The 288,358-nt window shown below is 40.6% G+C and overlaps 2 protein-coding genes across 11 annotated transcripts; one reads left to right on the forward strand and one right to left on the reverse strand.

The window, feature by feature from the left end:
- The first annotated feature begins 30,495 nt into the window (after positions 1-30,495).
- On the forward strand, positions 30,496-151,231 carry ATG5 (autophagy related 5). 6 transcript variants are annotated; one of them, XR_015802542.1, is made up of 10 exons: positions 30,502-30,578; positions 31,301-31,455; positions 36,899-37,026; positions 44,065-44,143; positions 49,820-49,982; positions 61,301-61,395; positions 76,467-76,584; positions 115,889-116,014; positions 140,604-141,289; positions 150,794-151,231. XR_015802542.1 is itself a non-coding variant. In XM_088161957.1 (8 exons), exons 2-8 carry the CDS (start codon positions 31,348-31,350, stop codon positions 100,812-100,814), a joined length of 828 nt encoding a protein of 275 aa, XP_088018083.1. In that variant the 5' UTR covers positions 30,496-30,578; positions 31,301-31,347; the 3' UTR covers positions 100,815-103,032. The 6 variants fall into 6 exon arrangements, 2 of the variants coding, with proteins under 2 accessions (XP_088018083.1, XP_088018084.1); XR_015802541.1 differs by lacking the exon at positions 115,889-116,014 and having other exon boundaries at positions 140,604-140,694; positions 141,084-141,289; XR_015802539.1 differs by lacking the exon at positions 115,889-116,014.
- PRDM1 (PR/SET domain 1) lies at positions 128,998-228,370 on the reverse strand. 5 transcript variants are annotated; one of them, XM_088161955.1, is made up of 9 exons: positions 228,224-228,370; positions 227,457-227,494; positions 189,795-189,867; positions 150,258-150,506; positions 143,581-143,700; positions 140,233-140,485; positions 131,442-132,550; positions 131,012-131,140; positions 128,998-130,586 (listed from the first exon to the last, which is right to left on the reverse strand). In XM_088161955.1, exons 4-9 carry the CDS (start codon positions 150,438-150,440, stop codon positions 130,011-130,013), a joined length of 2,370 nt encoding a protein of 789 aa, XP_088018081.1. In that variant the 5' UTR covers positions 150,441-150,506; positions 189,795-189,867; positions 227,457-227,494; positions 228,224-228,370; the 3' UTR covers positions 128,998-130,010. The 5 variants fall into 5 exon arrangements, with proteins under 5 accessions (XP_088018081.1, XP_088018082.1, XP_014735899.1 ...); XM_088161956.1 differs by lacking the exons at positions 227,457-227,494; positions 228,224-228,370 and having other exon boundaries at positions 189,795-189,921; XM_014880413.2 differs by lacking the exons at positions 189,795-189,867; positions 227,457-227,494; positions 228,224-228,370 and adding an exon at positions 152,008-152,141.
- Between the last annotated feature and the right edge of the window lie 59,988 nt (positions 228,371-288,358).

Below are 288,358 nucleotides of genomic sequence, written 5' to 3' on the forward strand. Positions count from 1 at the left end.
TCCTCACCCAGGTACTTTGGAAGCAGGTCACCAACACTCAAAGCTGCATGAGCACCATGGAAAATATTCATGTTCAAAGTTTTGGGAGGTGCTCACTACTCCTCCAGATGCCTCCAATCACTGCCTTGTTTGTTCATGTGTCCTTTTTCAGCTTTGTGAACTCAGTGACAAAAGACCTAAACCAATGAACCCCAGCTTATTAGAAGTATTGGGAACTGAAGTTAAAATCTCCACAAGAGCAAGAAACCTGCACTCAGGCTGAGGAGTGTTTGAAACATGGGCAGAAGTCTGGCTCTTTGTTCCTCTGATAGGAAGCACAAGTGGCAGCAGCAAATCTGTGGATCCTTGTGGATATTGCTAGATTAGAAAGTCCTTATGTTTAAGCACAGTAACCACACACACATGCATCCCTGAGCACAAATGAGGACCACTGCACAAAAGCAAAACAGACTATTTAGAATACATATGCAGAGAAAAAGGCTCTGCCAAACCCTTGTTCTGAAGCTGTTATGGTAGTCATTTCTCTATTTTTGACCAAGTTCTAACATTTCCTGTAAAAACCTGACACTAAAGTCAGAAAATGGCATACTCAAAAGACTCTCCAAGTTTTCATATTCACAGGCTAAAATTACAAGGAAAAGAGAGGCAAGCGAGGGCAACCCAGGGAAGACATAATAAAAGGCTAAATCAAGTAAGCCTGTCCACATTTCAGTATCCAGTTAGACTATTTATTTTTATGACCTTAACTCTCAATAGCCTTTATTTCACAGCTGTTTCCCCTGACACTCTTAAAGTGATTGGAGAGGTAAAGGCAACTGCATGTGTTCTTCCCACAAACTGAGTAAGAGGCTACTTGGAAGAGGGGTTCAGAAGTCTTTTCACAAGTAAAAATGACTCAAACACTAGATGGAATATAACACACACTGGGGGAAACACCTTGATTTCTCTTGAAAGTTAGAAAAAGGAAGCACGTGTATCTCACACATATCATGGCCTGCTGCTGCCAACACCTTGCTGCTCACACTTGCTTCATTAGATGACATAAACACTTAATTTGTCATCAGTAGCAAAATTTATTTATAATCATCTGCACATGTAATGGACATCCTGCTAGTAAGAAAACTCAGTGAGTAAATCAAAATGCACATGTTAGAATGAAAACAATTATTATGTCTTGTATATAAAATTAATTCATATTTTAAAAATTTATATCAAATCTACTCTATGCACCTACTCTGCAATACAGCCTATATATCAGTGAGTCCTCTGGAAGTAAATAAAAATATATTTCAGAATATGAGAGAAACAGATCAGATGGTGGACAGTCTGAGGGAATATTACGTCTAGAAAAAGAACTGAGGGAACTGCATGTTGGAAAAAAAATAGGTAGTATTACTAATGAGAGAGAAATCCTTCTGCCTTGGTTGCAGAATCTTGACCAGGAAATTAATGGTAAACTCCTGTCAACTCCTACTTGATGTGAAACAAAGTCAGAACCGATACATCTCACTGTGGGAAGAAATGAACACATAATAGCACATTGCTTTGGCAGCTGTCCCACTGTAATGACAGAAGAGTTCAACTTCGACTGGAAAAGTCTATCCAGTCCATTACTGGGTGAGAAAGAACTCCATGGAACATAACAAAGAACAGTGGGAACAGAAGATTTCTGGACTTACACAAACCTTAACCAATTATCAAAATGTGGAGTCTTCAGAGCATAAAGGACTTGCTTTAAGCTGGATACAGGAGAAGCACGACTGCAGAAAATAAGCAGGGAGGGGGAAAGCACTGTTTGGAAGAATTACACAAGGAAATATGCCAAAGGTTGTCAAGTAACTCAGATCTAACTTCGAAGAGATTAGACATGTTCAAACAGGTATACAGTATACAGACCTTTTTTTTTTTTCTTTTAAAACCAAGTAAAGCCAAGCAAAACTAAACTGTAGAGTATGGCAAAGTTAAACACTACAGCAGGTAATATTAAGGAATTACCCTGATTATATTTAGGAAAAATCATTTTAAAGAATAATTTAAAAAATTCCAAGGAAAACAACCAACAAATAAATCTTTGAAGAAATCAGATAAACGGGCACCCAACAGTGGGAAGTGATTCAAATACCTTTCTAACAGTAATTAAACATCTCTCAGGGCCCAACTGTATTTCCTACTTTTAGAAGAAACTTGACAGAATATTAAAACATAAATACTAATCACAAAAAATCATGATTACATCAGGCAACACTACAATGTCATCAAAAATACTCTGCTCAATATTTGAACTTGCTAGAGCACATGTAGACACAGAAATTGAGAATTTAAAGTTGCCAAGTTTTTGCTGGACACTTCCTCTTCAGTTCCTCCCCGGCAGCCAAAGCAAGTACCCTGTAACCTGCAATCCTCCCTCGAATACCTCCAGGTGAGCCCTGAACTATTATTATTACTGCCTCCAATGCTGCCCCACTGGTTTGGCAGCTAGTGGGACACTCATTCCTCCAGTGCCAGCAGCCCGCCAGCAGCTCCTGCCAGGCTCACACAGCTTCCATTCTGCAGTGGTGAGGAGAGATACACGCCCATTAAACCAGGGTTCATTCAAGATGCAGAGGATCCATAAAAATACTCAGGACTAAAGCGCTCCACTGTTTCACAATGTTTATAGTTGAGGTCACTTTTTGATCGTGTTTTCGTATTCAAGTCTCACTACTGCATTGTGGTTAGTACTTAGTAGGGGGGAAAAAGGGGGACTTTTTACATAACAAAACAGACCAGTTTATCATCTGATTAGATGTACTGCTGACAAAAACTTACATTATGACGTATATGCTGATTTTCTAATTTTTTTATTTCTTTGTGAGATATTCCTAGCACCCTGACACGCATGTAGAAGTTTTTTGGGATAAGACTATTTGTCTTGAACTTCAGTTTATAAAAATTAAAGCATCTTCTAAGCTATCCTTTGATCCAAAGGTAATACGTTTGTGCTAACAAATAGTTCTTGAAAGTCAAGATGAGAAGTTCATTACCTTAACAAAAAAAAGCTGCATTTAGGCCTCAGAATTTTTTATGTTAATTTTAATTTTTTTTGTTTGATTTATTAACTATAATGAACCACTAGACAGTACTGTTATAATTCTACTAATTTTTGTTTTTTCGTATTGAATTACAGTGAAAACATGAGGTCTCTCCCACAGAATCCAACCTACCCATAAATTTATTTCATATGGAGCACTGAAAATCCTGTGTTGAAATGACTAGCTCAACCTTAACTCAAAGGCCATATAGTAAAGTTTTCTACTAGTCCCAGGAGAAGAAGATATCATCTAGATCTTATTGAAGAACTGGTTAGTTCAATTACCAGTCGCTCCAAGCCACAGATACATAGCCTAAGATAGTGCTAACAATGAGACAGACTCATATGAGTAATAGCACAGCTCTGGCTGCCTTTGGATTTCTACTCTTCCATCAGAGAGGATAGAAATTTTCATAATTCATGTTTGTTAGAACTTTCAATATAAGCATTTTCCTGAAAACATCAGGAGGTTTCAACCCAAACACAGAAGAGCCTTGGCTACACTGTATTTCTGACAGGAAACATGACAGGAATGCGCATTGAGCTGCTCATCAGGAACCAGGGAGTCCATTTCACGTGAGTAAACTTATTACCTGCAGGACTGTCACTTATATTGTATTTAAAATACTCCCCTGTGGAAAGTTCATAGGCCTCTCAGCCTCTTTTTTAATTCTTCACCTTATACACACCCACTAAATTACACAAGGACTAAAAAGCCTGATAAGTTCCACTCTGAAATTGCAAATGATATGTACTCATTCAGAGCTTTTGAAAGATGCCAACTTTTTTTTTGGTCTTTTGTGCTGTTATTTACTATTTGCATAGTCAAAATCAGACTCCATTATTCTAGACATTTGATAAACACACAACCCAAGCCATCACAGCCTGGGAGAGATTACTCAGTAAACTAACAACACAGACAAAAGGTGTGAGAAAAAGATTTCTTACAGCCTAAACTGAAAACAGACAAGGGTACCTCCCACTGAATAAGTTAAGGAATCCAGCCACAAATCAGAAGATTCCCACAAAGTTAAATCAGAACACATCTCCAAGGTGGGGTGAGGCAGACATCTGTGTTCAATGTGTCCAGGTCCAAATCAACCAGGTAAAAAGCAGCTGCAGTTTACAGAGCATGTCACTGTGTTACTTGGGTGCTGTGTCTGCTCATTCATCCTTCCGTGCTGACTATGTGAGCTCATTCTCAGTGCTGTAAGAGCCAATCCATCAATCTGCCTCTCTACAGAACGTGATTTTATTAAGCTGCTTTTGTTGATGGTAGACAAACCCAGCCATGTTGCTTCCAAACAGAAGGTACCTTGCTCCCAGACAGCTTCCAACTCAGGGAGGTGAGACCCCACCTGCACTGCTGCATACAGCTCTGGGATTCCCAGCACAGGAATGACATGGACCTGTTGGAGCAAGTCCAGAGGAGGGACACCAAGTTGATGAGGAGGATGGAGCACCTCTCCTCTGAGGCAAGGCTGAGACAGTTGGGATTGCTTAGCCTGGAAAAAAGAAGGCTTCAGGGTGACCTAACTGCAGCCTGTCAGACTCAACAATTTTCTCCTCTTCACCAAGTGCACAGATCTTCAAAGAGAAAGAACATAACCTTTTAATTTCCAATAGAGAGAACATATGATTGATACCTTATCATTTCCATCCCTATTTTCTCCCCTACTCCTTCAGCTTTTGCACATAGTTAAGGGAGGTCACAAAGATGCTTCAACAACCAGCATGTATCTACAGTGTCCTCCCTATACCATGGAGAATGAATTATTTATACTTTATCTGTAAAACAGTATAACCATGGGTAAATCATCAAAACACTCTCCTTGAAGATGGAGATGGCACTGTAATATTATAGAATCTTATTAATAATCAGACGGTTTTGTTTTATGCCAAATGTGTTTATACTGTACCAAAATCCTAAATATATTTTTTGTCACAAGAGTTACTGGTTGCTCACTAAATAATTCCTAAGTGGCACAGGATTCCCAGCCAAGGGTAGGAAAATGTGTCAGGACTGCTAATCACATAGCTCCTCCCTGGTTGTTGTGGAATGTCCACCCTGAAATCCCACTGGTGGTTTTGAAGGAATTCAAATTATGGAAACCAAATCAAACAGCTGAGTAAAACCTTCTGAAAGTCAAAGAATAAGAAACTATAGGCACTCCCCCAGAAATCCACAGGCTAACAGTAACACTTAGAATTACCTTGCAGTTCTCAGTGCCAAGTCTCTGCAAGACCTTAGTGTTCACATTATTCTACTATCAAACATTAGCAGCACGCCCTTGTGACAGTGGGGACTACCTGTACATCTCCTGTACGTGAAAAGTGTACAAAATTATGTGAGTACAGAGAAAAGCCACCAAGATAATTAGATGCTGGGATATGAGGTAAAAGAAACCCCTGGAAGAGTAGAAACTGGCTGCTTAACAGGAGTCAATCTCTCCTTGGAGGTGCACAGGGAAGGACTGAGAGGCGAGGGGTACAGGTTGCAGCATGAGAAATTCTGCTAGCCTTCTGCCAGAAAAAAACAGAAAACCTCCTCATTTCCTAAAAAAGCAGCCTCTCCTCACAGGTCCACTGATTTTAGAGGTTCTCTCCCACTTTCCCAGCACTAATTAGAAGTCACCTATATGACTCTCCATGAGCCCTGAGAGACTGCATTGTGGCACCTGCTCCTGGCCACAAAGAAGGGACAAATGGAAAACGATGGTTTCCAGTCGGTCATGCAACTTAAATGTTTTCTGCTCAGCTGTTTATAGTCTGTGAACTTGTGCATTGATCTTCTGGATTTGAATGGCAATTGGACAGTATTCCTCACCTACAGCTTTGCCTCAACAGCAGCACCACAGATCTGGCACCAGCAACAGTTCAAAATACTCTGGAGACAATAAAGAAGTAGCTTACAAAGAAGAAAGACCAACAATAAAAAAGCTGGTTAAAGGATGCACAGGGGTCCCTCCGTCTGCCTGTATTTCTTAGAGTACTTATGGAGTGATTAAACTGTACAAGGAGCACTGTAATAAGGTATCCTTACTAAAATTTTTTATATATTCGTCAAAATGTTGGAAAACGTGAAATATGTAAAAACCTTCTTAAGAAACGTTTTGGTATTTGATCTTTTCATACTTTCAAGTCTAATCAACAAGAAAGGAAATTTAATCTGAAACAGACAACAGCCCACGAGCTCTAAGTGATGTCCAGGTGTTAGAAAGACAAATTACTGGTTGGTAGAATTGCCTGGTTAAGCTTTAGGGCCTGACAGGTTTCTGTGACCTCACATCCAGAGGGAGGTTAACAAAGCTGGTAATAAGATTGTACCACTGACAGCAGACACAAAGAATGCAGAATTTATGGGCCACAAGGACACTGGGCAGAAGCCCCAAGATAAGAAACTAATAAACCTTACCCAGCAACTGTGCTCAATCTGCAGGGGGAGATCCCGACCACCAACTCATGGATCACTGGCCCAAAAACTCATAGGCCCAAAAGAAGAGAAACACCATGAGACTGATTAGCATGAGAAGTGAGATAATCATTAACTAATAGAAGATAGAACACAAATTAATACAACTATGAAACTTGTAGCCAATGAATTAAGGCTCCTGTTATTAAAATGTATAGTGAAAAGTTTTGGTAGTGCTGGCTTTGTGGGTTTGACTCCCAGCATCCCTTTCTGCATAGAACTGTAAATAAATCAAATACCTCGACCACGTGTGTGGATTGGCTCCTTGCATACAGACTAAGAGAACCTATTTTGGAACAACAAAAACAGTAGTTGTGCTTCTGGCATTGGCTCTACCTGAAACTCAGGACTTGGGGAATTTATCGAACATGTCTGTTCTACAAATTTTCATAGCTCAGGGCATTTTTACATTTTAGTTTGGTTGACTTTATAACTGTGAATTCTAAATGAATAAAGGATTCAAGTACCAAAAATAAACTTTATCCAAGTACTATTTTTTAAAATTTTTATTTCATAATTTCCAAGTACAGTTCCAGAATAATACAGAAGATGGTATCTTATTTTCTTTAAATGAGTACCATGGGTTTGACTTTTTTTTTTCAGAGAGCACTAAAGGATGCCAATCTATTATATTGATCAGTCTTTGCCTATCTCTCCCTTCTTGTCTTGAGGGAGCACTGAATGATGAAATATTTGATGACAGATTGTGTGAGCTCACAGTATGTGGCTGCATGAACAAATACATGTGTGAAGATAAGATGCACAGCAGAAAGTTTGCTGGGGTGATGAATACAAGAATTGTATATACAAAGATACACTGCTATCAGATACATTACACCCGGGCAAACCACTGATGACTTCTGGCTGTTTTGAAAGCTGAAGAAGGGATTTTTTTCCCCTTACACAGGAACCTCTGGTGACAAAACAGGTCCTCATATTTTTATTCCATTTCTACATGCTAAAGGAAGAACTGCCTAGTATTAACAGTTCCCCAGTATATTTCCCCAGGAAATAGTATATTTCCAGCAGAATTTAACTTTCCTAAGCATTACTATTTTGGCTAAGCTTCTGCAAATCAGACTATAGGTGTAGTAGTGTCCTCTCCCCGTTCCCCTGCTTCCCCAGTTCTCCTTCTCAAGCTGTCTGGGAAAGGTTTGCTTCCCATGCCTTTCCCAGCCATCCCAAGAAAATGCAGAAGTAGGGATCAATCCCAGTTCCCTAAAGAAACTTGGAAAGTTTTGACCACAATCAAATGAATAACAGAATATGCTGAATAACAGAAATTATGCAAAAATTAGTCTCTCAAACCAGACTCCTTGTGAATAAAGAAGGTGCCTTAAAGCTGCACATGAAAAAACAGAACATAGATTTTGAAGCTCACAACTGTTTGACTTTGCACCATACCATCGTCTGCATGGAAGCATCAGCCTATGGTCTCCCCCACATTAGCTAACATTGATGGAATTCAGATGCCCAAATTTAGATGTTGGAGGTGTCACCTTCAGGCAGCTTTTAAAGTCAATGAGAAAATCTTGCACTTCTAAGATGCAATTCATTTAGCCTGGTTTAGACACTCACCTTAAGGTGAGATGCATTGCACACCAGACATGACTATTTGCCCTTCTTGATTATAAAGTGAAGAACTATTTCAGATGCAGATATCTGAAATTAGAGGATATGGATGTCATCTTGTAGATGAAATAAATGAAACTAATTATATTGACCCTTTGTATAACATAGTAATTTCTATCCACAAATAATGTCCTGCCTCTTCCCTGAGATCACCACAGGTATAATGAAGTAGCACTCCTCTCTTTGTTCCGTGTGAGCAGGAACCCACTAGAGTGTGCAGCATAAACTGCATAGTGTAAATCTTGAGAGCATAGAGAGGGAGGGAAAGATGGGACAGAGCTGTAGGAGCAAGGACCAAGACAAGGAGAAAAGGAAGAGACAAGATAGATGTGTTGAGCAAGAGTAGAGACTGAAAACTGCTGTTTTCGCATTCAGACAAGTGGTACTCACTGAATTGGTATGCATTCAGTATTTAACATTGTTTTTAACACTCCATGCATACTAAGTGCCAACTGTATGTACCTGAATTCAGTAAGAACTTTCTGTTTGTGCACCTTCCTGGGTGGTTTCCACAGTGGTGTTTTATAATAGCAATTTCCCAAAACACCTTTCTATTTTTATTTGTCATTATTTCCAAGTGTGGTTCTGACACACTAAAACCAGAGTTGCCAAAAATGGCACGTTGTTTGAGTTGGATAGAACCTGCTTTTTCACAACAGTCCTTGTTTTAACAGGCATTTAAATATTCAGTACAGAACTCATATCCCCTGAATGGAGCTCAGCACTACTGTGGATCAGATTCACCTAGATACAGTAAGGTACACCATCTCTTCAAATAAACATCCAACAAAGCCAGAAGCACCAAAAAAATAAGGAAAAAATCCTTGACTGTGAATGGCATGAGTTCATTAACTCACTTCTTTATTTTTTTAAGATTTTTTTTTTCTAATTTAAGTGAAAAAGCATGAGCAAGGAAAGTCAGCAATCCACAGCAGTCAGGAATGAGGTGCCACTTTTCTCTACCAGGATCTACCTTTCATAGCCTGACATCCAAGCAAGCTGACCAGGAAGGCATCAGCGTTCTTACTGGTTCATATTTTTCAGACTGTCATTTGATTTTGAAAAGGATAAAATGAAAAGGAGAGTATTCTTCACCCTGGTGTTTACACAGCCACCAAACCCGCAAACTCAGCAACACAGAAGCAGCTGCTGATGTTAAACTCATGCAGGAGAGACAAACTACTACTTTCACGGTACAGATGTCATTACATTTTCACAGGATGGTATTTTTTGCTTCTTAAAAATGCAAAAAAAAAAGCGCAAATGAATGTTTTAGCACGCCATCCCTCTATCTTAGTATCTTTCTAAAAATATTTTTTTTTCCTAAGGATGAATTTCCTCATTAGGTCATAGCAGAGGAAAAAACTCAGAAAAAAAAGTTCTGCTTTTAATTCTTTGATCATGATATCTTAGAAGATCTTCACTCTCCTATAAAAAAATTAAAATGCTAAGTCTTTATTTCTAATGTGTTACGCTTACATTATTATGTTATTATTGCTTACAGATTACGAAGAATTACACATCAAAACTCATTATCCTTTTCCATTTCCACCTCCCACTAAGTGCAACGAGGAACACTTTAAGAAATCCATATTCAGTCTTACAAAAGAACACAGGCAAATGTTTCATTTTTCTTTTTTTTCAATGAGACAACGCACAAGTGTCAAGTTACACACATAAAGTGCATTGAATTGAGGGTTCGTACTTTACAAAACAGCAAACTGTACAACAGTTTTCTACATTTTATTCTTGTCAATTGAGCTACTAATGGTCTGTGTTAATACACACTTTGTTTCTCACAGGATGAAGCATTTGTTGTTCATCTTTTTTTCCAAAATGCTATGTGACGTGGGCTGTGAAGCATAGCTCCTTCACCTCTTCTAACATAGAAGTCACAGAAGAGAAACTTAGAGTAAGAATATAGAAATAGGGAAGAGAGATGAGATCTTGGTCTCACTGACACTTTCTCCACTACAAACGTAATGTTTCTTCACATTCAACCTATCTTGTGGATGTACATGTTCCTCCTCAAGATAAGGTATAATTCCACAGTCTTTCCTTGGATACAGCCTAATGCTGTTTCCCTCTCCTTACTTTTATGCTGTTACTGAACCCTTAATAATTTTTATTTCCTTGCCAAATCACTGTAGAACAACACCCGTGACACAAGTTTCTTTGCCTTCACATATTTAACATGTTGATGAAGGCAAGCTGAGTTCATTTAATCAGGGGAGAGGAAAGCAATAAAAACAAAGGGTGTTGCTGATGGTAGTGTTTCTAACATGCTCAATATCAAATATCTGCATTTCTTGAAACTGAGGAAGTAATAAGCAGCAAAAATACCCTCCTTTTTCACAGTGATTACACTGACACATCTCAGGCTAAAATCTAGCTACTGTCATTTATATGGTAGCCAACTCATAACTGGACCAAATAACTTGTCTGGTCTTGACCATCAAATACAAAAAGTTCCAGATTCATAGGACAGCATACACTGTGAGAAACACTGCTAAACAAACACACCCCAAAGATAAACAGGGTTTTTTTTTGTCCTCCTGCAGTCAATTTCCTGCTACAAAGCTCAATACCAAGCCATCCTCTTCATTTTTAAAGTTGCCATTGGGTGGAGATAGTTCAATGTCCAAACCATGACAGCTGCATAAGGACATGACCTCCAAGGGGACAAGTAAAAATTAGTCCCATAATATGATGTGGTTACCTACAGAATGGTGACAACTGTAATTCTTTTTCGTTTTTTTCACTGCACCTTCTTATGTTTAGAGACTCAAATTTGTAGCTGTTATCTTAGGGAAAGAGATTCTACAAGGCTTTTGGTGGAAAAAGTGATCAGTGGAGTTCATCTGGCTGTCCTGACACCCATGAATGTAGGCAGTACAACGTAAATGTCATAGAGACAGGAGAATGCACACTTTTAACTTCAAGTTTAAGGGAGCTGGGATTCTTGTTTGGTTTTTATCACAAGATTTTTTTTATGCCATGCAGGGTACTGCTCTTCAAGATAAATAACTAACAGCAAGAAAAAGTATTGGCTACCTAAAAAATAACATAAGACAAGTAAAACAGTTGTTGAAGGGATATTTTTTAAACTGGAATACCGTATAAACAGGTATCTTGAAACCAACAGCTTGCCATGTGCTAAACCATAGCTAAAACCATGGCCACTAATTAAGCATCTCATATCTTCAAAGTCATCCCTGTTAACAGGACACTCTATCTGTCCTATACAGTATTCTTGAGAACAAGCATTACAGCCTACCATGCCTGTAATAAAAATAAGATACTTCAAACCATGTATTTTGAGAAGTGCTATCATAATCTTCAACAGATTTTTTAAAAATGCATTTAGTGCTTTTGGCTGCATACTAAAAGCTTAGTTCGTTCCGTTTTTTTAAAAGACAAGGGCGGTAGACAGCTACACAAACAAGAGAAGTTTGTGCTCTCTGAAGATGACCAACTGTAGTTAAAGATGGTGACATACATGAGTATTTTCGTGTGCTGAAGCACAAACCCAGCCTGTCATCAATAGCAGAAGGATTGGTTCCCTGACCAAAACCCAAACCCCCCAGTGTTTTGTAACAAGAGTTACAACCCCATCCTTTCAGGAGACTTGCAATTATTTAAGACTTCTCTTGTAATTTAGGCACAGAACTTGAAAACAAATTTATGCAGTAAAAACATCCTGGTATCTGGAAGAAAAAGGAACCCACACCTAGATTAAAGACTTAAGCCACTTCTCTTATGCCACCATTCATTTGCCCACATCTAGATATTCTATTCAGTTTTGGGCCCCTCAATACAAAACACACTGATAAAAAGAGCACATGGCCCCGAGATACTGAGGGGCTGGAGATCTTGCCCTGAGGAGTGGCTGGGGAAGCAGGTTCAGCCCAGGGAAGAAGAGATGACCCCAGAGAGAACACAACACCTGCCTGTCAGTATGCATGAAGAGCCACGAGGCTCTTCATGGCAGGCTCAGAACGAGCTGTGAATTGCAATGTGTTCCAGCCTTCTATCAGAAAAAAACTATTTCACACAAGGCAGTAGTAACACAGCTTGGCCAAAGTTGTTGCACTCTCTCTTCTTGGAAGATTTCAAAACTCAAGTGGACACAGTCCTGAGCAACTGGGATCTGAACTCAGAGTCAGAGTCAGCCTTGTTTGGGGCTCCCTTCCACCCCGAGCCACACTGGGATCCCCTTCTGTTTTATCTGGCCTTTGGAGGGCAAAAGAGGGATCTCCTTCTAGTTGAGGTCACCTGCAGCATTGCCCAGAGCTTGTCCACTTAACAGCATTCTGAAACACAATCATTTCCCGGTTTAAAAGCTCGGAAAAGCAGACTTCATTTTCTCTTTCCTAAACATATGTAAACATAAGCTTTTTCATTTCCTTTTATAGAAGATGTTGGTGTTTAAAGTCTTCAATAATACATTTCAATACAAAATGCAAACATCATTAAACTACACTTTAGTCAAAGTTCTAACTCCCACCTGATGTCTGTTTTTCAGCAAGTACTAACATTTTCATAAAGAACCACCTTTTGAAATTTACAAATTTCTCAACTTGAACCAAACACCCAAGAGATCGATAGCTTACAATTTTTTTTAATGTAGGCAGCACTGACAGTTTCTCACTGCCCAGTTTGTCATGTTCAGATCTGAGCAGTATTAACCAAACCCTTACCTGATGTAGCCTCCAGTTCACCATATACTACTGTGAATTACCTTCACGTCAGAGATTTTACTGCTTGGCAACCCCACAGTCTCACTGAGGTTCCTTGTGCTGTGGCTCTAAACAGCCCCCGGGGAATATCTGCGTCCCCAAGAAGCCAGCATGCACTAGATAGTAATTACTCACGGGAGACTTGGAACCATACTGGGGAGCAACATTTATGGGGAGCACTGTAGCAGAGGGTTGTCAAGCCTTTCTCTTTCACCTTCCTCCTCTACTACGTCCAGAAAAAGCGAGCACAGGACAAGCCCACTGCTGCAGAAGAGTAAAAGCCATTCACACACGCCAGCCGCACTTCGGAGGCTGGTTTGGGCCAGGCAGCCTCCCCCTGCTCCGGGCACAGGGCTGACTGTTACTTATTCACACGGGCGCTGCTGTTTGTCAACACGGCTCGGGCGCCGCTCCGCCAGCAGGCTGGGGCGAACGCGGGACGGGAAGGCGGCTGCGGGACACGCTCTTCCCTCCTGGACAGAAGCAGCCCTGGCCTCCAGCCGAGCCCGGCCCGCGGGTCCCCCCTCCGCCCGCCCGGGTGTCGCGCTTACCGCGGGGCCGCCGGGGACTCGAGGGGCGAGGCGGGCGGCGCGGTCCAGGCGGGAGCGGCACCGCCGCCTTCCCGGGGATGCTGTTCCTTCTTCTTCGGGCGCCAGTGGGGGAACGCGGGGCGCCGCTTGGGCGCGGCGGCGGCGGAGGGGCGGCGGCGGGGGGCGGCGGCCGCCCCCTCGGGCTCCGAGTCCTCCGACTCGCTGCGGCCGAAGAGGCGCTGGAAGCGGCCGCGCCGCGCCATGCCGGGCTCCGCGGGGCTGTGCGCCGGGATCTCCCGCCGGCAGCGGCAGCGGGGGCAGCGCGGCGCTCTCGGGCTCTCCGCGGGCATAGACGGGGCGGCGGTGGCAGCCACCCGCCCCGCTGTATGCGTTTAATAAGGCGATTCCCTCCCTCCCTGCCTGCCTCCCTCCCTGCCCACCGCCGGACGCGTCGGTCCCTCCCCGCGGAGCGAGCCGCGCCGCGGCAGGCGGGCTCCCCGCCGCTCGCACAGGAAGGGAGGGAGCGGCCCACGTGTGATCCGTGCCCAGGGTGCGCATTAGGGGCCATTATCTTGTTGTTGTTTTCTGCTCACCCTGAGGTGTGCCCCGCGCCCCGGACACTTGTGCAAGGCGCGGAGAAAGGCTGCGCGCCCGCCCGCAACGCGCCGGGGGCTCCGCATCCTCCCCCCAGCCCCTCCTCATTTCAGGCGAAAAACAGGAATAAAGAAAGTTGTACAGCCGAGGGGCTCAGGAGCTAGCACACCCCAAACCTCGCAGCGCTGCTTTTTGTCTCGGTGCCCGCCACATTAATTAATTAGCTGCTTATCCCTCTTCCTTGGAATAAATTGGCTCTGACCGCCCTGCTGGCTCGTTATCCCGCTGAGGAGGACGAGGAAGGGATTCCCTAGGGAGGCAGAGCCGCTCCCGCGGGAAGGGTCAGGCTGAGACACCTTGCAGCGGGGAGGATCGTGTCAGGTCGTATCGTGACCAGCCCCTGCCAGGACCTGGCGATCCCTTGTGTTCCTCGGTGCTTTTAGGAATCTTCTCTTAAACGACCCTTAGGTCCAGCTTTCCTTAGGAAACGCTGCTATGCGCTGAAGGATACCGTCTGTCCTAAAATGCGTCTAACAAACACGCATTTGTCTGGTGTAAGGAATTTTTAGAGCTCTTGTGGTTTTGGTTCTGATTTTTGCTTGTTACTAATGGGACATGGAAAGTACTAAGATGACATAATAAAAATGTTGGAAGTCTGTATTCTGGAAAAAGTTTAAATTCTGCTTTATGCAATGGTCATAATCAGCCAATAATTGATAAACACTACATAAATTGATGGATATAATGGACGGATTAATGCTGTTTTTTCATGGCAGGAGGAAAAGGATGTGAGCAAGGCACAGGAGCACAAAATACACAGGAGTTGGCTGAGCAGCTAAGTCTTACCTATGCTACTGTTTTACCCCAAGCAATATGTATACCTGTTTGGGGCGCAGATTCAGTTCTTTTGGCTTGTAATTTATTTGGTTAGTGATCAACTAAGTAGAATAACCTGAAAAGAAAGTTATTTTTCCCAAAATTAAGTATGTGACATGCCAAAATTGGGCAGAACTTGAAAGAAAGATAGTTGTACTATCAGGAACTACAGAAAGGATTGAGAATAAAAGTCAGTTTCAGTAAACCAAGATATATAAGCATGAAAATTGAGATGCGAAGGGACCTCTGAAGGTTGTCTAGTGCAGCCTGCTGCTCAATCAGAGTCAGCAAGAGCAGGCTATTCAGAACAATATCCATTTGGATTTTAAGTATGGCAGGTAAATGCTGTCCTTGACAGATGGCTAGGAACAAAGTGGAAAGTCCTGTCTGCTATGTCTGGACAGGAGTTTTGGACACTGGGTAGACACTGCAAAAATTCAAATAGCTATACCTCTTCTGTTACTTTAGCCTAAAATTATTACTTTTTATTTCCTTGACTAGAGAACCACAACTGACATAATCATGTCTTTTTCTGACATTCACCATTGAAGAAGCCGGATAAATACATTACTAAATCTGTGTGCTACATTTCCCTTTAGGTGCCAGTTATAATTTGGATTCTGCTGTGCCAGAGTAAAGGCAAATTAATTGGTGTTGGTGAACCACTTCACCTAAACAGCACTGGAGAGAAAGGAGTCTTGGCCTCTGCAGTTGTGGTGTGTCTTGTCCCTGCCACTCTGCCCACTGGATACCTTGAGTTGGTGGTAGACCAGGCAGATGAGGGTATGTTCAGCAAACCTGTGCTACTTTATTCCACACACACATACAAAAAAAAAAAGTGTGTTTGGCTCAAAAACATACAGTTTAAATGACATAAGAGAGAAAAGGGAGAAATGCAAGGTGCATGCTTTTTCAAATCCTCTCACAGATTATTTTGTCTGGATCTGGATTAGCATTAGCACTATGGAGTACCTAGAAAATGTGCAGAGTTCCATATCTCTCTGGAGAGACATATATCAGAAATGTGCATTCCACATTTGAAATGAGCTATCTGGCATTTATGCTTCAGTGCTAACCTATCCTAAAAAATCCTGATGCACAAAATTAAGTGAAGACTTTTGGTTTTTTTTCAAACTTTGGGCAAAATTAAAGTCTGGTTGTTAAATGTGGCAGTGTTAGAACAATGTGTGATTTTGATCCAAACAGATCTGTCAAGGCCCTGTACTTTTAGTTGTACCTGTCTTATCTAGAAGGTTTGGACCTCTTAAATCAGGAAAGACATTTTAAAGGCCATTAGTTAAGATAGGTATTCATAAGAATTAGCCAGCCATTCAGGAAACTTTAAATGATGGTCATGTTTATGTCAGCAGCCAGTTTATGTCAGTTTAATCCAGGCACATGCAACAGAACAAGTTGGTCTAGCTTTATCTGAACCAACACAATTTTGCAACAGTTCATAGTACTTCATACTTTAGAAAGGTATTATGCAACAAATTTTCCTTCTCCTGTTTGGTATCATTCCAGCATGGTGAAAAAGAAGATGATTGAGTATCTACATTAGACTTTACCATACTCAATAGTCTTGCTTGACTGCAAACTGTATGCGAGATTTAAAAAAGAACCAAAAAAAACCCCTAAACCTGAAACATGTTAATATTGAAATTACGAAGATAATCCGATAAATATAGACTCGAAATTTTTGAAGTTGTTATCGAAATCAGTGAACACACAGTTTGAGATAATACTATTTATTCAAATAAATGATTCTCCCTTTTTATTGTTTCAAACCAGAAACAATCTCTGTTCTAATATAAAACTATTCCAATATATGGTACAGTAGCTCTGAAACAAACAAACAAAAATCTCCAATCTAAAGCCTATACACAAATTACAGAAAAATATTAATGGATTATCATCAACTTTGTCATCAAATATTCTTTCTTCTTTCCCAATACAACAGAAGTGTGACATTTCGTTCAGAAATGATGCATGCATACAAACATTTGAGATTCAGATAATTCATTGTCAGAATATATGAAGACTGCTTTGGATTTCCATACTTTGGAGTTGGTGGTAAAAGAGCAATAAAGTACACAGGGGCCAAAATCCTGCCTGTGTTCCACATAAAACACGTAAGTCCCAAACTATGGTCCCGAAATCCCACATTCATTTGACACCTAACCCTGTGGGCACCTAAATTCTAGGGTTGCCTCCCTGTTTGTCTTGAAAGTGCCTCAGGTACTTAGGGATTCACTTCCCCACATACTCAGAGTTGCCTCAGTTTTCATGAGACTGAGTGTCGGGTGCCTGCTTCTTGCCTAAGTCTGACAAGGAGCTAAAAACTAGGTATTGATTGGCCTGAATCTCTGCTGGGACTCCTTGTGGTTGCATATTTGGATCTTATTTAACTCATGCAGTAGCAGCAGGCTCCATACGAAATGCCATATTGGGTTCCATTTTTTCCCAGGAATTCCAGGTATGAGGTAGAAATAGTGATGGAAATGGTAGGCTTAACTTGGGAATATCCTACCTACAAGAATACTTTCTATCTCGCAGTCATATCACCACTCATGTTTTGTTGTCCTCAATAAATTATCAGACATGGTGGGATGTGGGTGATCACCTCTGGGGATTAAAGACAGCCTGGAAAGTGAAACTAAATATTAGGACCAGGAAAAGCCAAAGCTAGGAACTAAATTAGTTCAGGAACATGGCAGCCAGAATTGTAGCAAGAGCAATATGTGGGAAGCCAGGGAAGCAAAGAGACCCTTAAAACAAATAGCAGGGCAAACCCCTTAAAGGTAAGCGATTCCATGTCACAGGGAAGGACTTTGGAGAAACAGCAATAGCTTGACTGAGGGTAGGACTAAGAAATCTGGCAGCAAGAGACAGTGATGTGAGCTTCAACCAAGAAGTAAATTTGGAAGTCAAGCATTTCTGGGATTGCCTTATGTACCTGGTAGGTGGGGCAAAACATCACTCAGGCTCAAAGGGCAATCATTATTGGCGTGCCAGTTGCCATGACTTAGCCTGGTGTGTCTGGCGGCCGCGTGGCTGGATTGCCTGGGGGGACACACAGGGAGCACACAGGGAGCACACAGGCTCTGGAGCTCAAGTGGATGGAAGCACCTCAGGCTCTGAGGACATTTCGGAGTGGGGGTGAATTTACATGACCTCATGCTCTGAATTTGATCTTGTACATACGGTGTGATTACTTCAGGCAGCAATTTAGATTTGTGTGTTGGATGCTTTTGGTCTTATTTTCAGTTGCCTGGTTCCCATCATGGTTTAATTTGAGATCTTTGGTATTTAGGTTCATCTGTGAGCTAGTATCTCTCTTGAAAGCATGGAATGCCCATCTCTTAGGTGCTAGTTATTGATCAGATAAGTCAAAACGGATGTGACTCTTACCAGGGTCAAGATTTCACCTTCATTTTTCTGATAGCTTTGGCTTAATTTATAACCCATTTATTAATGAATAGTTCTTCCTAACGCTTTGATACTCTAAGATTTTTATTCTGTAAACTGAGTATTCCACAGCAGATAGGTGTGGGTAGGATTTTTAATGGGAAATTAGCATGTTCAATTAAACAATTCAATATTAGCATGATTTATTATTATTTTTGCTGTAAAATAAGAAAAATTTATCTGAGCCTTTGAATTGGTTATATATTTGCATAAATGAAAAGTGTCACATAGACCTCCCCACTACCCCAACACCTCCTGTCAGCTACTCAAAGAGTCCTACAATCCATCTTTGGGCCTTTAAAGAGTCCTTTGCATTAGAGTCCTACAGATCAAGGGAAGCAAACAACTTCAGTGCTCACCCATTAGAAGTGTCCCACAGTGATGCCAAGGTGTAGCATGTGGTCTTCAACTTTAATGTGAAATTTTATAGTGCTAACCAGAGCCATTGTAGGCTTTTTTAACATACAAGTAAACTACTTCTGCATCAGTTACTACCTCCACATAATGCTCCCATTGTGATGCTAACAGTGAGAGTGCCCTGCTTGGTTTCAACACCAGTTAGGTTCAGCCCATAAGTCCAGGCAGATAGCCAAATAGATTTCAGTTATGAAATGTTCAGGAGTTCCCAGCATTGAATATTCCTCTTATTCTTGCTAATACGTCCATGTCAGTAGTTTTCATTCCTTCTCCAATCAGTTCGCGAGGAAAAAAATAGTCTCACAGAAAAAACATTTCTTTCAGGGGTTTTCTTCTCTGTTGCCTGCCAAGTGCTTTTCTCATTCTGTTAGTAACAATCCAGCGTTACTTTTCTGTAATGATAGTTATCTTTCACTGAAGTGCAGTGTCAGTACAAAGCTAACACCTACAACTCACCTACAAATCACTTTATTCTTGCTCTGAGTATCCAAGTATTTTATTCTTTTGCCCACCTGTAAAAGATGGATGTTTCCTCTGTGCATTTTTCAGCTTACAGTTTCTTGAAAGGTTTCAGTCTTTGGACTTAGCAGTTTGCATAGAGACTTAAAATAAAGATTTTGAGCCTGGTCTCAAGCTGAGCACTAATACCAGTAAAACACTCTATGTGTGCTATGTCAAGTTTGGTTCAATATGGCATTTATTTGGCATCTGAAGTTTTTCAATAAGTATTGGTTTTACTCCTCAGAGCTATAAGAGGGGAAGATAAAATAGCTGTGAGAAAACAGGCTATATAACTAGTCTGAAACAAATGATGTGGATGCTACTCAGAGGAGGGAACATTCCATGTTGTGGCTACTTTTTTTCTTTCCCATCTTACTGGGAAAGGAGGAGGGAGGTGGGACATGCTGCTTCTTATGGGAGCAGAATGCCACTGATTGGCAGCATCATCGATGCCACTGTGTGCATCACAGGCTCCAGCCTCCTCTGGAGTTTGATTAAAAGGAAAAAAAAGTGTATGAATTCTAGCACTCAGATCTCCTGTAGTCACAATTTAAAGGTATGCTAGTGAGACCATAAATTAATTCAATTAGAAAAACACCACAAATTAACATAACAATGAGGCATTAGGAATATAATACTGACAAATTGTTAATTTACTGCTTAATATCAAGACGTGCTTCTGTTTTCCTGAGTAGATATAGCTTGACTGAAATGTATGTATTTCCAGGCTAATATTTTATGGCTTGGTTTCTCTTGCTTTCAGGTTTTTAGGGTGCATAGTACCACTACACTTTCATGCTTGGCCAAAAGCAGCGCTATAGGTCATGTCCTTCTCTGGTCTAAATTTTTGATAATTATCTAGGTTGAAATTAATTTGTCACCTTAAAGAATAATTTTTAAATAGTTTGACTAAATCAGCAATGCCTTTCTGTTATATTTTCATCATATTCTCATGGAGGTCTATCAGCCAGCATAGCTTAAGTTAGGACAGGATCTTTCTCTTTTAATTTTTAAGAAGGCAGAAACTACCAGGAAATTTAGAATTAATTATTTCATAGACATTCTAGGTATATTACTAAATCAATAGCCCTGAAAATTAGATACATAATTACCAGTTATATATTATTGCTCATATTAACAGATGAGCTAGGAAATGGACAAGCATGATGGAAGGTAGGTCCCTCTCTATCTTCAGCAATTTACAGAGCCAAGGTGCTAAAGAATGAAACGTAAGCACAGCTGATTAAATTGCTATGGAATATGAGCATCCTGTGACAAATCCAACAGCTATCCAGTCTTCTGTAACCTAGTTGGGTGCTAAAGAATCTGCAATTAAATATTAAGCTGACCAGATATAATTAAAAGCATAACTGTTCTTATGTATCTGCAGATAATACAGGAGCATTACTAGGAAATTGAAACTGTCTATTCATAGCTATGTTTACCAGTCACTTCTTTCTCCTGTACATTACACAGAGTCTATAATACAGATCCTGTGAACACCATCAGCTTCTGTGCAGCCATCGGCTCTGTCCTCTTTCCAGATGAATATAGACCTTACACTGAAATATGTGTAAGGTTTTTTTCATGGTGTTCCGTGAAAAGTTATCCAAAGAGGAGGTATTGAAACGGCCTGATGAAACAAACCAGTTGTTGTGACTCCTGGGGAGGAGAAGCACAAAGTAGTAGAGCTGTTCATCAGCATTTGCTTTTCCCAGGATAATCAGTTGCGATTACAGAGAATAAGGATGTAATATTTAGAACAAACACAGAGAGTGAGTGTGAGAATGTGGGTCAGTGAATTTCAACCGTTAATAAACAATAATTAGGGAGGTATCTATCAGCCATTCCACAAAAAGATAGATGAAGGAGAATGCATAAGCTAAGCTAAGTCTTTATAAACATGCCCTTCCCAGTAAGTTATCAAGGAAATGACACTATTATGGGTTCAGGGGAAAAAAAAGACAAACAGAAAGAGTAAGAATAATCAATATGAGTTGAAACAATGGACTTCTAGTAAGATTATTCTTATTTAATAGACTTCCTTCTCTATGGGCCAGAGTACCTACCTGCATGTCAGACCTGCTGTCAGGAAGCTGATTTCTTGTCCTGGGCCCTGGTGCAGGACACCACAGAAGGACCAACAGTGTCATTGGATTATTGCTATCTATTACTGTACTTTCGCCCTAACTATGTAATTCTTATTCATCTGGACACAAATGTTGCTACCAAAAGAGAACTTGAGCTGATCAAAGACAACTGCTGTGCTCTGAGCTGTGGTAAAGAGCCAAGCTGGTGTTCCTCTTTGGCCCTACCAGTTAAGGACATGGGCTTAAAAGGAGAGGATTATGCAGATCAAAGCCAGTGTAGCTGGTGTCACAGGGAGAGCCTTTGGCTTCTGTGTCCATGGATTATTTTCTGGGAGTGAGGACTGGTGGGAAATGATGGCACCAGCGTAAGAAAGAAAGGCAAGAGCACCTTTCCCAATAGTCTTGCTGTTGAGAAAGGTTTCCAAGCAGGCTCATCAAAGTATGCAGACCAAAGCCTAAAAAGAAGTTGGAAAACAGGTTCAATTTAAGATGCTAAGGGAAGCAAGGAAGGAACATAGCAGAGACCTGACCTTCAGGAGAGTGGACTTCAGTTTGGTCAGGGAACAGGTTGGCAGGAATCACTAGGGAACCAAGAAAAGAAAAAAAAGAGTTGGTTTTCAAATCAAATCTCTTTGAAGCACTAGAATGGCCCATTGTGATAGAAAAAGATGTGCAGATACAGTGGGAAGCCACACTGGCTGAAGAGGAAAGCTCTAGCTGAGCTCTGACATAGAAAAGAGGTTACCAGGAAATCTAGCAGCATCACTCAGGCATTCAAGAGTCAAATTAGGAAAGCCACACAGCTGGGGTCAAAACCACCAAGGAACATAGAGGACAACAATAAGAGCTTCTACAGAGAAGTCGCCTTGAAAGACAGGTGAAGAAAAATGTAAACTGGCTGCTAAATAGTGCAGGCAAGATGCAAAAGATGTAGTGACAAATTGCATAGAAAAGATTGGAGTGCTTAATGCCTTGTTTGCCTTGTTTTTAACTGCCAAGGTCAGGTGTTTGAGCCTAGTAGCAATTTGTGGGGACTGAGGCACTACCCATCCTACAGGAAGATCAAATTAGGAATAATTTAAGTATTTCTGGACATAGGACCAGGCAAGGTGCATCCATAGAAGCTGAGACAGCTGATGTGTTTGTGAGGCTCCTCTTTGTCATTGAAAGGATGTGGCAACTGGGACAACGCCCCAGTTGCTGGTAAAAGACAAGTATCACATCAATATTTTTTAAAAATCAAAAAGGAAGGTCTACAGCATGGTCAGCTCCTGGGAAAATGAAGGAACAAATCCTCCATATTTTAGACACATGAAGGACAGAACGATAACTGGAATCATCCAGCAGAGATTTATCAAAGTTAAATCATTCTTGACCAACCTGATTGCCTTCTATGATGAAATGGCTGGCTCTGTGGATGAAAGGAGAGTAATAGATGTAGCTTATCTGAAGCAAGACTTTCAACACTGTCTTTTGTAGTGTACTGATAGCTAAACTGAGGAGATGTGGACTGGATGAGTAGACTAAAAAGGCAGTGAAAAACTGGCTGGACTGCCAGGATCAGAGAGTAATGGTTAATAATTCAGTGTGTATTGGGTTTTCGTGGCAAGGTTTTGGTAGCAGAGGGGCTACAGTGTTCTTCTATGGGAATGTTCTGTACACTTCCCCCATGTCCTACAGAGCAGATATCAGCAGGCTCCAAGATGGGGCCACCGCTGGCCAAGATCAAGCCCATGAGCTATGGTGATAACAGATTTAAGAAGGGCGAAAAGCACTGCAGGAACAACAGCAGAGAGAGGAGTGAGTCAATGTGAGAGCACAGCCATGCAGACACCAAGGTCAGTGGAGGAGGAGGGGGAGGAGGTGCTCCAGGTGCCAGAGCAGAGATTCTCCCACAGCCCCTGGTGCAGACCATGGTGAGGCTGCTGTGCCCCTGCAGCCCATGGAGGTCCATGGTGGAACAGATATCCCCACCTGCAGCCTATGGAGGAGCCTATGCCAGGAGGACATCCAAAGGAGATTGTGGCCCTGTGGTAAACCTACATTGGAGCAGGCTCCTGACAAGGCCAGTGGTCCCATGGAGAGGAGTCCATGCTGGAGCAGGAATGCTGGCAGGACTTGTTACCCTATAGCAGACTAGCAGACCCATGCTGGAGCAACCTATTCCTGAAGGACTGCACCCCATGGAAGGGATGCATGCAGGAACAATTCATGGTAACTAGTGAGTGATCTCTCTCTGTCCTTTTGTTAACCCATGAGCCTTTCTTTACATTCTCTCTCCCCTGTCCAGCTGCAGAGGGGAGTGGTAGAGTGGCCTTGGTGGGAACCTGGCATCCAGCCACAGTCAACCCGTCATAAAGCCATGTAACACGTTTATCATTGAACTGGACAAGGAGCTGGAACACACATTTGTTTGGGTTTTGGGTGATACAAACTGGGCAGGGTGGAGTGATTGATATGCTGGAGGGCTGAGCTGTTATTCAGAGGAATCTCAACAAACAAGAGGATGCAAGAATCATGGAGTTCAAGAGAGGCAAATGCAAACTTCCGTGTAAGCAAGGAAATCAAGCATACACTGGGCTATGTTAGACACAATGTGGCCAGCAGCTCAAGGGAAGTGATTTCCACCAACCCTCCACTCCCTCAGCACTGATGAGGCCACTGGTAATTATACCTCTCATGGAATAAGATAGACTTTAGGATTTTTACTTTTTTTCACCATCAACTCAAACACCCATTCTCCTATTTTACATGCATCATATTCTTACTTTTTTTCCCTGAGAAACCACTGATTTAACAGCTAACTCATATAACAAATGTTGTACAAACACAACCAAGAGGAAAAGAAAACCAGAGAAACTTGCATCCAATCTTGATTTTAAATTCACTAAAAGGTCTTTGTGAATTTAAATCTTCATAATACACTTCAATAGTGGAGAAACAAAGATTTATCAGAGCTTCAGAACTGGAGTTATTGACACTTTTTACTACAAAATTATCAACGTGAATTTTGAATCACTGAGAAAAATTCTTTCCCTGGGTAAAACTACTGAAGATCATCCAGTCATATACAAAACCTCTCTTTGTCTGCAATAGAGAAATTCTGTGTTTTATTACAAATCAGTACTATTTCTTTTTCCAAAATCTAAGGAAAAAACTGTGGTCTATGTATGTTTACTGAGAATAGAAAATTACTTTTCTGAAACCTTGATGACGGATAGGCAGGGAATATGGGCTGCTGTCTGTGTCACACTTGGCACTGTTTATCCATGAACCCATATGATATTTTTGGTACTTTATTGCAAGAGTAAGTCAGGCTTCATTATATAGCCAATAGACCAGGTTGCAACAAGTGTAACTCAGATGCTTGGAATTACACAGTGTAACACAGAAGAGAAATTAAGTCCTATTGAAATGATTTAATATACAGCTGTACAGCAAGAAGTGTTCTTACTGAGGTATAAAAGATTACTAGTCAATAAACAGCAGTTAATTCTGGTTTCAGTTCTGGGAGTTCCCAAGTGCTGGGTGACACATGGGTGCTTAAAGTCTTCTTGTACTGAGGGCTGGACTGCCCATGTCTCAGCAGCTGACATTTCAATGGTATTAACAAGGCAGGTTATTGGTGAAACCTCTTCTTGCCTAAAAGTAAACAACCTAAAGGCTGTTCCAATCGCCAAACAGCACAGGATTACTGTATTATCTTCCTTCCACTTTTGTGCTAATTTCTGCCTCTGCTGTGATTCAGCACTAAGTTAGTGCTGATCTTTGGTTATAAATGGCTAATTTTATGTATCAAACATAGATGGAACCCAACCTGTCCCATACTGAGGTAGTACTGACAAATCCATTAACCTTTCCGTCAGTATTCCCAACAGGAATCACCGCCCCACTACCTTTTGAAAACCAGATACATATCTTTGATAAGTGAGAATACTTGACAGAATAGGTATTACTTAGTTAACATGCAGAGGGGTAAAAATCCAGATAAGTGAACAATTGGCTGTTGACATTGTCACTATATTAAAAAAGAAAGCTTGTGGTCTGATCTAAGGTCATAAGAAATCTCCACATGTACACACTGTGAAATTTTAAAAAGGGGTATTTCCCTTCCTCCTCACTAAGACCAAGATGTCTTCATGAGTCTATGATAAAGTAGAAAAATCAAGAAATTTTATTCAAGGTAAATAATGAGCAGCAGACCTAGAACTAGGTTTTTCTGATGTCTAGTCACTTGGTTTAGTAATAAAAGATTTTTTTAATAGTCTGAAATATGACACAGGAATTTAAAGTTAGGACTAAAATAGGAAATGAGAGTTGGAACTAGATTATCTTCAAGGTCCTTTTCCAGTGCAAATCATTCTGTGATTCTATGAAATCAGCAAAGTAAAAAAGAGTTAACAATGGTGAGGGAAAACTAGAAGAGTTGTCAGCACACCTCAGTTATTTAGACAAGAGTTTAAACCCAGTCTAGAATATTTCCAAATATATTCACTGTTACAGAAGGCAAATATTAGTAGGTGAGAAGAGCATGAAAGGAGAATTACATCCTGATAGGAGTGATTTTTTTGCTTCCACAAACTTATAAATTAAAATTGTATCTGGAAAACATTAGGTGCTATCTTGTAATATTTCCAGGAAGTTCTCAGATTAATGAATCAGCTTCTTGTGTAATGAATCAAATTAATTCTTCACTGGGAGTAGGCAGCAATGAACTATTTAGCAAGATATAAATAGCAACTTTATGAGTTTCATTTGACTCTTACTCATTGTTGCATGTTAAAAGGTGTACATTAATGATTCCCACAATCTGGTTTTGTTTACACACTCAAAAAACAATATCTAGAAAATTAAAGTATGTTTTGCTTTCTATTGAAAACTGTTAGGGAAGTGAAGGGAAAACAGCAATAGTGATTGCTGATCAGTTAGATTGCTGATCAGGTAAAGTTTCACGTATCTGTGTGTTATAGAGTCTGGGTTTTACAGCAGAGGAGCCAGGACAGAATAAATGGAATCTTTTGTCCACCCACCAAGGCTATTTGTAATACATCGATGTATGTATAATTCACATAAATATATACATTATATACTTACAAACTGTCCTTACTTTGTGGAATGCGTAGGTGACATAAAATACCAATTCTATAGAAGCACCATTAAATCCATTCCATGTGATCAATGAATATCAGTAATCCCAGTTTTAGCAAAATACAGAAGGAAATAGTATTTCATGTTTTATTTCAGGTAACTTATCAGGAATCAAATGCTGGCATAATTTGCCTTTACCAATATGTTCTAACTTTGTAGTTACTCCTGCTTTGAGAAGGGGTGTTGGCCTAGATGTCAGGGAAGAAATCCAGAGGTCCCTTCCAACATAAATTATACACTGATTCTGGTTAAAATCTTCATCTGCACTACCATTACACAAAAACATAACTGCCCACAAATACGTAAATCATCTGTTCAATTTCTCTTATTTTTATTAGAATTAATGCACCTTTAAATATAATCTTGTTCTTTACAAGCATCTTCACATTCCATATATACTCAATAACAGGTATTTTGATTCAGCTGCCATTAGGCAATGACTCACTGTGTATTGTCTGATGATGACGTTTAAAATGAGAGAATACTGCTCGAGGATCTTTGGAATTGGAAATATGTTTGTTGAGCTCTTTGCCTTCCAATTTAGATGAGTCAATTGTGCCAAGTGATGGTGCAACTTAATGCATTAGATAGCAATGTGGAAAACGTAAAAGAGGTAATTCCCTTTTTATTGTATTTATTTTGATATTACATTCTGTCAATTATTTTTAATGTTTGGATTCTTTAATTTGTAGTCATAATAACAGAAAAGCTGGCATTCATTCCAAGTTCAGTTTGTTTGTTCAGTAGTCACATTATATCTCATGTGTTTATCTACAACCAACTTTGTCTCAGTAGCCTCACTCACCTGCAGAACTATTGCCTTTAAGATCTCACATGGACAATGTATCTTGCTGTGCCTGTGTGTGGTAGCTACACCAGCAGGATGTTTAAATAGGAAGGTAATTTAAATAGCAAGTTATCTCACTTTGTAACTTGACTTTTATTCTCTACCTGGCTTCTTGTACCTAGATCCACCAAAAGACTTGTGTGTTCAATGGAATTCAGTTTTCAGCCTATGAAGTGGAATCCATGTGCCTGAGTCAGGTGCTTATGTTCCTTATATTATATTATACACAAGAGAAAAATGCAAAAGTAAATGTTTAGTCTGTTTGGTAGTCATCATTAATAATCAAGAGAATGCTGATTGTACAATCTGGCTGGCCAATGTAGTGCATCAAGAACTGTAGCAGGGGGGTTTAAGTAAGACCTCAGGAGGTGAGCACAGGCAGCATCAAGGAGTCACATCCTAGCAGTATCACTGATAATAGCTTACAGACTCCTGCCTGTGAGAAAAGAAATGACCTGGCATTACCTTTAGTGATGCTGCTACAATGATCAGTCAAACCCTTCAGCCTACAGATCCTACCAAAACCACCCTTTTCTGTAGGAGAGCTTTGAGGAGTTCATAGGAGGAAAGGGCAAACACTAATCCTGTGGTTCTCCTTGACTTCCTGTAGGGATATCCATATGTGCAAAGCTTTCTGAGAGCTTGCAAATCTTGTCATGAGGAAAAATCTTTGTAAAAATCTTGGGGTTTCTTTTTGTCTGTTTGGTCAGGGTTTTCTGTTTGTTTGTTTCTCCAGTGGTGCTGGCATGTCACAGCAGCTCCACTGGCCAGTGCATCCTCCTGAGACTGGTTTCAGCACACCTGTAACAGCATTAAGGGGGTTCCTTGCAGAAACACACAGAGAAGCCTTGAGTAAATGTGCAGTGCTTGCGGGCTGGATGTCTCTGTAATTGTGGGATCAGTTCTGTGCACGTCTCCTGCCATTCCAGGTCTGCAAGACAATCATTTCCACCCCATCCACACTAGTTAAAACTGTTGTGAGTGCACAGACAATACTTCTGGAGGAACCTCTTCCAACATCATGCCCAACACATGCAAGGTGAGTGTAGCTGCCCATATTCAGGATTGTAAGTGAACTGGTCCCTTCAAAGCATAAAGCCCTTGTAATATCACATGTGCTCTGTGCCTTCTTTCCCTGTCCTTGGAGCAGGCCATACAAAATACTAAGTTTTCTCCAAGTTTACAGCAGTTTACCTCCTTTTTAGATCAACGTGTCACAGAAAACTTCAGAGAGAAGGCAAGGAAAGCTTCCTTGTGTATGTCCCAAATTGCAAAGGTGCCACAGCTTAACTTTTTGCTTATAGAGCACTAGCAAAAGAGATATTTTTTTTTTTATTAGGCCTCATGTTTGTAATATTATGTTTTACCAAAAAGAGGTCATCATTATGATCTTATTTAAACTGGGAAAAAATTAAAATGAGCCTTTCAGATTATTCTAATCCTTCAGATGACTGAAAAAATACTACAGTTCTGCAAATCATACTGTTGGCTCAGCAACACGCGAACTTATTAAAATGACAGTCTTCGGGTAAACCCCACCGAAAGTCTATAATAATTGCAGGTAGTTCCCGAATTCCTGAAGACGCCGTCAGCAGCCGTGGCCACTGCATGACATCTGGTGGCCACAAGGCAGCATGGCCAGAACGTGGCACTACTGAAACCGCCGCCCTAGCACCCGCTAAAACCACACCGTATCAGCTCTCATCCCAGCGTGCCTAAACACCGCTCTGAGATGTTTGCTGCAGGTGTACATCTCGCCACGGAACAACCGAGCTTTGACAACTGCTAGCATGTAGCACAATAGGATACATATCTTCCTTGGGAATTATGATGTTCCCTCCCCGAGTGTTGATCTTCCCCTGCACTCCTACAGTTGTAGGACATCGAGATGGGGATTTGCAGAGCGACAGAATAGCAGGACGCGTTCTTTGAAGTGCAGAGGTCGACTGCACTGTGAACTTGCACCTACTGAGCTGATAAAAAAACAATCCAGAATGATGCTTTGGTATGCAAGGGGCGTCACTGGTGGCAACAGGTTCTCCTCATCCTCCTGTGATCATGGTATAAAATCACAAAATTATAGACTAATATAATATGAAGGGTTGGAAGGGATCGTAACTATTATCTAATCCAAACCTGCCCTTGTATGGCAGATTTGGATTAGATAATAATCCAAATATGGATTATTTTCCAATAATAATCCTCCCACTGGACCAGGTTGACCAAAGTCTTATTCAACTTGGCATTGAACACTGCCAGGCTGGGGCACCCACAGCCTCCCTGAGCAACCTATTCTAGTGCCTCACTACCCCCACAGTAAGCAATTTCTTCCTAATACCCTAACTAAATTTCCCATCTTTCAGTTTGTACCTATTTCTCCTTGTCCTATCACTACAGTTCCTGAAGCAGAGTGCCTTTCTGGCTTCCCAGTAGGCCCCTTCAGATACTGGAAGGTTTCCATGAAGTCTCCACACAACTTTCTCTTCTCCAGGCTGAACAGCCCCAACTTTTTCAGCTTGTCTTCGTAGGAGAAGGGGCTCTAGTCCTCTTACCAACTTTGTGGCCTCCTCTAGACTTGCTCCATCTAAGATCTACTAGAGAAAAAGTCACAGAATATTCTGAGTTTTAAGGGACCCATCGAGTTCAACTCTTGGCCTTGCACAGACACCCCATAAAGCCACACGATGTGCCTGAAAGCACATCTAAACGCTCCTTGAACTCTGCGAGGCTTGGTGCTATGATTACTTCCTTGGGAAAGTAGGAAAAAGAACAATCGGGTAAGAGAAAAACAGAGAGATTAAGTGCTCAAAACCCTCAAACGCACGGTCCATCGGCTAAGCGACCCCGCCGATGCCTCAGGAGAGGGCCCATGGCCGGGTCCAATTCAGCTACACCCCTGTGACTCTCCGTCTCCAGCGCTGCAGCACCGACAGCGCTCTCGAAGCGGCTCAGGACCGACCCCGGGACCACCTGCAAGACCGACCGCCGGACCCAGCCCTTCCCACCGGGCCGGCCGGGACCCGCCCCGCCCCGCCGCTTCCGGCTTCCGGCGCCGGCTGGGGCGGGCGCGCGGGCCGGGCGGAAGCCCTGCGGCGGGCGGCGCGTGCGCGGGGGCGTGGCCGCGGCGGGGGCGCGGCCGCCGCTCAGTTCCTGCCCCGCGCGCGGGCGGGCGGGTGTCGCCGGTCGCGACAGAGGTAACGGCCCGGCCCGGCTCGCGCGGCCCCGCGCCCCCTCGGCGGGGCTCCCCGGCCGGGCCCGCCCCAGGCCCGGCCGCTGCCCGGGACAGCGCGCCCGGCGTTGCCGCCGCGGCGCTCTCCGGTCTGGCCCCATGGGGCGGGAGCACCGCTGATTCACCTCGGGTTGCTGCTGGCAGTGAGGGAGGAGGGAGGCGGATAGACAGGCAGACAGACGGCCGGAGTGAGAGACAGATCCCGCGGGGCCTGTCCGGGCCCCGGTCGCCCCCCTGTCTCAGAGCGGCGCTGGGCGATGCTGAGGCCCGTCCTGCGGCCTCGGTGACCCCCGGCGGTCCCCGCCCCCGCCGGAGAGCCCGGCTCCTTTCGGCGTTCCCTCCCGCTTGTCTGCGGACGCGGGCTCTGCCCCTGGCACCGGGGCCTCTCCTGGTGCCGGGAGCTACCGGGCGGTAACGGGAAGGCACCTTTTGGCTCTGTGACTGGGGTGTGATAGAGCCTTAGGAAATGCTCATTTACGTTTCACTTCCTATCCACCATGTGTTTGTAGTTGGGAACTTAATTCGTCCCGTTCTTTCTACTAAGTGATGAATTTAATGTCCCAGTGACAGCGTTGGTCATCCTGCAGGAACGTAGTTGTGGGAGTACCTTTAACAAGATGTATTTTATTTGCAGTCGTGCTGACTTGTTTTATTTTCGGGGGTGGGGAAACTGGGTTACATTTGTAGCTGAAGAAACAAATTGATCTACATGTACTTCACTGTCCATTGGAAGAATGACAGATGACAAAGATGTACTTCGAGATGTGTGGTTTGGGCGAATACCGACCTGTTTCACTCTGTATCAGGATGAGATAACTGAAAGGGAAGCTGAACCCTACTATGTGAGTATGACAAAGGTAGCCACAAATAGTCCAAGGCCGTGGTTGTGTTTGTTTCCTTCATTCTCATCACGTGTACTACTGCATGTTGTGAAAAAATCCGACTTCTTTTCTTATTCTTGGTAGCTTCTGAAAGTAAACATATAAACATGCTGTGTGACTTCATCTTTCTTCCCAGCAAATGGAAAACTTCAGCCTTTTTTCACTAGGGAGAGAAACTTACCACAAATAATTAAGATCTTTGAAAAAATACATAGAAAGTCAGCGAGCGACTAGGTAAAGGGGAGGAGGCCGGATGTGAGTTTGTATGTTTTTGGATAATGGAGGAGGAGAACTTCTATTAATGCAGAAATAATTTAGTTAGACTTATGAACTCTTAAACATTAAGGTTGGTCACTGTGTAATACAGCTCTTAATGAGCCCTGGCTCTGTGGATGACTTCTGCTCATTTTCTTTTCTTTTCTTTTCTTTTCTTTTCTTTTCTTTTCTTTTCTTTTCTTTTCTTTTCTTTTCTTTTCTTTTCTTTTCTTTTCTTTTCTTTTCTTTTCTTTTCTTTTCTTTAGTTCAGCAGCCATAAGAGATCTAGCTCAGAAATAATAAAAGGACTTTAGTGGTCAGTCAGAACACTGCCTGAATGGGATTGCTAGCTGATGATAAAAAAAGCGTGATGGATGTATTTGAGTTATAACAAGGAACAGCTTTCTATAATGATCTATTTATTTATAGTGTTCTCATCAGTTTTCATTCTTTCAGCACCTAATAGACATCTAATTGAGAAAGAATGTTAGCTGATTCAGTGAAATGCATATTTGAAATGTAACAAGTATATGAGAGGGAAATCTTGAACTTTTTTTTTCATGAGATTCCGAAATTCTATGGTCTTATCATATCCCATTCCACACTTTTTTTTCTGTGTTCAATAGCATCTTTGTGTCATCAGTTTCTCATTTGCATGGGTTGTTTTGAAACCTAATAAACTATTAGTGCTTTTTCTTCAGCAATAATAGTGCTCCTCTTTGTCTCTTTTAGTTTCATTACTGGTAAAAGATAAGTGCTTCATATTTGTTAACTTATTGCCAAATACATGTAAGCTACCTAAAAGTCTCAGATTTTAAATTATACATATGAGTAAAATGCATTTGCTTACTTTGTATAAGAGCTACTTGAAAGGTATGAGTTTAAATTTAGAGGCGTGCAGCCTTGATCTGTTTAACATTGGCATGGAAACCATGAAACCATGTTAACCTCATGGTGTGGCCAGCTTTCTAAGTCATTTAAATTATTTTAAGGTTGTAGAATTTCTTTTATTTACTCCATGTAAAGTGTACACAAAAATTCTCGATGCTTAATTCTTTCTTTCTGCAAAATGTGGTTACTCGCAGATGACAGTTCTAAAATTTTAGCTTCTTCATTTTTCAGTTCATGTTGGAGCTGGTAATGCAGCTTTGTGTCTTTGGAGGGACCAGGGATTTATAATAGTATAAGGCAGAATAGTAGTCAAGATTTTAAGTCATGGTGTAGTTCTGATAGTTTCAGAGTGTGATTGCATTAATGTTTTTGTTCAGATCTAGACTGCATTTGCAATATGTTTTCATCCTTTCCACTTCCTGCGCCCAGGTTGGCATCACAGAGCAGTCAGTCCATGGGCTGAATCATTTTTCACGTGAAGCTGAAGCAGCAGATGGGCTTCAGCTGCTAGTGGACACTTGGTGTATGGAAGCAAACTTGAGCTAAATCAAAGTAAAATATCATCAAAATACCTAAAATTATGGGTAAAGTAAAAACGTATATGTAGTTAACATTTCCAGCCCTTGACATCAACTCTTCAGCTTTACATGTTTCCTCTTACTTGTTAGTATAGATACAACCTCTGTATTCCAGACTGCCTTTTATAAATGGAAAGACTGCATGGGAAGGAAATACTGGCATCGGTAAGCTGTGAGAGGAGAAAGGATTCTGCTCTGAGAAACTTGCTTTATGAAGATGAAGGATGACAGATATGGAGGGTGAGGGGTTAGAAAAACAACCCAGAGTCTGTGGGATGGATATCAGTTTTTGTGAGAGTGGTGTCAGGAGAGCCCTGTCTGTCAGATGGGTTAGTGCAGCACAGGAGTTGAAGCATGTGTGTATCACCTTCTGGCACTGTGCAGGGATAGGACAAGTAATCTAAAATTAACTTGTCTATCTTTTGAAAAGAGTGGTGACATAAATACTGGGCAGCTCTGGTAGAACACTGTCCCACGTCTTAATATAGTCATATAGGGTAGGTTTCTGCAGTTATGCTAGAAATGGATACATCCATTTTCTTCGGAGTGTTACATGCAGATGCTTATATTTTGAGTGGCAGCATATTTAGGAACAGTTTGCTTGAACTACTTTTGTTGCTGATCTGTCTGGTTTTTCTCTCATTCTAAAATGGATATGCATTTTATTTTAAAATTATATACTATTTGGCTCTTGGTGCAAGCAACAGTTAGAAAGAAAAGGGTAAAAGAAGTATACATGAAGCAGAGACTCATTGGCTGAGACTTGTCAGATGTATAAAGAACAAAATTACAGCAGGATACAGTCTTAGGATGATGCTCTGCCCAAGGAGCTCGTCTGTAACAGGACCACTCTTTAGATTGCTGGGTGTCAAAAGTATTCTTTTGTTAAGATATCTGCAGAAGAGAGCAATGTGAAGCCATTCCATATTAAAATGTTTTGTTTCATCTCCCTTGACACTTTAGTGATCAGACCAGTCCAGTTCTTGTTAAATCTGTAATTTTTCTGTTCTAGTGCTTTGCATGTAAAAATACTGTATGCTCTGTGGATATACCTGGAGAGGTACTCTTTATACAAAGGTTATATTGCAAGCATTTACTTAGGCATTAGGGGTTCTTTGTATTTCATTTTACCTTCTGGTCAGTAGGAAATCATTCCTGGTTATTATGATTAAATACTGTGGCAATATGTAGTATTCTAAAGGAAGGTGTTGTAGTTTGTGTAATTTTGGGGATGACATTTAGGGACTGTTGTGAGGATTTATTCTGCTTGGTGATGTATTTGGAGATTTACTTTTCTTAATGAAGAGAACTCATGATCTTGTTATCTTTCAGTGGGTGGGGAAGGGATATTAAAAGGGGTAACAAAGTGAAAATGTGTTTAAACTGCTTTTAAAGATCTCAACAGATTTAGTATACTTGTAAATCTCTAAAACTAGAAAAGTGGTAGAATTTTGCTTCTGCTATGGAAGGGGATGATTATATCAAGGTAAAAGAGCTGGAGAGACCAAAGAGTTCAGTATGTTTACAAATGCTCAGCATCTCTGAAAAACAGGTAATTCCTGTTAACTGCTGTGTTTTGTACAGTTGTACAGTTTTTATTAAAGGCTTTTGGGAGTGCTGGCCATGTTCTGTTAAATTCAGTTGAATATGGTTTGGTTATTGCCTGTGTTCTCGAATTCTGTTGAAGTAGGAACTGGGTTGTTCTTTCACAATGTAAACTGAAGTAGAATATTTTACAGAGGAAGTTATGCAGTTTAAAGGGTTATGTGAAACACTGTTGCAATAAATGTTTTAATATATTTATCAATTCCAGCATGGCTGTGCTACATGCAACATGCTGAAAATTGGCTTTTGTAAAAGAGTCCTAGTAAGTCTCATCAGAGTACACCATCATTAATTTAACTGCACATATCATGCAGAAATAGCATGAAATTATTACCAAAAATATGTGGGTTTGATTGGTATAGCCTGAACTGTATTGTCTCAAGAACAATCAGTGAATATATGTAGAATTAGGTAAGTAAAGGATAAGTTTATGTTGTCATTCAAGTCATTAAATTACCAAACAATTCTTACTTTAATGTTTACATAACTTCATTGAATTTATTGAGTTTGTTTACCTTCTGAAAATGAAGGCTGTGTTTTGATTACATTGCTCCTATGAAACAAGGCAGAAACAATGTGATGATGGTAATAAAAGCAGCAGTTGGAAAAAGAAAGCCATATGGTACATGAAAAATGGAGTGTTAACTTACATGATGGCTGTGGTAGTGGTGAGACTTGGCCTTATGTAATTTTATAAAATTGTAAAATTTAGCTGTGTCAGAGATGTAACCTAATGTGGCATTATCAAAAAGATGAATCTGTTCTTCCAGCAACCTGATGTACTCACCATACTTCTTTATGAATTGGTTATTTACAAATTGTAATATCATGGACAAAATACTATTTGATTTATATATCAAATTGTGGTCTAATTATTGGAGAAATTCTGGAAGAATATTGCAGCAGAGATCAAGTTTTCTGTCAGGCAAAATATATCCTTACATGGTTTGGGATGTCAGTACCACAGACATTCACTTAGGGCCTGGCATTATTTATATACTGTAAGAAAATACTTCAAGAAACAACACTAGTTATGAGGAACACTGGAAAACAAATGTTTCTCTAAACATGCAAAATATAATCTATATATCCCTTAGGCCCATCTATTTTGTTAATAATTATGAAGCAGAACTTTACAGGATGGATACTATTAATTTAAAATGTCTGCTCTAAAGTGAATTGATATTTTACAGAGATGTTAATCTTTACTTGTTGACATACTGAAAAGCATTGTTTGTTAATGCTTACGGATTGATTTATCTCTGATTAATGTGCCACACAGTAATCAATCAATTCACTGATTTTACAGAGTGCTTGGGCCTGAGACTTTTAAAAAAAGACAGTAGAGAAGATGTTGCAAATAAAAATAGCACAAAAGTAGTTCTGAATTGAATAGTTACACTTAAGAATAGAAGATCACATCTGAAAAATCTGTAAGAATGTGTCTTGTTTCAACTAATAAAGTATTTGCAGTTTTCTTTCTAATTTTAGTTGCTGGGTGAAGGTTAAATAGTGGAAGAATAGTAGTCTTGACTAGTAGGTTGAACTGGCAAACCCAGTGCAAAGAAAATCGAAAATGACAGCTATTGGAAGTACAAAACACTTGGAAACCAAATCCTTAAGCATCTAGTTTTCATTTGGTTTTTTTCCTTGTGTAGGAATTTATATTTTGAGAAAATAGCTGATACACCATTGCTCATTCTTTTCAATTAGAAGTTAGAATCTCCTCTTGTGTTCATACTGAGAAGGTTTAAAACGTCATTATTTAAATACAGAAAAGCAGAAATTGAAGTCCACTGTTCTCCCTCCTCACCCCACTGAAAGAATCAAGTACTTAATTTTTTACTTTTTTGGTGTTAATATATTGGATACTGCTATTCTGCATCTTCTGAGTAGGTCAATTTATAGCCTTTCACTGACCATTAAGAAGTAAACTGTCTAAAAGACCTCTTACCTTAAAAAGGAGAAGAAGAGTGCTAACCAAATTTTATTTATGATAATGCATACTTGTTACAGATTTTTACTAGTTTAGTATATTTTATTTGCACTTAAAGATTCTGTAATTTTTTTTTCAGTTGCTTTTGCCAAGGATAAGCTACTTGACACTGGTAACAGACAAAGTGAAGAAACACTTTCAGAAAGTTATGAGACAAGAGGAAGTTAGTGAAATATGGTTTGAATATGAAGGTACACCACTGAAATGGTGAGTTTATTGAACTTTGTACTTTATGCAGTTCATGAACCTGGGAACATAGAGAGTTGCCAGGTTCAGCACAGTGTCAGTAGTTTTTCTAAAGTAATCATTCTAATCATTCCCTTGAGTTTCAAAGATGGCAAAAGAGGAGGAGGGTAAGAAATGCATGTTTTTGGGGAAAAACAAGAAGGTTTAATGTTGAACATAATTTTGTATTATTCTGCTTGAATTTTTACTGTATGCATAAGACAGAGGTTGCTGCACTTACTGGTTTTGTTCTCGTTGTTACCATAATTCAGAATGCTTGTGGTTTTGGTTTTACCGTTGCTTGGAGTAGAATTGCCAAATAAATCTTCCTTTAACATATTCTACCTTCCTAAAAGCTGTCTAGTAGCACAGATAGGAAGTAATGGAGTCTGAATGCAAATAGCATATATGCATGATGGTAATAAAACATGAGTAGCCTTCACTGTTCACTTGTGTGATATGTGCTTGTAAAAATCTAATATTGATCTGCAAGTGTTTGTTGAATTCAATTAGTTCAAGTTTACTGGACTAATTGTTGTTGATACTGGTTTTATTTTGTCCCATAGTCTGTTAAAACTATCTTCTTTTGGGTTTTTCGTTTGTTGTTTTAGTTTTTTTGTGAGAGGTTAGGGAATTGGACTGATATAGTTGATTTAATTAATTTTCATAAATACTTTTCATCAGGTTTTTTACTTCTTCTGCTATTACAGAGTTTTAAAGAAAATATTTTGAGAGCTGAAGTCTTTGCTAGTTCTGTATAGATAGCATCAGCCCTCCAGAAGGTATTTAGTATTTTGAATGTTTAAGGCATTTTTATCTCTTTTTATTTCTTATATCATCTTAGGAAAGAAAACTAGTGAATTTTTTTAATCTTACTGAAACTGGATTGTCTTGTGATTAGCAAGCATCGCATAATGGAGTCCCTGTAGATTTGGTGATGCAGTAGATGTCTTCTTGTAATTTGTTTCTTTGAGACTAGCCTAGAGTAAACCTCGAAAATATGTAAATAGAAATCCATAAAAATGACCTCTTTAAACCTTTATTACAACTGACTGGCAAAACCAGCTTTAGACATCCAAATAAGTGGGATTTAACAAGAAGTGGCATCTTACGTGCCACAGTAATGTTGAGTCATGGATACTACCTAAATAAGCAGCAAGGTACTGCATTTATCCCAGTGTGTTCATAATCCCAGATAAATACTGGGAGAAAACTAGTTTTCACTAGAGTTGTAACAAGAAAGGAAAGAGAGGCTTTGTACTTCAACCAAAAATAGATGCATATTTTCTGTAAGTTTTCAAATACCATGATGTTTAAACTAGAATTAAAACAAAAACCTGTACAATATAGGTATAGAATAAAAATGTAGCTTGTAATTCTAACCTTAAGAGTTATTAAATTCATTGAGTGTAGAAATGAAAAAAATAGTGTAATGATGATCTGTTAAGTAAGGCTCTCATCTTTCAGAAAAATGAAGCCTATTCTGCCAGGAACAGCTCCACTGATTTTGGTGGAATTGCTTTTCTAAGGAAAGTACTATTTGTAAACCAGTATTTTAGGAGAGCAGTAATCCCATAAAGAGCCAAAGCTTCTTCAGGGGAAGACACAGGAGCTGAGAATTAGATTGAGCTAGTAGTTGATAGAGAGAGAATAGCGGGCATTAATGTTTAATCTTTTTAGCTATGACTTGTGCATTCAGACTCAAATAGAACTTGATAATAATATTGTTTATTCTAATTATTTACTTCACACAGTGAGGTCTTATTGCTTACAGTGCGTGCAGTTTCATACCTAGTTGGGATGAAGTCTGTATCTGTTCAGATGCAGCTTTTCCATTTTCCAGCGAGATTTTGGAGGAAGTCTGAAACGTAGTTTCAACTTCAGGAGCTGCAGTGCATGGGTCAAGTTCTTAAAGGAGAGCAAAGCTCTCCAGGCCTCTAATTAAATTGGCCTGAGATCTTTGTCTTGCTGAGAGTGTTGGGACAGGGGAAGATGGATTCTTTGCCTGCAGGAGGTGTGTGCTGGGGAAGGGTCTGTGTCACCAAGGTAAGGAGTTTCAGGAAGAGATGATCAGACTGTGCAGCATTAGAGACTATGGAAGGAAACGGATCAAACCTCGGACCATCCTGCAGCTACAGGAGACTAAACCTACAACCACACTGAAGGAGATGCAGGCAAAGACTGTGATTACTGGATTAGAAAACAGTCTCTTAAGATTTGGAAGAGCTGGAAGTTTGACTTCTTGCAACAGGAGGAATGTTCCTTCTACACCTGCATTTCTGTGACTACAGCATAGGTTCAGTGCTCTGGTTGCAGGTTAAGGACTGAAAGTGTTGGCCGGTGATGCATCTAATATGGCTGAGCCTGAACTGTGAAATTAAGTCAAAAGTCTGTATTCTGCTTATTGTACTTTCTCCAGGACTTCTAACTCTGCCATTTCATGGTCACTGCATCTAAAGCTGCCACTGATTATCACAACTCTTTTGTCACAACTGATAAGTAACAGATTCAGCTTTGGGTTATCTCAGGTTCATTCAGTGTCTGTATCAAGAAATCTTAACTGCTTGTGTCACACTGTGTTGCTTTTCTAGAAGATGTGAGAGATTTACAGGAAATAGGGTCTGTCATGTAGACACTTACTGATTTGTTTAAAGAAGGCTTTATCTATTTTCTCACCTGGATTGCATGATCTGTTGCCCTTACTAGTCCCTCCTCTGTTCCTGAACCACAAGAACTCAACCAACCTGTTGTCTGTCCTATTAAGTTTCATACATCTAAGCTGCTCCCTGACATGGAAGACAACCCTCTGTCCTCATCTGCTCTGCCTGCCTTCACTAAGCAGATTATGTCTGTCCTTCCACAGCAGTATTCCAGTTGTGCAAGCAGTCTCACTGTACCTCAGGTAGCCCAAGACTCTCCCAGTAATGTCATACCATGTGCAGCTCTAGCTTTTCCTGCTTGTTTCCCAAGCTATGTGCACTTATCTAGATACTTAGGGTGGACTCTCTTCTACCTTCTTTTATGACTTTCACCACTTGCTATCCACCCATGTCCATTAATTTCTATTTATCTGTGGGTTGTTATTTACACTTCTGTTGTTTATGGTCTAAAGCTCTCACCAGGCTGGGTAACCTTAAGGCAAAGATACTTTTGTCTGACTTAGGTGGATTCCATATCTCCCTAGCAGTCCATTATCCCCAAAGAGTATTCTATGTCTGTAAGAGCCAAGTAAGTCCTTGTTGTTGCACCAGCTGCATAACCAGCTCCTGACCTGCAGATGCCTCTCTTGACCTATCTCCTTCAATGGCAAAATTGTGGACATGCGTCCTTGGCCCTAGAACTTGTAGAGTCACTTTTGATACTCTCAGGGGTTCTGTTGCTGTGCTTAAAATTTGTGCCCGTGTGGGTAAACAGCAAGGACTAATAAGCCAAGCAGAGGACAACTTTGCCAGTCTGCAACTTTTTAGCAAGCAGCAGACCTCTGCAGTTTAACAAGTAAAGTTGGCAGTTGGGGCTCTCCCCTCTAGGATAGAGTCTCCTATGCTATGAATGCTTCCTGTGACTGTGGATGTGTTGTTCAGACAGCTCTGATGCTTCCTCAGAACTTCCAGCCTCTTGTCTCACACTGAAGCACTGCCAGTGGTTGGAGAAGGCCTGCCCTCTCTTGGCCAGAGGTTAAGGAAACCTTTCTGTCTGTCCATCCAGGAGCTGCTCTGGCAGTCACACGCTTGGACCACCTGAGCTGGGACCAAAGCCCCTTTGCAGCAGGCAGCTCCAGGGAGCTGAAGGGTCCCTGGCTTGACTCCCTGCACACCCCACACCCACACAGTCAGACAAGCTTTCCTTACCCTCTTGACCCTCAGTTTCCCATAGCAGAGCCTCAGGCATCTGGATCCTTAAAAGATCTTAGTTGTGGTGTAACAGCAGAATGACAGCTTGAACTGGTTCCCCTGAGCAGGGACCCCAAACCAAGGAACCCCTGGACTTTTATAGCCTCACTGTCTGTGTGTGATAGTGTGGGGTTTTTCCTCTGTGTCACTGGCTCCTGCCGTGTCCCTGAGTGTCCGGTCACCTGGCAGGGTCACAAGTCCCCATGCCCTTTCCTGTGCAAAGGGTCAGCACCAGTTTTGGCCTCTTGCTTGGGGCTCCCATCACCCGGAGCTCAACCTGCAGCTCCCTCTGCAGCTGCACACTGAGCTATTGGCATTGAATGGATTCCTCAACACCAGAGTGTAGGAGCGTCAGTGGGTAGGACGGTCAGGACTGACGGAGAGGAGAGATTTCTAAAGCCAGGTCTTGGAACCTGTGGTTTATTGCAAAGGGTGTGGGTGAAAAGGCCCTGCTTGGAGCTGCCAGTCACAGCTCGGAGCAGGCCTGTAAGAGTAGGAGAGCAAGAGTAAGAAGAGTAAAGAGAGTAAGGGGTAAGAGAGGTGAGAGGTAGGAGATGTTCCTGTTACAATACAATAGATCTTCTGTGTTGAATATTCTAATTTTCACTAACTAATCTAATAGAAGATACAAATGCTATAGTATTTACATACAGCCTATAAGGATTATTACATTACCATACTGTGTTACACTTTAAACCCTAAAAACTACTCTTTAGACCCCTTCTGCCAAGCTAGTAGGGTCTTCTCTGACCCTTGGACCTGTCTGCAAGCAGAGGGAATTGTTCAGTTAAGAGGGAATTACTTTCAGCTGGCCATACTATTGTTTTCTAGCTGTTCAGTAACTAAGACTTGGTATCTCAAAGATGGCTTTCATTTCAATCTCACTTATAGTTTTCATATTCTTAAAATCTTTTGCCAGGCAATCATATTTATAAGGTTTTTCCTGTTTCATCTTCCCCAACACCAGAGTTCACACAACTCTGGTCCCCTCCATCCTGTGAGTCCCCACTGACCACTCCAATGACTGCTGATTCTTTCTCTCCAGATTCTCACCTTTGTGAGATCTTGTTGAAGATGCCATTAATCTATACATCTTCCCTGATGCTGTACAGCATCTTGACTTCCTGCAGCTCCTTAGCTTGCTGACATAGCTCCTCACTAATGTGCACCTCTTCTAGGCAAAGACATTTCCTCTGCTTGTTCCAACCCTCAGGAGAGGTCCCAAGCTCTCCTGGCAGCCTGAAACCCTAGAGAGCCTTTCTCAGGAGCCCTCCCTGAGTGATGCCACTCTGTGCTGGAGTAGTTTCTTCAGCAGATGCTAGGGGATGACACCTGCAGCTTGTTTCCATTCTGTCTGAGCACTTGCACGTGGCTTCCAGTGGAGTTTTTATCCCTTTTGTGTGGGTTGTGTTCTAGCCCAGCTATTTGTATAGGTGGCTCTCTAGCACCAACTGGATGGATGCTTTACCCTTCCTGTTCATAAATTAGCAGAAGACAGAAGGTCAGAGCGCCATTTGATCAGGCATCTATTAACTCTACAAAGCACAGGGATTTTACTGATCAAAGAAATTTGATTACATGAACTTTACTTTGTAATCTTAACTGATTAGAAAATACAAATGTAGGCCAAGACTTGATGCAGGAGTTTTTGCAGTGGTTTTCTTCTTCTTAGTTATCTTTTTTGTTGTATAAATTGAAAGTAACTGGAAGTCATTGTTCACATTGAAAATTTGTGTTCATCTAATTATCAAATCTGATTTTTATTACTTAACTCACCTGGGAAACCACTCTTTCATGGAATTCTTGCTGAATCCCTGTTAAGTGTTTAGTACATGATTGGCAGTTAGTAGCAAAATATTCATGGTAAAAACTTGAGCATTAGCAATGGATCAGGATAAATATGGATGCGCATCCTCTTTATTCTCAGGTAAGCTCAGGAACTGTAGTAGTATTTTGGGTTTTATTTTGCTATTGAGGTGAATTTGTCTTCGCTTTGGAGTGGCTCACCCGTAGAGGGTGCTAAAGCACTGTTGTGTGAGTGTTTCACCGGTCTGGAAAATGGCTTGGCACAGGTGCTGTTAAAGCAACGCTCTCGGTTTGTTCTCTTGGGACTTTCAAAACTTATGTACGTGCTTGAGTCTGTGACCTGTGATCGGTCACATTTAATTCAGTGAAACTACTGACTTTACAGTTCAGTGTGTGTTTCTCTCTTTGTAGGAAGAAAAGCTAGTCAGACTCTTTGGGTTATGATTTTTGAAAGATAAGAGAATGGGTCTTGGTATGCTGAATGTAAAAAAAAAAAAAAAAAAACAAAAAAAAAAACCCCACCACTTTATCAAAAATCTTGCCAATATTTGTGTGTGAGAAAACTGTACAAAGAGGGTTTTTTTACAGTGTCTGTGGAAGTTTTGTGTGTGTGATATATGTTCCATACACTGCTGGGGGCTGTGCATTCTAATGAGTTTTAAAGAGAGAAAGCTGAGACCGAAGTGAATATTTGTCAGAAGCAAACTTTTTTTGTGTAACTCCTTTAATCTAGACTACCATTGAAATACAAAACTCCAATTAATTAATTTTTTCCTCCCCTTTCATTCTTCTTGATTTGATAGTAAAGATACAGAGTTGATCTAACATCTTTCAGCCTTTGTACAGATACGTAACTTTTTCACTCTTCTACTTATTCTCTGCCTTGATAGATCAAGCATGTGGGGGAAGGAAAGGATGTTGGGGTCAGTGTGGTATGAACCCAGGACACTGAAGCATCTGAAAGCATGTGTGCTTTTCTGTCAGACTAGCTATTCCTGGTCTGATGCTTTTTAAATAAAATTACTGTTTTGGAAAGTTCAGCAAAGCAGCTGTAGACCACTTAAAGCTGTTGCAAAAGTAGCAGTGTTTTGTGGGCGCAGCTTGGAGACCACAGGTTTAGATATTGAACATGTACATTCCAGACTTGATTCTGCCTCTCAGAGTCTAAACTTGCCTGTATAACTTTTCTAAGTAAGCAATAAAGAATGCTAATTGTGGGAGTCAAACAGCTATTTTGTGTGTGTGTAAATGCAGGTATGTTAACTGTGGTATGTAGAATTAAATACATGGCTTCAATATTAAATTAATATCTTGTAATTTTTAGGCATTATCCAATTGGTTTACTCTTTGATCTCCATGCATCAAATACAGCCCTTCCTTGGAGCATCACAGTGCATTTCAAGGTAAATTGACATAGAACCTTTTTTTAAGAACGAGTGAGCACCAGATTGCATGACATTTGGAAGCTAGGAAAAGGTTTCATAGCTATTTCATAAAACATGTGAATGGTGTGATTTGAAAGGGAGAATATTCATTGTTAGGATGCATTTAAAGGCTTCTGTAAATCTGCAACTATTTTCCATGAGATGGTGTGCGCTTTTACTGGACTTTCCATAGAAAATTCATCTATTATAATCTCAAAATCCAAAATTGTTTTTCAAGTTATGAGGCTTATGATAGCAGGACTTCCTATAATATTTTAAATTTTAATTTTCTTGAGTTGACTGAAGATTGAGAAGTGCCTGAAGTTGAGAAGATGGAAATGTGCTCGTCCTTTTAGGCACATTTGAACATGGATATGAGATGCAACATAAATCTTTGGAGTCAGGGAATGCTGTTGTTCTTAATGTTGATCCCTTTTAGAGAACTGAGTGAAATGAATTTCGTCTTGTGACAGCTTAGTCACAGGAGAGACATTATTTTGATTATGCATTGTAAACCCATTAAGTATGACTTAATAGCACTACTGATCTTTGCTCAGAATGGAACTTGAACACGGTTAGCTTTGGTGCAGAATTCTTGCATACTCTGTAATGCGTTGAGATGCATTAATAATTCCAGGTATGTTTTGAAGTCAAAAGCACAACTACAAATCATGATATTTAACTTTAAAATGTTAATTTCTCCATTGTAAAAGAAACAGTGCAATAGGAAAACTCAGCTGCATTAATAGGCTTGACTTTAGCATGTGAGAGATTTGAGTGAAATGAAAAACATATTGGGAAGCACTTGTGTTGTATGTTTTCATTGAAACAATTCTCAAAGGTGTGTTAGAAAAGCTTTTTCCAACAGTAATTCGTTCTTTTTGGAAGTGTACACTGAAACCATACATTCTTATAGTATGTATTCTACATGTTGGAACTTCTAAAATGACCAACTTAATGGATCTGAAGTTGGGGATGTTTTTGAAACCATTGTAATTGCTACACTTGTCCGATAAATGTCAGAGACCTGGGATGAGGAAACTTCCACAATGTCCTGAAGAAAATGTAGGGCATCTAGTTTCATAAACCATGGTTTAATTGTTATGTTCTGAGAGCTCTGGGATATTAACAGTGGCAATGTGGGGATGTTGCCATCTCAAAGTAGAGGCATCTTGAAAATTAAGTTGCAGCACCACAGTGCTTTTTAATCAGCAACATACATTTGACTTTAATGTCTTTGAGTTGCTGCTTGCCAAAAGATCAGCTACTTTTTCTCAAAGGTGTACATTAAAGATCAGCAGAAATAATGTTAAAAGTTGATGTAATTTAGTAATATAATACTGTGGGGTTAGCACCTGCATAATCTCTCTTCCCATTTTGATGTAATCTGAAAGTTTATTTAAATAAAACCCCTCTGAATCCATAAGTCAAAACATAACTGAAAGATATCAAAGTATCAAAATATTGAAGTTTTCATGTATTACAGTTTCTTACAGCTGAATAGTTTAGATGTGGAATTTTTAACTAGAGTATTCTTTTCATTTCTATGTAGTTATTCTTCAAAGAGTTGTAATTTTTATTTGGCTTAATTAAACAGTGTTAGATTTTATGGGTTTAACTTTTGTTGTCGTGGCTGTCTCCTTTCTTCTACCAATGCATGCAGTCAACAACAGATACCTCACACATCTGTAAAATGTTTTTCAACTTCTTTTTTAAAGTCAGACTCCCTCTATCAGGTTTCTTTGTTTGAAGTTAAAAACATGGGAAAGGTTTATTTGTGTTCAGCAGAAGTTTTCAAGTTGATAGATGTTTGTAATTGTCCTCCTGTGTTATGTACACAGACCAAATCATAAACGTGCACTGGTTTTTGCATTAAAGAAACAGTTTGATAATTTGTACTTCTGGTATGCAATAAAATTACATGCCTTGTATCTTGTAAAGTTGAAAAATAGTTGCATTAAATAGTTGTAGAAGGATGAGGCTGAACAGCATACTGGGGTCTGAGAATCATGAGAGGCTGGGAAGTTGCTTTTGTTATCCAGGTGTGGCTTTACGGGAAGGAGGGAAATTCTATCCCTTCCTGGTAAAATCATCTCACCTTACTCTCTGGCTTGTTTAACACTATTCACATTCTCAGTGTGGTAACCACCTCTCCAGATTTTGGGCAGTAGGTAAGTGGTGAACTGCTCTGGAAATAGTAGCACTGTTGGAGGAGAGGAAATCATGTGTGCCAGGGGAAAGGCTGGGTTCTGCTGTACCCACTGTCTGCTGGTGCCTGCCTCTCTACGCATGACCTGATGTACAGGAGGAGAGACGGCATCTGTCCTTGTGTGACAGTCGTCATCTTTGTGTGTTTTTAGGTGAAGATTGGGTCGAGTGGAATGGAAAGGAAGTACTTTTCCTTGTAGCATATGGATAATCCACATAAATTGTGGAATTAGTAGGAGATACTGTGGAAGCAAGAAGTGTAAATGGGGTTTTTTTGAAATCAGTCTAGTTAAACAAAAGACCACTGATGGTAACTAAACACAAATACATAGATGCACCCCCTGTCACTGGATACATTCCTTATGGTTTTTAATGCCTTATTTGCTGTAAATGTAGTCTAATGCAAGTAGACTGCCACAGGATAAACAGATGTTTTGTGAACTAGAACTGAGAGATAAATATGGGTGGAATGGAGTTATGAAACGAGACTGTTGAAATTGCCTGTGAGGTCATTTAGTGCTCTTGTCTGTACAGATGATACTTATTTCTTTGTGACCAGTTCATACTGCAAGGGTCTACTGCTATGTGAAAATAAAAAAAAGAACTCCTTGAGATTTCTGAGAAAATCAGAGTCAACCCTTAGGAACTGTTCTTTCAAAGATGTAGGACATGAAGGAAGTAAGACACCACCAGTAAGAGTACTTGCATTAAAGCTACCTATGTCATCTGTTAATACTTTTTGCAAATCTCCTAGTTGTATAGCCAGGATTGGCTACCAGTTTGTTTACAATTGTCCCTTTCTTCAGGGAACTGAAGAAAGTTGTTTATGATTGTTTAGTATTTCTTCAGGTAGAAAGAAGGCAAGGAGAATTTTTTTAAAAAATACAAGCACACATGATTTACATTTAAGTATAAAACTTATTTTGTGGCCTGATTGATAAATCAGTGGGGATGCTATGTTTTCTGTTGGTAGTCTCATGTAGGTGAAGCTGTTCCATATGCTTCTTGCAGATGTGCAGTGTCACTTTCATGCTTAGGTTTTTCACCTTCTACTCACAGTACTTCATAGAAATGTGCCAATGTTTTCCTACTGAAGAAAAGAGCAGTGAGATTCAGGACTGTTTTCTAGTCTTTCACAGTGTTATTCCTTAGAAGCTGGGAAAATGAATCATGCCATACTTAGTTCTACTACTGTGTCTAGATTCTTTACACTAGCTTAACTAACTTTGACCAATTTTAAATAGATCCTTGCTGTTCTGCAGACTACACTGTGCGTGATTTCATCCCCAGGGAGTGACATTAGCTGCAGTTTGAAATGCATTGGAAGAAAGTTATCAGGAGGATGTCTACCTGTAGAAAGAGAAGAACGTCCAAAAAAAAGACTCCGCAGTACAATTTTTAGACATATGTGTAGCTAAATATGTAGTTGTTGTAACAAAACTGTTGTTTCCATAAACTTAGCTAAAACATCAGTTTTTAACTATGAAAGTAAATTTCTAGGTTCTTATATTACTTGGCATTAGTATATACCACTGTTTTCTTCCTTTGTTTTGAGGGATGCCAGTGTCTCACTTTGAATTCTTGCATGTAAAGAACTTTTTTGATCTTTAAGTATGCTATTTCTGTCTGTTTGTTTCTTCTGGATTGGTTACGAGACTTTACATTTTTATTTGAGCAAGTAAATTGAACTTCTGAAAGTATTTTACAGGCCTGTGCAGATGTCAATTGGCAAGTAACAATCCCAGTAATGTTTTTGTTGTAATCTTGGGCCCAATTATGCTGAGACACACAGCTTTGTAGGGTAGAACAGGAGCAAGATCTGTCCCAGAAGAACTTTCCTTATTGTTCTGTCTTCTTTAATGTCTTTATACTTGGCCATTCTCATACAAGAAACTAGGTTAACCTCTGTCCTTAGATTTCTAGTCAGCTTAACATACACCAGTCCTAACAACAGCACTTCCTTTTGCAATTTAACACCAAACCATGTAAACTTTAGTGGAAAAGATAGTAGCAATCTTTTCTTTATGGCCCTGTTTTTGGAAAAAACTCATCCTTTTGATGCACAGTTTCCAGAGTTTGGGTTCTCACTGTCATAAGGAGGAAACACTATATGAAATTCCATTATTTAATTTCCAACTCTTCTCAATAACCTAATGAGGAGGAAACTATCACTGTTATCCTCAGAATTTCTTTAAGGTAAGGCAATCCCCAGCTCCCTTTTTATTATTTTGAGTTTATGGTTTTTGAAGCAGTCTTCACTATTTTTCTTGGGGTTATGTGGGGGAGTGAAGATAGGGTTTTTTCCAGCATTAGACTGCTCCTACTTCGAATGTTAACTATGTTGTAAAAGCCTTTAAAAAATATCCCATTATATGTTCTTGTATTTCCAAAATGGTTTTGACAGTCCCTCACAAAAGCTCTTTAAAGTGCCAGTTTGTAATGGGTTAAGAGGAAATGGCCTCTGGAATAACATGAGAATTCAAGTATAAAAATGTGGCAAACCCTTGTTAGGAAGGGGAGTACTGATGATACCACACTCTGGTTTAGCTCTGAGGTTTGCTCCATTCAGCATGGTCATAAGCAACTCTGAAAATAAAATTAATAAAGAGGGAATAAAGGTGGGTTTTAAAACTTAAAACTAAAGGCAGTGGATTTATGGTAGTGAATGCTTGTGTTATTTCTAAATGGCAAGTGATAGTAAGTGTTGATAAAAGAAAAACTGGAGGAAGGAAAACCACAACCTCTGCAATGCTGGACTTCTGATCAGTTAATTTCCAAAGAAATCTTTTTTGGACCTGAATGAGATATACTACTATAGCTCCTTAATAAATTCATTAGGAGAGGTTATTGTCATTTTCTGAAGGGTTAAGAGTTACCTGAGGAGTGGTAGTTTTGCATCTGCAATGCTGAATGCTGTATGCCAGTGTAACCAAATAAATGGGATATCAAATCAAGTCACACAGGCTAGCAGTAGTCACGTGGATTAATTGAAGCTGGAACTGACAAAGATTTCTAGTATTTCTAAGTAAAAATGTTTCTAAGTGGCCGATATGCTATAGTTCGTATATGGGGGTGATCCTACTTAATTTTCAAGGAACTGCATAATTGCATGGTTGATGAAATATCGTAGAGAGCTAATATAAATTAGGTGCTTGTCACTCTTCGTAATTTTCTCCTGTTTATTTTCTGAGATTGAATATCTGCTTGAAAACTTGTTAAAATTCTGGTTTTACAGAAAGTTGTTGAGCTTTTATTTTTCCTGAAACATTTTCACTGCAACCTGTTTCTTGTCAGCAGAGTGAGAGAATGGTTGTTACATTCTTCCGTAAGTAGAACCAGTGTGCTTCTTTTGCATAAATATATGCCTATTTAAAATTATAATTTAATCTTCATCATATGAGGTATGAGATGCATTTATTTTTCTTGATCTATCATTTTTCTTTGTAGAATTTTCCAGAAAAGGATCTTCTACACTGCCATTCTAAAGATGTGATTGAAGCTCATTTTATGGCTTGTATAAAAGAAGCAGATGCTTTAAAGCACAAAAGTCAAGTCATCAATGAAATGCAAAAAAAGGATCATAAGCAATTGTGGATGGGATTACAGAATGGTAAATACAATACATCAAGTATTAATTATATTCAGGTCAAACAAGCTAATAAATAATTTCAGTTATATGAGATATAAAATATCATTGTTCTGCAGAATTTTTGTCTAGTGTCATGGAAAGCATTGATGGTTTGGGGTTTGGGTTTTTTTTAATTAAAAACAAGTAATAATTTTGGTGATAATTTAAATGTGCCTTGAGTTATTCAAGGAATTAGATTGGGTCATGACTCTGTTTTAACAAACCAAGACTAGCAACAAATCAAAATAGAGAAATATTGTCTAGTGTACTTTTGTGTAAGTTATGGTCTTTATTTGGGAGGCACCTGAGGTGTAAGTATTCAGTATCATCTATCTTGGACTGTACATAGGAGATTGTCTCCTCTAGTTAATGCATATGGGTTGTCACTGGTAAACAATACAGGTAAACTGTGAAAAAGGTTGTCCAGTAGATTTAATAATTTTTCTTTTCTCTTTGCCATTTTTAAAAATTGCTTTACAGCTTTCACAAGGACTTCTGCATAAATAAGTGTTGACTTGAAAAAGTCAGCAAAATTACTCAGAACAAGATCTTTAATTAGTGTTCTTACTTTGCACCGACGGTATGAATTAATATTACAGTGCAAAATAAAACTTGTGTTTGTAGTGTCTTCCATATTAAGGTTCACAGAGCCCTGTAAGTTGGAAAGCTTTTGTAAGTATTTCAGAAACTGCTCTCTGGAATGGGTGATCATGCCACTTCCATTGCATTTTTCTCATCTCCTTAAGCTGTCATTTATATTATCCTTAGTAAATTTATTATATGAAAGCATTTTACTGTAAGCATGAAGATGTTTATTCTGTGTTGAGAGACAAAATACTGAACACTTAGAATTAACATCTTCCTATATATGTATAAGAAAAATTAAATGAAAAAGAAGAACCTTAGAATGCAACAAGACTTGAACCATACTTTTGGTTTAGACAAGAAGGTTCCAAGTTAGTTTTGGTTTAATGTGTGTATTTAGTGAGTGTGTGACATTTTTTTATAGTGTTGTTTAGTGGTACTGCCTTCCATATGAAAGGTACTCCAGTGATGTTTTGAAGAGAAACTCTGCTTTCTCTTTTTTATTTAATTGGAAGAGAGTTAGAAATTGAGGCATTATCTTAATTTGCCATGTGAGTGGTAAGATCTTGAGGAAGGCTGTGCATACCTGCAAAATGAAACAGTAGTTAACTTTAACAGTTAAGTTAGTTCTTTTAATGAGAAGTTACAGAATCTTGATAATCTCAATATTTAAGATAACAGGACAGATACATAGCGTGGGTTTTTTTGATGCTCATCTTAGGCTTTATCTTTCAGTTGATTATTTGTCTAAGAATATTTTCTGCTTGTAGGGAAAGCAGAATTTTTCTGTTTTGCTCTATAATGTTAACAACAGAGGTTGCTTAGCAAAGTTGATTTCAAAGTTTCACTGTACTTAATGAGAAATTGCACCTGTGGAATCTGACACCTGAATGAGAAGTTTAAGCAATCTTTTGAATACTTTCAAATGCTAATTTTAATTTCTCAACTCTTCATAAAAGAGAAACAAGAAAAGCTTGTGAAACCAAGAAAACTCTTTTTAAGCATGTTGTATCTTTCAATATGTTTTTATAGGCTTTCGTTTGAGATGTAATAATTTTAAACCACTTTGTGAAACAGAATGAATGACCACAAAAAAGAAAAGAAAGTAGCATTTGTGATAACTGCTTTGTAAGTAAAGATACATCTGTAGACTGTTTTTTCTGTGCAACTTCAAACAATTTTCTTCAGTTCTTAATTATAGGAAGTGTTATTTTTTTAAAGAGCGATAGCATTAATTAGAAGACATGTCCTGAATTTACATTTTTGAAAAAAAGCCTGTCCAGTTTTGTTTCGAAAAATATAACTATCAAGTAATTTGTAATTTGGTATAAATGTTTCTGCTGAGAAGCAGCTACTTGAACAGGTAACATGTGAAACTTACCAGTTGCTTGTAGATGGCTTTTAAGAGAAGAGCTGTAATAGTGAATTTGTGGGAATCTTGTGCTGGTAACAGCTGGTGGTTATTCATATTAACCTTTGCATCCCTCCTCCCACCATTTCTGGTTTTATGTTAATCTGATACCAAATCAGGAAGGAAAACATATTATTCTATTTTGTGCTGTGGTTTTTTTTGTTCTTCACGGTCAATTTTTGATTGATAAACCAGATATTTCTGAGTTAGAACTCTTCTTTGGGACAGGTACATTTTTTGACCAGCCATAGATGTCTGTCTGTGGTAGGGAAGTGATAAAAACAGACTATGCAGCTATGCTGACCCTTGTTCCTTTGTATGAATTGTTAAAATTCTTTGGTCAGAATTCATGGAAAATGTTACTATTGTTTTTGCTTTAGTAGTGTTATGGCCATTTTTATCATGGATGAAAAGGATTTTCAAGTGGGTGGTTTTTTTTTCTTCTTGACTTTTGTGTGGAAAAATAAAGGCTTTCAGCTTTGAAACTCTTAAGACTATATGGGCCTACTGATGACTCAGGATCAAACAAATGAAATCCCCACTGTTTCCAGAGAGAGAGCTGTATTTTTTGCATGGTTCAAAGAATTAATATCTATAACTTCAGTATATAATGGTTCTGATAAATGAAGGGATTTAGATTCAGCACATCTGATTTTTATCAGTTGTGGACTAGCAGAAGCAACTGTACCCTTAAATTTTCACAGGCATCATTTATAACCAATGAAGACTAGACTTGGTATTTCTGATACATGAGTGGGAGAAATAAACAGTAAAAACTCATAACTACTTTAAGGTTTCTTTTATATATTATAAAATATAATGAAGTCATTATTTTAGGGAAAATATTATGGAAAAAGAATGCAATGCTCATTCATGCTTGTAGGGCTTACCAAAAGTTAAGTGACCGTATTGAATTGTTTTTACTAGAGGAGAAAAATCCTGCAAGCTTTCAGAATATACAATATTTTATTTTTTAATGCATCTGATCTCTATCTTGCCTTACTGACAGAATCAGGCTTGTGTTGTCTTATGTTTAGTTACAAAATTTATCTAAACTATTCTTGGGTTTTTGAGAGGCAGAAGTTGTGTTTGTTCTCAGTTATCACATTTCTGTTTAGAAATGTTCAAATTGCAAAAAAGGAAGTGTGTTAGAGCTTTTCTTGTGCTGTCTACACTTGACCCACTCAGGTTTGATGGGCCTATTTCCCCTCTTCATAGGTGGAAGCAATGCTGTCCTTTACCTCATGGTGAGCATGCTTTAGGTAGCTGAACAAAACCTCTATGATCTCAACTCACCATTTCAAATTTCCTTAGAAAATCTTCTGGAGTTTCTCAGGAGAATGAATAAAAAAGCTGCTAATTTTGAAATCACAAAGCTACCTTGTTTACTTCTTCCCCATATTGCTACCAAAATGGGGAATTTTTTCCATGTTCACTCTGTGGAGATTTGGTTAACTGTGAAGAAAGATTAAATAATTAATTTGAACTTTGAAATTAGTGTATTGGTTAAAAGTGATTTAAAAACCCCAATCTTACCTTCCTGGACTTTCTTAGTTAAAAATTTTCCAAAATTCATCAAGTTGCCTTATAATGAGCATCATTACCTGTTTATTCTGGAGTTAAGCTAGCATGGCACACATCAAACACTGGTGTGGCTGATACCATGGAACTGATGGAATGTGATTTAGACCGGTTCAGATAGCCCTGCAGAAAGTCTCCCAGTGCTGCTTTGGTGTTGAGCAGGGTCTGGCTTTGAGCAGACTGCAGAATGAATCAGCTGCATCAGAGCAGGCCTTCCTGGGGATGTTTTTGGGGTTTTTTTTCCATAGCAATAGGTTTTGTTTGGGGTTTGGTTAGTTGTGGTGGTTTTTCTGGTAATGGATTGTGACCTAGACCTCACTGTTAGTTCTGCAGTGTTTATGGGACTGTTACCCTTTCTACACAAATGACTAAGCCAATAGTCCACTCATATGGATGTAGTATTGTGATTCTTAACTGCCATCCCCCTGAAACTGCTTTTGGCTTTGTTACTCCTCTGTGCTGGCCTGGTGTCCACTTGAATAGCTGCCCTTTACTGTGAGACAAAGAGGGGGAATTGATGGCAGCCTGCATTCCCTGCTTGGCTTTCTCTTCTCTGCTCTCAAACAGGAGGGCAGGGCAGGTCTGCTCTGTCTGAGGCCAGTGAGAACCAGTGGGTCTCAAAGGAGGGCAAGAACTATATGAAGGCAGAGAAGGAAGGAAAGCAAAAGATAACACAATCCTACTGAAGTCTGCCACGAGAGGAGGTTGCTTAGAGATGGAAGTAGAGAGAGTGTTTCTAGCATTTTCACCCTCTTATGTTAGATGATCATGTGCCTAATAAAAACTATTATACTCTGAAGGCAAAAACTTCGAGGTCTCTTTTTGCTGTCTTCTGCTTTTCTTTCTCCCCTCGCTCTCAAAATAAGTCATTTCCTGAAAAATGTGTATGATCTAACTAAAATTTAGAGTAAACTGTCTCTAAAAAACGGACTTCACTTTTAAATTTAACTTTCTTTAGTTGAGGGTTTCTTGTTTTGCAATTTGAAATTCTTCTAACTTACTTTCTGCTTGTAAACTCCTGAATCTATTAATATGAATTAATATAAAGGTTCCTTAACTTTTAAGAAAAGCTTTATTTTAGAAAAAAGCATAGTACAGGTGAAGCAAAGTGAGTTAGAAAGTTACATGGTGTTATGCTACTCTGTTTTCATGTATATATAGAGAGCATAATTAGACATGAAGAAATCAAAATTCTAAGGCTCTCCTAGATATGGAGCAGAGAGCTGGAGGATGGATAAAATTGCCAGGAGTCCTTTTCCCTTTGACTTACTCAGGAAAGTCTGTAACAAGCTCTGCCCCTTAATTCCTATACAACCTGTGGGTTATGCATTTCAGAAATGGATAATCCTTTTGTGTCATCAGAGCTTTCTTTTTAGTTGAACTGACAGTACTTCTGAGATCACCTGCTTTTTTACTATAGAGAAAGCTTACATTTTGTAGGATGTGTGCATTTTCTTATTTGAATAAAAGAAAGAAAGTAGTCATCCATCTTGATGACTTTCTTTGCCTAAACCTTTTCCAGATAAAGTGGTAACCTAGAAATGAAGAGAGGTGATATTAAGGAAACAGTGTACTTAAAGTGAAACTTGTAGTTTGTGAGTGTGTTTAGTAAGTGAAAAGAATGTTGGTAAGGTATGGCTTCCGTGTATATACTGTAAGAAAACAGGCAGAAAATGCCTTTTTGATCTGATAAATAATCTGAAGAATGACATGCTGCTTTCTTGTACAGTCTTCAAAATGTCCTTTTATGTTGAATGTTGTTACTTTGCTATCCGTGACATGAAGAATATTTTCACAAATTTCTGTGGCTTCTGCTACATTAAGTCAAAATTTAGGTCCTGTTCTAAGGTCGTGTCTCTCCATATCTGATAGTGACACGTATGTGAATATAGTCTGAAAAGTTCAGTAAACTTGTGTTCCCTTTTCAGTGGTGAATTTGTATTATATAGTATGGTCTTTGAAAATGCCCAAATAAACTAGGTGTTTAAGAGCAAGAACATTTTAACTGTGGTGATGTGTAAAATGGGAAAGAAAAATAAATATCTTAATGATGCCATACCAGTACTTCAAGTGTGCTCTCAAAAAGTCTGTCACTGACTGTAGTGGTCATTGAGAGTCAGATATGTACCCAAATCTTCCTGAAGTCGTTGATAGTTGTAGTTATCAGTGCTTTTATAAAACAAGAATATGAATGGTGAATTTAGGTAAACTAAGTAGTTTAGAGATAAGTCTTCAAATAGGTGGGAAATTAAAGTAATCAGCTGTAAATAATATTTCTGAATAGCACAGAAATTGGTTTTGAACTGGTATTAAAGCTTTAATATTTATTTCATCAACAAAAGCTCCTTCGTGCTTCAGGCATACCACACAAGAACTTAACTTTTTATAAAAAATTGGTTCAAAATACCAGTGAGAAGAATTATATATGCATGCAGAGTCTCAGTCTTCCTGAGAACAATGTGGAAGTAGTATTTATACTAAATTTTGAGAAGTCTTCTTTTTGGCTACACCACTGAAAAGCAATGCTTGTTAACACATGAGTCAGTAGAAAATATGCTTGCTTTAACATTAAGGAAATACACTTTGTATCCTTGACTTTCGGCTGCACCCCTCTGTACTCTGCAGTTTGATTTTATGTGTGTGACAGATTAACCCTTAGTGAGTTTATCTGTGACTGAAAGGAAAAGTTGATGGGAGCAGTTGGTGGATTGGAGGGCAGATCTGCAATTCGGAGGGGGGACCCACACAGACAGTCAAACTTCACTGGGCAAGGCTTGAGCAAACTCGTTTAACTTTGTGTAGGCAGCTCTTTTGGGGCAGGGTGAGCTTGACTTCCAAAGGCACTTCCAAACTTTTTTTCTGTCATTTTTGTACAGCTTGTACATCAGACTTTGGTCTCTTACTGCTAGGTATGGTTCTGCCCAAGTAATTCCATGGTTCGTATGGTTGTTAGACAGTGGTGAACCTCTGAGAATGGACAAGTTTTGTGTTTTTTAAACTTCAGTACTGAATGTAGTTGTGTGCAAGCTGCGAGTTGGTATTGCTTGTGTAGAGCTACAGATACAATTTAATTTCAAGTGTTCTGTTTAATTTATTCCAATAAATGGTTTTAAGAAGAAACCGTGAGTAGTCCAGACAAAGTTGTGCATATGTACTACCCCAAGGGCTACACCAGTTTGTTCACTTTTTTGACTTTCTAAAAAGATGAATATACATGCTGAAATACAAGAGCCATGAATTAGTATTTCCTTTCTGAATTTCAAGTCTTTCCCTTGTTTCTGTATTAATTCTTTTTGTTTTATAAACAGTCTCAACAGCCTTCTTGAAATATGTCCAGTCCTAGAGTCTGATAATCTCTGATAGCAGTTGTATCACTATCAAATATAGAAACAAAATAATTCCTTACTATTATGATTTTTTTTGTCAATAAAGTTACAGATTAGGGTGGTGTTTTTTAGTTCTTTTGCCTACTACACTGCAATGGGGACTTCATTTTAACTGTCTATATGCTCTTACCAGGGTTTTCCATTGCAAGGGGATTTATAGATGTATTTTTCCATTCTGTGATAATTGCCTAGATTGTTTGTGTATGCAGGTTTAAAGCTGTGCTGCAGTGAAATGCACACGTTGATGGTGAGCACTTGAGCAGTGCCCTTTACCCTCTCAGTAATCCATCCTGTTGTAGCCTCATCTGGGTGAAGGAGACATGTCTAATTTAAATATCCATGTGAAATTTCAAGTTGTTTGAAGTGTGACAGCACTTGAGTTTCAGAAAATGACTGTAAGAGGCTAGTATGAGTGAAACTAATTTTTCTGCTTGCCTGAAGAACATTTCAGGCTGAGACCAAGGAGCAAAAGGGAGCTCAGCTTTTTAGCCCTCATCTTGGACTAAGCCTAAGTTAACACTGCTCAATAGTAAGAGGTTCAGCAGTTACTGTCTATTAACAATAAAATATAATGGGATTACCAAGAACTTTTTAACATAACAAGGTATAAATTTAGGTTCATTTCAATGACTGCTAAAGGATCTCCAATTTGGTTTAATGGAGGAGACAATTCTCAGTGTTTCCCTGTGTCAGTAATTTTTTCAATAGTTTTAATGGGTACTTTATAGGCATGAATAATTTTACTGATAGGTTTCTGAATCCTACATGCATAATGTGGCATACTGTATTTGTAAATATGTTTGAGTTTACTTTGTTGCTTAATGAATTCATTTACTGAGACTGTTGTCATGGGTGACATTAAGCCTTTGTAGTTTTGCCATCTCGTGCTTTTTCTAAATACATAAATAGATTATTTTCAAAACTCTCCCTAGATTCTGTGCATCTCTGTAGTACTGAAGGCTAATGTCTGGCTGGCTTTTGGGCATTCAATGATTGCATTTCTAAGCAATGAATAGTTATAAATGTTAGTGACTTGGCTGATACATTTCCCAATTATTTGGTTATTAACTTTCTGATCTTTGATGTAAAATACATGGAGAAGTTTTTATATTTCATTTTAGACAAATTTGTGTAGCAATCATCATCTCTTGTTTAAGAAATATGATTAGTGGAGTCATGAAACATTTATACTGTCACTAATCTCACTTCTGTTCAAATCTTACTGTCATTACTTTAAATATTGTTATTCAGATAGGGACATCTGCCTTTTGCAAGTACTGTTTTTTGCTAATACAGAAACTCTCTAACACTTCAAGCAAGCACTTTCTTAAAAACAGATGGACTGTGAAAAACAAAAGGAATCAGATTTGACTGTTACGGTGGTTTAGATGTCATGCAGACTGCATAAGCTTTTTACGAGGGAGGGAGACAAGTGTGTAAAGTGCTTTTGCTGATAGGTAGAGAACTCTTCCTTGTTTACTGGCCTGATGAAAAGTCAGTTTTGTTTTGATTGTTAAATTTCCGGCCAGCACCTTCTGTCTTCGTCCTGTCTAGCCAATGAACTAATTAGTTCCTATAGCTCATTGTAGCACTAATAGCTTTCTTGAGACTTTGCAAAAATAGAGGGTACTGATACATAAAAATGAGAGAAGGAAGAATCCTTTCACTTAGGTTTTTAGGGAGATTGGGGTGGATATTTGTCAGTGATTTTGTTTGTTTATTTTAAGCTTTGAGTCTTAAAGATTCTGTGAAAAGCAGTCAGTTTTGGAGCTTTAGGATTCTGGCACTCAGCCAATGCTCTGCTAATAAAAGCTCTTGCCAGGTCATATATATCAGTATGCAAACTGGATAGCTCTTTTATCTCCTGCTTGCTTTAAAAATTTGTCTTAGTTTTCTTATGCCCAACTCTTATTCCTGTGGTGAAAATACTGTATCCCTGGAAAGATATTTGGAGGACAGCAAGATAAGGTTGTGAGGAGGAATTTGTTCAGAGGTCTTCAGACAGTGCTGTACAGATCTTAAGATATCTGACTCCATTATGTCTAGCTAAAATTCCTGGGATATCAGGTGGATTGACAGAACATGCTTGATTACAAAATGTAACAAGTTCATAATTCAGCTGTTGCAGATTTATTGCTGTTATATGTGGAAACTACAGAAACTATTAGAACAAATCAAGTGTCTTAAGCGCTGCCTAAGTGTTCAGAGAATAATCCGAGAGATATAAATTTTTAAATGTAATTGCCTTAAATAAGATTACCTGGTTTCTGGCATATTTTGTGGGAGCTGAGGAATCAGGAATGAAGAGCAGAAGTGAGCTAATTGCACATTACCACTGTTTAACGTTTTTTTGTCATCCAGAGCCTCCCTTGTTTGCCATATTTGTATGCCACTAGAATCAATGTACTTAATCTTCTGATTCAAGTATTTTATTTGTTCATAATTTCTTTTGCTTCTGATCCATAAGATGTGTTTCTCATTTCTGGTGAATTTTGAGAACAGTAAACTGTTTACCCAACTCTCCTAATTACTGTAATGTGAGCATTAAACAAGTAAATCAAGTTAATGTTTGTTTTATTTCTGTTCAAGTAGGATATCTCCAAATATGGACGTTCCTTATTTAAGTCTACTGAAGCTCACTAGCTTTAAGTAGATCTGGATTGGTTTTTTTTTTGTGCATCACCCTAACAGTTTTCTTAAGTGAGTTAGAAGTGGTAATTGAAGTATAAATCTATCAATGCCTACTGTGGAATGCCTGTTCACACATCTGTAGTGAAAGCTGCAAGCCATTCTGAGTGCTGCCTCCAAGGATAAAGGAAGCATGCTAAATCTTCACTTTCCCACTGAAAGCGTTTGTGTTGGATATTTAAACCTCTGACTCTCTATACTGGTGTTCCCAAATGTGGGATAGTCTGATTACAGGCTCTTCCGGGGCTGTCACTGTCACTCCCAGCCCAGTGAATGATGGGGTGACATCCTGCATCCAGGCAGCTCCTCATGCTGGACAGGTGCCTGTAGCTCCGGTAAGTGCCTGTCAAGAGGCACTTGCTGCTAATCAGGAAACAAGGGTGTGGAAGCACTTTCTGAGATAAGTATCCTGGGCATAAGCATACCTGACAGGAGTTTGTTCACAGTTTCTTGGAAATTCCTGCCTTGTGTTGCATTCAGTCAGGAAGAATAATGTATTATAAACCCTGCAGTATATACTAACCTGTGCCTTTTAATGCACTGACAGGCATCTATGCTGTATGCTGGAATGAAGCAAATCTCAGACTCATTTTCTGCAGTTGCTTTGAGTGTAATCAGCACTTTTGGAAGCAGGAAGAACCTTTGTCCTGTGAATACATTTCTGAATTTTACTGTAATGGGTATATTTTGTATGAGCCCAGCTTTTTGAGACTTGGCTGAACATTGTGCCAAGGAGGGAAAATTGGAGACCTTGTGTTCCTTCTGTGAAAACATCTACTGTGTGTCTTGGAGGGTTAGGGCCTATAAGGAAATTGATCCCTTGTTCTTCCCCTTCTAAAGCTGCCTTCTCCAGTCAGGCTAGCAGCAGCTTTATTCATCTTAGCTCTTTGTATTCCTTTCTATCACTTCTGCTGTTAGTTATTTGCTTATTTTGAATAACTGATTTGCATGTATTAAAGCCTTTATTACTCTTATACCTGTGCTGTCATTAGTACATTTTAAATGTAATAAACTATTCAGTTCTTGTAATATCTGAACAGCATGAAATGGTGTGCAGGCTATTTACCCTACTTACTTGGATAATAACAAAAATGTCTTTCAAGCATAAGCTTTTATTTTCAGGTTGTGTCATGAATCTGGCAGTGTATTTTCTGACCATATCATGCATGGTTGCAGATTATTTTAAGATCTACATATCCAAATGTAAATCACTTAAGAAGTGTTTCTCCTGCTTTAGTTTCTCTATACTTTACACCCATTGCTCAATTATAGCTAAGAACAATTAAATGTTTTAGCAGACTGTGAGACAGTATGGACCAGTACCAGCAGGGAGTGGAAAAACAGGTTACTTGAGGTAATGAAATCCATAATTTATAGCCCAGTATTTCCTTAACAATGAGAGATAAGATATGAGTTAAAGTTGCTTTCTCTTTCAGTTCAATAAATCACCACATCACTGTTTTCACAGGAGAGTGCAGATGACCTACCTTTGGCTTTAGGCTAAATAGGGAAGAGAAATGTAGGAAAAATAAATTCGTACAAAATACATTCTGTAAGAAAAGTTTGCATGTTGTTCCAGTTGTGTCATCTACCTCTTTAGGTTGAAAAAATGTTGTTGATATTGACAAAGTCTAATTTTACCTTCACAGATAAATTTGAACAGTTTTGGGCAATAAATCGAAAACTCATGGAGTATCCTCCAGAAGATAATGGATTTCGATACATCCCATTTAGAATTTATCAGGTAGGAGACAATAAGATAAAATCAAACTCTTCCACGGAGGTGTCATATATTGTAATCTGTTTTCAGAATTATATGTTTCCTTTTCTAGCATTATAGCAAAACTTTGCATGTTCATCTTTGCTGGACCCTTGAGTTGCATGGATTAGCAGACAAAATAAACTGTATTTATTCTAATAGGTAATTAACATTTACTATGTTGCAAGTGTGTAATACTTGAGAACATCCTATGGCTGATGTAGATGATGTTTGTTCTTTTTAAAAAAAACAATCCAACAACCTAATTCTGTTATTAAAAATAGCTGCTAACTATGAAGAATGCTTTAAAAGCAAAATGCCCTCTGAAAGGTCTAAGCCAAGCACTTCAAGAACAATAATTTTCCCTCAACCACTGTATGGGCTTCTTTTCTTGTAGGCATTTTATGGTGGAAGTAATGGCATAGGTCTTGCATCTAATTCTTACCTTTGTCTTCTAGTTGTATACTTACATCCCAAAACTAGCTTTTAATGTGGGTTTTTTTTTCCTATTTTAATGCACCAGCACTTTATTTTTTTCAGCATTTTGTTTGGAGGCATATTCCTTGGAATCCTCAAAATTTTTCTTGTCCTAAGGACACCTTAGTTTTTACAGCATTAAAGTCACAATAAAGTTTGGAATTATGTATGGTTAAAGGCTTATACAAAAATTTGTGTAGCCTCTCTGTAAATTAAACAGTTGTGCTCTGTTGGAATGTTTTAATCTGTTTATATTTAAGTTTTGCTCCAATAGCTATGGAAAGAAAGTTCTTTATTCATAGTACTGAATATTCTAATACTACTTTATAACATGTTATAATGACCATAGAAGCCTATACAGTCTTGCAGTGGGACTAGAGTAGCTTTTAATGTTAGATGTAAGACATTTACTGTCATAATGAAACCTTAGATTGAGAACGGAAGTCAGTTATTTTGTCAGAGATCACAGCAGATGGCAAGGTTTGTATAAGAACCAAAAAGTATGTATCAGGAAAAGTAGTACTCACAGTATTTGTTTGATTGGTGACAAAGTTATTTGCTTGTTCTCTGATAGGTATGGGGTTTTTAAAAAAGTCTTTTCATAGAAGTCACGTAAATGGGTTTGCAAAAAAGAGGTTTTACTCTCTGAATAGGTTGCAGATCTTTAGGGCATGAGCGAAGATTTCTATGATATTACATGATTTCAAGATAATAAAGCTTTTTTAAAATAAAATAATCAAGAACAGATTTTATTGATTTATTTTATTAATTTATCACTTGAACTAGTAGTACTTATCTTGATTCTCATTACCTTTTCAGTTGAAAAACCCTTACTTTTGTTTAAACCCAAAATATCTAACAATTAAAGACCAAATACAAATAAAGATGATGCTGAGACAACCTTTGAGAAGGTTGATGTAATTTTCAGTAATGCTGCTCTTTAGCATTTCTAAATATTTCCAGTCCTTTTAAAAATTTGGGTGCAGATGTCTCTAGCTTTGTTTATTTTGTTAGTATGTGTACTGATTACTGCTCTGTGTGTTTAAAGGAATTTTCAGGAAGCCTTAGGAAGGGTGAGATTATAATTTTAATTCCAAATAAGGAGTTAGTGACAAACTTGCATATGGAAAAATAACTGATTCTAAAGTGTTTTCAGATGTATGTAACCCCTACCCTAAATGCACTTATTTTCCATTAGTGCTGGTAGAAGCCTGCTTGGCATTCTAATTGGTTGCTTGTATATCCCTATGTAAACACCTGATTTAAGCTGAGTTTGTGTTGCAGTGGATATTTATTCCCTGTGTGTCTTCACACAATGTTCATGTAGATACTTAAGGATGCACAAGTGGATGGCAGGAAATGATGATAACTGCCTTCAGTGGGAAGAGTTCCTCCTTGTGTTTTCCATACCTTCTATTACACCAAATTATTAGAAGGAAATTCTGTGAAGGGAACTTTCTACGTTGTTTTTTAACAGTATGAGGTGGATGAATTTGTTTTCCTTCAAAAAATTGTACTTGATTATGATACCAAATAAGAAAAAACAGTCTTAGCTGCAATTTAAATGTGAATTGGCAAAGTTGCTGCAGGAGAAGTGCATTCAATAAAGTGATTTGATGGATTTTTTTCACTGAAGAATTCATTATTTTACAAACTCAAAAACTCTTTCAGTTGTAAAGTTTGTCTACTAAAATACATTTCTAAAGAGTAATATGAATCATACCTCCTCTGGTGACCAAATCTGATGGAGTGTGTGGGAGAAAGAAATGGCAAAAATATGAACATCATACTTGGGTAAGTCAGAACTAAACTAACCACAGGTAATTTTAAAAACCTTTGTCCACCTCTTCTTTTAAGTATAGCAGCTAAGATTGGACCAGAATCCTGGCATCTACAGTATATGATGTAAAAAAAGGTTGAGAATCACTAAGGATCAACTCATTTGTGATTTTAAAATTTAGCTAAGGTATCTCAGAGATTTTATTGCCAGCTGTCTGTCATATTCTGCTAGCTGTGTCATATGGAACTTGAACCAGATAAACCTTTGACATAGGTGGAAACTTTTTCTACCAGAGACAGTTTAAAAATAGTATTATATTTTGGTGATACTTTTAATTCAATGTGTCAAAAAAGAAGTTCCCCACTTCAGAGGCGTAAACTGCTTTGTCTTCAACTGACAGGTGCACAAAACCTTTCTTTCCTTTTTATCTGAGTACTGTAGAATTGAGTGCTTTTTGCACTTGTTCTTTAATGGCAAGAAAGAAAATAGTAATGTTTTGAGTATAATTTCAATTCAAGTGTTGCTTTTCACGTCCAGTACTAGAGCTAGTTTGGCTTGTGGAATTTCCCCCTGTGTTTATACGACCAGCTGATGTTTCACAGTCTAATTTAACAAACTGACTGATCGAAGGCAGGAAGTTTTCATCAGTCTTTGGCTCCAGGCACTGTGACAGGGCATATTAGTCAGGAGAAGAGTCTCTATGTGCTGATAGAGACTGCTCTGACGAACTGCTGCCTGCTGTGGGAGCATTCTGAATCTCAGTTGTACTCATTCCCCAGTTTGTTTCTTGCTCTCTCCCCATGTCATGCTCCCCTACTTCTTCATGCTCTTCTCTGGAGTCTGCTCTCTGAGTGTGTGGGATTTAAAGCTGTATATTGTATTCTTGAGATTAAATTTACAAAAGTATTGGGAAGAAAGTGAATGAAAACTCCTTATGCCAAGTTCTCCCGAGTTTTTTTAGAGTTGCAATTGCTGGAGGCAGCCTGGCTGTTTTGTGTTTGCCATCCCAAAAAGGGATGATCTGAGACTGTTTGCATTTTCCTTTATTTGGTACTGAATGAGCATTTCCTTTCCTTCCATTTTCTAAGGGTTTTGATTAGCTTATTTATTTTATTGCTTACAATTGTATAGTAGACCTTAACTTTAAACACTTTTTTTCTATCATAGGTCCCTTAAGATGTTGAGATTAAGTTGTACAGTCACAGATTGTTAGTATGTTTGTCTTCCTTTGTAACATGAGTGAAATTCTTCATATTTAATAATATATCAGTTAAATTCAACACTTTTTATGTCAAAGCTGCAGTATTGAGATGTCTTAGTAGACATAAATGTTTACCATGACCTGTCCTCTAAAAGTGGGAGTGGGAAATGAAATATTTTAAGGCATTATTAGTATCTGTCTCAGCAAGTGAATCAGAAGCTCAAGCATGGCCATTTCCAAGCAATTGAAGACTGTTTCATCCATATTTCCTCATTAATTGGCAGACCTTGGATAAGCAATTGCAAAACCCATTGCAAGTATGCAAATCAACAGCACAATTCGGCCCATGTTGTGACAACTGTTAAAAAAAACTGATCAAAACAGATTGTTTGGTAAGATGCTGGGTCTACCTGTAGAGTTTTCAAGTAATAATAAACCTACCTTTTAATGCTGGTAAATTATTAACTTCTTGTTGTTGTTGTTGAAAAGTTTCCATTGCATTTCAAGTCTGAATTTGTCTGACTTCAGTTTCTAGATTCTGTTTTGCCTTACCCCATTTGAAAGTCATGTGGCTTTCTGACCTACCATGTTTACTTGTGGATTGGTGTCAGGAGCTTTCTTTGGTAAGCTGAATCAATTGAGCTTTTTAAGCTTCTTGTCGTGAGACTTTCTTATCAGTGCTAAAGTTGGTTTTTAGTCATCTTTTCAAACGCTAGCTGATAGTTTGGTAATCCTCAAGATTAATATTGAGGTTAGGGAGGCGTAAAGGGAAAAAGTAAATTTGTTTATAGGATATTAAACCAAAAACGCTTCAGGCACTGGTGGAAGACAGGTGAAGTCATCTGCTACTTGAAACTTCTGATCTGAAAAATCTTTTGAAAGAAGTTGCAATGCAATAACTTGTCAAGGAAAAGAACTAGAAAATATACTGTCGACCTGAAGAGGGCAACAAAACACAGCAAGTTTCAGCATTTTGTGGGCTAGTATAGAATGTTCTTGAACAGACCTATGTGCAATACCTTATTTTTTTCTTATTTATTGAAAATGACACTTTCATAAAGGACCTGCTGAAAATCAACAATTTGTTTCTTAAAAACTTCCTTTTACAAGAAAGAAGTTTGAGTGACTAGGAAGATCATGTGAAGTGGTGATTTGTGTAACAGCTGGGCTCAGCTGAATTTCTGTGCTGAAGAGAAACAAATGGACTCTGAGTTATTCTAATAACTGTTGGTTCAGTACTAGAGAAACAGTAGTGCACTTTCACCAGTTTTAAACTACTTCAGAATCAAAGCTTTATGAATAAGAAAGTTTAAAAGCTTTGCTAGGAAAATATTTTTCCTAGTGCCTCATGACTGGGGGGAAGAAAGGAAAGAAACACTTCCAGCAAGTATTACATGGGGGCAGCATGATCCTTAAATACTTGTTTTCTGAATTAGGTTGTTTTGTTCTGTGCTGAAAGTATTAGCAATTTGACTAGTTCTCACCTTGAGTTGAAGGTCACTGTCACCACAGTTCCACCAGAGGTTCCACAATTGCATAAGCTTTTCTTATGCATCTCGGTGCACAGTGAAATGAGCTGGCTCAAACCAGTGCTGCTAAAGGTGACTTTATTAACATACTCCATATTAAGGAGTGCTCATGCAGCTCTCTGGAAAGACTTCAGGAACCCATGTGCAAGATCAGCCTTGTGCCTTTAAGAATCTTGGTACAGGATGGGTGCTGTCAATCAGAGTTTCAAAGAAAAATTCTGAGATGATAAATTGTATTTGTTGTCAAAATGTGACTCAAGTTTCCTTAAATATGCCCAAGTTGTCTGTAAAACTGTCAATCTGCCTAGTTCAAAGCTATTGTAAAAGTTGCACAGTACCCAGGGATGGAGGTGCAGAAGAGATGGAGCTGTAAAACCTCGATTTGAGTTAATTCTCTGCTGTGGTTGAGCTGTTGCCGAGCTGGATAGTTTTAAGCTAGTTCGGGCCTGTCACGAGGGGCTACAGTAATTTTTCTGGGTTGAATGTAGATGTAGCTTGTGTACAATGAATAAAGTAGTTTTGGTTGTATGAGAAACAGTTTGTTGAAGTTCTGAGTTATGTCATACCTAGTTTAAAATAATTTAGGGATGTACTGGATTCTGTATTTTGGGGAAAAAATGGGTAGTATTTTTTTTTAATAATTTTTTTTATCTTGCAATACTTAAGTTACTTGTAAATCTCAGAAGAATCTAAGTGTATGGGAAAACAGTAGAATCTTACTAACTTAACTTTGTGTAAACAATTTTATGGATTTTTTTAAAGTCAAAGTACATCTTGAATTACAATGAAATAATGAACAATCTGTGTCGGGAAAAAAGTCCAATGCCAATTTGAAAATACCTTTAGCTTTTATGCACCCTCCAATTACAAATTGGTAGTAACTCTTTAACCAGTTGGTATTCTATAAAACTCTTCAATTATTGTCTTTTCTTTGAATTGTCTTATGATAACAGAGTTGAGTGTAAATAAGTTTTGGGTAAGTGTTCATGCTGCAAGTTTGAATTTAAACCATACGATTTGAATTCTTGTGGCTCCCTAAACAGTTTCATTAAGGTGGTAACCTTGTAGATTTGTCATCCTAAAATTGTTAGGAAAGCTAGTGTATGTATGCAATTAAAAAAAAGTGCACTTTTTACCTCAACCTTGAATCTTTATTCTTAAGAATATCAATATATTGAGAGGGTGTGATGAAATGAAGCAGTAATTCAGTTGAATTGAGTTACTTGCAGAACTTATAATTTAAATGCAGTGCTCTTTAGTATATTGCTGCCTTTCTTCTGATCATTAAAGCTGATCACTTTACTTTTCCATTTCACTTTCTTTAATCAACACAAACTGATTTGCCACTTTCATCCCCTAATGTGTAATGTGGGCAGATTCTTCTGTTGTGGCAAAAGAGACTTTGCCTACCTGGAACTGTATTCCACAGAGATTGGCTCTTGTACTTTCATGTAGTAGCAAAATTTAAAAAAAATGGTTGGTGAGCTACTTTCCTCAGGAAATGGGAAAAAGGTGATACGAAAATTTTTTATTTAGAGAAATGAGGAATGTCATCTTCAAGGGTTATTTCTGTGGCTGTGCAGAATAAGCAATGCCTATAGAGCTAAGGCTAGCTAGCCCATGATGCTCATGCAAAACTCCACAGAGACGAAAGCCACAGCCAATACCTTACCAGTATCAGCATTCCACCTTTACTTATTTTTAAATAAAATAGGTAAATAAAGCAGATTAACTTTTTCACAGAATTGAGGATTAGAAAATATAGAAAGTGTTCTGTTTTTTGGAAAGTATCAAGACTTCTATTTGCACTTTCCAGAAGACTGAAAGCAAATTCTCTGCAGGTAAATATGGAATGGAACAAACCTGTGAGGAAGTGGGATATGACACCATACTCTAGAAATACAATATGAATTAGCAAACAAATTTTTGAAATTTTGCTGCCCTTGATTATAGAAGCTCCTTCTAGTTAATAATTACTGTAGAAAGCTATAGAGAATTATTAGATTTAATGGTTTGAAGTAGCTTGAAAGTGATTTATGAAGTATTGTATTCTTCACTGCTCTTAAGTAAACAATGAAGTGTTTGCTTTTGTGGATGTAAATCCATTTCTAAAGTTGTTTGCTTGATAGGTAGTCAGTACTCAATTGCTCAATTGTTAAGTGAAGCTTAGGTCTGCATGTGCACATAAAATGCCACAGCTGTGAAGAGCACTATTGAATTGTTGTCCCTGACTCTTCAGATATCTTGATATTTTACCACTTACAAATACAAATTCTTTCCTGAGAAGGAAATTTAATGCTTTGAGGCCATGCCTGTATTGTAGGTGTGTTTGTCTTCTCAGGGCCCAACAAAGCTGCCTCTTGAAGCTGTTTTTTGCATTTATTCTCTGCTATTTCTGGCTGTGTGACAGTTGCCTGCTGTCTGCTCTGTGTGTATCAAGTGTTGACTTTCTTCTGCTTCTAAGATCTGTCCAATTCACCTGACATCAAATATTGCAAATCCAGTTGTTCAGAGTATACAGTGCTACTTTCCCTGCACAAGAAAAATTGACAGATAATTTGAAAGACCAGGCAACAGCCAGAATGTGTTTCAGCCATGCTTGTTAGACATTTTGAGTGGTACTTCTGCAACTTTTAGTATGGAATTGTAACTTTTGGCAGTACATGCTCTTGTTAAAAATGACCCACAAGGTATGAGAGGACCTTAGCAGTGGGACAGGGAAAGTAAATTGTATCCTGGGCTGCTGTAGGATGAGAGTTGTCAGCAGCTTGAGGGAAATGATCCCTCCAGTCTCCTTGACACTGGTAAGAGCGCACCTGGAATCCGGTTTTGGGCTCTCTGGTTCAGGAGAAAAATGGAGCTCTATGGGATGAGAGTACAGTAAAGGACCACTGAAATGGTTGAGGAATTAGTGAGTCTAACATGAGAGGAGAAAAAAGGCTGTGGAAGCTGGAACTGTTGAGCCTAGAGAAGAAAAGATTTGGGGGTGGGGAGATCTCATCAATGTGTATAAATATCTGTCTGAACATCAGAAAATATTTTGACTGCAAATTCAATGTAGACAGCATGATACATCTTTACATTTACAGAAAGTGAAGCAATGGCTTCTATTCTGAAGTGTCACAATGTACTCAGCCCATTAAATTTTTAATCAGTTTGTTAAGGGATGCTTTCTAACTACACATATCTTTTTCAGATAAGTAGAACATGTGGTAGAACTTTAACTTTCAGATGTTTTACGTGGTTCTAATTACTCATTTTGTTGCTATTACATAAAGTTTTTTTCTAAAAGATTGTAAGGAAGCATTTTCTGCCAGTTTAAATAATATGGAGAAGGGTGATATTTTAAATGGTTCTTTAATCTTTTTAAGGATGAGCAAGTAATTGCTCTCAACAATGTAAGGGAGAATTAACTGAAATAGTTGCCATATTTGTTAGTTATGTACAAAGTTAGGATACAACTGCAGTTGCTTCATAAGTGTGCTCTGTTCAATGAAAGGCATAAAGGAAGACACAAGTTGTTGTCCATCAGTGATTAAGAGAACAGTCCTTAACCATTCATGATCAAAAATGGTTCAATATTATTGTCTAGACATAACTGTAATAAGCCCTACTACATAAAATTTTAACTTTATTCCAGATGTGTTTATAATTCTAGTTGTGGCTTTAATTTGACTACAGTCTTGGCTAAGATACTAGATAATTTTGGTATTATTAGTTGCATCAGTTCTTGACATAATACTTGCCACATGTTATGGGGGTCGTTGTTAAGGTCTGTTAAAGCTTCCACCAAGAAAACACATCATATAATTTATCTTGCTTTTAAACCAGTGATCATTAATGTTCAACACCACCTAAAGATTTTTCAGTTTGTGTAATACTGTTAGGAGTGCTTTCAAGAATAACAGAATTTTCACTTTACTTGATGTTGTGATTCCTTGACATGTATGATTGATATTATGATTATCTCCCATCCAAGGAGTTTTATAGTGGTATCATCATAGAGGTACACATTTAGCATGACCATATTAAATCATATGTGCACGCATTCATAATATTATCTTCAGCTTCAATCCAGTGGTAGAAAACTTCTGCACTACTAATTTAGGTGACTGGAGTTAATGTAATTAAATGTATAAAGTGTAGCCTGTTTGAATCTTTTTTTGTCGTTGTTGTTTCAAGCCTCTTAAAAATATTAGGGAGTGTAAAATTCGTGTCCATCATGATTAAGACCTTCAATTTAATGAGGAAACCAAATGTTTTTGCAACATAACTGCAGAAATTCTGATAAAAACTCAAAAATAGGTGAAAGGATTAATTTTTTTTCCATAGATTAAATTCAGGTATGTATGTTTTAATTTTTACAACGAATGACAGATCTCATTTATTAGAGAAATTTAAAATGCAGTATGGGAAAAACAGGTAATTTAATAATGATAGTAGTAATTTACAATGATAAAAAGAAAACACATTTGTTGATCCTATGAGTTCTACAACCCACAGCACATCCTGTCAGTGACTCAATTTTTGTGGTAATTCTGGGTAGGTGTGTTGAGAATGTGCATTCTCCTTCTTTTTGTCTTATGGATTTTAGTTACGTGTCAGACATATAAAAGCATTACTTGCTTCTTTTCTTTTAAAAAAATAAATTCTGTTTTATATTGAGTTGTACCTTTTTCTCTGAACAGTGATGTGATATTGCAGGGTAAGCAGTTCAAAATTTTGAATGCTAACAAAAACAGTGCTAGCCTTATTCAAAGCACACAAAATCATAACTAGAGGATCTACCTGATGGACTTTGCAGAGACTAAAGAAATACTAGAAGTAGTCTTTTTTTTTTTTTTTTTTTTTTTTAAGAATGTTGTTCCAGTCCTAACATCTTAAAGAGTAAGTGAAATAGAAAAATTATCAAAGGTGTCGAATAAAGCAGTGAGTTATGTGAGAGAAGCCCTCTCTTGCTTGGAAGATTTGAAGAGGGACAATGATTACAGAATAAAGGCATATCACATTGTTATGTTTTATGCCTCTTGTAATAGAAGCTCAAAAAATATTAATGAAGTTTGAAAGGTGACAGATTTCAAATAGATAAAACAAAATCATTTTCTTGTGTACTTTAGCTTGTTGAGCTGAAAATCACCTTTTTGAACGAGATGGAAGATTCTTTAAAAAGCAAGAAACAAAACAACAAAAACCTGTCAACTCCCACTGAGAAATAGTGTTGTACCTTCTCCACAATTAAATATTCAATGAGTCTGGTCTAATATTAAGCAAAAAGAAGTCAAAGATACCCATCCTGAAATTCCAGCAAAACCCCAGCTTTTCAGCACCAGTGAAAGAACGGTATTTCAGATGGGGATTTGCAGTACCTTGCTTTTGGACAGACATGGTCTTGTGATCGTTCTGTGACTACAGCAGCTCATCAGCTATTCAGTTAGTCACTTTTCCATTGTGCATTGAGATTCTTAATTGAAAGCATTTCTACAAAGTAGAAGGCATCTAAAAGATATGGAAAAATATTTTTGAGGATATTTTATAATTTTGCATAATTTTATTTTCAGGGACTAGTTAATTTTCCTGTTCTTTCTTTTTTATGTAAAATAACCTGCATCATTGTGCAAACTCTTGTTGCTTCTAAAGTTTCTTGGTTGAGTTTAAACAAAATGATTCTATGAAATTAGGAGAACTTTTTTTAATGTAAAGTTGTTCATTACAAAGCAGCACAGAGTATGAATTTGACAAATTACTGAAAATATGATGGAATTTGTAGGGAAGTCTCAACTTTTGTTGTTTTAGGTTGCCAGCTTATGCACATGTGGGGATTTTAAGATTTTTTAATTTATTTTTTTTTTACTTTGTGGGTTCTGTATGTATGGTTACTTTTATTTGTTTGAATATTGAGGAGCAGCGAGTGTTTAGGCAGAAAATCCAAAGACTTTCCTTTTGATGAAAATACTGGAAACTGTGATTTTTCCAGATTAAAACCCAGTGGTTTGTGAGTTATGTTTTTCATTTTAAGATGCATCCTGTATAAAATATCTGACTAATTAAATTGTGGATTTCATGCAGTGTTTGATGTTGTGTTGATTCTGAAAAGGACCAGGCAAGCTGACAACTCTTTTTTTCTTTTTTTTTCTTGTTTTGCTAGGATGATAGGGAAGAAAGAGTTACATTTGTTAGCATAGTATGTAACTGTATAGCTTGTCTGTGATCCTGTGAGGCTTTGCACTGCTTTAAAGGGCCTCTTAAAACTTGCCCTCACTTATGACTCTTCTCAGTGCTAGTATACCTGAATAGGTAACTTTCTCACTGTGGTGCAATTTTTTTTCACCCTAACTCTCCTATCATTGTCAGGGTTTAAGCTTTCTTTTAATAAGAGTCAAGTCTTCGTTTATTCTGCAAATCATGAGTTTTATGGTTCTATGTAGAAATAGAGAAGAATGAGAAATTGCAGTTGCAGTTGAGTCCAACTTTCTGGAAAGTATGTTAATTTCGAGATGAAGATTTGCTTTACTATAAATTCGGTAATTTGATACTAAATTGTGAATATGCCCTGTAATTTTTAGGCTGAGTGATTGTATTCATATGCTCGTATGCTTGAAGGCATTTTCTCTGTAGAGGTTGTCAATTACTGTTTGACTTTCACTTGTTGTATCCTGCAAATACATCCAGAATCTTGAACAGCTACATGGAGGCTACACTGCAATATAAAATAATTTTAAAAGCGCTACATTCTGTTGAAGCTACTATTTTAGCTGGCAAAATGATAGATATTGTATGAATATTTGCTTGGATTATTTCAAATCATTATCAGTTATATAGTGATATCTTTATGGGTTAGATTACAGGTAGTACTTTGTTTCATGACTGATTAAGCAAATATTTTACAAAACACCACATTATATAAGCAGCTATTCATAGAGACTGTTCCTTCACATCTTATTATAATAAATGGAATCATAGAATAGTTTGAGTTGGAAGGGGCCTTTCAAAGGCCATCAAGTCTGACCCACCTGCCATGGGCAGGGATATCTAGCACTAAACCATGCTCAAGGCTCCATCCAGCCTGGCCAGGACACTTGCAATACTGGACTAGAAAGCTGTAGTCAAGTTGGTCTTATATTACTACTTGAAAAAAGGTCATGGCAAAGTTTTCCTAAAACTATGCTCCTGTATGACTAAGATACTTTGAAAAGTTATCCTATAAATATTGTGGAATGTAGGATGAGACTTTTCTTTTGATTCTTTTAATGCATAAAGCATCTGCTGCATGATGAGGGAAGAAGTGTATAAGCATCTTGGGGTAATATTCTGCCTGTAGGATTAGATTTTTGAACCAGTCTTTGTATAAACAATGTGCAGTTACTTTTATCATTATAACATTGATGAACACCAGTGATTTTTATTTACTTTACCACATCTGTGTTGCTTAACACTTAAGATGCAAAATTGAATTGATTTTCTATTTTCTATAATATTTTATGATAGGAACTAAGGATATTGTTTGCAGCAGTCAGCAACTATTTTGGAGACCTGAGAAAATACAACTTTGGCTTTTCCCTCTTGGCATTAAATTATTATAACTAGGGAAAATTGATCTTCATTATTAATAAATAATGACCAACTGCAGTACACACTTGGGAAATTCTTATCTTAAAAGTCTGTTGATAATAACAATCTTTGCCTGCGTACTTCTGTTTATTTCCACTTCTGCTACTTCAGATTTAAGCACATATCCAATTATTTTTAAAAACTAAACTTGGTACAAAATTGTTTTGACTAAAACAATGTTTTAGGGAATTTTTCCTTTTTTTTTTTTTTTTTTTTATGTTTTGCATGTATGTTTCTTCAACATAATGTGCCAGAGTTCACTTTTCAAATGTGGATCTGAGGTAGATGGATCCTGCTGGCTGTGTGCCTCCTATCATTTTTAAAATGTTCAGATATATTTCATTAGCACTGATGGTATTCCCCATATTGCTACCCTGAAGGCATTGAGAATTGGCTAGAGCCTCTAGGAAACTACCTCTGATAAGTCTTCATAAGAAAAACTGGCAAAAGACTATTTTTCCATATTTGAAGACTATTAACAAGAAGCAACAAGTAGCTGTGTGTTAGCAGTTCTGCACTGTACTGCCCCAGAATTACTTCTGAGCTAGGGTACCACTCTTAGGCAAAGACTCCCTACCTGCCTGTGAATGACAGTTGCATTGTTGGTCTTAATTTGTTTGTTTGAGTGATTATTTTTTCCCCATAAAGCCCCACTGAGGGATAACATACCTCTTGATGTTGAGTTGTTTCTATTTTTTAATTACCATAGTAGGATGGGAGACACTTTCTGAGAGGTAAGAAACTAAATTTGAAAGGGGCAATGGCTTGTGTTGCTTGTTCCAATTAAGATCATATGTGATGAAAGTCTCATTTGCTGGAGCCCAGTCACCCGCAATGCAGGGCACATCAGCTTCCTTTGGGAGTTAGCTGTTAGCAGAAAATTGTCAGCAACAATTTGGAACTAGGTTATAGCGTTTGGGTTGGTTGAAAACAAGATTTTTAACTTCTCTGGCTCAGGTACTGAGTTTGGGTGGAGATGTCAGGTTACCAGGAAAAGAACCTTTGCCTGTCTTTGTAATGTCAGACTCTTGCTGCCCCTGGAGCTGCTTTTACAGATACCCAAAGAAGAGAGCTACCTTAACATAACCACAGTTCTTAAATAAGTGCTAAAGATCTGATAGAATTACATCTGGCCACGGACATTAAGGGCAACAAGAGGAGCTTCTATAGGAATGTCAGGGATAAAGGAAGACTAGAAAAATTGTGAGCCCTCTCCAGAAAAAATGGGAGACCTGTTTACCCAGAATGTGGAGGTATTCAGTGTCTTTTTTTGCCTCAGTCTTCACCAGGAAGTATTCCAGCCAGACAGCCCAAGTCCCAAAAGGGAAGAGGCAGAGACTGAGAGAATGAAGAGCTGCCCACTCTAGAAGATTAAGTCCAAGAGCACCTAAGGGACCTGAAGGTGCACAAGTCTATGGGACTAGATGAGAGGCATCCCCACAGATGAAAGTGGCACCTGAAGTGACTAAGCCACCATCCATCATATTTGAGCAGTTGTGGCAGTCCAGTGAAGTTCCTACTGAGACGTAACGCCGTTTTTTTTAAAAGGGGAAATAAGGAAGACCTGTGGAACTACAGGCCAGTCAGTCTTACTTTGGTGCCCAACAAAGGTCATAGAGTAAATTGTCCTGGAAACTTTGCTAGTGGATATGGGGAATAAGGACTTCTGTTTGATCAGCCTAGAGAAAACAATACTCCAAAGAGATCTTCCAGTACCTGAAGGTGGCCTACAAGAGAGCTGGAGAGGGACTTTTTACAAAGGCATATGATGATAGGACAAGGCTTTAAATGGAAAGATGCATAGTTGAAATAATTCTGAATTCCTTTGCATGTCTGCAGCAGAAGTGGGCCAGATGTGTTCTCTGCATATGACTGATTCCTTAAGTAGGTAGAAGATTTTAGGTTGCCTGTCAAAGCACATGTTTTTTAATAAGTTGGTAGTGGTTCTTGCAGCTGAAATAGCTTGAAATTTTTGATATAAAATCTAAGGAGAAAAAAATCACCTGTTGTTGAGCTGTAAGGGTATTGTATTGCTTTGGCTTGGCAAAATACATAGGGATATGTTGAACTCCTAAGTTTGTGCTTGCTGCTCTTTTTTTTAAAATTAAGGATATATTAAAATATTTTTTATTAAAGCAGATTGTACTCCCATAACAGAAGATTTGGGGCTTAAAAAAAAATTTAACACTTGTATCCATGACACTATCTAAAAATTATCTTTACAGTTTTTCTGGAGCAACAGTTTACTTGTAATTGTTAATAAACAAAAACTTCCTGCATTTCATGATATTAATGAAATGCAAGGTGCAGGGCAGGGGGAATGTGGAAGTACCACGATGTTTCTTCTGCTGCAACCTTTAGTTCTGTCCTATTGTGTACCTGTCTCAATTGCTAATACTACCTATTTGCATGGTCTGTAAATTACTTGTTGGCTTCTTTTTTTTTTTTTTTAATAAAACAGGCAACAACAGAGAGACCTTTTATACAGAAGCTATTTCGACCAATTGCTTCAGGAGGACAGTTGCATACTTTGGGAGACCTGCTAAAAGATGTGTGTCCTAGTGCGATCACCCCTGAAGGTACTGCAGAAATAACTTTCTGTCCAATAAGATAATTCTTTTTCTGTTGATTTTTAATATGAGTATTTTGGAGGTAGAACTAAATGTCAGTACCAGAGTTTCAGATTTCATTCATTCCTGCCTCTTTAGTGTGTCCTGCATCAGCTGCATGGCTCCAAGAGAGTAAGATTGAGTCCTTAGTCACTCCTGAAAAATTAATCTCTAGAAGTTTTATTTTAAAATTCCCGTACTCTTTTGCCATTATGATCATAATAAAAATACTCACATGTTATTTTCTGCACTTTAAAAAAAAATTCTGACAGTGTCAGGAGATTTTAAGTTACCTTTCATTTTTTATTCCAAAAACTTTTTATATGTAAAACTCCAAAACTGATAGAAATTGAATATGTTTTTAGAATGCATTTTTCTGTTCTTGAAGTCCAACCTTTTAAAATGTACCAGCAAGAGATTTTTACAAGTATATAATAGTTTATGTATGATTATGAATTAGTATTGTGTGAGCAATTAATGTAGCATGTTATGTCATTCAATAGCATTTGTTGCTCTTCACTTATTCAGGAAGTAGGCTTTTTTGGATGTAATTTTAGTCTCAAAGCTTACAGGTATTGGAACTGTGATACATGTTTTAGGGGGGATAAATGTAACAGTTATGTACTCTGCAAATTAAAATCAAAATTATTTAATGCAAAATGTTTTTAATTTGTTCTTGGTGTTGTCTTAACTGTATCTGTAAACAAGGAACTTTTGAGAAATGTGTGATATTCTAGAGAAGATCTTGGCATAGAATTTACTGGTTTTAGTATCAGCATCTTTTGACAGTGAAGCAGTGAATTGGAAATCAATATAAAATTCTGTAAGATTTTGTTATACACAGAACTTGCTTGATTCAAAATTAAACAGCTGTCACGGATTTCTCCCAGTATCAGGATCTTAGAAATTCGCTGACATATCAAAGTACCTTTTTTACCCTTGTTTAATACTTGTTAACATATGAGAACAATTTCCAAAAATAACAAAAGGTAAGAAAAATATGGACTATTACTATGTGCCCGTTTTTCATAAAGCTTTTTTAAATTTCAGAGCATTATTTTAAGTAATGCTTTCTGCTAGCTGTCCAAAAGATAAAGGGAGATACCAGTAGATACATGAATGTTAGCACCAGCAAGTTTAACCATCTTTAAGTAGTTAACTGTCAGTATCATGCAGGCCCTGCTGAAAAGGTAGAGGAAATTTTTAAAAATCACTGAGAAGGATGGATGCATTTTAACTTGAAAGGCATTTGAGCACAAATTAAATGGAAGAACCTCAAAAGCATTTACGCACAATTATTCCAGGATTTAAGGGATGACAGTTTTTATGTAGATTTGCCAAAGCTGGAGATCATGAATGTGCTAGTTAACTGCATTTATTGGAAGTGTGAATGTAATAGAGTTCTATCTGAATACCAGTGATGATAATTCCCATCAGTTGGCCTTCTTTTCACATGTTGACAAAAGCACCATCCTTTGACAGTAGAACAGAAATAAGCTGTGCTTGCTTCGTTTTTGTTAAAAGCTAAAAAAACTTACATTTACTCAACTTGGGCAAAAAAAAAGTTGGACTAAGAGAAACTAAAGTAGGTACTATTCTTACACATACAAGGAGGGATGTGAAATTTTGTGGGTTTTGGAGTGTTGGAATATGCTTGTCTGTATATATATGCTTAAATTTGGCCCAGTTTTTACTGAGTGACTTGCAAACTTAAGAGTTTAATAGATCTGGTCCCTCACATGGATGTGAGCTATCCAGAACTTGGCACATTTTCTCCTGTAACACAGCTTTGTGTTGTAGTGTCCAGTTGTTCCTCTTGTATTGTGAGTGTTCTCCCCTTCTGGTATGCTGGAAAGCTAGGGGAGCTGTCTGAGCTAAATGCAGAAAATAATGTGGGCTCCTGAGGAGATGTGGGGGTAGGTGGATACACAGAACCAGTGGAGGGGGTGAGAGTCTGAACAAGTAATTTGGAAGAAAATGACAGATCTGGCAATCATTAAACGTGATGGGGAGGGTGACTATAAACAATGTGGCAGAATGAAAGAGATTTGGGCAAAAGCCAAAACATGACATAATAAATGTGAACACCTGGACAGAGTAAGTGAGGTAGGAGATGATAAAAGGATGAGAGAAAAGAGCATGTGGCTTGTGGAGTATGCACAGAGATTGTGCAAGGCATCTGTGAAAGAATGGTGAGTAGATATCCTGCTAGCCAAGTGGTTCAGAGGAGGGATTTGGAGAAGCAAATTGAATCAGAAGTTGAAAAGAAGAATAGTTTGTACTGGCAGAATGACAAGTTGCAGGTGAAGAGATGGTCAGGTGCAGCTGGGGATTGTGAGATAAAGGACTGAGGAAAACCTATTCAGGGTTGCTGTACTGTGGACAGGAATACAAAGCAGAAAGTTAGGTATGGCAACATGGAAATTAAAAAAAGGAAGAAGCAGAATTAGAACAAAACAGAGGGATGATAGGGAAAGGTTCAGACATAAAGGAAACTGACCTGAAAAAATGGATGCCCGTGACAGCAGTGATTCTTACTGCTAAGGATCATGGACAGGGAAGGACAGTGCTGGTTTGGGTCTGACTGCTAGAGATCATCATACTCTGTTCACTGATTATTCAGTTGAGCCAATGAGTGAATTTGGTTATTCTCTTGCTTGACTAAACCCACTCATTCATTATTCAAATATAATGTGCACTATATTGTGTTCATGCTCTAACAGAGCTTTGAGCTATTAAAAAAACAACTAACCAGACTGTCTAGTGCCACTTTTGAATTTTGCCTGTAGAAGTGTTAGCAGCCATAATGAGGAAAAGTGTCACCCTTTTCCATCAAGTAGTCTAAACTCTTGAGATTACAGAACTACAGCACATCTGTGCTACTAAGTATCCATGAAACCCATTCAGTAAAATAATTTTCTCTCTGATGCTGGATCACTGAGAATTTAACAAGCTTCCTCTGTCAACAGATGTTCCATCAGTTCAAAATACAGAGGAGGTGTGGGCGTAGGAGAGTTTAATTTCCAAGCATGTTTTGGAAATCTGAGATACTGTACCTAAAGGTTTTACTTCTAAAGCAGTTGGCAGTTGTCTCCATTTGAAGTTGAATACTTGAAGTTTAGAAGGTGTCAGAGCTGTAGACTGGCTGTACAATCATAATTTCCTTACACACTTAGCGATTGTCTGAGAGACTGTTGTCTTTCTGCCAGGCTGGGCATGTTTTAATGTCAGGTGTGTGTAGTGAAAAATCACAGTCCTGGTTCTTGAAAGGATAAATCAAAAATGAAGGTACTTCAGGAAGTATTATAATTTAGACAGCTGAATACTGCCTTTGGGAACAGAATTTAATTCTTTTTTCCTTGGAGAATTCATTCCTGTGTGATCAGGCAAGCTGAGTGTTACAAACCCACCCATTTTATAGAGAGGAGCATCAGAAAAATCCAGTGGATCAGTGTGAGTGTTCTGCTGAACAGTTTGCTTGCTTGTACTTGGAATCAGTGAGAGCTCTGGGCCTTTGAGTGTGCAAACCCCAGGCACTTTGTGAAGTAAAGTTTAGGCCTCTCATACCTGTTCTTCTGTCCCAGCCTCCAAAAAATTAATGTTTCTGGCTGTAAGATTGCTTTGACTTCAATTTGTTATCTCTAAAATGATGATAATTCATTTTGTTAAAATGGTTTCTGAAGGAAAAATAGGTTGTAATCAGACATTAAAAATGTCTTTGGACCTTACTTAGTATCTTCTAATATTTTCCTTGTAAACTTGTATGTTTTGTCTTAATCTACACTTTATTCTGGTAGAGGCATTAAAATAATATTGTAACAAAACAGAATACATTATTAAAGGTTTGTTAGAAAATAATGAAAAACTTTTTTACATCTGGATTTTCAGACTATTCAGTTATAAAAGTTGAGATTTACTTAATTTTTCTGAACAAAGGAGATAAAAGTAGTATCTCATAAAAGATATGCTAAAGGTATAATAGATACTGGAGAAACAGATTTTTAAAAATCTTTTTATTCATCTTTTCAAAGCCATTTAGATATTTTTCCAAACTGTATTTAACTGCCCTCTTTAGTGAATTGATTCACTGGTATCATTAACTGCATCTTTTCTTCTGTGCAACACAGTAAATATGAGTTCCCTTTTTTTCCTCCATCTGTTGACTTTTTTCCCCCCTTTTCCTCTATGGTTTTCTCTTTTCCAATGGCTTCTCATTCAGCTGGAAGCTTCACGGTAATTGTGGTGGTTGCTTGTCTGTGGTGACATCCGTAGCTGAGCTTTGTGCCGTGGGAACACAGAGAATATATGGTTTTCAGACTCAGCATTTGTAGCTGTATATTGAGCTGTTCCTGCTGCCAGATTCTTAGGGACCACCACCAGAAGAGGGAGGGAAGGGTTTCAAGAACCACCCACAGTGTCTATATGCCTTTGCTTTAGGAAGCATGGATATAATTAAGTCTTCCTTTTAACTGTGCTGAGAAAAATGTTTCAATGAAAAAATGTATTTATATATATATGTGGATTGAATGTATGCATTGATTACCGACTGTTGAAAACACGGTGTAAAGAGCACTGTCAAAAGAACAGGTTGAATAATGACATTAAGAGATTTATAGTAAAAATGGTCTTTGTAAAATGCTGTGTCAATATTATTTTGGACTGTTATAGAGTGTGGGTAGCTGTTTAGAATACTGCGTTTTATTTAAATTAGCTTATGAAACTATTTATTCAAGGCTTTTATTGTTTGTTGAAGTGCTGTAAAAAATGAAAACTTTGAACTGTTATTATCCCAACCCATATTTTTCTGTCTCTCCTCAAACTGGTCCTTTATTCAATTATATATATATTTATATATTTTTTTAAAAAAATATGTATGTGTAAATTCTTTTTGTGCTTAATGAATTCTGTGCATTGCTCACCTTTCTGGGTTGCTGAATAGTTTCATCTGCTTAAGCTGTTAATCAGAGGAAAAACTGGTGGACAAAAGACTTTTTGTTGCAGGCCTTATACGAAGAGCAAAGAATAGCTTCTGTTTAGAGTCCATCCTCTAACTCTTCAGATTGCAAGGAAGGTTGGCTTTATCTTCTCTTTTCCTCAATCACTGCACTGGAGTTGGAGCAGAGTGCGCAGTAGTTGGGAACCCATTTGTCAAAATGTGTATCAAGCATTTCATACATTAGTAGTAATGGCCAGAAAGTGTAAAGAAAAGCAGTGGAATTAGAGCAAGCACTAAGAAGCCAGTGTAACACTTAAAACTATTGGTAATTACATTACATTATCTTGACTGTAAAGGGTACCTGGTTTTTCTAAAGCAACAATGAGAATGGCTGTCTTTGTTAGTAGCAAACACAGAATGATAGAATGGTTTAGGTTGGAAGGGATCTTAAAGTTCCAGCCCTGCTGTCATGGGCAAGGGCACCTTCCACTATCTCAGGTTGCTCAAGGCCTCATCCAGCCTGACTTTGAACACTTCCAGGGATGAGTCAAACCACAGCTTCTCTGCACAGCCTGTGCTGCTGTCTCGCCACCTGCTGAGTATAGAATCTATTCCTGATATTGAATTTAAACCTGTCCTCTTTCAGTTTAAAGCCATTTCCCTTTTCCCTGTCATTTCATGACTTGTCAAGAGCCCCTCTCCCGCTCTCTTGTAGGCCTGCGTGTTCAGAGAACTTTCAAGGAAGATGCACTTATTTCACCTTGTATTATTCCTCCTGCATTACTGTGCAGTACTTTCTTCTGGAAGGTTAGGTTAGAACTGATCTAACATAACCCTCTAATTTTGTGTCTGAAAAAGTATTCAGACAGCAAATGTGTTAAATCATCTGTTTTCTTGTTAGCTGAATAGTTTTTCTTTTTACATGGTTCCTATTTAGCTGCTTCATAGGCAGTGGTTGTGGTTATGTGGCAACCGAAACAGTAAGACCAGCTCACCAACCTTCCATTGAACATTGATACATTTCATTTGTTTCAGTTATTTTCTTTGTTCTGTCTTCCTGTGTTGACATAAAGTTTGAGAAGCAGTGAAGTACTGAAGTCCTTCTTGTCATATTTAATAAATATTAAAATCAGTATTTTCAGACTAATCCAATAATCACTTCCTCTGTATTGTAGCCCACTATAGTCTTTCTTTAAGGCATGTTATATTTTTGTGTTTAGTTACTGAACTGTATTTTATCAGTTACACAGAAGTTTATAAATTAAAGTCACTTCAGTCTGAAATCTTACTATGGATAAACCTATATTGTGTATTAGTATATTTTTTATTTACTGTATTTCCATAATTATTCTTTAATTCAGTTTATCAAATACATACAGTTGAAATCAAATTCGGGAGTTGTGCAGTTATACTTAGCTTGCTATTCGTGGGCTACTATTCCTGACTGTCTTTTTTTGGAAATCCTTCCTTGAAAATGGGCAATTTCAATTCAGTTTTCAGTCTTTAAGGTAAAACATTGGAAGTTCTGTGCTTTGAACATAGTAAACTGATTTTAGTTCTCAGCTGTGATTATCCTCTTGAAGGAGTGTGTGTGTGTGTGTGTGTACTTGTTTTTTATGTTTGCTTCTCCCTAGTTGTTCATACTTAAATCTGAGGCAAGCTGGTGAGTTAGGTTTTTGGGCAGTGTCTCATTATATTTGATCCTGATGGCAGCATCAGGAAAGAGGGGAACTTAGTTTTCAGTTCTCTTTTCAACTTGCATTGTCAATGTCTCTTTCCTGCTCATACTCCTTCATCATCTGTTCTAGTAATAGCTCATGCTGTCCTTTCTTACTCTCTTAGTATCTGCTTTTTCTTCCTCTAAAACTAACTCTCCTTTGACTAAGCTCACTATAATTTATATAACGAATTTTGCAGATTTTCAGACCTTAGCTGATTTTCTAACAGGAATAGATCTAGTTCTCTGGGGTAGTAATTAGTCAATAGTCATCACTTCTGTGTTAGTTTTTTCTTTTTGCTTTCTGTCTTTTTGTCCTGTGGTTATCTGTCTATCTGTTATCTAGACCTCAGTTTCCTAGAGTTTATGAGCAAATTTTTGTTTCACTAGATGGAAAATCTAAAATATTTTGACACCCAGGGACTGTGCCTCTCTATCAGCATTCTTCCAGTTCCCAGTTTCTTTTGCTTTTCATTTGTCCTCCAAGATGACCAATATCCTGGTTAGTCTTTCAGGGAAGTCAGAATAAAGTTGTCCAGTGTCACCCTTCTCATTCACTGTTTTGCGCTCTTGAAATTGTACATATATCCTTTCCAGCCAACAGTCCAAATCCTACAGTTTTGCTTCTCATAGACTGTGCATCATGTAGTTTTGAATCTTAGGCTCATGACAGATGGCTTTTTTATTTTAATATGAAACACCCATTCATGGGTGTTTAGACTCAGGGTTAGAATCAGATTATTCTGATTATTCATGCTGCAGCCTGTAAACTCATTGTCTGATCTTTTTTTCCTATGCTTGTGGATGCCACTTGCACAGACAAAAGTTATTCTTTAATTGAACAGTTCTTGTGTGGTAAAATGCAATTGTCTGCAGTAGTTCCAGAAAATTAGGCAGTCGTTTAAATAACTTCAGAGTTATTACTATTTGTGGGAAGATTTAGTGGATTATGCAGGAGCAGACCAAGATAAAGCTGGATATTGGTTGTGGTTTCTTAGACTGTGTTGTTGTAGTTTCTATGCAGGTAAGGAAGAGAGGATGTTAAGACCATGTTGTTGCCTGCAACTATAGCATAAGATCATGTACCTGATATGATAGAATATGTTAGTTCTGGGTATTCTTCCCAAACTGATGGATAACAAAATTGTCTGTCTCTGAAGGAGATAATACCATGGCTATTCTTCCCTACTGTCTAAAATTCTCTGTTTTACTCAGATTAGGTGGATTAGGCCACCTGCTTACAGCAACATTGTTGTTTATGACAGATAATAAAATTAAGAGTTATCTATCTGTAGCTTTCAAGGAAGTCATGCTGTGTTTCCCCATGATTTTCTGTATCTGGTGATAGCATTCCTGTTGCCAATTAAGGGGCTTTTATTTCCAAAAGTAGTATCAGTTCTGAATGTCAGCGTTTATCAAATTGGAAAAATAAAAAAGTGAATAATTCACAACTATTGAAAAAAAATTGTTTAGTACACATTTATGAAGTTCCTGTAAATGAACATCCTAATATTGTAAACAGTTCATTTAGAAATAGTGACTCATCTTAGTAGGAGAAAGGGAGGAACACAGTATGATCTTACATAACTACAAAGCAACAACTGCAAGGGGAAACAGTGCTGAGCTCAACAGAATGCTTTGAAGAGGCAAAGGGTTAAAATGATAGAAAACAGAGTTCTGGGGAGGGAAAGAGTTTTCTCTTACACACCAGAAATTTAAGACATTGTGCATAATGCAAAGCTAAAAATTGTGTAATGCAGAAGAAAGCAGTTTTCTTGCATTGCTATCATGTCTAAACAATTCTGGATACAATTTTAATTTGCTAGTGTTGTTGAAGCCTTCATAAAACTTGTTTTGATTTTTGTCTCATGCTTCCTTGAAGACTCAAATGGTAAACATTTGGACATAATGACGCAAACAGTAGGCTATCAATCATTCCCAGTTTTCACAGCATTGTTGTTCATTCAGAAAAGCTGCGTGAACTGACCTCTTTCTAAAGCAGTGTCATTAGTTCTTTCAGAAATAAAACAAGGATCAAAAAGACTTTCAGGATTTTTCTCTTAAGACTTGCTGTACTGAATGATTTTGTAAAATTAGGGATCAACTGTTTTCAATTAACTCTCAGCTTTTTTTAATGTATAATGTATGAGAGACTACATATTAATTGTTTTTGTTCTCCCTCAGTTTTTTAAGCATTGACTTCCAGTAAATTGGTTAAATGGAAAATTGAATTTAGATTAGATTTGCCATGTAGACTCCTAATTTTGATACAAATGAGAAATTGTGCAACAGAAGGAGGTAAATTTATGCAGTGTGAATGTCTTTAGATAGACTTGAAATATGACTGGGCTTGCTTGCTTGCTCTGCCTGAGGTCAGAATTAGCTTGACTTGGGGCTTACTGTGGGAATTGGAGCAGCACAGCACTATCCCATTCCTTGCTGCTTCTGTGGTAAGCAAACTGAGGAAGTCTTTGCTCCCCATGTCTAGCTACTAAGTCTGATTGAATATGCTCTCTGCAGACTGGTCTCTGCTTTTCAGTGCTGTGGAGGTAGAGAAATATTTTCCCAGGCCACCTACATTTAAAAATACTACAAGCCGTGAGCAGTTTTAGGCGCTTTATTAGCCACACTTTCATCCCATGTGACTATGAGAGTATTGTGAAGAGTTAGAGGTCTTGTAGAGTGTGGGTGTACTAAGAGATGGTTAAAAGCTTGCTAGTGATACAAATTCTAGTCCACTGTCTCCTCTGCTGTGGGAGTTCTCTTGCAGGCCACAACTGACCTTCAGACCACTGCTTAAATTATTCCGTCCTCCTTGCGTCCTTGACTCAGTGGTGCTTTCCATGTTGGAAGAGGTCATCCTGTACTTCTCCTTTCTGGTGTGAGTCATTATTTGTGCCTGTTATCTTTTCCTAACTAGGCCATCTGCTTGGATTATCCTTCTGTATCTGACTTTCATCTTACTTCCGACTTTTTGATTTTTGTATTTTTTTTTAAACACCCACAAACAACCTACCTGCCCCAGTTGCATTTTTTTTAAGTTGAAGTGGAAACTTTTTTTTTTCCTGTGTTAAAATTGCATACCTTTTGATTTAGTAGTCCTATTTTATCAAAGGGGCGGAAGTCCAGAGGTTGGCTTGAGACTATGGCATTAATAGTCATGACTGCAGAATGGATATAGAATTAATTTGTCGTGACCACATGGAAAGGTGCAAATAATCTGAGATCTGAGAATAATGTGGCAGCTGTGCTTCTTGTTAGCCATCTTCATTTCTAAACAAACTTTTTACATAATCAGAGAGGGCTTCTGTTGTGTGCAGAATGTTTTGGCTCACTTATTCCTAAAAGGAAACATAGTGGATATCTGAGGCTGCTTGTGATCTTTCTGCATACAATTTCTTGGGAAACACTGAACATAGCTTGATTTTAAGGGTTTCTCTGACTTTACCTCAATCGACTCTACAAGGATTATCCATTTGGTAGCTTGAGTGCTTTGCTCCTTTCCTGTTGGCAAATGGGATGAAATTTAGTAAGTTCAAATGCCAAGATTCTGTACCTAGGACAGAGTAGCGCAGAGCACAGATACAAACTGGGAGAGGAGTCGCTGGAGAGCTGGCCTCAAGAAGAGGGTCTGGGGGTACTGGCCAGTGTCAGACTGAGTATGAGGCAGCTGTGCTTCCTGGCAGCCAAGACAGCAAACCACATCCTGGGGTGCATCGAGCATAGCACAGACAGTAGATGTGATGATCCCACTGTATTCGACATCGGTGCAGCCTCACCTGGAGTGCTGTGTGCAGTTCTGGGTCCCACAGTGTAAGGGCATTAAGGTACTCAGGTGTCTCCAGGGGACAGCAACAAAGCTGGTGATGGGGCTGGAAGGCATGTCCTGTGAGGAGCAGCTTCCTGAGGAAGGGGAGAGGGAGGTGCTAAGTTCTTCCCCGAGTATCCAGTGATAGGATATGTGGGAATAGCTCAGAGCTGTACTGGGAAAGTTTAGACTGGACCTTATGGAGAATTTCTTTACCATGATTGTGGTCAAACACTAGAACAGTTTTATAGAGAGGTGGTCGATGCTCCAAGCCTGTCAGTGTTTTAAGAGGCATTTGCACAATGCCCTTAATAACATGCTCTAAATTTTGGCCAGCCCTAGATTTCTCAGGCAGTTGGATGAGATGATCATTGTAGGTCCCTTCCAGCTGCAATAGTCTATTCTAGCTTATACTCTTTCCTCTTGCATCCAGCAACTTTGCTAACATCACAAGAGTAATGTGCTGTTTTTGTGACTTAGAAGTGGTTTCTGGGCATGCACAGGCACGCACATTCAGAAAGATAGACTGTAGGAAGAGGTACAGCAAATAGGGAAATAATTCTGTTTCTCGGACAAGCCTTTGGAAATTTGTTCAGCTTCAGCTAAATTTGTTCTGCCGGCCACCCAATAAGTTTTATTAATATCAGACTCCAGACTATTCTCTTTAAATTAGTAAAAAGGCCAGTGACTTTATTCAGACATAATGAAGTTTTTAAGTCTATCATTAAGAGTAGTAGTATAAAATGGAGAAAGTAAAATCCTCCACAGAGCAAAAGAACTTCTTCAAAATTTAGCTTTTTCTGTTTGAAAGTCACAAGCTAGCATTTCTAAAATTCTCTCAAGAAGACAGGTGAAGTTTTTCATCCTAGAATAGTCTGCTCTTCCTGGGAACATCGGTGTCCTACCACCAATTTCCTGAGTGCTATATAGATTTGGAAATCTAGGCAATTAAGAAAGTACTGTGGAAAATTACTGACAGAAAACCTGCCTGATTTCTAGTCATCTGCTATGTAGGTGAGTTTTAGAACTGTTGGGATCAAAACATCTTGACAGAGTGTTTTGGTATGTGTTGAATTTTTAGTTTTAAAATTAGTATTTTTGTGTTTTAGGAGGAGATCTCAGGTTCCTTATGCACTGTACACGTTGCAGATTCCCACAGAATTTATCACTTAGATAAAAGATGAGTGAAGAGAGGCAAAAAAGGAGAAATTAAGAGGCACAGAGGGGTGATGTGGCTTGTACCTGGTCACACTGAGGTCAGTAGCAGAGTTAAGAATTGGATTTTTTTGAGTTGTGATCCAAGTCAGTCTGGCTTACTCCAGAGGCAACAGAGGTCACTCATACTGAGTGAGTCATTAAAAACTTCAGAAAGAAACCCAAATCAAATCTTCCTTCTTGTTTCTCATATTTCCTTGCTTGTAGAAATAAACATGTCAGCAACAGCTGAAGTACACTAAGTACATAGATTTACAGGATATTTATTATGGTTAGTTTCACAGAATATATGACAATGCCTTTAATGCTGTAATCGGTGCAAGAGTAACTGGAAATTTGGGTCTGCCAAAGCTTTCAAGAGACAGCAATAACCCTCTGTGAAGACCCACAATGTGAAGTTCTCAACCATGACACTGCAGCACACAAACAGATTTAAATTATGTGGTCTCGGTGTTTTTATTTATACTAGTAAACAAAAGTGGGCTAGAACGTGTGTTGTTTGTGCTGTATGACTATTAGCAGTTCTTGGACATTATTTTAGTCAAGGCATATTAATACACTCCAAGAAAATTTGAGCAGGGTTCATGGATTAACAGTCTGGGGTCTATTCTCAATAGGCAATAGAGAGAGGGAGATAATTCAGTTGAATAGACATGAGCTGTTCTCTGGCATTTTCCCTGAAGTTCAAAGAGTGGATTCTGGCCCATTTTTTGAATAATATCTATACCTTTAAATTAGGTTTATGTACTGTGTCTTTGGGGATTGGCTGAGTAAAATCATTCCCATCTTCCTTGCATCTCAGTTCTATTTTGCCTCGATGCTTATCGGTATTACCTGATTTTTCCAGGAGATAAACTTCTTACAGGGCTGGAAAAAAAATATAACTTGCAAAACTAAAGGACCTAGAAAAATAATTAGGAGAGATATAGCAGTTTTACCAGTAATGTAAAGGAGAATAATCCACTGTGTGTCCTACTCTCTTCTCTAAGGATTCAGCCGCACTTGCTAACATACTTCATTGCTTGAATACTTCATTTTAATCAGAAGTTTTAATAACTTCACAATCAGTGGATAAACAGTGGATAACTTTATACTTTCCTTTGCACCTGTAGCCATTTGGAGAATGTCTGTTGAAAAGTAGAGGTAAAACTTTTCCTTATGTCAAAATGGAGCAGGTCTCTACACTTTGGCAAACTTCAGTAGGTCCAGTATCTTTGTGCAAACTGTCACCAGCCATTTAAGCCAAGAAGCCACATGTATAAAGCAGATAGATAAACAGATGCCCGTCTGACACTTGTGTGTGATGTTGGGCATCAGTATCCTCGGATGGAGAGATGGTTGCATAGCCAATGGCTGCAAGCTAATGCAGCCAAATTTGTGGTAATTAATTTCAGACCTGTGTATGTTTGTCTGCATGGCTAATGATTCCCAGTAATCTTGCTAACTAATTAATGATGCAACCGTAGCAAATTCTGTTTGCAAATACTGTATGTTTTGTTGTAAGCTTTATGGATCTATTTTTCTACTGTAAAGCAGAAAAATACTTTCTGGTCTAAAAAGTATTTAGGTTATGAGTCAAACTCTCATTAAAAATAAAGATTATATTATAGTCTATCAGCTTTGCAGCTAAGTGTCTTCATATTTTGGAATGGAAAAGCTAGAAAGAACTTTTGATGAAAACTTAATTCCAATTTTACTCTGACCAGGTAGCTGTTTTGAGAAGGGTTTATTTTATTTTTTTTTTTTAGTGTTCAGTGTGAAGAGTCCTGCAGGTATTCCATTACGCCTTTTACCACTCTTTCCTGAATGTTTCAATGCTAGATTCTTTAATTTTGCTGTCATAGAGATTTCTAAATATTGTATTCAACTAGCTGCTCAAGAGAATCTACAGTACATGTACAAAATGAAGGTATTTCATGTGTGCAAGCTCTACAGCCTGCTCATTACAGAATTTGTTTTTCGATGAGTAAGAGCCCGGAGGAAGCTAATGTAAGTATTTTAGCAAGGGTTTCTATTTCTCTGATAAACAGCACTCTCCTTCTGTTTGTGATCACAGGATGAAAGCTCTCTAAGCTTGTATATGTACATTTTTACTGCTACATCATGTAGTGTGCTCTTAAGATTGAGATCACATTCCCCAGGAAGCATTTCTGTCTAAGATTAATTGCCCTTTTAAAATCAGTGTTTGATGTATTCCTTTGGCTATATCCTGACTCACTTTAACCCTCTTTGACCTGACCCCACTGACTATTACTGCCATGGCTGGAGCAGAAATCCTTCAGCCTGATGTATGCAGTACAGACTCGAGCCTGTGGTTTTTCACATCAATGGATTCAATTAGCTAAGTTTTTACTGATCAGCTTAGCAGAGGTTGAAGAATTTGTCAGATACGGAACAAAACTGTCCATACTTCAATGTAATTGAACAGCTCATCTCAATTTTCACATGTAGTTTGCTTGTGAAGTTGTTTACTTTGTTAAATAACATTAGTAGCATTTTTAAAAAGCAAAACGCAGTTTATTTTTCTCTAGTTAAATAGGAAAAGGCACAAAACATGAAATAACAGCCATTAAGCCTTCAATCTGTATGTGTCACATATCACTCTTCAGCCAAATAGTTTTAAATGGTAATTATGTCCCAATGTCCACTTTTGGATTTGATGTATTAAACTAGGCAGATAAACTAACAATTAGCATTATGGCTTGAAAACAAGTGAACATGCTGATCTCTTCTATATTGAGAGCAATTTTTTAGAAACAGTACTCCTTTGCTTTGCTAGGAATAGGCCATCATTTGCTTAGCTGAAAAGTTCTTTATAGAAGATGGACTGCCATTAGGATCACAGAATATTTGCAGGCATGATGTGAATTATAGTAACTTGAAAATGAAGTAAACTTGAGGTTGAAAGTTCAAGAATGCCTTTAAAAACTTTTAAAAGTGTATGAATATGCGTATGCTTAGGGGATATATAATACAATTGCAGGGAGAATTTGTTACTTAATTGTTTAACATAATAGTTTTTTGAAAACAATGACATTATAAAAGTTCTCACAAACTATTAGTAATAAGGTCTTTTACAGCAAATTGATTTGCTTGAAACCAAACTTTTAGAGATAAATCTTTATCAAATGTGATTTTTTTTTTGTGGTGTTATTTTTTTTTCCCAAGAACCACATTCATCATGTTTAACTCCCTAGCTGTATATATATAGAGAGAGAGCCCTGATTTCTGAAGGTTAGTTGTACACTGTTTGGAGGGAAGGGTAACCTCAAATCTAATTAAGGGCATAGTGCATAAAAGGGTTAACTTATTGTAAGTCAAGCTGCAAGCTGTTCGAAAGAGCTACACAACTCTTAAAAGTGATTTAGCTCTCCTTCAGCAATGGAAAACATATCATGGATGAGTTGGCCTCAATTTGTCACACATTCAAGTGTTTATCTTTTAATGCACACCCTGCCTGTTCTTCATGTATCTAAATGTGTTGTGTGCTTGCTTGTTACATGGAACAGCAGCACGATTTACATTGAACTTTGTCACTTTGTTCACATGTGAATGGCCAAACTTAATGCATTGAGGAATATTGTTTTATAAGCCTCAGCTGCTAACCCCAGTCCTTTATAAACTACCACAGGTTTATTGCTAGTTCAGCAACAGATGCTAAGGAAGGAGGGTTATAGGAATATTCCTTGGGAGTTTATTCTTACCTTTTCTTAATTCTGCCTGAAGCTAGATGGGAAGCTAGTTTGATGGGAAGCATCTTTGGCCTTGTAAGTTCTTCTAAAATCCTTTAAAGACTAAGATGTCAGATTTTTAAGAAAAGTATTTTAGGATTCTGTCATAAATTAGTTTGGGACTTATTCCAGGAACCCCATTTAAAAAAACTTCTATGAAATATACAAGAATAAAATACTTAAAAAGCAACAACAGCAAAGTTTAGTTAAGTAAAGCTTAACCCATTTCCACCCTCTAGCTGCTTTTCCATTGAGTTGCATGAACTCCTTTTACAGAAGGAAAAGTTCCCTTGTCTTACATGGTGTTACTGTCAGTGTTAACTGTTTTGGGGAATTGTTGAAAATAGTCTGCTCAGGCTTAGTCTGCTTAGTGATGTTTCAGGCCAAATTCACTTTCTCTAAAATCTTTTTGAGTGGACTAGAAGAAAGGTTTTCTAGTTCATTTATGTGCTTTCTGGCTCCTATGAGATTAGAAGTGTAAGCCAAGTTCTCATACGCTGCTCCAAAGCATCATAAACTTTTACTTGTAGTGATTACTTTAATCCGCCTTTTTTGCTGTGTTTCAGAAATGTGGCTATTTAACCTGAGGATAGACTTGAGATAAAAGATGACAGGAAATAACAAGAGAGAAAAATGTCATGGAGAAGAAAATTATGAATGGGTGATGCCTAATACTTGAGTTCATCTCAGTATTCAAGATTCCAATCATCTTTAGTGATATTTGATGTAGATAACGTAATATGTAAAATGTAATATTGCATATGATAATATTGCACTTCTGTTTTGGGGATAGAGAAGGCTGGACTATGCCTGGGGTAATCCAAGGAATGTAATCATATAAGAACTGTGACAAAGAAAGTTTTGTCCTCTGTTAAGTCACAGATGTCTAAATTCAAGTTGAGATGTTTATACCATGTGAAGATCACAAAGATACCAGCCAACTGCCTGTGCCAAAACCATGCGAAGAAGTAGAGCAATAATTAAAGCTAAATTAGTGGATATGGATGTAATATCAGCCCATATTTGTATCTTACTTGGAGCTGGGCTTTTGTAGTCAGGTACTCTGCAAGAATAGTTCACTGAAGTTGATACATGTCTAGTTCTATCACAGCATTTTGGACAAGTAGGTCTTAGGAGGTGCTCTGGTAAGATGACATGAGGGCACTGTAAGAGTTAAATTGTCACTCATATTACATGTCTCAAAACACTCCAGGATCTAGAGTGATGTTTTTAACTCTTTAATTTGGAGAAGAATTTGAAAAATCAATTTAATTAATCAGAAAACATAGGTTGAACACTCTTGTTCTATTATCTGTAGATTGTTCAATAAAGTATAAAAAATTAACATTCCTTTTAAAATATATTTTTAAACAAAATACAAAGTTGTCGCTTTTATTTCCCGTACCCTGAACTGAAAACAGACGTTTAGGAAAACTATGACCTTCAGTTGGAGCAATTGAACTCATGTTACTACCAATTGTTAAAATGAGTGATATTGTCTTGTTGCTGACAGTTAATTAAATCTATGTCATGGTTTATTTATATTCATGTCGGGCAGCTAGAGTCTATTCAGGAACTGTAATTCTTATTTTCCAAACCACATCTTGTGTTTGGAACAATTCTTATTTCAGACATGGAATCATTTTGAGAAATAAATTTGTACTAAATAATACACTGACCTTGTATTTCTGTGTGTGAGTTCTTTACCTGATGTCAGCTTCAGTGGCTTTCCCCAGTGCTGGTGAGATATGTAGGCAGGAAGGAAAAGTCAGTCCTGTGCTTTCATGTCACATACCAGCATCTAAAATTTTTGAGGTCAGAGGAACCTTTTGTTGTGGCTAGGCTATTGTAGAGTTGGCTTTGCAGAACTCTGTGTGTGTTCTTGCTCTTGGTCAGAGGATACTGAACAGCATATCTGCTGACATGATCCAGTGTATCATCTGTGTTTCTCCTTAAACTGATCATCTTTCCAACTTGGGGGAGAGGAAGAGAATAAGGATTTTGATAGTTTGTGTGATTGAAGTGAGGTTAAAAGCATATTAAGATCATTATGGAAAATGAGTCACTTCTAACAATAGAGCCTACTGCTGTGACAAGCAGGGTCGTTTTTGCACTAGGTGGAATTCACAGAAAAGTAAGGACAGCCTGGGATATGCTGGCTGAAATAGGCTAGTGTGAAGCTTCTGAAAGCTCATAAGATTTTAGTTTAGAAATTATAAATTCTAACTAAAAGAACCCTGCTCAAGTTTTAAACTTAGACCTTGAAGCTATAGTTTCTTAAGTATGAAATACTTGGTCTTCGTAAAGAGAACATTTTTGCTGTCTGATGTACTTGTGCTGGGTTCATTCAAAGAGCAGAATATCATTTGGCCATGAGATTTGGCCATGAGATTTGACCAAAATCAACTTTTTATGCACTTCCCATGAAATGACATAGGTATTGAGCTCTTGTTAATACTTGGCTGATTAAGTAAAATTTGTTCAGTGTAAAGATTTATTTTTCTATTTGTTCCTTTATATTGAGGCTGTCATTACTGTGGAATCAGAACACCTCACCATATTTCTGTACCTTGGTCACTATTACACATATACATGCCAGAAACTGATTGCAGATGTTCCAGTTAGGTTGGAGTTTGTGAATGGAAAAACCTGTAATAATGTGGTAATTTCTAATACTTTTTTTAAGGTACTGAAGAAAAGTAAAGCATGAACATTTAATTTATACATTGGTTTAATTCATTCTGTAGCTCTGGTTGCCTACTGAGCAAAGAAGTATTTTGCCATGAATTAAAAAATATATGGCATCTGCCTGTAGGAAGTACTACAGAAGTGATGTGAAAATGTTCATAAATACTCCTTAGCCTAATTTTTTTTGCTTTTTACGAACATGCGGTTTTTTTGTAGCACACACAATGAAAATAATTTTGAAGCTTGTTTTGTTGTAACTGGTATCCTGTCTTTGTCAATTTTAATATTAGACGTTGGAGCTGTTTGAACAGGTTACTGTTAAATGAGGTAGATGCTCTTTGTCAAGTTTCAGGGCTAACAAATTAAACCATTGCTGACCTTATTGAGGTTTGAGGGTTTTTAGAGATGCTACCTACTTAAAGGTGCAAAAAAGTGAAGTACATTCATCAAATACTTGTTTTTCTTTTCCGCTACAAGTGCTGAAGTCACTGGCAGAGAATTTCTTTAGACTATGAGGCTTGTTTGGGGGTATCTCATCTCTGTATGTCTTAGAATATCCAACCTGAGGTGCCTAGAGAGGGGAAGAATAACTTCAGCCACTGTCCAGTGCTTTCCTACCATGTGTGGTTACAAATTAGAACACAGTTTTTGAATTTGCTTGCTAATATAGAATAGTCTCTTGTAAATAAGTGCACAGTTTCATGTGTGATCCTTGATGCTAGACCAGCAGCCAAGCTTCTAAGAAGGAAATTTTTCGCTTTCACATACCAGAGATTTAGCCTTGCCTAGGTTTGGCTTCAGGCTTTCAGTAATATCTTTCAGTAACAAACTTAGTGCTTGTACACTATTACTCACACGAAGCACATTACTGAAAGCTATGTTTCTGTTAATTAATTTCCTAAGAGTTCCTACAGAGGTAGATTAAAATCTTTCCAGTGTAGGTGTTGGTGTGTCTCTTCACATTCAGAGATGTCCGGGGCACCAGGTGCTGAGCACACACTGTTCTCCTGCCAGATAATCTGAGGAGCAGAAGAAATGGGGAGGAAAGCAGCCACGCCACAGTCACAAAAAGCTCCTTATAATGCTGTTCCAAGATGAGTTTTCCTACAATATAGTATAGCCTATTGTCAGGAATACCTTTAGTATCATCTTCTCCAGAGCATATGATATTTTCTGAAGATAAACAACCAAATGTCTATGGCCCACTTCACAGCTGGAAAAGCTGGCATCAAGTTATGTTGCACTATTAAAATGCTGCTACTGCATGAAACTTGCTTGTGTTTACACCTTACACATTTTAGTGTCCTTGTACCGTACAAGGAATGCATTGTTTCCCTTAATTTGAAGTACCCGGTTCTATTTGCCTTTTTAGAGTTGTAAAGCCAATTTTATAAGTGGTGCTGCCTCTTGACTACAGGCAGATTCTAGGACTTGCTATTCAGAGAACTTGCATACTGAGGATTCTAATTGAGTACTCCAGCGGCACTTTTGCTAAAGCCTGAATATCTTGTATTGTCTATCGGTTAAGAGATTTAAGCCTGCTAAATGGCCCTGACAGGTGATTGCTTGAGGCCACAAATCAGAAGGGAGGTATTTCAACCCACTAAAGAATTTTAAGTGGTACATCACAGATGTAGTCTGGCGAGAGGAGCTGATCTTGTGTAGGTGAAAGGAAGTATGTCACTGCAGCAGTGGTGAGCATTGAGGTGCTAATCTGGGTAAAAAACTGAAATAAGTACCTGTAATAGAAGCAGGCCTTCTAGCTGATCTGCTCTCAGGCACTTGAATCTGTCTGAAAACTGAACCAATCTTGTATCTCCATCTTCAGTTCTTTCTTTTAAATAATAGTGTAACTCAGTAGGAAAATTTATTCAGATGCATCACTGGCTATGTGCCACAATCTGAATTGATGCTGAATAAGCTAATTTTCCTAATACTGAGTAGTTTACTTTGCAAGCAACAACTTAGGTAGCAGAAGGAAAGAGAAAAACTGTGTGATCCCGTGACACCTCTGAAGTCAAACATTTTCTTGTTTGTTCTTCCACTGTGTCTCTCTGACTCCTGGATATTGAGGGGTTTTAAAGGAAGCTGGGATTAGCAACAGTGAATATTGTAGTTAGGTCATTCCCCTTAAAGAAGAGAGTGGACTCAAGCTGCCTCAGGTTGAGGAGGGCTTTGAGCCACTCTCAAGGATTCACTTGAGATGCAACAAGCCACTCTCTTGATTCCTTCCAGCAGATGCCTATCTGCAAAAGAGAGGCCTTTGCCAGTATTTTCTTGTTGTGGTTTCCTCATCAGGAGCACAGAGCCGCCTTACATGTGACAGAAAAGCAGGCGTCTTCTTAAGCCCTTCACTTCAGAGGTTCTTGTTTCTCTCCATTTTCTGTACAGAGCTGGAAAACTCTTCTGACTTGACGTGATCTGATTAATTAGCCTGGGTCTGGTCAACCCTGTATTGCAGCCTTGAGTTAGGGTCTAAGTTAAGTGAGCTGAATGTCTCAAAAGTGTCTTAGTACATAACATGTAAGCATATTTATCTGCCTTCTGAAGATGGAATGTTGTTAAGTTTCACCAAAAAGCTTTATCATCTGTGCTTAGAGCTTTCCTGTAGTAACTTGGCGGGGCTATAGTACCTTCTCTATTGATACAGCTCCACAACGCAAGCGAAAAAAAAATTTAATCTTGGGACAACCACTCTGATAGATGACTTCATTAGTTTTCAGAGGTTTTGGAGGGTTTTTTTTTGCAAATGCCAAAACAGTGTTTGTTACTTGTGCATCGCTTCAGTAATATAGAAATAGTCTGATTTTAAGTATCACTGTGAAAACTTACAAAACATATTTTGCTATGCTTTTATTTTTCTGGTATTTCCACTTCATCTTACTTCCAAGAGTAATTTGCAGCAAAGCCGGAAAAAAAAAATCTTAGGTCATGTGATAAATAACATGTAACAATTCTGACAGGATTTTAAGAGGACAAAAAAAGTTGATGGGGTTACCGGAGAATTTAGTGGTTTTGAGGAAATCCTGGGGGTTTTTTCACTACGTTGTTACTGAACATTGTAGAATGGGTATTGACAGCAATGATATCATCAGGTCTGGACCCTATGCACTACCGATGAGCAGAGTTATTTGCCCTAATTTTCACAGGCATTATTCAATGATACAGAGTGGCATTGCTCTTTGTAATTAGGTCGTTTAAATTTTATACCACTAATTTAAATACATGTTGTGTTTAGCAACTTGTACACTCTGTAGATGCATTTTGTCAGTTTAAAAAGGCTTCTTGTGATCATAGAATGTGGGGTGGGGAAGGACAGCAGTTGGTGTGTCAAGATTCATCTAAGATCATGGAAAGAAAATAATTTTGTAAATCTGTTAATCTATCGTATCTCTAAAACAGGTGGATGAAATTTTCATGATTGCTAGCAAATCATTCAGGACTCAGATCACAGTGGAAATGGATAAGAATTAGCCGTTGACAAAACAAGAATACTCTTCAGTAATTTTTTTAGTGTATTTGCTGTTTACAACTTTTTGCTACAAAAAGTAGAGAAGAGTCTTTTTATGAGAGAGACTCTGTAATTTATAATCGGATGTGTGATGGAAAACATGAAAGTTGAGGAAAGTTTGGGTAAATGTGCCTTAAGTGAGAGTTTATAGTTCCTAGTAACAAAAGGAGAGAAGAATGTTGAAGTAAAAACAATGGATTTTGTGAAAGAAGGCTGCAGTAAATACAGAATTGGGAGATAAGATCTCTTCAGTCAAGCCTCAAGGGGAAAAGGAATTAGGGAGAAGTGATGCTTTGTCAGAGATAATACTAAAGCACAAACAATGCTAATGCAGAGATTAGATTTTAATTAAACTGTAAATTCTTCATTGACCTCTGAGGCTTTCTCAGTTTGCCAAGGAACAGAATAAAAGACTTGTATGAGAAAAGGACAAAGCTGGGTAAGGAACGGAGACACCAAGATTACCTGCACTTCATTTTTAAGCAAGAGTAGGCACATGCACACACATACAAAAATATTATGTTGCACAGTAATGGAAGAGCCAAAGAAAGTGTTTATCATTTATTTATAAGCATTTCCTCCTTATAAATAAGGAAATGATACTGGGTTCTGAAGCTTTTAATCTTTCTTTTTTTTGCAAGTTTTGGCTAAAAAGGGTCAGATGCATTCTGTCATCTGGTTTTATGCAAATTAGTTGTTTCTGAAAATTAAATAGTACTATGAAACATGGAAAAAGGTCACTAACTCACACCATTTTAAGGAATACCATAGGTAGGTTTTAATTTTAAAGTGTTAAATACATATATTTGGAGGTTACTTAAAAATACTTAGATGTTCACTAACTTCTAAGGAAAAAGAAAACTGGTGTTGTAAATGATTGAATGCACCACCGCAGTTGGGTTTCTGAGATCTTTTCTTTTGGAGCTTATTCTCTTGACAATTTGACTGGGATTGTTTCAGCCCAATAGATACCTGTTCTGGCTTGAAACACCAGAAGCTGGTTTTTAAATGATGTGCTTTGTTCTTCAGACTCGTCTGCAATAAAACCAGAAACCAGCAAGTGTTCATATGCTTAATTTAGTGTGATAATGTGTGTATTATGCCATTTAGAGAATCAAGACTTTGTACAGAATATTCCATATGTAGGTAACAAGTAACAAAAGTATAATGCTTTATTTTAAGCATACATAACTGTCTGCTCTTGCAGGAAGAATTATTACTAGCATAAAGTCAACTACATGTTTAAGGATGATTTTTTTACCAGTGTAATTTAGCTGTGTGGGCATGGATAACTGGTTATACTACAAACTTCTTCAGGCAGCTGTCAAGTCATTTTCGCTACCAAACAAATGTGTTTTTATCCGTGTTATAAAATAGAAATTACACTACAACTGGGGCTGCTGAATGAAAGAACCAGTAGAGGTACATACACTTGTAGATTTTGCTCTTGGTGAGGATGGTGGCTTGTTCTGTAATAAATTCACTGGAGGGGGACATAAAATGTCAATTAGTGTGGACGCAGTAATACTTTTGAGTACTGAATGTGGATTTCACTGTGGTAGGTCCATGTGAGAATGCCATAGTATAGAATAAAATGAGTGAAAGGTCACTGCCTACTTTTTCCCCCCTAACCATTATTTGAAGCATATTTCATATGCTCTTCTAATCCCTTGTCTCTGAAATAAATTTTCATTTTTTGTTGTTTTAGTTCATGTCATGACTGTTATGTCAGTTGCTTTAGCTGGTTCCCATCATTTGAATCAAAGGATCAAAGTACTTGTATCCTCCGGGACAAGTATAAATAAAAAGAATTGAAATATTCTTAGAAAAAACTCTTGTTATACTGGGAACCATTTGCTAGCTTAGCTTTTCCAAGAGATGAAACTAAGTGAGAAAAAGCTGGTGCCAGCTCTGCCTTTGGAGTAACTCTGAAATATTGCTGGTGATTTATGTAAATTATTCTTAGCAAAACAAAATTACTTCAGGAATAGTACATGTATGATATTACACACAGTCCAGCTCTTTCAGGAGATCACAGTATTAAGAGTACAACGTGTTGGTATGTTTTAGGAAGCTCAACATTTTAAGCATGATCTGTGTAAAATTCATATGCCTTACAGCTGGGTGAGATGGATGTGCCCTAACTGGGTTGACAACAAGCTGGGATCACTGTAAGGTTAAAAAAAAACCCTCTTGCAAGTAATAAAGAAGAGTAGCACTTTCATTAAGTTTCACGTAATTCCACTTTTTTCTTGGAATTAATTTTAACTCAAAGTTTCTGTTTTAGATGATACAAGTCTCAGCTTTCTCCACACTGTATTTCCTACTTTTCATTCTGTTAAATGCTAAACTCCGTAACACCAATTAAATCTACCGTAAATTAAGTATGAGTAAATGTTTAATCTTTCTGTGAACTTTGAATGGTATACTAGTGGTTTCTCTTTTTCTTTGAATTAGATGGAGAGCAGAAGACTCAAGTGATGATTCATGGAATTGAGCCAATGCTGGAAACACCCATTCAGTGGCTAAGTGAACATATGAGCTATCCAGATAATTTTCTCCACATTAGTATCATTCCCCGACCTACTGATTGAAACTCAGCTATATTCCTATGAGGATCATTCTCAAGCTGGAATTCTAAGGGCATGTCAACTTCTTGCTTCTGTCAGTCTTAACAGAGGCAGCCTGACCAGAAAAAAAAGAAACCAACAAAAAGCCGAAACAAAACAAGAAGTCCTCACTGCTGTAAGCCAAACAGGAAGAGAGATCCTATCATCAGATAAGGGCAATTGGGCTGATCTTATTTTGCATCACTGCTGCGTTTGTTCACCGCTGTAATTAAATCAGTTGCGATATGAAAGAATTTACAGGACTTCTGCAAGTCTGCTGTTTTCTTGTAAAATATAATGAAGCTGAAACTGTCAGCCGAAGAGCAAATGGAAATATGCCACTTGATTGTATTTCTGATTAACAAATAAACAGGGCTGTTTCCTAAAGAGGTAGTGTTTCAGCTTTGAGGGTGGAAACATTGGTTTAATTTTCTAGAAAGTTAGACACTGAGAGATTTGGTTACCAATAGCTTTTTGTAAAAGATCAAATTACTGTAAATCCATCTTTCCTTAATGAGAAGTTCATGTTTACAGTATATGTATTGGTATGCAAATGATCTTTTAACTTTGATAACAAGCAGTGAGAGATTTTAACATAAGCCCATGAGCATGTTTTGTCAGTTAAAAACATGCACAACTTAATAATTACAAATACTTTTGTATGCTGTCACTGAATACTGCAGTGTGTTTATTATTCAAAACAGTTTTCATAGACTAGCAATGATGTAGGATAATTTGTCTCAGGATTCATCATGGCATTTCTTTGTGCTAATCTAATTTTTTTTTTTCTTTAAGAATATATTTTCTTAATTTACTTTAAAAAGTTGTTGTTTTGTTTTTTTTTTTTAATAAGCTACATGGATGTTGCAAACAGGATTGTATCCTGCTGTGTATTCCCATAGACTAGGAAATAGTTAAATCATAGAATGATGAGCAGATTGCTTTTTAATGATTTTGAATTTTGGAAAGCTGAGGCTTTTCTAAGCTAATACTTTCTTACATCTGCGGTCCCTGAGCAATCAGTCCACAATTTTGGAAGCTTCTAATCTCATTGCACAGATTTTTTTTTTTTTAGTGTAGCAGATGTATTTTTAGGTTATTGGATCATTATGGTTTCTAAATGTTTGCTACCATTGCAGATGCTACTCGAACTCTACCAATTTTTTTTTTTGTGTTACACTAAATTCATCAAACTCTCTGCTCTGTTGCTTTGTCTGCAGTTTGTGGCTGTTTGTGGCACAAAATTATGTTTATAGTAGACATATTATCCAATCTGTCAAATATTATCCGATATAAAGAAAGCATGACATTTTTCTTTCAAAAACAGTGGCTATCAAAGCTCCTATTCACAGTCTTGGCTTGTAAATGTTCTGGTAATTCCCAGTGTTGTTCCCATTCGTTTCCATGCTCCCTTTATGGTAGGATACTTACCTGTATCTGAAAAACAAGAAAATTAAAATCAGTCAAATGAACAAAAACCTCTTTCTGAAGCAAGATGGGAAAGATCTCCATGGGTGAGGATAGGGTTGAGGCTAAGAAGAGCCCTGAGGGCAGAAAAAGTCGGTAGGCAGATTAGATACTGTTTTAAATGTTAATGAGGAAATAGCATTAAGGAAATGGAAGGGTAAAGGTACTAATGAAACAAACCTATGCTGTATTCTGCAGGACATGAAGAATTTTTAAAACAAAACAAACCATGCTGGTCTATGTTTATGCAGAATTGAAATATAATATTCTTATGGTGGGATGATTTAGTTGAGTTATCCTAATTTCCAGTTCTGTTTGGAATTTTGGTTACAGTGTTGGATTGGCATTTATAAACTTCCTTAGGCACACATATCTAAATATTTTGGAGATTTTCAAAGTCCTGCCAATGGATAAAGCAAATATTTTGTAGAGTCTTCATATTAAAAAAAAAAAATCTTTTGTAGGGATAATTTTTCCATTAATCAGGATAAGAGGCAATACATTTCAAAAACTGTAGCGATTGTGTTTCCTTTGTTTTAAGGTAATCTAGAGTGAGTCACTGAATATTTAAATATGTTCTACACCAGCATTTTAAGTATACAGCTCTTCTCATGGCCCGTATTTGCCGGTAAATCCGATTTTAAGGCCTAGCATGGAACAAAGAAATAGCTTGGCTTTAAAAGATACTCTTTCCTCTTACTTTAACTATTTAAACTTTATTAAAAAATAAAACAAAGTTTGAGTCTGTCTTTATTTCCAGCTCAATAAAGATCTTTGTCATGGAATGACAAGACTATTTAACTAATATTTGATAAGTAGAAACTTCTTAGAAGAGGTTCTTAGGATATTGTCACATATAGAATGGGTTCAGAATTAAAGCATGTAGGTATCTATTCTGTGTTAAAATATCTGGTTTTGAGATAGGCATGGTGACATTTTGAAATGTCACACTAAACCTGAGTAATATCTCTTGAGAGAGAGGTAAAAAGACATTCAGAACTAGATTTCAGATTTCTGTACTTTCAAGTTACACTATTGAATTAGCTTGTTGATGAGTTTAAAATGGGAGACATGTTTTGTCTCCTTCCCTTGCCTTTCATGTCTTTACAATTCAAGTAATTCAGGTCCTTTAACTGTGAAATGAAACACGAGTTTCTCTGAACAATAGATTGAAGAACACAAAGGAATACAAACCAGCTATGCAAACAGCTACATGAAGAATTTGGTGTATGTCAGGTTTTTATATGCATAAAATAACTAGCATTATATGGAGTTTAAAGGTGTGGGTTTAGTAGCATTTATATGTATAAAAAAATCACTTAAGGTAGAAAGAGAGGCAGTCAAACACCACGTTGGGGTTGGAGGATCTTGACTGCAATTGAAACTGCCAAAATATGTCCAATTTTAAAATAGCGTTTTCCACTGAAGACGTTTGAAGCCATAATCCTTTCATCATTTCACTAAGTCAGTAATAGAATGAATATGTTGTGGAAGCAAATCTGTGATCTAGCTACTAATACTTATTATACCCTGAGGTCTCACCATAACACCTTGGAAAGGGTAAAGCCTATTTGCAATGTAGTTTGCTTACATCTGTTGGAGTTTGGAGGATCGCTTGCTAGACTTTTGTCAAGTGTGTTTTGCAAGTTCACAAGCACGTCTTAGAAACCTCTAGAAGCTTGGTTCTTTTTCAAAGAAAATCAGTGGGGGAGAAAGCAATCAATGGCCCTGTTCACTAAACCTGTCCCTTCAGTGGCTGCCTTACAGTGAAAGACACGTGGAGAGAGTGCACGAGTGAGAGCTGGTGATGCCTTATTTTGTACAGATATATATATAATTTCTTCTTGTGTATATTGTTACTTAGTGTCCCAGCTGCCATAACAAACCAGACAACTTGTTATTCTTTCAGCTAGACAGAGGCACTCAAGTATTTTTATTACTACAAAATTAAAGATCAGAATGGAAACTATCTGGCTGAAACTTGCACCTTACATGCTTTTCTGACTATAATTAAAATAATCTGCACTTCAGAGGTTTGATTTCCATCAGTCATATGTACACACACCCTCACTGTATTTTTTCCACAGCTCAAAATTAGCAGAATAGGCTGGTTTTCCTTCATTTAAAAGTTTATCTGAGTCTGTACAAGGCAAACTGGAGAAGGGGATCAGGCCATGGGGGTGAGCTTAAAGCCCTGAAATCGTGGCATGACACAGGAAGTCATACAGCTTCTTCACCATTTCCACAGCAACCATTTTATAATATGAATCCTGGCCCTTGCAGATTCTTCTTTAATTTGCAGCTTCTCTTTATTTAGCTGATGCTTGACCTCATCTGAGTAGTGATGAGGCTGTGCCTGCCCCTGGCTCCGTAGCTCCTGTGTGTCCCGTGCAGGATTACCTTCGGTGCTTGTGTGTGACTAAAATGCCCATCTCTGGGGCCCTCCCTGACCCTTCTCGCACAGCTGCTCTTTCACCATCGGAGGATGAGTTCATTTCTGCTGGCTTTTACCACAAACTGGGTGGCCCTGTAAGAAAGCTGTGAGAGAAGGGTGCAGAGGAGGAGAGAGGGAAACGAGAGGAATTAAAAAACAGTGAAGGTGGGGCTTGAGAGAAAATTTTGTGGGGAGTGAAATGACAGAGGCGGATTCTTGATCTCACCCGGGTTTCTCATTCACTCATCACCTTACAGCTCCCACCACGTGCTTTCCTTTCCATCCTTTCCATGAATACAGTGCAATGGCTTTCACCTGCGGGACAAAGTGTCTGACACCTCTGGTGTTGCCCGGAGTGAGCAGTCACTGAGTGTGTATTTAACTTTGATGGGTTAGCACATTGCTAAGGAGGCCTTTATTTACAGGAATTGTTTCAGAGCTTCCTCCTCTGCAGCAGATCCTCAGCCTGGGCTTCCTTCATGTGAGGAGTCAGAATGGGGAGGTCCTGCTGCAGAAAACCTCCTGCACAGGCACCCCAGGTCACTGTTCCAAGATACTGTCTGTTGGAAAATTGAGTCATATGGACGGATGGATGGATAAGTTGCTAGAGGGCCTTTCTTTCATGAAAATTGCTGTTTCGTGTCTCTGAAGTTTTACTTTATGCTGTTCTGAATGTTTCATATAGAACAGCAGAATACATTTTCAGTGTGGGTAATAAATACCAAACCCAGTTTTGGTCACAAGCCTTTTCTGTTTTATTTTCCAGTCAGAGTAAAATTCCATTATATGGGTTTTTTAGTTGTAGAACAAGATGTTAGTATTTGTAATGAGTCTGTATAGGCAGTAGAAAGAGGATGTGTCCATTGTAATCATCAACATTTCCACACTGTACATCTCAACACCTTTCAATATGAAGATACACGAGGACCTCTGCTGAGGCATGGTTTTGCTAAGCCACCCAGGCAGTTTCTCTGCCAGTTTGGGAGGTCTGCTCCCCTATGGAAACTCTCCAGTTTTGGTTTATTGTATGTAAATTTATACTTGATGAGAAAATTTATACTGTTGAGAAAAATTACTGGAAGAATTGCTCAAATGGAAATGTCCTTCAGTAAGAAATCATGATGTCAGTTTTCAGTGAAATTAGTGATGTCCTACTTCTGGTTGTGCATTCAGTTGTTTCAGTGGTAAGAGGGAACAATCCTAATGGGTCAGCTTACAATTGCCTTGAAATACATATAGTGTGTTTTTCATTAATATGCCAATAACAGGGATTTCTTATTTTTTATTCATTCTCTTACTGAAACTTGAATGCATTCAAGGGTTCTGCTGCAGTTGGCTTCCTCAGAGAAGCCAGTTGTGAATTGTGTCCCTTCTGACCTCCACAGATCACACTGGGATCAGTGTCTTTTGGAGGTACAGGGGAAAACAGTTCTCTGCAGCTTACCTACTTGCACTCTTCCCTCTCTCCTTCCCAAACTAGATGCCACAATTTTCTACCATGCAACCCTTTTGTTGTTGTTGTTGCTGCTGCATGCATTAGACAACAAACCAGGTGAACTATAGCAACTGAGCATGACGATAATGATCTCCAGCTGTCATTTTGCGGGTCTCTGAAATTTAGATCTCTCAAGTTTCTGAGCCACACTTCTAACAGAGACTTGGGGTAGCCACACAAGCTTCCAACAAGATACAAAGTGTAAATTCTCTTTTAAAATTGGCACTCATGCACATGGAAGTATCCCCAGCCTTCATTCAGGCTGTTTTTGTTGTTCCCGTGTAATCAGCTTTCTGGATACTTTCGAAAAGCAAACCTTACCGAGATCGTGTGCAGGGAATGGACGATGCCTGTTGCACAACTCCCTTGCCCACGCCCAGCTCAGCCCTTGCTTGTGTCACTGCAGGCAATTAACAGTGCTCAAAACCACAGCGGCTCCTATTCCAAAATGCCATTTGATGGTATTGGGACACTTGAGCATTGAGGAAAAAAATTTGTTTATATTTTAAAGGGAGTTTATTCTTCAGCATTAGAAAATGCTGAAGTAATAAAAGGCATTGAGTGTGTAGCATCAACAAGATCTTTGCTGCAAGTTACGATAAAAATGCTTCCTTGGTATAATATATGCTTGAAATGAATTGTAATATATTTATGTGTTCCGCTTTGATCCTAATGTGTTGTGGGGCGCTATTCTGAAATTAATGTGGATACCATCAATAAAGGAGAAGATCCTTAACACCTTAATGTATGGGCATGTGCCACAGTTGCCACATCATAAACAAGGGCGTAAGCTTTTCAGAGCTGCCCTAAGATAGGGAACTTTTTACCTCCTCTTGTCCGAGGGTAAACAGGTTGCTAGTGTCTCTGAGAGCAGGGGAGTGTTTTCTCTGGCATTGGCCAGGGAGGGATGAATAATTACTGTGGATTTCCCAGATGTGCTCTAGGCACAAGTGTGCATCTTGATCCGATAGGAATGAAACTGGGTGTTCATCTTTACCTGCAGGATTTATGTTCAGTGATTTTGTCCACATTGTTGCTGCTCAGCAAGTTTGTAGATTTTTTTCTGGATTTATTTCCTTGCAAAGATAAAGCCTGCTGTTTGTTCTGAAAAACTCCTACCTTAACAACTGAAGAACACCTTAAAAGTTTTTCAAACTAGAGGGAGAAGCTAGAGCCAGGAGGAGCTAGCAGCAACCTCCCATGATTTACCAGAAAGAGAGACAACTCAAATCCTGTACTTTTCATCGCTTCACAAGCTTTTTGATGCAGCATAAGTGAAAGGTTTCTCAATAAGTTGTCTGGGGTTCACATAGGGAAGATGCTTATGTTGATAACAGTACTTTTGACTTTGCAAGCAGAGCTTATCAGCCTCTGCCGTGAATCTGCTGTCCTTCCTCTGCATGGATGTAGAAATTCAGCTTCCAGGAGAACTGCCATTTCGGTTTTACTGGAGGAATGAATTGGTAGAAGCTTGGGAATAAAAGACAATGTCTAGAAGTTTACTTACGGCAGAGGATCCTTCTCAGAGCCGTGTTTAATCCTGCTGTGGATCAGGTGCTGATCAGAACTGAGGTTGTGTGGAACTATCTGCTGAAGTGTCAAACAAGTCTGTCAATAATACCTGTGTGATGGCTTGGGCATCAAAAGGGACAGATGCTATCATGCTTTGCTATCATGCTTTGAAAGTACAAACTTTCAAGAGTGTGTGATCCTGAATTTGCAACATGGCAGGGTTTGGTAAACGATGCACAGCCTGTATGGTTTTCTTATGGAACAACTCTTTCATGGCATGGTACATCGTTAACATGAGGAGCATTGTTTTATTTATCTCAGCTGATGTTCCTCTGAAACCACTTGGTGGGTAATTTTAATGAATGTGTGTCATGGTTTAGGAATGGTATTCCACAATTTAGTGTTCTCACTGAAACCATTCCAAACTGTGCTCTGCTTGCTTACTTCCCCTTCCCCCTGCCATGGGATGGAGAGGAGAATGGGAGGCAAAAAAGGTGAAGATCACGGGTTGATGTGAGAACAGTTCACTGGAAACAGCAATGAGATGAGGAAATGAACAGTGAGAGCAGCGATATTAATGGCAGAGGGCACAAGAAAGAGGTGAATGATTCACACAGAGACCCCCTGACAAGACCCAGCTGCTCCCTCCACCACACTGCGCTGATCCAGAAGGGAGCCCTTTCCCTGTCCCTTGAGCAGTACAAAATAAGCTGCAGGTCCTGGCCATGCCCCCTCCCGGCTACGGCAAAAATTAACCCTGTCCTGGCCGGAACCAGGCCGGTGTGGAATGGAAATCTCTGCACTGGCAGGTACTATAGCCGCTCATCTCATTTGCTTACAAATGCTCCAAGCTATCACGTGTGACACCTTCCTGCAAATGAGGCAAAGCCCGCTTGGCGCTCAAGCGGCCGGGGAAGAAAACTTTTATATTGTAACATTAAAGGCAGACACTTCGTTTTAATCACTTGCCAAAACAGCTGAAAACAATTATTAATTAATAGGAAACATTAACTTTTAACTTTGCAAGCTCTCCAAAGAAGTGTCTGTGACAACTTGCATCTGGATTTATGGATAATTTGGATACAGTGAAAATGGGCATCGTACTGCAAAGGTCGACTGCTTTAAATTCATTTTAAGTGTACACATAGTGCTCTTAAAATTAATGTGTTTATAAACCTAAATTGGTTCAGTTGGATGCCTTTTGTTCTTTGTGGCTTCATTTGAAGCAACAAGAAAAAGCTGTGCTTGTTTGTGTGTTTAACCAAAATGTTAAATGCAATTAATCCACCAAAAGCATACAAATATTTTTTTGAATAATAGAGGCACCCCTTTCACAGTATCTTAGGTATTTAGCACTATGGTTTGGCGAGTAGAAGGCAGCTTCTTCACATCTCATAAATAAAATTTTAAGAATCTTTTGCTTGGCTTGTTTAATTTGAACCAACACAGTGCAGCACCTTCAGTTTTTCTTCTCTGCTTTGATAAGGCTGAGGTTAGTATGTATGGTTGGTGGGACGTGGCATTCCTAGTATTTTAGATTCTGGATCCTACTTTCCCTTCTGAAAAATACTGTGTCTGACAAATACAGCTCCCAAGAAAGGGAGGGATGAATATAGCAGTCTGAGACAGAGCTCCTCTTCGATCTGACTAGGGGTGTGACTATTTGGGGATTAATCATGCAGATCTATTGCTTTTGCCTCTTTTGTCCAAAAAAAAAGAAAAAATTCCTCGGACTGGCAGAAACACAATATCCAAAATATTTCTGCAAGATCAGACCACAAGAGTTAGTTTGTTATATTAACTGAGGATCTTGAGACATCCCAATTATTTTAACAATGGGGAGAGTGGCTCCTTAGCTTGTTTGCTTCTAGCCAGTCCACTTCTCAGTTATTGAGCAATTCACAGGGAATCATAGGATGACTTTAGCAACTGTACTGAACTTCATCGATTAAAAAAGCTTTTCTAGCAAATGTGAAAACTTTGCTTTTGACATTTGCTCCTAAGACACTTCTCTTTAAAAAAAGGTGTGTTTCCATCCTCTATTTGAAATTCTTCCAGTCCTGCTAAACCAGCAACTTGCTCTTTGCCAGGTAACTCGATCTGAGCTCAACTTCTGTGCATGAGACTGAGTCTTAATGCCAAGGGTTGTCTGATCTCAGTCGTATATAATGACTGGGAATCATCTTAGTTATCCTTGTTTAGATCAAGGTACAACACATGTGGTCACTCACCAACCTGTGGAAGGCAGATGGGCCTATGTAGTCCTATATTTATGGTTAGGAAGAAAATTGTTACGCAGTTCGAAGGTTAAGTTGTGCCTTCAAATAATAATGCTTTGCTTTTCCTGGAATGTTTTGTACAAGTCTCATAAAGAAATAGAACTTTTATCAAATCATTTTATCAAATTGTTCAGACTTTAATGGCTACTGAAATGATGCCTACAGCTCATTTCCTTTTCACTTCTCCTCCCCACCCAGCACAGTGCTCTTGTTAGAAAGGAGGGGTTGCTGTAGTGCAGACATATGGATGTAGCAGCTTGAGTCAGATGTACACGAATGAAAGGCAGTGCTGCTGCATCGACAGAGTGATATCTCTGCTCTGGTTGATAGTGGTGAATAATCTCAAAAATAGTGATTATATAAATACCTGAGTATTTTATGGGCTGAACTATGGAAACTGCTCTGCTTCACTTTATGTTTGTACCTGCTGAAGTCTTACCCGTTTATCCTGAAATTACTTTTTATTGCAAACAGTGGCTGTTTGCACAAAGAACTTCGTAATCTCAAAGCAGTTATCTTTCATCAAATGGATAATTGGGTCATTACCAGCTTTTTCTCAAAAGAAGGGGGGAAATTGACTAGTCTAATACATCTCAAAGGCAGACTGAAAGGAAAAAAAGTGATTTCTGCAGTGGGTTGGGCATTTTCTATACTTCTCTACCAGCAGTTGCTTGATACACTGCTCTGTCTGGAGACTTGCACTAAACATTCACCTTATCAAGCATAGGCTAACAGTGAACTCCACTTGTGGCATCACCACAGCATTGTGACCAATCACAAATGAAAGCAGTAGGTTGCCTCTGGTTACTCACTGGTGTATTACATTTCTAGTAGCAGTACCATTTTCGGGTTTGTGGGTTGTGTGTGGCAGATGGAAATAATTACTTTCAGTGTGCTCTGGGGTATTGCTAACTGAGCAAGAAAGACAGGATGGCTTTCCTCTCCCACCACCCAGGGTTTAGGATATGCCTAGTTGGAGTGGTACAAAGATCTGGTTTGATTCCTGAGTTTCATTTTGGTGGTTTTCATTATTTCCACAGAAGCAGTTGAGAGATAAATGTAAATTCCAAGTGTCAGCTTCCAGGGAAGGTGTGAATCTGATCTGTGATGGCTCTTATTGAGAATGAATTTAGTCTTGCTTTTAATGCTTGATTTTTGCATGGGCTGTGGTGATTTGGGGTTTGTTGAGACCTGTGAGGTTCCTTTTTACCAGTATTGGTTTGTGCCTTTTAAGCAATTTTCTTTCCAAAGACCTCAGTGCCGAATCTGGGGTACAGCTCCCATGTAGCAGAAACTTCCCCCAGCTCTTGAGTTTCCTAAACACAGTCTGGGACTGCAGCATCCACTGATGCTTCTGCATGTAAGAAGTTGTTTAGATTTGGTCTGTTCCTCTCCAGCACTTTGGATCTGCCAGCTCTGTGAAAATAATGGGATGCTAAAATTTTAAAATTAAAAAATAAAACATTATTGGATATGTCAGCTTCAGAGGACAACTGCTGATTCCAGTACACCTCTCTGTGCTGTCCCAGTTTTGGCTGCTGTTTCCTGTTACTGTGGTAGAATGAAATTTGTGTTATCCTCAGTGTTATCCTATGCTTACAGGACATGGGAGCCAGTGGGTTTCCATGTATAGAAAACCAGCATTAAACAAATTATTTGGTAATCTTTTGCAGTTGTCCAGAAGGTAAAATGCATTGTGCTGCCACAGAGCAGTCCTCAGAGTGCCCTTTATATGGACAGGATGTTTCTTCACACTTGGCCATCTTGCTTAAGATACAAAAGTACCCACCAATCCTCTTTCATGGCTTTCATCTGTATCTGTGGAGCATTTTGCAAATGGAAGCTGGGAGGTTTGCCATCCTTGTAAACAATATTGCAAACCCCAATTCCAGAACAGGGAAATTCCCCGTCCACACAGATGAAATGGAACAGATGCTGAATTTTCCAGAATTTTAATGTCTCGTGGCGTAGAAGTTGTAGTATGAACATTGAGGAAAAGCCTTTTTCCCACCAAAACTCTCAAGCAGTCTTACAAGTGAAGCAAAGCTGCTTCCTCTGTCCTGAAAAGAGCACCAGGAGGAGGCAGGGACATGCAGAAAAGAATGAGATTTGGTCTAACTGGTATTTTTTCTCACATAAGATTAGCAGAATGCTATTTATTGCAGTCTGTTGTTGAAGTACCAATATTTGTTCTATTTTTAAAACAAATGTTGATTTGATGAAAATCAACAGAAAAGAGTGCAGGAAGCTGCTGATGTGAAAAATTTTCACATCATGCCAAGCCAACATTTTTTGTCAAGCTTTTTTCTTTAAGGTGTCACTTTGCAAGGTTGCATGCTGATGATAATGTTTTGCTGCTATAGCTGGAGGAAATGAGACTGATGAAAATTTTCTGTGTGAAAACCTGTAGAAGTTGACTTCAAAGAGAGAAACATCCATGAAACATCAATGCAGCAGAGATGTTCCACAGGGATATTTCAGCTACCAGAAACATGAAATGTTTGTTGTGAGCATCTCCGCTCTCAGATTTGCATAGATGGAGATGCATTGATTCAAAACAGAAGGATTTTGATAAGCAGATATTACCTTCAGCCAGAGCTGAGTAAAGAGGAAAAAAAAGGTAGGTCATATTCAAAACAACGGAAACTCACCAGCTTAATTATACAGTACGAATGGTCCTACACTTCAGTCAGTGAAGATGGAAAAATCCTTTATTAAATGTTACTGGTACACATGAAACTGCAGTCTTCAAGCCTATGCCAGCTTCTTCTGAAGTCACAACGAGCATACTGCAAGCTGCATGGCCATGTCTTTTCCTGAAGTCGTGTGGTTTAGCCTACAAGTGAAACTTAATTGGGTCAGATGAAAAGGTTTGGATTTGATCGATGAGTTGGCATATGGTTCGTCAGCTTCTGTTGCTGTTCTGCCTTGTCAGTTGAGAAATACTAAAAACTTTGGGCAAGATGAATTAGTGAAAGTAATGCAACAGCTTTGATAATGTAACTTTCATGATGGCTAAAGGATGGCTCAACACCAATTATGCATGATAAGTAATAAGAGTAAGCTAAAATTATAGCCTGACAGTGCTTAGGAGGGGACTTGGAGGATGTGTGTAATACATTTTCTTCCTTCCAAAACTTGTTGGACTAGCAGCCTGACTACAGGAAAATCACTGTAATTTAGCTTTTGCTGGCAGTATCAGCAGTGGAATCTAGGGCATAAAGACATTGCTTTATGTATATCTTAGCCCAGATCTAACATGGGAGCAAATGAATATGGGAAAGCCTGCACTGTTGTTGCTTCTCCCTTTTTTTAAACAGGAACAGCTTGGGCTTGGTTGTGCTACAGAATAGACATGCACTTAAAAACATTACCTTTATTTCATCCCAAACATTTTATTAAAGGGAAATGTAAACCCAGGTTTTACCCAGTCCAAAACAGAGACCCTCAGCCAGACAGCAGCCCTGCTGCTCCCAAGCAGCCACGAAGGAGACAGATGAAGAAACTCATAGTTCAGGTCTTCAGGCTTGGCAGAGGAAAGCAATTCCCATTGCACCTGTCTGGGATAAAAGCAGTGATCACAGCAAAACTGAACTGTCCACATGCCTCACATGTGACAGAAACATTTGTATTTCCTTCAGCCTGGTCCCTGGGAAGCATCTGACACAGCTCATGAGCTTTGATTTGTGTGTCTGGGGCACAATTTGTTTCTTATGGTAGTCAGAGACTACAGACAAGAAGAACTGTGGGTCTTGGTTTTAAATTTTGGAAGAGCAGGGTAGCCAAGCTTTACACTTGCATTGGATGCATTCAGTTCCAGCTCCTGTGAGCTAGGGAAGCACTCATGGTGACACGTTTTGCCAAATGAATTAGCAGAAGCAGACTCGGCCATCCCCCAGTGTGTTGCTGGCCACTTTGGTAGCCCTTTTTGCCACACTTGTAAGAAACCTGCAATCTGGAGAGAAACTTCTGAGCTTGTGCCAGCCCTGTTAACGGGGCTGTGTTGAGGTCTCTGACCTCCAAACATAGATAAGCTGCTCTTGGGGGTTAGGAGATTTGAAGCTGCCGGGCTGAAATCCAGCACGCTGCAACCCAAGCTCTTTACCTTTTCCTTGGTTAAGAGGTGCTTGAACTATTTGGCAGGGAGCCAATGAGGCCTGCTGGGTCTGCCATGGGGCAAGGAGTTACGTTGAAGGACCTAGTTTTTAATTAATCCAGGCCTTTGTAACTCTCTAAGTAGCTTGCCCAAAGTCACGTTGGTGTAGGGTCACCCTTGTCTTCCGAGTGTGAGATGGGGCAGATGAGGCCTCTGGTTCTGCTGAACACTGAACCTCAGTACAGATCATTCACATTTTGGCCCTGTTGGGAGAAAAGTTCTAGAAATGATCCATGCGATTGCATCTTGAGGGGCAGAAGGCAGAGCAGAGCTGACTGACTGATGTTTCTCTCTTCAGCATTACCCCATGAACTCTGCTGAGACTGTTTTTTGAATAAAATAGAACTCTGCATGGGGCTGTTCTTGGTGTGGCTTCTGTTTACAGGAGATGAGCATGAGGGAGAATTCATAGCCAAAAATTAGACTAATTTTTTTCTTCTTTCTGCAGTTCTGATGGTAGGTACAGGATGTGGGGAAATTGCTTTGCTGCACCAGTCTGGAAGCGTTACTGTAGCTTTGACCAAGCTTGTAAGAGATGGTCCATGCTGCCAGATGTGCCTTGGCTTTACTAACCTGTGTGATTATTTTTGTTATGCTTTTGGTTCATGGCAAATATGTCTCAGAGGGAAGCTGTACTCTCCTGCACTGAAGTATGTATGTGTGAAAAAGTGATGATGTGGTAGCCCTATGACAGAGGTTTTTGGTGCAACAGGGCTGTGCAGCACACCCCTTGTCAGTAACTTTTCAGTAACTGGGATGGGGTTTGCTGGGAAAAAGCCTGATTGACGTGATACTTCTGTGGTCAACTGGTCAAAACTGTGAGGAACAGCACAGCACTGGCAGTGCCAACTCCTCTGCTGCTGGTCATGGCCAAAATGGTGATTATCTGCAATAAATGGCAAATCAGTGCAAACCCTGGATATGCCTGCCCGTTACTTTAACAATTCACCCTCACAGAGGCTTTCAGATCCCTCAAATTTTACTTGCTCAAAGAAAGCTCATTTAAAAAAACAGGCTCATAACAGGAAGTTTATTCTTTTCATGAATATAGTCTCTGTAAATACAGTGTGTTTGTTAATATGGTATAAATTGAGCTGAGATAAAAGATCTAAGAAACGGAACTCCTGCCTGAGTCCTGTGTGGTGTATATTTAATGAATTTTCACTTAATTATCCATTAATATGTATTAATAAAATAAACATGGCAATTGAACAGTACAGTACTAAAATACTGTTCTGAAAGAAAACCACATTGAGTAAACTAAAACAACTGCATTTCTCACTAATCTACACAATGCATTTAATTTAAAAGGAGAATTTATAGTATTTGAAATATCCTACCACATACTGAAACTTTTAGTGTAAACTGCCACTTTCTGACTATCACATATTGAAATACTTGTGGTGCGTAGTGAAATTTATGTTACATTGTGTAAAATATATAGTGAAACCGAACTGATGTATAATGAGACACACATGTGCCTGCAATGACTTATCAGTTCCATTATTTTCTAACTAACATTATTTTCATGATCAAGTTTTTCTGGGTCAGAGGAAGAAAATGGTGAAGACTGGGACTGGTACTACTATGGAGAGTGTAGACCCAAACTTGTGCAAAAACCTAATCAAGCTGAGTTATCCTTTGTCCTTTCCTCAGATAAATTCTGAATGTAAAGTCTGCTAATGGTTACAACATGTCTCTCTTTCTCTGCCAAAGCTTCATTATGAACATCAACATCACCCCAGCAAGGGAAATACCACCAGCCACAAGTAGAGAGGCCGGGTGCCGAATTCTCAGCAGTTTTTACCAGAACGGGGCTGCTGCACAAGAGACCCTGGTGAGGTACGTGGGGCCTCGTGGGAGCACCCTAGCACAGGTTGGGTCATTCAAACCCATTCAGGTTTTTTGGGAGGGGGCAAGGAGACATCCCAGACCTGACCTCCTTCGTCCACCAGTGCTCCAGACCTCCTGTGAAGGCTCAGGGCGGATGGGCAGCATCACTGTGACTTGCAAAACATTTAGATTTGTTTTTTCTTTCTTAAGTTAGGTCCTGAGTACACAGGCAAGCATCCCTGCCGGCAGGGCAGGCAGGCTGGCCGCTGGGTGTGCCCTGCTGCCGGCAGGGCAGGGCTGTGGCAGCCGGTCCCGCAGCTGCTGCTCTCCTGCTCACCCGGGGTGCTCCCCTGCAATTCCCACTTGCTCTCCAGCTTCGGCAGTGGCTTGGGCTGAGGATGGCAGCTGCTGGGCCGGCTGGCTGGCTCGGGAGGCGCTTTTATCCTGGTTGACTGCGATCTTTGCAGGTCCCAGCAGGTGCAAGGCTGCAGGAACTCTGCACCTCTGCCCGCTCTTGCCCAGAACTTGCTGCTTGGACCACAGACCGTTGTTTCTGAGAACTTGCCAAAAAAGAAACTGAGGTCCTAATGCTGCTCAACCAAAAGAATAGGAAATAAACCACAAGTCTCACACCTCCTTGACAGTCCTATTCCAAGCTCCATCAGAGTTTTCTTTTATGGATTATCTTTTACCTGGTTTTGCAACCGTGCCAGGATGGCCAAAGCATTTAACACTCGGGAAGTGATAATCGCCGTGAAGTTCCCCCTTTCTGATCTGCCTTGATAAAACTCAAGTCAAGGTGTGATTATCCCATCCTCACCTTGGACTACTGGCCTTTTGCTAAACCAAAACAAGCTGGGCCATACTGAAATTGGAAGACCTTCCTGCTTCACGGCTGTTGTGCAATCAATGCTCATCAAGGATGGTTAAAGGCACAAGACAAAACACACCCTGCATTTGAGGGTAAGGTGTATTAACCTTTCCACTTGGAATGCCTAATTGCTCAAATATTGCCAACATTGTTCAAACTGCCAGATATGTTAGGGAACAGGCAGAACTGGAGGGACAACTCTATATGAGGGGTATGACAAATTTATTGGGTAAATTGTATGGGAGTGCTTAACCCTTCTCTCTGTTCTGTTTTTTGTAAGGACAGTTGCCAAGTAGAGTTGGTCATGACTAATTCATGTGAGGAAACAGCATGGAGAGGTTAAACAGCAACAACCAGTTTAATTTCACTTGTTACCAGTAAGGCCTAACTTAAGTTTCAAAAGGAGATGAAAGGTAAATTTGCCATCTGCTGTCTATGTCTTAAAAGCTGCAAGACAGCTTGAAGAGTGACATGCTCTATATTACTAATGCTACTTCTGTTCTTAGAGCAGAGGGAGGAGACAAACACAATTTAATTTCTGTGTACACTAGGACAAAAATTCTCCAAAGCACAGATTTTGTATTTTGTTCTACCCCACTCCTAGCTTTTAAAAATCTTTCTAGAGGTTCATTAGTTATCCCTGAAGGAGGGCAGAACACTGCCATTGTTTAGATAACAATGCCAAAACTGACCAAGATGATACAGGAATATTTTCATGAGGGAGAAGAAGGAAACATATCCCAAGTATCTGAGCATCAACTCCAGCAAACAACACATCAGGTATGAGTATCTCACTGGTGGTACAAACAATCACCAGCTACCTCCCTCTCTTCTTATCTCCCCTGAAATCAAAGGGTACAACAGTGGTGACAGTGAGTGGATGAGGTACTATGTATTCGGACAACATTGTAGAAGGTGATTTGTCAACAAGGAGACAGAAACCTTTCATAATGCTTGGAGGAAAATTCATAGGGTAGTCCAAGGATAATAGATTTTTAATCCTTGGTTGTTTCCTTGTATGATACAAGATAATGAGTGTCACCCACTCCCTTGAACCTTTCTGTAACTTCCTTGAGATAGGCCATTTCCTTTTGAAAGATGTTCAGCCCAAACTGAAACATCTACCGATTCCTTCATCCCTGTGGCTAGATTGTTATTTTGCTAAAACAGAATAGAGCAACACAAGAATCTTTTCAAAGGCAGTATTTGGAATTGTTATCCCTTTGAGCTAACTATGGGAAGGCAAGCACATGGCTGAGCTTTTGTAAAATCAGGTTGAAACACAATTCTCTTCTTTTAAAATGCTTCTGAAGAAGCTAGTCTTGATTTAAATGTCCACTGCATGGGTTGTAGTTGAAGACCATCCGAAATGAGGCTGCAAATGGGCAGATCTGCCCTCTGCTGAGCCAGGTGAATCTCTGTGAAGAGGCTGAAGGCAAATGGCTCTTACATACATTAGCAGCTTAGCAATTTTCTCAGCATCCACGAAAAAGCTGGGGGTGATCACTTGCCAGTGAAAGGGACACTTTGCTATCATGGATCCAGTTATTTTCTTCCCTACCTGCCTGTATCCCGTCATGGATGGAGACGTCAGTGTCCTAACAAGAGCACCAGCTTCATATCACTGGATTTTCAGGTGCAGGGAAAAGTATTAGCAAAGGAAAATGTGTCAAAACAAGGAAAACCCTAAAAAAGAGAGTGATTGGGTAATATCAATCCAGCAAAATACTGAAGGGGAGCTTTGGCAGGGTGGCAACAGGCTTCCAAGGAGCCAGAAAGCATCATGGATGTTACAGTTTGTCATGTCATGGGTGAAATTTCATGCCTCAGAGTAAAGTCGGAGATGAGAAACTCTGGACCTTTCAATGTGGGAGAGCTGAATCTATCAAAATAGTTTCACTTTGCATCTACAGACTGTGAAAAGATGTTCTTCCTTTTTTTTTTCTTTTTCTCTCTCTTAGTATTATTTTATCTCACCCTTGCCCTTAGTTGTGTGGGTCCCCTCACTTATTAAGCACTATGTTTTCCTAAGAAAAGTGGTGTTTCACTGCTTCACTTCACCAGAAATTCTCCTTCTGGGAAAACTGAAGAAGCTGGTGGCCACCAACTTGCAGCACTGACAGGGGTCCAGGAATCTCAGGGATGCTCACCTAGAAGGCAAGAGGACAGGGATGGTCACAGGGAAGGGAAGAATGAGAAAGGTAACAGAGATGGAGAGGAAGAGTGGAAGGTTCACCACCCTCCTGGGCCAGTCTGCATCATGGGTCACAGATTTCTCCTGGCAGCAGTGCCATGACTAGCAGAGCTGGTGGATTGATACATGGAAAGTGCCAATCCTGCTGTTATGCAGCCATACCATGGGAGAGCCACAGAATGGACAAATCTTGCCAGTGCATGTGCTTTCCAAACCTTCAGTTTGCCCAGGCAGCCACTGAAAACAACACTGAGGCACTGAGGCACCAATCTCAGGCACTCAGAAGATGAGAAAATCTGGATTTAAGGTTCAGTCAGTTCTTCATGGACATGTGTAATCATGTGGTCTTTACAGAATGTGTGTTACCTTTGCCCTTGGCCTCTGGAATTTGGAACCAAAGGAGGCTCTAATGTGTAAACCCTACACCTTGGAGGTGGTCTCTTGAAAGAGGAGTAGATGGAGGGGCTGTCATGGCCCAGGACTGGAGTGCTGCCTAGGGGTAATGTTTTCCACTGGCTGTTACCCATGGAGTTGTGCATTGCATGGAGCAAGTCACTCAGCCTGAGTTTTCACAGGTCATGTAGTATAGTTATCCCTGGTTTGTGCTGGGTTTGAAGGTGTTCAGGATTCCCAGTTGACCCCTGAGATTAAGATAAGCTGAAGTCAAACAACATGTGGGTCTGCCCTGAAATTCTGGGTACCAAAGGGAGTTTTTGACTTTAAACTCCTGTATTTTGTTTCTTTTTCAGTCCTGCCTAGAGATACCACCTCCCTCTCCCACATGGACTCTGACTGACACAGGTGAAGCCTTCAGCCATGAGTCCACTCAGGAGCAAATGGCCCCAGCTGGAGTGGGGGGCAGGACCACAAAGGCCAGAGCCATGTAGCCAGAAAGGAAGATGGGGTGAGAGGGATGGCATCCCTCCCCTGTCCCATGTAGGATGAGCATTTCCCGCCTTGTGCACTGAACAAGGTGCAAGTCCTGTGGGAAAACCAGTGTGTGATCCTGCAAGCAAGGGCTGCTCCTGAAGCTGTGTGTGGACAAGCTTAATTAATTCTGTCTCTCCATAACTTTTTTTGGTGCTTGACATTTGAACCTTGCTTGCAGTGCAGTAATGTAGGGAGAGAAGTGAGTGTAAGTGAGTGAGTGAAAGTGGTGTCAGCATTTTGATTAGAACAAGGTTTCCATTAGATGCAGACACATGTCCAACCTGGTACCTGTTTGTTTCCAAGTGATGTGAAGGCCCACTCAGTTCAGCACACTTCTGGGGGCCCAGGCTTTTAATAGCATGTAATATTAATTTCTGGCAACAGATGAGAGTTAATACATTGTGTTTAAATCTGGGATGAGTTGTTGACCAGCTGTGGTCTGTGTGCAGAGATACCAAATGCTTTTCTTTGGATAATGTCAGTTCCAGCCTGCAAACCACATGTGGGTCAGAGGCAGGACTGAAGGCCAGCAAAATTAACCCATTTAATCTTATATTTCTCCTGTAGAGCGTTTGGTGCAGTTATCCCCTAATGATTTAAGTATTTCAGAAAGTTCTGGGTGAAATGCCTCTTTTTTCAGTACAGCATGTCAGTCAGTGCTGGTGGGAGGTTTCTGCCCTTCTGTCTGCACCAGAGAGGTAAATTAGGTAAGCAGAGGCATGAATTATTTGCATGAAGCTGAGGTGGCGAATGTGTTATCTCAACAGCAGAAAAGGAAATGGTTCTCTATAGATTATTAATTACTGAAAAAGCAAAGGCATGTCTTTTGTTGCCACCATACCCCTGGTCTGACTGTTGAGTAGATATGGATCAATACATCCCCTTCCTCCTCAACCCCCTTGCTCTTCACATTTTCACTTAGGCTGAGGTGAAGAGGTTTCACTTTAATTTATGTCATTCTTGTATTGCCAAATGGCATGCCAGCACAACCGATCCGGGCGTGATCTGACTCTCTGTTGTGTGCTCTCACATGCAATCCCCTCGTGGGAAAATGCTGAGAGAAAATGGAAATTTAAGCTGTGCACCTAGCCACTGTGGTTTTTTGGGTTTTTAATAGTGCTTAGTTTGTAAGGTCCTTTGGGCAGAGAGAGTTTGTGTTGAGTTCAAGGTAGTCATAGCCCATAATTGAGGATTTCTAAATATTATGATATTGCAGATAGCACTGTAAGCAACTTGTTCTCTCTATGAACAACAAACTACATGCAGTTACAGATCAGAGGATCTCAAAACAAGGTACAAATATTAGTCCTACCACAGCCCAAGTCTTGTACCTATTCTACAAATGAGTCGGGCGCTGTATGGGAAGGTCAACTGACTTGTTGCAGACCTCATTAATAGTTAGTGGAGGTACCAAAACCAGAAAACAGCCATCTTGGCTCCAGGGTCCTTGTCTTTATTGCTCAGCTCTGGCCTTGAAGTATTGAAGTTTTTAGATTAAAAATAAAAAGTTTGTCTTTAAACCTCCATTTTTAGATAAACTTCATCTTGGATATATTCCCCTATGTAGATACTCATCGCTGCCTTAGTGTTTTGATTGATCTAAATAATTAGACTGAAAGTTAATTTTTTAAAAATGTAGTAAGAATGGCATCAGCTGGTGTTCCCACACTTAAACACCCTGAACCTGGGGTAAATGAGAACCTGTAACTGAACTCTGTGTGATATATTTTTGAAGCTAGACCCATATGGGGTTGAGGCATTTCCTTGAGGCTAATGGATGCAGAGGGAGATAATGGGCAGGAGACCAGTGGCAAAGAACTGAGATTTCGCGTGTTCAAGTCTAACAAGGTACTTAAGACTGTTTTGTAGGGGTGTGTACTGCTTCAGGAAATGGGTTTAATGGTGAGGGAGGGCCCTTGTTTTCCAGCCTCCTCATTTTGGATGAGTAGCTAAGATTTTGAAGGAAATTGGAGAGCACTCTGCCTCCATTAAGTTTTGTCCCCTCTGCTCCTCAGCCTGCCTCTCTGTTGGGTGTTCCACTAGCAGGATTAGGATAATCCTGCCCTACACAGCAGAAGGGCTGAGCCATGTTGCCCATGCCCAGCAGATCTTGAACCACTTGCACCTGCAGCCACTGTTCCACTTCATGTCCTGGGCTGCTATCTGAGGTCAAACAAGACCAGCAACAGTGCAGCAAACAACACAGTCATTCCTGAATATTGTATCTGGAGGGGATTACAAACTCAGGCAGATCTGAGGGACGAAGGAAATCTGCACATAGTTGCTATGTAAGTCATAACTTCATCTTAGAAATGCTCAGGTATTTTATGCACAAGTCGCACAGTGATTTGTGGCATGTGGCTCCCAAGGAGGGCTATAGGAACCAGGGTGTCCCCTGGGAGCTATGCTGAACTCCTCCTGAATGGCTTCTCTCAGTCACAGCCCATGTAGGGACAGCAGGACAGCCAGTACAGACATTGGTGTATAGTCTGAAAGCTGCATGTTTATAGCAAACCCAAGTAAAGATAGCAATGCTCATTTGGAAATCGACTGCACAGCTGGGCACAGGGGGTGTTGAGACCACAAGCTTTTGGAGCCAAACTAGAGCTGCTTCCCAAGGGCCATGGACCTACCTGCCCTGCCCTGCCCTTCCCTCACTGTCATCTCTAATCATGGGCACAATTTTGGTCAGGGGCTTGTAGCCAGCCCAGGGAAGAATGGGGATGGGCAAGCACCTCCTGCAGCTGCCCAGTTAGTAGCTGCCAGACTGGGCCCCTAGTACTGGGACATCAATGCAAGGGAACAGGGCTGTAGTAGGATTTTTAGGGCAAAGGGGATGTAAGAAAAGAGCCCCAGCCCTGGGATCCTAGCTCTGCTAGCTGGGGTCCTGGCTAGAGCCTCTCAGGGTGGCAGCAAGGTTGCGACTCTCGAGGTGGCTTATTGCCCCACTGATTGGGTTGTGAGGGTTTTGGCAGATTGGGATGCTCTGCTGAGAAAAAGCCTCTTGGTTGTCACCTCTCTCGTTTCTCTGTGCTTTAAGTGTATTTTCTCAGTTTGCAGTATCAGGGGGCTGGGTGCACTGTGAAGCAATTTGGATTCTGCGTTGATAAAGCAAGTGCAAACTGTCCCCGCAGCTCTCGAGAGCAGAATCAAACTGAAACTTACCAGTCAGAGTAGAAAGCACATAACACCCACAACTACAGACATGCACAAATTGCTGCAATATAGATTAGAAAAGGAGCCCTGTTCTGCACCCTCTGGTCTCATTAAAAACATGCACACACCAAATCTTCACTGAATGACTACAAGCACCAGTGCGTGTTCCCTCCTAAACACCCAGCTTGCTTGTTACAGCTTATTAAAAAGGCAAATTTTCACTTTTCATGTATTCTTGCTCCCCTTAGCACCTGGTTGCAGTTTCTACAACATTTTTAACTTCTGTTTTTTTTCATGACTAGTTGTGAGTAAAGTGAGACCTCTCCGGGACACCACCCAGCCTGGTTAACTGGGTCCCCACCTAGAGACATGGCTCCAGCGTGGCGGGAAGAAACCAAACTTCTCCCTCTTAGTAAAGCATTTCTGCAAGGGGCTTTGAGGCTGACAAGCAGAGCAGATCTGGTCTGTAAAGATGTACAGAACTTGTCCCTTAAAAACAAAAGGTCATCTGAATACATAAGGTAGACTAAGAAGGTGAAGGTGGAGAAAAAAATGTTTCCTGGGGTTCACAAAGGGACAGTTCTCACGCAGAAAATTTTGCCATAGGAAAGCTGTAGGGAGACTGGGAACTATAATATCCAAGAAATCACGAACAAATTACTGCCTGCAACCCTCCTCTTCCTGCCCAAAAACTGACTTCTGCTTTGCTCATTTAAGTTAGGATTTAGTGTGTAAAACGTAACTGGTAAAGGCAGGAGCCTTGGGTTTCCCTAACCCCAAGACTGGTATCACATTGTGACAGCTGTCCTCAGCACAAGTGAACTGGGAAAGAGGTTTTCAGCCTCTGATTTTGCTGTGTGTGGTTTCAATATTGCAGGAATCGTTTCTCTTCCCAGCGCAGTGTGGCCACTTTGGGCAGGAATGCTGTAAGGAATCTCACTCGGTCCTTGGATAAGGAAATGATCAAGGACTTGCTTATTCACAATTAATGGAGAAAAAGAGCTGAAAGCCTTTATTAATCATTGCACAATAAGGAAGTCATACTGGTTTTGCTCCCTTCAATAGGACTATTTGGTCACACCTACCTAAGTGGTCTGGCATCCCAACCATCTCTCTGCGTGCAGCCAGGGAGGAGGAAGGAAGGGCCACTGCATCCAAATGTCACCAAGGTGCCTGGCTGACAGCTCACAGGGAAGAGAGAGCTCTGAGTGTCCATCTCTCTTTCCTGAAGGGCCAGGCATCTCTTTTAAGAGATCTCTGCCCAGAGTGCACACCAGTGCTGCCTGTCCCCATACTTCTGGCACAGGTTTCTGCCTCAAGCCCTGGTGTCAGAAAGGTGCAGAAATTCATGCATGCCCTGTGCCAGACTTCCCCCCTGCCAGCTGCAGGGGTGCCTGCCAGGGGGAGTCAGCTCTTGGGGGTGCGTGCCACCCACCCAGTCACTGCAGATCCTTGCCCCACTACTGGGCTTCTGCTCCCTCGTTTACCTATTGTGGCAGCCAGTCTTATGTAACCCCCAGCTTCAGAAAGTAGTCTCTGGCTAGATGTGATGGCTGGCAGGTGCCTCTGAAGTGCCAGGAGACAGATGTTCAGGCTCCAGGACAGATGTTTGGCTGGCACAGAGAGCTGTATTACCCTGCCCTGGAAAAGCTGAGGTGATGTCTCAGGGTCCTTTCCTAGGTGAGCTTGTGCAGGCTGAAGTTTGTAGAGCTGAACAGCTTCAGCCAGCAGAGCCAGTGCTGCCTGGAGATGGAAAGCATCATTCCTGTGCTCTGCACAGCACCTTTGAACCAGTGCCAAGCGGAAAGCTTTCATGGTGGAACTAAGGATACTTTGGCTTTGAAGCAGAAGGCAAAGTCTGCTTGCACACACCTCCAAGCAGACCCCTGACCCCTCTAATGTGGGACAAGAATACAACTTTGCATCAGAAGTCAGCACTTGGGCAGCAGGATCTCAGTGAGGCTTAGTAGCCCCTCTCCTGTTTGGCTGCCACAGTGAATTGCTGGGAAATGTTCTCTAGTCTCTCAAAAAGGAGTGAAAGCAGAGTCATGCAGCATGTTGGAAACTCTATCATTGATGGCAGCTGTTATAAAAGTGGCCTCGACTGGTGTGCAAATGTGCTCTTTGCCAGCTCTTCCATGTGCTTCTTGTGAGAATGGGAAGGGCAGCAGCCATGCTGGTTGCAGGATGGATCTGTTTCAGCATCTCATGAAAAATTAAACACTTGTGATTTTGGGAAGTGCCACATCTTTGACAAGAGCTCTTGTTTTTCTGCTGTTCAGGCGAGGCTGTGCTGAAGTTGCCAAAATGTCAACCTGTGCCCCCCACATCCCAGGCCAGGCAGCTGCCTTTTCCCTGCCAGCCTACCCCAACCCCACGCAGAGGAGGGAAACCTCTCTCTCAGTGCCAGGGCGGCTGCTTTGATGCTGTCAGTGAGTTTTTCTTTAGCCACCATGACAGCCTGTGTTTTGCAGATACCTGCCTCATGACGGGCACATTCCTCAGCCACACCGCATCCACTCAGCTCCAGCTCATGCAGTAATTACCCAAGTGTTTCCTGGCTGCCTTTAATTACAGCCACAACTATTTCCCTCACTCTAATGTAACACCTCTGAATGACAGCAAAGGTTTTGGGCTGCATCCCACGCGGTCCCAGCACGTGCTGAGACGTGGCCGTGCACTGCCAGACACCGATCTGAACCCAAAGGGCTCATACCCCCTCCGTGAGTCACATTTTTCATTTTCGACCTCAAGGCCATAATTGCCCACACTGGGAATTAGCGGTGTCTCCCCAGTACCCAGCTGAGGAGCACTGGGCTTCACAAACCAGCCAGAAGGGCAGGATCCTCCCTGTATCTATGCTTGAGCCTATCCCAGCTGTCATTCTCCCTGTCCTGTGGCAGAGCAGCTCAGCTGGCAAGGCCACATTGCCCAGCACGTCCAGCCCCCAACATTTTCCCACTGACGGCAGCAGTCCCCAGGCAGCCAGCGGCTCTGCGCTGGGGCACGCACGGCTGCGTTTTGTGGCAGCTCCCAGACTGATGAGCTTTTCCCCCCCTGCCCCTCGCTAACGCTGTTGTGGTTATCTGACCTGGTGGTGGTGGTGTTGCCATGGCTGAATCCCGCTGTATTCCTGCTCGGAGCCGGCCTGGGGGCTGCCAGGAACCGAGGCAGCAGCTGCCGCGCTCGGCCTCGCGAGGTTGTGATCTATAACGTGCATTGTCTTTTTATGTAATGTGTTTTATTAAACATCTTCTAAAGCTTACAAGTGTCCCCAGGACATAACTCTCCAGCGCAACGTAACGCTTTGCCAAGTAATGAAGTATGATTTATGGCGGTAACGGTTATCCTATGTTTTTTTAAAAAAATTATTACAGCAATAGCTCTGTCGAATATAGGAATATAACATGCTGCATTTGGCACGTTTATGACAACAGTGCTCTGGTTTTCTTAACTCCACAGTTCGGTGTTGGCAGTATTTCAAATTCTTGAGACAGATGTTTAAATGAATTTTTTAAAGAGGACAGTGAAATACTTTTAAAACATCATACAGCGCTGAGTGTCTCAATATGCGCAGGAACGTTATTTCTTTAACATTCAGGTAGGGCAGGGCAGCACATGGCCCCTCTGGTTTAGATCTCACGGTAAATGATGGAAGTAGCAAATGTTGAAATAGCTTTCTGGGACATCCTGGCCTGCTCTTACTCTTGGGCTGAGGTGGGGAGGGAGGGGCAGACACTTGACCTTCCCCTGGATTTAGTGCAGTGTTCACATCTCCTTTGTGAGCACTTACAACAGATCCACGTTGTTTTGAACACAAGTTCCCACCATGCTGAGACAGGACTAAGTGGTCTCACACTGACATTTTGAGTGTGTCATTGTGGTCCCGGTGGTTAGGGTTTCAGGCCAGAAATGACAATCATTTGGAAAAATGTAAATGAGAACCCTGGTCACATATCTGAGGCAGAGAGCATTCAAGTGTATTTCCATTGAAACACTGAAAATTCTTGGCTTTTTTTTTTTTTTTTTAAAGAAAGGCACTGGCTGAAACTGAGGAAACCTCTGTACAAAATGAAGCCAGGGTATTCAGCTCTGGCATTTCTGTTTGCAGCTTTCAGTGAGGGAAAATAAGAACCCACAAAGACAGGAGTCAGCACTGCTGAAGACACCATAGCCCTAGGTGTACCAGCATTGGGGCCACAACCAGGCTGCACACCCAGCTGGTGCAGAGAGATTCAAGACAAGGGAAGCATCAGTAAAGCAATGAACACTTATATTTAATTTACATTTGACAATTTGCACATAAATAATGATGTAAACCAATACGTAAACATATGATAGTTTGTTGTTCTAGCAAAGTAAAAAGCCTGTTAACTTTGGTCAGAGTCTTTCTTAAGAGAGACAAAAAAACCCCCAAAAACACTGTTGATTGTTGCTACATTCACATGTAAAACGTCTAAGGGGAGGGGGAAACAGTAAAGAGAAGTAACAATTCTTAAAGCTGATGCATATAAATTCTTGTAAATTTTTGTATCAAATACAAGAAAGCACTACAGGCAATAATAGGAAAAGTGTGTGTCCAGTGACAGAGTAGTGATACTTTGGTTTATCCTACAGTTAAGTACTATATTTATGAACTATTGCTACATTTAAAAGATGTCAGCCTCACAATTTGCAGGAGTGGAAATGTAATGAACTGGAGTCCTTCAAAAGCTGTGTTGAGACTTGTATTTCAGGATTGCTTGGTTTTTTAACAGAAGGCATTAAAATGAAGTTTGCTGAGCAAAAAAAAAAGATCACCGAATCCTGAATTGTTGATGTGGATTTTAAATTGTTTTTAAGAACGTAATCAGACAAAAAGGGATAGATGGAGGGGATGTGTGTAATAATGCTACTTATGTTCATATGAATTGACTGTGCAACTCATTAGTGGCAGGGCACAATGAGACAAGGGCCTTGTCCCACCTGACTTCCATCCTGCCCTTACTATGATTTGTGACCACATCACACATGGGTCATATTTGGCTTCTTTTCGAGTTCTTTCTGTTACATTTTCTGGCTGTCTGTTGACTGACCACCAGCCTCCTTCCCCCCCAGTGCAGACTGCCAGGAGAGCAGAGGACTGAAGGAGCCCTGGCCTGCAAACAGGGTCATTCCCACCAAATTCACTGAGATGCCACATGTGGATGCACGATGATGTCAGTCATGTGTTGGCAAGTTCCAGCTTCACCTTCAGCTGTGCGTGTGTATTTGTGATAAATGCCTTGGTACAACTTTCTGGTTTTGAGGTCATTGGTTATCTGCAAAACTGGGATAACATTTGATTTTCACACTTAGATGAAAAATAGGTTTTATTACATGGTTTGGCTCACAACTTAAGTGGTATAAATATATATACATATACATATATCGTATAGTGGTATAAATATATCTATAAATATACATGTATTATTTGCTACACCTCAAACGTCACCATATCATCTTTGGGCTTAGCAAAACAAAAAGATAAAAGGATGTGCATTCTATCTTTCCCTGTGCACATTTTGGTTTCTTCTCTAAAGTAGCAAAGCATTTAGGTAAAACAGCATTGTCTGCACCACTGGACACAAGCACTGAGGTAATTGTTGTTCAACAACTTTGCAATGCCCTTTTCTTCTTTAATTAAATTAACCACAAAATGTACAAACACAAATACTGAGAAAAATCTGAGTTGTAGAGGAAGGAAGGAAAAAAAAATTATGTGCCAGGAAAGGACTTTGTTCCCCACTTCTACTCAGGCAAAGTGGGAGAGAAAAATACAAGTAAAACTGAACCCCTTCTTTCTCAGGGAATCTGACCATCTTTTTTTTTTTTTTTTTTTTTTTTTAATCCCTGGAAGGCTCTGGCCAAAAAAAAACCCAAAATAAAACAAAAATCAGAAGAAAGAAATCTGCCCAAACCCCTGTTTTAGGCAGAATAATATTTGTGTCTTTGCTTTTAAACTGCTTTTGGAAACAAAAGAACGTGAGTGAGATTATATTTTGGAAAAGCCACTTTAAGCTCATGTGTTCCTTTGGTCTTGAAGTTACATGACAATGTGTGGGGCTGGAGCTGTGTTCTATAACCTGTGGTATTGTCCATGGCAGGTCAGTGTTTGCTGTACCACATCTGTTCCAGGGAGAGCTGCAGGTAGAAGAAACTTTCTCCTCTTCTTCTCAGAGAGGCAGGAGAGAAAGTTTCTTCCCTGCTTGCTGCTACTCTGGGTTGCTGGTTTGCTTTTTTTTTTCTTTTCAATTCCCAGTGGGGTGATTTGCTCATGAAAGTACACAGCATTTTTTTTTCAAACCAACAGATCTAGGATTCTGTATGTCCCATGTCCAACTTTGGCAATACGAAAAACCACATTTGTTTAAAAGACATTGGTACATAAAACACATTTACTGAAACCCTAATCTTAGGTTCTTAAAACAGATGTGCAGAAAAAAAATATCTACAAAGAATGGCCATAAAACAAAAAATAAAAACATTTAAAGTAAAAATTACAATGAATTTTTCCAGTCATTGTAAACATTTTCCTAATTATTGCTTTTAGAATGATTAATTGCATAATAAATTATGAAGTACTATCATTGAAAAAATAATTATGGATAGATGATTGTCTCTTAGTAACTGGCGAGGCAATGCACAGTCCTTTGCCCCTTTTTATGCCCTGAGAAAACAGTAACTTTGGAGTTCCTTCTTTCAGCTGGAGAGCGTAGGGAAACTACTGTAAGCCAAGATTGCTTTGCAGCATTGAAACTATGTACAAGCAACTGCTACAGGCACCCTGACTTGCCAAGTCATAAATAAAAAAAGAATCACTTTGCCAAAAAGTCTTAAGGGTCCATTGGTTCAATTGTTTCTTGTTTGACCTTTACAGGTAACAGAGGTAGTGGGTGACTGTGAGGCAACTTCATAACTGACATATCTGACGACTCGTAAAGGTTGCATCCTGAGGAGATAAGCCCATTTCCCAGGTTCCTCTGTAGAGAGACTTTCAGGTTAGCTCCTTCCATTTCCCTCCTGAGCATGGTCAGTATATCCTTCTCCACGATTGATGTCAAGTCGATATTGTCCTCCACTTCTTCCAGCTTGTCAGCATTGTCACTGATGTCGAACTTCTCGATCTCCTCATTGATCCGGTTCAGGTCCTCCATGGAGAGGCCGGAGGCTGGGGCGACGGGGCAGTTGCCCTTCAGGTGGACCTGGAGGCTGCAGAGGTGAATGTAGCTCTTGTGGCAGTGGATGCATTTATGGGGGCGTTCCCGGGTGTGGAGACGCTTGTGCAGCTTCAGGTGCACAAACTGGGTGAATTTGGCTGGGCAGAGCTTGCACTGGTAAGGCTTCTCTCCAGAGTGGAGCCGCAGGTGGGTTTTGAGATTGCTGGTGCTGCTGAACCGCTTGTGACAAACCTAATGTGGGGGGTGGCAGAGAAACAGCGAATGAGTGGGAGGCGATTTTATGGTTTAAATCACAGACACCTAGGAGGAGACGGCAGAATGAAGCAGCAGCTTTCTATATCTTCACACTTTCTCACAAAGGGAAAAAAAATCCCCACCTTTTTTATTTAAATATTGCTGAATGTCATTTTGAGTGTGGCTGATGGCAAAACTGTTATCAGGCAGATGTTGCTCTAGCAGGCTGCAGGCAATCGTGCTGTCTCACAGACGCTGCTGCACCAGGGCTGGCCCGGCTGTGGTGCAGATTCTGGCCCTGAGCAGCCAAGGGTTTGTCCCTCAGCCCTCCCTGCACACTGCACGGGGTGTGCAAAGCCCTGCCGTCCCTTCGGCTCAGAAGGAATCATCTCTCTCTCTCTCTCTCTCTCTGTGTTACGTACCTGACACTCGTGGGGTTTTTCTCCCGTGTGTACCAGATAGTGCTTCTGGAGGTGAGCCAGCTGCGTGAAGCCCTTATTGCAAGTCTGGCATTTAAATGGTCTCTCTCCGCTGTGTACTCGGAGGTGCACCTAGGGAGAGACAAAGCAATTAACAATTTGCAGTTTCCAGTACTACAACAAAAGTGTTTTCAGATGTTTCCTAAAGTCAGCGGAAGAGTCCCATTGCCAAAATACAATGTTATCTAGTTAATTAGGTGGCGTCAGTATTAAAACACACAACCACGCTTTCTTGCTGGGGGATGCTGTATTAAGCCCAGACGCATAAACAGTCTAACAAGCAAGGGAGGCCTGACCCTGCTTTTTCTCGAAAACCTACAGGGAGAAATCCGAGCCTTCAAAGAAGGCTCCTGTCTTATTCTCCGCTGCCTACCTTCAGATTGGAGAGCTGGCCAAAGGTCTTGGAGCAAACATTGCATTCGTACTTGATCTTCCCATTCTGCTTTTTCAGTGGGTATGGGAGGGTTTTGTAACCGGTCACATTCCTCTTACTTTTAATGAGATTCATGGCTTCTTCACCGCCGGTGGCAGCCAACACCACTGAGGTAGGTTTAGGTTGCATTATGTGTTCCGAACTGGCTGCTGTACCAGCGGTGGGGGACCCACTGGTAGGGCTGCATGGCTTGTCCTTCATGCTGGCAGCAGCGCCCGTGATAGAGAAGGCACTGTTGGGTGCTGGTATGAGGAAGTCTCTCGGATGATCAGGCTGCAGCAGTCGACGGCCTCCTTCACTGGGCAATGAGCTGGGGAGCGTGCTGGGGTTGAGCATGTGGTGGGAAAGGCTACCTCCGCTGAGCAGGTTGCCATAAAGAGGGTACATCCTTGGGAAGAGATTGAAATTGTTGATGCCATTGATATTGTTCAAAGCGCTCAGGTTATTACAGCTCATATTGAATGGAGGTAACAGGAATTTGGGGTAATGGGGGTTATAGGATGGTAGAAAGGCAGGTGAGAGGTGGCCAGGGGGTGCATATCCAGGATAAGACCCCAATCCTTCTGAGCCATACGATCCGTTCAAGTAAGAGTATGGCTCTCTGTGCTCTTGGGAAGTAGGTGCCAGAGGTGAAACTGTGACCCCTGGACTACTGTGAGGGCTTGAACTTTTTAAACTTTGGTCAGGGCTGCTCCTCCCAGAAGGACTTGGTGTAGTAGATGCCTGGATGGGTGAATGAGTAATGTAGCTGGGTCTGTCCATGCCGTATGCTAAGGAAGCTTTCAGATAGTCTTCTGGAATGTGAGGTCGGATCGGGTAGACAACTCGAGGGAAGAAACACCTCTCTGGGCTATAGTTCTTACGTAAATCATCCAAGTCTTTTTCTGGAGTAACTGGTGAAATGTTGGTCTGAAAGAAGTCTTTTCCTTTAGGAGGATTGGATTCCATTTTCAGGATTTCTTTCACACTGTGCTCCTTCTTTGGGACACTTTTCTGATAAAGCTCATCTTTATCAGCGCTGTGCTGCTTTGGAATAATGTGAGTTTGTGCTGAAATACAAAGACAAGATAATGATTATTTAGATATGTCACTGGCATTATCTCTTTTCAAAACAGAATCTAACCCCTACAAGTTTAGTGGGAAGGGAGGGCTACTCTCAGAGATGAGCAATCATTCAACTTGCCAGAAAACTATTGTTATGTGAATAAATGCCTGCTGGTATTAATTGTTAATAAAAAGCCTTGTTAATTTAAGGGATCCAGACCAGTACATAGAGATGTGGACGATGATGCATTTGCAGAGTGCCAGCCTCCATTCTGCAAACTGACTTCGTCTTTCTTCCCCCTTAAATTTGCCTAACTTCGCTGTTGAATGTCTCTTTAAGCAGTATTTCTAATAAATGTGGTAACGAGCATTTGTTCACAATACAGGTTTAACTGAAGGACTTTGCAGAACACAAGCTCCCAGAAATGTTCCTCAGTAAAATAACAAGGCATGACAAATCGGGTTTTGCCAAACCACAGCAGTCACTTCACCAGCCAGTTCAATTACTTACAGTACCAAAAAAACCATGGCTGGCTAGGATGAAAGCCTTCTTCAAAGAGAAGGTATTCTCCATCAGTAAACAGATCATTACTCATTAAATATACTGCTTAGGAACATCTACAACAAAGCAGACTATTTACTGCAGATTTCTGTGGCATTCAGTCTATGCAAAACTCCTCTGCTTACAGCTGTATTTTATAAAAAAAATGCTGAAGCAAAGCAAAAGAAAGCAAGACTGGTTGGCTCCAGCTTAAGTTGAAATGTGCTTTAAAAAAAAAGGAAAAAGAAATATGTATTTAGAAGGAAATAGAAGCTAGCACACATTCATCTCAGTTCAGCACATACTCTATTTATTTGTATTCAAACAGCTTGCTGTCTGGACATACCATAATCTTTACAGCAGACTGAAAGATGACTTCAGTGGAAAAACAAATCGGCCTTTATCTTTGTTACATAATCTTGATTACTTCTAAGATATTTTATTATAGGGGGGAAAACTACAAGAAGGTTTCATAATCATAGTTCAAGGCTTTCCATCAGGAGGTACAAGCCAACACCAGTAGGTATGTGACTCCAAAACTCTGCAATCCTTTAGAAACATTTCTACTTCCGTGACTGACTGTTCTTACTTCTCACTATCTGAGGTGAGAAACAGTTATTTCTGATTTTTGGAGGATCATCTGAACCAAGTGAGGAACATGAGAACAGGCAATGACCACGCTGCTTTCAACACAGATTCTTTGCTTCACTATTCACTACCCTGATGGAATCTATCATTGGGCAACATTACCCTATAAGGCAAAGAAACAGCCATTTATTAAACGTATCCAAGAAAACAGCTGCTTTCAAAGCATGCTCCTACTTACAGTAGGACCCACTTTACAGTAGCATCCTTTTTGAAATGGCATTAGACTAGTAACAAGCAAATTTAGTTTGAGATTTTTGAGTAGTTTGTATATTTGCAAGCTCCAATGAAATGCAATTGAACACAGTTAAGTTCAATTAAAATATTTATGATAAAACTTAAAAGTGCTGTACAGCAAGTATATACACACGTAAGTGCACAGCTTCCCAATTACTCCTCTTGGTGTCCAAAGTTTAGTGCAGAGCTGTATCAAAAATAAGGTAATAACATGTTGTGTTTTCTGGCTTTAAAAAACATCTACTTTCTGTGGTAATTTTGTCTCTACTCCTGGACTAGTAATTCATTTTCTAAATGTCAACTAGAATTTTGGGCATAGCATTGAGGTCCTACTAGGTTCAAGAAGCTCCACAATGGCACTGTGGATAATATTATCTGTATCTTCTTATCAGCTGCCTTTCACCACATCAGTGTCTCAGAGCAAACATTCCTGGTGACACTATCAGCATCGGGAAGTATCAAGACCAGGCAGTATTGAAAACTGGACAGGGGGTGGGAGGCAGGACTTGAGAAGCCTTCCAGCAGGAAAAATAAATAAATACCACCTTATCAGGCCCGTATCAGTTTCTCAGTGGGGTCTGTCAAGCAGGAAGTTCAAATTGACACTTTTCTCTTTTAAAGAAAAAAAAAACAAAACAGGGGGAGGGGAAGAGGAAGGAGAAATGCTGGTGGTGCTGGAAAAGTGATAGAGAAACTGAGGCCACTTCAGCTGGACAAACAGCTTCCACTGTCACAAGGTTAAAAACGAGGGTGGGGATGTACGTGCTGTATGTGCAGGAGTGACAGCAAGGAAGCTCATGCAGAGATCGTTAACTTTCTTTGTGCAACAATCCCGTGCTCTCTCTTCACTGAGAAAAGATAATTGCTCTTTTCTTCCCTTCTGTATTTTCCCGGTAAAGCTGTCCCTCCTACTAATTTCCATGTGCAGACAGCAGTTGTGATATTTAAAGACTATTTTTCAAGTCAAACTGTGACAGCTCTCTTTAGTTTGCAAGCTATCTTTGGTCCATAAATTCCCTCTCGGCTTTTTCCCTTATTACCTGACCACAAGGGACACTTGGGAACACCAGAGAGATCAAAACATAAACAAGTGTATCAGCACTGTGTAAAATAAGAGAAGGTAATGTCCGGGGCCAAGGAGAGGTTCTTAAGTTTTATACTGAAGGTGGATTTAAACCAGGACTGAAACTGATTGAGAGGTTTACAACCTTTCTTGTTGCTCTTAAAGGAGCCATACTTCAAAGTTAGATATATTTCTTATAAATGGATTTTTTTGAACTTGTGATCTTAGATTTAAATTTTTACCAATCCCTCTTACTCTGGAAATGCATTTCTCCCCCCAGCCCCATACACACACACACACACACACACACACACACACACATACATATAGACTTAGTAAATATAGGCACATACTGTTCCAAGATCTGTCTAGTTTCTGTGGTCAGAGGGACACACAGAAAAGAGATTCATGACAAAACAAGAATGGTGCAACTGCATTTTTAAGTTACTGATCTGAGGGGAGGGGGCAGGGGGAAGAAAGAAAAAAAAAACCCAGACGTGCCTCTTGAGGAGCCTAATCCACTTCTAACTGAGGTCAACAGATTATTTGCTCAGATCTGAGATTAGTGACTGCGTGCAAGCGGAAAAAGGACAAAACTCCTGTTACTTTTAAGTATTAATAAAACTTGAGTGAAGGAGCTGCCTGAAGTCACTCCAATGTGGGTGTTCCAGCTACAGACTGCTGCAGAGCTATAGACTTTGCTCTCGGTTCTTGTGCTCTGAGCTGTAGCCTGAGAAACATTTCATAAAAAACCATGATCTGTTCTTTTCTAAAGACTTGAAAAACGGTTGTAGGCAGACAGTAATTTCAATAGTAATTTCAGGAGTAAGATGGTACTGAACACTTCGAGTGGTGGAGCTTAATTATGCCGATTCACATTTTCGATCTAAATTAAGCACCTCCTTTGCTAGTAGACAGAGAACCTCGAAGTTGTGAAGCGGGGAAAACAAAGACTGTTTCCACTCAAAATGAGAATGGAGACCAACATTTAGAAGTACAAAATTTGATCATCTGTTTTCTAAATACGTCTATGGCAGTGTGACATGCCTTTGAAAACTTTTTGCTCAGAGAAGATCTTTCTGGGAGCTTTCAAATAATTCTCAATATTAAGACAACTTCAGCCCCCAAATTCTGACTTTGTGAAGACAACTTCTCATATCATTTAAAAATCATTTCCCTGAGCCCTTTTGAACATTCCAGGAGGCATTTTTTTAAGCAATTGCAGATGTTTCCTCTCAACCCAAACAGAAAAGCTTCAAAACCAGAAAGTGAAACTGCCCATAAACAAAAGGGAAAGCGAGTGACAGGGCAGAGCTAACGGACAGCATGTCAGGGCCAACAGGAAGAGGAGAAGAATAAATCGCATTTAAGAAAAAAGCATTAAAAAATTAATCTTCAAAGAACCGGAAACATTTTAAATTATATCTTGTTAAACCTGTTAATGAAACAAAAAGATTGCCAAATATTTTGTAAATATGCAAATGATCTTCCCCCAGCTTGAACTTTTTTTCTGAAGCTTGACCAAAAGATGTCACCTGCCTGTACTTGACTGAGGAGACAAACATGACATGAGCAGCAGGAAGTTGCATCATGATTGCAATATATGAACATTATTATCAAATAGTCGTGTCCTGAGTCAATGCAATTGTTTGGATTTTGCTGTGTTTTTGTTGGTTTGTTTTTGTTGTTTTTTTTTTCTCCACCCCTCCATCCCAAAATAATCCTCCCATGCTGAGGTAAGAATGAAATTCTAAACCATTTGGAACCGCCAAAGCAAATTTCCTCACTGTTTGCAAAATAAAATATCACAGACTAAAAGACAATCTGAAGGAGCAGTTGAATGAGGTTAGGCACATTAAACAAATTACTGAAAATTTGTTTTTAGCAGAATACAGAAATCTTGTGCCACCATACTTAAAACTATTCACTGGACAATGGCACCATCTGAAAGTGACATCTCAAATCTTGACAGAAAACATCAGGGGCTTCAAAACAGGCAGGAAGGGAATGACACTCAAGTTTCCAGCACTGGGATAATGTGAAGTCTTGCCTCTACTGCTATTGTGCAACTCCTTGTAGGCACTTCAACATCCATTTGAAGTTACGTAGCTCCACTCGGAGCTAATCATGGCCGTGAAGGTAGGTGTGTGCTCCAGCGTCTGAAGGACTGGGTCAAAGGCCCCAGTTCAGGAAAACACAGAGGACAGGGATAAACCCACAACTAAGTACATGCCTAATTGCTGTCTTGCATCTGGATGCTTTCCTTCTGCGGCACAAATGAACTAATGCTGGGGAAGTTACCTTTAATTTGAAAGTTTGCTGTTACAGAGGCAAGTAGATGTTACGTGTGGGTGTGTAAATATATTTATGCTCTACAGTGGTAGTTCTCTCATTTTTGAGGCCACTAATTACAGGAAATAAAGCCAGAGAAATTCCCTGATACATTTTTCCCCGGAGGCCCATCCTGCTCTGGTGCTTAAAGAGGAACTAAGGTGCTGAACTCTAAGGCTGTGATCCCCAAACCCTTGAGGCACTTAAAGCAGCTGCCTATATTTTAAGTTGGCAAGACTGGAAGGTCTCTGTAGGTGTGTGTCCCAGGTGGCCTCTCCTGTGCTGGGCAGCCAGCCAAGGTACAACTCTTCCAAAGCCTCCCACAGGCACCGCACACCCAAGACACAGTGAAGGGAGAGATCTGGGTGCAACACACCATGGCCACTGGCTGCCTCCTGCCCACACCAGAGTGCATCCCATAAGAGGAGGCCCTGACTTCAGCCTGCTTCTGGAGACCCAGACCCCAACTTTCCCTCCCTCCTCCTCAGCAGATGCCAAAACCAGCAGCCACGAGCTGGGAGAGGTGGTGATGCACCCCTGCTCTTCTGAGGGAAGCCATAACACTTTAAACACCAAATTACTAGCAATCCATTGGGCTGGAGAGGACTTTCCTGACTTCCTAGCAGGTTGGGATGGGGGGGGTCCCCTCAAGCAAGGCTGTGTTCAGATGTTTTGCTGGGCTAAAGCCCCACATCTGTAGCAGGCGCAGGGTGCCAGCGAACTGGGGACAAATCCTCTGCACTTCACTCATGGATGAATGCAGTGCCAGGGTACCTAGGCCAGCCTTTGTGACAGAGAGAGAGGCTGGAGTGGCAGCACGATGCTCTCTAATTTTAGATTTAACTAGTGGCCTGGGAGAAGGGAGCAGAAGAAAGCTAAACAGTGCTGGCATTCACAGTAAACTCATCTGGTTCCAGTACTAATGCTAACCACCCCTGCTTGCACCATTGCTACAGGGACTTTGGCAAATAAGGATCTTTGCAAGACTTCTGTATTTTTCTTCCACACTTTTCAAAAGGCTAACTTTAGAAAACCTCAGTCCTTATGGTACCTGTAGGGTTTTTGGCCCCTCTGCAGGCTCTTGGCCTGAATGTATTGCTCACAGAATGAGGGGAAAAGAAAAAAAAAAAGTGAAAAGGTTTTCTCATTTTCTGAACTGCTATTTTCTTTAGGTGGAAAGAGCTAACATAGAATTTCTAAATGGTTTAAATGTAATTATATTTAAAAAGAGAAGAATGTCTATTTCAACCCAGCATCTGGAAATACTGCAAATATTAAGGCTGAACTACAAAATTGTGGCTCAGGTCCCCATTTCTTTAAATCCTTGTATTGAGCCTACTACTTCTACTAAAATCAGTTATTCTGCCATGTCCAGACACCCCTGGTTTTGACCTGATTAAGAGTAACCGGACAGAGTAAGAAACACTTTACAAATACATTAATGGCTACTTCTGCTTCAAGGAAGCCTAAGGTGCCAGCAGACGCAGGAAACTGATCCTGTGTTCATGTATCCTCCTAGCTAGTGGCCAAATGTGCCTGCCTAGATTTTAGCGAACTCCTCATCCACCAGAGCCCTACATACTGTTGTCTCATCTCACCCGCAGGTCCCATTGAAAAGCCAACAGTTCATTATATCAGAAAATAAAACTGCAAAGAGTGGTGAAATGACATATGTGCAAAGATGACAGCATCAGTGAGATAGTTTTTGGAGATTATAGCTGCATAAGACATTCCCTCCCTCTCTTCCCTCTGTCATTAGGAGACAAGTTTTCTTCTATTAATTTGTAGGGAAAGACAAAAAGCTAATGAAAGAGTGACACCCACAGAGTATAGATGTACTTCTGATTAATCTGAATGTGTGATATTATTTTTATAATATGGAATGACAGTTCTAATGATCCCCAAAGTGACAATGATATTTTATAACCCATTCCTTGTTGCCAAATAACAGTAAATAGCTCTTTCTATTTAAAAAAAAGAACCAAACCTGCTTGCAGTTTTTCCTTCAAGTTTCAGTGCAGCTGCTGGCAGAAGGAGAAAAGAATATTCTGCTCTATCTTAGAGCAGCAGCTGGGGAAGCAGCCTAAGAGTCCACTGAGAAGTCAGCAAGAATCTTTCCTTCTCTAGAAGGGGCTCTGGGTGAGGTGTCAGGCAGTGATTAAGCGAGAAGTAAAGCACCAAGGCTGGAAATAATCAGAAACCACAGAGGAACACAAGCTCCTGGAAACACCTCTTCCCTCTACTACCAGTGCTATTATTTTTGAACAGAAAATGAAAGCTGCAATATAAAGTCAAGAAATGGGGACAAAGTACACTGAACTTAAAACACGAGTAACCAGATGAGAAGACGAGGAGGTTGGCTCCCATAAGACAAATAAGTGTAGATGCAAGGCTCAAAGTGCATTATGCAGTAAACATGTATTTTGTCAGACACCTAGACAGAGTCATGGCACATTGCCACTTCCTGGTACAGTGAGGGCAGCCCTTTGGGAACATGACTGGACAGCCTTTAGTATATGCTACCAAAGCAGACTTTTGCTCAACACACTGAGATCTGAAATTGGAAAAACTGAGAGTGAGCCAACAGCTATGGTTAGGAAGACAAAGGTCAGGCTGTCTGTCCAGAATTTCACCAGATAAGACTCAGATTGTAAACAAGTAACTGCCCAGATTTTAGGATCTCTTTCCATTTGAACAGGCACAGAGAACTCATTGTCCTGTGTTGGGTTTTTTAATTCCCCTTTTCCACTCCAAGCTACCTCCTGTGACACAACAGATGATGCAGCTGTGTAATTACACAACTTATTATTAGACTGTATAGGCAGAAGAGACATTACTAGCATTCCTTGTTTATACTGTAATCTACTTACTGAGGTTCATCATTGTCAGCTCTCTGGAGGGGGGATAGTGCAGCCTCTCTGCAAAATCTCGGCAGTACCACACAAGCAGCTCTTGGTTGGCAGGGATGGGCTTGATGGTATAGAAGTAGATGTTCATTCCATTCTGACAAGCAGCCAAGTTCTGCTCCTGAACAGAGTAGCCAGGGTTTACATAACGCATCCAGTTGCTCTTGTCCTCGTTAAATCCATCAATGAAGTGGTGAAGTTCACCATTTGAATAGATCTGGAATAGAGAGGAAGTGCTTACGAATATGTATACATATATATAGGCACAATAAGCAACATGTACACACAGAGTCCAGAGGGGAAAAGTGATAAGCTCCCTTTTTTTTTTTTTTTAGATGAGCAGCTATTATTGAAGTAAGAGTTCAAGCTGTGTTCCTGCCTTTCCAACTATGACATCCTCCGAGTTCAGAAGGTGTTTAAAGGCAAGTCCACAATCACCTTTTCCATTTAATCTTAGCCTGTGTCTCTGCTAGCTTGGGAAAACAAGACCCAAAATCTGAAATGCAGAGTACTCTCTCTGTGTGAACAGTCTGCCTTAGAGTCCTTTTCCTGGTGCTCTGATCAACAAGTGGGTGATGTTGATGACTGCAGGTCTGAGTGCATGCTTGCATTAATGCTTTGAGTCACCTGTGTATAAGACTGACTGGCTGTGCTACGTCAGAGTATCTTCTCTTCTCACCTCTTTCTATGGCCTCTGTACTTGCAGTTTCCTACCACCTCCACCCAAAGGTTTTAAACTATGCAAACATTCTCCACCTCCCAGAGTCCTAAAGCAACACTTGCTCATAGTTGAACTGTAACCCTTTTGTAGGAAGGCTGGGCGAGGCAAAGATGAAATTCTCCTGCCATAACTGAAGGAAGACCTGCAGAGGGGTTAGCCCATGAGATGTCACTTTTCTTACCAAGGAACATGTTCTGACTTGTCCACAGAGGGGCAAGAAAACATGAATCTGAAAACTGCTCAGCAGCTCTGGGGAAAAGAACTTCCCATCACTGATAGAAGCTACTGTTTCTTGAAATGGTAAGAATAAGAAAATTATTAAAAAAAAAAACAAAACCAAAAACAAAAGAAAACCAAAAAACCCAAGAGAAATCCAGGAAACAGGCTTGTAAAACCGCACTGCTTACTCTCAAAGGGAGCTAGCTCCGTGCTGGATGAAATAGGGTTCCTGGTTTTCCGAAAACACATGACCAGGCAAAAGCCAGACCTTGAAGTGGGAGCAGCTTGTGCCAGCAATGCACCTCGCTGAACAGGAAAGGCCTTTCCAAAGGGAAGACCGAGTTTATCTCAGGGAGCAAACAGTGCAGAGAGTGTCCCTCGCACCGCCCCGGCCGAGCAGCGCCCCCGGGACCCTCCTGCGCTGCCCCGAGCCCGGCGGGCCCGGAGGGGAGGCGGCCTGGCCCTTTAACGCGGGCCGTAAACACCAGAATCACTTTCTTTAAGAGTAACTTCCTGTAAACTGAGAAGGGGGAAATACATGTGGCCTCATCAAAGCAGCTTGCGAGAGATTTTGCGGTGTGTTTGTTATGAGAAAATGGAAGGGAGCTGGGCGAGTTGTGCTGCATCAAGAGGAGCCTTCGGGTTTCTCTGCTCACCCCCGGATCGCAAACTTCCAGGAACGCGGGGCTCTGGCGCTTGACGCCTGCCACCACTTCCCAAACCAGCCCTCCAGCGCTCCCACGCCAGGGCCGCAGCTCCGGCTCGCCGGCAGAGGCACCCACCCGCTCCCACCTCCTGTGGGGAAGGCGCGCCCAGATGTGCTGAGTCACGGCGCGCTTCCCAGAAATGACGCGGGCACCGGCGGGCCCGCTCCCCTGGCGCGGGCAGCGTCCCCGGCCGCCCCGCAGGTCTTCCCGCTCCTGCCAGCGAGCCCAGGATGCCTCTAATAACACGTGGGAAGAAGTTATCTCCCACAGTTTCCTCTGCACATGCAAGCCTGTGCCAGACCCCTAGGAAGGAATTAATTTTCAGTGCAGCAGTCTGTCTTGAACGAATCAAGAGATTATAACAGGGAAATTAATGATGCTTAGATGTCTCCTAGGATATTATTTCTGAGGATCCCTCCACATTAAGGCTTAAAATCACATCATAAGAATGATGTCATCTTTCTCACTGCAATGTAGGAATCAAGTCCTGCAAGATGGTTATCAGCCCCTCTTCCCTGTGTCTGCTGTCTTACCAACAACTGGTGGGGCTAGGGTCAGCCTACTGGTCTCTTCCTAGACTGGACATAAGCTCCCAAAAAGTTCAGCAAAAAGAATCATTTTGTGGCCTTATTAATGTGAAAACTGTTGCCTGCTCTGTAAAAACACTCATGCAAATAACTGCCTGTGCAATGCTGTATTGGACCGTTCAAAGACGACCTGAGAAAACCAAAATGATTCAATTAGGTAGGAAGAAAGGGGTGTGGGGAATGCTGGTGCATGCCCTGGGTTTCACCTGGATATGAGGTTGGGATATTACCAAGGCAGGCAGGCACCTGAGTGCAGAGGCTTGGACACAGTCCCAAATCCACGGATTTAGACACAACCTACATGGCTAGAAGGCAGCAAAACAAACCCATGGAATGAGATGGGGCTGAAGGAATGTTCTCTAACAATTAATAATGTGTCTGTAAGGAAAATGAGGATGACGTCAGCTGATAAACTGGAAGCATATTCCCCAGCTCAGACTGCCCAAGCTAAAATATATTGGCTGCTGCTCTCTTCCAGTGTATACTGTGGAGTACAAATTAGGCACCACCTCTGGTGCTCGTCTCTTTTCCCTGTGCTAAGATCCATGACCTGCTCTTTTCTGAGAAGGCATAGAAAAATTTATGAATTGAACGATATATGCTGAAGCCTACCACCACTGTGTTATAGCAGTTCCATACAAGACGCAGGAAAAAAATGATAGAAAATGTATCATAATTCCAGAGTGAAAGTTTATGCAGTAAACTTTCAATTTAACAACTTCTTCATGGTGGGAAAAATCAAGGACATGATACTTACATAAATCAGAATGACTTTCTGCCGTGAAGAAATGCAAAATAACCTGTCCTTACAGCAAGCAGAGCTCTTTCTTTATAGAATCAGCACCAATAGATTTTGGAAGACAGAGCCAGGAAGACAGAGCTGTGCATCTCCACTGCTCTCTCCACCCACACAGTCCCTCCAAGACAGCCAGGCTTTTACCCACTGACCCTGTTTGTGCCCGGCCACATGCAGAGGTTGTCCCCTGCATCGCACAGCAGGAAGTGACCCAGCTTCTCAGCCGTACTCATTTAGTGATCTGCTTACTTCAACAACGCGGTGATGTTTTTTCCTACTTACCCGCCAAAAGTATTTTCTGTTCGCATTCTTGGGAACCGTATCACTGGTATAGATCTCTCCTACCAGGGGTCCAAAACGTGTTCCTTTTGGGATGTACTCTTTGCTTATAACTCCAGTGACCTACAAGAAGAGCAGCACAGGATCAGTCCATTGCCAGTAGAAAATGAGAAGTCTCCCTCCCTGCCCCCCAAATATAACAAGCTAAAGGAAACAATGCAAGAAATTTTTTGTGACAGGTCAGCAAAACAGAAATAAATAAATGAACAATCATGATAGTTACAATACGAACAGTTTTGTGAGGTACTAGCATTTTCCTAAGACATATGGAAGCCAGTGATGAATACCACCTTAAAAATGTGCTTTTTGGAAATACATTTACAAGAAGAAACAGTAAGCAAAATGTACAGAGACTGTCAATATCTTCAGAAGTTATTTTTCCTATCAAAGGCAAAACAAAAAATATGCAATATCTATCAATCACTTCACTGTGACAGAGCTTGCTTTTCTAATAAGTTAGGAACTGGAATGACTGCTCTTCCAGATCAAAATGAAACCACCCTCCACCCCCCTCCACTCTTTAGTCTATACCCGCCCTGATAGCTAAAAGGAGAACACAAAAAAAAAAAAAGACAACCTTCAGTTCTCTTACCAGCATACAGTGGCATACAAAACAGAATGTGAAATGGCTCTGGGACATGTACTCACAGGTCACCTTCTTGTACAAAAAGGAATCATCAGTTCCGGTAACATATATCAAGTGGGTTTGGTCAGAAAAGGTGTAAGGATTTTGAAGAAAATGCTCCACTATTCTAGGTCTAAGAAATGTACTCTGGTTGTTCAGCTTCCTTCTTGACAGTAATTATACCAAAAAAAGTCACTGACCACAAATCAGGAAGCAATTCATCATTATTCAGAAGAACGTGCCTTGGAGTAACCCTTTGCAAAACACTGCTGAGTTATTGGTTTTGTCTCTCTGTTTCTCACCAATCTTCTTAAATTTAATGTATCCAAACAAGGTTAGAAAACCAACAATTTTGTAAACCAAAAACCCCAAGCCTTTGCAAGATTGATCCTGCTGCTCAGAAAGTAGAAAAAAAAGAAGGTAAAAACCCCATTAATTTGGTATTAATTTGGTATTATAACCAAATATATTATAAACTCTCATGGCAAAATGTATTAAACATATCCCCTTCATACATCTTGCCACTTGTCTTTTTGCTCACCAGGATTTCAGAACAAGACAGGAATACCAGAAGTAGTTGAGGAAGACTGGGAACTGGGATTACTGATGTCTGTACCCCACAAGGAAGTGATGTCCTTACCAAAGCAGATTAGGACTCGTCAGACCCTACAGATAGCTCCCTTCAGTGAGCTTTTCTATTTTTTTAACAGTTCTTCTCAGCAAAGGGTGGTAAAAACCCTGGACTGTATGTAGACAGAGCTTCACAAATTAGCTAAGCCTTCTGATTTTCTCATGCTACACTTTCTTACATTGTGTGATTCTTAATGTATAAGTGAAAGGCAGACAGAGAAATCCTTGCCTGTGTTGTGGTCAAGATTAAAAATCCCGGTAAAAAATGAACACCTAGCATAATTTCCTGTTAAATGTCAAAATAAAGGGGCCAAATAACAGCCATAGATTCAAGGAATCACCTGGAAACAGATTGCTGGGTGTACGTGGTGGCTGTTTCTACTCGTTTGCATTTTAACATGTGTTTTCAGCACACTACAAAGAAAAAAAATTAAAACATCAACAGGAGAGGCAGTTAAATTCTCCATTGATCTGTGCATCTGGACTGAAGAGAGAGAAGAGGGACTTCCAGAAATTTTCTTACACCTACCATATGCTGAAACAAGCTCAGTGGCTCAGTTTTATTTTTGTCTTGCTTGTACATGTCTCATAGAGAGCTGAAAAAGGCAGATGTTCTTCTCATTTTCCCTATATATCTTCATTTACATCCATCTGCCCTCTCAAGAAAAGTTCACAACCAAGCTACAAGCACACCCTACCAGTTTTACTGCATGATAGCTTGAGATTTTTCATGGTTTTAAAAATATCTTGGCCTTAATTAAAACGACTTTAATGAAATTCTCAGAATCTCTAGAAATCACTCCTTGAACTAGTCAACTTGAAACAGTCTCTGACACAGCAGATACTTTTTGGTATCCACCTTACAGACAGCGTTTGTGTTCAGCTATGCCAGGGGAGAAGCAAAGATGACTTCTCAGCCTGTACCCATCAGAATTTGGCAGAAGACGTTCTGCACTTCTGTGTGTGCCAACACTGAAGTTCTGCTAAACCAGGCTATAAAGCTGTCCAGATGACTTTTAGCTGACAATGGCTCTCAGGTCAGCAGTTCTAGGCCTTCACTGTTCCCTCACAAGCTCAGCTGCTGGGATCGATGAGGGCACCCTCCAGGAGAAGGGCGCCAGCAGTGCCAAGGCAGCCTGGCTCCAGGCTGCTGGCAGCTCCCCTACCGCAGCCAAAAGGGGTAAAAGGGGCTCCTGCCCCGCCGCAGCTCAGCGGGGACGGCTCAAGAAGAGGAAGCGGGGAGCTGCCGAGGGCTGGCAGGCAGGACAGCGGCACAGCCCCGGGTCCGGAGCCGGGGATGAGCCGCCCCGGGGCTGCCGGAGGGCTGTGCCAGAGCGGCACTTCGGAGCTGTGTCCGCCAGGTGTCCTCCAGCGCGCCGCTCCCCGGCGGGGAGCCCTTCCCGGGAGCCGCGGGAGCCCGGCGCGGGCGCTCCCCGGCAGCGCAGCCTTTCTGCCGCCGCCCGGGCGCTGCCTGCGGGGCCCGCACCTCGCCAGCACGGGCTGCTGCTCCCCTAGCTCCTCTCCACGGGCGCTTACCCCTTCTCCCTTCAAAGCTCCCAGCACTCCGCCGCGTCCCTCCTCTCAGTACACAGCATTTCCAGCAGGAAGGTGCAGCCCGGCGTCAGCCGGAGCCCGCTGCCCGCTGCCCGAGCGGGGCGGCTGCGAGCGGCGCCGGGCGGGACAGCGCGGCCGCCGGCGGGGCGGCCCGGCGGGGGGGGCCGGGGCCGGCGGCGGCCCGGGACGGCGGCCCTGGAACTGACCAGGGTCCTAATGCGGCGCCGGGGGCCCGGCACGCCTGGGGCCCGCCCGGAGCCCGCCTGGACCCCGCCCGGGGCCCACCCGGCCCGCTCAGCACATCCCGGGCTGCCCGCGGCCCCCGGGCATGGGGCGGCTGGGCTCCGGTCCCAAATCTGGTCTGAGATGGCGCTTTGGATGATCAATGCTCCTGCATCTTTGTTTGGGGAGAGGGCACTGAAGTAAAACAACGACTCCTGCTAATTCTGCGAAGGGAGGGTGTTTTGCAATGAATCCACTATATTGCTTTAAAAAACCAAAACACCGAACAAACTCTTATTGGCTTCATTAAAACACCAATATTCTCCACACGCAAATAGGGCAGGCTGTCGTGTGTCCTGAATTAACACTGATTGTAATTTTTTTTAGCTTTTTTTTAGCTACTAGTTCTACAGTGATGTGTTTTTTACCCCTTTGTTCAGTGACCAGTTTTCTATAAGTGATGCCACGAAACAGAATGCTTTCAGATGGCTTCCTCGGCAACCACATAAAAAATAAATACAAGCAATAGGGGAGAGCAAATATCTGAGGTCAGTGAGGCACAGTCCTTAACAGCTCGAAATCACTGCTTTCACCAAAATCACTGATTCAGGGTCTGTGTCTAAGAAATGGCCTTATCAGAGATATGCAGTAATAATGGGTGGTTTGCCAAGATATGTTTTCCTCTGTTAAAGCTCACACACCAGGATAAGATACTAGTAATATTCAAGACAGCAGAGTAACATAACTGTCATTTTATGTCAAAAAGTTTGATATAAACTTTATAAGCTGTTTGTTTGGGCTATAAGCACTGAGACCAAAGGGAAGATTACTGAAAAAGATATTTTTAAATGTCTGCATGAAAAGATCATTCACATATGGCCTTCTAGAGCATAAGCCTGACCCCACATTTCATCATTTTTGAAAACTGCCAAAACTGGGGGAAAAGATAAATAATTCATGCATAGAAATAAATAAATAAATTACTTCATGTAGCTCTAACAGCCTAAAATGTTATGAGCAGTAGTAATTCATTTTTTAAAATGCTGACACATTCTGTGAACTCACAGCAAAAAATGTGTTCTTCAGAAAAGTCCCTGATCAAGATCCAAGAATAAACAAGAGTATGATGACGTGTCATGAGCTCCCTTGAAATTGCATAAACCTTTAAAGAGGAGCGCCACAAAGCATGCAAGGAGAAGATATAGGAAAAGTAGCTCCCCCAAATAGCAGCGGCTGTACTTCCTCCCTCCTAAGCAGGCACGCAGTACTTTTCCTGCTCCAGCCAGAGATACAATACTAATCGTGACAGCACTAGGATTTAATGATCTAATCATGACAGTATCAGCATTTCACAAGTGATATATTATATATGTTTTTTTGATAATAAACTGACTCAGCATTTAAAACTCTCAACCAGATGAAGCCACAGCTCTCCCCAAAGTTAACAATGAAGACAGCTCACATCTGAAACTCACTGGCAAACACGCACGCATCCCCCAAAGTCTTACCTCATCCTTTTGTAAATGAAAAAAACCCACTCTACCGAGCTGTCAGGACTCCAGTGCTTTTCCATGAGGTCAAAACCAGAATCAGGCTCCATCACTGACCCACAGACACCAGCATGCAAAAGCAACACATGTACCCAGCCCTGACTCCACTAAACAAAATTGAACTTGGAAGGTGGACAGAAAAAAAAATACTGTGTTTTATGTCAGAAGTTACTAGCACACAACTACTTCACCCTGCAGATGAGTAGCAAATGAGACCTGTCCGTACATTCACCGGAGTGTAGCCTTCACAGAAGGTGGGCAAAAGAGCGTCTCATACTGGCCCTTCCTTTCAGAGCTACCTTAAAGATAGTCAGGGTTTAAAAGCTCCTATTGCTCCTTAGGGTAGGTGCAATTCAGCACAAATGAAAGACCGGGGGGAGCTCTGGAGAACAAAAGGAGGATGTCCTATATTCAGACTCCCACTAGCAGGGAGCTACATGGGTCACAGTTTACAAGAAAGAACCAGCAATCTTTCAACTACTTCTCTCTCCCCCTACCTCTTAGACAGAGATGGCAGTAATCCTCCTGATTCACTGACCTGAGCCAGGGAATAAGGAAATTACACACTGCTGTTTCCAAACAGAGTGTTGGGAATTTTGAAAGCTCTTTGGATGTCTCCAGCCACAGCAGCAGGACTCTACAGGGGCAGAGAGAGCAAGCAGCCTCAGCAGCCAATCAGTCATCAGCCGGCGGCCAAGGACCGACCCGAGCTGTCACACTGCAAGCTCATCCTTCAAGCAAGAAATCCTCCTGTATCCCATGGCAGAGTCTCAGCTTTATTTCCCTCTTCACGCCAAACTAAGACCTATCTATCAATGTAATAATGCAAAACCAGGTTTCACACTTTTTCTTCTGGAGCATGACCTTTCCCTGCCAAAGTTCTGCAGGGCAAGGCAGGGCAGATGGGAAGAGAAGAGTGATTTTAAGGAGAATTTAGCTTTAACCTCTTACCAAACATACTTCACACTCTATTAGGTACTGCCAAGCTAAATTCAACACCCTACAGCTGGGGGTCCAGCCCTATTTCTGTACACAGGATTAAACAAGTACCTGCTCTGGAAGGAAATATTTGATAGGCACGGATGAGTGTACCTCTTCTTTTCAGCTCTGTGGTCAGTACATTTAACCAAAGCAGAAGCACAGGTAATAGTTGCTATACCACAAGTCTCAGCACAAGGAGAAATGAAGGGTTGTCTCCCAGGTTGTTACGCTACCGAACATCACACCTAGCTATAATAGCTACTCTATACGAAGGAGTAAACACAAAACCAAATTGCTCATCCAGGCTTGTTTCTTTCCAGCCCTTCTGAAACAACAACAAAGAATGTACCCACTCCAGGGACAAGGATAGGGCAGACTCGCAAGGCTAGCTACCGGTGAAGATACTGTCCCAGATAAACAAAAGTTAATTTAAGCTACGGCCACCCTTCTGTCAGGCTTGCTACAGTTCTACCATTACTTCCTTAAGTGACATGCCAGAGTTTTTAAGAATTTAGGAAGTTAGGAATACAACGAGCTCACGAAAAGAATAAAGCAATTTCATAACCAAAGGGAAAACAAAAGAAATAATTAAACACATTTCCAGGAATTTGTTCTTTTTTTTCCCTTTACTTTTTTAAAGCTATTTATTGGACAACCGAGGCACTTTAATCTCTGAGCCAGAGGCAATGAATGGTCCTGGCAAACAGCAGCCTAGAAATTGGCACAAAGAACTACCCCACAGTTTAAATATGCTTATTCAGATGCTGTTCAAATTGTGTGAAAATTTAACTGTTTGCAAATTGGTACAGAACCAGTTTCAGGGATAGGTTGGCTGCAATTTTCAGTGAAAATATTACACAACAGATGACCACCACACAGTTTCTTAAAAGAGTTATTAGGGTCGCATATTAAAAGCCAGCGGGTAGCATTTGTTGTTGTTGGTAGGGTGTGTGTATGTGTGTATGCTAAAGAATCAAAGACAGGGTGAGCACACGCTTTCCAAAGCGCTGTGATTTGGCTTGTCTGACTCCAACCTTCCCCAGAGCACTGCTGCTTACCTCTTTGCAGTTAGATGCGTATTTGAAAGTCAAGTTCCTTGGCAAGGAAGCCTCTGCCTGAGTTAGGGTGCCTCCATCGGCACTGGGATCCAGCGGGTGATCATTTACAATATATGTGCACTTCTCTTCAAAATCAGCCTCTGTCCACAGAGTCATGTCAGCATCCTCCATGTCCATTTTCATTGTCCACTCTCTCCCTTTCACCAGATTCTTGAAACTCACAGCGTCCGAGCTACAGTGTGTAGCAGCCTGGAAAAAAAGAAAACAGCCTTTAATCCTCATTGTCCTTCAGTGTTGTGGTTTCCGTTGATACAGAGTGACTAATACAGTAGTCTGTGACACTTTAAAAGCGTATGCAGGATAGTTGGTACAGTTGAGTAATAGCCAAAAAGGAGTGTAAACGAAGCTGCTCTGATTGAAGCAGCACTTTAAAATGCCAGTCTCGGTAGTAATGAGGGAACAAAAACAAAGAGGAGAAAATCTCTAGGCTGTGACAACCACTTTACCTTTCTCAGACCCTTTCCTTAATGCTTCAGAGAGAAAAGAATATTCCGTGCTGAGGAAAATGTGGGGTCATGGCCGTGAGACCACTTAGTCGCCTGTGGAAAAGCTTCCTCAGAAAAGTGTCACACAAACAAGGAGAGGAAGAGGAAAGGAACTGCTGTCTGCGTCTGAATGAAGCTAAAAATGGAAAGCGCATGTTGGAAGAGCGGAACCCAGCCTTGCCTCTTCCAAATGGGGAAGCCTGAACTTTCCCACCGGCTTTCAACACACAAACAACTTTCAAAACAACCTGGCCCCCCCGCCTCCTCCTGACGTCCCCTCATCCTTTGGCATGGAAGGCTGAGAAAGCCGACATCCTGCCAGCATCATTGTAGAAGCAGCAGCCGTGCACAAAGCACTGCAACACGTTCCTGGGGGTCAAACGAGAAAAGGAGCAGGGGAAATAAATAAAATAAATATATATATTTTTTAAAGTTATTCTATCCCTTTTGATTTTGATGGTACTTCCTAGAATTAATATCCCAAAGCAGTGGATATGAGCCTAGTAGGACAGTTCCAGCAAGTCCTTCAAATCCCTCTGTCTGTTCAGGACAGAAGTGCTGTTATCAAAACTATCCTCGAACATGTATTAGGGTCGGGCTCTTTCCATAAGGCTCACGAGGAACCAAAATCTGTGCCTACGCCGGTAGCTGAGAATGACGCTCAATCCGGCGTAAAATCCCTTCATTTTTCCTTTTTGGATACGCAGCTACTATGAAATTCACATCCCTCCTCCGGGAAAAACGAAACACGAAGACTGAAAGCGCACGATCTTCCGAGAAAGAGGTTAAGGGCTGACTGGCTGTGGGTTCGGGGCAGACCCCCGGCGCCCCCCCGGGTCCGGCCGTCCCGGGAGGCACAGCCCGGAGAGGCTGAGGCGGGGGTCGCGGCAATGCACAGCTCCCCCGCGGCCGCCGCCTCCGGACCTGCCCCGTGCGCCGTCCTGACCGCGCTCGGGGCGAGCAGTGCGGCAGTGCCGGACCCTCGGCATTCAAGGGGGAGAGGGGACGAGCAGCGAAACTCGGCCCGGGGGTGTGACAGCTGCGCGCCGGAGCGAAAGGGTTAATGCCGATCGGAGGAGCGCTCCCGATTCGGGAGACGCGACGAGGAAACTTTTGCTCCGTCCCGCGGGCGCCGGACGGGCGAGAAGCAAGAGCCGGGGAGGTGGAGACGGGGGTGAAAGAGGGGACGGCATCGCGCTCCTTACCGGGGCAGAGTCCGCGCGCGTTTCCACACCGAAGCCCACCGGTGGCGGCAAACCTGGCTCATTTCTACAGAGTAAACATTTCTCCTTCCTTCCAGCGGCCGGGTCCCCGGGAGACTGACTCACACCTCCAGCCGCCGCTCCCCTCCCGCTCCTCCCTCCCCCGGCTGTCACAGGTGCTGCTGCTCTTGCCGCTGGGGAACGCTGGGGGGCCGCCTGCCACAGCCGCGCGCTCCGCTCGCCCCGGCCCGCCCGCCGCTCGCCCGCCCGCCCGCGCTCACGCACCGGCCCCTCCCTCCCTCCGCCGGCCCCTCTCACAGCGCGGGAGGTGGGGCCCTACCTGCGGACCCTGCCCCGCCCAGCCCACCCGCGTTGGGTTTTTTACATCACTGTTATTATTTTATTTTTCCCCCCCCTTCCTTTCGGCCCCGTGCGTCAGCTGGGAGAGCCGCGGCGCTGCCCCGCCGCCTGGATCTGCCGGGTGGGCGGGCACCGCGGCGCTTCGCGGAGAGCGCACCTGAGGCAGCTTTTACTAGAAATCTGTTTTCCGTGCTATTTTTAAGCTCCGGAATTTAACACGTGCCCGCTTTCGTTCTTGCGCAGTTTGACTTGATAGAACGTTATAAAAAATACCAACTAAAAAATAATTTACTAGTTTACTGATTAAAACTCGATTCAAAGTGCTTGCTCCCAAACCTCATCAATTACAGTACTTGGGATGACAAACTTGGGAGTTTCAGAGTTTTGATTTTATCCCTTTTCCCGAGTCTCTAATCGGTGCCTGTAAGAGGAACCGGGAAAAACATTTCTGTTTCTTCTCTTAAACAAAACCTTCCCCCTTTCCCTTGGTAACAGCAGGGAAGCTCACAGCAGCAGGACACCGTACTCAGCACGGGTTTCCAAACCCGATGCCCCTTTAGCGGCGCGGTAAGAAAACGAGCACGGATGTTGCACGGGGCAATGTGCGAGCGGCCACCCAGGACACACTGCTGATGGAAGGAGGGTTGGTAGAGCAATCAGCAGATCCCGGCACCCAATTTTTTTCCTCCGATCCAAGTCAGCATGCTGGCTGAAGGAAGGACATCCTGTGATGATGGCATACAATGTCCTGTTTGTTTATTATTAAGAGCATTCCTGCTTCTCATTACAAAACAACCAGATGCCTTACTTCCTTCAGTGGTCCTGTCTCTTCAGCAAGGCGTCCTCGGGCTCAGAGGAACGGTGATGCACAATTCCATTTATAGCCATCCACAGCCCAATGCAAATGCTAGCTGCTTCACTGTGAGGCAACTCTACTACTTTTCCTTCTTCTCACACATCTGCAAGCGTATTTCTCGTCACTTGCTTGGCACTTTACGTGGCAGATAGTTTCACATTCTTCTTCTAAACCTACATGCACTGATATTCTAGGGTGATCTCGGTGTTACACATTTCTTCACAGGAAAAAGGGAGAAGTGGGGGGCGGGAAGCAGGTTTATGCAATCGGGTGCCTGTCTGTCTCTCTGACAGGCATACACAAACCCCTTTCCCTTAACCTGCTCCTCCTCCCACTGATAAAAAGACTTGTGGAAAGGATTACTTGCCATTTTGGGCCTGCGATGCTGAGAATAGCATATCTGTGTAAAGACCTTCCGTGTGCGCTAACGCGGCAGGCTCGTGGCAGCAGACCTAAGTAGGGCAACTGCTGGCAAGTGAGTGTCCTGGCTTAACTGCCACCACAGCGTAATTCCACAGGAGAGGTGGCCCGAGCACTGGGGCTGAAGGATGTAAATGTAATTGGATATACCCTGTAAAACCGAGGCACATCCAAAATGAGGTCTAGGAAGGCTCTGAAGTAGGAAGAACCATTCATTAAAGGAGAGAAATCCGGCCTACTTGATTGGGTTAATTAACTGATGCTGAGTCACACTGCATAGAACAGAAAAACAATGTAGTCATACTGAAGGTGATTATTTTACCGAAAAATAGTCTCACTCCGAGAGGCAGCTGTTTCAGAGCTTTTCACTTCCCTGTTAGCTTGCAAGTAAAACAAAAAAAGGGGGGGGCGGGGGGGGCAAGAAGAAAGGGTTGATGTTTTTCCTTCAGGGACTGATCTTCTTAATGTGAAGGAGAGCAGGGGGAAAAAAGCAAATCTGCTTTTCAAGGAACAGAGAATGCTTTTGGGCTGGAAAACAAGAGGAAGCAAAGATTAGATTAGATCACATCAGATGAAGTGAAATATTCATCAGGAGGATGCCAATATCCCAGGTCAGTGCAGCTCTATCCCTGGAGCCCAGGGATGTGAGTACAGCCTATGAAGCCTATGGACTTCAAATAACTCTGTGGCACGCTCTGAGGCTATCCCGAAATTAGCTCCAGGTGTCTGAGTGAAGCTGAGCCCAGAACTACCTTAGTACAGAAGAGGTTTTGCTGATGTGCAGATTCAGCCTAACAGTGCCTGATCTGGAATAAAACTAAGTTTATCAAGAAAAAGAGACAGAAACAAATTGTTAAGAATGTGTACTAAAGTAAGAATCACAGAGGAAACTCTGCCATTAAAGAAATATATAGACTGACCTTCTGACCTTCCTCCTTAAGAGAGAAACATAAAAAGACGCCGTGTTCAACCAGAAGTTTTCTGCTCTTTTATAGAAATCGTTTGTACCAGTAGCTGCTATTGTCTGGAATGTGCAATCTCAAAATGTTGCTCATTTCAAAAAGAACATTTTTAGTCATATTTTAATTTTTTTCCTTCTCGCTCATAGAAAACCTCAATTACTGTATTAATCAGCATTTCTCAGGCAGCTCTCCCTGCAGCAGCTTTCAGCCTGGCAACAAATCATGAATGGCCCTAACAGCTCTGATCTCAGAAATCCCCATCCATTTCCTTTGATGCTATCACCACTTCAGCTCAACAACAAGCCTGTGCAACTCAGCCTCAGCTGCCACTGCTGCTGTTCTCCCTGCGCCTGCTGTAATTGTAAGGGGAAGAAGGAGGGAAGGGAGCTGGCTCTAATAGATGAAATTTCTTTAAAAAGTTGGAGGGGAGATAAAATGCACACAAGAGATTAAAGGAGAGTCTCATTTTCACATCCTCCCCTTCCCCAAACAAGGTCAGTGGCAGATTGACCACATCAAGAGTAACTACCAGACCCACCCCCATTTCCCACTTCCTGCATGTAGGCATCCTTGTGCTGGTAAACATTTGGGGACCAGTTGTGGTCATTATTGGAGAAGGTACATGATGTAGTTGCACGACTGCACAGCTTTTAAAAGCCAACTGAGAAATCAAACCCTAAGAAGAGCTTGCTTTCAAGTTCTGATATGCACTCATGTTTTGGGGCCACATTTTTGAAAACACGGTTGCTGTCAGGGAAAGGGAGAGACCCAGCGCACTTCAGTGACTGTGCAACAGGAAAAGTTACACTTTATTGTAAAAGAGAAGCCATCTTCTCTTCAGACTGGCCTGACCTTTGCAAAACCTGCCTATGGGCTTCAGATATAATCTCAGAGGCTTTGTATGCCCTAGACAACTTCAGCTGGTATTGCCTACAAGGAGAGAAATTAAAATTGCACTTGAATCTACAAGAAGCTTTTTGCAAGGGCATTTGGGGTGGTGTGTGCTATAGCCAGGAGGCTTTTGAATTAACACATGCAGCTTTCAGGGACTGCCTTTAATTACAGAGCACCCTGGTCATTGCCTCGTAGCACTTCCAAATGCCAAACGTTTATTTTTGTCTAGGCTGTGCAATACCAAGAGCAGATCTTTTGGCTGCATTCTCAGCTACTGCCAAGTGCAAGCCTTAACATCACTTTTGGTTTCTGTTGTTTTATCCTCTCAAGAAATTTTCCTTAAAAAGAGAAAAAAGGAGTCAAACTAAAATACCATATCCCTTTTTGTTTCCCACTAGGCCTTATTAAAATACTGCTCACATGACGTATGAATAAACCAAAACAATTCTCTTCCAATGGAATAAAAACATTCTCACAGCACACAGCAGCAAGAACTAAGCTTCAGACTTTTCCTCTTGTTGAGGCTTGGGTTTCAGAAAAAGCCGTCTGGGCCTGCTATCAGGAGGGCAAGAAGGCTTTGTGAGAAGGTGGACCACAGATGTTCCTTTCTTGGTTGCCATCAGCCTTCCCATTGCACTTCTGAGCAATGGTGGTCTCGGGAGAGGTAGGGATGACAGTCAAGAGCCCCTATAAGAACACTTTTATTGTCTCTGCATGTTTCTACCAACACAAGTTTATACAGGACAAGAAAATCTGAGTACAAATTCTACCTTTCATGTCCCAACCCTGGAGTTTTGAATATTCTGTCCATTTTAACTAAGTCTGAGGAAAAATGAATGACAGCTGGCCAACCCATTCCAACTACTTCAGCTACTTTCCAACTTTACTGGTGACAGCACGGCTGAATAAAGAGTGTGCTTTGGAAAATTTTCATTTAAAATAGGCTGATTTCCAGATTGTCATGGAGGAGGAACGAGATGGTATGCATATATTAGAAGACTCGCTGTTGTGAATACTTCAGATATCAGCCCCATAACAAGTTCACAACAAGCTGAAATAATGAAGTCACCTCAGAATAAATTGTTTTATTTCAACTTTCATGTCTCTCCCCACTTGGCAGTCATGACACTTTTTGGGGTATTCTCTCCTCAACCTGCCTGGTAAGACGCAGTGATATGAAAAATGGTGAAACTTCAGACTGTGCTCCTGCACAATTCACTTTTCATGTCAGACACTCTCTGGGCTGCCCAATCTCCTGGAGCTGATGAACACAGCAGAAGGAGGGCAAGATCCATGGGTGGAACTACGCCACTTTTCTCAGACAAAGAGCTGGCCACAGAATGCATTTCAAAACAGATTAACAAAAACAACAGCTACACACCATGACAAAGTGCATGTGGTGGAAATGAAAATATTTACCCACAGATTATCACAGATCCAGCAATGTGACTACTGTGCACTGAGGACCAAAGGATTCAAAATAGTGACTGTATGTTTAGAGTTGATTAGGGAATCTGGAAGGGCTGGTCTCTAGGACCACTTTTTAAGCTTCTAAGAGTACAGTTGTCATTTCTCCACCTCTCCTACCCCAGGGTGGTGAAATAACAGTCTTTTCATACCTGTGTGTTGGCTGGGGGAGGGAAGAATTCCTCTGCTATTAAACACAACTTCTCATTAAATAGTTGACACCTTATCCTTCTTTAAATGTTGTAATGTTTACTTTGCAAAACCCAGGAAAGCTTTTAAAATAAAGATAGCAGAGAGATTCTTAAGCCGGGTGTCCTTGCTTATCTGCTCTTTATCAACCAGCTATTGTTTCTGGAGGAGCTCGTTGGGGAAGGTGGAGCAAAGGGGGTTAATGTTCAATAGGTATCTATCAGTTCCCCTGAAGGAATAGTGCTGCTGACAGAAGAGCAACACTGGGCTCTCAGCTACTTCCTGCAAATGTGACAAACCAGAGTGGGGAAAAAAACCAAAACAACTGAGGGCTGCAGCTACTTCTTCTCTTTTTTTCTTCTTTTTTCTCCCTCCCTCTCCCAAAACAACTAGTTTTAAGAAATACATTGTCCTTAGGAGAGATAATCCCACAATAGAGAGTCCATTAGAGGTATTAAAGCATTGGCAGCGCCTGATCTACAAGAAGGGCTCTGTCCTGACAATAGACAATTAAAGCTGATAAATCTGCACTACTTGTTGCCGTTCTAATTCCTCGTAATTGTATGCTACTTGTCCCTGCCTCCTGCGTCCAGGGATGAAGCATGCTTCTTTAATCTCCAGAGTACCTGACCTAGTTCCTATGTGGTCTTTTCAGGACCTGTTTTCTTCCCATCTGGACTTCTTCCCTCCTACTCTCCTTCCCTGCTTCTCTGCCCTAAGCATTAAGAAGAGGTTACGATAGAGGGCACAGAAAACACCAGAGCACAGCACCCAGATCAATAATTCTGGAGCCCTAGACAATGCACTAATCTGCAATAACAGCTAATCATGGTCAATTTGGCACACCAGTGATTAAACTGTACTTTTCATTAGGCTCAACAAGTAGAGCAGACGCACACTGACAATTCAAATTGCCCTATCAGTAAGAGCTGCCAACTCATGTGCACTTCTGCATTTGTAGCTGCTGCATCACTAGACTTGCCAGACTAGGTGCTTTGTGGGGGCTTACCTGTTTTCTTTTGATATTTTACAAACTGGGACTCTTGGCTGTGTTTTCTATAAAAGGCAAGCCCCTGCTTCATTCCACTGCCACAGGTTCTCTTACTTAAAGGGCTCAGTGGGTAAAACTGTGATATGCAGGATGCTGAAAAATTATCATCGCAATCACATGTTCCCTCCTGATACTAACAAAATTATTTGGTTTATTTTATGTTTCAAAGATATTTGGTTGCTTTGTCAAATTTCTTTATTTTTTTCCATTGAAGAAATCTTGGAAGCCTGCTGGCGACAGAGCAGAAGCATGAAAATGTGCATCACAGGATTTAGAAGATTGAAAGCAAGTAAAAATTACTTTGGATCTATTTATTTTTCAAACCGAACTATTCAGCCAACTTCACGAGTATTTGGAGACTCAAGAAGGGTTTGAATTTTTTTGTTTTTCACCCCCGAACTTATGATCAAGCTACTACTGTGCCCACCTTAGAAATCTACACAGTTATTACCCTGTACATGCAATTTTGAAAGTGACCTTCCTGTCACCCTCATAGAATAATTTCTTGTGACAACAGTTTATTCTGGTTCTAGTCACACCTAACGAACTCATTTTGCAAACTGCCCTGAAAGTCTCACCCAGGAGTTTACCACAATCTTTCTCTAAAGCACAGCACCAAATTCCAGGACTCCTAGAGACCAACCCCACACACTCAGAGGTCTCCTTCTGTTTAGCTTTAGCTTATCATCCTTGTAGTAACTTGAATAAGTGTTAAAACTGCACTTCAAGTTGCTCTTAAAAAAAAAAAAAAGGAGCTTGGAAGATGTCAAACGAAAGCAGGAAATGTCTATTCTACTATTAATATTAATGAATCCCTAATGCATTTGCAACTCACTTGAGGTTAAGTCAGTAGAGTTCTTCTTCTGACAGCTATTCCTCATCAAACTACCACTGCTGAAGATGTTGATGCTTTCCCTTTTGGTCTGTAATCTTTAAACCAAGTTTAAATCACACCAGAGCCTACCACAAAATAATGTATTTTATCCTAAGTGAACACAAAGCCCTGGAGACAGCGGTTTAAAACAGCACACATGTCCGCTCAATTTATCATTTTAAGATAGGAAGCTGCCGCAACAAACAAAACACCTCCTTGAAAGTGGGACAGCAGCAGATTGTGGTGCAGAAAGCTCCGGGATCTTTTGTTTTCCTGGAGAGCAACAACACGGCTTTGCAGAGAAAGACAACAGTCTCCCCTTGCTGAAATCTAAATCAGTTCATATAGAAAAGCCTGCCAACTGCTAGTTAGATGGTAGCAAAATATTGCAGATAATTCACTTTTCACGATAAAGCAGAAACAAGCAGGCATGCAGCACCCAGCAGGGGCTCAACTGATAAAACGGTGTCAAACTCAAACCATTTGTCAATTGGGAGGGAAGAGAGCAAGCTGAAAGATGGACTCAGGAAGTAGATTTATCTAGTGCGACACATTAACTAGTATAAATACTAAGGAAAAAGTAAACACATTTACCCAGCAGTATCTCTAGCCAGCAAAGAAAAGGCTTCTGAGCCTCAGACTCACGCTGGCCATCTAACCACTCAGCTGTCACCTACAACAGCAGTAGCATTTTTCTTCCTGTGCAGGATTGCAACGACATTTAATTCACGGCACTAAAAGGTTTTATTAAAAGTGTACATTATAATTAAGCAAAACAAAAGTGTGACTCGTGTGCTGTTCTAGTCTCCTCCCTCCACCCAGTAGCCAAACCAATAAAACCACCTTGGCAGCAAACAAGTCAGGTAACATACCCCGGAGAGGAGAACAGATTTGTTACAGAATCATTCACTTGGCGTCTGGCTTGTTCAAAACTGCCTTATCAGAAACTTCTGTGCCGGAGGCTCCCGAGGCAATGGAGGGGGCTGACAATGCGGGTCAGGCACAGTAATTCGCCAACAGCGTAATGTGGGGCACATAAACAAAATGGAATAATGCAGGGCAGAAGGGCTCTTTGGATTTATGCTTTCCATCGGAAAGTACAAACAAATAACACGGTCTGTGCACGGCACATCTCCGCTACAATCACTGAGAAGTAGGAAAACATTTCAAAGGGCTTTAGGAGACCAACCCACAGCTACGTGGCTACCTGTGATATGAAAGAATAGTGCAGCATATCAGCAAACCATTTTAACACTCAATCTAATGCAGACCTCAGAGGTTAACAGCAAAGTAAGTAATCTGCATCTCCCTCCCCCCATCCCCCTCCAAAAAAAAAAAAAAGGAGTTAGTTCATAAAGAAAACTACAGCACAGTTCTTTGTTCAGCTGTACCTTCATGTGTCCACACAGCACAGGTTCCCCACCTCCAGCTTGTGCATCTCAGGATTTTAGTCCATATGGAAAGTCTGTCATTCGCTCTCACACTCTTTCACACACACACACACACGCATGCTCACGCACTCCACACCCGCACTCTTGCTCCCCAACACACACTGCCTGGAACTGCTCTGAGGATTTTAGAATTTCCTCTTGCTAGCAGATTCCTCCCTCCCCTCACATCCACTCCACCCCGTTCTGTAATTAGGCTTAACAAGAGCAATTAACAAAACAAACTCCTCTCCGCCTGGTGGCCTGATAATTCTGATTGTCATAATGTATTAAGATGTGTAAGCCAGTTTAAAATAAAGGTAAATTACAGCATTGCACAAGGGCCATTTTGCACCTATTTTCTACTGCTTTTATCATGAGAATAATGAACATTCAGCCACGCCTTTAATTTAAAACCTAAAACACCAAAACTCACATCTGAACAGCAGAACTCAAAATTAATGCTTTTGAACTAACAAGACTATTTTTATTTTTTTCTTGGTTTGCTAGAGGGCAGCTGCCTTCTCCTATGCACAGCAAACTCTTTAGAAAGATTTTTGTTTATGGAGCTACTTTGTGATCCTAAACATCGAGGGTGTAAAATCAAGCTTTAATGCATCTTCTGACTTGACAGTTGTCCATGAATAAATGGATTGCAATTGTTCCTTTTGCCCTGCCTGATGTCTAATGGCATGATACAGGAGACCAAAGCCTCAACATTTCTCTGATGGTTTGTCTGTCCACTTTTAAATCACTTTCCTTCAGCAAGCAGATCACATAACTTTAGTGTCAGAATCATAAAAAGAACCAATTGAGGACTAACTGATTTCAGGTGGTCAGTGGAGAAACTTTGATGTTCTTTGATTTCAGTGAGCTATGGGTACAACACGCAGAGGAAATTTAGACAGCCTGAATTCGGTTGGAAAACATACCCAGTTCTTGTTCTGCTTATACACTCTGTGAGTTTGTAATTAAAACTATCAACATGAAATGAGTAAACATACAAAAATCATAGGCACACAGAAGACACAAAAAAACCTAGTTTGATATGTGTCAGGGATTTGAGTTCATATGAACTGAAAAAAACATTCTTTGGTTACGTACGGACTGATTCACAATACCATCTGCCATCTAACCACAAACAAACAAACAAAAAAAAAGACAAAAAAGAAAGAAAAAAGAAGGCTTGTATCGCTAGTATGTTGTTGGAATCGTGCAGTTTCTGATAAGCTAGTTATGTTTTCCCAAGTCAATGATTTCATCTCTGCTGGGTGTCAACATTTACACAAGAATAATTTGGGGGGTCAGAAAGACATCAGCAAATGAGATTTCAAAAGGTTTCATAACAGCACAGATTGCTCAAACCCAGGGAAAGGAGGGTTCCAGAAGTTCACTCTTCTGCTTCTTCATTCCTCCTTCCCTGAAGCTGAGTCAAAGTTCTGTAAAAACCTACAGCCAACCATCAGATTTGCAAGACAACAGACTCACATAAAAAACCTCAAGCTTTGCAGTGAGACAAACACTCCAAAATGTTAGTAAATGGAGACCTATTATGGTGCAAACTCAGGCATTCTTTCAATTGGTACGAGATGCCAGGAGATCTAAGATTGTGTACAGAAACTCAGTTCTGCGCTCTTGGCATAGGATGCACCATCTTTTTCTCCACCTCATTCGGTGTTTAGCAAGAAGAATGCTGACTAGAAGAGCTATTTTTTCCAGATTTTTTTCTCTCTCCTTTCTCCTTGAAAGGCCCAGCGCCTTACTTTAACCACAGACAATTCAAATGAAGACAACCAATTTTGTCTTGTATTTTTCCACTTTGCTCATCAGAACAGCAGCACTTGAACGCTTCACAAACATCAAATAATGACTAATCTGATTTTCACAATACCTCCCCCATATGTTGATGAAGGTATTATTGCTCTTCTCACTCTGCAGAGGGGGTATGGAGACACTATGACGTTCACATCAAAAGCATACATTACTTTTAGGATGCAGAGCAGCTGATTTACTCAGCACAATACATTATTTTATATGTTCAAAGCATTTCTCTTCCTGGCATCTGTGATGGCTCTGTGTTTTGCAGGGCTTCACATCAGGCACCCAGGAAGATTTCAAAATTATTGCCCACCTGCAGAAGGCTTTGCTGAGGTGAACTGGCCTGAATCTTTTTCCGAATCACAGACAGGAATAATATATAGCTCTTCAGAGCAGAGCTCACCTGCTCTGAGGAGAGCAGCACTTCTTCCTACCATGGCCATCTTACTTCCTTATGCAGCAGCAAATGAGATGGCGGGAAGAGGTGTCTTAAAGATAACATTTTATTACACCACCCCAATTCATCTCCCCTAGCAAGCTTGTCTTATGCCTGAATGAGACAAGTAGCCAGTTAACAGTAATTAAATGAGTAATTAAAGACTGTATCATAATGCATAAGAGGATCAAATTGGAGTTAGGCAAACAACCTTAAACTCTGGAGAACTTGAACTTGCAATTTTAGTAAGGTTTTTCTACAGCTTTTATGCTGATTTTTGAAACTGCAAATAGAAAAAGCAGAGATGTCATGACCTGGCACTACTCTGATGCCTACACAGAACTAGAAGAGAACTGAGGTATTCTGATCTGCCACAGGCAGACCACTGCAGGGACACTGGCAGATGTGGCTCAGAAGAACCATCTGGTTGTTTTTGGCAAGGTTGGCACAAACATTGTAAGGGATAGGACACTTCTGTTGATGGGTTTCATCAGGTGATAGGCTGGCAGCAGAGGAATGACTGCTTTCAGGCATCTTGATTTCATGCCAGGTGTGGTGTGGAGTTTGTCCTTCCTCTTCCAGTGCTTGACTCAGACTTCTGATTGGTTTCCTTGCCCAGCAAGTCCTCAGCTTGTTCCTCCTGACCCCTCTTGTAGTTTCCCTTTCCAGTTGCTCACATGTACCACTCCCACACCCAGGCTCCTGTGGGCCAAGTCTTCATCAAGCCAGTTTCAGTCCCTCCTGGTTCCTCATCTGCGCTGCACTTCTTTCCTGCCTACTTTAGGCAAATATGACATGCTCTCCATGCCCAAGTGTCCCTCCTGACCAGCAGGCCTGGCCTCCGCATCCTCCTTATCAGTGTGGTGCAGTCAAGTCTGCAGGCACCTCCTGGTGCTCCTGTGCAGGCACGTAGCCCTGAGCTCAGTTCACACATTGAGCAGACATGGTGTCAGGCCAACTGGAACTCCTGTGACTATGTTAGTGTGGCACTGAGCCCGAGCTAATAAGCCCTGGTGAGAAGCCGGATATATTAGCTTGGGCTTAGCACTGTGCTAATGCAGTCAGGCAGCTTTTGGATCAGAGCTGGCTTACATCCCGCCCGCTTTTTACACCAAGCTTGCTTGCCTTTGTCTACAATAACACATAAAGATAAATCCCCTGGTCTTGTACTAACCTTACTCTCAGTTTCCCTCTTCCCCGACACTGCTGATCTCCAGGCATAGTCTCTCCTCCTTCATAATCCCCTCCAGGTTCAGCTCTTGTCCATAGGCTTTTAAAACAGTTCCTTCTGATGGCTCTGGCCTCAGGATGGTTTGCAATGAGCACATGCTGAACACGCACTCTTCTGCTCTCAGTTCTGGTGTTCCATTCTAGACCCAAGAGTGTTTGCCCATTGAAGGGAGCTGTGATGCCCTCTGGCAGCTCCTGGGAGGGCTGGTCTGACAATCCTCTAGGCTGGCTTCTAGCTCAAAAGCAATACTCCTGGGTGTGGGAGTCAGAGATAGAGGTGAGGACATTACCAGAGTGTGTTCTGGTCTTGCTCAGGCAGAGACCCAGTGCAAATGAAGCACATGTGGAGATCCATGAGCTGGGAAGTGCTCCTGGCAGAGGGGGATGGCATTTGAGCATCCCAGACAATGACAGTCACCACCCTCCCCTGCCACAATCGCTGCCCTTCCCCAAGCCACTGAACCTGTCATTCAAATTTTGCTCCAAAAAGTAGGAGCTGTCATGGTGGAGATTACTTTTCAACAGAAAAGTCATCACACTCCTAAAGTTAGCAATACAATTTTTGTAAAAGCCAAATTCTTGGAAATATCAGAATAGATTTCTGGAGAAATGCATCCATAGGAAAAGAAAATGCAAGAAACACCTGAGGCATACGTTAAGAATTTGGTAGATTTATGAGAACCTTAAAGTGAGATCTGCTAATATAAATTGTCTGTCTATCTTAGTAAGAGGTGATGTTAGCAGGGTACTAGATATAGTTCCCTGAGATTTATTTTAGAGGCGTGCTACTGAAAACTTTCCTTTGTATGAGAATAGTACCATCAGACACAAGCCACATACAAAGCATGTGCATAGATTTAAACCCTTTTTCCTTGGTCTGCTGTTCCTCTTTCAGTGATCCAGGCCAATGCACTAGAATTTTATTACTTACAAAACATAGCAAGGTTTGATAGAGACAGAGAGGATGCTCCTATTCCAGTAAGTTTATACAATTTTCTCATTTTCTTGTGCTAAATCCTAATGGGCAATGCAGGCAATGGAATGCTGAGCCTCTTAATTTTCATCATTGTTAAGATTAGAAAAGTAAACAGTGACTATGTAATTGCAGTATCTTGTTGTAGTAAAACCAGATCCTTAAATGACTAATCTCATCACCAAATAATAATAATAGAAAAATTTTTTGAAAGAATAAGTTTGTACCAGTCTGTCTCAGCATATCCCTCTCATTTAAAACTATGAGCACTACATGCACACAAATCAGGCAATGGGGAGTAAGGGAAGCTTGCAATCAGACCTAATGTCTTCCCTTCCTCTCAGCCCCCAGTACAGGACAGCCACTTCCTTTCTACAAACGCTTTGCTCAGATCTGTACGCAAGACAGGCCACATCTTCCGGGGAGGCTCAAAGTCTTTGCAGACACACAGTTGCCTTCAAAGCATCACTGGAAATCTGTGTGGGAAGACTCTAAAATATTAAAACCATCCTATACTCTTTTCTTCTAAGCCAACAACCAACCCCCTCTAAACTTATCTGTCACTTTGCTGCTCAGTTTATTCTGGGCTGCAGAATAAACTTTCTGACTACTGGAAAAGATACACAAATGCATAAGCTACACCACATGTGCAAAGGAAAACAAATAGAGAAAATATGTATGCCCCTTCCAGGAAGACAGTTCTTTTCCAGAATGTTAAAATTATGCTCAAGCATTTCCCCTATTACAAAAAGTAGGCAAAAAGAAGGCTGGTGTGAAAAAAATGCACATCCAAATGTAGTTTATCTGTCCTAAATCCAAACTGACTTACCTTTTAGATCAACAGTTCATTGCCATCTTGCCTGATTTTCTTCTTCCACAAGTGAACACTTGCCCTCTAGCAGATTCATAAGTCATTTAAGCCACTGCCTTCAGTTTTAAGAAATCCTCATCTGAAAGTTTGCTGCGGCGCTTGTAACCACAGCCCAGCAGCAAGCAGGACGCGATGCTGCTCCTCCTCATGCAGTGCTCGGGCAGCCAGCCCGTGCTTACTGACTACAGACCAGATTTTCATGTTTTCTGTTTCCCCATTTCTTCTACCCTGAAAGCTGGCCTGTGCAGCAGGATGACTTTTAGAGACGCATCCTTCATACCCTCTCCTTGCTGCCAGATGTCCTCTGCAGCCAGTTCATTGCTTTCATTTTGTATTTCACAATAGCTTAGAAATTTTAATAAAAATTCCCAGGCTACTACTCCTGAAAAAAAAAGTTATTATTCTTAAAGAAGGTGGAGAGGCCAAAAGAGCTGATCGCAGTTGAATTTTCTGAATTTCTCTAATTTGACATTTCTTTCTGACTGCCAAATCCAGACTGCTGACAATCCTTTATATATTTATCCCTTTGAAATATGGCCAAGCTGGGACAAGGTGTGGGGCAGTACAATAGTGATGCTATTCCCTGAAATACCTGACACATTTGTACTATCACACCTCACTGTGCAGAGAGAGGAGGGCACTAACAGACCTTCAGAGGCTCCTGATCAGTTTCTGTGGATGGATGCTCTGACCCTACAGATAATGATGAGGATGAAGCAATTAGCTTAAGTCTGGCAAGGTAGACAAACAGGTACCAGAAATTCAGTGTACTGGTTACTGAAAACAGGCAAGACACAGGGAAATATTTTTTCTGATTAATTTACATAAAAATAAATTTGACTTTTGTAGAGTTGATGTGATTTTGCAAGTCAGCACATCGAAGACATCTAAACAAAGGCCATCTGCATGTTTATAAACATGTACAAGTGTTTAAGGGACGCAATATGTTAAAAAAAAGTCAACAATAATGGTTAGTCTATGCTTCCAATTATATTCTTTCTTCAATTAGTCTTGAAGAAACTAACACCTCTATTAATCATTTCAATTAACTCCACGCACCACATGACATCCGCACCAGCAGCCCATATGTTGCGTTCCAATCACCCAAATATTAAAGCCTTTTTAATTGATTGATCTAAAGAACATTCAACAGGCTCAAGGTGGCAGCCAGCCAGGAAATCCCAAAAGAAGATGACAAAAAGGTGGGGGTGCTAAACCAGCTTCCCAATTTGTTTTTCCTCTTCCTCCAGGGTTCACTAAGTTAATCCAATCACAGCCCATAAAGCCCCTTTTTAATAAAATAAATAAATAGATAAGAGAACACACATGTTGGCTTTCCCCCAGAGAAGCCCCCTCTGCTAAAGCTGGAGAGCCATCCTGTTAAGAAAGTGCCGCATAGGAGGGTGCATTTTTTATCCAGCAGAAATATTTAGCTTGGCTGCCCGCCAGGGAATGCTGAAAGAATAGACTGAATTAGGGGATTTACCTTCCACGTGTTTGGCACGCGTCATTAGAGGCTCTGAAGAGCTTGACTCTTTCGCTCTCTCACTCTCTGTTTTTACTCCCCCCCCACCAGAGCTTTGATGCAGAGAATAAAGTATGAGCTATAAGAGTGGTTGATGTGTTGCAGTTCTAAATGTTGGCACGGTGGCTTTTGTGCTGTCGAAGAAAACCGATGCCCAGTTGTTTCTGAAGGTTTTAATTTTTTTTTAAATTCCAGTCAGGTATGGGGTGATGCATTTTTAAAGCATTTGCTTTAGTGCAGAAAAAAAAAGAGCAGGCTGTTTTTCTTTCTCTCTTTTCCTAACAACAACAAAAAGTTTTTGAAGTTTTCTGTAGACAGATTTAAACTTGGAGAAAGTGGCTTAAAAGTAAATTCCATAAGTGAAACTTCAACCACAGAGCATTTTAGGAGCTTGTTTGAAAGCTTAGTTTTGTAACAATAACTCATGAATTGCTCTGTCATTTGACTTTCATATGCTGTCACATGGACTTATGTTATTTTTAAAAACACTTCTTTACCTAAGTACTTTGGTCTTGCAAAAACCTATTAAGATCTATAACCAGAACATGTTAGTAGAGGTGGTTGGTCTCTACCCCAAGAAACTTGAGCACCTTCTCAGAACTTTTAATTTGTGAAAGGAAAGGCTATGTTTTAAGTTAGCCTCTGCCACCTTAACTTAGGGCAAGGAAAAAAAAAGAAAAGGAAAAAAAACCCCACAGGTTCCAGATGAATAAAAGCATGGAGGTCCTTAAAACAAGAGTAAATGCAAGTGTTTGTGGTGCCAGCCCTGTTTACAGAGCAGAGTCTTGCAGATCAACTCACAGTGCCACTAACACCCATTCACCGAGCTGGTGTGAGCACTGGAGGAGCCCTGCTGCAGCTGTACTGTTTCATCACAGTATCAGATAAGTGCAGGCCCTGTTCACTCACAGTTTTTATTGCTATCAATTAAAACAAATCAGTTTAGAAGCTGCTGGCTGACATGCTTACTCAAGTTAGATTCAAGCAGAGTTTCTGAACTACAGTACTGGCTGTATCTTTATCCCATCTTCACTTGCAAAAAAATCTGGGTCTGACTTCAGCTAATTCATGCCACCAGATGACAGCTCACATGAGAATTTTCATCTCTTTTTCAGTAAAACTAGTTCATTGGGCCTTGCATATCAGGAGATCCTGTGGGCTGCAGAAAAGCAACTTAAGGGATGGATTCTAGCCCTCAGATGGAAATACAAGATATTAACATCAGCATCAACATCCAACATCAGAAGGGTGCCGGGGACCATCTCCTTGCTGAAGGTAAAACACCTCAGCTGTAGCTTAAGGGCAGACCCACAGTTTATCACTTCTTAAGTAAATCATTCATAATTCATAGCCAGGTTGAAAACCACACAAATAATGAGCTCTCAGTATTACTCAGCGGAAAGTGAGAACTGAAGTTTTCCACCTAAACCCGTAAAGGCTGACAAGTTCAGACATGGTTTTGTGAGCTCCTTCCTGGACCCCACGTTTTTAATTCAATTTAAGGAAAGCTAGGCAGCCACTTCCCCCCTGTCTTTGAAGTAAAGATGTTAACATCCGTGCTAATAATACAAACTACCCCTTCTTTTATCAAAGGCTTCAGCAATCTCAAAGGCTTTCTTTTCATCACAAAGAAAAACTGCAAAGTAAAGCTGCCTAGTTCTGCTGCTAACAGGGCAGTTTTGGCTCTGTACACTGCATAGATGCCAGCCAGTGCCCAAAGCACTGCTTTATAAATTCATAGAATTGTTTCAATTACAAAAGACTCTTAAAATCATATAGACCTTAAAGATCATTCCAACCATGAGTCCAGCACTGCCAAGTCCACTGCTAAGCCATGTTTCTAAGTACCCCAGCTACATGGTTTTTAAATACCTCCTCCTAGGATGATCGCTCCACCACTACTCTGGGCAGCCTGTTCACTGCTTGACAATCTTTTTCAGTGAAGAAATTTTTCCTAATATATCCAATCAAACTGCCCTTCATGCCAGAGGCTGTTTCCTCTTGTCATAGAGAACAACAAAGTCCTCACTGAGCCTCTTTTTCTCCAGGCTAAACCACTCCAGCTCCCTCAGCTCCTCCTCATAAGACTTTTGCTCCAGATCCTTCACCAGGTTTGCTGTCTATCTCTGGACTCTGGCACCTCAATGTCTTTCTTGTAGTGAGGGGCTCAGAGCTGGACACAGTGTTTGAGGTACAGCCTCACCAGTGCTTAGTACAGGGTCCTGGTCACTGGCCAGGCCCTGCTGACCACACTGTTGCTGATCCAAGCCAGGATGCCACTGGGTTTCTTGGCCACCTGGGCACAGGCTGGCACATGTTTAGTCACTGGCAACTGGCAACCTCAGGTCCTTTTCTGCTGGACAGCTTCTCAGACACTCTTCCCCCAGCCTGTAGTGCTACATGAGGTTCTTGTGAGCCAACTGGCATTTCACCTTGCTGGACCTCATACAATTGGCCTTGGTCCATTGACCCAGCCTATCCTGTCCAGATTACCCTATAGAGCCTTCCTACCCTCCAGCAGATCAGCACTCCTGCCCAACTTGGTGTCTTCTGTGAACTCGCTGAGGGTGAATTTAAACTCCTCATTCAGGTAGTTGATAAAGACATTAAACAAAACTGGCCCCAGTACTGAACCCTGGGGAACACCACTGGTGACCAGCTGGATGTAACTCCATTCACCACCATTCTCTGGGCCTGGACATCCAGACAGGTTTTTACCCAGTGAGGAGTGACCCTGTCCAAGCCATGAGCAGCCAGGAGATTGCTGTGGGAGACATTATCTTTACTTTACTGAAGTCCAGGTAGACAAGATCCAAAGCCTTTCCCTCATCCCCTAAGCAGGTCATCTGGTCATAAGGAGACAAACAGCACCTGCCTTTCATAAATCCACACTAGCTGAGCCTGATCCCCTGGTTCTCTTTTATGTGTCAAGATGATCTGCTCCAAAACCTTTATGTTTCCAGTGGAGTCTCTTTGCTGCTAACTGAATCTCTGGATGACTGAAATGCAGAATTTGTGTACTGTACACTAGTAGCATTAGGAACTGCAACAGATAATTCCCCATCAGTTGTTTCCACCTTAGCAGAAAACAGAGCATGTACTCTGGCCTGACAGTCTTAAATGAGAAGATTCCTCTGTGGAAAGACTGCAAGTTTAATAAAAAGTAATAGTGCATGAGCCACTGAGAGTAGCTCAGTTGGTTAGAGCATGGTGCTAATAATGCCAAGGATATGGGTTTGATCCCTATATAGCCCATTAACTGAAGAGATGATCCGTGTGGGTCCCTTCCAATTCAGAATATTCTGTGAATTAAGATGTGCATGCTTCAGGCTCGCATTCCATGACAAAGTGCCACGGGGCAGCATGTGCTTCTCAGTAAGGGAAGGCGTCCCTGTGAGGGAAGGCAGGCAGTTTTCCCCACACCACTGGCATAGGGCTGCCTTCCTGTAAAACCCACTGACACAAAAGGTGCATTTCTGCAGTTCTGGCCCCCATCATGTATGATCCCAGGACTATGACTGGAAACTGCCTGCCTGCTTTACTTCTTTAGTAGATACAGTGAGGCCAAGTGTATTTCAGCGTTGTGATTGGTATTTTGAAACTTAGGTCAAATAACAGAGAGCATTGGCCTGACAATATCAGTTCAGTGGCAAATCGCTTGATGTATTTGTCACCATTAAAAAAAACTTGTGTTTAAACACAGTCTGCTTATCATATTTACAGAATAAAAAAATGACCTTTAAAGCGAAATAAAAGAGCTCTTTTTTCCTCCCCACATCTCCTCCCTCTGTGTTTTTAATTAAAACCATGAACCAACACATGTATCCATCCTTCCTTCTGTAATAGATTGGGATTCCACTCTCAAATACTATACAGATAAAATGAACATTTATATGTTAGTGATTCGCAGTGCAGTAAATTCTCCTTTCCAAACCTGCCGTCTTCATTAAAATCTTATTTGCCTTGTAATCTCCTTTGATCGCTAAAGTTATAAGAAGCCCCCTCCTCTTCTTTTGATACTATCAGTGTAGCTTTTGACCAGAGAGCGTGATGAATTAAATGTATGACAGATATGACAGGTGAGGAGTGCTTGGAGAGGGCTTAAACAGCAGGGATAAGACAAAGCCCCCATTTAAGAACAAAACCCCTACCCGATGGCTAGCCCGTTAATGACCAACCACTCTATTTGTCCTGGTGGATGAGGAGCAAGCTGATACTACAGACAAAGCTTTGTTAGCCATGGGGCTGTTCTTCAATCAGGCCACACAACCAACTAATTGAAATGCCCAGTTTTTCCCCCTCAGGATTTGATTTACAAGGCAGGGGGTTTGTAGGTATACTCTTTTCTTTTTCTTTTTTTTCCCCCCTTGTAATGTATTAATTCAGCCACCACAAGTTTACAGCTGTACTGAGTGGAATTACACCATATAAACCTAAAAAAATCTATCTGCAGGGATCCAGCTAAGCCCTGGAGAGAGACAAGTCCAGCAATACAAATCCAAGGAAATTTGGAAGTCAATCCATTAGGATTACCAAGCCTTTGATTTTGGAAGTCACAGGCTCAAAATATGGAACTGATGAACCCTATCTCCCTTCATTTTTGCCTCTTTTCAGAGGACTTACTGACCCAATTTTTTTTTTCTGTTAAAACACATTCATAAATGTGAGCAGAATTATATTGGGTTTCCACTATATTTTAAATGAAGGAAGACAGGAAAATATGTGCTTTCCTGAAGTTGTGGGTAACGTACCCTTTAAAATTTCATACTTATTTCTACAAATTTAAAACTGCCACAAGTGAAGTCATCACTCTTCTCATCAGCTAAAGGCCCCTGTCCCCCTCTTTAAGGTTCATGCTAACTTCCAGTGTGGTCTGCTGTACCTAAAAGTGGAGCTTCAGGCAGCAGTAACTGTAAACCAGTGGCTGCTTCCCAGAGATGAAGAAATCTCTGTGCCCCCTGCAGACCAGGATTATATTCTCAATGGGCAGTCTCTCATTTTAGCCCACCAATCTGCAGTTAGCAGAAGGCCAGGAGTTTCCAGGGGTAGGTGCCAATGCAATATTCGCTGTTAAACCCAAATGATAAAGAAAAATTAGATTATAGGAATGTAGTAATGATCTGGTTATAGTGGAAAACACTACCTGAAGCAAGAAATTTCACTTTCAGAAGAAATTAATTTTTTATCTCTTTGCTCCTTCCTGTCCTGCCCTCACACCGTGCTGTGGTTGAATCATTCGTGCTGGTATCAGGAAACCTGGGTTCTGTTCTTAGCTCTTCCACAGGCCTACTATGTGGCTTCTGGCAAACCTCAGACCCTTTCCGTGCCTCAGTTTCCCTATATAAAAATGCAAATATTCCTACCTATTTCAGAAAAAGCGTGGTCCAGTGGTTTAAACCATAGAATCAAGATGTCTGAATTCTCAAACTGAATATGGTATCAATTTCTGTGGTCTTTGAAGCAACTACCCTTACTGACCCAAAGGGTCAGCTTCCCCTGGGAAATGCTGGATGGCCAAACCCCAGGCTTCCCAATAGAACAAATGTGCTGCTTTCTGAGTAAGTGGTGCTTCTGTCTGGATAAGAGCTCAGCCTCACCTCACAGTGAGACCACTTATGTGGAATGCAGAAGAAAAGGCAGTCCAAGCTACAGCCAGCAAATCTTTTGGGAGCTGCTCTCACTAGAAGGCCATGGTGACCTTCTCTCAGAATACTTCCCTGCAGACCACCCAGCAGAGCTGGCCCGACTCTGGCTCAGCCATTACAGTCCCAGTTCAGCATGTGGAGGCGTAAGGCTAAAGTTCCAAAACTTCACCATGCACGACAAAGGGCTGAAATGATAGCAGTCCCCTTCCCCAGGGAGCACTCTAGAACTTTTGGCCATTTTGCAGTAAACCACTGTCTCTCACGCCCTCTTGTCCTCCATTTTTCCTCCATGAAAAACCTCCTCAAAGTTTTGAGTCCATTCAACTCAGAATAAGTAGCAATTTGAAAACTTTTGGAGGGCAGAAAAAGCACTTCCTGTCTGGCTGTATCTCATGGTTCTCTGACTTATTGGACACTTGCAAAGGTTAATTAAATAATGTTTAGATATTCATGATACATAAAGCTCCAGACAAAATGGTGTTAACATTATGATGCATAAAAGAGTCATTCAAAGAGAACAACCTTATAAAAATAAAGAGGGGAATATTGTTAACCTCACAGAAATACACACTTTTTCACTATGGACTCCAATAAAAATAGGCAAAGTTGTTGCCAGGATTGTCACTAACATTGTACTGAAAAAACCCACACTGAATTTTAGGAAAAGAGATAGGGATTTAGATCAGTAAATAAAGGAGAAGGGGGGTGCGGGAATAAAAAAACCTCCCGTCTGGTGTATTTTGTTTTTGAATGTGCAGATCTGAACGGAAGCTGCATTTTTTTCAGACAGCTTTCCAATCTCCCTATTAGATATAATGTTATCGTCTTATTACACATGTTGCCTACTAGATGTGCTCTGACTTTTATAGATGTCAACCCCATTTCTTAATTCAAGACATTTGTCTCTTGTGATCTCTGCGCCTCTGGGTTAGAGTTCCAGCCAAAGAGGTGAGCCAGCTTTGTATTTTCAATGCAGCCATAAAATCCTCTGGTGCTACATCCCTGAAAACTGCTGCTGCCCTGCAAAAAGGCCTGGATTTTGTCTGTCTGCAGCTCAGCACCCAGAAAGGACATTTTGCAGAAGGGCTCAGTGGACATTCAGGAAAACTGCTTTCAGGACCTTATCTGAAGGACAATACTTAACTTTCACCACCTGGGCCTGGCCCCTGAAAGGAAACAGTCACACTCAATTATTGTCTTTTTCTAGACAATTACTATTTAATCAAACCTCCAGCTGATATTAACTGGTGGAAAAAAGGCTATTTTTAGTCAGGACAGTGATTCCCCCTCACTCCTTTCATCTATGAGTAATGTATTTCCTTTTGCTCTCAGTACCACAAACCAGTCCACACCAGATGCTCAGTATTAGGTAAAATTAAAAATGTGGGCATCATACCCTTTGAAAGATGCTTTGAACTCAAATTAATATACCTAAACCCACTATTTAAATTAAAGATATCCTGTCTCTCTGCTGTGTAGTTTTCCCTTTTATCAGAAGTGGAATTTTAGTCCATTTAAAGGTTTTTTGGTTCAGCTCCACAGACCACGCTTTGACTTAACAACACATTGTAATTTCCTTTTAGCCACAAGAATAAAGGAAATGTATAGAAGCAACACCATAATCTTGTCAAGCACTCTCTTTCGTTTCCCTGAACAAGCCTGTTTGAGAAAATCTGAAGCCTAAGATTTTTAAGATGTTATCTGGAAGATGTTTAGATCATGGAACGTTTTTATTGAAAACAGACGTATGTATTTTTATGCATCTAATGATGTACCCACACACATAAAATATATGCCTACTAAATTCTTTTATGGACAAGAGCAGAACAGTCTGAAACCTGAAGAGGTTTTTCAGACTTCAATCCTCTTGCCTCAGCATTTTACCTTTTCCAGACTTTTGCCCTGAATCTGCATGGACACTTGAGAAAACCCCACCAGGGAAGTAACAACCAGGGAGTGCCTGCATCCAGACCCACCTGTGAGCAGGGCTCTACAACTGCTATCAGAAGTAGAAACATGGGAGCAAAGTAAAATACATTGATTTCTCACATATCTTTGTGCATATATGTAAAACGGGCTCCTGCACAACTCGTGCTATTTATTTGCATCTCTGATCTTTTTCAGAACACAATTATTTAAAATGCAACTGCTCTAACATACTTGGACTTTACATTTCATAAGCAAACACCACCCACCTTCACATTCAGTCCATCCCCTCCTGATGTCTCCCTTGATGTCATCACTGACAACGTTCAAACTACAGGCAGAGGTGTAAGAGCTGCATCTTCCCTTTGGCACTGACCCATGGAGCTGTGAGTGCCCTGGTTTAGGTTCCATGGGACCAGGAGCCACATCCTGTCACACACAGCAAGCCTGGGAGGCACTCACATGTGCTCTGGGGCATCCAAGTGTGCATGGGATGCTGTTCTCCCTGCAGACCCCGAGGTCTCTCTTGGTCCTTGGCCAAGGTGCTGGTGAGGCACTGGAGGGCAGCTTGGCCCTGGCCACAGCACAGCACAGCACAGGGAGGGGGACCTGCCTGGAAAAAACCCAAACACCAGGCTGTAGAAACTGGTGCTGCTGTACTGGACAAATGGAGAGGTAATAGTTGGCAGTGCCCATGATGCCATGAAAACTATTTCAGGACAAGGCAAAAGAGCAAGTTAAGCATCTGCAAGTTCTCTCAGTGCTGGTTAGACAGTGATAGTATGAAAGTTTATCCCCAAGAGCTTTCTCCTCACTGAGGGTGTTGAGTTAACTGGAGGTGACCTCTCACTGACCCACAGGCAGCATCTGCAAGTGGTGTGCAGCGGCCAGGAAGCATTTCTCCCAAACAGCGCCTTTCAAAGCTCCACTCCAAAAGGCAGCAGCTGAGGTGACCCAGCAGTCAGCCACTCAGCCCTGACTGAGTCCTCCAGCCAGCGTGGAGGACTCCCTTCAATCTCCCTCACCCTCCTGGGATTTCATCCATCTTCATTTGCTTTTTCTTGCTGCCATTTCCTCTGACTTTTCAAATTTGGGGCACTAGTAGCTATTACTCATTCTCTTGTTTCTTACCAGCCATGCAGCTAAGAGCTGCAACTTTCCATCAATAAAACATCAGTTGCTATTTAGGTATCCTCTTAATTGATGCAATTTTTTCCTCAGGTATTTCTTGAGCAAAAGCAGGGTTTACTGCATTATTACAGTTCAGAAATCTAAGAGAGAAATAGCTCAATGCAATTACTAAGTGCCACTCTGGGTAACCACAAAATAACTTGCTAATGAAGTAGGAGTGAAAATATAACTGAGGTATAAAGAAAGCAAGTGTCCAAACCATTTGAATTTAAGCCAGTATGAATAAACCTCTTCATTGTGTACCCTTTTTATCTATAAAAAGGGTGAATACATGAAGCAGCAGGATTTAACACTTCCACGACAAACAATGGTGCAAACACCAAGAGATATTCCAATTTCCTGCTATAACAAACCATTTAGCTCTGGGAAATTCCAATAATTTTAGTGATCAACTTGCAAAACTGCGTAACTCGTATTCAGTTGACATGAATTTGAGTACACTTGTTGCCACATCTTGTTAAGAAAAGACAGATAATAATACATTTTGATCTCATAGTAGGGAGGGGGAAAGCTACCTCTTCTCTTCCTCTCCACTTCTCAGTGGTTTGGGAAAAACAGGGGAGAAATTGAGCTGTTGTGAGGGGAGAGAAATAGAGTGGGAGATGAAAAGACAAGCAGGAGTCCTGGTAGCAAATCTGGGCATAGGATCATGTTCAACATTCTAAGAACAGCCCCCAAAACTCTAATAGCTCAACCTTCCTCCCCAGTAATGAGAAGGCAGGCTCTCTAGCTTGCATTAGTGGATAACAATGGTGAGGAAGGCATACAAATGTGCAGCTGGTGACAAGAACCTCTCAGCTCAATGGAAAAGACAGGAGTAGTCCCGGGATTTTGTGTAAGAGGAAGAGATCTAATGACTTCCCCAAGGTTTAACTGAAAGCAGACAGCAGGAATAGGAGCTGAACCCACAAGTCCTGAATCACAGCCCTTTATCTCAATCACAAGACCCTCCTTCCCCTTGGATGTTTTGCACTATTTAGGGTAAACATGAAAAAGACTGCCTTGCCTTTCTAAACCAGGAAGAAGGGCAATGGGTTCCAAAGGAATGACAAACCTTGCTGTTGCTCCAGAAACAGAGTATTTTTTCCTATGCTGGTCATCTGTATTGAATCAAGATCAATTTCGATTGCATTAGGTTAGAAAATGCAGAGCCTTTCTTAAAAAAGATGCAAGAGAGCACGTCTAACCATGCAGCATGCTTTGCTGCAAAGCCTGCAGAGCCAGCTCCAAGCCCCACTGCCTTTGGAAAACTGTAGTGTCCTGAGGGGTATCGTGGCATCAAGAGAGCAATGCAGATACATTAACAGCTACGTTAATAAGCTTTACAGCTCAGAAAGGCACACAAATTTAGGTTCAGGAACACACCCACATAGTTTCTAAGGGTACCTCAATCACTGCTCATGCTCCTGAAGGCGGCTGAACCTTGTTTCATTATGCAAGCATGATCTTTATTGCTTTCTGGTTTTACCAAGGTTGGGAAAGGATGAGGCTGTGCTCAGCGTGTTATGAAGTAAACAGCAAGGAGCTATTTCTTGAGATTTTTCAGCTAAGGATTTTCCTGAAGAACAAAACTCTCCCAAGCAAATTCAGACAAGAAGTTCTTTAGTCTGAGAGGGGCTATTCCATCACAGCAGTGAGGCAAAAAAAATTGCCAGCCTTGGTAAGATGGGCCTCATACTTTAGTAGAACAATTTTTAAAATGAAGTTGCCTTTTGTACCAGAAGACTGCTGAGTGACTGAGAAGACCTAGACTCACCTTTTCTAACAAGTCTTCCAAGGTATTTCTAGGAAATATCACAGTGGTCTAGACATTCCGATACTTTCAGAAGGGTGAATTAGTAAAGCATTATGCAGATATTATTTTCAGGGCAGATCATACATAATAAGTTTTCCATCTTTGAAAAAAATTCTAGCTGACTGAGCAGTATACATGCATGTGCATGTCCGTGAACTCACACTATTTTCAGAATCAAGACCATCTTCAAGCAATTTCTCACTCTTATAACACATTTATCTTATGTAAAACAGATGCATGTCTTTGGGGTAGGCTTTTGTCTTTTAGTCTTAGATTGTGAATACCCCTTTTAATTAAAACGGGAAATACAAATTTCCTCATTTAGTTCCAAGCCTGAAGCCCACTAGCATAAGCGGCCATCTGCAGATTCAGCTGGAACCCTTTCAGCATCCCACAATAAGTCTGCTGGTTAAATTAAGGATCTTTGGAGATGTATAGGCCAGTGCAGCTCCACTGAGCTGTGCCCTTGTACACTAGCTGTAGCAAAGCTGGACTAGTAGTGCTGCATCCATCCTGAATCCTGAAACTCTATTTCCAATTGGAGTTAAACAGTTACATCACTACTATTTAAAGGCTGCAGAGCTGATGATAATGCCACCCTTGTTGGCAACGCCTTTTAAAGTGTCTGCTCTATGCTGTGCCTATTGGGATGAAGAACAACTAAATGAGGAAAGCAGCAAACACTGCAAATGGAGATTATAAACTGCACAAGAGGCAAACTGAGGGAGCACACCTAATTATCCTTAATGCAAAATAATTCAGTCCTGACTTTCTCTTTAAAATATATATTTTTAGAAAGTCTTCCCTTTTCTTCACATACCCAAATGATGGCAGAAGCAGTCATTTCCTTTCCTGATAATGGAAGTGATACCAACTATTATGTCAGTATTAAGTGAACTTCCTCCCATCCATTTCTGTCGAGTTAATGTCATCTGACTCAAATGCGGTTATTAAAAGTGGGCTGTTCTGTTCCAAAAAACTAAAGGCTTGCAAGTTTATAGGTACAATTGCTTCAGACCCCTCCTACGGGTGATCAGATAGGGTGTCTATTGAATGAACTCAAAGAAACACATTTTCACACCTGTCAGACCTAGATTAATACCCCTGCTAATTGCACTTTAAGAACGGCCAATTAGTTCTAGTTATAGAAGCTTTCATGGGTAAGGGCGAGAAGCAGCCTGTTATCACCATCAGGACTCATTGTTCCCCTGAATAGATTTGTGTCCCAAACTGCGCGTGCCTCAGCGGTTTGACTGGAAGCCCTGCTGCACGCCACTCCAATGACGCCTTTATCCCGGCCCCAAAACTGCTTTAATGATGATAGAGAAGGCAGAGGTGACCATAAACATAAAGGGAAAATAAACTAGTGCTATGATGAGATTATAAAGCCAGAAACTGTTTTCAAGCCGGAAGCGATTTGCTGAACTTTCTTAATAATCCAAAATTATTTTTCCTCTAAGATTAAATCTTGGTTTTTTGCTCTAAAGAGACAGTACTTTGTCAAAAATCACTTGCTCCAGTAAGGGAAAAAAAAGTCCAGTAATGTGGCTGAATTTGCAAAAGGCCGATAGGTAAAGTTGTGGCCTTGAAATGGCAGCCTGAAGAGTGACACTGCAGCACCAACACCACTCGTGGGACATTTGAAAACAAATCAGGGACAAGGGTTAGTCCAGCCATTGGAACGTGACAGGAAGGCTAGTTAATAAACACCAGCTAACCCCTTCAATTACAGCAATAAATTGTTCAATTGGTTAAATGTCCACAGGTTCTGCCCCAAACACCTCTGTGAACTGTTTAATTAGCAAACTCTTGCATCACTGGACAATCAGATCGTGGTGAGCATGGGGGACGCTGAGCTCCCGGGGAGTGAAGGGCGCTGGTGCCCCACGCAGCCCCACTCTGCAGGGCTTGCCTTTGAACCACGCAACCTGCTATGTTTTAACAGCTCTGGAGATTATTCATTCAGTGACAACTTTTTTTTTTTTTTTTTTTTTTTTAAACAAAATTAATACTGTGAGGGCAAAATACAGCTTGGTTGCCATTCTTTCCACATCAGTTTTCTGCGTTTTGATAAGAAGCCCCACAAGTTACAGCTTCTCACCTGCCGCAAGATTAGATAGCCGCACACGCGAGACGGGTTACCCAGCACAGGAGACACCGAGTACCTGGAAAGTGCATTGTGGTACAAAACAGATTAAAAGTCAGCAAGCCTCTTTCTTGAAAATATTTAACACGCTGAATCTGGAATTATCTCACCAAGAGTAAAGAGCTTTTGAGACATTGCAAAATGATTTATCATTAAGATTACTGCCGGCTGTGAGGAGTATTTAGAGAATATACATGAGGCATATGCCACGAAAGCATTAAAAAAAATCATGATACAAACCCAAGTTTTTGGTAAAAGATATTTTACAACAAACAAACAAAGAGACCCAATATTTTTTTTCCTGAATAAAACAACAAGTTTAAGTTGATCACTGAGGATCAATTCACAGTTAAAGACTGATGTAAGTTGCCTTCACTGGACTTTTAATCACTGTGATAAACCACTGACAGTACATATTGTATTACCAACTAAAAAACACACACTGATGCAGTGGAAAAGAATGCGTGGCTTTTAAAAATGTTTGTCTTAATAACATCCATTTAACAGGAATGTCATGTCTGAAAAACAGCTAGACAAAGGAGATAAGTACTATTTGTTACGTTTAGACAGTGAGGAGAAATCGCATTTCCCTGATGAAGTTTTCTTAATGAACTAAGCCCAAGGTAAATTTATCACAGTTGGGAGTAGAAATATATACAGTGTTTGCCTCTGGAAAGCTGTAAGTGATTGCTCCTCGTCTCTCTAGCAAAAGTATTTCTTTGGAAAATGGCTCTAGGCAGAAATGTTCATTTAGAACAAATTTTTTAATGACATTGAAGAAATCTACTATTTTACACTTCTGCCTGAGAGGTTGAACCTGGATCCTCAAAGGATATCCAAAGAACAGACAAGGCAATTCTGTTTATTGGGGAAGGATGTGGTTGGACTATGCCCTATCCTCCACTTTGCAAAAATGCACAAGTCATTGAGCTAAACCCAGGATGCTCCTGGCTGAACTTGGTGGCTCCTGGGATTCCTCTCCTGAGTACTGTGTTCTCCCACTGAACCACCCGGGCAGCCTCAGCAGTAATTCAAGCTCTTAGATTCTCCTCCAGGTACGTACTGGACGGGTCCACATCCACTCTGGAAAAGCTTTAGGTTCACCAAGTTTAAGGACAGAAATGGCCTTACTTGATTTAACATGCACATCTTGCACAGCTAAGCAAAGCAAACTTTAAATTCGGGTTCACAGGAAGATTTCTGTTGACTTTTAGTCACTGAGTCAATCTTGTACAGAACAATTTGAATGCTTAATATTAAAGAGAATAGCTCTGTTAAATTGATGTGTATTAAAAACTGTTCTGTTAAAAGTTGTGTATTGACTGTTGCAAAATCAGGTTTGATGTCTGTGAGCTAGAGCAGACAATGTAGAACTACTCTGGTGTTGGTTTGATGGTTTTTTTGTTTGCTTGGTTTTTTGGTTTTTTTTTCCTTTTCCTTTTTAGTTTTGTAATACTAAGCGAATTAACATCTCTGAAGTCTCAGGGTCTCGGGACAGGCTTTCAGGCGACACCGATTAGCACAGCCTCGCTGAATTAAACAGACTGAAACAATTCAGGCCATTGACAATCCACGGGGGCAGGATGGAGAGAAGCTGCAAATTAGGAAAAGAATAGAGGACACAATACCAGCACTGATGTCCTGGCACATAGGCTTTTATTCTGGAGACAGTTTACAAGCAGTTTGTAACCTTTGGACTCCAGACAGTCTGTAGAACCAACAAGAGGAGGTTCAAGATTTGGTCTGAACTTTCTATCCAGCCCTAGAAGCGTCAATATTTGGAGGATGCACAGGAACTCATAAAGTCTCCATAAAATGGATGTTAGTGAAACAAAACAAAAAATCCCGAAACTTGTATTCATAAAGTCTTTTTAGACTTTGGCACTTTAAGCCAAGAAGGTATTAAGGAGATAAAAATTTATAACTTTGCTGTGCTTAAAAGAGGAATTTCCCAGCAAAACAGCTAATGCTTTTTTGTTTAACAGAGCTGGAGTACAAAACCTGCCTCTTGTTCCAGGTTCTTAATTTGTGATTTGCTTCAAAAATTTTGAATTACAAGTTTAAACTTTTTGCCATTAACAGAATATCTCCTAGAAACGGTGCAAGTGTGACTTTTCTGCCAAAGAAAAGAATGACCGGAGAATTTACAGATCAAAATCACTTGTGTTCCAGGCCTGTCAATATTTCATTAATCTGTTTAAAATATGTTAATTTCTCTTTCATTCTGTATTATAAATCAATTCAGTTATCATATCAAACCATACTCTGTCAAGAGAAAATTATTTAAACAAGATAACAAATTAAGGTTTTGTTCTTTGATAGTAATTTTAAAGGACTAACTAAAAAAAATTACAGGTACGTATTTTATTTCGTGAGTGCAAGATGTTTAAAATAATCATTCTGTGTGCCAGAGACTTTTATGCCATGCTAACTAGGAAGTGACATTTACTATTAACCTAGTTGACAGAGCTTTTGTGCAACCAAAGTCAGATGAAGTATACTGTTAATAAATAACACAAAACTAAAAGAAAAAGGGTTGTCTTTTAAGTCTCTCATAATTTTGTTTCTTGTCACATGTTTAATGCTCTAAGTCACAGGGAGACTGATTGAATTAAGGAACTTACACCAGTGCAAGGGTAACCTAAATGAAGAGGGAATCGAGTGCCCCAAAAAATATATTTTAACAAAGAATTTTTATCTGGTCAAAAAAATACTTGAAATGCGTCAAATAGTAAACTTCTATTCTGAACAGAGGCTTCTATTGTAAGCAATTGCTGCTATACAGTTAAAAATCCATCACTGTATACAAAGCTAGCTTGTTTTTAGATGTGGATACCTCATTCATCAAGGGAGGAAAAGTTAGTCTTAAAAAATAACCACAAAGAGAAAATTTCTGATGTTATTAATGTATCTCCTACTGGTCAGGATCAAAAAAATTAAATACCAACTTACTCTGCCCATAACTGTAATACTGAAACCCACTGGTTTTGCTCTAGATATGCTTTTAAAGCCTTCAGTGCTGAGTTCTGGATTTCTACCTGTAGGAACAAATAATTTGCTTATTCTCAAAACCCCCTAGTTTTTGTATTTCAAATGCATAGAGGGGAATTTGTATTTGCCATTAATAAAACCAAAAACAAAACCCCAAACAAACCCACACTACTACAAGTCATCTAGAACTAGTGTTTTTAAAACAATTCAGATTTAAGATAATAACCCATTTTATAAACCAAGATGATTAATTGAGATGATCTTACAATGCTATCATTGTAAGAACTGTACTTGGGTGAGAGGTCTCTCACATACACAAAATGTAGATGAATGCCTCTATGAAATTTCAGAAAACAAGATGGTCATCCCTTATGTCTAATAACAAGCAGTTTCCACAAAGTTTTCAAAGCCCCCAGCATACAAGATCCACAGTTTTGACTCACCTGATCTATTAATTTTCTGCCTTGTACAGAGAGCTCAAAGTTTCAGCACTATCTTGCCCCTTCATTCTCCAAACAGAGTATCTCCACACTGTAACCTCCTGCATAAAGCACGATCTTGCCTATTTCTCTTGTCTTTCTCAAAGCCTTAGCACAAAGTTACGCCAGCTATCCTGAGCAGCTTTACACTGCATCAAGCACCTGTTCGGGCCATAGTCAGTTAAAAAAAATCAAAATAACAGCTGAGCTGGGGTCAGCCACCCTACACACTTCAGAACGTACTCAGAAACCCTACTACCCTCATCCCTCCTGTTCAGGTTTGAAAACAGCAGCTCTGGTAATGCGATGCCTTCATTCCCTTCCCTGTTTGAGCAGGCAGTGAAAGCCCTCCAGCTCTCTCCTACTCTTAAGAGTGAAGCTTTAGTCTCCAACCTGAAGTAGGTTGTCTGCAGAAATAAGACAACTCATCCCACACTGATAGCGTTTGTTTAAGGAGCACAGGTTCGGCAGAGCCAGTTAACCATTAGCTAGCATCCATGCAGATCATATTACACTCACTGTGCCCACTTGCTGAGCTCTCCTTATATGAAGTTTAGTTGAAGAGAAGCACTTTGATCAATCAGTCTTCTCTGAGCATCGCTACAGGGTAGCACCAACACAGAACATCATGATGAACACTGAGCCAGCTCTAGGCAAACATTCCATGTTCATAGAAAAAATGGTTGTCAAATATCTCACTTCAACCACTCAGGTGTCTATTACCAATACCAAAAACTGCTCAGAAGGAATTCGTAGGCACTAAAAGCTCTAGATGTTTTCAGATTTAACAGTCATCCCTAAAACTGGTCCACGCAAATATTCCCCTACATATATCGGCTGGAAACAGCAGCTGTCTTCATAAAAAAACCGTGGAAAGTTACAACACTTCTTCAAGTATTTTTTCCTAGAGTCTCACAAGTTAATTATGCTGGTCAGAAAACTACTTAGTGCTGCCATTATTTTGTATCAACCTAAATCTCGACAAAAATTCCAGCTGCAACAATACTCTATCGTGTCACACAAATAATTTTGTCAAGCCCAAAGCACAGGATTTATTATTACGGACTTTTATTACAAAACCTTCTAGAAGGCACAAGCCAGAGCACTGTGCCAGGCATCAAGATACTGTGCAGAAAAAAACCTCACCAGCTCAAAGCGTTGGAAAGAGGGGAAGTGGCATTACCTTCACTTCACAGGACAAATAGAGTGTGTGTTGAGGTTTAGAAAGATTAAGCCCCTTCTACAACTTCAGACTTAGCATGGCAGCTATTAACATTATAGAACTTTTTATGCACACCAAAGTTCACCAGCATTAGGACTGAAACACAAAGGAATGTCGGTCTCCAGTAATTTAGCCTGAAACAGACATAGGAACAGAATGCACATCTCTCCTGTGTCCAACCCACGATTTTAACAAACCCAGCTTTACCCCTTTTTTACACCTCTACACCCCTCTCCTTGTGACAGTTGGTGCTACCCTGTTCCTGGTTTATATTAATTCAAGATCCAAATCTAGCGCGTAGCTTTCCAATCTTCATAGCACAAATAAGATTAATTTTTAATTTTAAGGCCCTGATTCAGCAAAACATTCAACTACATGCTTAATTCTATCCCTATTCAGTAAAGTACTTAAGTATTTGCTTAATTCTCATTTACTCTGCTGAGACCTGAACATGTGCTTAAAGATAAGCCTCTTCTTAAGTACTTTGCTGAACTAGGGCCTAAACTGTGACCTAGGAGCCAGGAAGAAAAGAAGAAAATAGATCAATAATGTCCAGTGTTATTTCTTCAAAATATTAGGTTAGCTGACTGCAAAAGATGAAGAAAAAATAAAAATCACTTTGATTCAAGTAGTACCTACAGCTGATACAGCTGCTGCCTTGGAAGAGACTTTAGATTTTATAAAATCTTACTAAAAATATATCTTAAAAAATTCCTTCTTGTTGCCCATTTCCATCTACAAATATGCGTTATGTAAATGTGTTGAACCTACCACTTGGCTCAGTTCCATGACTGGAACCTTGAAGTTTTTCAAGTTAGTTACCTGACATTTAGGAAAAAAAATTTAGAGCAGAATCCAATTTATTTAATAAATACAGTTGAATAAAATTCAGTTTTGCATTATCTTAGGAGAAAATTAATGGAGAAGTTGGGAAGATGCCTGGGAAGGACTCCATAGTAAAAACAATGAGGGGAAAGAAAGATAGACTCTGGTACTCCACTAGAAGAACAGCCTGAGTTTAGTCACCATCAACAGAGACGATGTTTATTACACATAAACTGTGTAATACATTTTCTTGCTAAAAGATCACATCATGGGTGGATCCTTGGGCCAGTGTGGAGATAATACAAGATCAGGATCAAAGAAGCCCTTGGCAGGTAGGGAAAAATGGGTCTAAATATCTAAGCTGAGTCTCAGATAGCAGAGAATACAAAATATTATTACAATTTTATTTAAAAAAAAAAAAAGGACAAATATATTGGCTAGTGTGTCTAGTGACTTATTTCTATCTATTTGTCTGCCCTATCTTTATCACAATGAATCATTCCGTAAAGCATCTTCCTCCAGCTATAAGATCATAAACTGACCACACATACCCTTTTTATTGCAGGCTTGCTGTTCAAACTAAAGCTACCTCACCTATTTCAAGGATATTGGTATCAATTCAACTGACATGGCCAGAAAGTACTGGGAAGGTGTAAGTCAGGAAAAGCATCTGCAGATGAAACTTACGTCCTATTTCTTCCAACAATCCATCATTTCCTGGCAAAAAGTCTGGTGAAGTCCAAGTACTTAAATCAGATACATGCTTCTAAACTGTAGAAAGATGCTGTCATTAGGTGTGTGCCCATGCAAATGGAACTCAGTGCTCCAGATGAGTTCCACCGTTGGAGAAACTGACCCATTGGTATTTTGCCAGCAGAAGAGTGCCTCTCACAAATAAAGACCAAACACATGTCACTTCTGTTGGCAAATCTTTCATGTTAGCTGCTGCTGCTGCTCTTCCTTCAGGAACTGCATTTCCTCTATAGTTGGAGTCCCTGTTTTCATCTACCTTTTGATTTCCAGCTAACAGGAATGCTATTTAATCTTTACAATTCCTAACTTACACATATGCTTGGCTTCACATACTGTGAATGGTTCCACTGAACCCTGAATTATGGCACATAAAGCTAAAACATATGCCTAAGCGCCTGCAGGATTGGGGCCTGAAAAATGGAGTATTTACTAGCCATTACCCTTTTGATGCATCCATCCCACTATAATGACGGATAAAAGTGTTTATTAATATCTTTGAAGATGAGAGGTACGTGGTAAGTACATGTGTGGGGTAGGGGAAGTGGAAAGACCTAGAGACACAGATTGGCACTGGCTGTCCTGATGTTTGCCATAGAAACCACACATCATTATTAGCAGCTGCAGAATTAAGAAGCTTATGTGGTTGAGGTAGTTCCTCATGTTTTGGACAAGCACAGCCAGACAGCAGAGAGTGCAGTTTCTCAGCTCCCACCTCAGTTCAGTAGGAGGTGGCAGCAAAAGGAAGATGCCCCATGTGGACACGTCACTCCTTGGAAGGCTGTGTTGCAGCAACATCCTCGCTGAGCATCAAAATGCAGTCACTCCTGTCACCATGGCCTCTCTTTCCTACCCACGGCCAACAGCTGAGACAGAGGATGGTGAAGGGGTGAGAAATGTCTAATCTGTATTCCTGTTGTCAGGAGGAACAGGAAAGGTCACCCGGCACTCCCCTTCGATCACATGCAGAACGAGGTACCTGCTGTCCCCTCCTGAGCTGCCGGGGCTGAGGAGGTATAAAGTATTTTCTAACAAAAAGAAACTGGATCACTTGCCTGGGGGAGCCACGACATTTATTCTGGTGACAATAAAAGACGGCTTTGATCCCCACAGCAGCCACACATCTCTGATTGCAAGCAGCAAGCCCACCTCAACACACTTGCAATGCATGTACCAGCCTCCTTCGTCCCGCCAGGCTGGATGTCAGGCTAATCAGTTTGATCTGACAGATTTTAATTAAATTAATTAAGATCTTTCTGAATGGACTTGATTAGTGCTCCACAGAGGAATCCCCCATGAAAAGGAACACTGTCAGGAAAAGCACTAATGTTTTCTCCTCTCATAATGAGAAGGTTCTTGGGCTGTTATTGAATTTTTTACACCATTAAAAAAAGCACTTTATAAACACTTAGCATATGATGGGTTTTGACACGCTGTTATATTAAGTTAATGATAGTCTTCTACACACAAAGAGAAGATTTTCATGTCCTCCTTCAACCAATTTTGTTTCTGCCAAATCCAGCATTTCAAATATGATGACTTAATCTGACTTAAACAGAAATATGCAAAATTAAGACCCAAACAATCCTGATCACTTCCAATCAACCTTCACAGATCAGCTTCCTGTACAAATATTGGAAACTCAGCATGTGTAGAAATGAGATGTTGCTAAAACTATGAGAGGCCACATTGGCTTGTGCAAGAACCAAGACCATTTTTGTTCCACTAGACTTGACTAAGATTGTATTAGCATCATTTTCAAAGGGTTATGTACGGACAAACCTCCCTTTTTTCTGTACAGATGCAACGGCATGACCAAGGTAGAAAGCATCACCTTGCTTTCCACACCACATCTGTGATCTGCTTGCCTTGGATCTGCAAAAGCATTGGGGCTGGGAATCCTCTGGTGCTGGTAAATGACAAGTGGCCACAGCCACAGTGTCCACAGGAGACATCCCACCAGCCAAGACAGGCACAGCCAAGTAGCAGGTCCAGCAGCTGGTAATGACCTCTGCTGTATCACAGGCACTCAAAAGGATGTATGCTGCAGAAGCCTATTAAAAAGTGACATGGAATCCCAAGTTTGCAAATAGAAAAGCTCATTGTACTCTACTTATAGTAAGGGCATCCTTGACTACATGATAATCATTAAAATGCAGTTAATTCTTACCACTTGTTTAAATTGAATGTCCTTTGAAAAATAAACTCACCTCTAAATATTTTTAAATTTTCCCTTGTACAGCAGGCAGAAAGTGGGCTTCTCTACCCACTTTTATTTTAATCTCCAATTTCTCCCTACTTTGTAGGTTTAGTTTAATAGCAAATGCAGCTTCCCAAGAATTGCAAAGGATTTTTAATTCAACCTGAGAGGAAGTAGCAGTGATCTTGTTGTGACTGAAAGAAGCTCAGATACTGAAAAAAACCACTGCCTCATCCACCAACATTTCCTTTTTTCTTGAAGCCAGAGCGGTCATTCAAAATACTTTATCTGTAAGGGTCAAATGATGGTGAGCCCTATGAATTTTTTTCTGACAAAGGCTGAACAGGGGAAGGGAACTCTGAGGTGGGAAGACAATGTATTTAGAATGGAAGTCAAAATAAAGGAGAGATAAAAACAACACTATGAAAAAGACAGAAAAAGGAGGCAAAAAGGTTGAAGGCATAAGCTAGAGAGAGAAGATTAAGACACAAGATACTCTGAGAGACAGGCTGAACGAGATAAAACAAGAGACAAGACTGATGTCCTCCAAAGAAAGAAAAGATTCTGAAAAAGAGAAAACAGTGATGACAGTAAAATTATCTTATAAAATAAGAAAGAGGGAAGAAGATAAAGAAAAGGCCATTTTAATTTTTAATCCATGACTCCTCTTTGTTGTTTGTTTGTTTTTTTTCCAACATGTCTGTTATGCTGTACATGCCACAAAAAAAGTCTTGTGTTCTGATAAGTCAGCCCCCATTTACTACAGTGTTTCAAGAAACAAATGCTATTACAGCTTATCTGCTGGTTAGTCTGACTCCAGCAGACCCAAATGCATTTTCTGGTGTTATTTTAATTAGTCTCACGGCTTTCTGAAGTTCAAATTCATTTATTCTGATCATGAGCCAGTAACTAAAGTCTTCTCATTATGCTGAGATTAGTTTCACATGTCAATATACAAATTCCATTCTCAAAAATATACCTGTTTGAAGCATCTGTTGCTGTTTTATTCTCATAACCACACTCAGATAAGAAATAGAAATTGGCTAAAGTGTAATTCTGTCAAGTGATTTCAACAGAAACATCTATTTGGAGGCATTTTAGGCTGTTTTATAAGTGCTTCAAGCAAAAAAGGCAGATAAACAAAGAGGCATAGATTTGCCTTTGCCAGAAACAAACAAAAAAAGGTTTTCTTTAATAAATTATACAAAGAAAGATAGGATGCAATAAAAAAGACATAGCCAGCAAGAAAAAATTTAGTGTGACTGACCTTCAAGTTTCCTCTGCTCTTTCATTAACTGTCCACTGAGGTGATCCCTGGCCAAATACGGGCAATTCAGAGCCTGTCATAGAATTACAAGATGAATTAGGGACTGCTGCCACAAATTTACAGCTACCAAGGCCTCTGCTGATTGCTTTTTCCCAGACTTGAAAGTAATTTCACTGGAAACACTCCTACTGTGGCCCCAAGATCAGCATCACGACAAATGAGGAACGGGAATAACACTTTTCCCTTCCAATTATCGAGTGACTTTTTTCTCCTCTCTGATTTGTATGCAAATAGACATAATTTAAGCCAGTGTGACATGAAAAAGCCTGATCTAACATGGACTGTTTGCTTCCTAAAAAACTTCCTAGGAAAACCTGAGTTTTCAATTCCCTTGCAGAAAGGTGACTCCTGTATTTTTTCTTTAATTTCTGACTAGCAGAGCCTATTAAATAACAATTATCAGCCTGAACAATTACTGACTCACCACACAATCAATTGAAAAGCTAATGCAATTGAAACTGTACACAGATAGCTCACTACAGGTGAGTAACTTCACAGGCATGAGTAGTGTCACTGCACTCGGTGGCATAACTCATGTGCATAAGTATTTGCAAAACCGGGGCCTCAGATTGTAAACTCACTGAAGCAGAAACCAGATCTTATCTGCCTGTAAAGCACCTGGCAGTGCACCTATCTTTGCCACTACATAAATTAATTATCATTAGCATCTGAATTTTGTCAGCTCCAGCAATTCTCCTCCAACCTCAAACACTGAATTTCTCGCCAGAGAAGTGTTGGTGCACAGTAGATGTTAATAATATGTACATGAATATTTAACTATTCTGGCATTTAATGTAGAGCTATTTCAAAAATTTCAATACAAGATGAACGTGTGTAAGGCATCTGAAAAGCTTCTAAGGTCCAAGGTCTGGGTGGGGTAAGGGAAAACTTTAAAGGTAAAAAACACACTGAATTGAAATCTTGAAATGCTTTGACCTTTAAACGGAACCTTCCTCCCCTCCTGAGGTTTAAGATAAGTTCAGCAAACAAAATTTCACCCTAGGCTTGACACATAATCTCCTAAATTATTGAAGAAATAAATAAACACTTTTTCCTTTAAAAAAATTCAGCTTAATTTCAAAAGAAAGACAGACATCAATTTTTGTAACGGCTGGTGATAATTTGTACATACAAGCTTACCTACAATGTTAAGTCTTCAGATTTTAACAGGAAATACATACTTAGAAAGACAGAAACTGTTGTGAAATAGTACCTTGAAGATAAGGAACTCCGGACAAGATGACTTTTGGTCATCTGAAGAAAAGAATAGTCATCTTCCTTAATCATTTCAGACTGATTGCTTCAGTTTGGTAATCTCACATTTCAATAGGTTTTTACTGCTGAACCTACAGAAACAGGGAGGGGGGCAGGAGGGGATGGGAGAGGACAGGACTGGAAGTGACGGTCAGTTCACTCAACCCTTCCCAAAAAACCCCAAATAAGCCAAAAACACCCTACAAAAACCAATCCCAGTCATGAACTAATAAGTCAGAATAAAAAAAAAAAAAAACAACGAAAAACAACTCAAAGTCAATCTAGTGCTATGCAGTTCTTTTTCTCCCTAGGAAAAAAAAATTGAAGGGAGCATTTTGGTGTTTGATGGTTTCCTGTTAAGTAAATCTTACTCAAGACAGCAGCTGGCTTTGATGCATGTATGGGTATTCAGTGCCACTCTTTCTCCTCTGCTTTCTCTTCTTTACCAGTGGACTATTTAGATAGCTCCTTTAACAGGCACAAAGTACTCCAGTTAACAGTGAAAGCCACTGCATATTCATCAAACTGAAACTAAACTGAAATTGAGAAAAACAAACAAAAACCCATCAAAAATTTGAAAGGATTAAGCTCTTCACTCATTTGTTTAGGTAAGACAGAAATCCTATCTTATGAATCCCATGCCAGCAAAGACATTATAACTGTAATCACAAAGACTCTGATTAACTTACATATTACACAAAAAATATTATCTCATTGAAATGAAAAAAAAAAGTGCATAATTTTTTATTCTAGTCTGAGACCTGCTTGTATATGTATTGACACAATTAGTCTTTAGTTGCTACCTTATGACACTGCTATTTAAAAGTTGGTTTTCTTTTATTGTCCCAAAAATCACAAAAGCTCCACAAGTCAGTTTCTGGTAGCACATCTATTCTTGAATTCTTAGATGGGTCCATTAAAAAAAACCTTGAAGAAATGTTAGCATTTTTGCAGGAGTGTGATGCCTAAGTCCTACCATGTAGAGCAGTACTTTAAGTCAGAGAAAGAAGAGTGTTTTTCATGTTGATGACAAAAAGGGAAGGAATACCAAATTAAATCTATCAGAAAATGAATTACAAAAATAAGTGTATGATTAAAATGCAAACAATGACAATGAAATCGAATCCATTCTGAATCTTTACCTCTTTCCCTGCTTGTGTAATAAAAAAACTGAATACACTCAAGACATCTCACCTCAGAGAAAAGAGTCTCTCCTCACACAACATACACCACTTTGCATCTAATAATTATGTACATTTGAAAAAAAAAAAAAAGAGAAAAGGATTTAACTCGGATGGAAGAGTGACAAAAAGTACAGCGATAATTTGACTACGAAAGCACTTCCTTAAATTGTGCATCCTCTTGAGGGCTTCATCCACCTCAAGAAGCCATCCTTGGCTGCAGCTACTTACACAGCTTCTCTTTCTTCCCGTGGAAGACGCTAAGTGGAAACCTCACCTTGGATATAGGTCAGGACACCAAGTACGGTGTGCTGGTCAGCGCCTAGGGCAGGTGTGAACAGTTCAGAGTCTTTCTGAAGTGAGAAAGTAGAGCAGAAGCTCAGAGAGTACATCTTTTAAGCAGGATATTTAGGAGCCTCTGCAATCCTTTTACCAGACACACAAATGCTACCTCGGCTGCTTGCTGGCTTTTTTTCCCCCCCTCCACTCTAAAAATACTAACCCTTCTGAACTAGTTGGAAGGGCCTTGTAAAGGGGTGAAATAAGGGAAATTTGTGCACAAGTCACCTTTCAGCCACCTATGACATCAGCCTGCTGCCCTGATTCTTTCATTAATACCTTTGAGCTGAAAACAATGGGCCTACCATTAAGCACCACACAGTTCGAGATAAGAAAGCCCTAAGCAGATAATAATCGGTGCATTTAGCTGGATTTCAAACATTCAGCTGCTTAATCATTTCTTCCTCACTGCATGCTACCCAAACACACGGGGAATGCTTTGGATGCCTTGGGCTAAGGAAGAAGGAGCTGGGGTGTGGGGAGGAGGAGGGAGAGCACGGAGCCACAGGATGGGGATTGGGGGGGAGAGGGGGATTTCATTGGCAATCCTCTCCCTGGGAAATGAAAACATTTCTTAATTGCCATTAGGGAAATAGGTTAAATACAGGCTTGGTAAGCTGCTAAGGGCTGGCTAACAGATTAGAGGGGATGGCTGTTGAAGTATTCTCATTTCCATTATATGACAGAGCAGGGAATTTTTATTTTCTTAATACTCTTCAGAGACTGTTCCTGTCAGGCACTGGGTGTGAGACTGCTAGTTAGATTTTAACTAGTCACCTTCCAGCTGACAAAATGAGGCCCAGTTCTCTGGCCCTGAAGTGACTGCTTTCCTGTCTCATTCAAGGAAACAGAAACTGCAGGACATGCTGACGGGGAAGGTATTTTAACACCTGCTGGCTTTGCTCACACAAAATAACAATGAGTAATTGCAGAATCAGAGAAACTAAAGGGATGATGCACCATACCTGTCACGCAGGAGGAGGGGAAAAAAACACCTCAGGATCCCCAAACACTGAACAGACCCAAGAGCTGAGCTTGGGCTTAACAGCAGTCCTGCCAGGACTGAGCAACTCCTCATCTCGGAAACCTTGGTGCCCACGTTGGGAAGAGTGTGGGCTACTTAAAAATCTCAAATACCACTGCTTGCCCCCTAAGATCCTCGAAGCCCTCTCCTTCTCCACATTCTCCCAAGGCACCTCCTTCGGGTGGGTGCCCTTCCTCCTCACTTCTAAATTCCTCAAAAGCCCCACCTCTAGCTTATAGAGAGGATGCTAAAGTTTTTAACAAACGGAAATCAAGTTTTCTTGTAAATGGGCACAGCCTTTATTCATCCACAGAACTAAAACCAGCTACGGGCAGTACACACAACAAAGCTGAGACACCATCCTGTAATCCTGAGTCATGCAAAACTCCCTGGGGCATGAGTGGGAGTTTTATCTGAGTAAGGTCTGAGTTTTTTAAGGAAAGTCTTTGTTCTGGGGCTCCCTGAAGCCAATATACTGAACTATTCAAACGACCACGGATTGGCAGGTGAAGTCGACAGGGGGTCATTTGAAGAACAAGTTTCTGGCAGCAGTGCTGGTTTAAAGATCTTGCTGCCACCTCCCTCTTTTTGCTGCTGACATATTTACCTTCCCCCATCCCAGTCTTCTCCAGTGATAAAGACATAGGGATTTGTACAGCTGTGAGCAAAATGGACCAAGGGTCTACTCTGGCTGTAAACTACCCTGTCTGGGAACTCTTCCACAAGCTTTAACTGATGCTTATAAACAGTTCCAACAGGGAACACTGCGGCCGTGATTTAATAAACAAGGAGCAGGGACACACAGGCTACAGGCATGGCTGCAACCATCCCATGGCACTGCAGACTACTCACCCAGGAGGGCCTGTGTCACACGTACCAGCACCACTCAGACTCCTTCACAGAGCTCTGCATGCAAGTCACCTACAGGACACCTGGTCTATCTTTAACACCCCAGCTGTGTCCAGGTATGGTCCAAAAGAATGCTGGATGAGTCAGGTCACAGCTGCTAGCAACCCTCCCCAGTGTAGATATCCAGCACCCAAGGCTCCTGTCCCCAGTAGGCCAGCATCACTAGCCCAGCAGCTCAGAGACTGATTGTTAAAGGTGTTTTGACTCCTCAGGATAAAAAGGACAGCCTGGAATCATCTCCACCATCTTTTGACATATCCACTGTGTATCTGTCTGCATCATCAGACATCTATCTCAACACACTTTAAAGTCTGGTGCTAAGTGTCCATCTGACTAAACGTAAACTTCTCTGTTGCTGATGTCTGAAAGAGATTGATAAATGTGTTGTAAATATTGGCTGGCTTTCTCCATGGACAGTAAAGGAAGCTCTGAGAAAACTGACTCAAACTCTGGCATGTGGAGATGAGTGAAAAACACGCCACCCCCGCTTCCTGCCCAGTGTCATGCTCAAAGCCAAAGTCCAGCCATGAAATTTAGGGTATTTTTACATTTCCAAGTAAATGTCCTTGCCACAAGAGGAGACCCAAAGCACTCTTACCTAGGTGTACAGACTGTGCAACAGCAACCACTTTAGTACCAAATGGTGTTGAGGGGCATTTGCTCAGCTGTGCTGCTATCTCAGATTGAGCCAGTGTGGGCAGAAAACCCATTCACTTACACAGCACTAGCCTGTGTTTCAGTTGACTGGATGGACCTCATTTGCATGGAGTGTATTTCCCAGGAGCACACTGGATCTTGATCTGATGTCAATAAGAAATGGAAAAGCATCTCCCTTGGTTCTGCTTCGCTGTATGAGCTCTCATTCAGAAATATACGAGTGTTTCCTATACATAGAAACTATCTATGAAAGAAAATCAGAGCCTGAGCTGGGTAGTCTTTCCAGATGATCCAAGAATTGATAGGAATACATACACCATGGAAACTAGGGAGCCAAGGTTATAGTAATCGTTTCAGGTCAGAAGTTTTTAATGCATGGTTTTCCTGTGACCACCTATTTAGTCACAGCCACTCTAAACCAGCCACACCAGTGCCCGAATTAGGAAAGTACGTTTTTGTGTGGTGGCTGCACACAATATCCTCAGCAACTGAATGCAGTGGCTTTGGCTGGGTGTAAGGAACACTGCTTTGGAAATCAGTGGCAAGTTGAGAATGTGCCTTTTGTATGAAATTCTATAATAGTATAATAATTCTATAATAATATAATCTCTTTCTTAAAAAAGAATTATTAACACAGCATTCATTTATGCTGTGGGGGTTTCTTTTGTTGTTGTTCTTTTGTTTTTGCTGTTTTGGTTTTTTTGTTTTTGTCCTGTTTGTTTGTTTGTTTTGATTGATAGACAACAGGAGAACAGTGGGGAAGTAAAAGAAGAGTCTACTGCTATCCCAGAGGTTCTGACAAGACTTTTTTTCCCAGCATAGGTACAGTTCAAGACTGTGCACCCTTTATTTTCATTTGGACATGCAAGTGTTAGCTTTTCCAAACACATCACCACGCTATGGTGCAACCCCTCTTGGCAAGCAGCACACATTTATTCGTGTCCAAGACCATCTGAGTGCCTCTGAAAGGCACTGCAGGGTAAGCCAGCACAATCCTGCTTCCCAATGAAGAAAAAAGACGCTGTCTTAAATGTCGTAGAAAGTCAGTTAATGTGTTTTTTCTGTCTTTAAGGAAAGGAGAGGTACTATTTTGAAGTAACAGTACAGTGGCAAAGTAGTGGATGAACTGTGCTTAACATGAAGTACTTTCCTTTAGAACCTAAGTAGCATATAGGTAATTTGTCTCTTTCTGCAAGTTATGACAAGTTCAATGACTTTGAACCCTACCTTTGGTTTAAGGCACTTGAATTCTCATTCCATAAACCCTCTAGCATGCACATTCCTGTAATATAACAAATTCCTTTTCCCTACTTATTGCATAAGCATTTATATGACATGTAAATATAGCAATAATGTATCTATATTAATTAATAATCTCCAAAATACCATCATAACATCAGAGGGTTAACCTTCATAAAATTAATAGGGTCAGTGGAAGAAGCTGCTCTGTGGTAAGCATGGAAGCTATTGCAGCAAACAGGGCTCCTGATTCCTAAATATAAATAACTCCAGATAATTCTTTTTTCTAAGCTATTCTTTAATTTTTTTTCCATCTCACGCATCTAAAGAGAACATCTCTATGACAGTGGTATATTCTACAAGAAGGAAAATTAACCTCATCAGCAATTCTGGAATCTACCATGTTATTAATTGCATCTCAAACCACATTTGGCAAACCAAAATCTTTGAGGAATCCTGGACAAGTAGTTGGACAGAAGTCTACTTATAATTACATAAAAATGTTGTGCTGGGAAATAAGTTGCTTGTGAATTAACTATTAAGGATACACAATTTTTCATCAAAATGTTACTTGCATCCAGTCCTTCACACCAAAGAAAAATGAGGCACAAATGGACTATATGCCACAATGGAAGAAAACCATCTCAGCTACACTAGAGTTGCTCCACTGCAGCCCAGTACAGACACAACAGCAAGAAACTGTAACTAGATGAAGTCAAAGAGAAATAAATTTTAAAAATTAAATTTTATTTTAAATAAATAATAAAGGGAGCAACCTGACACAGGGGGTTGTCTGTGCTACTTAATGCTTTTAAAACAAGATTAAATGGCTTCCTAAATATAAGCTTCAGCACATTCTTTTAGGATTCAGCTACTGTGAAGGAATTACTGGGTCAATTTCTATTACTGATGTTCTGCTGAAGATAAAGCTATGTGATTGTAACAAATTTAGGCTTTAAATTCTCTAAATATGGGGAATGTGACTCACCACTACTTATGATGTGACAAAAGAACTCCCTCAACTCAATTAGAAAATGAAAATTAGCTTTAAAGGATATTAACAGAGTTTTTCATTATTCAAGTACAATTTTTTATGCTGTCACCCTCCTATCCCCTCTTTTATTCCAAGCACTAATACACAGCTTATTTTACCAAATTAATGTGGGACTGACTTTGTGCATGAAAGTAAAACAAGCCTGAGTTTCTATAAACCTTTCAAACTTTCATTCCACCTCCTTCCTAGTTTGCACAGAGGAGTCTATTTTACAACTTTATCCATGTAATGATCCTGCAGACTGCTTCTTCATGCCAGAATTTCTCTTTGAAGTTTGTTCTCCCATTAGTGTTTCAGTGTAGGTATTCAAACTGATGGCGCAAGCACAGCAGAACTCCAGAACTGTCCACGTTCCATCAAATACAGTTGTTTCATGTTGCTCGTGATTTACAGTCTTAATTAATGCTCTCAAAGGAGAAGAGCACATCTTGGTGGAGCATCCCCCTTCAACATACAAACACACCCCTCCTCCCTTTTTTTTTTTCCCTTTTTTTTTCTTCAGTACAAACCAGCGCTCTCAGGGTTTTGTTGGACATTGTGCAGGATGGCTTTGCCAAGTAGAATGGAACACACTTAATACTTTTCCTTTATAACCTTTGCAATAAATCAGCTACCACTCCACTTACACGAGAATGGCTATTAGTGTCCTGTCCCCTCCCCCAGCACTTCCCGAATTTTAAACAAAGTAGGGATAAACTGAAGCTGAGCAGAGCCAGCGAGCCCAGTAAATCAGTTTAATGAGAACTGAATCAATCGCATGAAGTCCACTACTGAACAAATAAGGTGGACAGGAGAGGCTGAGCTTGCTGTGGAGGTACTGGGGATGGGGAAGCAGGAAAGCACAGCTCACACACTTCATCTTCAGCAGTGACGCATGTCTGTTGTGAACACTGTTCTTTAAAATCACATTTGCCACAGCCTGCTGCTGAATTCCTTGTTTAGATCTGGCTGTTTCCTCTCCTGTTTGTGGTTTAGCTCCTCCATGTTTTCCCACAGTAGTGGAGTTTTCTGTTTACCCATTTTCACCACTTATCTCCTCCGAGATTCACATTCTGTTTATCCTTCTCAGGTCTTCCCTATTTCCACATTTACTGTAAGTGAAGACATCGACACACACGCACATACACACACACACGTATATCTATATGTACACGCACACACACACACACACACACACACACACACACACACAACTATTCCATTACAAAGTCAGAAAGCAAATAATTATGCATTTTCAGGAATGCAGGGTATTAAAGAAACCACAAACTTTTGTGTATGACAGCAAGTAGACTCCAGACATTCAGCATTAAAAAGGCCTCACCAAAAGTGTAAACACTCATCCAACAAAAAAAACCCAAAAACCAAAAAAACCCAAGCCAAAACCAACCAAACCAGTATACAGTGCTTCAATTTTTTTTTCCCCCAAACCAGAGACAGTAACTTTCACAAATGGGGCCAAGTATGGATTTTCTCAGTCAAAGGGTACTTAAAAGGGTTTTTACTTCTCATACATCAGTCCCCATCCTGGGGACTTTTTGATCATTCTGCCTCATGTACTCAGAAAAAGGAGCTGTTAAAATGAATTAGTGAGCAAAATCAGGAATTAGAATGTCCCCTTTGCACAGGGCTGTGCTACTCTTCTGCTCCAGCTACAAAAACTGATGGACAAAGGAGTGCATGGCCCCACCATTCAGATCACCTCTGTGTGTTTTCCACAGGACTGCCAAACCTCCTTCCCTTGGGACTCAGTAAGACAAAACTCATCCCATCTCAGATATCTCAATTCCAGCTATAACTGTTTCCCCCTTGAAACAGTCATCTCTTTTCAAAATTAAAAGCAGAAATATGGATCACATTTTCTCTTCTGTCTTCTTAGTTCCTCCAGAATGAGCAAGCAGAGCCCATTTGTGAAATCCTGTTATCATGTGTCCCAAAGTTTGGACCAAGACAAAAGCCTTTAGAGCTTATTTGTGAACGTGGTCCTGTTTCCAGAACATTCTCGTCTTCACTGTAAGTCTAAAAGAAGAGTAAACTTTGATTCATCACTCTGAAACACTTCAAGATGATACAGCCATACTTTTAATCTCAGCAGGTCAGTGAGAGCATCCAGTGCTTCTTCTCTGCCAGTGCATCAATTTCTCAGACGTACTATTTCCCATGAAAAATTTGAGTAGCTATTAAATTTCCAGACTTGGCAATAGGAAAACCTATTACCACTGTCACCCCTCCACCATCTGCATGGCTTCTGGGAAAAGGCAACTAATTAACATTGCTAATTAGAGAGACAGACAGAGCCATTTTGCACCCTCTTGCCCCCTGCTTTCTCCTTTCCCAGTACAAAGGAGAGAAGAGGACAGACCTGGAGCTGCCAATCTGACCTCAGAAATGGAGACCCTCTGCCACTACAGGCACAGTAGAGACCATTCTGCACAGTTAAGGGTAGCAGGTGCTCCTTAGGTGTTTATGAGCACAATATTTAAGGATGTTAAGATGGTATGTATCCGAGGAGCTGAGGAACAGAATGCATTTATCAGAGTAAGTTTGGAAAACCTGCTTATCTACCATCAACTTGTACTTCATGTAAGACCAGTGCTGTGAGCTCTTTGGAATTCAACAGCGAATCTTAGAAGATAGGCTTTTCTTAAAGTCTTGTATCTAAAATAAAAAGTGATTTTGTGGGAATCTCAGCTGTTGTAAAAGAAAGAAATTAGGTGTCTAGTCTTGGTAACAAAGAAAAGCCTGAAACTGAAATCTATTAACACCAAGCCCAGAACTCAAAATACTATTTTCATACCCTGTGATTTTTAAGGCAACTCTATGACATGACTTACAGTTCTTGAAAGCTAGTTTGATAATATTACAGGTGATAATCTGAACACCCCATATTTTCTGAACCGATTTAAATTTTTTCTTGCCTATTTTTGTAGGTAAAATATTTTGTCATAATACCCTAAAACATAATAAACTCCTTTCTCCAACCTCTAGACCAATGCTTTGCTCTCCACTGCATTTAGCAGTGAAGGCTGTGGTTTTCTGACAAAGCAAGTACACTGTGCTGTTAATGGTAAAAAAACCCAAACCCAAATGATAAAAAAAACGAATGCAAAGCAAAAGATGCTAACAAATATGCAGTTTCAAGCTTCTGCTATGCAAAAGCACATCACAAAAACTCAAGATAGAGAATATTAAGACTATATTTGGGGTTTTTTTGTCCCTGCTGTTGTCTCTGTCTCTTCTTCTGTCTGATGGGTATTTAAACTACCTAGGATGACCTATGGATTCAGATAATCAAAAGAACTGAGAAGTTAAGAAAAACAAACAGAAAAGGAAATTAGAAGCAAGTCCTTGGCATGGCTAATTCACCCTTCATTCTAAATGGTTACATATATCATTAATTTTTGTAAAAATAGAGAAGAAAAGGTACTGTATTCAAGACAGAACAATAAGAGTCATACACTATAGTTTCAAGGAGCTTGGAAAAGAGAAGGAGATTTCACTGGAAGGTTGTTCTTTTCTTTCTACTCTTACCAAAACTTTGCAGGCATCAGGAAAACATAAATCCAAAAATTATTTATTGTAACAGACCATTGTTCTGGTCATAGCCACCAGTAAGTCAGTCAGATCCAAAGACCTCTGCAATGAGAGTCTCTCTGTTGATTTCATGGCTTTGGAGCCAGACCAATGTTTGTGCATTTCTTTCAAGGAACAGTTTTTCCAAATAAGCTAGGATTTTTTTGGACTTTTTCCAAGGGCTACGTGACACTTTCGAGAGTTTATATTCATCCAAGTGACTTTGAGGAGCCAGTTCTTTTATTTTACATGGAAAAAGCTTGGCAGAGGATGGGAGGGAATGAAAAGCACTGTATGAATCCATCTAGGCATTTCTAGACCCTTCTTTGGAAGGTATCCCTCTGACTTGATGTTACAAGCAAAGCAGGCAGCAGCACACTTTCCTTTCCCTTCCCTTCCCTTCCCTTCCCTTCCCTTCCCTTCCCTTCCCTTCCCTTCCCTTCCCTTCCCTTCCCTTCCCTTCCCTTCCCTTCCCTTCCCTTCCCTTCCCTTCCCTGAGGAGCAACCACACTGTAACCTACTGCATGGTTACAGAGGGAATTAGTCTCACAGTGTTCCTGAGAGATTTTTAGGGCTGTGTAAGGAATGCCCACGTTAGGGGCATTGGCTTAGTGCAGAGATCCCAAACTACCCCTGCAGCTCGCTGAGCACCACACTTCTCCAGAGCTGCAAGTCATGCATTCCTCCAGTTGGCTTCTGGTGCCAAATTTTTCAGGAGTGCTGAATGTCTTAGGCTGGAGTGGTTCTACAGTTGCTGGAGTTCATGTGGTAGCTTAACAAGTCCTCAGCCAACACCAAGTGAGGGAGGGCAGGAAGAAAGGTGAAGTAACATTTCCCTGGTCTTTCACTTTCACTGTGTGCTGGGAGGTTCAGAGCATCCACTCTGAGGCACGCTGTCTCTCAGCATTGAAAAAACTGCATTTTCATCAGTATCTCTCTCTTTACTAAAAATAAAGACCATCCTCAGAAGAAATGTAAAGGGCTAAAATCATTACTTTTGCTTCCCCACAAAGCAATCTGGTAATAGCTCTAAAGTATGAAGAAGCAAAAATCAAACACAGGTTCTCCCAGTCATGGGGTGCAATTAGAGATATGGCTGAAGAACAGAAGTCCCACTCACTAGCTGCAAACACAACTTTTTTTGTGCTTGGAAACCCTTGTGATATGTTTAAAATAAATATCCAGCTACAAAAATGCTGTTAATATTAAAATTATGCGAAAAAATTCTTGGCAGACCTCTGGGATCTACCCAACTAACACTAGTACCAGAGTGCTTACAGATATATAATTAGCACAGCTTGAAACATTCAGTACAAATGCTGAGCAGCCTGAAAATTTTAGTTTTACAGCAGTACTTCTGCACAGATGGAGTAGTACCATGATTTGTCACAGCAGCAGCATGGTAGAATAGCAGTGAAGACACGACAACATTTGTATTGATTAAAGCACGAACTTCTGCACTCCACTTTTCCTTCAGTGGACACAGAAAGGTATTCAGGCCTTTCAGTGCTGGAAGAGTATTCAGGTGGTCTTTATGCCCAATATCCTGAGGCAGTTATGTATTTAACCTCCACTGAAATCAAACTGTTTTTGCTAGTATGTGAGGAACTATATTTTGACTCTTTAGCAGCTTTTTATAGTATTCACTTAACAAAGTTTCTGCCAAAAAGCCAGGCCAAAAAGTCCTGCTGCATATGCAGCTAGCTAGATTACCACATTTACATTAGCTACTCCAAGCAGAAAAGAATGTGTTCATAAAAAAACTAAAAGTGTCTCGATTCATCAAAAGCTGTTGCATAGACCTGCTCTTATTCACTTTGCGATTTTGACTGCCTCTTGCAAGCACTACTGTGAATACTCAAAAGCACTTTTTCAAATGAAAGAAAATCAGAGCATCTAGTGTCGGCAAGCCTTGTAAAGTCCATACATGTTTACACTTGGCATCAGATTACACACATTTGACTTCTTGATTTACTGAGCACACTTGTGTTTTCCCTTCTTTTGTCAGAAATAAAATACAGCTATTCTTAAGAGAAGCCTTTGTTTTAAAAAAGACCTAATTTGTACTGTATGTTAGGAGAGTTCACTTTTAGCCCCACCCAGAGAGAAGCCTGATCCAAAGACCAGGGGGAAAAAAGAAAAACTCAGAAGAGGTTAATTTGGGTAACGGTCTGTTTGCAAGATGTAAAAAAAGAGAAAGAGGACAGACAGTGAAGTCCTTGGACAGGTTTGGGGGTTTTTTTTTGCTGCATCACAAAAGCAATTCTGCTGAAACCTTACTCGGAACATTGCCTGAGTAAAAAAGAGAAACACAGTTCTTAAATTATTTTGTACTTTCCATGTAGAGGAACAGTCAGAACTGTATGGGGTTTTACGCCTTCTTAGTAGCCAGCTTATAAACAGTGCAGCTACCAGTCTTTCCATAGGAAAAACAGTGTTCTGTGGATGATGATAACATGACTAACTGCCTGAGCTTCAGAGGCACAGAAGGCCTTCTACCTAAATAAGGTGTGGTGTCGGGCCATCTATTAGCTAACAGACAACTGGCAATCAATAAACATTGGGTGAGAGCCAAGAATCGGAGAACAATCTTACACAAGTGAAAAATTTGCACAAGTCTAGTTTTCTATCTCTAATTTCCATGATTCTCCAAGAAGAATATGACATTAAGTCAAATGAAAGGGAAGGGGTTTTATTTGAACAATGTGTGTTAACAAGCCATCAAGTGGAACATTGATACATAAGTGTTTGAGAATCAGACTCTTAAACATGCCAGTAGCCACAACAAAGTGAATAACTAGGTGAGACCTGAAATTTTCAACATATTTTTATGGATATTTACATGCAGGAAAAGAAAACTTATCCAAATATAAAAATCAGGTCAAATAAAAACAGTTGTGTGATTTCCAAGCTAATTCAGGCACTGCCCTATCATTGATCATTATGCAAATGAAAAACAAGATAAATCAAACACTATTTGTTCCTGCTAATAATTTGAGGGAAAATAATAATCCAAACAATTTTTTTAAAATGTAACAAAGCAGAACTGCCTCAGAACATGGCTTTAGGCCCTCTGCACATAGCCAACCTAAAATCAGCCCAAAATAAACCATTTATGAGCAAGTAAACAAACAAAACACTCAGTTATGAATCCTACTATCTCTCTAAATTGCCTGACAAATGACTATACTTTGCTTTGCTACCATGGGGAATTCCTACTGAAGGTTTTCATTATGGAGCCTTGCCTATATCTCCTGTCATCTAAATACAATATATTCATCTAAATGGAAGAAAAAAAAAAAAAAGAAGAAGAAAATAATGCTTTATATGTGGAATTGAACCTATGTTTTTTCCTTTTGTCCTAAGTATCCTAACCCCACAGCATTTCTCAGATATTTCCTGCAGTACATTTTCTAGAAATAATGATATTCACACATAGCTTCTTTCATAAATCTATCACAGTTCAGTATCAAATTAACAGTGACAGAGAAGAGTGTATCTTCTTATTTTTATGACCTTAATGTTGGAGGCAGTTGTTCAGAGCTATTGTTGAATGCACCAAACCAACTCAGGGTCATGTAATATCTTCCTGATAATGTTGCTGTTGATAAGCTATAAATCAACTTTGTGTGATTTTTGTATGTGCTGTGAAATTGGTGATGGCTTAAAAATTTGCATTAATTCATGATCTTGCCTCAAAACTTCATGAGTGAAAATAAAATCCATAATCTCAATATATGGCCAAGTTATACTTTTCCCAGTTTCAATTTTGCCATTTTTTCAGAGTCAGAATATAGGACCAAATTTGTAAGAGAGGACAGAGACACCTGAACCTGAACACATTATTTGCAGAAACTCACATAAAGAAAATTTTGATATTTTATTTTCAGCTGAGATATAAAATATCCTCCTGGGAATTGCTATTAAGCTTTGATTTGGGACCCCTGCTCAATTAGTAGAGTTATTATTTAGACTTACATAAATAGTTGTCTTCTCCCGTCCCAGGAATTCTCTTTGGGCTGTTAGAAATCTCTGCTTGGGCAGTCACCCCTACACTGGGGAAAACTGCAGCTTTGTTATTCATCACTTTTTCCTCATCTAGGAGATGCTAGACCAGTAGTATAGCATGACATGCAAACAGCTTGTAGAAACAGGGAAAACACATTTTAAATTATATATATTAGGGTTCATTTAATGAGTTTCAAAGAATTTTTTCCATCCATTTTATTAGATTTTGGAAAATTAACTGTGTGATATACTGATGAAATCCAAAATAGGAAGGTAACTAGAGTTGCTTGTTTATATGAAGAACAAGCCTGTTTCTCTTTAGATTAGCAAAAGACAAATTTATTGTATAAGAATTTTTTTAATTGCTAATGTGCAATCATTTTAGCAACTGAGATATGTACTTGAATTTTGAGGTGCTGCTTGTCTGCTTTAATAATCACACTAATTATAATTTTGTGCTGAATTGTCTGGCACACAGAGATATTACAACAGTAGAAGAGCACACATGCTAAGGTAGCTTTCCCCATTGGGAATTTTGATGAGGCACATGGAGAAGTGCTCACAGAGCTTATGAGCAAAAATCCCAAACTACTTTAAAGTTTTATTTAAACATTTTCAAACAGAGATGCAGTAACTGCACTTCTGAGGGGACATCCTGAAAATGTGGATTCAACTGCTTAGAAGCCAGAGCTGCCATGGTACATGATCCTGTGGTGGTTCCTGCTTGGCCAGCACCAGGCATCATTCCTAAATCATTGTAATCTAGCACTGTCTGAGAAGGCTTGCAATTTGATCACAGCTTCTGCAAGGAAGCACCTTGGAAAGAAGTGTGTAAGTCCATGCACACCAGCTAAGGATCAGTGACTGTCTCTGCCCTGCAGAAAACAACTCATGAGAAGATCACTGATATCAATTTTGCACTCCCACCACTTGTGATACTGGAGTGCTGTACGAGCTGAGGAGCTATGAAGCTTTTTTTTTTTGCCCACTCATATTTTGCTCCTTTTAATAATATTAATTTTCCAATGTCTGTTGGCATATTTTTAAACCAAACAGAAAGGGTGTTTTCAGTTTCTTTATCTTCAGGATGTAAAGATGAAAATGTCGACATATGGGAGCCTCCCCAAAAGCTTGTATGAGATAGGTGCAGGAAGAAATAGTCTGAGCACTACAAGGGTCTGCAGGAGACACTGCTACAAAGTGTGCTGTGTGTTTTGACATTGTTCACCTATAGCTTCTGGTTAAAGCCTGTAACTTTTAAAGTATTATTTCTATGCAGGATGGAAATAGAGAACTAGTATGTAAGACCTGAAACCAGAGAGCTTTGCAAGGTGTTTGTGGTTCAGATACTAAATTACAATTTGATTAACCTACTTAGCAAAATTCAGATGACAAATGTAACTTTGGTGGAATTATTTTCTGAAAACAAAAACTTCTGCAGACTACTTGAGGATATATTAAATACTTTTACAGTGATTTAATGAGTGTTTGGTTTCACTGTGACATTGGAAAATCAAGTAAGAGTTTCAGTTTGAGCTCGAGTAAATTCTGATCAAAGACTGTCAGTATTTTCAGTTTTATTTTAAGGAAGTTTATGATTTTTATATTGCTGAATTTTGCTTGAATTAGTAATGTAAATGCCTCCGTTGTATAAAGTCTGCATAATTTTCTTTGCCTAACACAATGACACACTTCACACATCAGCCTTTCAGGCTGCACCTCTACAGACAAAATATTTCTTTGTCTTTGTGTCTTCCTCCAATCCATCTGCTATGCACTGGCCATGGGGCCAGTTTGTTTTGCCCTAGCATTGACTTTTTGATGAGCTGGTGCCTGCCAGACCTCCACCTTCCAGTTGCTTCCCTGCTGATGTACAGTGCACACCTGTGACTGTAGTTTTTGGAGGGCACCTGCTTCTAGCCCATCACAGCCAAGGCCCTTTGTGATCTATTTCACATTGCTGTGTGACAAGAACTGTGTAGATTCACTGATCCCTTTGTTAGGCATCGTCTCACCTGAAACCTCCAGAGCTCCAATACCAAGAAAAGTAACTGAGGCAAGAGGAATACGCTAATTAGTAAAACTAATTTCAGGAAAATTTTGTGGGAGTTGAGAAAGCCTCAGAGAAAAAAAAAAGGAGGAAATAAGTTCTAGATAAAATTAACAATTGTACCAAATATCTCCATCATGGCAGTCAGGTGACAATGAGAAACAGGAAATCTCACTTGCTTGCATAAGTGAGAAATGCTGGAGACCTTCAATAGTCTAACTATAATTTCCAGTATTTTGTACTGCGCACTCTATGGAGCCAAAAAAAACCAAGACACCCTGTATAAACATGAAGCAGTATTACAGGAAACATGCATTTTTCTTAATTTCAGGGAGTTCTTGCCACATTTGTTTACTGAATCACTCATTCTGTTTACAAGGATATTAACTGCATGACTATAATTTTTCCTCTCTGTGATTTTTATACACTGTGCACTCATTCTGAAAGTAAGTCAGTGGACCCTCTTTTATGCAGTTCAAGCCTGACATTGCAACATAGTCATTATGGTGCTTCCTACATGCATTAGTTTTTGAAAGGGCTGACCCCAAAATAAAACGATGCAAATCACATTAGCACTCAGACTGAATGCCACTGTGTTGAGGGAAGCAGAAAGGCACGAGTCTGTCTCTGGCACTGCAACAGCAGCATGGGCTGCTCAGCCAAGCTGCAAAGTCCTCTGCTGGGGCTGGGCAGGAGGAAGCAAGCCTAGGGCTGGCAGCTTGGAAAGGAGGAGAGAGGGGACCAGGGGATCTGGCATAATCACAGAGCAGAAACGAAAAGCAAATAGCAGAACAAGAGAAAATGCATGCTGAAACTTGAAGGAAACCAAAGTGAAAGAAACAGGTGTGGACAAGTAGATAAATGATGAGAGGAAAAAACAATCAGTCACGATTCTTATTTTCAAAAATAAAAGAGTAGATGAAAAGGGAGGAGCAAGCCCACCCTTTAGAGAGAACACAGGAAAAGGAAAGGTGAGAAGGAGGGTCAGCATGAAAAATGGAAAAGTAAAGTGGGAAATGGGGGAAAAATCTCAAGAAAAATGAGAAAATTGTGATGCTTACCCCTCTACCCTCCCCCACCCCAAAAAAAGCTTTTCCCTTGTCTTGTTTATCTCTTGGTAGAAAAAAAAAAGTAGACTAAAAGAAAGCAAAAGGATGATTACATTCTCACAGTAAGGAGATAAAGGAAGGAAGCAAATTGGATATGAACTGTATTCATCAGAGAATACATAAGGGAGTAGCTGAATTCAAGAACAGTGCAATGCAAAAAGAACATTTCTTCAAGAGGGAAAACTATCTGCCCAGCAGAATTCCTAAAATATTACTGCAACCTCACAGCTTTGTCCAAAAACCCAGTAAATAAAACTTTTGTCTGAAACTTTTCCCACCATTCCAAGACAGTTGGTATTTAATCTAAATAACCTCCTGCTGAGTGTTGATCGCAGGCTGTAGCTCTGCAATCCAGCCTCATCACAGCCCAGTCTAAATAGAGCTTCAATAAATAGTCAGCTGAAATTCACTCAAATTCCGACTTGCTTAGTGTATGATCTCTATTTCTGAACTCATAATGGCTGAAGCAAAATCTGGAACTTTGTGATGTCTGTGGAATGCAGGATTTTTGTGTTGGGTCTCCAGCTGTTGTGAAGTCACTACTGTTTGGTGCATCAGCAATTCTGACTGGAAAAAATTAGAATGTGTTTTCAAGCATGTGGTGAAGTCTGCAGCTATGGCCATACTATAGTATAACAAATGCCTCAATGGGAAATAGGCCATCAGCACTGAATCTCAAGTAGACAAAAGGGACTCCCTGAAAAGAGAGACCAGAACTGTATTTGGTTTAGCCCAGGTTCTTCCCACCTCACTCCAAATGCTGCTTTTGCAACTGTTTTGCTTCTGTTCATTATTCATTTTAATGGCATAGGCACCTCACTGCCTGTCCTGCACTCACTTTGAGTCCTACTGAACCACACCTCATCACAGCAAATCCTCACTGAACAATGACAGATTTATTGACATGCACAATGAGAAAATTATATTTGTTCAAATGCAAACTTCACAGGAATGGGAGCCCAAAAAACTGCAGGCACAATTTCTATTGACATGGACATTTTTAAGCTCCATAGAAAACTACTGCCCCCCTGATATTTTTACCTTGAAGAAAAAAAAAACATAAAGCGACTGTTTGCAAGCAAATGAGGACTTCCTAGTCCTCACTTAAATGCAAAGCACTTGCTGCTGCAAGAGAGCTGTGACTGCAGTTGCTCCTTCAACCAGACACCTCTTCCAAAATAGCCCCTTCCCACCTGCCAGGTCCAATCAGCAGCCCAGAGGAGCATTTTACAGAGGCCAGCTATCATTTCCTCTTGCTTTAGATCCAGTGACCCAATGCTAACACCATTCCCCACTCCCAACATTACTACACTGACTGACAGGGTCAGTCCTTGCTAGATGTCACTAAATCAACATCCCTGCAGGGTCTCTTTCCAAAGGGAGAATGCGCTGTCCCGGGTGACCTTCAGAGTTCACAAGTGACTGACGCAGAAGCCCCACACCATCCATCACTCGGGCAGGAAGGGACATTTGCAGAGGATCAGAATGCCATGGGACTGCCATGAACTTCCTGCACCCTGCTTCCCCTGCATACCGAGCCCTGCTGCTTCCAGTGGTTCATTTATCAGGAGAAGGGAATAGAAGGTGAAGTCAATGAAGCTGCATCGAGTGCGGCAGAGGTCAGGCCCAGGAGGGAACCCAAAGTGCACATACACAAGAGACACAGAGAGGGGGCAAGCATGTTTTCTATTAGCTGCCTGCTATAAATATTACCTTTCAGGTCAAATATTTTGTTTTGAAAATATCCAAGTCCCAAGGACTGCTTCTACCCATCAATCTAAAAAGAGGGGAAAGAAATGTCAATGCTTTCTTCATCCGAAAATTAGCTCAAAACAAACAAGGTCATGGCTGTTTCATGGCTAATAGTGATGAGCGACTTCTATCAGCTCCTCTTCTGTTCCTGACCTAAGCAAGAGAAAAGCCAGATTTCTAGTGCATGGAAGAGCAATTCCCATGACAATATCTGGAGAGGCAGTCCTTCATGTGAACTGTGATCTGGAGTGCCTATATAGCAGATCTAGAACTGACCTAACTGATTTTCAGCATGAACATGTGATGCAGCTAATGCTTTACCACACAAAGATATTAAACCATATAACTAAAAATTATGGATTACATGGTAGATTAATTTGCCAGGAGATATAGCCCTGCTTTAATACCTCCTTTACAATTAATAATAGCCTTAATGGCCTTACTTAAATACAAACAAACAATAAACACTCCTTCAGCATACACTACCTGCTGCTGAGGAATATTTGTGAAAACCCAGCTGCTTGGCTGGCAAGTAACACCGGAGACCTGATAAACAGCCCTGTCTTCCATAACACAGACCTTATCAGAGATAGGTGGAGTCTGGGGGACACAAATGAAGAGACTGCTTTGTGAAACCCCTCTGCCCCTGCTGTTTCAGTATCTGTAACAGCTCACAGCCCCAGCTGCATGCAGGCAGGCAGTCACTGGGAGCACACCTGCTGCCCAGATGCCAGAGCAAGAACCACACTGGTTGCCTTTCCCATTGACATCTTCTCTCTCCATTTGCTGAGCAAATGACAGGGGAGGCCTGTGTTCCTCTGCTCACAGTCACGTAGGGGGATGGAGTCTGGGCAACATGGTCATTGTGAGTTGGCAGTTCTTACTCACACACCCCTGCTTGAAGGCTCTCCTAAGAGAGTGGAATTTTTGCTCCTTAACACTGGGAGCTCAAGCATTGTACCGAGTTTTGTAAAGTAGTGTGCAAACATCACATCAAAACCCAAAGCAACTCACTCCCCTCTAAATACACTATCACCAGCTTCACAAAAACAGCTTTTTTCATTCTGGCAGCTGCAATTACATATGGCAACCCCTCATAGTGTATTTTTTATGGCCTGGTAAATACTCTGCATATGTTTTGAAAAATAAGAGAAGGTTAATGAAAGGTGAGAACATTCAAGTCCAGGAGCAGAGTGCCCTACCTGGCACTCTAGGTCTGTCCCATGAGTCCATGAGTTGGGAGGAGGAGACAGGCACACCTTTAGGCACACCTCACCCATGGCTTCTCACTCTTGTACTCCCCACACCAAAAGGGTAACAGGCACCATGGTGCTCTGGCTCCTTTCTCAAACTTTACTCCTTATTTTGCTCTGCTCCAGCTCCTGGTGCAGTAAGGACCAGGGAAGGCAAAGTTCTCAGGGCAACCCTTCTGTTCCTGCACCTCAAGTCTCTGCACAGAGAAAACATGCCAGTGCATGCACCACAACAGTGACTATTCTGCTGTGATAATGCGTGGGACCACTTTAACTTTCAAAAATCAAGTTGAGCATTTCCCTAACCAACTGTAAAACACCCCTTCTGCCATCTTCATGGACAGCCTGAATTCTGAAGGAAGTGATCATACTCATCCCTGACTGGCTACCCTAACAGATGCAGTACCTACGCAGGAGCTGAGGATTTCTCATCAAACTGGCCAGCACCATTCCATGGCTGAAGAATGAGGACCAATGATCCATGTAACAGATTAATTACAGCAATGTGATGGGAAGGATGCCTAACCCATTTTTTACAAAACTTAAAGGTACTTCAAAAGACAGTGGTAGTAAAGTAGTGTGAGAAAAGTATAGCAGAAAGGCAGGTAACATACTCCACTTAGTTATGTCATCCTTTACCATTTTCCTACCACATCCATTGCCTACAACACAGCATTGGAAGATTTACCATGCTCACATGTTCAGGGATAGAAGTCTAATTTTTCTATAACTATGACTCAATGAGGAGCACTGTCTTGTCTTATGCTGTCAGATCAGGTGTATCAAAATAAACCCTTTTACAATGAGAAAATGCCAAGGCAAATGAAGACTGTGAAGAAGAAAGGCATGAAAGAGAGATCCTTATGTTCTATGTAGTTCTTGCCCCAGGCACAGAAACAGGTATGAGCAGCAGTGGGGGTGAAGGACAATGCTAATATTAAGAAGGGGTATACATTCAGCAAAGTATTAAACTCTGTAGGTAGGGAAACTGCTATGTGTGCTGGGAACCAGAGGGAGACCAAGGCATCCCTTCCCACCTGAGGTGCTGCTCTCTGGGCAGCAGCATTTATGTCCATCGGCCTCTCCACTGGGGGTATGTCTGCAATAAGCAGCTGCTATGCAATTGTTTACTGCTGCTATGGCTGCTCTGGTTTATGCACTGGAATGAGATTATCTGGGGGTTTAGGTGATTGGGCTGGGATGAGGACTAGCTGGCTGAGACACAAGCCAGCCAAAACAGAGATCACCCAAGAGGTGCAGAAGGCGGGTGGGGGTGGAGGGGACAGGAAGGATAAGCCTGAATCAGCCCTTGCACCCAACAGTACAGCCTTTTACACACAAATCAAGTTGGAAGCGCAAAGGTCTTGTTACAGACAAAGCTGATACTACACTAGAGCCACATCAAAGGGCCTTTTTTCTTCGTCTGCGCTTGGTAAAGAGCGTGTGACCTCTTATTTCAGATGTGGATTTCTGACATTTACCATATTTTGGTCACCTCAAGAGCAGGCTACTGTCATGGCTTGCTCAGGTCCTTAAGATTACACAGAAGCTGAAGTGAAATCAAACACAGGACAGCCTAAGTGTGGCTCTATGATTACTTATGCAATACAGTTAGCAGGTTGAACTTAATGCAGTGACTAGGGTTTAGCTGTAAGTGCTTTCAATTTCGTCAAGACATGGCTGCCTACCCTGCCAGAGAGTAACTCTGTGGTTCCCTACACCTGCATAAATTTATTGATATGCAAGAAGCAACATTGTCTAGATGCTAATCTTAGACTTGTAATCAGTTCACTGGGAGGCTTCCCTTCTTGAGATAACTTTTGCTGTTTTTTCACCATCAATTCTTCCTGGTTTTGCTTGGATTTTGACACAGTTGGCTTTATATTTCTTAGGGAGATAAATTTTATACTAAATATAACCAGACAGGAGGAGGACTGCAAGCCTGTGAATCTCTGAAGTAATAATACAGCTGTCTTATAAACTGTTAGGCACTGAATACTGCAATTCAGTACTCCAAATTCAGTGGTTATGCTGTACATATCTATTATATACAAAAGTTACACTGCATGATCATACAACTTTCACAGTTTTCTCCTATGTGAGATGAGATTCAATAAGATAACTGCTTCCCATAAAAAAATTAATGCCCAGGAATTATGCATATATAAACACACAAAGCCATATCACAGTGGAAGACACGTCACTGTAAAACAAACTCAAAATATTTCCCAATGTAAAATAATGTAGAAGGTATTACCTCTACTGCCATAAATTTTTTTTTCTATTTCCTGTCATCATCAATCTAAAATGGAAAGCAGTGAAAAAAATCTATTTTTTTCTGAGAGGAGTTTTCCAAAACACACCAGCTTACCAATTTCTAAAGAATTTAATAAGCATGCTCATGGAAATAAAGACCTATGCACTGTTTCCAGCTTTAATGATTCAGCAGGGTACTGAGGTATGAGAATCAGAAAGTGAGCTAAAAAGAGTAATTTCAGGGGGATGTTTTCAGCTGAGAAACACATGTGAAATAAGCTGAAACCTGGGGTAACTAAAGGAGTAAGAAACTTGTTTTGATTCTAAGAAATACAGTTTTGCAAAACAGGCATGTAGCTTATTACCAATTTTAATTTGCTACCAGCTCTGAATGCACAGTATTTGCTCTTGCCAAGTGCAGCACTATTAATAAGTTTACTTTTTCAAGTGACATTCTGCTACATTGCTTCCGTCTATTTTTTCCAAAACTCTGGAAAGTTTTCTTCAGTAAATTCAAGCCACACTAAGATACCAAACACTCCACTTAGATCCAAGGGAGTGACATAGAAAAGGAAGTGGAGGGAAGGAGGAGAATTGTCTCAAAACGAGTTACGAAGGCAGGAGGTGTGGGTTTTTGTGCATGTTGTAAAAGTTTTGCTTTGGGATGAATAAATAATGTTAAGTAGTGTGAAACAAAAAAGTCTCAAGTGTTCTCAAAGAAAGTCTGAGTATTTTTAAAAACACTTTTATTTCAAAACGAACGCTCTGAGATGCTACACTTTGAGAACGATTAAATAAATTAAAAGCTTAAAAAGGTTTCAGCTGAAAACTCTCCAACTCTTAACCAGAACAACAAACTGAATTCATAACCAACCAAGTTAATTGCTTTGCTTTCCACAACAGCACGTATTGGCAAAGTTATTTGTCATGAAAACCTCCTTTACACAGCTCTAGCTGAAGAGCACAGAGCTGTTTCCCCAAATTTGAGGGATGAAAGAACTGCTGTGACTTTGGCCAGACCACAGTATGCATCTCTGGTTGCCAAAGGCAGCTAGTACTCTGCAGAGCTCCAAATACCCCTTTTTTTCCCCAGCACACTTTGGAGATAGGATAGGCAAGAGATAAGAGAGAGGTATGGAAATTCCCCTCCAAGCAGAGGAAGGCTGGAGTGGGGGAAGCATGCAGGGAATTTCCTTCACAGGAGGTGAATTTCCTGGGAGCAGCACTGGCTGGGATGTTTGCACAAAAGCCATATTGACCAGCTACAGCAGAACATGGCATTGGCCTCACCTCCATGACAGGGAACTGGTAATGTCACTGCATTGATCAAAGCTGACTTGTGATGCACTTCAGACATATTGTGTGTCATTATGTTACCTCATTTTCTTCCAGATTCCTCCAGTCATCTTCCCCCAGCAGCTTTAACATATGTAACTTCAAACTACTGGCCAGGTACCCTCAAGGATCAGGGCTGCTTCTTGATCTCTCTTTGCCTTTAACACAGACTGCTTGGAATACTGTTTTTTAAGCTCCATTTAAATAGGAGCTGAGGACTGTTATCCTTCACCACATAACTTTTTCACCTGTAATTCCTGACCAGACTAAACCACTAAACCATTATCTTTGGTACCTTTGTGAAAGAGCATATTAAAAATATATCAAATTTTTGTTTTCGCACATTTCTTTCCCTCTTCAGGAGAAACCAGAATGCCAAGCAGCATGGTGCACCTTACAAAATCCTCAGTGTCTACTACACTTCCTCCTTTTACCTACTAGGTGAATTGAAGGTGACTATTCTTACACCTACTGCAACCATTTAAGTAATTCTTTGCTTTCTTCAGAAGTCTCCACACACACATACACAAAAATTCCAAGCTTGCATATGTTTCAATGTACACTGTAAAGCTTTTTTATTGCATTAGTTGGGGGAAGAAATAAGGAAAAATTTATTGCCTTTTTCCAATTCCTCATCTTCATAACTGGTAATGAGTGACTCCTAACTTCTGTATGGCTGTTTTTCTCCATATCCATTGGGGCGAAGTTGACATAGTAATTCCTACCCTACAGTTGCTAGGTAAAAAAAACCCACATGCATTTATTTTCATCATATGGCCCTAAAAGGACATGGAACTGCAGCTATGGAGCTACTGTGTAAAGTGTTGAACACTTATATTCTATTTCATCCAAACACTAAGTAAAAGCTCAACATCAAGGGTACACCAGTATCCCTTATGGAGGTGAAGCTGAGCATGCCAGAGGATCATGTGCCAGTACTGAGAAGTGTGAGAGCTGAATACTTGCCTTTCCTGCATCAGCAGAAGCATAACATCGCTATATAAAATACCCTTTCCCATCTGACTCTCAGTCACAAACGTACCCGCACTTTTAAACTCAGTTGAGCAAGCCATGCCAAACACTTAAAAGCTGTAAATTTCCCATTGGGGACAGGTGGAGTTGTCGGAGCTGGCTGAGGAATTGCGAGCTCACATCACTGAGCAATGCAGAGAAGAATTGAAGGGCAAAAATCCCCACAACAACCACCAGTCACGGATTCCCAGTATATATAAAGTTGTTGCAAGAGGTGCCAAAAGAAATAGTTCCGAGCCCAACAGTTTGGCTGGATGGCTCGGCTGATTAGAGGCCAGGGCGGGTCCCGCTGGGCTGAAGAAGGCCAAGGCTCGCTGTCAGGCAGACGGATTAGCCCCTGCTGCCCATTGAGCGACCGCCTGAGCTCAGGCAGGGACACGGAAGGAAACATAAGAAGGAGGCATGTGCATAACCAAACAGGCTACCTTGCTGAAAAGAAAACCCCTAAAGCCACATTCTGCTTCATTAGCACATGAAAATAAGGTAATTGAATACTTCATTCTCCCATCCAGAGCCAAGATCCATCACTCAGGGAAATGGAGTTTTGATAAGGTGGGGTGTTTAAATGAGGCAGAAAGAGTCTTTGAGTGTGTGTTACTTTGTTTATCTGAGAGAAATCCCACTTAAACATAAGCAAAAAAGATATAAAAATCACTTTATCCTATGAATCACTCTAACATGACAAAACCCCTCCAAGGATGGAATGTATACTAATTTCAACATTATTCTGAAAACAGAAGGTATTACACTTGTTGCTGACTTTATTTTTGGATTTTTCTATCAAAATCCACTCATTTATCTTTTTTTCTTCTCTTGTGAACTCACTGTCTCACTAGGTATTTTCGCTGGCTTTTAACATTTCATACCTTGAGATGAAAACTTAGCAAGTGTCAGGGCAAGGTATTTTGATAAAATATTTCTTGTTCTTTTTAAAGTTATAAATGTAGCACATTCAGATTTTGGTGTTTTGATTTATTCAGCATTCCAGCTGATTACCAAAAGATGAAAATAAATTTTATAAAATATTTTTAATTACCAATTTCAGACTCAGACAGCTCCTATTTTAGTTCTTTAGCCTTGTTTTAGGGGAAAAAAAAAAGATTAAAAAATCTGCTATTTGAAAAGCAAAAACATAAGCAGAATGTGTTTTGTGTTTAGCAAGATAAACAGCAACAAACTCATTTTCTCCCACTGGCTAATCACCTAAAGTATGAAGTACAATGACTGGCATTTCCTACTGAAAAATATTTTTATATAAATACTGTAAATAGACCCCTTTCCTCAGCCAAAAATGCCTGCTATGGTATTAAGTTTTTTTATAAGAAAGCAGGAACTAGAGATGCACAGAGCTAGATAGACTGCAGCCTCCTTCCCTGGCTTTAAGTGGTATAATTTTTCAGTCTGCTATGCTGATATATTTACCTTGAAATAGAAAGAAAAATAACATGACATTACAGACCAGCTCTCAGCACTGGCAACAACAATGATTTTGATAATATTTAAAAGACACTTCCCCCAGACTCTAACAGTAGTGCCTAACCATGTCTCAGGCTTTTGTCTTGCTCTCTCATGTGTCCAGACGTGATAAAAAAAATTAAAAAACTCTCCTGCTTAGAAATATGGGCAATAACCGCAGTGCTAGGAAAGAGCTGCATTTTCACAATACTTAAAGGGTAACTAAATTGTGTTGGTGCTAGGGCTGTGCTATCATTCCCCCTTGTTCAGGCTCTCTGCTCCCAAAACCACATCTTTGCTGCTGGTGGCAGAACTGGTCCACTGCTGTGAAAAACCAGTTTGGAGAGATAACCTTACAGAAAGCTTCTTGATTTTCTGTGGTTCAGTCTGCAGGTTGGGGTCTCTATGGTGGCTTGTATGGAATCAGCTATGAGCCAGCACCAGAGCAAGGAAGAAGGCAGGAACTGCATGGAGAGAGGGAGTTCAAACTGTTGTGGACCTACAGCTTCTGGATCAATGCCACTTTGGCCAAATGACTGAAGAGGGACCTAATATACAACTGAAGGCCTGGGGCAGGGTCCAGGAGGTAAACATCTCACCACCTCTGCTCATAGTCAATACAGTGGTGGGAAAATTAAAGGGGTTGCATCTGAAGCAAACATTCTTCAGGCTGGAGCTTCAGGAAGCAATCTTTAAGGTAACTAGGTCCTACCATGTAGCTTTGAAATGCACACAGTGGAACCACCACCTTAAAGTCACCACTTCACATAGCTTGACAACCCAAAAACCAGAGGGGTGACACAGCTGGCATACAGTACCACCAGCTGACAAGAAGGCACACTGCTGCTCTCCAAAGGTGCAGTGGGCAAGCAAAGGAGGAGCTGGGCTGAAGGCTTTACTGCACTGCAAGTGAGCCACAACAGCCCAGCCTTGTGATCAGAGCAGCACTTGCTGCTCTTGTGCCAGAGCTGCCATAGGCAACTGCGAGGCTGGCAACCCTTTCTTCGTGCTGCTGGCTGAATAGACCTCCTAAGCAAAATTAGCAGGCCACGAATTAACACCCCCTTTAGTGCCTGCCAACAGAAAACAAAAATAAAACAAAACCATGTGGCCAAGGGTTGTGTAAAATGCTGTCACAGGCCTTCTTGCATATTTTCCCCACCCTTTGACTGAGAGAACACACTGTGAAAACTTTGCAACTAAAGAAAACATTTGCAAATTATACCCAGCTTGTGATTTTCTGTGGAATAAATCTGGGCAAAGCAAAATAAGGACTCGATCTCAATGTCTATCTCAGAAATAATATCTTAAATCAAACTGTCTAAACAACCCTCTTTATCACCTAGTAAGGTACAGATTTCCAAGGCCTGAGCCCAGAAAGCAAACCATGCGTCCCAGGAATTCATCCAGAGCAAACTGGAGCTGCAGAGCCCACCAGGAAAGAGAAAAATGTGTATCATCAAAGCACGGGTAACTTTCCACATGTTAAAAAATGATTGCAAAAGGTTCAATTATGCACATTGAGAACAGACACCAAACTAAGCTCTTGATGACCACAGTTACCCAACACCCGTGGCTTGCTTCTTCTTACCAAAACATGCACCCAAAATCATAAGCAGTTTCCTTCTGCATTCAGATTTCCATGTAAAAGTCTTAACAGTTCGGCTGTTGGCTTCCTCGAGTCAATGGAAAATTCTGCCTGAAATTCCCTGTAGCTAACAAGGTGCCAGCACTGAAGCAACATGAAAAATAACATCAGGACTTTTATGTAAAACACCTTTGTTATATATCTAAGTCAGATGTGTCACAGAAGCAAGTGAAAAAATGATGGTAAAATCTCTCTACCTTAATAAATTTTTTAAAAAACTAGTTTTTCAGCAAGTTCAGTTAAAGAAGATGAGAATTACTGCTAGGAGTAATAGCATACATTATTATGACACAAATATGTACCAGCACACATCCACATAACCCTCATAAAAAGAAACCAAGCATAACTCTACTTATTCTGCATATCTAAAATTAAATCTAATTTTTTTAACCATGCTCAGCAACAGAGGAAGATTTAACAGGTGTCATTGTTTCATGTAATCATCTTTTAAATTTGCCCATGTGAGAAAAAAAAAAGCCATTAAATGAGAGAGATGAAATTGATTAATTAAACATCTTCCAGGGCCTGGAGGATTCTCCTCCATTTGGGATAGATTTCCTTTAGCTTTAAGCAAGCTGAAGGGCAAGAGACAGATGCCTCCTTGGCTTTTTGTTTTAGCTGGTATGTGTTTGTAAAGGCTTGAAGATGTTTCTCAGTTTACTTGTCTTTTTGGCATTGGTCATCCAGACCCAAAACACTTTTTTTTTTTTTAAGGGCTTGTGACAATATCCCAGTGCAGTTCAATGCAAGACGGGACATTAGTTTTGGTATTTAAGTGGCAGCACTTGCTAACAGTATTTTTTCTTCTAATCACTGCCAGTTTTTTGAACTGCATATTCGGATGCAGTAACTGAAAGTTACCTCCTCGAAACAGGCTCCTGACTGATTTTCTAGTGAAAACTTGCAAACAACAAACAGGAGACAGGTCAGAGTTGCCGAGACATGTGGCCCCTTTCCCTTTTTCTTACACCACCACCACCTAGGGGACCTTTGATCTGAATGTCAGCGGTGAAAATACACAAACAGATACTCTCTTATTATATACTCACAGGTGTACATTCCTAAAACTGTTACATTCCATTACTTTCAGCTGTGCTTGAAAACAATACCTTCAGAAGCTGACCCCTTCTCTCCTCTGATCGCACTGGTGTCTGAGTACAAAGCAACACAGCCAGCACGGTATTCCAAACAGCGGCCGGGATCACGCCAACAAATTCAAGCAGCTCTTGTAAGGACAGGGCCAGAGCACTGACTGATGTTTCTCTGTGTTTCTTACACTGTGCACCGCGTTACAGCTCCCACAGAAAGGGTGCATCTCTCACTCAGTGGGAACACTCCTGCACCAGGCAGCTGGAGTTTGGATGTGGAGAAGGCTGGATTTAAGGGAAACTCGGTTCTGTTTTACCAGTGCAGCAAGAATTAAATATCTTATTGAAATACATGCAGCCCCTGTGGATGTTCAGGTCATTTCCCATAACAGCATGCAACGAATCATCTGTTTGGGCTGTGGTTATTGAATACAAAAGCACATCCCATCCTCATAATGTCTCTACATTTAAAAAGCCAGTCTCCAGCTTTGGCAGCTTAACATAAGAGGAAGTGCTCTTCTTCTGTTAAAAATATGACAGTATACTTCTGTAACTGGAACGGAGGAAAAAAGTGTGAGGGAATTTTCCCATTCTTTTCTCTGATTGTTCCTTACAATGTTTATCAGCAGGCTGGTACCACATCTCCTTTTGTTAGAAAATTAAAAGTTGAACTGCAAACATAAAAGCCACCATGAACCATGCAATAACCTTCAGGCATTTTAAGAGCAGCAGAGGTTAGAAGGGCAGCTCCTGACTCTAAACAGCACCTATTGTTTCTTTTTCTTCTTGAATAACAAAAGCAGAGCTGAAAGCTATTTACCTGGTTTTACCTCTGTCAGATCTCATTTCCCCCTTTATTTTCAGCAGATGATCTTATCGAATAGTGTAATTTCTAACAATTGCTTTGATCAGATTTTTTTAAATTTCACTGTGATAGATTATTTCATTCTCAGATAACTCAGCATACAAAGTCACGGCAGAAAAGCACTCAGGAGACTTCAGGAGTCTGTCAATGTGTATTTAAATTAAAAGTAACTACTTTTAAGCTCATAAGTTAAAATGCGTTCATTTTGAAATCATGGGAGCCAACTTACAGTACAAGGCTCTGATCTTGCAAACACTCCCACACAAACAACTTTCTGTCTGAACCATCCCATGTGTTCCCCTCCCGCTGCAGATTCCTATAACTGGACACTTAACTTGCCCAAAACCAACTGCAGAGCAAGGCTGGACGGATTAAACTCCTGATCCACAAACTTTTCAGTGTTCTGCTATCCAATGTCGTATGTCCATTATAATACTCAAATTACTTATAAACAAAAACCTATCATGAGTCAACACCATGCAAACTTTTTGCAGTGGCCGGGAGGGGTTTGTAGCTAATACAGAATTGTATAATCATTTAGGTTGGTTTATAAAATCCTCAGAGATCTAGCCTTAAAAAAAATCCTCTCTACAAGATAAAAACAATATACAATATATATAAAATTCTTCCACAGTTTTAAGATACTTATAAAACTTTTGAAGGAAGAAAAAACAATTTTGGGGGTGTTTTGCTATTTAGGAAAAAAAGCTCATACAAAACTAATCATTTCTAGAATTACTAATTTTCACATAGAAAATTATTTCCTTTTTTACTTTCTCTAAATCATTTCACAACACCCACCTCTTGTCTTTTATATACTTCTGTAATTTTATTAAAAAGGTGGGGAGAAAAAAACCCTTGAAAATATATAACAGAAATCTGAACAGAGAGATTATTTTATTTTAGCTATAGATTAAATGCCAGTGAAGTATTTGCAACCCTATAAACACCTTTAGACATAACAATCTATGATGCAAGTTTACAGCATTTGATTTCTTTGTCACTAGCTGCAGTTTGCAATTACCATACTGAAGTTTAAGAAAACCACTAAAACCTGTGAAATAACAGGACTTCCCTCTCATATGAAAGCATCCTATAAATTCGTATTTTGAAGGAATTCTAGTGTAAGTGTTTAGAAGTTTGTTTTCCTTACTGTAACATGCTACCTATGAAATCTAACAATGTTACATTAGCAGGATCAGGTTTTAAAGTTAGAATTCTATCAGATACCCAGCTGCTATGAACTGCCATATGTCATGTCATGTCCCACTAGGACTAGTTTCAGACCAGCAAAGTGTTTCTGACAGTAAAATAGATACAAAACCAAGAGTGAAAACATGTCTTATACAAGATGGAAGTATATTGAAGAGGTACATTTTTGAAAATGGCTCACTCTTACAGCTTTTACATCCAGTTTAGAGTTTCATTGGAATATTTTAACTTTCTGCAAAGACAGCATCACCAGTAGAAAATAAAATCAAGCCAAGTTCTGAAATGTGCTTCACTTTTTTGGCATCAACACCTGCCCTTTTCCAGCCTCATTTCCACCCAAAGCTTTTCCTACCTACAAACAAAACAAAATAAACATCCGAGTGCCTGTAAAAAACTAAAATTATTGCATACATTATTGTTTTTCTATGTATCACTATCAAGTCACTTGAAATGTTGTAATTACATATATTTCCTGCTTTCCTAAAATGTTGGTGAAAGGCTTGGTTACTATAGTCCTTATAGCTCTGGAAGAACTGACAAGTGGAAAGAGGAAAGCAGCTTTCCAGTCAGTTCAAAGGAAATGGAGTATGGCCATTTCCACTTGCAGGATCCTCTCTCTGTCAGACTCTACAGACATTTCTGTGTCACCTTCTGCAGTACAGCATCTGGGCATAGATGTTTTTTCCTCATATTACTTTCTTTTTCAGTGAAGATATTATTAGTTTACAAAGATTGGAAAAAAATGGACATGGGGTGAGAAGTTAGAGAAAAAAATGTATGGTTAGGCAGTTCATATAATTCTCTTCAGAACGTGCTAGTGTCCCTGTGTTCTAGGCTTTATGATTTCTCTGTTGTTTCAAATCTCACACACACTCACAAGTATCTCAAATCCTTCTTCAAAACCATTAGTTTTGGGCAGGCATCTAAGAAACTTGATTACTTTTCTACATTACTTAACAATGCAAGTTTTGTTAAAAATATTTATTCTGAATTCTAAAAATGGCATTATACTTCAATGGGAAACAAGATTTGCTTGAAGATTTGAAAATCAATCAGATTTTCTATCTCTAATCAAACGGATTTCCCATGTCTAAAACGAATTAGGTTACTAATACTGCTTTCAAGAATATTTATTAGCAGCTTGTAAGAAAAAGAAAAAATATTTATTTCTCCTCTTTACTGCACAAGTATCATGGGAGTCATCTCACTACACAAGACAAACTTCGCATTTTCTATTATTTTGTATGGATGATGCACTTTAGTAATAACAAACCTAGCAGACAAAATAAAATTATTCTGCGAAATAGATGTAGGGGGCAAGGTTTTAAAACTTCTTCACATGACACAAATTGTTAATAAGAGGGTTATTAACAACAGTATTAGAAACCTTTAATTACGTATACACCGTGATCTGGATGCTATTTGCAATGCACTTGCATCTGGCAAGCTAGGCAGGACTGGACTTTTTCAGAACATAATTACAGGTGTGATTTTGAGAAGGGCAGCTGTCTTCACTGCCTTGAAGAGGACACTAGAGCATATATAACCAATGAAGCATACACCATCACGCAAAAGAAAAGCCTCCAAAGGCTTGAAAGGAGGAGGAAAGTCAGAAAACATTATCCCATCGTCCTTCCATGCTTCTGGAATGTGGGCAGATCATAGTAAAAGTTTAAGCAGCAGGAAGATTAAAGGAAAACTGTTAAAGCCAAAAAGGACACTCACATCATCTGGCGTAAGTCAGTCGTGCCTCTGCCGACTTCAGTGGAGATTCACTGATTTACGCCAGTTGATGTTTTGACCCGACGGCTTCACAGAAGATACTATCGATTAATTGTGTGTTCTATTCTGATTAAAAGCTTCTCTTGCCATCACAGCACATCTTGCCCCAGCTGGAAGCCACTCTGGCATTTTTCTTTTTGCTAGAAAGCACCCTATAGGCGAATTCCAAAATCATAATAATTAAAAAAAAAAAAAAAGAAGTCTGCATAAATTGTCAACTACTGTTTGTTATTATTTACCGTTTTTTGGCACACATAGACATGCCAGGCACTTTACAGAAAATACTTTGAAGACAATTCCTTTCCCTGCAGAGCTTAAAAGACAAGGGCTAGTCCATTCTGCAAACATAGGGCACTGCTTTACCAAAAATTTTTCCAATTACTTCAGTGGCATTCCTCACAGCGGTAAGACTGTGCTTATTATGCATGCTGGTAATTTCAGGTCTTAAGTGATGAACATGGCAAACAAGAGAGGGTAAAAGACAAAGATATTTTATAGAGAAATGCTTCAGATGCTCTACATTTGCAAAGCTTTCTGAACCTGACACTTTTTCTGTGCATTTAATGTGCCTAGTTTTCACAAAAATACCCAAACACACCCAAACCAACCAACAGCAACAACAAAAAAATCAACCAAAAACCCCACCCAGAAAAACCCAACCCTTTGAGGCTTGTAATTTTTCAAGTACATGATGCTTAGTGTGTGGTTTCTACTGTGATACAACATTAATGAAGAAATCCCTAGCATTGGTTTTAATAAAGAAGTGGAATTGCAAATAGTGGCAACATTTCTGGAAGAGTAACACCCATGTGGCTTCAAGCATGGACACCCAGCCCTACACAGAGTAGTACAACTGCAGACCCTGAAAAGAATTCTGCCCAGCCTTCAAAGTAAAAAGGAAAGTGGAACATGGGGCCAACTGTGGAACTGAAGAAGCTATCAGGTTTGAGGAGGGCTGCAGGGGAAAAAAGGCAGCAAGTTATAATTCTTAACAATGACGATGACTTTCAACATCGCGTCCTGAGCATCAGAAAGCCACTATCATAATTTCAGAGCATCCAAAAAGAGGAGTGACCTATCAACTCAATTAAAAAGTATTTCTAGGAATACTTGATGATGTGAAGGCACAGTACCTTTCCAAATATTACTTGGAAACAACAAGCATTTGGTGTTAATGAATAGGGCAAAAATTAACTTATTTGTTATACAGTGACTTTATACATAAATGCACATTCCCTTCTTTGCCCCACTCTCTGGGCCACAGGTTTTTAATGGTAACCTCGGGTTAGGTCATTCACTTTGGCAAAAGCTAACACTTTAATAACTTTTGGTGTGACTATGATATGAGTTAAAAAAAAAAAACATTAAAAAATCTGTTAGACTTCTTCATTTGTACAAAGCCTTTAGGAAAATATTATTATTTATCTGTAGCTACTTTTAAGATATAGGTAGTATCTTGTTAGTTTTCACTAGTCTCAAAGAAATGAATTTTTCAAACAAAGCCACAAGAAACAAAATCTGTGATGACAATTCACATTCATGTATTAATTTTCAAAAACACAATCTTGACCATTAAGAAGAACACTTCCAAACTTAACAGTTAAACACACAACACTGTATTTCCATCACAGTCACAAGATTTAAAACATGTTATTATTAGGTGCTTTAGCAAACTCTTAACAGCTGCTGAGAACATGAGCATTTATACAGCTATTGGCAAGATCTAGCAGGTTTGAAAATCAGAAAAATGAGATCTGGCAATGATATTTTTAGGATCAAACCTTAAAAAAAAAAAGTCATAAACTAAGCAATCATACATGCAATTTCCAGTTAAACTGTCAATTGTACTACTCTGCCTCTTCTTATGTAGTTACATATTATGTTGTAATCTCTTAATTTGACAAGGGGAAAAGTTTGTAGGATTACCGGAGGTACTCACAGAACTTTAAAATTACCATTGTGAAACAGCTGTTTATCAGTGTGTTTATTTCTGAAGTTGCATTTGCTGCTCTTTAACGGTTACTTATTTCAAACTGAAATTGACAGAATGATCTTTTTCACTTCCATCCTAAATGCTTTACAAGAATTACAGAGTGTTTTAATTTCTTATATTTGCTACACCGACTTACCTAATTTATGTAAAATTGTTTCCTCTTTTGAAGTATTTGATAAAGATTCATTTGAAGGATGCAGAGTCCCACATATATTTATTACTACAGAAAAGCTTTTTAAAGTTACACTGCTAGCAATAGAATCCATGAGAACACTTCAGGTTTAGAAATACTTTCAGATAATCTATTTGGCTCTTATTTGTCTTAGAGAAATCACATATTTAGAGAGAGGTATATTTTCCAAATTCTTATAGTCCATCTGCAACCAGCATTTCATATTTACCACTTGGTGCAAAAGGGAGTTCATCTGAACATGTGAGCTAGGATTCCACTTAATTTGTCATCTGCGATTATCACTTGGAAGTCAGTGAGTTTATTAAAGACAACTACTGTGTGATAAGGACAGTAGAGACAGTATTAACCATGTCATTTAAATTGCTTGAGCTGGCATCATGCCCAAGTCCTTCAGATCCGTATATCAACACACTTGTTGCTGACAAGGACTCATTTTACGGGGCAGATGAGGAACTCCCTCCACACTGAGTGTGCTGTACAGATTTCTACAATAGTTCATGAGAATAAACAGTATTACTCAGTCTTTGTATTTTTGATTCCTAGACAAGAGAACGACAAAACAATGACAAATAAGTGAAAGACTCTGTTCTTACTAAGAAAAAAATAAAGAGAGAAAGCGTTTTTTCAATTTTCAGTTAAAATTACTTGAATTTGCATTTTACAAGCATATTTTACTTGTAACTGCAATGCTGACAAACTAACAAAGACACTGCACTCAATCACTTGCTCTGCCAAATTTTATGATCCCGTATCTCTCGTACCCTTGCCTCCTCCACAGGATCTCTTGCTTTCACTTCATTAAGCCTGTACGAAGGAGAAAACCTCTGGTGGCTGGACATAGTTTATCTTCAAAACTAGTAAGAGTAACTTTATTTCACTTCCATCAAGAACCATGCCACAAAATAACACCTCCACATTTGGAAAAGATGCAATTTTACCTCCAATTCATACAAAAAAAAAAAAATTAACATCTTTGATGGAAACAACCTACATGTTAAGCTAGGCGTACTACTTCCACTGTAGAAAAGAGTCAGAACAGAAACTTTTTCATTGTACTCTTCATCTGCTGTTTTCCTAAGCTATGTCCTGATTAAGAAAAGAAAGGCTATCCCGTTTTTTTGCGGGGAGGAATTCATTAGCTTAACAAGCACGTCAGCGTGTAAAAGCAGCTCATCTCTTTCCTAAAAAATCCTGTGCTTCCCAATACGCACATCGTGTCCAGCAACAACTCAGCAGTTCCCTGTTTATCACTTCCCAGCACGGGTTCTGCGGGCCTGAGCAAACACCCAGGTACTCACAGTACACGTGGGCAGGATAGAAGTGCTGCGGAAAAGGCTCTCTTACCTTCCACAAACTGTCCTTCGCCGTCTTCAAGGGAAGATCTGGAAACACAAATCCAAACCCCCTAAAGTAAGAGCACAACCAGCAGCCAGCCACACTTCTCTGCCGTCCTCCCCCCCTCCCACGCTCTCCAGACCACTTTCCCACCGCTTGCACTGCAAACAGCAACTTTCCCGTGGCATTTATTTTTTACTGGTGAGCCATAAAATCGCCTGCTTGTCCAATTAATGCAAGCATCATTATTTTCATTTACCTTTCACCATCTGAAGTGAAAGAAAGGAGAGGGGGGAAACAGGAAAGCAAATGCATAAAAGAAGCTTCAGAAACATGAGTTTCAACTCATTTATGAGCCCAGATAAAGGTTAATAGTTAAACTCCTTCCTCTCCCTCCCACCCTCACAATTATTGATGCCCTTCAAGAAATGAAATATTTTTTGTTCTCATTTACCAGAGGCTAGACAAACTTCAACATCTCTATTTACGGGTTGAGCAAGAGCAGTTCCTCAAACATCAACATTTTTTACGTTAATCCTGGAGAGAATCCACTTCTCTAAAACTACAAAATTTGCCAACTTCTGTAGTATTTATTTTTAACGAACGAGAGCAAGAGCTTTGAGCTATCCTCCTCTGAGGAGGGGAAGAGGGAAAGTGCAGCTCCACTTTCCCAGCTTTAAAACTCTTTCCCCCACCTTCCCACACCACTCAGCCCCGATCACTCTCCATCCCACCACCCCCTTCCACCCCAAAAGTTTCTTCTCCCGATCCCCCACCTGCTCCACGTCCAGTGGGATTTCAAGGGAGGAAACAAAATTTGAGAAGTGGTTCCTTTCGGGCGACTTCTTCAACCCGTCTGGAGATTTAAACCTGAAAAACAAACACTTCTATTGAATGCAAACTAAGCTTTGGGGGTTGCCGAGTTAATTCCTCGGCAGACAGCTACTCTCAGTGTCTGGTTACACAAACATACCTACAGACAGGTTGGAGGGGAGTCCCTTAGAAACCAAGGAGAGGCGGAGGGAGGAAATAAAATCAAAATAGGCAGAAAGGTTGGAGTGAGAGACTCCGGGGGGCAGCGGGGTAAGCAGGCTGCAGGGAGGGATGATTCGCAGCTGGAAACAGGTTTAATGCAGTTACAGGGAAACTCAAAGCAAGGGCCAGTGCGGGCAGGGTCTGAGACGCCAGAGGTCTCGACTGGGGATGGGGGGGAAGGGAAGGGGTATCCTTTTGGGTGGCAGTGATAACAACTTTTTACGGGTAACCTATATAAAACAAAGGAAGGCACAAACCCGGCGGGCGAGAAGCGGGCTGCTCCGGGGGCGGGCGGCTCCTCGCCCTCCTCAGCGGCACCTCCTTGCCCGGCCGTGCCCCGCCAGCCCCTCGCCGCCGCCCCGCTTACCTGCCGCTGCCCCCGGGCCCCCGCAGCATCGCGCCGGGCACAAAGGGGCGGCGGGGCAGGGCCGCCGGCAGCCCCGGGAGGCGCGGCGGTGAGAGCGGTGACAGCTTCGGAGAGCAGCAGGGAAATTGGAGGGGGAAAAAATAGTTACAAGGAAAAAAAAAAAAAAAAAAAAGAGGTGGAGAGACGACCACCCTAATAAGCCGCCGTGATCATGCCGGGGAGGCGAGTCCCTTCTCCCGGGAGCAGCGCTGCGGGGCGCGCTCCTGCCCTGCCCTGCCTCAGGGGGACGCGGCGGAGGGGAGGGGATGGGAGGGAGGAGGGGGATCCGCTTGCCTTGCCCTGCCCGGCCCGGCCCGGTCTCCAGAGACGGGCGCGAGTGTGGCTGCGGAGGGAGATGCCGGAGGTGCGGGATGCAGGAAGGGGAGGCGGCGCGGGGCGCCCCGGCCGCGGCGGGCGGGGAGGGAGCACCGCAGCCCTCAGGAATCATCCACACACACCCCCGCCTCCCGATGCTCGCCCCCCGTGCGGCCCGGCTGCTTCCCGGCTGTCACATGGCCCCCGCCGCCACCCCCGAAAGGGTTTCGGGAGTCGCTTCACTTTCACTTTGGCCTCGCCGAGGGGCTCCCCGGGGCCTGACCGGAGCCCTGGCAGCGAGGGGCTCACCGCTGCCCCGCGCCTTCCCCGGCTCCCCAGCGGGATGAGGGGCAGAGCTCGGCCCCCTCCGCATCCCGCGTCAGGGCGCGGGGCCGCCCTTGGGCCCCTTGCAGCGGGGTGTCGCCAGGAGCGGCTCTGCTCGTGTCAGCCTTCCTTTCGAGTTTTTAGTAGGAAAAAAAAGAAAATAATAAAAATATAGCTGGGTCCGTGGGAATTCCGGACTGGGGAATTGCATGCAGCTCTGCAGCAGAGGGGTGTAGCAGGGGGACTGGTAGGAGCGGGGCATTTGAGAGCCACAGGCAAGAACGCTTGCTCTGTTTTCTGGTGGGATTGATCCCATATGCATCCTGCCCCCCAACCTGCTTGATCCCTTGCGTCAGTCTATCTAAAGGGGCTGGCGAAAGTCCCATTGGAGAGCCAGAGCCATGCCTTGCACATGCCTTGAGCAATCTCCGGCATCTGGCATGGCGATGTGGGGCTCTGTGCCTCTGTGGGGCTTCCCACCAAAACACTGCACCCACACCTATGGGCACAGACTGTTCAATAACACACCAGCAGCAAGTCTAGTGTTCCACAATGAACATCAGGTATGGATCTGGTCCAGCAGCATTATTTTTGAGCTCAGAATAAATATTTCCAGGATGGGAGGCATGCTCCATATAAGTATGTCAGATGCTGTTGCATCCCTGCTTCGTTTTGAAAGAGCAATTAAAAAGGAAAATGGAGTTACAACTTCTGTCTTGCTGCCGTCTCCTACCCTGCTATTATGGACATGGCCCTCCTGATGTGATTTTCCATGAATATCCCTGGTCTTAATGTTGCTGCCTTTGAGGGGAGAGAGCCAGAAAAGAGCAGTAGCCTCTCCAGAGAAGCTTTTCATGTGTCTCCTGTGAAATGCCCATCACCTGCCTGATGCTTGTGGCCAGTGATCATTGACCACTTAACGGAACTTGTAGCTCCCAACACTTCCCGAAAGACACAGCAGCACTTACTACACTAATTATGGCTACACGTGCCCTGCACAGAGGCAACCTTGTGCTGAGTGAGTCAACTGGCATTATGTCTTGGCTTTTATGTAAGCTCTTTCTCTCTGGCCTTCTCTCAACAGTCATCAAACGTGGCACAACACATGTTCATAATTTTTAATGAGCTGGCCTTTAACCACCTTCACCCAAGCCCTTGTCACAAGCATAGCAGCAATCCCTTGGTTTTCTTGAAGCTTGGCTGATGCTGGTGCCAACAATCAGGCTGCACACGCTGTGTGAAACACCAGCACATGCTCGTGTTTGGTTCCTCTGCACCTCAGCCTGCTCTCCCCAAATGTCTGACATGTTTTACTCAGCATGAACAAGCAAAATATAATTACAGTGGGGTTTGGTTTGGGGTTTTTATTTTCAGTGCACAACTATATAAAAGATTACCACACAGAATATACATTCCAGTGACAACAAAGTCCCAGCACCACACATTTTAGGATTCTGTCGTGAGGTTTCTGGTTCTGAACTACAACTATTAGCTTTGAGTTTCGCTGTTAAATGGAACAAAGATGACTGTGACCTTGGTGTTTGTGCTTGTTTCTTCTTTTTTATTTTAGTGTTTATCATAAGGCAACAAGAAGCACTAATAAATCAGACTGTGAACAAATGCTATCTCAAAACTTGCCCAGCTCATGAGTATTATTCTTAGTATTATTCTGTTATTCTGAGTATTTGCTAACTTGAAGATTAAATTGCCGTTTGAGACTATTCTATATGCCATAATATTAATGATTTTTCCTCATTTTTCAATTACAAGGCCAACTTTGACCCCTTTTATCCATGTTTTTTCTGCTTCAAACTGCCATGAAGTCAAGAGCACTTGAGAACAAGCTACTGCTAACTGGCTAAATAGGGTGGAATCTGCCCCCAGTTACATAGCTCCATCCTCTCACCCTTTCTCCAGTGACAGCATGTTCACTATTCAGGAACAATGGCCTGAAGTTAAGGAGGAAAACATTTTACAATAAGTGAAATACAGGGAAACAATAGCCTAATTTACCAAATAAGAATAGTGAGATATCATGCCTGAAAAGAGTCAGGAGTAATCCAGATAAAAGAGGAGAGAGTGAAAAGATGATCAAGCAGCCATTCAGGCCTATCTTCTGATGCTGCCCAAAGATTAAATCTGTCCTAACAAAGCAGAGCAAAGACCTGAAATAATGTTATCTTACCTCTCCTCTCCTTCCCGGCATCCGCCACTACATTTTTGTCAACCTCGTTTACCTTTGGATGCTTGGAAAACAAAGGAAAAGGGCAGAAAATACAGAAAGTGAGAGGAAGGAACATTACTTTTATTTTAATTTTAAAAGAGGCACGAATTTATTTAGATGTTGTCACACTTTCTTAACAGGACATTGCAATTTAAATATGTGCAATTAAATGAACTGCAGTTGCACTGACAAAAGGCTAGAATTGAAGGAATATCAAGTTAAGTTTCCATCAAATATCCGTGACATTTTAAGTAAATCGGGTGACTTTGTTTCTTGGCTCTTTTCAACGTCAAAAAAGTGTTCTCACGTTTTTAAAATCAACTTACTCAAAGGCTTTCCATCCTCAAAATTACAGGGAGGAGTCCTGCGCAGCAGTAAAAATATTTCAGTAACCAATAGCAGAATAATCCAAGGCAACTAACCTGCATTTGCATGTCAAGTACCCAGAGAACGTATGCCAGGGTGCTGAGGCGTGAAGGGAGGAATGAGCAAACCCAGAGCTATCCCCTTATGTAGTTTTCACAATATTCTAATTTACCAACATTTGTAAGAAAAAAAAAAAACTAACAAAAAAAACCAAAACCAAAACAAAAAACAAAAACAAACAAAAAAAACCACAGGAGGAAAGGATAAATTAAAATGTATACCTGGCACACCTTTTTTGTTTACAAACACTTGAAAACTCTGTGATTTAAGTAGTTCTGAAGTTATTCATGTTAATGGTATGCATGAGTCTAAATGGCATCCTGTTCTGAAAAAAGAGCTGAAGGAAAAGTGCTTTGGGGCAGTCTATACCCTTTTTTGTCCTTCGGCCATAATGACAACTGAAATGGAGAAAATGTGACAAATATGTGGTGCTGTGTGGGGTGGGCTGGCTGGATTAAATACTGTGTGGAATGGTGGTCTTCCACAATGAGAATTAGGAAGAGCTTTCTCTTCCTGAACTAGACAGACTTCCTTTAAGCTTGTGCAGATATTGTACCTTACTTTTTCTGTCCAAGGTAAATAATATTTATCGGTAAAGCAGTCACTGTGTCACAGTGATTGCAAGCATGGTTGTTTTCAGATTTGTAACCTGCTTCAGCAATCCAACATAGAAAGTGTTTGATTCAAGGTGGCAGAGTGTGGATAAGAAATTTTCAATCAGCAGAGGAATTGGTATTGAAGTGCATTCTCTACTGAGGGAGAAATGACTGTATTAGAATCCTGGAAATTTTCTGCTTATTTTTCTTTTAACCTCCAAATAGCTTGACTTTACTGATGGTATTTTCTGTCAGGGTACAAACCCTCTGCTCGTTTTTCCTCTTTCCTAGAAGAGATTGGTATTTGGAAGGGCAAAGAAATACTATTGCAGGTCTGTAAGGGCAGTTGATGAGTATCAGTGGTTGCTCTTGGGTTTATATAATTTGAGATTTTTTTTAAAAAATTGTCAAATCACTGTATTTGTCCAGAATACTTAGAAGACTGGATATGCAAGCACTATCTGATAGTGCCCAGATATGGTAAATTAAAATTATTCTTACTAAATGTTAAGGAACAAAAATAAGGGTAGAACTTTTCTCTTGGTAGTTTTAAATAAATTTTACATTTAATGCTGGCACTCTTTTCTAGTTCCACTAAAGCCAAATTCAAGTCCCAAAATTACTATGCAAATATTAAGATTTCCTGTAGTGATTACTTGAATTGGAAGAGAAAGTCAAACTGACTCTGCCACATGGAAGACTCAGACAAATGTTCGTAATTATTATTTTGAATAGAGTGAAGATGTGATGGTTTATACATTCCACATTATTATTTAGGCAGTGGGTTTAATATTTTCAAAAGCTTCCCAATCCCATCTTCAAAAATCTAAAGACTTAGTATTTTTCTGACACTAAAATGAGATATCCTAATTTACGTAGATGCCATAATAACATGAAGAAAAGCGTAGAACTTTATTTGATTTGTTCTACTTAATATTTTAGTGTCATATTCAATATTTCTATTCCATGAATTCTGTTTGAGACTTGCTGCTAGCAAGCTGGACTAAAAGCTGTTCAGGAAGGAAAGCTGCCTCTAGGAGAGATTTAAAAACATGATAATGGTCATATTAGCTCAATCCAAGATGTATTCAGTCTCAAATTATGACTACTAGTGACTACTTCTGGGGAAGATGCAAAAAATGCCAAAAATAACATTTCTGGATTAATCATGTTTCTTCCTAAACCTTCGGTTACTTAGGCTTAGAGACAAAGATTTGTTTTACTTCCAAATGTGATAATATAAAAATATTATTGTTTTCATTTGAGAGTATAACTCTCTATCCATCTATATTTTTTTCCTGTAATTCCATCAAGACCTTGCTTTTGATGGCTTCTGATCACAGTGTTCCACAAGTCAACTCTCCTTTGTGCAGAAAATTCCTAAGATCTCTTTTCCATTTCCTCTTGTCTTGTTTACGTATTACTCATACAAATCATGAGGGCCAAGAAGTTCCTAATCTATCTTCTACTACACACACTTTATTTTACACATCTGTGTTATCCATCTATTACCCTCTGATTATCCTATACTCCCCAAAGCAGCCAGTGGTCTTTCCAAACATCAGTTTTGTGTAGATCACTGACAATTCATGGTGCTTTTCCCTGAGCCATTATATTTTGCTCTTTTCTTTTTGAGATCCTGTTTCTGGCAGGGGCTTCCCGCTGATCTACACGATGACAAAGTTTATGTAAATCTTTCTCCCACGCCTGCCTCCCCTTTCCATTGCTATCCAATATTTAATTAGCTTCCTTTACTGTCGCTGCCCTTTGACCAGAGGTTTTCACTGTATTATCCACAGTGATGTCCAGATTTCCATCCTGAGTCACTAGAACGAATTGAGAAGCAAATCAGTGAATGTGTTGTTCAAGTCTTATGTCTGTTGTTTAACATTTCCCAAGCTGTTACCCATTCTCGTGGCTGCCCTTTTTGAAATTCCTCTTAGTCTGTCGCACTTTTGGCCAAAGTAGCCACTTGCACCAGTTAAGATGGACACCACTTAGTTGAGTTGCACTTATCCTCCTTTTGCCTGCCAGACTGTGGGCAGGCTAGGGTTACTCAACTGAGTTTAGGAAAGAAAGTGAAGGAGAGCTGGATGCTTGGGCCATCTTTGTGTCAAATCGCCTGAAGAACATAATCTTCTGATTATGTTCTTCCTCCTTAAAGGATGGTCCCTCGTGCCTCCTCTGTGGAATGGGATTGTAGAAGCAGTGTTTTTGCAGCCTTTTGTGCTGTTTGTTTGTATCTGCTTATCAGCAGATAGACCATGGCTTTTGGAAACCATATCTTTTTTTAGCAGAGGGCACACCAAACCAGGATCTTTTACTTGTTCAAAAATGGCCTTAAATATTAGAAATACTACAAGCGATTAAACAACTCTTTTCCCCTTCACTGTTTGGATGTATCTACTACAGGCACAGGAGAGAGCCCATTCCCTCTGGATTAAAGTGAGAGACATGGTTAAAAGGCTAATAAAAAATCAAGGAGTAATAAATACTAAGTGATTTTTAAGTAAATATATATGGGTTGTTTTTTTTTTTCTTCCAAAGGAATGCTCAGCTGTTAGTGTTACGTTTGACAGCTTGTAAAAAGGTGAGTTTTTGCTGAAGAGCAAGAACAGGTTGAAGAGAAGCAAAGGCATGTTCTGAGATAAAGAAACCGAGAGGTATCTGCTCCACAGATTTAAGGTGTTATGTTACTCTGTGCAATGTCCAGAGAGGGAGAAACCTGCACAGCAAAATGGTCATAAAATACATTTCTGCAAAGAAGACAGGAAATGTTTCTGTCAAGAACCTCCCCCTTCCAACCAAAAAACAACCCCCAAAAAACAAACCAAAAAACCCACCAATCCCTCTGGTACAATTTTCCCATCTGGAGAAACAAAGTGAGACAGATCTCTCCCCCCTCTCAAACTCCATATCTCAGAACAAGGCAAGTGCCTTGTGGCAGCAGTTTCAGAGCCAGAGCAGGGCACTGTGCCTTGGGCCCCTCTGCAGTGAGGCTGTGGGACAGGCTGCCAGACCTGCACGTGCTGGGGCAGTTCTGGCACCTGAACCAAGGCAGGGCAATCAACTCAACCAGCGCTCAGCTTGCTATATGATCATGGATCATTTAAGTATGTAACTCAGAGGTCACTGCATTACCTCTGAGAAAAAACACTTGCTGTCTCATTCTTCCCTCAGGGTTTATTGCCAGCGTGATTATATTTTCAGGAGTGACAGGGAGGCCCTGAGCTATAAATCTAAGGGAGATAGAGAGTGAGCTGATTATCAGACACCTCCTTCCCCACTCCAAAGTCAATAACCCCAGCATCTCACAAGGTTACTTTCTGGAGGAAAACAATCTCTCAGCCAGGCTCTGTCTGTTTGCATCTGCTCAATTGTATTCAGTCTGTCTTCTCAACAGCTGGGAAATCAATAGCTTGCCAACCATCCCAGAGCCCCAACAACACAATCTTTTTTGTACTAGTGAGGATGAGGCTCAGGTGGCACCAGGATTAGGTAAATTGGGTTTGAAAAGTGATTCAGGAGGAAAGTGCTCTGTTCCTTGCTCCCAAAATTCAGCATGTATATCTCTTCCCTCTGGAAGCATGGGGACCCTTTTCTTTGAACCCCCACAAATAATTCTGTGACATTTTAATGACCAGGTAGTCGCTAGAGACTATGCAAAACGTTACATTTAGGACAATCCAGAGAAGACATCAGCAGCCTGCCGGAATCTTCTTTTCACCCCTGGGGGTAAGTTTATTTACAGAAAGTTAGTTTTGTTTTACCCTAACGGCAAGCGGTAAACTCAGCCGATAATAACAAGTCATTTATTTAGCTTCTGAGAAGCTGCTTGCAGATAGGAATCGGATTTTATAAACCGTGTATGGAGGGACACATTTAAAGCAGCCCCGGCAAATGGCTCCCAGCTCTGCAGAGCCGGTGAGGGCTCGGGTTCCTCTCGGTCACCTCCCGCCTCCGGCACCGCGATGCCGAGGAACGAGTTAACTCCTGGGAGCGAACATAAACCCCGTGCGGAGGGACTTCGTCTTTTATCATAAATTCTCGCGCTTTACAATGCACTTAAAAGGGACTTTTTTAATTTCACATAAATCCCCGGGAAGGAAAAAAAAAAAAAAAAAGATGCCCGCTTTCTTTCCCGACACCCGCCCGAGCGTGTTTCCCGAGCATCAGGGCTCGTCCCGCCGGTGGCTGATTCACTGCTCAGCGCAGGAACCACCAGGCAGTTCCCTGTTTGCGGTGCGCGCTGCAGAGCGGTCAAAGCCCAAGGCCGTGCCGGTAATCCTGCCGGCGGCCGGTGCAAAGAAAAATAGCCTCAGATCCGGCTGGTGGGTGGCAAAACCGCGCCGGCGACCGCTCCGCTGGCTGCAGCGCCCGGCAAGAGCCCCACGGCCGGTGGGCATCGAGCCTGGCCTGGGTGACAGGGACCGGCGGGGCTATTGCGCTCCCCGATCCCCGCGCCCCACCTGCGAGATGCGCCCCAGTGCTACAGCGGGGCGGAGGGGAGCATCAATTAGCGCCGCGCTAATGAGCCCTCAGCTTTCGCACACCGCTCCTTTCAGTAGTCCCCTCCTGCTGCTCAGCACACCTGAGCGGGCTCGGCGGGCCGGGAGCTCTGCCCGGCTCTGCCCATACGCGGCGGCTCTGGCGCCGCAGCGTTCCCAGAGCCAGCGCGGAACAAACACGGGCGGGTCTCCCCCACCCGCCCCTCGGCAGCACCGAGAAAAATACTTTATTCCTAGCATGTGCTCTTTTTCTTATAATTTTTTCCTTCCTCGTTTCCCCCCCCCACTCCTTTTTTTTTTTATTTATTTTTTTTTTTTTTTTTTTATTCCTCCCCTTGCGCATACCCAAAGTGATCCGACGACGAGTGCGATTTAAATTTGAGCTCCGCCGTAGTTTTGGCACTACTATCAAACCACATTCATTTTCACATCCTTCCCAAAAGTTTTGCCGCGGTTCCCTCGCTGCAGTTTGCGTAAACAGCTTTACTGAGTAACTATCGGGAAGCATAAATACACGGAAATAAAGAATAGCACGGCAATCGGAATGAATGACCCAGGGCAGAGCGGGCAAAGGAGATCAGAAAGAAGAGACTATCTCCCAGAATGTGTATTGCGTTTTGGCTTTTTTACCTCTCTCTGTTTGCGGGGGAAATTTAATTAAAATAAAGGTGGGGTTTTTTCCCCCTCTCCTGTTTTGATGTATCTTGCTCGCGTAACAGCAACGTCTCGAAGAAGACAAAGCAGACGGATTCGGACTCCGCTAATTAGAAAGCAACGAATGCCGGCATTTAATAAACATTTGAGTGGCCGGTGGCGCAGAAGGAGCCAGCGGAGGTGCGGCGGTTTCCCAGTGCCGTGGGACCAGCCCCGGAACGGCTCCGCGGGACGGGGATTAGCGCGGTTCTCCCCGCCGGGCTGCGGAGCCGAGCGCGGAGTCGCGACGCGGGCAGGGAAGCTTGCCCACCTCTCGCCTCCAGCTCCCTGCCTGCGCACACTCTCCGCACAGCACCGGGAGAACCGCGGGACATCCGCGCTGATTTGTTCGCGGGGGGATCCAGCCCAGCCCTCCCCTCCCCTGCTCCGGCTTTCTCGGGGGTCTGCGCCGCTACCCGCCCGGCCGTGCGCCCTTTCTCTCCCCCGCAAGGGTCCCGTCCTCGCCGCGGGTGGCCGGCGACAGCTCCGCGCACCCCCGCGGCTCTCCGCTCCAGGGCGCGGGGCGGTGAGGGCTGGGCAGGGGCCACGCAGCTGTTGACAGACAGAAAGCCTCGGTCTCCCAACCCCTCCTCAATCCATCTTCGCGGGATGGCAGTGGACAGCCCCAACGGGTTAAAGTAAAAGGCTTTGTCACTGCTGAAAAGGGGAGGGGGGGAGGAAAGAGAAGTCTGATGCTGAGGAGTGTAGATACAGGGTAGCGGTGGGGAATCACCTGGAGATCAAGCCGTGAGGGAAGTTAAATACGCATCCGTCCGTCCATCCATCCAAGCATCCCACTGCCACCCCCAGTGCTTCACCCCCGTGCACGCACAGCAGTGTTGCGAAGTTGGGACCCACCTGGGGAAGGTGCAGCGTGGCCGCAGGTGTGCGGTGCAGAGCAGAGTGAAGCGGTGCAGACCAGGGAGGAGAGCTAAGGGCAGCCGGAGTGGGGCTGAAGGTCTTGACCTGCCTGTACACCCCCAGCACCGGTGGCCTCCATGGATGGAGGGTAGGGGGTTCACCTCCGTGGGTCGAGACAGGGTGGATGAAGTTTGCCCCGTCAGCAGAACCCCGGGCGGTGTGAGGAGCTGGCAAGGGAAGGGTTGCCCCGCTTGAATTACACTGGCTTTGCTAGTCCGACAGAAGGGACTGCAGCAAGTGGGGAAACGAGAGCCAGCTGAGCCCTCCTGCCAGCCTCATCGGGGCTGAACTTGAGGTCAGTGGAGAGCAAAACTCCTCCAGGGAAGGAGGAAACAAATGTTCATGGATCGGGTATCGACAAACTTGAACAAATGGGAGGGAGAGGAGGAGAAGGGACAGTCAGAGCTGCCCTCACAAAACTGTAAACAGTGGTGTTGGGACAGAGTTGAAAGGAATTGCCTGGCAGCTGCTTGGAGTTTCCCTACTATGTGCTTGCCCTAGTGAGAGATGAGAGAGCCCTTTACGGGAAACAAGTCTCCCTCCACCCCTGGGAACTGCATCCTGTGGCAGAAGCTGTCCATCCCCTTGCAGGTTCCCCTCCGGGTTACAGTCAGGGCGGTGGAGGAAAGCTGGAGAGAAGAAATCTCGTCACTGCTGATTCAGGCCTTCGCACGGGGACACAATGAACTCCAGTGTCCCGGCCCTCGCAGCTCCTCCTCCTGCCAGGCGAAAGGTGACTGCCCCTTCCACTGCCTCTCTGTTCAGGTACTTATTAAATTGGCCCAGTCTGCTGGCAAGGAGAGAACTTCCCATTGATTTTTACAAACTGTGAAACCTTAAGCCTGTATCAGGTGATGAGAGAGAGGGAGAGATCAGGGGGTTTCAGCACTTGTAAATCTCTTCATTTCATCACTTTAAAAAGGAATTTTTATCTCCAACCATATTGAAGATAAATGATCTATTAATAACAATAAAAGAGAGTTCGAAACAGAGAGACCCAGGTATTCAGTTTTTTTAATGGACTTCTGGTTTAGGATTGATTTTTTGAACAATGCTTCAGCAATGGTTTTTCATAAGATACAATATTTGATTTTTCCACAAGATATCAAGAACAGATGCATCTAAGTAAATAGATACATGTAAGTACAGACTCTTGCAGAAGGCAGTGCTCATTTTGTCCATGTGAGCTTCGCGAATGATTTATTTTTGTAGCCTTTAAGCATAATAATAATAATAATAGAACATATGTGTCCATTTTATTGCCATATTTCCAAAGTTCATACAACTCAGCAAGCAATGAGCATTTTTGTTTCAAGCTGGGCCTTAGACTATATACTTTATTAAAAAGAGAATTCCACAAAACCCAGACCTGGTAAAACTGTGTACAAAGGCCCAGGGAGCTGCTTTATTACAATAATTGCGCCTAACATGCATGAAGGTTCAGAACTGGCTCCATTCTTACTTATCTTACCAGCAGGCCTGTGACATCCCAAGCCAAAGCTGTATGATCATTCCATTATAAACCACACATTTCCCAGTTGTAAACGGTCATGGTAAAAAAAGTATTTGTGGCTTAAGTTTGGTGTGGAGAGTCTCAGGCAGGACATTTTTTTTCTACTCTGTAAGATTTTGATATTAGGCAATTTGGTCAATTGTTTGGGGTTGGAAAAAGAAGAGGGTATTATGAATTTATTTTCCAGGTTTTAATACTTAGAAGAGGTCTGTTTTTTAAGAGTGAACTTCAATCATTTGAGAAACAACTTGAACCTATGCATTAAAGGTTAAGGGGAATTTATGATGAAGTTCAGCAGAAATGGGAGAGGCCTTAAAGTCTTTCCTGGTAGTTATATGTGGTATATAGGCTGTGCAATGTAGGTAAAACATAGCTGAAGTTCCAGAAGTCAGTTTGTGTGAATATAAGGGCAGTGTGAGGGAAAAGTTATGATGAGATAAATACTTCAGTGTGATACTTTTATACTACACATGATGCTCTCAAGGATCCAGTTCTGTATCATCTTGTATAGATGGGAACTCTTCTCAATTTGTCAGTGAAATCTGGGATGCAGGATGTGGTAACAAACAGCCAAGCAATGTAATCAGTTATGGGGGAAATTAATTTTGTTATCATTCATGATGTGATTAGCTAAAGCTGGCACTCTGTAGTTCAAGGACCCCTCAACATCTAAGGTTCTTGTGTATCACTTCTGGAAATGGGTCTCAGAATGATATCAGAGCAAAGACACACAGGTCCAAAGATTTTACAGCTGGGCATAGTGATCTTGGAAATATTTTCCACCTCTGATTTTATTTTTGCCATATAGACATAGGTATTAGACACACCAAGTGGCAGGATACAGTGAAACTCTAGATATAAAAAAGCAAAAATACAGGTGTAGGGGCTGGGGACAAATGAAAGGTTAGGAAGAAGAGAATTGTCAGGGCACTACACAATAGATTGATTGACTGAATTAAGGATGCAACTAGTGAAACTTTAGGAAAGGTCTACTGCCAAAGGCCAGTCAGTCGAAGAAAGAGTCCCTAGACTCATGTCTCCATCTCTATCTGTACTCTATGCACATCTGCCTACCTACCTGTGGGACTCTGCATTAACAGCTTAGGTTTCTGAGCCATAGGCTAGCAGCAGGCTTCCCCACGTGCTGAGAAGAGCAACCTCTCTCTCCCTCACGGAATTAGGGTGAAAGCTGGAAAGGGGCACTGAGAAGGCAGAGGTAGCCATCCTTCTGCAACCCAGGATTCACACAACTGCGTGCATGTAATGCACACAATGCCCTGCAGTGTTGGAGAGCACTGAACTTGTGCTGGATGAACTGCTATGTCAGCTCCAGAAGCAGGCTACATTTTCTCAGCAGAACGGGTATCAATCAGCATGTTCCACCAACACCCACAGTTGTTGCTGCCACTTAACGGGGCTGCCTTAAGGCCCTGCCACAGAGTGACTGCACATTGCATGTTCATGGAGACTGGACTTCTGTCACGAGCCATGTGTAACGCTGTTTCACTGTGCATTACACGGGCATGGTCACGCTGCTCATGAGTATCACTTAACAGTGCACATCATTCAGCACACCCACAATACAGTGCTGTGAGACCTCTCCAGCATGGTCAAAGCATCCAGCAGAATGCACACTGAAGACTGCTCTTCAGCTAGGGCCCAGGGCCAGAGCATCTGAGCTCATGCTTGGCATTCACTGTCATTATTCTGCCCAGAACATGACCTCTTAGTGGTGACATGCCTCCTAGGGTTACTCCTACCTCCGTGGTGATGCATGTGTTGAGGTGGATGGACCACAGGCTGAGGAAGAAAGGATGTGTGGATCTGAGGGTGGTCACACCCAGCTCTCTGTCAATGCCACCGTATTGCAAATGTCTAAAAAATGTTTCCTGAAAGGAGTAAAGAAGACTGAAGGAAAAGCGTGAAAATGGAGGCAGTTGCAATTCTTCATTTATCTTTAGGCTGATGTCTCCAAGAGTAAGACCAATGGCCACAGTTCTGCCAAAAACAGTAGACAGACTTAGCTAGCAAGAGCTAAATAAAAATTGTCAGTGTTCACAGTTGGACTTGATGTTCTTACAGGTCTTTTTCAAACTAAATGATTCTACAAATCTATGAAAATGTGGCAGGTTCTGTATGCAATTTCTGTAAAGGCTCTTAACTAAAGCAGTGACTGTATTTATTCTTTGTCAGCTGGCCTGGTGCATGTTGTGGCCTCTCAATAGTCTCAGTTTTTGTGGTTCAGGGATCCCAGAACAAGCAGATTGTGTTCCTGGTCCAGCATTGGGATGTTGTGCCTGGCCCCTCAGTCACAGTCACCTTGAGCAGCTGAGACACTGCCTCGGGGCACATCACCTGGCCCTATTGAATCTCCTTTTCTCTTTCACATGCTCTGTGTTGTCCTGGCTTGCAAGAACACCTTTTAGCAGTGTGAGTCGAGCAGCCCTTCTGCTCCCCTCCCAGTGTCACGCTTACAGATACTGAAACAAATGGGCAGGAGGAAAAGCAGTGGCTGCATTTCAGTGTTCTGTGAATTACAACGTTGTGCCATCCTGTGGAATGAAATGTGCCGGGGAGCGGGGGGGAAAGGAAACACTATTTTGTTTTCCATGTGCTTTAGTGCATAACAACTGAGTGTGCTACTCAACATCTGCTAGCGATATTTAATTTAACTTCTGAAAGTGTGAGTTTAGGTACTATCAAATGGATGGTTCTGATCCTGGAAACCTCTTAAATGCATAGCCCTGCCATACATTAATTGCTTTTGTTTAAGTAAGAAGATTATTCCTTTATCATCAGGTAATTGATTTAAAAGTGTTTCACCGTATGTTTACAGTTGATACAAATTGGTGTGACCAAGAATTTAATCATTTAATAGATTTAGTAATTTAAGAAAATCTGATGGTCATTGCATTACTCTAACACCTGATGACATTTATGCAGTTCTTCCTTGAGGAGGAGCTGCACAACTCAGTTTGTGTGTAGGAAGAACATTTCAGGGACTTTAGCCTCCATTTTTTCACCAAAGGCTTTGAAAGGAATTATTGTGTGTGAAAGGTAGACCACTGAGCTGTGCATGCACACGCAAGAGCAAATATTCACAATGCACACTTTTTTACTGAATATATCAGTATATTCTTTGTGGCATTGTCTTTGTAGCATTGTCCATATGTAGGTTTTCTGTGCTTTATGCACTTCTTTTGTGAAGCTGCCTGTTCATTATCAGCCTGCCCTGTTTTTTTGCTGTTATTGTCTACCTGGTAGAAGCTGGTGAAGACAGTCTCTGAGAAAATAATAAACTTTTAGACCAGTTGTGGAGACAAAAATCTGCCAAGTATCCAAAGTACCTTTTGAAAACCAAATTCTAAAAAAAGCTTTTTACATTTTCATCTTATTGAGGTGACCAGCAGGGTAATGCAATAAAATATACTGCATTTAGCCTTGTTGTTGTAAACCAACTTCTATTGATATGCAAGAATGTGTGAGAAGTCTTTCATTTGACTTTGCATGTATCTTGGGGTCATTTGCAGTATTAAGCAATCTTAGAGGTGGTCTTTAGCAATAGATTTTAAAAGTGACAAAGTAAAAATGCTCTGCAAATATATTACCAGTGGAAAATGCCTTTCTGACCAAAAGAGTTTATTGCATTTTCTAGTTTGAGTTCTCACTTATGGTTGATGACATTCATGCCTTTAAAAGCAGTTATGTCAGGTTGTCAGTCAATGATAATGGTTAGGGATACGTGTGCCAGAAATGCCTTTGGCCTATATTCAGTTTACAAATAATTTTTATGGTTTCAGAGGAGTATTGTTACTGCTGTAAAGGATGCATAAGCATGGATTTCAGCTCTTGTACTTTTGCTTAATATAGTGTTATTTCTTCTCTTAGTGTGTATGTAAAGGTGGCATAATTTTAAGTTTACAGCAGATTTGCTTATGACTACAAATCTTTCTCTATATGTTCTACATCTATTTCTCCAGTGATACTTTAAGTATTCATATATTTGTTAGGTCCCAAAGCAGCATATATTGTACTTGTTACCCTGGAGTTACCAAGCTCTTCAGTGCCTCACAGCAGCTGACAGTGCGTTATAATGTCGAGGGAAGCTGTAGAGACACGGCTTCGATTCAGCAAAGTGTAACTCCCTCCTACTTGGATATAAAGATGCCTCACCCTTCTCCTGCTCCATCATTGACATCTTCCCTTAAAAATTATTATAAACATCTCTTATTACTTTGTATAATTCCCATTTTTAAATCAGCCTTCTTCTGTTCCCTACTCCCCCACCACAAAAATGTTACTTAGCCTTTGAGACAATAGCTGTAATTTGGCTATACTTAGAATCTGATCAGAGCAGGGAGAATGGGAGAATACAAAAAAAAATCAGATTCCAAAAATGTGATACCATAGGCCAGATCCCAGTTCCTTTGCTAATGAAAGCTGACTTGCATGAGTTAGATGAACATAATTTTAATCAAAAGGAAAAAAAACCCCACTAATAATATCAGCTGTTACAGAGCCTAAAAAGAGAGAGAGAGAGAGAGAGAAAAAAAAAGCTGAGGTCTTTAAGTAAAAAAAAAAAAAAAAAATCTTCAAAGGCATATAAAGTATTTTGATTTAATCCTGCTAACATCTGCCTGTTTTGAACCCGAAAACGGCCTAATGTTTATCTAATAGTCTTAGTACATTTTGTAATTAAACTAATTAAGGAAAACATCTTACAGCTTTTCCCTGGAAAGGACTTCCCCCCTTCTCACTCTCATAACAGAAACTGAAAATAATCTCTTTTGTTTGCACAGGGCAGATAAAATGAATTCCTTATTATAGGCATATTCTCCAGCAAAACCCTTTTAATATTGGAGACTCAAGAAGCAATTGAGTCCTATCCAGAGGAGGCTCTCCCCTGAAACCTTTTTCTACAGAAGGAAAGTTTTTGATCTCAGGAGCTCTGCTTCCCCCCACTCTTGGCTTCCAAAGTCCATAAAAATGCTTCTAAGCAAAATTAGCTTCCAAGTCCATAAAATTGCAATATATCATTTAAATCATGACTTTTATAGCATCCTTTTTTTTAGTACTGGAAAGGGGAAACCCATGAAATGGTGTGAAGACATTCTAGGCTTTGAAGATGGTTAGAGATATGATGGCATTTTCAGCACACCTTCTCATTGCCATGAAATGAAAAGTGCTTGGTTGATTAGCAGGCTGATCCAACGAAGTGAACTACAATTAAAGTCAGTGGCAGTTTTGCCAGAGTAAAAATTGCATGAACAGCCATCCAGGGACTTCTTAACTACTTTCTCAGAACTGGAATGAAATCTCTCTATTTTTTTTTTCCTCCTAGTGCTCCATCTACCTTTCTTTCTTTCTTACAGCTACTCCTGCTTAGACTCAATGAGTTCTGTTATTAAATAATTTATATCACCCTTATATATCTAAATAAAACCAAATTTGTAAAAAGCATGGGCTTTTTGGTCTAAAGGTTGTATCTATTTGCACATTTGAATAGTGCTGAGACTTTTAAATTCTATCTCCACTTCATGAACAAGAAAGTCCAGAATTACTTTGTGTGAGAAATGTGGCATACTGAAATAGCACATTTAGTGTTAACACCTAGGCAGTATTGGTATTAAATGTTACTGATATGAATCGTGCATCTAGCTCTCACTTGTATCTGTGAACAACCAGGACAGTGTGAATTCTAAAAACACTCATTTTCTGAGACATCTGCTGGTGGCACCTTAGATGGTGTTAGGGAACTCTGCAAGAGTCTGTTCCCACTGGACTCTGTGACAAAACTTCTGTTGCCTTCATGGGATAAATAGATATAACCTATTACTGTGGGCCTGTGCCTGTTCTTGAGAAGTGGGATTCCCTTGCTCCCTTGGGAAGCCCATAGGCTGCAAGCCAGGAATTTTGTCACGCCTTTGTTCTCTATAAGATCTGTTCTACTGAGTAGTGAAGACATAGACATAGAGGGAACCCTTCTGACTTTGAAGGGATGGGGGTAAGACCCCTACTGAATATCAGTGTCTGTTCAATGAGTAGATAGTTCGTTCCCCCCAGGAAACGAATAGGTACATTACATTAAGGGATACAAAGGACAGTATATTTTGAAAACAAGTGTGAAAAATGTCAATTGCTGTTTCCAAGATTTTTTCAATAATATCCCCAGAGCTTAATGCTGTATCCCCTCACACAGCCTGTTCCCTTCCAAACACATGTGGTCATGATCATGATTTCACAGCAGAGTGAAACATGCAGTTGTTTTACACTTTGTGGAAGTGAATGGAAATGACACTGCTAACTTCATTACACTTTACAATTTCAATGACCAGGTCAGGTGCAAGAGCTGAGAATTGCTCCTGTCAGCTTCAGCTGATCTCCTCAATGTCAGGAGAAGTAAATCACGTTCAAAATGCTTTTGTGTAAATATAATACAAACCAACAAAAAGACCAACAAACCTCTCTTTCTAGCAATGTTTTCACATATTGTTTCAGCCAGAGAAACCAGCTACAAGGAGGAATTGAATATTTAGAGGCTGCCAAATGTCTGTGCTAAGCAGAGACATTTTAATTAGTCAAGAGTAGCCTTTTCATTTGGCAAAAACAAAACAGTACTCAAACCAACATTAAAAGAAAAGAGACATTGTGTCTATCAATGCTCTGGCAATTAGCAGTATTTTGTGCATGCATCTCTCATCTTCACTAATGATACTATCTATTGGTAGTGTTAATACTTTTAAAGTGAAACCTGTGAATAACAAATGTCAGCTAGACTGAGAACAGTTCAGAGTGAAGGTGTGATTTTACTGATCAAGTTCTTTGGATAGCAGCATATAAAAGTTTGATGTTTCTCCTTGTGTTCCTGGCCTCCTCTCTGCTTTCTTGGCTGTTAATTACATCTGTTTTCTATTCTTCTTTTCTTCTCTCCTTGTGTTTCTAATGTTGTCAAACTGATTAGCCACTAAATTACATTGCATTCAGGTAACAAGATCTTTGTTATTGATTTGCTCTGAAGGCTTTCTTTGACAGACAGACTGGCAGAATCCTTCATCCAGGTTAGAGAATAATCTATTTGAAGGATTCTTCCAGATGTCACTACTATAGCAACAGCTTCTATAGTGTTAATGCTGATATTAAATAGGGTTCAGCCCTGCATTACCATCTAGCCATATGGCTCTGTTTTTTTAAACTTGAAAATGAGTTTGCTGCTTCTTCCATCGGGAGAGCTGCCTGTCTATACCTTCTCATTATTTCCACTACCGACTCCTTTATCACTTCCAAAACCACATTTTAAACCTCTCAGAAGACCATTAAGAATGAACTCAAATTCTTTGTTTCATCTGGAGATCTGATGAGTCTTCCTAAGCAAATTATGGAAATCTGTGGGATTGTCTAATTATCTTCTTGTTCAACTTGGTATTTCAGACATTTTCTGTTTGCTGTCAGTTGCTTTCTTTCCTGGGTAGGCTGAGTTGTGTCCATTTCATTTTCTCACATGTCTTATTCACAGGAGTCCCAACCCAACTTCCTTTGTCTTCTGATTTCCAGAAGCTCCCTAAATTTCCAGGATATCTGATATTCCTGGAGCCCCAGGTCTCCTCCCCCTGCTGGTAGAAATCTTCTGGATAGATCATTTTCCCATGGGACTTGGCCATCTTTAGACTTTTTTCCTCCTTTTGCTTGAAGTATGAGGGATAAGATTTAGCCAGCCTATGTGTGCTGTGACCTCATTTTATATTTCAAGTAGACTCACTAAATGCACCACAGCATCAGCCCTGAAGATCACCAAGGTCTCCTCTCTGATCAGCCCCTACTAGCCAGACCCCAACTCACAAAGTGAGGAAACCTCCCCAACAGCAGAGGAGGTTCAGATGCTGCCGTGGAGGGCTGTGGGATGAACAGTGGCCAAAGACCAGGGGAAGGTGGTGTGAGGGAGTGGGGCAAGGCATAAGCTGGGTGGGAGGACCCTGGTGAGGGTGGGCGGGCAGCCTGGTGGGGACGGGGAAATGCAATTTCTGAGCCAGGCTCCTGCGACATGGACAAGAATCAATGGTGGGAGTCACCTGAGATCATGCTGCAGGATGCATGGAAGGCTTGTTATTCCCATAAAGCATTGCCCAATTAGTAGATACTTTACAAATAGAGTTAAAAAGCACAGGAAGGATGGTCTTGTAATTATGGGATTCAGTGGCAAATCAGGAAATCTGGGTTTAATAACCAACCGTGACACAGATTTCCTGTGTGACCTTCTCCGGATCACTTACTCATCCTGTGACTCAAGTCCCAGTTCGTAATATGGGGCAACAACACTTCTTTTCTCACACCTTTTATCTGTCTTGTCCATTTGGGCAACTCTTCCCATGGATAAGGAGTTTCCTTCAGCTACACATGGAACCTTTCTCCAGTGAGGTCACTTTTAGTTTCGTTCTCTCCTCATAAAAGAGAGTTCTTTCCTATTACTTCAGTTCATACAGATTGCCATGGATCTGGCAAGAGCAATCATAGAATCAGAGTCAGAAAGTCATAGAATTGTATGGGTTGGAAGGGACCTTAAAGACCATCTAGTTCCAACCCTCTGCTATGGGCAGAGCCCCATCCAACCTTGCCTTGAATACTTCCAGAGATAGGGCATCCACAACTTCTCTGGATCACCTCTTCCAGAACCTCACTGTGAGGTTTTGCAGACCTCTGGGTGCCTCTTGGGCACCCACACTATTGGGTTATTTTCTTCTTTAAAAAGCCAAGCAAGTTAATAGTTGCTATAAAGTTACTTATTGTAGAAGCACATCAGTCTCAAAGGCAAAAAGAATCAAAGCAATGGCATAAAGCAATGGCAAAACTGCAGTGGAAAAATGCAATGGCAAAATGCACATGGCATAAAGCCATGGCATAGAGCCCCAGCTCTCCCTGATGCATGTTCTTTTATAGAAACTTTCCAACTAGCTAAGACACAAACTCGGACCACTACTTCTTAACCTATTAGAATTCTAGTTTCTTAGCATGCCAGGCTATGTATAGACTACATACATAGCCTATCTTGTTCTAACAGAAAAATGTAAGCAATATTCTTAACTCTAACTCTATTATGTCTGAAGCCAGGTTCTTGGAGCCTCTAAGGAAACACTAGTATGTTTTTCAACCTTCACTAGAACATGTACTACTTCTCAGGCATCTAAGACCTTTTACTCACTAAAAGCACTTAAAACTTATTTCAATTACTTACTTACTTACTTGCACCCTCATGCTACAACCTAAACCTTTACCTCTGCTTTATGTGTGAGAGGCTTAACATACTTCAATCTATCTAATGGCTTTAATTCAATCCCTGCATTCTGATCTCTCTCTGAAGGATTCAGAGAAACTCCTGCCTTACTGACTCCAACACCTCACCACCCTCACAGTAAAAGATTTCTTCCTGATACCTAATCTGCACCTAGTCTCTTCCAGTTTAAAGTCCTTCCAGCTTGTCCTGTCACTACATGCCCTTGTAAATAATGTCTCTCCACCCTCTAGGCTTCTTTCAGGTACTGCAAGGCTGCAATCAGGGCACCCCAAAGCTGTCTTTTCTCTTTCTCTGAGTAGCTATTTTGGTAATATGCTTCATGGCCATTTAACTTTGAGGAGTCCCTTTTCATCTGAAATAACTGTATTTTTCTTAGAAGAGAAATTCAAGTGCAGTAATAAGAGAGGTGATCCCACTGATATATCACTAAGTAAAATCTGACGTGCAGATATAATGAAAACATGAGGCAGTTTAATAATGAAAAATGTATTGTCCTGAGCTAATGGCTGAAAAATGTTTAGTGAAGGATTACACTGAAGTAAAAAACCACAAGAAAGACATTCAGATAGATTAAACATTGGGAATTCATTTGTATGTCCAGACAATCTATGGTCTGTAATGTACTTTTATGGTACGACAGGATGCAAAGGAATCATTTTTCAAAAGACTTATCCTTCTGGTAGGACTTCTGTAGCCTGCATCAAGCACTGTAGTCTTTGAAACTCCTATGTATCCCCAGAGTCCTTTGGTGCCATACCCACTGAGGGGTGCACAGTGGACCAAGAGTCCAAGGCTGCCTGAGGGAGAAGGATAATGCTGGCTATACCCAGGGGAAGAACTGAATATTACCGAGAGACTTTTTCAGACCAAACTGAACTGATTTGTGGGTGAATCCCTGCACAAAATAGTGCAGTGGGACTAGCGAAGATGGGCCTGGGCTAAAATGCTGAAAATGCATGGAATACATACCCTATAGAGACACAAACCACTGTTAGTTTACTGAAAATCTTTGTTCATGCTCTTTAGCCTGCCTAGACGCATTGGACATTTACTGTATGTTTGGGACTTTTAAAGAGACTCCAGAGAAAGAGTCCTACTTAACCTCAGCCCTTTCTATCCTCTGAAAACAGGCAGGGAAGGGGAACTCTCAGCCCACTCTGTGGTTCTTTCAGGTTCCCACGTGTCTTGGTAGGGCACGTGGATGCCTCTGTCAAGCAGGCAGCAGTCTTGGTTGCTTTCATGTGCTCTGAACACTGAGCATTACATTTCACCACAGGTTTTCATAAAATGTTCTGTCTGGAAGCTTTGCTTATTTTTTCCCTGCTCCTGACCGGCCTCATTTTGCCAGCTATCAGTGCAGGAATGTGTAAATTGTCTCACCTGAAACTGAAAGGTATCTGCTCCGTGCCAACTATGAGGACAACTCTTTTGCCCTGTCTTAGATCTTTTTTATCTTGCTGTTTCTCTTTCAATGTTTGTCATATCGTTAAGATTTCTTTTTCTCCTTTTCCATCACCAATGATTAATTTTTTTTTTTAACTTTTGCTCAGCAGTATGCAGTGTTGGTTGGATTACAAGGAGGGTGGAGCTTTCACAGTACTGGACAGGGTGCAGTGAAGGGTAGGGGCCAATGGGACCAGCTCTGGAGAATTGTGATCAGCTTTTATGGGTGAAAGAAGAGACCTGAGATGCGAGGGCCTGCCAATGAGCCTTTGGTTTCAACCCTGAGATGGGGTGTGTCAGATCCCGGGCTGGCATGGCTCCAGATCTCAGGAGGCCAGGCTGGGAAGAGTCTGATGTTCCTCATTTGCTGATCATGGCTTAGAGCCATTTCTTCCCTGCACTGAACACTTCTTTGCACGTTAGCATTATGAACTATTAACTGGTAAACTATCTCTAACAAAGTCACTGCCCACCACTTAGGCACATCTGTTGCATCTTAACCCACCTGAGTGTCCCAGTCGAAGCCAGCTTCTTCATGCTTTTGTTGTCTGACTTTGTGGTCTGGGATTAACTCTGTCATGCCTTCACATTTTAAAAAAGTGATTTCTTTGCAGGAGTCACGGTCTCTAATGCTTTCAAAATGTGCCCACCAAGTTTTTATTTGAGGAGCACAGTGAGCAGTGAAGATGCTTCACATTACCAAATTACTGGGAGCTTTGTAGACAATTTTGTGTACAATTTTCTGCTCTGTTTTCTACTGTAGTTTCCCATTGTCTCTTTGCTTTTTAAAATTTGTAAGGTTTATTTTAAGAAAACAGCTCCCAGAGCATAAAAATCAACATAAAATCTTTTAAGAGGTAGTTTACATTGACCAGCTGTCACAGAAACAGAGAAATATGTGGGATAGTGGTCGACAACATGTGTACCGAGGAAGGTAGGCATTTCAGAGTTGTTAAATCCTATTGCTAAGCCCAGGGCTTAAGAGGCTTCACATTTTTTGCTCCAGGGTATCATGGTACAGTGAAAGCAAGCTGATGGGCTCCATTAGCATGAATGATAGCTTCCTTCTACACACAAGTCAATTTGCAGGTAACGTTTTTTTTCACACTGTCAAGAGATAAAGGGAGCCTTTCTCAAAGTGTCCCAGAGCTGATCTTAGGGCAAGGGAGGGTCTCAGTTCAGTCAAAGCAAATGTTTGCTGACATTGTTCAGCTATTTTGGAAACTGTTAACTATTGTTTTCAGCCTGACAAAATTAATAAGTAGATTCCCCTAATCTGAACATTAATCTCTGTCATCACCAGCTTCATTTCTTTAAACTTCAGGAGTGTTTTTGTTAAATTCTTACTTGCATTTAGTTAGTAGAAGGACTTGGGTCCTTCACAAACCTCTGTTCATACAATAAATGCTGCATGCATTTCTGAAAACTAGTTTTTTAAAGACACGGGTGCTTTTATAAGTTCTCCTTGCAGACTTGTGCATGCTTCCTTTGCCATTTAGTTCAGTTGGGTCTTTTGCCAATGAATGAAGTGGGACAAATGGGAGGACTTTCAAAAAAATAGACTGTAAAAAAAAGCAGCATATGTATTAGGCTATGGAAATCTAAAGAAGACATTATTAGGGCCAGGCATAGAATACTTGAAGTATTAGATCCCAAAACAGCATGGGTGTTACATGCAGCATATTTTAGCTATGAGGCAACATTTGATGTCACTTGTTTGCACTTTTAAGGAGAAATTTCACCTGCATGCTCTAATGCATCAGAAGAGTTAAAACACACATAAATTACTGCCTAAAAAGGCCACATGTGAAAAGTCTTAAGTGGCAGCACTGCTGTAAATATTTATGCTGGAGTTAGGCACCTGCATATAATGTGCCCACAATTTTTTAACAAGCCGTGGTTAGATTAGGTGTTATGGAAATAGCAAAAAAATGTAAATAAGATAAATGGTCATAAGATTGATCCAGAAAGTGAGTGCAAGCTCAGTGGTGAATTTTCAGCACTTCCCAAGACAAAGAAGAAAAAAAAAAGGTGGTCTGGTCAGACCAGACCTTCAGTTTGTGGCTAATCTCTGCTTGTTTTCCCTCAAAAACTTTCCAGGGTGGTAGCTTTGTGTTGTTCCTTTCATTACAGCTCTGCATGGAGCAGTTGAGGGTATTGATTTAAGCAAGGAGAGTTAACAGGGCTCATGATACTATCACTCAGGCTGTCTGCATCCTTCTGTTTCCTGGGGCTTCACCCCCTAGGGCTTAATGTCATTAAAATTGCTGAAAATACTGCAAATAACAAGCGTAGCAGCACTTTCCAAAGACTGATGAGATTGCCTGGCAGATTGTACAGATCAGAGTGAAACTCTGGCCCCATGAAGTCAGCGTTAACATCCTGCTAACTTCAAGAAGGTAAGATTTTTACTCTTCCTATGTATCTGTCTGCTAGAGCATGCCACTGCTGCCCCTTCATGCCCTTTCATTTTCCATTTCATTACTGAAAGGAAACCCAGCTTCAGTTCATAAGGTACCAGGAGCTAGAAGAGTACAAGGAAATTGGCAGGAACTGACTTTTGGTTTATGGGCAGACGCTCTGCATTTGTAATGAAGCTTTTTACAAGAACCTCCATGGCTTTGTAAAAGTTCTGTTCTCTCTCCAAGGACATCATGGCTTTGTCTCATTTATGGGCATGGTGCAGCATGCCTTATTCACCCAGTAGTGTTTGCCATAGCCAGACATAACCTTTAATATTAATTTATTTTGGGGAGATAATACAACAAGCTCCGCTGTGGCTTACTAAAGAAGGAGAATTCTGATGAACAATGTCTCTGAAGAAAGTGCTTGCTTACATCTCTGACCTGCAAGTTGCTGGAGGCTAGGAGAGTGTTATGGTTGGGAAAGTGTACCAGGAAAACATTGCTGTATTTTTCCTTGTTTTGTACCCCTCCAAAGTTATCTGCTTTTGGCCCCTGTCCCCACTTCTTTTTTTTGTTATTGTTTTTTGTTTTTTGTTATTGGTATGGGAAGCAGCCCATCCCCAACAGAAGCTAAAACAAGACATATTAAAAAACAGTTTAAAAAACCATACACAGAGGGAAGAGAGATGAAGAGAAGACACTGGGGAGGAAAAGTATCTAAGTGCTCACAAGTGGCAAAAATTATGAACAGAGATATAGAGGAGAGACTATGGGTTGAAAACAGGGAAACAGAATGGGGGACACTTGGCAGGGCAGCCCAGCTTCCCTCATTCCCCCCTTGAGGCACCCAAGAAGCTGCCAGATAGTGACTATGGGTATCCTGCAAGGAGATGTGGCAGGGCCAGGCATTGGAAACAGGTCTTACAGTCCCTGACTGCCAAATTTTCCAGGCACACAGAACTAGCTCAGAGTGTGTGATGGCCCGCTGGTGCTCCTTGCCTTCTTCTGGTGAGGAGAGCTCTTAGCACCATTGTGTCTGGGTGGAATGGGTTGGTGAGGCAGTGGAGTAAGGGCAAGAACTCATAAAAATGTCATCAAGGTGTGTGCAAAGCAGTCTCTCTGGACATCCTGTTTTCTTCTAGGGCAGCATGTGAGAGGGCACCTGGCAAGGCTCATAAACTGGCAAACCAGCAGTAGATGGAATGCTTTGAAAGGGCTGAGGCTGCCAGCAGCATACACTGCTAAAGTACAAGACTCATAGCTCTAATCTGCTGCAGTCCTGCCTCTAAAGCAGTTTTGCATCACTCTGAGGTGGAGAATAGTCGTGCACCTCTGTTTCTTGTGCCTTTCATGGCACCACTCATATCCCAGGAGAGCAGATTTGGTCAGTCTGTTTCCAAGTGTCCAAAATGCTTTGCTTCTGAACCACAGAGGAGCTAAGGAAAAGCAAAATCAAATAGGGCTGATCTATGGCTATCATGGCTGAAAGATGGACTCAAAGAGTGGGTTAGATCCTGGGCTACCTTTTCTGATCCATACCATTGGGACTCCGAGTCACTGTATCTTGTGCAATAAACTTATTATCAGCACCAGCTTCCTGGGAGAAAAATAAACACACTGTGCAGTAAGAAAGATCGTGTATAACTTTTGAGGCTAAAAGTAGCATTCATGGTATTAAAAGTCTCTGTAACATATTTTTGACTCAGTAATTTACTTAGCATTTTTGAAAACAAAGACATGTCCTTTATTAAAAGAAATGCTGGTCCACCTGCACCTTCTGTCTGACTGACACGGTTTATCGGTTTTAGTGGGGCTTCTCTCTAGTCAAGAGTGGGACAAGAATGAAGACAACCTTCTTTAGATGGAAGCTGCTGCATCTGCTTGGATTTTTCTTTCCATGTTGTGGGAGAGGACTCCTCAGCCCTCGGGGTGTCAGTCATTACAACCCACTGTGAGGCAGTGGAAGGTCTGCACTGATGGAGGAAAGGTCACTGAAAAGATGGGCAGTTAATGCAGGCAGAAATTCACTTTTTAGTGGTTTTGGAACGTCTTTACAGGTGTTATAGACAATGAGCTGTCAACCTAATAACAAGCCTGGATCCACCTTCTTCCCTTCTCCACTGCTCCTTCTGTCCTCTGCTGCATCCATCTCTCTGCTTCTTCAGGCACTGGGTACCTGGTTCCTTGCAGTGTGATAAGAGTTAGATTGGCTTAGCTTCTTTGGCACGTTTGTTGCTTTAGAAAGATCTCAGAGAATTAGTTTGGGAGGAACTGAGCTACAGCCCCCTGTGAAGAAGGGACTTTGCTGCTCTCACCACAACCCACACTGGGCTGACTGAGGTGTCTGACACCCTGTGAGAGGTAAATCCCCTTGCTGAACCATATATATGTTGTTAGAGTATCTGCTGCTGTTATCTTTCCATGGTGCATTTTCCTTAAGGAAACATGACTGAATACCTCACAGCCTGTGTTATGGGTCTCAGGAATTAGCAGAATGCACCTAGTGTATCTCTTTAGGGAATTTGTCCTCCATCTCTTGCACAGGCCATGTACCCTTACCCAGAGTTACAGGGGTGGCCATCTCTCCGTCCATTTCTCTCTGTCCTGTGGAGACACCTCACAGGGCTGCACTGTCTGTTCCCATGCCTAGCACAGGGATGATCTGAATTACCCAATGTCAACAATCCTGCTCATTCTAACCATAAATCCAAGGCAAGTCAGATTCAGCTGGGTGGGAAGACGTGAGCCACTTGGCTTGCCTGCTCGTCTGCATCCTGCCTACCTGCACTGAGCAATACGGGTGTTATTTTTCTCAGGTTATTCAAATGAGATTATTATGGGAATATTACTCTCCCCTACAGAGCTTCTCAGCAATTTGAATTTCAGTTGAAAAGGAAGTTATTAAAATGTGAAGATTAGAACTGACCTAATTCTTACAGGAAAATTTAAACAAAAGCCTGAAACTTTGCCCAATCTGCACAGTTGAGATTCAGTATCTAAACAGATGCTAGTGTGACACAGAGGTGTATGAGCCCTTGGACTAAGAAACAGAGCCATGTCAGAATTTAAATCTGTCAACTTCTATAAATGTGATTTAGATTATAGAATCCAGTGTCTTCTTCGAGAAAATTTTGGAACAAAGTAAAATGATGTGAAAATATTTGTTTAAGGCTCCTCAGACTTATTCTTTCTCTGAAGTATTTTCTTTGAAATTTTTAAATATAACATGTTATTATTAAGGCTGATCTGCATGTACATTGAATAGAGAATGTACTCCAAATACTTCTTTATTAAAAAAGCACTAAAAATACTTAAGTTGTCTTTATCTTCCTCAGCCTCTCAGACAATTTTGTATGAGAGAATAGCAGTTACAGACTACTGTGAATGTAAGATCTTTGTGAAGATCTTTTCTTGGATCTTTGGCTTGAAATCAACAAAAGAAAAAAACAAGAAAACAAATAAGCTCAGTCTGTCTGTCTGATTATCTAGGCACCTATCTGGGTTTTATAATCTTGTTAGTACCTGAGTATGCTCTACCTAAAATCAGCAGCAACAGTGCAGTCTCTGCTGAATTCTCTCTCTTCATACTCAAAGTGGTTTTCATATTTCCTTGACTTCACCAGTAAATTTCCCTCTTTTTCTCTCTCATATTTTGGAGAGTAAGGGCAGATGACTGGGATGTGGGACTGTATTTGGTCCAAGTTGTTTTCTCTGGTGAGAAGACATTGCTGTGTTTCCTGAAGAGACAATCTGGACTCACTGAGCTGATCTCCTCTGGATGTGTGCTGCACTGTGGGATCCTGTGGCTGGGGCTTGCATTGTCTCCTCTGCCCCCAGTGCTGCTCAGGCTGTACCTGTCTCCTGGCATCCACAGAGCTCCACTCAGGCAATGTCACACAACAAGACCTCAGTCAGAAAACTAGGAAGTCACCATCTCATCTCACAAATACTTAAGAGTTTTCAGAAGTTTGAGTGAGTGATTAGAAGTAATATGATATGCTTGTAAATTTAGAGTTACTTAAATACCTTTCTCCCTCTTAAAAACCTCCTGAAACAATTTATTATCTTATATTACTAACTTGGACTCTTTATTGAATAATAATGTTTCAGCTTACTGAAGCTTTAAGTCATTTTTCAGAATGCCTACAATCCAACTCTGAGGTAAACAGGCTAAATTCTCTAGAAACAACTACTCTGAAAAAGAAGCAAACCTCTTGTCTTTGTTCTGGTAAATCAGAGTGATTCATACCCTTTATGTCTTGATATGTGTTCAAAGTAAGTTTCCAGTAACACACTTCAAGGTATTTCAGAAGGGAATATAGGAACATTAGGATTCTTTTATTCTTTGCAGGTATTATCTCCAGCAAGAGAAACTAGTCTCTGTACAGAAGATTAGAAGTCTCCTTTTCCTTTAATGGAGCCTTTTGCTGTTATCCCTTTACCTGTGTGACAATAATTTTATCTTAGCTTGTTTAGCGTGGAGTTCTGGGATTCTCTTGTGGATCACTTTCACCACCATCTGGTAATTATTTTGGCTGTGCTTAGGCACAGAGGATGTCTACACAGCTCACATTTCTGCTCTCTTGCACACACTGCTGAGTGAAACACAAATAACTTTCCAGATTTGGTTTGACAGGTCCAATCCAACAGAGAACACAGTTGCCTACAGCTTAAATGGCACAACTGCTAATATCTGACTTCCCAATCCCTGAGTGATTGTGATGCCTGTTGAGTCCTCGAGGTGAATTTGGCATTTCAGAGTAGGTTTCACCTTCTGCAGATATCCTGCCCAGATAAACTGCCTGGAGTTACCCAAGAGAACAGCTTGTACATTGTGATTTCTGCTCCTCCAGCATCTAACTGGGAGTTATCTGGCTTCTCTTTCTCTGGATCTCTCACTGTGCAAGGTGTAAACCATTCTGTGATGACCCATGCACCTGACCAAGAATGGCTCTTTTCTTCTGCAACTCTGCAGGAGCATTGAGATGTCTCACTTCAGTGTTGTGGGCAGCTGTAAGGGCCTTCACCCCAGAGTCTTCCTAATGTACTTCTCCACCAGTGAGCATGAAGTAGTCCTGAGACCAGGATCAAGAACCTAGAGCTCTTCCTTCCTGACTCTGCCATGTTGCCTCCTATTTGGGAAGCCACCTTGGCTCACTTTGTGGGGTAGGCATGAAGTTCCTCAGCTTTCTGTGTCAGGACAACATTGGCATTGCACACAGGTCTGGAGCTAAAAACCTCAAAACCTTTTGGCCAATAAAGACCTGGGGTTTGATGGCAGCTGAACAAGGGCTTCCAATGAGGTGGGTGTGGATGTGCCTAAGGAGTGCAGAGAGCTGACATAACAGTTCAGAGCCACTGAGGGGAAGGTCTCACTCTGCCCCTCCCCATTCCCATTGCTTCCCATCCCCGCCTGTATGCTCCTACAGCTTGTTTTGTGCCATCTGTCAGTCCCTGAGGATGTTGGCTCACAGCTTGGCTCAGAGTTGGGGAGATGGAAGGAATGAATAGTGACTTCAGTCCTATCCTCATCTCCTGATGCCCATTAAGGGACTTTTTGAATCTGGTTCAAGAATCCCCACAAAAAACCCAAAACCCATTGAAAATTGAATAGTGGCCCAACCTACATAGCACCCGAGGTATTTTGCCTGGAATTATTCTCCCATCTAGCCCTTCTGGAGACTAGGGCTTGGGGAGGGCTGGTTTAGTCTCCACCAATGCCTGGATTTGGAGAATCAAATTTCTGTTTGATAGTGATCAACACTGCTCTGCACAGTATCATGAAACTACCCCATCACAAATGGGTTGTAATGATCTGTGATAGCTGAGATTTTGCCTTTTACTCCTCTCTCAAGTTACATGGAAAAATAAATTTGTTAATAACGCTGTAGTTCCTAGAATATAAGGGTGCGTCCCGCAGCTGGTAACCTCTGCTGTGGAAAGAAGAGGAGCAGGACAGTGTGCAAGTCAGGACTGGAGAGACCTGGCAGGGCTGTGGGGAGCTGGAACAGCTTGCACGGCATCTGCAGGCACACCACATATGCGGAGCAGCACTCAGAAAAAAAACTAAGGTTGTTAACATGCTATATGGAGAGATAATTTAAAAGCCTGCTCATAAAGAGAAAAGAATTATTCCCAGAGCAGTAAAAGGTATTCCCAATTGTGCTAGTTCTTGTTTCTCCCACAACATGAGTCAAGCTCAAGCACTGGAGAGGCGATTACGCATGCGTGTACCTTTTAGGTCTGCCCTGGTTCAGGGCCTCCCCCTCCACCATGCATGTCTGAAGCTGTGATTAGCCACCTACTTATGCAGAGGTTAAAATCTGGCCTTTAACCTCTTTCCTTTTTAGTTAAGCTTCCCGTGAAATGGGTTTAACAAATATAAATGGCACGTTATTTAGAGTAATACTTTTAATGAGGTTACTAATAAGTGTAAACAGGTACTTAGCTGTCAGCATAGGTGTATCTGTTTAACCCAACTTATTTTTACCCAAGGAGTTTTTCACTTCTGTTGTATTGCCAGGTTGTCAAGTTCTCGCTATCAAAGATTTCCCTGTTAGTAAGAAGCCTGATGCTGTAAGAGGAATTGAGCATTTCAGGTCAGTGTGTCAGGATGTGAGAGAATTAATGCCACCACAAGGCTCCTTCGACAAGCTCTTTTAACTGCAAGACATAATTGTTTAAAGAGCTTGCACTTGAAAACTGGAATGTAACAAATTACAGCAGGGATGAACTGTCTCATTGGCCTTTATGTTCTGGTACGTATAATGTTACAGTGATTACAACACTGCAGTATTTTCACTTCCTTCTGTGAGGACTTTGGGCTTCCTGCTTTTTGGCTGTTGGTCCACATACCACTAGAGATCCTCAGACTTCTCCGAGGGTTCCTGGGAGATATGAGGCACACAGCCTAAAACAATGCTCTACATGTGCTCTGCAGGGGTGCACTCTGTCCCATCTCCATTCATAAGAATACAGTCTGGGGATAATGGAAAGTGATAAAATCTCCTGATTTAGAGGCTGCAATTAAGAAACTATGCTTATGCTCTGAAGGTGAAACAATAAGTACAATAAGCAGAAATCAGACTGTTGTTGCTACATTTCTCTCCAAATGAAAGTAGCTCTGTGGTAATTGCACGACAGATCTGATGACTGATTCCAAGAAGAACAAGGGTTTCTTAGTACTTGCAGCATTTGAGAATCAGGCTGGTAGAAATATTTGAAACTATTGATTTGGCACGTCACCTCGTCCAGAACAGAGTCACTGCCTCATGTTTAACACCACCCTGCTGAGTTATTGGAAGTTCAGAAAAGCATCAAACTCCACAGAAAATACATTGGAAGCATTGGCCCTGGCTGTCAGGGCTAAAATCCTTCAGCAGCTTTACTTGTTTCAAAGTGCAGAAGTGGTTCAGATGTCCACTCAGCTCTACCTACTCTTTTGGGAAGTTGCAGGTGTGTTTTGGCATGGCTCAGCTTTGTTGTTAGTTACCTGCTCTGTGTCTGGAACATATGGTATTGAGATGATACTCATATTGATATGAGCATTGCAGCTCATATTGCCATGATGTAGGGAAGAATGGAAAGGAAAGCCAGCTAAAGGTCATCTGGGAAAGAAACCAGATCTGAGTTCACTTTAGAAAGTCATTAGAAAGCAAATGAGGACACTAAACGGATGCAAGGGTGGGGAAAAAAGCAGAAGGCTGATTGTGAAGAGCAGGCAGTGGAATTAGGACATTCTCCAGATGGACTTTACAAGGATTAGTCCCTAAGGCCATAGTTAGCTAGACTGGCCTTGGAGGTTAAGCTTTTTCAGTAAGCTACTAGTACTTTTCCTCTAAGGAAAAGCTATCAGTTCTTTTTTTAGACGACTAAAGTTATTTTAAGTTTTGGTGTTTGTGATATGTCACCTTTTAATTAACTGATTATTTAAGAACAAGCCATGGTATAAGGTCAGTTGGAAACCCAAAGGCTGTATTTGGTCAGACTGACAGGAGAAGGGGAGTATATTCCATTTGAATCTAAAGTTGGTAATCTTTTAATTCTCCCCTTTTTTGGAGTGTGAACAGCAAGGAAAACAGGCAAGTGAGGAGATGCGGGTCAATGTAGGGAGATGCCCCTTCTAGAGTGAACATTCAAAACTCCAAAATGTTCTGTGCCCCATAATGATTTCACAAGCATAGGAGGACACTTAATGCTGTTGTCCCCAGTTTATAGTTTCAAGCCAAACAGTTTAACAAAGGAGACAAAAGAAGTGGTTTATTGGCATTATTAGAGGCTCCAGCTATTGATATGCAACGACACTGGTCACTGTGTAATTGAACCAATTCTCCTACAGCCAGTGAGGGGCCATTAGAACCTAGTTAAAACTGGGTTTTATTTTCTCTTCCCTCAACATTTTAACTTTTACACAGTGGCCACTTGAATAAAGCCCTTTCTCCCATGTCATTAGAGAATATTTTAGGAAGAGAGTTCTATTTAGCAAAGGCTATCTAGTTCTCATTTCTTGAAAGGAAAATATTATGTTGTAGAGTAACCCAGTATCTACAGTCATAGGAAACGGCATAGGAAAATGACCATAAATAAATATGTTTTTCACTTGAAGTTTGTGGTGTAGGAGTTATTTTAATGTCTGGGGAAAGATTGGGGAAGTAGGAAGTACAGAAGATTATATTTTTGCCTCTTTTTGTTTTTGCACGCTGTTGAAATTATTAATAAACATTTCATGTATCTATAATTTGCACTGAAAAAAATAGACAAACACAATGTTTCTTGACATTCTACCTTCATTTTCCTGTATAAAATAAAATTGTGGTCTCAAAATTAATTTTTTTTTTATTTAGTAGAAACTCATAATTCAAAAGAAACTTGAGTTTCTGTACCATAAAGGCATTCATTTCTTCCTCGGTAAAACAGGAGTGCTCTTTGACATCCCCAGTTTTGTGTCTGGCCAACCTTGATGTAGCTTGAGATAAAAATTCCCTTTCATTTCAAACATTTCAAATTGAGAACATCAAAATACTTTGCTGTAAGGAGACGCTGGAACAATAAATTTAAAATCTGTCTAAAAAACTGTGTTCATTTTGCCCAACATGAAATTATTACTTTTTTTAGCAAATAAATTACCCATGCAAGAAGCAAAATATTGTTCAGATTTCTTTGTGCTCCCTTCTTGTTCCTCTTGTAAGTCACTATTGCCATCTCCCTAAAAGCAAGGAGACACACTTGGGAGCTACAGGGATATAAAATAACCATTAAAAACAGTAATCTCTGGATATTTTCAGCAGTAAATCATGGCCTAAATAAACTTCTTCAGATTTATCTGAATAACTAAAAGGAAATAAATGAAAATACACAAGGTCAAATTTATTTACCTCTTAACAATCAAATAATAATAGGAAAATAGCCAAATTGCTGCCCAGCTATGTTGTATTATGTGGCCAGCCTTGGGAGCACCTTCAGGCTCATGTTTTACTCTCCTTGCTTCAGACTGTGTTTTCTGTAGAGGGTCCTATCCCCGTGTTTGCCAGGCCTTGACTATGGGAATGAAGTCAAGAAAAACCCTGCAACAAATCCCATCCCCGTTCTTTCCAGCTTAGATTTTTTTACCATTTGCCTTCCAGGACCTGGGCATGGGAAACTCCCCTTAAGGGAGCAGGGGTGCTACAGGCAAGGCCTGATGGCTGGCCAGGATTTCCCTTGGAACCTCGCAGTAAAAAAGGTGGAGACCTGTGTGGAGTATGAAGAGAGGATCAGCTGCTGACCTAAAGCCAGGCCACAGCAGCATGACTGATGTGCCTCAAAATCTGTCACCCTGAAATTCCAGTAAAATAAGGTATGAATAATGGCATCACTTCTGCACATCCTTCAGCTGTTTCAAATTTTGGGGTAAATGTTTTCCACAAAAACATTATGATCTTTTAGTACTTTTCTTTTCCAAAACGGAACGACTTCAAAAAGACCTTTTTTTGGCCAATCAGACATTTTTGGCAAATGAAATGTACAACTTATTTAGCTAGTCAACAGATGCTGTCCATTTTCCAAGAGGGATTTAGCTTTGCCTCTAGTGATTAGTTTGTATTGTAATTTCTGGACACAGGAATAATAACATCAAACACATGTATTGTTGGACTATTGTCTCCAGAGGATTAATTAAACATATAATACAGATCTTTTCTTTCTTAAGTTCATAATGCTCATGCAATTTTGTTAAATGAAGACCTGTTTACTGGAAATAAATGTTCATGTTGGTTTAGTCTGTAATATCCTGGACATCTATCAGAACCATAGCCCTCGTTTCAATACAGGGAATATGCACAGACTGAAGTTTCTGGTTTAAACATCAAGCAAAAGGAAAGCACTTAGGTCTTTCAACACACTTGTGTGTGAGTGAAGCTGGTCTGTGCTGCTATGAAGAAGTTAGTGAGAATGTCATATGGGGAGAATTACAGCATAGGTGCAGGTAATCTGTGGATGGATTCATCAAAAAAGAGATTTTCTATTCTCTTTATTAAACAAGAGTAAACTGCAACTACGTGAGGTAGTTGTACCAGTGCTTTGGAACTAGAGGTAACATTTACCCAGCTAAATTTGCTTTTTGTTGTGTTTTCCGTGCAGATCTGTCTACTTCTTTTGCATGCCTGCACAGAGAAAAAAGGATGTATTAAGGTCTAGGTACACGTGTTTTACCAGCTGCAGGCTGCTGAGTGAGCAGTGAGGGGAATGGAGCCAATCCAGACTTACCAGTCCAAAATCCTTCCATGTCTGGACAGACAGTGAACTGAGAGGTGCAAAGCAGGGGACAGTTGTAAGTGTTATACTACTTATACCAATAAATTATACCAGAGTGTATGAAAAAGAGATGGGGGTAGTTGGAAAATTGAAATTAGTACAGATGAGGAAGATTGTTGGCGGCACCAAAGCCTGAAGTTGCTATCTGGCGAAGAAAAAGGGCGTGGGAACCAAAAATTAGAACATAATTTGTATATTGCATTTCAGTCCAAAATGGTGACTGAAATAATGAAAGTCTGCGTTTCCCTTCCCCCCTCCCTGCTTTTTTTGGCATCTTGAGAAAAGGGAAGCTTTGGGCAGAGCAGATGTTTGGGGAATTCCCCAGTGGAAGGCTTGCTTTGCCATGGAGACTTTTGCCTTTATTAGTAAGCCTCAGTCACTGGATGATCCAGACTAGTCCAGCCAGGAGGCCCCTTCACCCATCCCATGGGACCAGACCAAGCTTAAAGACCTGGGGCAGCATTCTGCCTCTTTCTTGTGCCCCTTCCTGCACTCACACCCCATGTCTGCCTTCTTCTCCCTCCTTCTCTCGCTGCTCTTTCCCTGCTGAGCCCTGTGGCTCTCTTTTTCCCATTTTGCCATATTCTCAGGCACCTACTGAGTTCTGCAGCATTCCCAGTGAAGAACAGGGATTTGGTTACACCCAGATAACATCCCAGGAGAACATGGGGTCTAAGGCAAAAGCAACCTGCTACTCCAGATAATCTGACCTGTCTGACCAACAGCTTCAATTTGCAATTCTAGAGAAAGCCTACAACATTTTGCACTACCTGGTTTTGCCTCCCTCTTGATTCCTTTCACCAGGAGCAGAATGTGCTCTCCAAATGACCAACTTGAGATTCCCCGAGTGAAATAATTTTCTCTTTGGCCCAAATTAAAGAGCTTAATTGAATAAGAAATTAGAATCGGATGTCACTTATCCTCCAAAGGGACTTCCTGTTAAAACATCTTGCAGTTTCAAGTATTTTGCTATGCTTTGAAGTTTCCTGATCCTGTGGTTCCTACCTAAAAAATTACTCAGATTTGGACAGAGACATTCTCAGATCAGGCTAATTTCTGCAACCAAACCCGTGTTAACTCTTCAGTGTAGCCAGTGAGTTCTCAGGGCCATCACATTTGAATCCCTCAACCAAATTTTCAGTATTTTCGGAAAGTCTTTTCATGTGAAAGAGCACAATACTTTTCACATCCTAAGTGCAAAACAAATATTTTGTTAGTACAGTGCCAACAACTGCAGAGGAACATGAAGCACAAGGTAAGGAAGATAAATGAAGGAGAACATACAAAGGAGGAACTCTGAGAACATGTATAAAGTGAAATTTGAGTGGAAAAACTACTTGTGACATGATTTATTCTTGGAGGTGTCTTGATTTAGACTAGTTCATAAAAAGAGATATAGAACAAAATATTTGTTTGAATGTGTATGTAGAAAGAACTGAACAAAACCAAATAAGCATGGCCTGAACACTCTGAGTTGGACACCACACATGTTAGATGGGATCAGAGAAGACAGAAGCTAGTGGTTGTCAGACACTCTTTGTATCACTTGCACTTAATACAGTTGAAGAGTGCTGTTTTGGCTGCAACTCAAAAAAATGTTTATCCTAATTTAATGTTTATCATAAGCATTAACTCAGCACTTTTGCAGGGCTGCCTTAAAGGGGATGGGCATGACATCTTGAAATTCAGTATTTTAGTTCAGCACAGTATTTGTAAAGATTTCTGCTTTCACTCTTGCAGCTCTTTCCAGGAGTACCTCTTTTGGCAGAGTGCTCCCGAGCAAGAGGTGGTCAGAGAAGAGACGGCAATGTGGTTAAGAACTCCGTGGGAGTTTGTACCCCAGCAGCAAATTCACATTTCTCTTGCTTCCTTGTGATGTAGGGAAGTTTTCAGCTGAAAACTGCAGAGGTTGCAGTCTAAATGGACAGAGACGCAGGTATCACGTCTGAACCCTAACGAATTTCTCTCTTCCACACAGTCAGGAAAGAAAGTGGTCTTTTCAGTGAAATGAAACTTGGCTTGATCAGCAATATTTAGAACATGGAAGGAGAAAGTGTTGACATCAGCTGATATATTCTGAGTCTGGGGCCAGAGATTGTGTCACATCATGTGAGAAGGATAAAACCTTCTTGTCAGTGACAAACATCAAATGTTTTGTGGTAAGATCTGCTGCCTAACAATGCAATGATAATTATAAAAGAACATTTTTTTCACATTTAACCTAGAAGTAGAATATCTCCACAGAGATGTGTTCAGGGCCAATTTCCAATCTCAGTTACATTAACATCTGTTAAGATTAATTTCATCCCAGCTTTTTGCAAGCTTCCTTTATTGTAACCAGGGAGAGCTCCTGGGAATTGCTCCGACCTTGGCTTTCATTCTCTCATGCCTGACTTGCACATTTTCTTTTTCACACTACAGAGACAAACTTTTCTGAAATCAAGATGGTTGGCTGGCATGTTAACTGTGGATGTTCACTAATAGGTCATTGCTTGTGTGTTGCAGAGCAATGGTTTCCACACCGAAATGAAGCAGTCCTCATAGTCCAGTACATTTTCTATCAGAACATGTATTGAAGGAGAGAAAAAGAAAAATAAAAACCAAGAAAGTCCCTGGATGAGACTGCAATAAGGCAGTGGATGCAAAGGCTACAGGCCCTGCGGGTAGGATCCATAACACCAGGTAGGTTAGGTAATTGCCACTAACAAACGGCTACAAAATTATGCATTGAAAATATTTTTGTTTTTCCTGTGGCATCTATTCCAGTTTCATCTGAATGCACGCTCATCAGACCATGATGTGAGAACAAGATCTGCAAACACTGTTTAAGCACTTACTGAACAGGTTTAAGTCCCACTAGGAAGAAGAGGCGTTGCAACATTGTGTCCCAATCCTTCTACACCTGTGCCCTAGCCATGAGCCTATGATATTAAAACGGTGGGAATTAACATAACAAACGGCTTCCTTCCCTCCTCCAGCATTTTGTGTAGGTGACGGAAGTGTGCCTGGGCACTGACTGTGATACTTTGTATGTGTGGGCTGCAAAGGACTTCTCTGAGCCAGTGGGTACTGGGTAGTGGCAGCAGAAAAGTCAGATATCACATTTAGGAAAGCAAGGGAGCGCATTGCAGGCAATGCACTGCACACGTCTTGTGCAATTAGTTGTATCAAACTTGGAAGTCTGACAAGCCTAAGTCTCTCCTGTGTACTCTAAGAGGTACTTACATGTCTTATATGCTACTTTACAGGGAAACAGTGCTGCTGGAAAATCGTAGTCCTTCTTCTAAAATGCAGTATGGCCATGTATGTGGGAAACTATAGGACACACAGTCTGATCAGGGAGAATAAAATGCTAAAAATACAGACCTTCTGTGGCACAGAAGTATTTTCAAGCTGATAGATTTTCAATTCTGCCACATGAAATCACCTCTGAGATGCTAATTTAGTTTGGTTAAGGCAATCATGACTTTCAGAGGGAGGGGTATGATGGGCTGTCTGAAGGAAGCTTGCTCTGTTTTCTGTGTTCACTAGTGATTTTGAATGCTCATTTCAAAGCTTTTTGATATAATATGAAATTCAAAAATATCTCTGTACTGACTCTCTGAAGACTAGGGTTATCTGAATGAACAAATAGGCTTTGGAAGTTAGACTGGACATGCTCTTCAGTACAGGAAAAGAAAGAAAACCCGGTGTCACAAAACATATGTATAGGGAGGGGAGAGGGGAAAAACATGTGGCAGTTCTTTCCAGATAAAATTGTCAGTAATATTACATCCCATGACACATTTATAGATATCAATTTCTTCCAGTAAAGCACAGTAACTAATAGGAAGTGGAAACTCCGAGTGTTATTTTTTAGTATCCTTATCCTCTCTACAAAGTTTAAATGCAAGAGCCAAGGAGAATGCCAATGTAATGATGTGTTATGCGACAGCAGGTTATTTGACCTCCTTCCTTTGAAGCTGGCTCTTTTAAGATAGCTTCTTTGTCCTGCTTCTCTTAGAAAAAGTAATTCCTGTTCCCATTGTTGTCAGCACAAGCTTATCAGTGACTTAAATAAGATGACAGTTAGGATACCAGAGACTAAATTCTTTGAAATCCGGAAACTATCCAGTTTACGAAATTTTGAACCCATAATTCAGATCTCTGGATAAAGACGTAATTTAAACATGTGGGTTTTTGGAAGTCCATCTTTGAAAATACAGTTCTGTAAGATAGAAAACTAAGAATGAGAAACCAGTAAGTGGTCACAGCTTTGGTTATCTCCCCCTTCGTCTTTTTCACATATAGGCCCAGAAATAAATTTTGCACTCTGAATGTACCAGCTGTGAAAAGTGCCTTGTGAGTTTGGCCAGAAGGTGGACTGCACAGTAGGCTTAAATTTCATATTTTGAGTAGTTTGAGAAATGTTAATAAAAGATTAGGCGCTGTTAATATAAGGAGTATCAGCTTGTTTCCAAGTGCATGCTTTCCTGTCCCTGAACCACATTGACTATGCTTCTTTTATTAATCCCCATTGAAAACCTCACATTTTTAACCCTGGCATTGGGAGAGTCCAGTGTGTCCCATCTCTTTCTTCCCTGCTTGCACCAGCCTGTATCACCGTGGGAGCTGCTGCCTGTTGTTAGACAACAAATCCTGGAAGCTTGTCCTTCACTTGGTCACTTGGACAGATCTGATGAGTTGAAAAGAAGCATCACCTCAGCAGGGTTATTTCCCAGCAATTTTCCCCTGTAAAACAGGGGAAAAAAAGCAGCAAGGATCCATGGGGAGAGCCCACACACATTAATAATTTCATACCTGGCATCTTAGAATAACCAGCTCTTCCTTTTATCTGCTTGTTCTACCCCAGTTTATGCCAGTCTTGTGTTGTCCTACTGTCTTTTCATTTGCTTGACTGTCAAATCAAATTGATTTTCTGTCTTTCTTAAGCACTCTTAAGTGCTTCCCTTCAGTCCACAGAAGGGATGAGGTCTTTGCCACCCTTCACCCTGCCCATGCTCTGTATGCTACGTTTGTACAACTTTGGTCTTCTCTGGAAAGTAAAATCATCAGGGCCCACACTGTTCATTTTTGTAGACGGGGAAAGAGGAAATTCAGCAAATGTATCAGTACAGACTGAGCACAATAATGCTCATCTTATTGCTCTTTGAACTTGTCTGAAGGCCAGTTGCATTAATATTATGGTTCTTGATATATCTATGGATACTGGAGCCTTCTAGAGAGCAGAATAACTAATGGGAAGCAGGAATTCTACTAATTTGTTTTTTAGAATCCATACATTTGCAGAATTTATAGTTTTTGAACTTAGATGTGTTTTCTGGTACATAGGTTTTGACAAAAGACATATTCTGTCTCTCATTTTGAGACATATTTTTTTAAGGAGTGGCAAATGCAATTGCTCCTTCAGAAGTACTATTCACTTTATTTCTGCTCCTGGAAGAAATAGTGAAAATGGTTTCTTAATTTTCTGTGCAAAACCACGTCAGTAAGACTATTCGTGTGAGCAAGATGAGTGGTATTTAACCTCAATTTAGCAGGGGAAATGAAAGTGCAGTATATAAAAACACATGCTATCGCTGGCTTTCTGTTCAGGCACTAATGCTATTTTTAGAAAGATCAAATGCATTAATTTTGCAACCTATGTCCTGCCACAGAGCTGCACATCTACGTAAGGACTGACAAAAGTCTTGCATAAATCTCTGAGCAGCCATATTGCAACAGAATGGGAAAGCTAAGAGTCAGACAGCATGTGAGCAGGCTGGAAAAATGAGGGCAAGGTACAGAAACCACCAGAAATGCAGAGAAGTTAAACATGCTGGCAAATTTTCACGGTATATTGCTCATACTGTAGTTATCCGGTTGTGAAGTTTGTTAAGAAATGGATGTAATGCTCCATCTAATTGCAAACAGCTGTCTATTAGGCAGCTTGGCCAAAAGTTTTTAATTCCACCCTATGATGATGAAGGAAATGGGCAACTGTGGTCTGTGCTGTGTGTGAAATTTCTGAACGCTTCTTTGCAAAGTCACAAAGTGTGGTGCAGAGCTGAGAAAAGTCTTTTGAATTGACTGCAGGCTTTAATGATGCAATCTCTTCCTAATTTTACCAGAATGTGTTTGGAAAGCACAGACCTGCATAGGAGATCAAATTCCAGTTTTTGTCAACTTCACAAAGTTATTTCATATGAGGCTAGTGACTGCCAGCGGTGAAAGTGGTTTGAGCAAAAATTGGATCAGCTCAACTATTATGGAATTCCAGGCTGAACTGGGAGAAGGAAGCTTGGAGGGTAGGCAAAAGGAAAGCTCTTGGGAACACTTTAAATAGCTGACACGGAAAATATTGCAATCTGGTGCATTTTAGAAGTGGTTTCCTGTAAATGTAAAGTCTGTTGTGAATTAAAAAAAAAAAAAAGTGTTTTCGGGAAGACTTCATTTTTTTCAGTGTATTAAAGCTATCCAAATTTTTGAACCACTGTAATTCTTGCCCACCACTCTGATTAGTTTTGGAAAACAGGTGTAGCCACTGAAATCTTTCGAAGGCAGTGTTTACATATGTCTTAATCTGGAGCACAAACAGTTGAGCTCTAGGAACAATCAAAGATGCTGAAAAGGGGACGAAATACAAATTCTGCATTGCTATATCATCCCATACACATTTGTCTGTGATATAATATTGACTTTCCAGAGAAAAGAACTACAACTGCTGGATGGGTGCAGACAAGGGCAGCTCCTGAGGGGCTTGGTGCTCAGGACTGACCTCGTGCCAGACTCTCTCTAGTGACTTGTTTGGGCATTTTTAAAGCCAAAGAGAACTGAGACCATACAACAATACTAGAATAATTGGGATGAGCTTGAGGACTGGCATAATAGGAACAGAAATTGAATAATATTAAGTGCAAAGTCACACATTGTTATGGATTAATGCCAATAATTTCTCTACATACTGGAACTCATCTTTTAGTAATGCATTAAGAGGAAGAATATGTAGTCATAGGTTGCTGTGAGCTACCAGCATGACATGGCCTTAAAGAAGACCCCTAGGAAGGAGAGGGAAATATTGCCATTCTAATACAAATATAGCAAAATTATCTGGATTGCTATGTACTGTTCTGGTCAGCCATGCTCAGGAAGGGGAAAATTCAAAGAGAAACAGATGGAAAGAAGGTGCAGAGAGAATTGGGAGAAAAGAATGCTGTCTTCCAGGACGAGGAGATTAGAAAAGTCTATCTCCCTTAGCCTAACAAAATGAAGGCTATAAAGGGATGTAATTGCTTTCCAGAAATAAATCAAAGAAGTAAAAAGTGGAAAGGGAAAAGAGCTATATATATCAAACTCCAGCGCTGGCACAGGAACAAAAGTGTATAAAGGGGATCTGAAATTGTGCAGGAAAAGAGAAGAAAAGAGAGACCATCAAGAGAGGGAGGGTGAGGAACAGCCTTTGTGTGGGAGGAGCAGCAAAAACTGAGTAACTTTCAGCTGAAGCTCTGCTGCTTTATGGAGACATTATATAAGGCTTCCAGTAAAGGCAGGAGATGATGAACCCGGTGACTCGGGAAGTTCATTCCAGCTCCTAATTAGCCTATCATTTTAGTTCCAGGATGTTGTAATCACTCAACCTAAATGTATCAAGTGAAGCATACACTAAAGGCAAGCCTATTCCTCGTATGTGGGAGCTGAGTCTCACAACAGCTCTTACACCAGAACCACTAGAGGCATTTTTCAGTGAGAGCAATGCATCACTGGCCATTGCTGTACACTAACACAGTGTCTACAGACCAAGGGAATTGCACATTCACATAGCAAACTTAACTGTAATTTATCATCCTTGTGTTACATGTGTCAGAGAAGGGAAGTTAAAACTGGGGCTTTCTGATAACAAAACACCTTGCAAGAGGAAAATCTCTGTTATAATTACTTACAGACTTCTCCAGACATCTCAAATTGCTCTCACCATCATTATTTAATGTCTCACTGCATCCCACTTCTTTTGAAAGTAGTTGTTGATTCAGTCTTCTACCACAAGGTACAGCATATTTCTTTGAGCAGATTGCAATGAGGAGTTCATTTCCTAGACTCCTCAAGGATTGCAGCTGTACCTGTACTCAAGAAATTTTAATAGGAATCATCATTATGCATCAAAGGAAGGTACTGACAAGTGTCATCAGCTCATAAGGATATCTTGGCTACCCTTGGAGTTAATATTCCATTCAAAGGGTATCATGACCCATGTGCAACTGAAAATTCAACTCTGTTTCCACTGTTGTTGCATAGCTGGTAGAAGACATTAGCTGTCTGAGTCTTAGAAAATTATTAGAGGGATGGAGCACCTATCCCATGAGGAAAGGCTGAGAGAATTATTGAGATTGTTCAGCCTGGAGAAGGGAAGGCTTCAGTGTGACCTAATTGACATAATTGCAGCCTTCAAATACCTGAAGGGAACCTACAAGAAACATGGGGGGGAGACTTTTTGCAAGGGCATGTAGTGATAGGGTAAGAGAGAATGCCTTGAAACTGAAACAGGGCAGGTTTAGATTAAGTATCAGGAAGACAATTTTTACTGTGAGGATGGTGAGGCACTGGAATAGGTTGCCCAGAGAAGCTGTGGATGCCTCATTCTGGGAAGTGTTCAAGGCTGGGTTGATTGGATGGTGCCTTGAGCAACCATGGGTGTCCCAGCCCATGGCAGGGTTTTGTAACTAGGTGATCTTCAGGTTCACTTCCAACCCAAACCATTCTGTGTTTCTATGATTCTATGAAAACGAGCAGACAGAAGCACAGCTTTGTTAATGTCTAGCCAGGCTGCTGGTAGACTTTTCTATTCCACTGCTTCCAATATTTTAAAATCTCACATGGAAAAGCAAGTCTTAATTTAATGAGAAGAAAGAAAATACTGAATATTACTATCTTCATTATCAAACTCAATACAGAATATTTCAGAGGTTAACAGTTAACTAAATACCTTTCAGATCATAATGAATCAATAAATTCATTAACACACATAGCAAACATTTTTTGAACTTTACTGTGCAGTTATCTTTACGTGTCTCAGTGCCTGAGTAGCTGCACTTATTTTTCATAGATCTGGGAAATACAGTTTCTACTGGAACTTCACTGATATCTAAACCATTCTGAATTTCAGTCTTCTTGGTGCTCCCCAGTTAGTACATGTATTCAGCAGCTCTAATTTTAAGTCATTCTGTACAATAAAATAGAGTAAGAGAAAGGCAGCTAAACAGTGATGGAAAAAATATAGGAATGTGAAACAATCTATAAACCTATAAAGAAGAAAAGATAAAAAAATATTTTTTATACCAGCCCCATCCCAGTTGATCTCTGAGCTAAATAAATGTTTTATCTCTATTTTGAGGACTCTTTACAACTTAATGTCACCATGTCATTATGACTGAGGTTTATGGCCATGTTGTGGCTTTCCCTTTAATTCAAAGACAGTTCTGAACTTTTCTTTTAAACACTCATGTTGCCTTCTCTCAAAATCCTTCTCAAAGCATCAAAATTCCAAAAAATTCTGTTATATCCTTCTTCTGCTCTCTTGTCATAATGCCTTCAGAATCCACTGCAACAACTGTGGTCAATCAGGTGAAGAGCTATGAGTACCCTTCTACATCCCTACTGCTACTGTTTTTTCTATATTCAGTGAAAATTATTGTATGGCTATTTAAGTAACTGCACCAGTTTTTCATCCCATCTGTTTGGATGAGATAACTAACTCTTCCCACTTACTATTATTTATTATTGTTATTATTATTATTGTTATTATTGTATTGCTACTTTTAAAACATTTTTTTATTAACATTGTCTGGAAAATCCCGTAAAAGAGATTATCTTTTTATATTTACCTTCTTGAAAGAGCTCCTTTACTCTATTTGTCCTTTTCCCTAAGGATGAGTATAGAGATTACTACTACTATTAAAATCTGAAATAACCATCCTTCCTGACTCACTGCTGAGTTTTCTGCCTTTTCTGACTATAATACGTGGTTGATGAAATATGTTTTTCTGGCAATATGGTTTTTGAGCCTTCTGGTTTCATTAAAGAATTTGGTGTTTCAACAGTTTTTTGTCTGGAGAAGGAAGCATCTCTTCTGGTGTCAATTTAAGGTGGTCATCACAGTCTGAAACAAACATGTGAGACTTTGCTCATCAAGCCTTTGTGTGATACACACCAGAAGGTCCCGGACCAGAAAGATCTCTTCTTGACTAAGCTTTAGATCATAGTCTTGGTTTGTGACAAAGACACAATGAAGACACAGGGTGTTTAAAAGACGTGCTTCAAAATACAGAACAGTGGTCAGGAAGCAGAGAGTTACTTATTTTCCTAGGTAGAAAGTTATTGCTTTCCCAATTAGAAGTCAAAGTAGAAAAATTTGATGCCTTTTTTTCCCCCCACCAAGTTCTAAAATAGTTATGGGAATATAACAGCTTGGGCAAAATTCCTCAGCTGTGTTATCTGTGTTGGTTTATTTTTCAGGATTTTTAAACTCATCATTCCTTCTTTCTCTTGACTAAAAATGATATCATCCATAATAAAGTCATAATGTATTTCTTCTCAGTGGAGAAGGTACAGGAAATTTTTAAAGAGAAAATTGTTCTTCTTTATACTGTTATTATGTATAGATACACAGTAATGCTAATAATTCCCACTGAAAAAAAGGGAACCATTCTTTTACTCATTGTACAGTCTTTGGGTGAATCTTTCCAATAAGTGAAACAGCAAGGAAGGGGACAGAAGAAAAGTCATTGATAACAAGAATACTGCCTATTCTACCCATATGCATTTTTCAATTACAAGATGGGGTTGATTTTCCTTAATGGAAGAACTAATCAGATTTAAACATGTGAAGGAAAAGGTGGCAGAAATACTTCTGGGCATACACACATATTTCCCAGGTGAATCTGGTCTAAGACATCTTGACAAGAGAAGATCTCTATTTTTTTCCCTTAAAACATTTGAATCACATAAAAAAGCTTTAGCATATATGCATAGGATTGAAAGTGTATAGGTTTGGATTTTTTTGGGTCTCTTTTCTTCACATTACACTGCGGTAACATTCTTCCTCTCTTGTGTCAGCACTTTTGGTTTTCACTCTTTGTGAAAGTTCCTCATTTTACAAATGAGTAGAGTCTATTTGCCTTGTAAAACAATGCCTACGATGAGACCATATTTTTCAGGCATGAAGCAATCTGTTTTCGATTTTGAGAATGAGGGATTTTTTATTATCTGTTTAAAGAACACTCTCTGGTTGCTTACTTTTTTCCCTGATGCATCAATAACACTAATAAAAATGAGCAGATTAAGATTTGGCTTGTGCTGGAGGAACAAACAAAAACATCTCACATGGATACTTGGTATTCAGAAATGCTGCTTTTTCTTTCCACTTTTGCAGAAAGTTTCTTTTCTTTCGTAACATCTAATGAAATGCTACACCAAAAAAATAAATAACAGATTTTTTTTTCCAGAAAATGCTGTTCACAGACATCAAGGAGTAAACACTCTGTGTCTAATACCTTCACAGAGAACTTCAGTCTTGATGATCCAAGATCTACAAAAGAGCTGAGAAAGGCTACGAGTGACTATGTTTAGCATATTAATAATTTTGTGTTCCTCTTGTTTCTTTTAGATACCTGCTCTTGCAATATGTGCTCGCTCTGTAAGTGTACTGGGTTGGAGTGGTAGCTGCTTCACATGTAGGCCATGTGTGGCAAAATGGAACCTCAGCTGTCAACTGCAGTATCTATTTTCTCTCCATTCAACAATGTGAGTAAAAATAAGAGATTGCTGAATGGAGTTTTCCCTCAACATAAGGCCTGTGGGCCTCTTAACAAAACATCTGTGAAATGAATTGTTCATGTGCAGACTAAATGTGTTGATTAAATTTCCAAAATTTTCTCTGGTCAATTAGAAAGCCACCTGTAGTGTATTTTTCCCTTAACCCACTGAGACGCTATTGATATTCATAAGCTACTGACTATTTGGAGCCAATTTCTGCTTTTATTTAAACAGTTCACAGTCATTTGAGTAGCTCTACTAAAGGTCACGCATGCATTGAGATTTCTTCCATTAAAAAGGAATGATTGTCAGCCTCATCTAACTAAAAGCAGTTTCTTCTTGACACAGATATGACTTTATGACCACTTGCAAACCCTTGCATGTACTGCAGCTCATCAGAGAAAGTTCCTCTCTAGGACAAGGACGTAGCACAATGTTTTGCCTTGTGACTTCCACCTGCCCAGGTGCTGGGTTCCAGATCTTCCTGGATTTGGTTTGCAGGTGGAACCGCTCGCTGACCCTGCAGTGGATCAAAGCCTTTATTACTGCCTGTGTTAAAGGAAAGTCACCTGAGCAACAGTCTATGAGATTTTGTGCGTGTGAGAGATCAAAATCTGTTTGCACTAATGAGATTCTAACTTTGTTTTTGACACTTCAGTGTATTATTTCAAAACATTGCTGTGCTTGGTAGTTTGCTGTGTTGTTCCTCAGTACAGGATGTGGCCATCAGGTAGGTTTGGACTTCACTACCTGACAGGGTGGCAAAAAATGACTGGTGTTTGGTAGTTCAGCCAGTCTGGAATCCAGGCACTAACATTTTGGAGAAAAAGTAAAGCTATTATCCTTTCTGCCTTGAAGGGCGGTTTGTGGCAGCTGCAATGTATAGACTGCCATGCAATTTACTTCTGCTGGGTCAGAAGCCACTGGACACCACTGGGTGAATGCTGGAGCTTTCTACTCTTTAACAGCTCCCATTCCCATGGGACAAATTCAGCCGATCACAGAGGGAAAGAGTAGCATTCCCACAGAATTAATGAGAAATCTGAATCAGAGGCAACCACTCTGCCCAACTCGAAGACTGCCAGTGTCTCAGCACACATAACTGGGAGAGATCCAGATGGAATCAATTTACACAATCCAGTGGGTGACATGAAGTGGAAAACATTCAAGGAGGGTAGAAAACAAATAAACAAACAAATAAACAAAAAAATCAAGAAAAACTCTTCTTGTTTCTTATTGCTCAACAGTTTACTATGGTTATTGTTCCATTTTGGCCACAGACTTGTGACCCCTCTCATTTTATTTAGCACTGCTTTCAATTCCCTTTTTAAAACAAAACAAAACAACTCAAAGTGTTGCTAAAGCTGTGTCAAACTTATTTATTGCTGTTTGCAAGTCTTGCATGGGCTGGTGTTAGTATCAATACCAGAGATGGGACACCTGTCCCATCCACACCATTGCACACACAGTGCTGAGCCACCAGTGATGTGCCTTGGTTGGATATTGGAGTATTATATGAAAAGAGAGTTATGAGTTAAAGGAATAATTATATTTAACAATAGTCCACATAAACAGCAGGCTTCCATCCTCACACTAGCATTGCTTGAGGTTTTAAAGTGTTGCTAATGCAGGATGAATTAATCTTTTTACAATTTAAATAAATATACACAGTATATCTATACGTATATTCATATCAAAATGCATACATACAAATGCTTACATGCACAAATACATTTAGATACATGCAATATATCCAGAAAACTCTGATCAGTGTGGAAAAGCACTGCCTGAACCAGCTTACATGTGTGTACAACAAGGCCTTCTACTCCACATTACTGTTTCACCACCTTTCTCCTGAGAGCAGCTAAAGCATGGATGTGGCCTAGAGGAAGTACAACACTTTTAGGGTGCCGTGCCTGCTTTTGAAGAGGTGCTATTTACTGCTTACATGCTATTTTAAGGATGCAGATATACTAACACAAGTACCTTTGCTCCAAATGTTGCTGTCTCTCCGATGGGATCAACCATTGTAGATGGTTGCTTCTGTCCAGTCAGCAGAAGACCCTCATCCTGGAATACTCAAGACTGGAGGGAAGCTGAGCCATCCCTTTCCTGGACTGGCTCCATGTCAGGCATTCTGTTTTGCCTATAAAATGTGAGAAAAGCCCCAGTGGGGTAAATGGTACTTGTGCTGGCAAAGGAGAGAAGCAGCCTGCGGAGATGCAGCTTTGTTCGGAGCACAGATGCCTGTGGACAAAACTCTCCCAGTTCATATTTGCTGGTCCCTGGGAGGTTTAGCAGTCTGTAGCCAGGGGTTTGTCCCTGTGCCCAAGCTTGCTCACACCGTGTGGCTCGGCGTGGGGTAGGAGAGGCCCGTGTCTGCACTCCACGGATCCCCGCGGATGCTGGCACTTCCAGGGCTGTGTGGCTGCTGGGTGGAGTTTTTCTGGAAGACAGCTCTTGAAGTGGGTGCCTCAAGCCATCTACATCTTGCTTTAAGTCCCAAAGCACTATTTTTTTTTTTCTGTTCCTGACTCAATGTGTCTCAGAAGACTTCTGGTAACAACTTGCTTTTGGCTGGAGATACCATGAGAAAATAACTCCCCCAGTGCTATTTTTTTCTGGCTGTCTCTTTCTGAGTCCTGGACGGAATTAGAAAAGCACAGTCACACCTCTCCTCCTTCAAATTGTGAATTCATTCCCAACCATGTCACTTTTCCTCTTCTCCTGTGTATTGCAGACACCTTTCATCACTTTGTTTCCTTTTTGACTGCTTTGTTCCCTGTCTGGACTCTGTCCAGCGTCCCCACAGACAGAGCCCCAGCAAGACAGGGTTTGCTTTTACTTTAGACATCATCTGGCCAGCCATGCACCCCTGCCAGCAGGAGCAGCCAGGAGCAATCCAGGGAAGGAGGCATCCCAGGTTCCAAAATGTATTGCTGAAACTCTGCCAACAAATGTAAGGGTGAAATAATGGTATTCAGAAGATTATTTGCAGCTTTTGCTGGTGGCATCAGAGTCTGATCTCAATTACAATGAAGTAACCAGGCTAGATTTGGATCTGGATTAGACTGACCACATTTAAGTCCCTTTTAAAAGTTTGCTTCTGCCACGCTACTCCAATGAATCAAGTTGTCTTGCACATAAAGGCATATTATTGTCCTGCTTCCTTAGCATCTTTCTATTTGTTTGTTTATTCTTGGGCTTATGCATGAAATTTTCACCAGTAAAAATATAATAGGCTTTTAAATTAATTCAATTAAAAAGATACAATCATCTATGAAGACTCTTAAATTGAATTAAACCCATTTTGTTATGGACAGAGCATCAGCATTGCAAAGTTGGTCTAGTCGTGCCCTGTACAAGGGTTTGTGGCAGCAGTTACTTCTGATTGTGCCAGATGTTTACCATTCTGGATTAATTTTCTGACATTTCTAGCTGCGAACTTCCTAAGTCCTAATCTCAGATGCTTTTGCAGAAGCTAACAACCTGGATCCAGCTGTTTTTGAGGATGGCATTAAGAAAAAATATATTGGCAAAAAGTTGATTTCATTTTTCTTCTGTCCCTTTGCTTTAAAGAAGGGCTAGTGCTTCCATGCATTGCCACTAGGATTTGAAACTTCTCAGAGGAGAATAATTTTTTATATCTGGAGTGTGTTCTCTCAGTTTCCAGTGGAAGGGAGATTGAATTTTGCATACACGCCATAGCTGATTATTAGAGTTTTGTGAGGTATTTTTTTAAGAATTATGATGATCTGTGACCTAATCTGCCCTGCTGCAATTCCTCCCAAGATTAGATTCAGTTAAAGATATCATACATCTGAGTTTTCTTGGACACATCCTCCGTTTCTCACTCTGGAAGCCTTGTCAATGCAGATTTTGAGGAGTTCATATGCATATCGTGTCCAGATGGTCTGAGCATGTGTTCTAAGTCTAGTGCACTCCAGAACTCCTTGATTTACAGCACAAAGTAATTGTCCATAGTGTGAGGAACACGGTCATGATACCAGCTCAATAGGTGCTGGAAAATACAGAGGCATGCTGCTCTACATAGGGAATCTTGAGCAAAATGGAAAGGTTTGGAAGCACCTGACTTGCTTAGGCAGACCGAGGGAAGAGCCTTATTTCTTACACCATCGTTTTAATGCAAAGTTTAAGCCCAAACTTTTCATGCCACTTACGTGAGTATTATGAACAGAAGGCACATTGGTATTCAGAGTTACCACTCCTAGATTGTCCAGTTGAAAGTTGGATGGTTTCTCACAGTAAGGAATCTTGTCTCTGATGAATATTTAATAAAAACACAGTAACGATTTTAATCTAACGCAAATACAAATTAAAGCGCGAACCACAGTAAATGGGCAGTTGGTGACTGAAATGTGATTTCATGCAAATATGCCAGATATTTGATGGTGATAGCAAAGCCTTGAGCATATAAAACATGTCAAGTCCAAAAGTAAGTGGATGAAAGTATTATCTAAGATCCCAAATCAGGAATTTTCTGCCTAGGATGGCCTAAAAAAATGAACAAAATCCTAAAGCACATAGTCAAAACCTGTTTGATACTAATGCCCCTGAACAGCAACATTTAAAATTACTACTGCTCATGTCATTTCTCCCAGGTTTGGTTTGTGACCTCTGTGTGTACTAATGTGCCAGAAGTGCATATCTTTTGGGAAAATTTGTGGCCTGTGTTATACAGTGAGTTAGTTGCCAAGACAGCAGGTCTCATACATTTGACCTGGGCTCATACATTTTTGGACTTACTTGTGGCTGCAGTTTTCCATGTAATTGTGTCCTACTACCACATGGTCATTCAAAACTCCAGAGGCATTGGACTGGCACGTAGTGCATTCCTTCACAGGTAGGACTGAGGCTGCTGTCACCTTGCAGTTTAAGCAATGAAACTGGAAAAAAATTTGCTTTGCCAAGAATAAATCAGGCTTCAACTCACTGGGGCTGCTCTGAGGGTTAGCTACAGTCTTAGAATTTGGCTTTCCTTCTGCTCTGTCATGCCATGCTGGTGGCCCTCCATGTCAGGACAGGTACATCACCTGCATCACACCTACATTTGGTCTGTCATTTAGGGGTATTTTAAAAAGGGGTTTTATTTTTGTTTGTACGTTCGTAGTTTTTTGTGCAAAGACTGTTTCAATTTCATAGACATTTCCAAGGTAGATTGGGATGTAAAATCCTTGACACTCTGTGAAGATACAGGTAAAGTTGAACTGGTCATGTTTGGGTCTTTCATCTCACTGGTCATTTGCTCATTTTCCTTCCAAATCAAGTCAAACCAAGAAATTCCAGAAGTTACCTTGAAGCGAAATTTTGGGAAGAATTCCTTTTTAAGACATTTTAAAATGACAGAATATGTATGTATCATACTTGAATTTAACATTTTGAATAGCATTTCATCCCTGTATTTTTATTAGAATAATATAAAATTTCACTGTATATCTGTACATTAGGTGTCAAATTTTCCCACAAGTTGCATATTGAGCTGGAAAAAAGAGTGAGACATATCAGTTCATATTATGTGGCACTGGTGCCACACATAAAACAAAAGGAATAGACTCAGTTAGGATCATGCTTTGATGATATGTCCTTAATAATAATTTTCAGAATTGCACAGTATGTCAGAAAGTTGCTATTAAGTCAAGAAAAAAAAATGATGCATCATGAAATAGGTAACAGCATAAATCCATATAGAAGAAATAAAAATGCAAATTATTGGAAACATCTTTTTGGGATGAGAACCATATAGCTTTTAAAATATGTTCACGGAGAAATTTTCCTTGCAATTTATAGAATATGAGAATAACTGGTTGACCCTACCGGCCTTTTCTGACAAACTTACATTGCAAGAAAATTTTCCAACCTGTTCTCATGTGAAGTGAATGGAAATGAAAGCAGATTTGGGCCTTTTTTCTATATGGATCATATTAGAGATGGGCTCAAACCAAACCCACTAGATCAGAACATTCCCAGACTTTGAGGAAGTTTGGCTCTGATTTCAGTTTTAAAATTCAGTGCTGGCTCCTTTCAGCGAGGAACTAAATCATCTGAGCACTGCTTTGGGAAATTTGGATCCAGATCAGTACTTTGCAGCTGCAGCTGCAGCCCTCATTGAAATCTAGAGCTTCTTGAGACCAGTCTAGGGGTGTCAGGACAGCATGAAGCTCTCCCAACATCTCATCCTTGCAGACAGTCCAAGTGAGGGGAATAGTCACACTTGGGCTCTGCCAAGAAGGAGATCTGGAAGTAAGAGGTGAGTGGAGAGCACACACACAGTGCTGTGTATCAGCCCTCACAGGAAGGCTGTGCATCCCAAATCAGCCAACACTCAGGTTAGTTCTCCTGTAGTGTGTGGACTCAATGTGAAATGGGCTGATCTTCTGCTGTTGAAGGGCTTGGTTCATACCGTTGAAAAGCAAGTCTATTCTAACAGTTTTATTTGACAAGTTTTCACTCTTCCAGTCCCTGTAGTGTGAGGGCTGGGATGGTGAAGGAACTGATTGGTCAGATTGGCTAGCAAAAGTGTTAGTACAAACTTGCAAAATGCTTGATTCTGGAAAACCTGGAGTTGTGAGTCCTGGAGATTTGCTGATGATGCCAGTGACAGGTGAAATAGACCTGAAGTTTGTGCTGCTCTTATACATGGTAAAGCCATTTTTATTACTTTTTTCCTTGAAGTTAGTCAAAATAGTCTAAAATGTTTCTCCCAAGTTGCCTGTGTGACCACATCAAAGCCATTGAGATGCTGAACCTCTGCAGCAAGGACAGCAGGTACTTCAAGGAAAGGAATAAATACACCTCCTAGATTTGGTGCCCTTCTCTCTGCATCAGCATCATGGCTGAGCTGCAGCCATGTGGGGAAGGCACTGCAGTGATGGAGTCATGAAGTGATTTCCTCCAAATTCAGTATCTGTGCACAAGGAGATGAGAGAGGAATCCTCGGAGACTTCAGCTGGAGAAATGGACCTGTATCCTAGGTCCATTCACTGAATGGCTACTTACCATTGGTCACATCCTTCACTCTTCCTATAATATAAAGGGAGCAAAATGGTTTTTATTCCTTTGTTGCCAGAGATCTGACTTGACTGTCACAGTCGAAGCTGCTGTTCAGCTAATAAAGCAAGTGCATCTACAACTCTGTAGTTTGTCATGATGCTTTGTAAGACTTGTGTGGTAAGAAATATGTGCCTTGCAACCTTTCCATGAACACTATGATCCTATTTGGCCATGAGGATTCCTGAAAACTGAGCTTGGCACAGGAACAAGACAGAAGATGTGCTTGGGAGTGGGAGCAGTATGGTCTGTTTCACCTTCTTTCTCAAAACCCTTTTTTGAAAAAAAACCTTCAATCTGTTGCACTCATTCTTTGTCCATTTTAGCTGTCTAGATTCAAGCTGCTCAGTACAGTGATTATCTTTCACTTTCTCTTTCTATGGCACCTAGAACAAAGGAGAGCCCATTTCCAGTTAATCTTTGGTGATATTGTGTTAAACATGCTTACTCTTAGCACTGCTTTTAAAGATATCTTAACACCTTTCAGGTTTATATATTGACTGTGCCAAAAGTCACTTAAATAGGTAACTCACTGCAGTGCCATTTTTCAAAAAGAAAGATTTTGGCCATCTCCAGTTCTTGTTTCAGATGGTCTTTTATTCTTTATGTTAAACAATCACTTTAATTGAGCCTATAGATCTCTAATAAAATTGCAATCCATCAACTTTTATGTGTTCAAATGAATCAGCAGAGAATGAACCAGTGTGGGAGAAATTGTCAGATTCTTTGAGGGGATTGGAAGGAAACCTATTCCCCAAATAATAATAACAAGACATCTTGTACCATCACTCATCAAGATCCTAACACCTAATCTGGTACAGAGCAAAGTTTTCAACAAGCTCTTCAAAGGTGTTGTAGTTTGGTTGGCCACTAAATATTTTTGTATAACCTCTTGTGGAAGTGTGGCATTTCCCTAAGCATGTGGAGGTGCTAACTCCTGCTACTGACTTGCAGAAAGCTGTTTGTGACCTTGGTGAAGGTTGATGGAACATAAAGCGGTTCTTGCTGAAGCTGGAGCTGCATCTGCAAAGAGGCAGTGAGTTTGAGCTTTACTTTTCTCCAGCTGTTAAGTGGTTATTGAAGTAGAACATGTAATCCACTTTCTAAATGCCTTAAATAATTTTGAAGCCACTTTTTACTGTGTATTTTGACTTTCAAACAGGATTGGTTATGTCTAAGAATCACATAATATTTTCTGGGACTCTAATTAGTTACACTGACCTCATGTCCTAACAAACTTCAGCAAAGGCTCCTTTTATTCCTTTTCCCAGTGGGACAAACTGCATTTACTGAGCTGTTATTTTGCCATGTTAAAAAAGGTGAAAGGCCTGATATTTTTATGATTCCCTCATGAATGGAAATTACATTAAGATGTAGAATGGAGGATTATCCTTACATTGTAGTCAATGGTAATTTCACAAGGGAAAACAGAGGTATATATTAGTCTGACCTCATTTTTGACAGGTTACTGTGAAGTAAGCTAAGTACTGGAAATGTGTATATAAAAAGCCCATAGTTAAGGCCAGAATCTGCCAAAATCCATATTTACCCCTAGGCTACTAGTCCTACTGTCTGGAATTCCCTCCCTATTTATTGCCCTGGAATTCTGTTTTACAGTACTTGAGATTTTTAGGTCTAATGCTATTAGAGTTTTACTAGGGAACAGTCTCCTGAGTAAGATCTGAGTTCAGGATTTGGCTGACATGCTCCATGACTGACAAAGTTCCTGCAATTGAACCGGATCTTCTATTTAAGTCAACTCTACGGTTATCTTTCCATCCCTTTTTGGTCTTACCTGGAGTAAGCCCAAAAAGATTTTTTTTTCTCTTTTGACTTAGCTTCACTTTATTTCTCCTTATATTGTTATTTTTCATCATCTTTTACAGTTTTGAGTTTGTCTGGAAGAAAATAAAGCCCTAGAGTTACAAAGATTTACGGACATGAGTAAGCCTTAGACAATTCATTGGTCTGCTGGAATGTGTATAATTGATAAAAATTAGCTCAGCTAGGGTGATTCAGCTGTGCAAAGTTACTCATTTGCATAAGGTTTCACTGCCTTCCTGCAGCATGTGGCATATGTAATTCAAAAGCAGTATCAGTCTGAGATAAGCACTCTCTTTGCCCCTGTGTGCCCTCCTTGCCCTTGACAGACTTTCTGCTTAAGTCTCAGGAGCCTTAAGCAGAAATAAATTTTTAACACCTTCAACAAATCAAATAAAAATTTGGAAACAAAGGCAGTCTTAAAAAAATCTGTCAGCAATGATTATCCTTTTTTTTGTTGGAGGCACAGTTTCAGCTGATTAAGAGTTCTGAATTAAAAAAAAATCTGTTTTTAAGAAAGCTCATTGATGCTCATGTACTTTTGCAAATTAAATCTTCAGGTATTAAAAATGCTTTTCACTGGGTAATCCATCTCACGGAAGCTCAGCCAAGCAGAAATGTTCCCTATCAAACAGAATTTGATGCAAACCTTTCCTTTACATTGTTGTACAGCTACTTTGGGTGGACAGAAGGAATTACAACAGTTTTGTTCTTTGGAGCACATGTTTTCCAAGCTGTGGATGCTGAGAATCAAGGTACAAAAATGCTCTGAACCTCACAAAACAATGACCTGCTGGCCCTGAAACCACAAGGACCTAAAGCAAGTGCTCCCATGCTGAGATAGTCTCAGAGATCTGAAAGTAACTTATTGCTTCTGATCTCTCCTGGATCAAAAGGAGAATGCCCAGCACCTTGCAGGATCATAGAAATGTAACTTGTCGGCTTGGGACCAGCCTGCTTAAATGAAGCTATGTAAAAGAGTAAAGAAAATATAGTGAGCAGGGACAAGAATAAACAATTAGAGATGGCTGAGAAGAAAAATGGGTCAATTTTCTTTAATTTGTTTGTCTGACTCTTTTTTTGACTTGAAAACTTCTGCACTGATATCAAAGTAAACTCAAAATGTTTGTGCTGGCACAATTACACTTGCATCAGATTAATTTGGTTTTACTGTCAGGCTAAAAATCGAGCTTGCAGCCACACAAACTGTACCTGTTCTGAAAATTAAGGAATATTAATGAGGTTGGATACAATTTGTTAGTTGAAAAAGTTTGTTGTTCTTGCATTTTCCTAGAATTTCCTGCTCTTGGGATTACAGCATTGAAATTTTAAAACTTGAGGAAACCAAATGCATGGAAAAGCCATGAGACTGGGTGGGTGAGAGCCAGTCCCCAGAACTGCCAGCCTGCAGCATGTCTCTGCTCCAGGCCCACCTCTTTCATCTGTCTGGAAATCACTGAGCAGAGGATTGATGAGCACAGTGAACCCAGCTAATAATCACTTCCCTCCCGTCCCTCCCTGCGGGCAGAGGCTGGGCTCTGCTCCAGACATTTCACTTGTCTGGGAATACATCAGCTTAGGTGCAGGACCTGGCTGGGAATCCTGGCTGATGTGCATCAGGCAGAGAGGCTTCCTGCCTCTCCCCACCTCTGCCTGCTGCTGCTGGAGCCACCTGCTCTCTCACCAGGGAGCCAGCAGGCACCAGCCAGGACAGAGCTCTCAGGACTTGGTTTGGTCCCTGTGTGGCTCAGGTGGCTGACAATACAACTGGGTAAGATGGGGACATGAGGAAGGCAGAGAGGTGACAGACCTTGCTGTGGATTAAGCAATGGGCCAGTGGTAGAGCTGGAAAGAGCCTGCAGGTTGCCTAGCCCAGATCCAGCCACAGGGAAAGGCACCTCTGCCCCTTGTCACTTCTTGCACCTCCACTGCATCTCCTGGACCACCTTCACCCATGATTCAGCTCCGTTTGCTGTCACACTCATCATCCTTGTGTATGCAAAAACAAAAAGGCAAGTGACTGCCATGGAAAAAAAACCCCAGTTTTTCAAATGAGAGAGAAGTGGAAGTTTTGAAACTGTAGGAAACTCATCTAGTATCTTGAAAAATATCCTCATTTCAGCTGTGGGTGCAGGGCTAGCTTGTGCAACTGCTGATAGATATTCTTTTAAAGAGACCTCCAGAAATGTATCACTAAATGGCACCAGTTATCTGGAAAACTTTTAGCAGTGCCATTTGAGACACCATTTCTTCTGAGTTTTCTGGACTTGATTCTGACCTCATGCTAATGTGACAGGGATGTGCTGGTTTTACTTCAGCACAGACACACTAGACACCTTTGATTTATTTTTTTTCCTCAGGATGTTTCTCAAATTGTCTGGTTGGAGAAGAATATTTACATTTGCTCTTTTTTGTCCCTAATTCAAAACCCACCTCCCTTAATCTTCATGGTTTGTATGTTATAGCCTTGCATCTGCCAAACGAAAGACCTGAAGCTGTTTTACATGTACATAACTGGTTGTTTTCAGAGCTGCTCCTAACTTACATGTGGAACTCTTGACTGTGAACATTTTCTCTGCCACTTTTTTCAGACTGTGCATTCTAGATCTCTCCACATTATGGCCCATGAGTCACTCAACGAATGTCTAACAGGACATTTGTGTTATGTCTACAGCAGAAAAAAGACCTCAGTGGTTTCACATGAGAAAGTTGAATTCTAAATGTGGGTGGAAAAAAAAGTAAAGAAAAGGGATTAAAAAGATACCACCAGATAAATATAATGCATCTATTCTTTTCCTGTAAAAGATTTACTTATGCAAATAAACCATATTTTCAAAGACACTTCTTGGGATTTTTTCATGCTTTAAATAGATCACCTTGAACAAAAGCCATATTATGAAGGAAAAAAAAGACAGAAAACAAGTCTGACCTTGAACAAATTTAGTGTGGCAATGATTCATCCCAGTATCATCTTAGTCAGATAGTCAGCCTCAGCTAATCATAAACCCATGATTGTTGTATATATGTGTGAGTGTATTTATATAAATATACATATTTATTTATGATCACTCATGTTGGAACTAGAGATGAACTTAGCATCTCTCACACATAGCACAAATTTGTCTGTAAGACCCTGTTCAGGGGAGATCTTAAATATGCATTAGTAATTCTAAGGTGCTGCATAAGTCTAACAGCAGTCACATGCTTTTCTGAACTGAATTGTAAGAACTCATTCCTACCCATATTGAAATCTGTTGAAAGACCAGCTCAATGCTGCTGATTTGGCCTTATTCAAGAGCTGCTCCTCTGTCTACATCTAGTGAAGCTCAAGGTTTTCTTTAAACAATTG

The sequence above is a fragment of the Sturnus vulgaris genome, chromosome 3 (assembly GCF_052056855.1).
Source record: "Sturnus vulgaris isolate bStuVul1 chromosome 3, bStuVul1.hap1, whole genome shotgun sequence".
Classification (NCBI taxonomy): domain Eukaryota; kingdom Metazoa; phylum Chordata; class Aves; order Passeriformes; family Sturnidae; genus Sturnus; species Sturnus vulgaris.

Coding starts and splice junctions, on each gene's coding strand:
- ATG5 (XM_088161957.1), top strand. CDS start 31,348: ATGACAGATGACAAAGATGTACTTCGAGATGTGTGGTTTGGGCGAATA. Junction 31,456..36,898: donor GGGAAGCTGAACCCTACTAT/GTGAGTATGACA, acceptor TTTTTTTTTCAG/TTGCTTTTGCCAAGGATAAG. Junction 44,144..49,819: donor GCATCACAGTGCATTTCAAG/GTAAATTGACAT, acceptor TTTTCTTTGTAG/AATTTTCCAGAAAAGGATCT.
- PRDM1 (XM_014880410.2), bottom strand. CDS start 150,539: ATGAGGATTAAAGGCTGTTTTCTTTTTTTCCAGGCTGCTACACACTGT. Junction 143,701..150,257: donor ACGCATCTAACTGCAAAGAG/GTAAGCAGCAGT, acceptor CTCTTCTTGTAG/GTCACTGGAGTTATAAGCAA. Junction 140,486..143,580: donor ACAGAAAATACTTTTGGCGG/GTAAGTAGGAAA, acceptor TCTCTATTCCAG/ATCTATTCAAATGGTGAACT.